Source organism: Tamandua tetradactyla, chromosome X (genome assembly GCF_023851605.1).
Source record: "Tamandua tetradactyla isolate mTamTet1 chromosome X, mTamTet1.pri, whole genome shotgun sequence".
Lineage (NCBI taxonomy): Eukaryota > Metazoa > Chordata > Mammalia > Pilosa > Myrmecophagidae > Tamandua > Tamandua tetradactyla.
The window spans coordinates 125,921,094-126,164,886 of record NC_135353.1 but is presented as its reverse complement, the minus strand read 5'-3'; the positions used below and the strand labels follow the sequence as shown (position 1 = coordinate 126,164,886).

At 38.7% G+C, this 243,793-nt stretch overlaps 1 protein-coding gene and 2 pseudogenes across 1 annotated transcript; 1 reads left to right on the top strand and 2 right to left on the bottom strand.

Annotated features, from left to right (window-relative positions):
• The first annotated feature begins 3,808 nt into the window (after positions 1–3,808).
• On the top strand, positions 3,809–70,592 carry LOC143672078 (serine/threonine-protein phosphatase 4 regulatory subunit 2-like; annotated as a pseudogene).
• A 4,542-nt stretch (positions 70,593–75,134) lies between these two features.
• DIPK2B (divergent protein kinase domain 2B) lies at positions 75,135–143,568 on the bottom strand. The gene is made up of 5 exons (XM_077147042.1): positions 143,290–143,568; positions 135,013–135,277; positions 82,862–83,035; positions 80,243–80,531; positions 75,135–79,142 (listed from the first exon to the last, which is right to left on the bottom strand). The coding sequence occupies exons 1-5, from the start codon at positions 143,520–143,522 to the stop codon at positions 78,802–78,804; spliced, it is 1,302 nt and encodes a 433-aa protein (XP_077003157.1). The 5' UTR covers positions 143,523–143,568; the 3' UTR covers positions 75,135–78,801.
• Positions 123,495–125,211, bottom strand: LOC143671010 (ATP-binding cassette sub-family D member 3 pseudogene; annotated as a pseudogene).
• Positions 143,569–243,793: the final 100,225 nt, after the last annotated feature.

Sequence of the window (243,793 nt, the reverse complement as noted above, 5' to 3'; positions counted from 1 at the left end):
AGTGACGTTTGACTTAATTGGCTGGTGCTTAAATGAGAGAGTGCAAGGTTGCACAGCCTAAGCAGTTCGGCATTCCTCATCTCAGCACTCACAGCTCAGCCCAGGCCTTTAGAGATGCAGAAAGAAGTCACTCCGGGGAAAGATGTTGGAACCCAGGGGCCTGGAAAGAAGACTAGCAGAGACCATCCTGTGTCTTCCACATAAGAAAGAACCTCAGTGGAAAGTTAGCTGCCTTTCCTCTGAAGAACTAACAAAATAAATCCCCTTTTATTAAAAGCCAATCCATCTCTGGTGTGTTGCATTCTGGCAGCTAGCAAACTAGAACAGGCAGACACCAGGAAATGAACCCAGGTCTCCTGCATGGCAGGTGAGAATTCTGCCACTGAGCCACCATCGCACTGCCCTGAATCATTATATTGATATTTCTTTTAGTCTTCAGTATCTTAGAGCAGCTAGTAATAAAAACCAAAAATTGTGGAATTGTAACCCATATAAAACTCTGAAATCTACTCTACAACTAAATTGTTGTGGTGTGTTTTGTAATTTGTTGCTTTTCTGTATATATGTTATTTTTTCAGAAAAAAAGGGAAAATATCAATTATGTTTATAAATACACAGCTTTATAATGATACTGTGAACCATTAATTGTACACTTTGGGTGATTATATGATATGTGAATATATAATATATATCAATAAAAAATAACAAGGAGTGCACGGGTGGTTCAGTGGTAGAATGCTCACCTTTCATGCAGGAGACCCAGTTCAATTCTTGGACTATGCACCCAAAAAAAAAGTAAAAAATAATAGGATAATATGGGAAAAATACAATTAATGCAAACTAAGGACTATAGTTAACAGTAACATTGCAATACTTTTTCATCAATTATGACAAAAGTTCGATACCAAAGCTAAAAGTGAATAATAAGGGGTATAAGGGATATGGGTTTTTTTCCTGGTGAATGTTCTTAAATTGATTGTGGTGTGAATGCATGACTATGTGATTATACCAAGAACCACTGACTGTACACTTTGGATGAATTGCGTGGTATGTAAACAAAACAACTTAAAAAAGTGAAATGAATGGTGGGACATTACTAGAGATCCACAAAAATAAAAAGGATTATAAGTGGATATTAACAACTCTACACCAATGAATTAGATAACTTAAATGAAATGGACAAATTACTAGAGACACAAAGTACCAACACTGACTCAAGAAGAAATAGAAGATCTCAACAAACCAATAACTAATATGGAGATTGTATCAGTAATCAAAAGCCCCCAACAAGAAAGAGCTTAGAACCAGATGTCTTCACAGATGAGTTTTAACATTCTAAGAAGAATTAACAGCAAACCTGCTCAAACTCTTCCAAATTATGGAAGAGAAGGTAAAATTCTCTTACTCATCCTATGAGGTAAATTTCACCCTAATACTAAAGCCAGATAAATATATTACAGGAAAATTACAGCCAATATCTCTTTGCATCTTTGAACATAGATGCAAAAATCCTCAACCTAGAAATGCCAATGGGAGCAGATGAAAAAAAAAACCCTCCCCTCTAAAAAAAAAAAGCTTGCTGGGTGCCTTTTTCTTACTTTATGAAATGACCAGAACCTCCATTCACCATTCATAATGAAATAGTAAAAGTGTAAATAGAAATAGTAAAACATCAGTGTTTTGTCCCTGATGCTAGGGGAAATGCATTCAGTCTTTCCTCATTAAACATGATGTTATCTGCAAGTTTTTCACAGAAATCTTACATCAGGTTGAGGAAGTTCCTTTCTATCCTTGTTTGTTGAGGATTTTTATTCTATGAATGGCTGATTGATTTGTCAAAAGCCTTTTTTTATAGCAACTTTGAGCTCATGTTTTCTTTTTTTACTTTTATACTATGAATAAGTGTACTACATTAATTGGTTTTTGGATGTTAACCAACCCCGCATTCCTGGGATAGATTGCACTTGGCCATGGTGTATAATCCTATAATTCTTTTGACATGTTGCTGGAATAAGTTTGCTAATATTTTCTTAAGAATTTTTGCATTTATGTTCATGGGATATTGGTCTGTAATCTTCTTTTATTGTGATATCTTTACTGTTTTGGTATTGCCATAATACTGATATCATAGAATGAGTTGGGAAGTGTCCCCTCCTCCTCTGTTTTCTGAAAGAGTTTGTGAAGGAATGATATGATTTCTTCCTTAAAATATAGGATAGAATTTACCAGTGATGCCATCTGGGCCTAGGATTATTTTGTGGGGAATATTTTAATTACTACTTCAATCTCTTTACTGGTGATACATCGGTTCAGTCTTTTTCTTTCTCTTTCTTTTAAAAAATTGCAATATATTTACTGAGATATAATTAATGTACTGTTTTAGTCAGGGTTCTCTAGAGAAACAGAACCAACAGGTGATATTGGTAAAATATGAAATTTGTAAAGTTGTCTCCTGTAACTGTGGGAATGAAAGAGTCCAAAATCGATAGGGAAGGCTGTGGTGTTGGCAACTCTGATGGAAGGTCAGGACAAACTCCACAGAAGAGTCTCACTGGCTGAAGAAGCAGTGGAAAAGTCTTCTTTCTTAAAGTCTTTGGCTGATTGGATTATCTCATTGGTGGGAGGCATACCTTAGTTGATCACAGATGTAACTAGCCACAGATGCAATCTGTGACTAATGATTTAATATATCAGCCTTCCAGTTATCAACCAGCCATGAAATATCCTTGCAGCAATGGTCAGGCCAGTGCTTGCCTGACCAGACAACTGGGCATCATCACTTAGCCAAGTTGATATCAGAATCTAACCATCACACATACCATAAAATTCATCCCTTTAAAGTGCACAACTAAATATCTTCCAGTAGAGTCACAGAGCTGTGCAATCATCACCACCATAAATTTTAAAATATTTTCATCACTCCAAAAAGAAACCTTTAGCCATCACCCCCTTATTTCCCCATCCTTCCTCCCCAGCCCAAGGCAATCTATTTTCTGTCTATCAATTCACCTGTTATAAACATTTCATATAAGTAGAATCACACAATATATGATCTTTTGTAGCTAGCTTCTTTCATTTAGCATCAGGACTTTATTTTTATAATGGAATAATATTCTATTATATGGACATACAACTTTTATTTATCCATTCATTAGTTGACAAGCATTTGGGTTGTTTCAACTTTTTGGCTATTATGAATAATATTGCTATAAACATTTGTGCACAAGTTTTTGTGTAAATATATGTTTTCACTTCTCTTGAGTATATACATAAAAATGAGTTCTGTTTCTTCTTGAATCAATTTCTGCAATTTGTGCTCAAGACATGTACATTGTTAAGTTTATTGGTATAAAGTTGTTCAAAATATTCTCACATAATCGTCTTAATTTCTGTAAGGTTAATAGGGTGTCCCCTCTTTTATTCCTGATTTTGATAAATTATTTTTTCTCTCTATCACTCATTTATTGGTCAGTTGAAGTAAAGATTTCTTAATTTTGTTGATCTTGACAAAAACAAATTTTTATTTCATTTATTTACTTTATTTTTTGTTGAGTTTCAAATGATTCAGGAAAACAAAAGAATACATACAAACACCACATACACATATACACATTGAAATAGAGAGAATGAATTTGTGAATCTAAGTAAAGGGTATGTAGGAAAGCCTTGTTCTAATCTTGCAATTTTTCTATAGGTTGTAAATAATATCACAATAAAAATTCACTAAAAAATAAAAAACTGAATTCACCCCCTACCCCAGAGCATTTTGACTCCAATGGGCAAGAGAGAAAAAGAGAGAGGTGAGGGGATGGAACTCAGGAAGGATGGGCCCAAGACCACTGTCCAGAGTTCTCTCACGTCCCAGCATAGCATGGGAAGGCTCAGAAGATGCTTTCATGCAGCTGGGAACTGGCAGCAGTGGAGAGTGAGGCATGTAGTTCAAGATGAAGAACAAGTCTGCGTGGTCCAAGGACAGGACCAAAGGAGAATGAGGTATGCTTACAGATGCTTGTGTGAATAGTGACCCCCTCCCCAAGCCTTGGTACCATCCAAACTTGCAGAACTGATTTGTAACACAGGAGGATCCTGAAACATGAATTGACTGATATTATCTCTGCCAGTCAATAGATGGGGGCACTAAATAGAAATTATAGAAAAAGCTATATTTCTTGTGCATACCTCTCCTTGCCTGAGAAATGCTTACCTGTTAAACACACGCACACACGCACACACACAATGATAATACTAATAAAAAATTGTGGAGTGGCTATATTAATTTTAGACAAAGTAGACTTCAGAATAAGGAAAATCATCACAACGAAGAGAGATATTGCATAATGATAAAAGGGTCAATTCTCCAAGAAGACATAGCTATCCTAAATGTCCATGCAACTAACTACAGAGCTTCAACATACATGAAGCAAAATCTGATAGAATCTAAAGGAATAATGCATGAATCCACATTTATACTTGGAGACATCAATACTCTCTGTAACTGGTATAGCAAGTAGACAAAATCTGCAAAGCTACAAAAGTATATAATACTACTGACTAACTGAATTGCTATAAGAAAGGTCTTCAATGAGAAACTAAGGCTTAGAATGTCATGAATCAGGACACTCATTTATCCATACCTATTGAACATCACCACATGAATGTCTCACAATGCACTTGTAGATATTCTGGGGACATTCTGGAGACTTTTGGATCTTGACTTCCCCCAAGTTAACTATACTTTGAAAAGAGACTTTCTTCATCGGTCACCAGACTATTTCCAAAATTAAAGCTAGTCCAGCTCTTAAAAATAAATCTACCTATCTAAATATAAGAGCTAGTGACATAAAACTCTTAGAAGAAAAGATAGGGGAAAATCTTCCTGACCTTAGATTTTCCAATGATTTATTAGATATAGCACCAAAAGCATGAGCAATAAAACAAAGCATACATGAATTGTACATCTTCAAACTTGAAAGCATTGCATGTCAAAGGACACTATCAAGAAAGTGAAAAAATTACCCACAGAGTGGAAAAAAATATTTGGAAGTTGTTCTAGTTTGCTAGCTGCCGGAATGCAACACACCAGAGACAGATTGGCTTTTAATAAAAGGGGATTTATTTTGTTGGTTCTTCAGAGGAAAGGCAGCTAACTTTCCACTGAGGTTCTTTCTTATGTGGGAAGGCACAGGATGGTCTCTGCTGGTCTTCTCTCCAGGCCCCTGGGTTCCAACAACTTTCCCCGGGGTGACTTCTTTCTGCATCTCCAAAGGCCTGGGCTGAGCTGCTGGTGCTGAGATGAGGAATGCCGAGCTGCTTAGCGGTGCTACATTGCAATCTCTCATTTAAGCACCAGCCAATTAAGTCGAATGTCACTCATTGCAGCAGACACGCCTCCTAGCCGACTGCAGATGTAATTAGCAACAGATGAGATTCACGTACCATTGGCTTGTGTCCGCAGCAACAGAACTAGGTATGCTCACCTGGCCAAGTTGACAACTGAATCTAACTAACACAGAAGTCATATACCTGATAATATCCAGAATATGTAAAGAATTCTTAAAATCCAACAACAGAAAGGCAAACAATTCACTTTAAGAGTGGGCAAAAGACTTGGATAGATGCTTCCCCAAATAAGATATACAACTGGGCAATAAGCACACTAAAAGATGTTCAATATCTTTAATAATCAGGGAAATGGAAATCAAAACCACAATAAGATGCCACTTCACATCCACTAAAATGACCATTACTAACAAAACAGAAAATAATTAAGTGTTGTCAAGGATGAAGACAAATTAGAACCCTTGTATGGTGCTGGTAGGAATGTGAAATGGTTCAGCCACTGTGAAAAAAGGTTTGGTAACTCCTCAAAAAGTTGAACATAGAATTACCACATAACCCAGCAATTCCAGTTGTAGGTATATACCTCCAAAGAATTGAAAGCAGAGATATCAATAGATATTTGTATACCAATGTTCATAGCAGCATATTCACAGTTGTATAAAGGTAGAAACAACCCAAGTGTCCATCAACAGATGAATGGGTAAACAAAATATGGCATTATACATACAATGGAATATTATTCAGCCATAAAAAGGAATGACATTTTGATACATACTACATCATGGATGAATCTTGGAATTATCATGTTGAGTGAAATAAGCCAAACACAAAAAAAGACAAATATTGTATGATTCCACTTTTATGAAATAACTAGAAGAGGCAAATTCAGAGACAGAAAGTAGATTAGAGGCTACCAGGGCCCAGGGGTAGGGGAGAAAGAGAATTATTGCTTAATAGGTACAGAGTTTCCATTTGAGGTCATAAAAGAGGCTTGGTAATAGATGGTGGTAATGGTAGCACAGTATTGTGAATGGAATTAATACTATTGAAATGTACACTTAAAATAGAAAATTTTGAGTTGTTTTATATATGTTATCACAATAAGAAAATGTATAGCCTTTGTATATCAAAGAATTATTACTTAAAATCCATAAAGAGAAGATCCCATTTGCAGCAGCAATGGAAAAGTTAAGTCAGTATGAAAATTGACTTGAATAACACTATCAACCAATTTGCCCTGTCATTTATAGAAAATTCCTTCCAACAAAAGAATATACATTATTTTAAAGCACACAGAATATCTACCAAAGTAGGCAATAATCTAGCCCATAAAGCAAGTCTCAGTGAATTTAATGGAATTCAAGACATATAAAATATTCTCTGATCACAATAGAATTAAAATCAATAACAGAAAATATTCTTAAAATCCCCCAAATATCTGGAAGCTAAATAATACACTTCTAAATAACCCACATGTCCAAGAAGACATAAAAAAGATATTAAAAAGTATCTTGAAGTGAATGAAAATGAATATACATCATATCCAAATTTGTGGAAGGCATCTTGTGCAGGAAAAGGTTAACTCAACAAAATTGAGTTACTTAAACCCTGCATATTCCCAAGAAAGGCCTGTTTTCAGAACTGGCCCTTGGCCAGTGCGTAAGAACTAAGCACTGAGCTCTTGGATTGTTCTGTCTGATTAGGGTGTTTCTTTATGCATGAGGTTTTGTGCCATGCTGTGCCAGTTTGATGGTTTATGCTAACAATGGGATTTATGGTGAACACCTGCTTTTACTTGATGAAGACTGAGTAACTGAGGCCAGTTAAGCAGGTGCTACATGTCTGCATGACTGATCCCCAATAAAGTCCCTGGACACAAAGGTTCAATCAGGTGAGCTTCCCCAGGAAGCAACACATTGCACATATTATCACACATCATTATGGGAATTAGGTATATCCCATATGACTCCACTGGGCGGGGACACCTAGAAAACTGTACCTGGTTTCCCCTAGATATCACCTCCTGTGCTTTTTCCCTTTGCTGATTTTAATCTGTATCTTTTTACTGGAATAAATTGTAAGCTTGAGTATAAGAACTTCTGAGTCCTGTGAATCCTTTCAATTGAGTCATCAAGCCTGATCCTGATCTTGGGGACTCCTGACACACAGTTAAAGCATTAATTAGATTAAATGTATAGTCCTGAATGACTATATAAGAAAGGTCTCAAAAATTGAACTCAGTTTCTACCTTAAGAAAGTACAGTAAGAGCTGCTAAAGAAATTTAAAATAAGCAGAAGGATGGAAAAGAATAAAGATCAAAGGGAAAATCAATGAAATAGAAAACAGAAAAAGAACAGGGAAAATGAATGAAATCAAAAGTTAGTTTTTTGAGAATTCAAGACAATGGTAAACCTCTAGCTAGACTGATCAGGAAAAAAAAGTGAAGACCCAATTTTCCAATATCAGGAATGATATAGGTAACATGACTACCCATATCTACAGATATTGAAAGAATCAATTCCTTAAAAGGCACAAATACCAAAGCTCACTCCAGAAGAAACAGACAACCTGAGTAGCCTATATTTATTATAGAAACTGATTTTGTAGTTAAACACCTTTCCAAAAAGAAAAATCCAGGCCCAGAATGCTTCACTGGCAAATTATATGGAATAGTTAAGGAAGAAATAATAACAATTCTACACAAACTCTTCAGAAAATTGGAGAGTGAATATATCCCAACTCATTCTTTGAGGCCAATGTTGCTCTGATAACAAAACCAGACAAAAACATCACAGGGAAATAAAATTATAGGCCAATATCCCTGTATTAGCTAGGGTTCTGTAGAGAGACAGAATCAGAGGAAGATATCTGTAAATATGAAATTTATAAAAGTGTCTCACTTAACCATGGAGATGTAGAGTTCAAGGTCTGTAGGGCAGGCTGTGACCTGGCAGCTCCAATGAAGGTCCTCAATGAACTCTCAGGAGAGGCTGGCTGGCTGAAGCAGGAAGAGTGATTGTCTCTTCTGAATCCTCCTTAAAAGCCTTCTAGTGATTAGATTAAGCATCACTTTTTGCAGAAGACACTTCCCATAGCTGATTGCAAATGAAATCAGCTGTAGATGCAGCCAACATGGTCATGATTTATGTCCATGAAATGTCCTCATAGCAACAGACAGGCCAGTACTTGCCCAATCAGAAAACTGGGCACCATCACCTGGCCAAGTTGACAGATGAACCTGACCATGACAATCCCCAAGTCACAGATGCAGAAATTTTCAACAAAATTTTAGCACATCAAATGCAATGTCATATAAAATAATAAAACACACGACCAAGTGGCCTTTATCCCATTATTACAAGGTTGGTTTAACATCAAAAAATCGATGTAATTTACCATATTAACAGACTAAAAAAAGAAGAAACATAGAGCCATCTCAATCAATGCAGAAAAAGCATTTTATAAAATTCAATATCCATTTCTGATAAAAAATATCCCAACAAACTAGAAATATATTGGAACATCCTCAACCTGATAAAGGGAATTTATGAAAAACTTACAGTTAACATCATAGTTAATTACTTTACCATAAAATCATGAACAAGGCAATGATGCCTGCTCTCACCACTTCAAAATTTCACTGAAGTTTCCAGCTAGTGCAAGAAGACAAGACAAATAAGGGCATCTGCATTGGAAAGGAAGCAGTAAAGCTGTCTTTATAGACACCATAATTGTTAGGGTAGAAAATCCCAAGGAATCTATAGAAAAGCTACTAGATCAAATAAATAAGCTTAGCTAGGTAGTAGGATTCAAGGCCAATATTCAAAAATCAATTATATTTATGTATACTAGCAATAAACAATTGGAAATCAAAATTCTAGAAAAACATACTATGCCAGTTTGAATCTGTGGTGGACCCCAGAAAAACCATCTCCTTTAATTCTCATTCAGTATCGCTGGGTGGGAATTTGTAAATTATCCATGGGGATGTGAATCACCCAACTGTGGGTGGTAACTTTTTATTAGATGATTTCCATAGAGCTATGTCTCCACCCATTTAAGGTGGGGTTGCTTACTGCAGCCTTTTAAGAAGGAATAATTTTGGAAAGACCTACAGAGCCCTTGCAGCCAGAGAGCTTTGGAGATGAAGAAGGAAAAGGCCCCTGAGAGAGTTTCATGAAACAAGAAGCCTGGAGAGAGAGCTATTGTTCACCATATGCCTTTCTTGTTGAGAGAGAAACCTTGAACTTTACCAGTCTCCTTAAACAAAGGTATCTTTTCCTGATAACTTAGATTGGAAATTTTTATAGCCTTGCTTTAATTGGGACAGTTTCATGGGCTTAGGACTATAAACTTGCAACTTATTAAATCCCTCCTTTTAAAAATCTGTTCTTTTCTGGTGTATCACATTCTGGCAGCTAGCAAACTACAACACATACCATTCATAACAGCATCAAAATATCAAATACTTGGTAGAGTCCCTTGATGGTTTGAAGGGGAGGGTAATATATATATATATGGAACTATTAAACTTTCCCATCTGGGAAACTCCAGGTACCCTTTCAACTACTGGGGACTCTCAAGAAAAGAGGCTAAGCCCTAGATTTTGAGGCTTGCCCTTATGAAACATTTTTCTATAAGGGAGAAGCTAAGACTATGAAAAACGAAGCCTAAGAGTTGCTTCCAGGAAGCTTCTGTGTTGCTCAGATGCAGCCTCTCTCACTCTATCTCCAAGCTCAGCTCTGCAAGGAGAATCCTTACCCTCCCTGCTATGTGGGACATGACATTCAGGGGTGAAAATTTCCTTGACAACATGGGGCATGGCTCCTGGGGATGAGTCTGGGCCTGACACCGTGGAATTGACAAACTAAACCAAACCAAATCAAAAGTGGGAGAAGACCTTCCAAACCAAAAGAGGGAAAAGAAGTGTAATAAAATAAGGCATCAGTGGCCAACAGAGATCAAATGAGTCAAGAGGATATTCCAGAGGCTACTTTTATCCAAGCTTCAGCTAGATAGTGCTAATTGCCATGGTCTGCTAAACCCCAATTAACATCACTCCTGCTGACTTTAAAAAGAGTCAAAATAAAAAATAAAAAAAACATTTTTATTATAAACCTTAACAAACAAACATGCAAACGTTCTTGGCAAACATTCTATACATAGCTGCAATCAATGGCTCACATTATCATCACATAGTTGTGTATTCATCACCATGATCATTTTTTGAACATTTGCATCTCTCCAGCAAAAGAAAGAGAAAAGAAAAAGAAAAAACTCATACATACCATACCATACCCCTTATCCCTCCCTCTCAATGACCACTAGAATTTCAATCTACTCAATTTATTTTAACATTTGTTCCCCCTATTATTTTTTATTTCTTATCCATATTTTTTACTCATCTGTCCATACTGTAGATAAAAGGAGCATCAGACAAAAGGTTTTCACAATCACACAGTCACATTGTGAAAGCTTTATCATTATTCAATCATCCTCAAGAAACATGGCTACTGGAACACAGCTCTCCAGTTTCAGGCACTTCCCTGAGCGCTGGTGGTAGTGGCTCTGGGAGGTGCTCACTCTCTTGGTCTTACTCTCTTTTTTTTACATTTCAGCAAAACATTTATTAAGCATCTACCATGAAAAATGAAGTATGCCAGGCACTGTGGGTGCAGAGATGACTCACCAGACTCACTGTCAACAGTGGCAGAAAGAGACATCATTACACCCAAAGCAATCTTTCAAAACATCACTTGAAAGCACAAAATCTTAGAACTGAAGGACCTTAGAACTTTAGAAGTCATCTAATTCCAACCTCATCCTAATGCAGGACTCCACCACACAGGTTGTTAGTCATCTGGCTTCTGGTGGGGAGACAGGGTGTCCGTTCTCCCCTAAGGCCGCCCCTGTGGCCTGGTCAGCTCTACACTGAATTGAACTCTGTTTCTCACCACCAATCCTGAGGGGCCAGTCAGAGGCAGATGGGATGGGACTGAAGTTACCAAAGGAAGAAGATGTTTGGAAGAACGAGCACTCCAGTAGCAATGAGCGCACAAGCGGCTAAATCTTGGTTTCCAACACCATTCTCTAATAAAAGGAACCAGGGCTCCTTGGAGAAATGGCTAACTCTAAGACTTGGGTAAGAATTACACTATATGAGCTGGAATATATTGTAGTGGCCGGAAGTAAGGAAGTACTAAAAAACAAACAGGCAAACAAATGTGGTATGTAGTTTAAACGCCAGGAGCCAACTGAAACAGCGCTCAAATCTGAGAAGCTCAGCCAGGAGGCACCTAAGGGGAGATTACCACTAAATGCAAAATCATATCCTGGCTGGGATCCTGGGGAAGGAAAAGGACATTAGATAAAAACTGAGGCAATCTGAACCAAGTATGTTCCTTACTTAATAATAATGTATCAATATTGTTTCCTTAAATATAACAAATGTAGCATTCTAATGTAAAAAGTTAATAATAGGGGAAGCTTTGTGCTGTGTGTATCTGGAGACTGTACTGTCTGCTCAGCTTCTGTGCAAATCTACAACTGTTCTAAGAAATAAAGTCTATTAGTTTTTTAACAATGAAACTTTAGTAGCAAAGTTTACAAAATATTAATTTGTGAAAAAAATACTAAAAATCAATATGAATAAGTTAATCTATTTTGTCATACACAAACACACACATATGTGAATAAAATTGTTCTTCCTGAAAGATAAACACCAAAAATTAAAATCAGTTCATTTGAGGTGATGGGGCTTTTATTTTATTTTTGTTGTTGCTTGCTTATGTGTATTTCAAGGTGATTCTTTTTCCTACACTGAATGGATACTGCTTTTGTAGTATGAGGAAAACAGTAACTTAAAAATTAAAAATAAAGGAAAAGGGTTCCTGGACAAGTAAGTCCTGAAACCTAGAGGGCCTAGCCTCTCCAGAACATCAGCTAGTTCCATCTCCCTATACCATATTAGTGAGAGACCCTTCCAAAATGAAAAAGTTAGAATGACCATAGCCCAAACATCCCTAAAGAGAGGGATGGAAAGATCAAATGTGATGGTGGGGTTCTACAGAGAAGATAGGATTTAACAAATGGATATGAATGCTGAATCATTGAACTGATATCTCTTTTAGTCTCCAGTATCTTAGAGCTGCTAGAAGCAAAAACCTAAAACTGTGGAATTGTAATGCATGTCAAACTCTGAAATCTGTTCTACAACTAATTATGGTGCTGTGCTTTGAAATTTATTCCTTTTTGTATATATGTTATTTTTCACACACAAAAAGGAAAAAAGTCAACTGTGATAATTAAAAAAAATTTAAGCCCTGTAGCCTCCTATATTCTGGAGCAGCTGGAAGGAAAATCTGAGAGGATCGTATGGTAGCCCATGTCAGACTCTGGGATCTGTCCTGTGACTACTTGTTGAAGAATGCTCTGAAAACTATTGCTTTTTAATTTCTCTCTTTTGTATATATATTATAGTATACAATAAAAATGTTATAAAGAATAGAAAAACATATAGGAACAGAATAGTAGATGAGATATTAATCTGTAGCAGGAAGGAGAGGGTAGAAAATGCGTGTCTGAGGAATCTGAAAAGCTTCAAGTTCCACTGCAATGAGAAGTGTGAGGAAAAAATGGCTGGTAGTTAACAGGTTAACTTGTGACCTGTTTGAACAGGACATATTATGAAAAGGAGGATGTCTTATGGAGACTAGAGGAAGACTACGGATTTGCCACCATGCCTTCGCCCCTTTGGAGAGAAAGAACGCCTTAGCCGGCGGGCTGCATGTCTTTCTACTTGGCAGACACAGCTCTAGCTGTAAAGACAGGGGTTGCTCTGATTGCAAAGCAGTGAGGAGTCCAGAAAAGGCCATGACTTTTGAGGATATACAGACCTAATTTTATCTCTACCCACTAACCAAGTGACCCCCAAGGTGCAGGGGCAAATGAAGACAGAAATTTATTTTATCCAGTTGCTGGCTGAGAAGCTGTAAAGAATCTCTACTCCGCACAGCCCAGGGGCCCACGGTGAGTCTCTGCTGTGTGATGATAGCCTTGATTCTTTTTTTTTTATTAATTAATGGAAAAAAAAGAAATTAACCCAACATTTAGAAATCATACCATTCTACATATGCAATCAGTAATTCCTAACATCATCACATAGATGCATGATCATCGTTTCTTAATACATTTGCATTGGTTTAGAAGAACCAGCAACACAACAGAAAAAGATATAGAATGTTAATATAGAGAAAAAAATGAAAGTAATAATAAAAGTAAAAAAAAAAAGACAAACAACCAGACAGACAAAAACAAAAAAAACAAACAAAGCAAAACAAAACAAAAACAAAACAAAAACCTATAGCTCAGATGCAGCTTCATTCAGTGTTTTAACATGATTACTTTACAATTTGGTATTATTGTGCTGTCCATTTTTGAGTTTTTGTATCTAGTCCTGTTGCACAGTCTGTATCCCTCGGTCTTGCTTTCTTGCTTGCTTCCCCTGGCTCCCTTCGGTGCCAGACCCCACCCCTCCACCCCAGTCACCTGTGTGCTGTAAGTGTGTGTGAAGGAGGAGGAGGGCATCAGGGGTGGGGTGGGGTGAGGCATTCCAGTCCCCATGAGACCCACAGAGGAGGTGGAGGCTGCAAGGAACTCCAAGAAGCCATAGACATCCAGAGGCTGCAGGAGGCACTGAAAGATTTTGAGAAGAGGGGGAAAAAGGAACTGTGTCCTATTCTGGATCGGTCTCTTTGTCATGTAGCCAAGACTGGAGAAACAATGATTCAGTCCCAATTTAAAGGACATTTTATTTTCAAACTGGTGAAAGTGATGGATGATTTCAGAACTTCAGCTCCTGAACCAAGAGGTCCTCCCAACCCTAATGTTGAATATATTCCCTTTGATGAAATGAAAGAAAGAATACTGAAAATTGTCACTGGATTTAATGGTATACCTTTTACTATTCAGCAGCTATGTGAATTGCTGACGGATCGAAGGAGAAACTATACAGGAAGAGACAAATTTCTCAGAGGAGCAGAAAAGAATGTGATGGTTGTTAGTTGTATTTAATCCTTCTTTAGAGAAAAACAATTCCAGTAGTTTGAATCAAATGAATGGTGTCATGTTTCCTGGAAATTCATCAAGTTACACTGAGAGGTCTAATATAAATGGGCCTGGAACACCCAGGCCACTTAATGGACTAAAGGTTTCTTTGTCAGTCCCAATGACAATGAATGGTTTACCTGAGAGCAAGACAGCAAAGAGTCAAATCTGCAGCAAAATGAGGACAGAAATCACAGTGACTTCCAGACATCTGGAAGAGAAATTTCCCGAGTGAGCCCTAAAAAAAACAAACATTGAGCTGAAGATGCTGTGGAAGCTGAGGGCCTTGAGGTCAAAAGACTAAGATTTGACAAAGAAGATGAAATCAGAGAGACAGCTGGTCAAACAACTTCCAGTGTGTCATGGTCAGGTTCATGTGACAACTGGCCAAGTGGTGGTACCTGTTTGTCTGGTTGGGCAAGTGCTGGCTTGTCTGTTGTGATAAGGCATTTCATAGAATTAAATCATGATCATGTCAGTTGCACCCAAAGCTGATTCCATTTGTAATCAGCCAAAAGGGAGTGTCTTCTGCAATGAGTGATGCTTAATCTAATCACTGGAAGCCTTTTAAGGAGGATTCAGAAGAGACAGGCTCTCTTCCTACTTCAGCTGGTGAGCCTCCCCTTTGGAGTTCATCCAGACCCTCCACTGGAATTGTCAGCCTCACAGCCTGCCCTGCAGATTTTGGACTCTGCATTCCATGGTTACATGAGACACTTTTATAAATTTTATATTTGCGAGTGCTTCCTGTTGATTCTGTTTCTCTAGAGAACCTTAACTAATACAACTTGGTACCAGGAGTGGTTTTAAGAAACAGAATCTTAAAAATGGTTTTTTATGAATGATTTTCTACTCTGACTGGACTCAAAGGCACTAAGGACTCTAATTCCCATAATCAGAATGACACTCCCAACCCATGGAGTGGGTTGGCAAAATAAATAGTCAAAATATCACCATTTGATTCTCCTAATGCTTTGCTTGTACAAAGCCAGGCTCTGGGGGACAATGTTTTTGACAACTTTATGGAGTTTTGTGGAAATAAGAGGCATAGAGATGTTGGCTGATTGTTGTTAGATATGCTGGATACATTAAGGAGTGAAAGGGATGGGCTTAAGGGTTCAAATGAGAAGCTTAAGCACCATCTGACAGATGTAGAAGTTTCTATGAGTATCCTGAAGGAAAATCTTATTTCCTCTAGCTGTAGATTTAAGATCTCTGAAAGTCACACTCCAAATCTTATTGTTAGAGTAGCAACTTTACAACGTAAACTTAAATCTCAATGTTGCATGGTGTCTGCCATTAAAATGAGGACATTGATTGGAAAGGAGTGGGACCCTGAAAAATGGGATGGGGACAAATGGATGGATGATGATGGCAGGGGTGAGGTTGAAGCCCTAGGTCATGCTGAGTCTTCTTTAGATAACTCTGTAATAGTCTGCCTTGAGGACATAGCCACCCCACCTCCAGTCTGCCTTGAGAATTTGACCACCCAACCTCCACCTGAAGGGATTAGCCCAAGAGTGATTAATCCTGTTTCACCAGATGAAACTGAAAATGAAGGCCCTGAAGGAGATGACTTGGAAGATATTTCTAATTCTTTTCATGACCCACCCCCACCACCCCTCATTTCTTCCAGACCTATAACTAAACTAAAGTCCCAACAGGCCCCTAAAGGTGAGGTGCAAAGTATCACACATGAGCAGGTACATTATACTCCAAAAGAACTGTGTGAGTTTTCCAATTTATATAGACAGAAATCAGGGGAATATGTGTGGGAATGAATTTCAAGGGTGTGGGATAATGTTGGGAGGAATATAAGGCTGGATCAGGCTGAATTTATTGATATGGGCCCACTAAGCAGAGATTTTTGCATTTAATGTTATAGCTCGAGGGGGTAGAAAAGGCATTAACAGTTTTTTTTGATGGTTGGCTGAAACATCGATCAAAAGGTGACTGACATTACTGGAGGTTGAAATGCCAGAACTGTCCTTGTATAATGTAGATGAGGGGATCCAGAGGCTTAGGGAGATTGGAATGTTAGAATGGATTTAGCATGCAAAGCCTGCTCTCACACCCCAGGAATGTCCAGAGGATGCACCGTTTACCAGAGCAGTGAGAAATCAATTTGAGAGACTAGTGCCATCATCCATGAAAAGCTCTGTAGTTTCTCTTCTCTGTAGGTCAGATATTACTATAGGAACTACTGTCACTGAGTTGGAATCCTTAAATGCAATGGGGATGACTGGATCCTGAGCTGGCAGAAGCCAGGTGGCAGCACTTAATCGCCAAAGACAGGGTGGATGTAGCTATTATAGTAGCAAAGTCAAAGCAGAAGTAAAAATAATATGACTGACAGAAATTTGTGGCATTAGCTAGTAAATTATGGGGTACCTAGAAATATAATAGATGGCATTAATTCCAGGGGACCCAAAATATCACTCTTGTCCACCAGTCAGAGTGGGAGCTTGTGGAGGCCAAATGATCAACGAAGTTTTAGCTCAGATCTATCTCACAGTGGGCCCAGTGGGCTCCCAGACCCATCCTGTACTTATTTCCCCAGTTCCAGAATGTATAATTGGAATAGACATACTGAGAAAATGGCAGAATCCCCACATTGGTTCTCATGCAGTGAGGGCTATTATGGTGGGACAGGCCAAGTGGAAGCCACTAGAACTGCTCCCAACTAGCAAAATAGTAAATCAGATGCAATACCATATTTCTGGAGGAATTGCAGAGATTATTGCCACTCTTCAGGACTTGAAGGATGCAGGGGTGGTGATTCCCACCACATCCCCATTCAACTCTCCTATTTGGCCTGTGCAGAAAGCAGATGGGTCTTGGAGAATGACAGTGGAGTATTGTAAACTGATGCAAGTGGTGACTCCAATTACAGCTGCTGCTCCAGATGTGGCACCATTGCTTGAGCAAATCGATACATCCCCTGGTACCTGGTATTCAGCTATTGATTTGGCAAATGCTTTTTTCTCAATAGCTGTTAGTAAGGACCACCAGAAACAGTTTGCCTTCAGCTGGCAAGGTCAGCAATATACTTTCACTGTCTTACCTCAGGGGTATATCAACTCTCCAGCCCTATGTCATAATCTTGTCCACAGGGACCTTGATCATTTCTCCCTCCCACAAGACATCACACTGGTCCATTATATTGATGATATCATGTTTATTGGACCTAGTGAGCAAGAGTAGCAACTATTCTAGACTTACTGGTAAGGCATTTGCATGTCAGAGGATGGGAGATAAATCCAACAAAAGTACAGGGGACTTCCACCTCAGTGAAATTTCTATGTGTCCAGTGGTGTGGGGCATGTCAAGATATCTTTTCTCAGGTGAAGGATAAGTTGCTGCATCTGGCTCCTCCTACAACCAGAAAAGAGACACAATGCCTAGTTGGTCTCTTTGGATTTTGGTGACAATGTATTGCTCATTTGGGTGTGCTACTCTGGCCCATTTATCGAGTGACCAGAAAAGCTGCTAATTTTGAGTGGGTACCTGAACAAGAGGAGGCTCTGCAATAGGTCTTGGTTGCAGTACAAGCTGCTCTGCCACTTGGGCTGTATGATCCAGCAGATCCAATGGTGCCGGAAGTGTCAGTGGCCAATAGAGATGCTGTTTGAAGCCTTTGGCAGGCCCATATAGGAGAATCACAACCCTTAGGATTTTGAAGCAGAGCTACCATCTGCTGAAGATAACTACTCTCTTTTTGAGAAACAGCTTTTGGCCTGCTACTGGGCCTTGGTAGAGACTGAATGCTTAACCATGGGCCACCAAGTTACCATGAGACCTGAGCTGCCTATCATGAGCTGGGTGTTGTCTGACTCACCAAGCCATAAAGTTGGGCATGCACAGCAGCACTCCATCATAAAATGGAAATGGCATATACGAGATAGGGCCAAAGCAGGTCCTGAAGGCACAAGTAAGTTACATGAGGAAGTGGCCCAAATACCCACGGTCTCCACTCATGCCCCATTACCTTCTCTTTCCCAGACCAGAGCTATGGCCTCTTGGGGAGTTCCTAACAGTGAATTGACTGAGGAAGAGAAAGCTCGGGCCTGGTTTACAGATGGTTCACAATGATATGCAGGTATCACTCGAAAGTGACAGCTGCAGCACTACAACCCCTTTCTGGGGTGTCCTTGCAGGACAGTGGTGAGGGGAAATCCTCCCAGTGGGAAGAACTTCGAGCAGTGCCCCTGGTTGTTCATTTTGCTTGGAAGGAGAACTGGCCAGAGGTGCATTTGTATACTGAATCATGGGCTGTTGCTAATGGTTTGGCTGGATGTTCAGGGACTTGGAAAGACCATAATTGGAAAATTGGTGACAAGGAGGTCTGGGGAAGAAGTATGTGGATAAAACTTTCTGAGTGGGGTAAAAACATGAAGATATTTGTGTCCCATGTGAATGCACACCAGAGGGTGACTTCAGCAGAGGAAGGTTTTAATAATCAAGTGGAGAAGATGACCCATTCTGTGGATTCCAGTCAGCCTTTTCCCCCAGCAATTCCTGTTATTTCCCAATGGGCTCATGAACAAAGTGGTCATAGTGGTAGGAATGGAGGTTATGCATGGGCTCAGCAACATGACTTCCACTCACCAAGTCTGCCTTGGCTACAGCCACTGCTGAGTGCCCAATCTGCCAGCAGCAAAGACCCACACTTAGCCCCAGATATGGCACCATTCCCCGAGGTGACAAGCTGGCTTCATGGTGGCAAGTTGATTACATTGGACCACTCCCTTCATGGAAGGGACTTGTTCTAATTGGAATAGACACATATTCTGGAGGTGAGTTTGCTTTCCCCGCACGCAATGCTTCTGCCAAAACTACCATCCGCGAGATTACAGAATGCCTTATCCATTGTCATGGTATTCCACAAAGCATTGCTTCTGATCAGGGAACACATTTCACAGCAAATGAAGTGTGGGAATGGGCACATGCTCATGGAATTCTCTGGTCTTACCATGTTCCCCATCATCCAGAAGCAACTGGATTGATAGAAAAGTGGAATGGCCTTTTGAAAACTCAAATACAGTGCCAACTAGGTGGCAATACATTGAAGGGCTGGAGTAATGTTCTCCAGGGAGCTGTGTATGCTCTGAATCAGCATCTGCTGTATGGTGCTGTTTCTCCCATAGCCAGGATCCATGGGTCCAGGAACCAAGGGGTGGAAATGGGAGTAGCAGCACCCACTATTACCCGTACTGATCCACTAGGAAAAGTTTTGCTTTTTGTCCCTGCAACCCTGAGCTTTGCTGGTCTACTGGTTTTAGTTCCAAAAAATGGGAATGCTTACACCTGGAGAAACAACAATGATTCCGTTGAACTGGAATCTAAAGCTGCCACCTGGTCACTTTGGTCTACTCATGCCCTTGGATCAACAAGCCAAGAAGGGGCTTACATTACTGGCTGGGGTGATTGACCCTGACTATCATGGGTAAATAGTACTACAGCTACACAATGGAGGTAAAGAAGAATTTTCCTGGAATATAGGGGATCCCCTAGGGCGTCTTTTAGTACTACCATGCCCTGTGATTAAAATAAATGGAAAACTGCAACAACCCAGTGCAGGCAGGACTAGCAATGCTTCTGAAACTTCAGAAATGAAGGTTTGGGTCACCTAAACCAGGCAAAGAAACATGGCCAGCTGTCGTGCTTGCTGAGGGTAAAGGGAACATGGAATGGGTAGTGGAAGAAGGTAGTGATAAATACGAACTACAACCACATGATCAGTTACAGAAATAAGGACTGTAATGCTGTTTTGTTCATGCTATACTATTTAAATTGTAAGATATCAAGTTTAAGAATGAATATTACCCAAGGACTTGCACCCTATTCTGGAGAGATTTAATGTGTTTCTAGTTATATGCAGGACAGTTGAGCATTGTTGGGTGAAAGAAAAAAATGCGTGTTTTATTGTTTTTTATTTAGAAATTGAGTATGGTTTAAGGTGTAAGCTGCCAAGTTGACAAGGGGTGGACTGACATAGTCAGGTTTATGTGTCAACTTGGCCAAGTGGTGGTACCTGTTTGTCTGGTTGGGCAAGTGCTGGCCTGTCTGTTGCGATGAGGACATTTCATAGAATTAAATCATGATCACATCAGCTGCACCCAAAGCTGATTCCATTTGTAATCAGCCAAGGGGAATGTCTTCTGCAATGAGTGATGCTCTATCTAATCACTGGAAGTCTTTTAAGGAAGATTCAGAAAAGTCAATCTCTCTTCCTGCTTCAGCTGGCAAGCCTCTCCTGTGGAGCTCATCCAGACCCTCCATCAGAATCATCAGCTTCATAGCCTGCCCTGTGGATTTTGGACTCTGCATTCCCACAGTTACATGAAACACTTTTATAAATTTTATATTTGCGAGTGTTTCCTGTTGATTCTGTTTCTCTAGAGAACCCTAACTAATATATAATTGATGCTTAAATTGTGCAGAATATGTAGTAAAGTTGATTGTAAATGTTTGGAAAGGGAGGGTAGTGAGGGGAGCACATTATGTAAGTGTTACTAACAGTGATGATATGTAGATGTGGTTGTGGTTGAAAGGTAAAGTTTAGGTTTGTGTTTGTCACTGGGGGAAAGCCAGATGAAACATGGGACTATATAACGTAGTGAACCCTCTTCAGGGTGAAAAATGTACTAGAATTGATTGCAGTGATTTATGCACAACTCTGAATACATTAGAAGATAGTGCTTGCACACTTTTTTTGTATGCTATGTGATAGGGGTAACATTTCATTCTTTTTCCATGTTAATAGCCCATTACCTTGAAGCACCATTTATTGAATTTTTTCTAGAGTGCTTGGGTTGGGAATCAAACCTGGGTCTCCCACATGGCAAGTAAGAATTGTACCACTGAACTATAATTTTATAATTGATGAAAGAATATTAAAATGTTATGTTTAACTAGAATTAACAGAAAAATAAACAAAAATATTATTTTTAACTATATACCAGAGTTTGCATTAGGTGTAATTGTAATTAGGTGATTGTCAGTGTCCCACTGATTAACACTAGAATTATAAATTAATTCTTGCAAGAACTGCTTCAAAGGTATGATTCGTGTACAAAAAAGTGTTTAAGTCCAGGGTATGGAGGAAAACTGCTATTGCATGCTATGGGCTATGTTCAAAAGGAAAATATCAGCACTACCACAGCAACAGCAGAAGTAGATAATGGGGAGAGGGACAAAAGTTAAGAGGAGGTTTAGATTTCCTATTTGGCGAGGGTGTGTTTATTGGTTTTCTTTCTCTTGGGAAAAATGAAATTATCTAAAATCGAGAATGTTGATGGACTATGGACTTTGGGCACGATACATGAGGCCTGATGAATTCAGGTGGCTGGAGGATGCACTGACTGAGAAGTAGATTGATGAATGATGGTGTATAGTTATGAATGAAAGTTGCACTGCAACAAAAAGGAACAAAGTCATGAGGCATGCGATGATATGATTGAACATGTGAGACATTTGGTGAGTCAAAATCAGCCAGAAAAAAAAAGGAACAACAATGGCATGGTCTACTTTAGAAAATGCTTATAATTAAACAGGGGCTTAGATTGTAGGATTTTATAGCAGACACATTAAGTCCAGAGTGTAATTATTATTTCTGTATTTTGAGAGGCTGACTGATATATATATATACACATATACATATAAATTTTCATATATATATATATATAACCTGATATTTAGAGATAAGAATGAAGCTGATCAATCAGGTTTGGGTTAAAGTAATTTGGAACACAGGGGTAAGGAAGAGATTGTGTACATTTTAGAACCACACATACTGTTTGAGACCATAGGAAGAGAGGTTTATTTGGTCTCGAACTGAAATTTTCTGTAACGCATGATCCAACTCAACCTATCTGTATACCTCATTTGAACAATTGAAACACAGGGAACACAGAATAAGAAAGAGGTCCTTTAATCCTGTATAGATTATTTTAATGCCTGGATACATCCTAGAGTATATTAATCAGGTAATCAAAAAGTATTGGCAGGGTGGGCCACAGTGGCTCAGCAGGTAAAAGTGCTTGCCTGCCATGCCCCAGGACCCGGGTTCGATTCCCAGTGCCTGCCCGTGTAAAAAAAAAAAAAGTATTGGCAAAGTGCCTTGAGGGATTGGAGAAGAAAAAATAAAACTACTAAACCTTACCATCAGGGAATCCCTGATACTGTGTCAAACTTTACGGACACCCAAATCAATAGGCCATGCCTTTGATCCTGAGCTTTACTCTTGTGAAGCTTATGTAGGTAGCAGAGAAGCTTAGACTACCTATAGGCATGCCTAAGACTTACTTCTGGAGGACCTCTGTTGTTGCTCAGATGTGGCCTCACTCTCTCTAAGCCCAACTCTGCAAGTGAAGTCTTTGCCCTCTCCCCTACACTGGACATGACATCCAGGGGTGAAAGTCTCACTGGCAATGTGGGAGATGACTCCCAGGGATGAATCCAGACCTGGCACTGTGGGATCAACAATTCCATCCTGACCAAAAGGGGGAAAAGAAGTGCAACTAATAAAGTAGCAGTGGCAGAGAGAGTTCAAATAGAGTTGAGAGGCTACTCTGGAGGTTACCCTTATGCAAGCTTCTGTTAGACATTGCTACCTATCATAACCTGCCAACCCCCAACCAGGACCATTCGAGCCAATCCTAAAGAACACCTAGGGCAATACGTAAGGTTCCACAAGGGTTCTGTGCACTAGAACAACTTTCCAGAAACCTACAACCTCCAGATGAGTCCCTGAACCAGATAAGTCCTGAAACCTGGAGACCTCAGTCTTCCCAGAACATCAGATATTTCCATCTCCCTACCGCATATTAGTGGGAGGCCCTTCCAACATGAAAATATTAGAATGGCCATAGCCCAAACACCCCTAAAGAGAGGGATGGAGAGATCAAAGGTGATGGTGGAGTTATACAAAGAGGATAGGATTAACAAATGTGTATGAATGCTGAATCACTAAATTGATATGTTTTTTAGTCTCCAGTATCTTAGAGCAACTAGAAGTAAAAACCTAAAATTGTGGAATTGTAACCCACGTCAAACTCTGAAATATGTTCTACAAATAATTGTGGTGCTGTGCTCTGAAATTTATAGCTTTTTTGTATATATGTTATTTTTCACAAAAAAAAGAGAAACAAAGTCAATTGTGATGCTAAAAAAATTTAAGCTTCCTAGTCTCCTATATTCTGGAGCAGCTAGAAGGAAAAATGTGAGAGGATCATATGGTAGCCCATGACAAACTCTGGGATCTGTTCTGTAACTACTTGTTGAAGAGTGCTTTGAAAACTATCTCCTTTTTATTCCTTTGCTTTGTATATATTTTATACTATACAATAAAAAATTTTTTAAAATATTATGGTTAACTATATTCCAGAGTTTGCATTAAGTATAATTGTAATTAGGTGTATACTTTAGATGGATTGTATGGTATGTGAATTTATCTCAATAAACTGCTTCCTAAAAAGTGGGCAAAATACCTGAACAGATATTTTTCCAAAGAGGAAACACAAATAGCTAAAAAACACATGAAAAGATGTTTAACATCACTAGGAATTAGGAAAATGTAAATCAAAATCACAATGAGATATCATTTCACACCTACTAGAATGGCCACTATTAAACAAACAGAAACCTACAAGTGTTTGGGAGGATGTGGAGAAATAGGAACACTTATTCACTGCTGGTGGGAATATAAAATAGTACAGCCATTGTGGAAGACAGTTTAATGGTTACATAGGAAGCTAAGTATTGAACTGCCGTATGATCCAGCAATCCTGCTACTGGATCTATACTCAGAAGAACTGAAAGCAGGGGCGTGAATAGACATTTGCACATTGATGTTCATAGCAGCAGTATTCACAATTGCCAAAAGATGTAAACAACCCAAGTGTCCATTCACAGATGAATGGATAAACAAAAATGTGGTCTATACATATGATGGAATATTATTCAGAAGCAAGAAGGAATGAAGTTCTGAAGCATTCAACAACATGTATGAAGTTTGAGGATAATATGCTGAATGAAATAGGCCAGGCAAATAAGAACAAATATTGTATGCTCTCATTAATGAGCTAAATATAATGAACAAATTCATCAAATTAATATCTAGAATATAGGTTACCAGAACATAGAGTGAGGGTAGAGAATGGGGATCTGATGCTTAATTTGTGCAGAATTTTTAAAGGTTGATTGTAAATGTTGGAAATTAATAGAGGTGATGGTGGCATATTACTGGGAATGTAATTAACAGTGCTAAATCATGTGTGTGCGTGTGGTTGAAAGGTGAAGTTTAGGGTCATGTATGTCACTATAAAGAAAGCTAGAGAATAAAACATGGAACTATAAAACATTGTGCAATCTGTTGTAAATTATGAAGGTGGTTAATAGTACAAATATAAGCATATTCTTCCATGAACTAGAACAAATATATCTTACTATTACAAGGTGTTAATTATAGGGTAGTATATGGGAAAAAATACCCCTGACGCAAACTCTGAAATGTAGTTAACCATAATATTTTAATATTCTTTCATGAATTATAAGAAAGCCACCAAACTCATGCTAAGTGTCAATAATGAGGTATAAGGCATATGGAGTTCGTCTTTCTGGAGGAATGAAAATGTTCTAAAATTGATCGTGGTGATGAAAGCACAACTCTGTGATTATAGTGAGAGTCAGTGATGGCACATGTTGGCTGGATTGTATGATGTGTGAATAAAACTGCTTTAAAAATAATATGAACTCTTAGAAAGATTTACTTCTAGTGAAAAATATTTTGAGTCACCATGACTTCCCAATAGCACAATTCAATACCCAATTAGAAAGAAATTAAAGGATGGTCATTATTGGGACACAAATTGATGACTGGCAAAATCAAGTGGAAGAAATACTTCAAAGCACAGAGGAAAACCACAAAGATGGAAACCATAAAGATGGAAACCATGGAGAACTTGTACATGTATCCAGGTGAATGTATTCATGAGTTTCTCTAGTATATACACATGAGTATGGGTATCTTCACCTTTATCAGAATATGCTAGCCCATTTTTCAAAAAGATGGTACCAGTTTGCACACCCATAAGCAATGTTTGAGTAACCTTTGCTGCACATCTTCTCCAACATTTGGAATTATCAGACTTTTAAATGTTTGCCAATATGATATGTGTATAGTGTCATATCATCATGGTATTAATTTGTATTACCTCTTTAACAATGAGATTGAACATTTTTTCATATGCTTATTGGTTATTTAGATTTCCACCTTTTTTGGAAAACCTATTCAAATGTTTTACTCATTTACATGTTTAGTTGTCCTTTTATCCCCTTCATTGATATTTAAATATTTATATATTCTGGATGTGAGTCCTTTGTTCACGAATATGTTGCAACTATCTCCCCCTACAGTGTGGCTTGTCTCTTTATGGAGTCTTTTGATGAATAAAAATTCTTGATTTTAATGAAATCAAATGTTTCAGTCTTTTGCTTTATGATTACCACTTTTTGTATCTTAAGAAAACTTATCTCTGGCTCCATGTCATGAAGATATTCTTCTATGGTATATTCTAAAAGCTTCAAAGTTTTGTCCAAATTTAATTTCATAATCCACCAAAGGTTTTATGTAAAGGTGTGAGGTAGGGGTCCAAATTATTAACCTCTTTCATGCTGCCAAATCTCCTTATATGAGCAGTGATCTTCTATTATCTCTCCCTAATTTCAATCAAAGACCTCAACTGAGTACTCTGTGGCACTTCTTACATACACTGGGTTGAATTGTTTCTCCCCAAAAGAGGTATGTTCTAGTCCTAACACCTGGAGCCTATGAATGTGATCTTATTTGGAAATAGGGTCTTTACAGATGTAATTAATTAAGAGGAGATCATACTGGATTAGGATGGGCCCTAACCCAATATGAGAAGAGGAGAAGAAACAGATACACAGACAAACACAGAGGGAAGATGGCCATGCAGAGTACGATAAACACAGAGGGAAGATGGCCATTTGAAAAAGGAGGCAGAAATTGGTGTGCTGTCAATGAACAAGCCAAGGAGTGCCAGAGGCTGCCAGAATGTGGAAGAGACAAGGAAGGATTCTACCCTAAAAGACTTCAGAGGAAGGGTGGTTTTGCTGACACCTTGATTTCAGACTTCTATTCTCCAGAACCATGAGAAAATAAATTTCTGTTCTTTTAAACCATCTAATTTGTGATGATATGTCACAGTAGCCACAGGAAACAAATATATTCCTCTTCCTGCATTCAAATTATATCAGAATAATTTAGATATTTCCTTTCTCTCACATGGAATGGAGATTTCTCTGCCTTATTCAGACGCTCTTCATGCATAATACCACCACTCACTTGTTCCTAAAATACTGAATTCATTATAGTATACCTCTTTCCAACCCTACCTACATTTCCCACAGCTTTAAGGATAGAATTTTAGCACACTAATGTGTCATCAAAGCTCTTGGCAAGCTATGCTCCCTCCAGTTTGCTTATCTTCCCCTCTGTCCCTTCCCAAACCCAGTGCTCCAACCTTTCTGTCCAGTGACTTTGACCTTCCTTCTGTCATATTCATCTTTGAATTCCTGGTACCTTAGCACTTTGTAGGTGCTCAACCAATAGCTGTTAAAATACAACTAAACATGATGATACTGTGAGCCACTGACTGTGTATTTTGAATGGACTGTATGGTGTGTCAATATACCTCAATAAATTGCATCAAAGAAAGAAAAAAATACAATTAAATCCACTCCACACAAAGCACATGCCCTGGTTAGTGGTGGTTAAGTGCATGGACATTAGAGTCAGACTTAGGTTCAAATTCCAGGTCCATTATTTACTAGCTATGTGTCCATGGGCAAGTTGCCATCTTTGAGCCTGAGTTTCCTCACCAATGCAAAGGATTTGCCTCCCAGGGCTTATGTGAGATGTAAATGTAGGCAAAAAAATAAACAAATCAGAGCAATTCCTGGCCCCACAAAAACTCAGCAAATCAGCTGTGGGAGGTGAGGTGCAGTTACTCATAAAAATTGGAAAGGGGGGTGCAGAACAAACACCCAGTCATCAATTTGACTTCAGGGAATCCTCTTTAACATCATAGGTTCTGCAAAGTACTAAATCTGTCTCCATGGTATGGGGTGGAATCAGTAGTTTTTATTCCATATTCATCACTGATGATCCCTCCTGAGTGCCATAGGGCAGCTAAGAGATGAATGGATATGACAAAGTCACCCATGAAGAAGGAGATTTAAACCCCACAAATGGGGTCCAAGTTATTTATGTTAAACTTATCAAGCCAGAATCTGAAGAAACTTAGTCAAGCACAAAATTTTAATTAAAATTAAAAGCTTGAACCCAATCATGGCTCTCAATGCTATTGAATTTCTTTGCCATCAGACACAGCTGCCTTTGAACTATTAGAAACATTGTACAACTTCCTCAATTGGGAAAAATTGGAGCACCTTCTATGGTGCGCTAACTTTATCTGTGAGCTGGGCCTTTGTAGATAAGGCCATTCCTCCAATGTCTTACTGTTCTACTGATGGAGATCTCTGTCCCAGGCTTATTTCCCTGGGTCTTTCCCAGAAAAAAATGACCTCTTCACAAAGACATGTATAAAAACATTCTTAATGAATTTTTTTCATAACAGTCCCAAATTAGAAACATCCCAAATATCTTTCAATGGGTGAATGGATAAACAAAATATGGTATCTCCACATGATGAAATTTTGCTCAGCAATAAAAATGAACAAAGTACAGACACACAGAACAGTGGAGATGAACTTTGAAACCATACTGAGTGAAAGAAACCAGACCCCGAAGAGTCCATCCTGTGTGATTTCATTTATGTGAAGTTCAAGAACAGTCCAAAAACACTCATAGACTAATTTGGACTAATTATAAGAGAATTAGAGGCTAATTTCTCTCATAATTCTGATGAGAGAAACCAGAATTATGGTTACTTTCATTGTGGGTGTGAGGTGGCACAGTATTGATTGGAAAGTTGACCAAAAGGACCTCTCATGGGAAATGGAAAGATTCTATAGCTTGATGACACTCATATGGATGTACATCTTTGAAAAATTCAGCAAGTTGTATGCTTAAGATTTGTGCCTTGTATTGTATCTAAGTTATACCTCAATTGAAAAAAGAAGAAAAGAAAGAACAGGGATAGGGATTGGGAAAAGAAACCATCGATAAAAGAAACGAAACACAAAACGATAGCAGGAACTGAGTTGTAGGCATGTCCTTTGAAGCAGAGAGGAATGTAACTGCAGCAAGGCACCCCGTGAATGGAGCCAGTGTTTTGTGCCCAGGGACTCTCTTTGCGGCTTCCTGATGGTGCCTGCTGCAGAGGTGGCCCAAGGGGAAGAGGCTTGGCTCAATCTTGAGATGGAGATTGGCTCTAGAGAGCCATAGGCTACTCAGCCTCCAAAATGGGTTATTACACAGTCTTTCTGGGAGGACCAATAATTTTTTTTTAAATGACATGAGCTCTTGCCAAGGTCCATTTCAACCTCTTAACCTTTTGGCAGCTGTAACCAAAGCAGGGCAGAACAGGCTGAGACAGAATGCAGAGGGGGATAGAGCGGGTATTAATCCCACAGATTTGCTGCTAAATAGGAAGAAAAATGACAAATTCAAAAAAAAAAAGGCAGAGAAATAGTAGCTGAAGGCCAAGACAGCTTTAATAAATAGCCAGAGTGTCTCACAGAGCCACAGATGTGTTCTGTGTTTGGCGCAGCGTCCTCTATTCTCTGGGGATTGGCGCTTCTGAATCTAAATCATAGGAAATCATAGAAATCATAGGAAAAAAATCATTCCCAAACCCTCTCTCCTCTCCCTTCCTATGTCCCTCCACATTCCCTGCTCCCAACAACATTGTTGCATTTTTTGATTGTTCTGTTCACAATGAGCTGCATTTTCAATGAGTAGAAGTCAGTAGTTTCATTTCACCCAGCCTAGGATTTTCCCTGCTTCTTTTGGTCACACACAACTTCTAACAGTGCAATAACAATTTGGATTTCTCTCTCTCCTTCCCTTTCTCCCTTCTCTCTCTGTCCCCTTTCATGTACTCAACATATATGTTTCCATGCACCTGTCCATGCAAAATCCTATTATGGACACTTGGGTGCGTTGCACGAAACCAGGAAGGAGGTTCTACAAGAGCCTCCAGGAACATTATGCGGAAACAGAATGAACTGGGATGGAGGCTCTGAAATTTCAGGAAGTATATTTTATTAGTCTATGGCCATAGGGCTCAGCTGAGTCACCTCTGAAAGTCTGAGCCCTGAACAGGGGCTGACACAAGATTTTTATCGATATGATGGCTCATTAGAGGTAGGGTGTTCCTAATATGGCAACTGGCGATGTCTGAAGGAGATGATTGGCTGTGTACCCATGATCAGACCCAGAAGGATTGCAAAGCTGAGTTTACAGAAGCTGATGAGTAGTTATGGGAGAGGGTGCTCCTATGGAAGCCTCTTATCTTTGCTTACATGTGCTTTCAACTGTCTTTGGGGCTGGGATACTTTCCAAAGAGGGAGTAGCTTGAGTAAACAAGGAGCCTGCTTGCTGCCAGAGGCCTGCCAGAGGCACGCTACATTCACCCCTTTGGTGCTCGCCCATGCTAGTGGGCAATAGCATCACATATATCTCATCCTCTTCTTGTTGCAGGTGTTGGTATGTCTCAATCTGAGCTGGGCATGGGAGAAAAAGTAGCCATGCAGGGTTTAGGCCCCTGTGAAGTTGGGGGGTGAAGATCTATGTCCCACCTCTGCTGGCCCCAAGTTTTCTCCTGATGGCCCCTTTGCAACTGTGCCTGTCTTAGGTTGTTCCTTCCCTGAGGAATCTTACTTGTCTTTGGCTAACCAGCCATCCTCCAGGGCCAAGCAGAGTCATGTAAGGTGTGCAAGCAAAGGAGGAGCAATGCCCCTTGAGAGGGTGTGATCTGTCTTCTCAACAGCCTATGTGCCCTGGCTTCCACATCCAATGCCTGCCTTGAGATTCCCTCACCTGCTGGTGGGGCCCCGGCTCTCATCACATGTTTTGGGGAATGAAGGTTTTTTCTTCAGTGAGGGCCCAGCTCATTGCTGTGGGCAAGAGACAAACTGCATAGCACCAGCTCCCAGGAGGCCTCCACCTCAGCACAGCCAAGAGCTCCCCCTCTGCCCCGATCTCATATGTATTGTACTACCAGGAGGACCGTACTGGGAAAGGTGTAAGATTCAGTGAGGGGCTAAACTGTACATGTGTTGAAGGTCAGGTGGACTTGGGAACTGTTTCCCTTTCTAGGGGTTATGGTGATAGCCTTGCCACCCTAGAGTAGCAAAAACAGCATTACTGAGTCTGGCAAGGTGGGATTATAGCATACTGGGGGACCTTCCTTTAGGGTGAATACAGAATACTGGGTTCTATTAAGAATGCACTTCTGGACATTTGCACACCAATGTTTATAGTAGCATTATTTACAATTGCAAAGAGATAGAAACAGACAAAATGTCCATCAACAGACGAGTGGTTAAACAAACTGGTATATGCATATGATGGAATACTATGTAGCCATAAGACAGAATAAAGTTATGAAGTATGTAACAACATGGATGGACCTTAAATTAAGGACATTATGCTGAGTGAGATTAGCCAGAAACAAAAGGACAAATACTGTATGGTCTCACTGATATGAACTGACATTAATGAATAAACTTGGAGAATTTCATTGGTAACAGAGACCATCAGGAGATAGAAATAGGGTAAAATATTGAGTAATTGGAGCTGAAGGAATACAGATTGTGCAACAGGACTGATTGTAAAAACTCAGAAATGGATAGCACAATACTACCTAACTTAATGCATTCATGCTAAAACACTGAATGAAACTGAATGTGAGAATGATAGAGGGAGGAGGGCTGGGGGAACAAATGAAATCAGAAAGAAAGATAGGTGATAAAGACTGAGATGGTATAATCTGGGAATGCCTAGACTGTATAATGATAGTGACTAAATATACAAATTTAAAAAATTGTTTTTGCATGAGGAAGAACATAGGAATGTCATTACTGCAGGGTGTTGAAAATAGGTGGTAATTAATATTTGAAATTTTTAACTTATGTGTGAGACTAAAGCAAAAAATGTTTATTTGGTACAAAATTTATATTTTGACTAGTGAATTTCCTAATATAACTTATGTAGACAGCTTAATTGAACAGCATAAGTACATGGAACATTGAGTAGGGCATGAGGTTTTGTTGGTTTATCCAGAGTGATGCCCCAATAAATCCCAGAGTGATTTGAACAGTGAATAGAAAAGTATTTGCAAAGTCCCCTTGGATGAATGGTGAGAAAATTTAACTTCCCCAAGTTGAATTCTTGATATTCCCACAAGCAGTGTGGACAACCAAAGCAATAAGCTGAGCCCCCAATCTTAGGGGCTTGTTCATATGAAACTTAACCCCACAAAGCATAGGTCAAGTCTACTTAAAATTAGGCCTAAGAGTCACCCCCAAGAGAACCTCTTTTGTTGCTCAGATGTGGCCTCTCTCCCCAGCCAACACAACAGACAAACTCACTGCCTTCCCCCTGTCTATGTGGGACATGACTCCCAGGAGTGTGGACCTTCCTGGAAATGTAGGACAGAAATCCTAGAATGAGCTGAGACTCAGTATCAAGGGATTGAGAAAACCTTCTTGACCAAAAGGGGGAAGAGTGAAATGAGACAAAATAAAGTGTCAATGGCTGAGAGATTCCAAACAGAGTTGAGAGGTTATCCTGGAGGTTATTCTTATGCATTAAATAGATATCACCTTGTTATTCAAGATGTATTGGAGAGGTTGGAGGGAACTGCCTGAAAATGTAGAGCTGTTTTCCAGTAGCCATGTTTCTTGAAGATGATTGTATAATGATATAGCTTTCACAATGTGATTGTGTGATTGTGAAAACCTGTGTCTGATGCTCCTTTTATCTACCTTATCAACAGATGAGTGAAACATATGGAATAAAAATAATGGGGGAACAAATGTTAAAATAAACTTAGATTGAAATGTTAGTGATCAATGAAAGGGAAGGGTAAGGGGTATATTATGCATACATTTTTTCTGTTTTCTTTTTATTTCTTTTTCTGAATTGATGCAAATGTTCTAAGAAATGATCATGATGATGAATATGCAACTATGTGATGATACTGTGAATTACTGATTATATATGTCGAATGGAATGATCATATGTTAAGAATGTTTGTGTTTCTTTGTTGTTATATTTAAAAAAAAGAATCTAGGTCTGATATCTGCCCTGGAATGAATACTGGACATAGAAAACTATGGTAGTTTCCAACTTTCTTCCAACATAGGTGGTCTTGAGGCATGTCTGGCATGCATCACTCCCCTTGGAAGGGCTTACGACCATGCCAAACAGAAACAGAGGAGTGTGGTGCATGGTGCTGGCTATAGGGAGTGCCACCACATGAGCATACAATTAGCCTCAGGGAAGGAATGGATACACAAACTCTGGGCAGTGGCTAGGAAGGGGGAAGTTACCTGGGTAAGAAGGATCCCACCAAATTAGAGTAAAGTTGGTTTTGGGGAAGAACTCCAGGTGACCTATTTCCAGGAGGGCTAAAACCACTAAACAAAAGACAAATGCAAAGAGCAAGAAAAGACTTTTGGTTCACAGACCCAGGAGGCCAGGATGTCCATGTGTTGATTCCTCAATCTTCAACCATGCATAGATCAGTCAGCTTCCAGGGTGACTGAAGCAGGGTTCAGAGGTCTCCTCAGGCTTCAGCTGTGCATTCACTAACTGCTTCCAGTGAGCTGGAGCAGGGCAATAATGGTCATTAAGGCCTCAGTTGTGGGCTGCTCAGTTGATCTTGGCTGCGATGGAGAAGGGTGCAGTGGCTTCTGGAGAATGATGCACATCGGGTGTTCATGATCAGGAGTGCACTCCCAGGGATCATCTGCGGTGGCCTTCTTGACCTGAGAGTGGTGAATCCAAGGGATGATCTCTGCGATTCTGACAGCTGTTGGGGTTATTATAAGGACCTCTCCATTGAGGCTGAAGGGAGCCCTTTTATCCCAGTCTTTTACCCACACCAAGTCCCCTGGCTCAAACTCATGTAAGGGAGGGTAGATGCTAAAGGGTTCAGGTACTGCTTCCAACACCTTCTCTATTTAGTTCACCTAAAACTTTTCTTATCTTTGACCATAATTTCCTTTTCCACAAACCTTCAGCAACTTACTGTATTTGTTCAGACACTATCTTACATTTTCCTCATTCTGTAACAGCCATTTATTTTATCTTAGGACAAAACTACTCTCTTTTTCCTTTTAGTAAAAATACAACCTTTATGTCCTTCATTCTTAAGTCATTGCTTCAAGCAAGACTTTAACCACATACAATTACTGTCAAAATTGAATTTGTCAGAATAATGTTGAATACTTAAAATGCTTTAGTCAACGCATATTTGAAACATCAATATACAATTTTTTTAATAAGAATTAATGGCACATATCAAGACTTTTTCAAAGTCAACAGATTTTTTTTTTTACTTAAAAGTAAAGAAAAACTGTAAGGATAAAACTTGTAAGCAAGAAGTTTCTCAATATTAAACAGCTTCCCCAATTAAAAAATATGAAACTTAAAACCAAAGGGGAGCCACAAATTTGGAGTCAAAGATAATGGGGTTTGACCTAATCCCTTTGTCTGGAAGAAAAAGACTAAAGAGGGTACAGAGGTGCCAAGGGAGCTGGACGCAGGTCTTCTGCTTTGCTAGGAGTAGGAGCACTATTCACTTTACGATTATAACTTGGTTTACATTTTTCTTCATACATTCTCTTTATCTCATTATTTGGCAAAACATTAATACTTTCTCGGTTGACCCTAGATTCCAGCAGGGTTTGGAACATGTCTGTGGGAAATCCTGTTACCTGTATGGGGAACCATCTCCCATTATATCTTTTGGCCTTTCCTTCCCCTGTATTCCAATCTCCCATGTCTCCCAGCTCTGCCACTTGTTTAGCACATTGTTAAGTGGACTGCCTGTTTCTTCTAATAATAAAATCATTATCAAATGTTTGTATGCTGGAGGTGCTGCCTTAATGATAGCATTTCTTTGTGAATCATTGACAGGGAGGAGGTGGTATGTGCCAGCTTCTCCTAATATAATTGCTGACTTCATAACTTCCTTTTTCAATCTCTGCATAGCATCTTGCAAAGTGCACCAGGGTCGATCGTTTCATGATCACATAGTGTCAGCAACCTATGGTTTATTACACCCTTGTGCAGCCAGTGCCAGCAAGTTACAACTTTCTCCAGTCTACTGACTAAACTCCTGAAAAGCGGTCTGTATAAATGGATTGGTGCTAATTCCTACAAGTTTCATGCAATCAGCATAGTCCAGCACTGGTCCTCCAGCCCCTGCGTCAGCAATTCTGACCATCCAGGTAATTAATGATTCACCAGTTTTCTGAGTAAAACCCCTAAGAATGTCAGTTATTTCTTATTCCTTTATAGTGGTTTTGAAAGTAATCTGATTGCCCTGTTTCTCTACTTTTGCCTTTGTATTGAGTGAGCTCCTATTTCTGGAGGATATTTACTCTTTTTTTTCTGACAAACTTTCTCATTTGAAATATTCCCATCTTTTTCATCATCTGCCTCTTCTTATACATAACCACCCACTTATCAGGGTCCTAATCAGCAGTGGCAGTGGCTAGTACCATATATACTTTCTTTTTGTTCACTTTACCTTGTCTCTTCTTATATTTATATTGGGCCACACAGACTGCAGCTTTTTCAGCTACTGACTGATAATTACAAATTTGATTTTCCAAACTAAAGTTTTGATTCTGCAGCATTGATGTTTTTTCCTGTAATTCTGCCAATTCCTTTTCATAATTCATTTTTCAGAGATTGCTTGATCTCTCTGTTCACACATTTTTCTATATGCTGTTAAAAAGCCCATCCTCTTCTACACACACCAATCATTTCTTTCCCTCTTTCTAATGGAATGTTTTCTAGACACAGAGTAACTTGAATAGGCTCTCTCTATTCCCCCAATCTTTACAGGGTCCTGTGCATTTTGACCATTCCTTTGCAAGTGAGGAGTAAGGTAAATCATCCCATGCTGGGATTTCTTGGTTCTTTACTCTGAGCTTAGAGGACTTTAAAAAAATGACATTATCTCTTAATCTATGTCCAAAGCTTATGCCCCACTATTAATCTATCTCAAGTAAATCTTGAACAGGGGTTACTGACTTAAATATTCCCAAATGTCTTATATCATCAGAAAGTACAAACCAGGGAGACAAAACGTTCAAATACAAAACATTCTGCTTACAAAAAGGGCAAGAAGCCAGCAACTTCAAATTTATCAAGAATGGTCCTAATATAGCATTACAATATTCAGAAGAGCACAGTCCATATTTTTTGCACAAATTTTCTAAATCTTGTCTTAATGACCTTCACCACTATGAAGCTGTGCTGAAATGTGAATTTTGCTCACAGCACCAATTTTGTCAGATGAAAGGCAATGTGATATTTGTGGCCACTTAATCTATAGATTCAGATTTGCAGACAATGCAGACTTCAGTGATACAAAAGCAGATTTTATTAGGAAAGTAATTAAAGAAAATAATTAAAAGATAGTAATTAAAAGAGTCTTCAAAAATAAAGCATAGCTACATCACCAGATAAGATGGCACCAACAACTGAAGAGAAGTGCTGGAGAGTTTCAGAAGCAGTATTTCAACTCTCATTAGTAAAAGTCCACAGCAATCTTGGAGACAGCATTCAGAGTCTCCTTAGTTAAGATCCATAGCAAAGCATAAGATTCTGATGAGATGCTCTCCCTCTCTCATAAGATTCTTCTCTCCCTTTCTCTAACTGCTTCCATGCAGTTTTTTAATGATATCTTCACACACTAGTGGCCAAATTCCAATTAGCTTACATGACCTGACGCAGTTGGGTCCTCTGGGAACTGGCTAGAGACTGAGAGGAGCTTCCTGGGACCTAGACATCTTTATCAAAGTACACGTCCTTCCAGGAGGATAGCCAGTCTTTCAAGCTGGAGTACACATTTCAACTGTTTCTTATCAAGGCCACATAATGGCAACATCAGTTGTACAGAACAGACTCTACAAATTTATCTTTTCCTTACTATGTTATAATTTTCTTAAGGCAAGAATGATGGCTTATTAATCTTTGTTTTCTTATTAGTTTTTAAGTAGTACCTTGTATATAGTAGGTACACAGTTTTCCAAATGCATATGTGAATGAAATGATACACATATATAATGCCTCATACTTTTTACTATACACCATTTACATGTACTATCATACAATGAAATTAAAGAATGTTTGTGTAACAGGGTAGTCTTAACACTTCCTTGGTAGACTATGCAATTGTTATTGTGTGTAGCAAAATCTTGTATCAATACTGTTACAGGCCTGTCTGCTTAATGAGATAAATTTTAAAACCCCTACACAGATATTTTCCTCTTACTATGAAATGTGAAAATTTTAATTTATAAGACAGAGTAATGATAAGCCATAATACAAGAGAATTTCTTTTTATCCTCCCCCAAAGTAGTCCATGTTAATTCACACAGTTTCCTAAGTTGGCCAGGGTTCAGCTTGACTCCCCAGTCATCAATAAAAGTTTCTTAATGTTGGGCATCATGCACTGCAGCTGTGTCTTACTGACTCCCCCTCCCAACGATTATGGAGAGGACTTACAGACAGACAACAGAGATTTCAGACAAGCAGTCAGCTCATTCAATCTGACTTGGCTTGGTAAGGTCATAGGAATTGCAGGGTCTGAACCCAATCACAGCCTGGTACATGGCTCCTATGGCCCAGGACTTCTTTTCACTCACACAAGCACATGCACACATCCACACACCCACACCACCCTTCCCAAATCTGAAGATTTCCATTTCCCCTGGTCCTCCAACTGGAGACTGATACTCAAAGAGTCTCTGGTTGGTGATCAGGCTCCCCTTCTACTCAGGCTCCCCTAGCCTTTTATGAGTGGGCTGAAACTGATGTACCCATCTGCTTACCAGTCAGATGGGTGGTGCTCACAGGAACCTGGTATCAGAAACTGTTCTGGATCCATCATCACTCTGGTGGTGATGAATGCCCCACCTGGAGAGCTTAGGGGTCTGAAAGATGGGGAAATCTCCAGTGCTGGCATTGGACCCCATTGGGTCTCCAGTGTGGACACCACTGCCACCACAGGTGAGGGAGGTGAGAATATTACCAGTCTCTCAATCCCAGATGAGCTCCCAGAAATGTTGCATGAAACCACGAATGAGGTTCTGCAAGAGCCTTCAGGAATGTTACACAGAAACAGAATGAACCAGGATTGAGGCTCTGAAGTTTCAGGAAGTAGGTTTTATTAGTCTATGGCCACAGGGCTCAGCTGAGTAGCCTCTGAAAGTTTGAACCCTGAACAGGGGCTGGCACAAGAATTTTTTTACAAGATAACTTGTTAGAGGTAGGGTGTCCCTAATATGGCAACTGGCAATGTCTGAAAGAGAAGATTGGCTGCATGCCGGTGATCAGACCCAGAATAATTGCAAAGCTGAGGTTACAGAAGCAGATGAGCAGTTACGGGGGAGGAGGCTCCTATAGAAGCCTCTTATCTTTGCTTATGTGCACCTTCAACTGTCCTTGGAGCTGGGAGACTTTCCAAAGAGGGAGTAGCTAGAGCAAACAAGGAGCCTGCTTGCTGCCAGGGGCCTGCTGCTACAGGTGGACAGTTACTTTTAGTATAACAAGGACCACATATTAATCGTGGCAACTAGATCAAAATGAACTTTGTATGAGTATTATCAATCTCATTCCACTTTTCTGTAAGTACATGAAAAGAATATTGAAGACCATTCCCCATACAGCTCATGACTCTAAGGTGCTGTGTACAAATGAAATGGGAACTGAGGGAAAGCAGGCTGCACATTTAAGACTGAAGGAAATAAAACAAAAAGAATAGTAGATGTGGGTGAAAATGATTTTTTCCAAATTTCATCATTGGTTGCCCAGTGTTTTAGTTTCCCAGCTGCTAAAAAAAATACCATCCAATGTGTTGGCTTAACAGTAGGAATTTATTGGCTCATGGTTTCAGAGGCTAGAAGGGTTGTTTCCTCCTGGAGTCAATATCTTTTGGCTGGCTGGCAATCTTTGGGCTTCCTTGGTTTTTCCATCACATAACAATGCACAGAGTGGCATCTTCTGCTTTCTCTTGTAGGTTCTGTTGACTTCCAGTTTCTGGCTTCTCTCTCTCTGTCTAAATTTCACTCTGCTTATAAAGGACTCCAGTAATCTGGATTAAAGTGAACCTGATTCAGTTAGGCCACACCTTAACTGAAGCAACATCTTTATGAGATCTTGTTTACAAAGGGTCCATACCCACAGGACTAGAGTTTGGAACCTGAACATGCCTATTGTGGGGGACATAATTCAATCCCCATCACTCAGTTTCTGAAATTCCTCTGAAACTCTCTGCATTGGTTTTTTAGTTGCTGGGACTGAACGTGAAAACAAGCATCAAAACTGGTTCAGATTTTCCCCTACATTTAATTATCATGAAGGCATGCAAAACTATTTGTGCCAGTTTGAAAGGATTATGTACCCTAGAAAAGCCATGTTTTAATCCTGGTCTATCATATGGAAGCAGCCGTTTCTTTTAATCCCTACTCAGCACTACAGACTGAAAACTTGATTAGAATATCTCCACAGAGATGTGACTCACCCAATTGTGGGTATTAACTTTTCATTAGAGGGAGATGTGACTCCACCCTTTCCAGATTGGTCTTGATTAGCTTACTGGAATCCTTTAAAAGAGGAAGCTTTTTGGAGAACAATGAGAGAGCTGCAAGAGAGCCACAAGAACCACAAAAGCCCACACAGCCAGAGATATTTGGAGATGAAGAAGCACCCTAGGGGTGCTTCATGAAACAAGAAGATTCTAGATAAAGGTAGAAGACATCACCATGTTTACTATGTGCCTTTCCAGTTGAGAAAGAAACCCTGGACTTCATTGGCCTTTCTTGAGTGAAGGTAACTTCTTATTGGTACCTTAATTTGGACATTTCTATAGCCTTGCTTTAATTTGGACATTTTCACAGTCTTAGGACTATAAACTAGTAACTTAATAAATTTGCCTTTTTAAAGGCCATTTCATTTCTGGAATGTTGCATCCTGGCAGCTAGCAAACTAGAACACTATTCAATCAGGTTTTATCTCAGTTAAAAAATAAAACAACAGAAAAAGTAATGGTGATAGTAGTGTCTTAGAAGAAGTCTATCTCAGGTCAAGGCTTAGACTTGGGACCTTGGTCAATTCTCAGTGGGCCAGACTGTCCAGGGCAAGGCCATTTCCAAGCAGGTTGGATATGCCAGTTGTGGACAAGAGAGAGACTTAAAAAGCTGTCCATGTTTTTTCATAATAAATGCAATTTATAAGAGAAGTTACAGAAGACTTTTTTCTTAATGCAGTTCATAGTCTCAAATTTGCATATACTGAACACATTAATTTTATCAAAATTTAGTTTTTAAAAGTTACAAAAGAATAATTTTTGATTCTCTGCTTAATGGACTCTGGGATGTATCCAGGCATTACATTAAGCTATACAATAACAGTTTCTCCCCTATACCCCAAACTCATACACTCCTTGTACAAGATTCATACCTTCAAAGTAGTTCATGCAAGTATTTATTTATATTTGCAGTGTTAATCAGTGGGACACAAGGGTCTATAACCCCCCTTTCAATCATGTTCACCTTCAGTTTTTTAATATTACTTATAGACCTACTAGTAAACCACCTTCACTTCCATCTATTCCCTTACATTTGAGTTCAATCTCATTAGCTAATTTTTTACCCATCTTTAGCTTCCACATATCTTTAGGTCCCCTATAATCTTTATTATAAACCTCTGATTTTATATTTACCATGGTCATAAAAGTGGAGTCATACAGTATTATCCATTTGTATCTAGTTTATTTCACTCAGCATTATGTCCTCAAGGCTCATCCATCTTGTCATGTGTTTTAGGATGTCATTTCATCTTACTGCTGCACAATATTCCATTGTATGTATATATCACACTTTGTTAATCCACTCATCTGTTGATGGGCACTTGGGTCGTTTCTATCTTTTGGTGATTGTGAATAATGCTGCTATGGACCTTGGTGTGAAAACATCTGTGTTACTGTTTTCAGCTCTTCTGGGTATATACCAGATAGTGGTATTACCGGGTCACAGGGCAACTCAATATTTTGTTTCCTAAGGAACCACCAAACTGCCTTTCATAGTGGCTGTACCATTATACATTCTTACCAGCAGTGCATAAGTGTCCCAATTTCTCCACATCCTCTCTAACATTTGTAGTTTCCTGTTTGTTTAATAGCAACCATTATTATAGGTGTGCGGTGGTACCTCATTGTAGTCTTGATCTGCATTTCCCTAATAGCTAATGACAATGAGTATCTCTGCATATGCTTTTTAGCCATCTGTATTTGCTTTTCAGAAAAGTGCTTATTCATATCTTTAGCTCATTTTATACTTGAAGTGTTTGTTCTTCTGTTGTTGAGTTGTAAGATTTCTTTATACGGGATATTAAGCCTTTCTATGATGTGTGATTTCCAAATATTTTCTCCCTTTGAATTGGCTGTCTCTTCACCTTTTGACAAAGTTTTTTGAGGTGCAGAAGCATTTGATTTTGAAGACTTCCCATTATCTATTTTTTCTTTTGTTGCTTGTGCTTTGAGTGTAAAGTTTAGGAAGCCAACTTCTATTACTAGGTCTTGAAGATGTTTCCCTACCTTTTCTTCTAGGAGCTCTATGGTACTGGCTCTTATATTTAGGTGTTTGATCCACTTTGAGTTAACCTTGCATAGGGTGTAAGGTAAGGGTCCTTTTTCATTCTTTGGCTATTGATATCCAGTTCTCCCTTGCCCATTTATTGAAAAGATTATTTTGTACCAGTTCAGTGGATTTGGGGGCATTGTCAAAGATCAGTTGACCATAGATTTGGTGGTCTATTTCTGTGCTTTTTATTTGATTCCATTGGTCAATGTTTCTATCTTTGTGCCAATGTCATGCTGTTTTGATCATGTGGCTTTATAAAAGTTTTGAAATCAGGAAGTGTTAGTCCTCCCACTTTGTTCTTCCTTTTTTAGGTGCTTTTAGCTATTCAGGATCTCTTTCCTTTCCAGATGAATTTTGATTGGTACTGCATTGACTCTGTAGATCATTTGGGTAGAATTGTTATCGTAACTATATTTAACTTTCCTGTCCATGAGCAGGGAATGTCTTTCCACTTATTTAGATCTTTTATTTCTTTTAACAATGTTACATAATTTTCTGAGTACAAGTCATTTACGTCCATAGTTAAGTTCATTCCTACATACTCAATTCTTTTAGTTGTTATTTCGATTGGATTTTTTTCCTTAATTGACTCCTCAGTTAGGTCATTGCTTGTGTATAGAAACATTACTGATTTTTGCACATTAATATTATATCCTGCCACCCTGATGCACTTGTTTATTAGCTGAAGTAATTTATTGTAGATATCTCAGGATTTTCCAAGTCATGTAATCTGCAAATAATGAAAAATTTACTTCTTCCTTTCCAATTTGGATGCTTTTTTATTTCTTTTTCCTGCCTGATTGCTCTAGTTAGATTGCCAGTATTTTGTTCAGAAGTTTTGCATCTATGTTTTTTAGGGAGATTGACCTGTTTTTTTCCTTTCTTATGGCATCTTTACCTGGTTTTGGTATTAAAGCAACGTTAGCTCCATAAAATGAGTTAGGCAGTGTTTCTTTTTCCTCACTTTTTTGGAAAAGTTTGAGCCGGAATAGCATTAGTTCTTTTTGGAATGTTTGATAGAATTCCCCTGTGAAGCCATCTAGCCCTGGGTTTTTCTTTGTAGGAAGATTTTTTCAAGACTGATTGAATCTCTTTACTTGTGATTGGTTTGTTGAGCTCTTCTATTTCTTCTCAAGTCAGTGTAGCTTGTTTGTGTGTTTCCAGGAATTCGTCTATTTCATCTAATGTGTCTACTTTGTTGGGATATAGTTTTCATAGTATCCTCTTGTGAGTTTTTTTTTTTTATTTCTTCAGGGTCTGTGGTAAAACCCCACTCTCACTTCTGATTTTGTTTCTTTGCATCCTCTCTCTTTTTTTAATTTGTCAGCCTTGCTAGAGGTCTATTAATTTCATTGATTTTCTCAAAGAACCAACTTTCGGTTTATCGATTCTTTCTTTTGTTCTTTTTTTCCTCTCATTCATTTAACTCTGCTTTAATCTTTGCTATTTCTCTTCTTCTATCTGCTTTGGAGTAACTTTCTCTTTCTTTTTTTCTTTTTTGCTGCTCTTTCTCAAGTTCCTCCAAGTGAGCAATTAATTCCTCGATTTTTGCTCTTTATTCTTTTTTTAATATAGGCATTTAGGACAAGAAATTTCCCTCTCAGCACAGCCTTTGCCACATCCCATAAGTTCTGATATGTTGTATTCTCATTTTCCTTCATCTCCAGATGGCTACTGATTTTTCTATTAATTTCTTCTTTGACCCACTGGTTGTTTAAGAGTGCATTATTTAATCTCCATTTATTTGTGAAGATTCTTATTCTTTGGTGGATACTGATTTTCAGCTTTGTTCCATTGTGATCAGAAAAAGTGCTTCGAACAGTGTCAGTGTTTTTAAATATATATGGATCTGTTTTGTGCCCCAGCCAAAAGAATATTTTTAAATGATTTTTGAAATTTTTAAAATGATTTTTTAGTTCATTAATTTATCGACTTTTAAAAAATATCACAACAAACACAAGCATACTTAACATATGATCATTCCATTATATATATATAATCAGTAATTCACAATATCATCACATAGTTATATAATCATCATCATGATCATTTCTTAGAACATTTGCATCAATTCAGAAAAAGAAATCAAAAGAAAACAGAAAAAAATTCATACATACCATACCCCTTACCCCTCCCTTTCATTGATCACTAGCATTTCAATCCACTAAATTTATTTTAACACTAGTTCTCCCTATTATTTATGTATTTATTTATAATTTTAAAAATTTTTATTAATAAAACCAATCAACATACAATATGATCATTCTTTTTTTCTTCACATAGTTGTGTATTCATCATTATGATCATTTCTTGGAATATTTGCATCAAATCAGAGAAAGAAATAAGAAGAAAACAGAAAAAATTTCATACATACCATACTCCTTACTTCTTCCTTTCTTTGATCACTAGCACTTCAATATACTAAATTTATTTTAACATTTGCTCTCCCTATTATTTATTTATTTTTAATCCATATGTTTTACTCATCTGTCCATAAGGTAGATAAAAGAAGCATCAGATACAAGGTTTTCACAATCACACAGTCACATTGTGAAAGCTATATCATTATACAATCACCTTCAAGAAACATGGCCACTGGAACACAGCTCTGCATTTTCAGGCACTACCTTCCAGCCTCTCTGTTATGCCTTAACTAAAAAAGTGACCTGTATTTAATGCATAAGAATAACCTCCAGAATAACCTCTCAACTCTGTTTGGAATCTCTCAGCCATTGACACTTTATTTTGTATCATTTCTCTCTTCACCCTTTTTGTTGAGAAGGTTTTCTCAATCCTTTGATGCTGAGTCCCAGCTCATTCTAGGATTTCTGTTTCACATTGCCAGGAAGGTCCATACCCCTGGGAGTCATGTTCCATGTAGAGAGGGGGAGGGCAGTGAGTTCACTTGTTGTGTTGGCTGGAGAGAGAGGCAACATCTGAGCAACCAAAGAGGTTCTCTTGGGGATGACTCTTAGGCTTAATTTTAAGTAGGCTTAATCTATCCTTTGTGAGGTTAAGTTTCATATGAGCAAACCCAAGGATTGGGGGCTCAGACTATTGCTTTGGTTGTCCCCAGCGCTTGTGAGAATATCAAGAATTCTCCACTTGGGGAAGTTGAATTTTCCCCCTTTTTCACCATTCCCCCAAGGGGACTTTGCAAATACATTTTTATTCACTGTTCAAATCATTGTGGGTTTTATCGGGGCATCACTCTGGACAAACCGACAAAATCTTATCCCCTACTGAAGGTTCCATGTACTTATGTTGTTCACTTAAGCTGTCCACATAAGTTATATTAGGAACTGCACTAGTCAAAATATAAATTTTGTACCAAATAAACATTTTTTGCTTTAGTCTCACATATCAGTTATAATTTTAAAATATTAATTACCATCTATTTTCAACACCCTGCAGTATTGACACTCCTATGTTTTTCCTCATGCAAAAACATTTTTAAATTTGTACATCTAGTCATTATCATTATACTCTAGGCATTCCTAGATTATACTATTTCAGTCTTTATTGTCTATCTTTCATTCTGATTTCCTTTGTGCCCCTAGCCCTCCTCCCTCTATCATTCTCACATGTAGCTTCATTCAGTGTTCTAACATAATTGCATTACAGCTAGGTAGTATTGTGCTATCCATTCCTGAATTTTACAATCAATCCTGTTGCACAATCTGTATCCCTTCAGCTCCAATTACCCAATATCTTATCTATTTCTATCTCCTGATGATATCTGTTACCGACTGAAATTCTCCAGGTTTATTCCCTAATGTCAGTTCATATCAGTGAGACCATACAGTATTTGTCCTTTAGTTTTTGGCTAGTCTCACTCAGCATAATGTTCTCTAGGTCCATCCATGTTATTACATGCTTCATAAATTTATTCTGTCTTAAAGCTGCATAATATTCCATCGTATGTATATACCACAGCTTGTCTAGCCACTGATCTGTTGATGGACATTTTGGCAGTTTCCATCAATTCGCAATTGTAAACAATGCTGCTATAAATATTGGTGTGCAAATGTCCATTTGTGTCCTTGCCCTCATGTCCTCTGAGTAGATATATAGCAATGGTATGGCCGGATCATATGGCAATTCTATACTTAGCTTCCTGAGGAACAGGCAAACTGCCTTCCACAGCTGTTGTACCATCTGACATTCCCACCAACAGTGGATAAGTATGCCTCTTTCTCCACATCCTCTCCAGTACTTGTCGTTTTCTGTTTTATTGATAATGGCCATTCTGATGGGTATGAGATGATACCTCATTGTGGTTTTGATTTGCATTTCCCTAATAGCCAGGGAAGTTCAGTATCATGTGTCTTTTGGCCATTTGTATTTCCTCTTCTGAGAAGTGCCTGTTCAAGTCTTTAGCCCATTTTGTAATTGGGTTGTCCGTCTTTTTGTTGTTGAGTTGAACAATCTCTTTATATATTCTGGGTACTAGACCTTTATCTGATATATCATTTCCAAATATTGTCTTTCATTGTGTAGGCTTTCTTGGTAAAGTCCTTTGATGTGCAAAAGTGTTTAATTTTGAAGAGTTCCCATTTCTTTCTTTCTTTCTTCAATGTTCATGCTTTGGGTGTTATGTCTAAGAAACTTCCTCCTATTATAAGATTTATAAGACATTTCCCTACATTTTCTTCTAACAGTTTTATGGTCTTAGATCTAATGTTTAGGACTTTGATCTATTTTGAGTTAGCTTTTGTATAGGGTGTGAGATATGGATCCTCTTTCATTCTTTTGCATATGGATATCCAGTTCTCTAGGCACCATTTATTGAAGAGATTGTTCTGTCCCAGGTGAGTTGGTTTGACTACCTTATAAAGGATCAATTATCCACAGATGAGAGGGTCTATATCTGAACACTTTATTCTATTCCATTGGCCAGTATATCTGTATGCCAGTACCATGCTGTTTTGACCACTGTAGCTTCATAATACACCTTAAAGTCAGGTAGTGTGAGACCTCTGGCTTCATTTTTCTTCTCAGAATACTTTTACCTATTCGGGGCACCCTACCCTTCCATATAAATTTGGTTATTGGTTTTTCTATTTCTGAAAAGTAAGTTTTTTTGGATATTAATAGGGATTTCATTGAATCTGTAAATCAATTTAGGTATAATTGACATCTTAACTATATTTAGTCTTCCAATTCATGAACACAGTATGCCCTTCCATTTATTTAGATCTTCTGTGATTTCTTTTAAGAATTTCTTGTAGTTTTCTCTGTAGAGAGATCTTTTGTCTCTTTATTTAAATTTATTCCTAAATATTTTATTCTTTTGGTGGCAATTGTAAATGGAATTCTTTTCTTGATTTCCCCCTCAGATTGTTCATTACTAGTGTATAGAAACACTACAGATTTTTGAGTCTTGATCCTGTAACCTGCCACTTTGCTGTACTCATTTATTAGCTCTAGGTGTTTTTCTGTGGATTTTGGGGAGTTTTTGACATATAGTATCATATCATTTGCAAACAGTGAGAGTTTTACTTCTTCCTTTCCAATTTTGATGCCTTGTATTTCTTTTTCTTGTCTAATTGCTCTGGCTAGAAGTTGCAACACAATGTTGAATAACAATGGTGATAGTGGATATCGTTGTCTTTTTCCTGATCTTAGGGGGAAGTTTTCAGTTTTTCCCCACTGAGGATGATGTTAGCGGCATGTGTTTCATATATTCTCTTTATCATGTTGAGGAAGTTCCCTTCTATTACTATTTGAAATGTTTTCAAAAGGAAAGGATGTTGAATTTTGTCAAATGCCTTTTCTGCATCAATCGAGATGATCATGCGTTTTTCTGCTTTGATTTGTTGATATGGTGTATTACATTAATTAATTTTCTTATGTTAAACCATCCTTGCATACCTGGGATGAATCCTACCTGGTCATGGTGTATAGTTCTTTTAATGTGCTGCTGGATTCGATTTGCTAGAATTTTGTTGAAGATTTTTGCACACATATTCATTAGAGAGATTGGTCTGTAGGTTTCTTTTTCTGTAATATCTTTGTCTGACTTTGGTATGAGGGTGATGTTGGCTTTGTAGAATGAGTTAGGTAGCTTTCCCTCCTCTTCAATTTTTTTGAAGAGTTTGAGCAGGCTTGGTACTAAATCTTCCTTGAATGCTTGGTAGAATTTGCATGTGAAGCCATCTATTCCTGGACTTCTCTTTTTTGGGAGCTTTGTAATTGCTGATTCAATTTCTTTTACTTGTGATTGGTTTCTTGAGGTCGTCTATTTCTTCTCAAGTCAATGTTCGTTGTTCATGCCTTTCTGGAAAGTTGTCCATTTCATCTACATTGCTGAGTTTATTAGCATAAAGTTGTTCATATTATCCTCTTATTACTTCTTTTATTTCTGTGGGGTCAGTGGTTATTTCTCTTCTATTTCTGATTTTATTTATTTGCATCCTCTGTCTTCTTCTTTTGTCAACCTCCTTAAGGGTACATCAATTTTACTGATTTTCTCATAGAACCAGCTTCTGGTTTTGTTGATTTTCTCAATTGCTTTCATGTTCTCAATTTCATTTATTTCTGCTCTAATCTTCATTATTTCTTTCTTTTTGCCTGCTTTGGAGTTAGTTTGCTGTTCTTTCTCTACTTCTTCCAAGTGGACAGTTAATTCCTCGATATTTGCTTTTTCTTCTTTTTTGATATAGGCATTTAGGGCAATAAGTTTCCCTCTTATCATTGCCTTTGCTGCATCCCATAAATTTTGTGTTATGTTTTAATTTTCATTTGCCTCTAGATAGTTTACTGATTTCTCTTGTGATTTCTTCCTTGATCCACTGGTTGTTTAAGAGTGTGTTGTTGAGCCTTCATATATTTGTGAGTTTTCTGGCACTCTGCCTATTATTGATCCCCAACTTTATGATCTGAGAAAATGTTTTGTATGATTTCAATCTTTTTAAATTTATTGAGACTTACTTTGTGACCCAGCATATGCTCTGTCCTTGAGAATGATCCATGTGCACTTTGGAAAAAGATGTATCCTGCTGTTGTGGGGTGTAATGTTCTATAAACATCTGTTAAATATGGCTCATTTATTTTATTATTCCTATTCTCTGTTTCTTTAGTGATCCTCTGTCTAGATGTTCTGTCCATTGATGAGAGTAGGGAATTGAATTCTCCAACTATTGTGGTAGATGTGTCTATTTCTCTTCTCAGTGTTTGCCTCATGTGTTTTGGAGCATTCTGGTTCAGTGCATGATTGTTATGTCTTCTTGTTGAATTGTTCCTTTTATTAATACATAGTGTCTTTCTTTGTCTCTTTTAAATATTTTGCATTTGAAGTTTAATTTGTTGGATATTAGTATAGCTACTCCTGCTCTTTTCTGATTGTTATTTGTATGAAATATGTTTTCCCAACCTTTCTCTTTCAACCTATGTTTATGGTTAGGGCTAAGAGGCAGTTCCTTTAGACAGCATATAGATGGGTTCTGTTTTCAATCCATTCTGCCATTTATGTCTTTTGATTGGAGAGTTTAATGCACTAACATTTAGTGTTATTGCTCTATGGGCAGTACTTCCTTCTAACATTTTGCTTTTGGTTTTTATATGTCATATCTAATTTTCATTCTTTTTACCTTTACTGATAGTTTTCATTTCTACACTCTTCTCCATACCTCTCTCTCCTGTCTTTTCATATCTGTCTCTAGTGCTCCCTTTAGTATTTCTTGCAGAGCTGGTCTCTTGGTCACACATTCTCTCAGTGATTTTTTGTCTGAAAATGTTTTAATTTCTCCCTCATTTTTGAAGGACAATTTTGCTGGATACAGAATTTTTGGTTGGCAGTTTATCTCTTTTAATAATTTAAATATATCATCCCACTGTCTTCTCGTCTCCATGGTTTCTGCTGAGAAATCTATGCATAGTCTTACTGGGCTTCTCTTCTATGTGATGGATTGCTTTTCTCTTGCTGCTTTCAAGAATATCTCTTTCTCTTTCATATCTGGCATTCTCATTAGTAAGTGTCTTAGAGTACATCTATTTGGATCTCCTCTGTTTGGGGTATGCTGCACTTCTTGGATCTATAATTTCAAGCCTTTCATAAGAGTTGGGAAATTTTCAGTGATAATTTCCTCCATTAGTTTTTCTCCTCCTTTTCCCTTCTCTTGTCCTTCTGGGACACCCACAACATGTATATTCATGTGCTTCATGTTGTCATTCAATTCCCTGAGCCCCTGATCATATTTTTCCATTTTTGCCCTATAATTTCTTCTGCTTGTTGGATTTCAGATGGTCCATCCTCCAGTTCACTAATCCTATCTTCTGTCTCTTGAAATCTGACATTGTAGGTTTCCATTGCTTTTTTTTTCATCCCTTCTACTGTGCCTTTCATTCCCATAAGTTCTGTGATTAGTTTTGTTAGACCTTCAATTTCTTCTTTTTGTTTATTCCTTGCCTTCTTTATATCTTCCCTCAATTCATTGATTTGATTTTTTTGGAGAAATAGGTACATTTATTCACTGCTAGTGGAAATGTAGAATGGTGCAGCCACTGTGTAATCCAGTTTTTTTTATTAATTAAAAAAAAGATTAACTAACACAACATTTAGAAATCATTCCATTCTACATATGCAATCAGTAATTCTTAATATCATCACATAGATGTATGATCATCATTTCTTAGTACATTTGCATCAATTTAGAAAAAGAAATAGTAAGACAACAGAAAAAGAAATAAAATGATAATATATAGAAAAAAATAAAAATAAAAAATACAAAAAATGTATATAAAAACACACATACAAACAAAAAACTATAGCTCAGATGCAGCTTCATTCAGTGTTATTTTTAATTAATTAAAGAAAAAAGAAATTAACATGACATTTAGAAATCATTCCATTCTACATATGCAATCAGTAATTCTTAACATCATCACATAGATGTATGATAATCATTTCTTAGTACATTTGCATCGATTTAGGAAAAGAACTAGCAAAACAACAGAAAAAGATATAGAATGTTAATATAGAGAAAAAAATAAAAATAATAATAATAATAAAAAAGGAAAAAGAAAAAAAACAAAAGACACAAACAAACAAATAAACAAACAAAAAAACTATAGCTCAGATGCAGCTTCATTCAGTGTTTTAACATAATTACATTACAATTAGGTAGTATTGTGTTGTCCATTTCTGAGTTTTTGTATCCAGTCTTGTTGCGCAGTCTGTATCCCTTCAGCTCCAATTACACATTATCTTACCCTGTTTCTAACTCCTGATGGTATCTGTTACCAATGACATATTCCAAGTTTATTCTCTAAGCCGCCATCTTCTCCGGAAGTCACTTTGGATCGTCTGATTTGATTTTTGATGAGGTTTTCCATGTCTGTTCTAACACTCTGAATTAATTGTTTCAACTCCAGTATGTCATTTGAATTGTTGGTTTGTTCCTTTTATTGGGCCATATCTTTAATTTTTCTTGTATGATTTATTATTTTTTGCTGGCATCCAGGCATTTAATTTCCTTAATTAGTTTATTCTGGAGAATGTTTTCACTTTTTTTTATCTAGGATTTTCTTTCTGGATAACATTGTTGTCTATTTGTTCCTTGACATTCAGTTCAGCTTATTCTAGACCTCTAGCTTAGGTTTTGTTTAACAGATCAGAATTTTTCACTTCTCATTTTCGTTTCTTACCCTACCTGTATAATGCCTTCCCCTCTCCCCCCATTAGGAGGATCTACTTAGGTATTATAGATGCCAGCCAGATTTTCTCAGACAAAACTGGCTTCTTCTCAGGAAGAAAGAGTCACCTGCATCAGTTTTCCTTGAGGGTGAGACCCAGCAGATTTAAAGACTTTCCTATGAAGCTCTGGACTCTATGTTTTTCATACCCTGCCCAGTAAGTGGTGTTTTTCTGCCTGCAGGTTCCACCAGCATAAGGTGATGTGATACCTTCAACTTCAGCAGACACTCCCTGCTGGGTGCGTGTTTGAGACAGAGGAGAGGTTTTAAACAGGCTTTAATTGTTTCACTTTTCCAGACCCTGGGTTCTGAATTTCTTGAGGGAGGGAGTCCACCTGAGCTGGGCCCCACCCCTCTCCTGGGGAAGGCACAGGCTCCAGACAAGCTGTCAAACAAGCTTGATTCTGCCCATGCCTGGGGCAAGTGGAGCCTGAAAAGCCTTGCAGCTGTATCCAAAGAGCACTCAAGCTGAAGAAAAATAGCCACAAAAAAGAAAGAGAAAAATCCTTTTCAGAGCAGTACCTCCATTCCTTGGGTTTACCAATCAAGAGCTTAGGTTGGTATGTTGCTTTGTGTATCTTCAGATCCTGTGTGCCCCCTTCATTCCTTCAGGGCCCAGGCCCTTTCAAGTATCATGTGCTATATGATCCAAAAAAAAAAAACCTGTTTCTTTTTCCATCAGCCCTGCCCCTCTGTGCCTGAGTAAAAATCAGCAACCTCCACTTTGACTTGAGGTTCAGCTGAGCTGGGGGTTTATTTTTGGCAGTCAGAATTTGTGAATTAATTCCACAATTGGAGCTTAGTTGCATTCAGCCCCTGCTGCTAGTAAAGTCTCTTTCCTTTCCACTCTGGGAAGCAGCCTGTGGGGGAGGGGTGCCGGCCACTGTGGCTTGGGGATCTCACGGTTCTGGGTGGGCTTACAGCGGTCTAGCTGGTCCAGACTGGTGTACAATGTGTGTCCGGTCACTGTCGTGACCCCAGCTGTTGTTCTGTACCTTTCCAGGCTATTTAGATGCTGCTCTGGAAGACGAACTAAATCCCACACTTCGCTAAGCCACCATCTTGGCACTCTCCCTTAAAATGATTTTAACAATGATATTTTTTATTCCGTAAAATGATTTTTATAGCCTCCAAAGCCCCATTATCTAAATCCAACTACTGTTAATATTTAGATATCTTTACTTCCAGTCTTATTTCTATGCAAAGCTTTATTTATTAAAAACTGACAGTGGGCCATGGTGGCTCAGTAGGCAGAGTTCTTGCCTGCTATGCTGGAGACTGGTTTCAATTCCTGGTGCCTGCCCATGCAAAACATAAATAAATAAGCAAACCCGACAGACATACAGGCAAACAAATAAATAAAGCTCAAAACATACTGTATGCAACATTTTGTGAACTGTTAGTCTCACTTTTTTTCTCATTGTCCTTAAAAGCTGTGAACAGTATTTTAATTTAATTGCATATGTATTTGTGTGGATGCAAGCCAAACTACTTAGTCATCTCTCCATTCTTGGGAACTTAGATTATATACAACTCTCCATTATATAAAATAGTGGTGTGTTGAAGCTCTCAATGCATAGCTCTTCTGTTTCTTTTATTTTAAAAGAATTTTAAGCAAAGTTACAGATGTAAAGTTTAAAGGGCCAAAAAGCTCTGCAAGTTTTGTTACAAAACCCAGTTGTCCCCCCACTACTCCCCATCCATTTGTCTTGCCACATTTGCAGCTAAAACTTTTAGCTGATTATTTTGGTGTTTACTGCCACTTCTCTGAATAACAGGTTTGAATGTAGACATCTTGATTTTTCAGCTTTAGCTGTTACCTATTGGCTCTCCACTATAAACAATGAAGATTTGTCTCCTTGTATTTTTTTCTCCCTGCTCGCCTCTGACCATGCACATTCTTCCTATATTCCAATATGGATATATCATCATTTCAATTTATTGAAAGTTATTGTGTTGTTTATTCTTTTGCTTGGTTTGGTAAATATTGATTGCTAATTCAAATCCAAATTCTTCACTAATTGCCTAAATCCAAACCTTCTCCCAAAACATTCAGGGGACATCAGGTTTGTAGGAGTTTCATCTTTCTGAAGGAAAGGCTCCTGATGCCTTTTAACTTGCTCTTCTATGGAGTGGGTGACCCCTTGCCCAGTGCACAACTGTCTTCTAGGACTACTCTTTGGTGTCATCCTGGGTTCCTTTCCCCTTTCTCCTGTGCTGGATCCCTTGTTTTGACAACTCAGGTCTCATTTATCTTGGCCTACTGCCCCTGTTTGATATGACACATCTTCCAATAACTTTCAGAGAGAGTTCTTGAAAAAGAAAATTTTTGAGAACTTGGATGTGTGCAATTGATGATTTGAGTGGACATAGAATTGATTGATAGTATATATAGGTAGAGAATTCAGGGTTGAGAATAAGTTTCCTTAAGATTTTTGAAAGCATTGTCCCATTGTCTTTTGACTCCTAGTGTTGTGGAGAAGTACAATGCTGTTTTGACTCCTGATGATGTCACCACTGTTTTTTTTTTGTCTTTTGAAGCTTGTAGGATCTTTCCTTTGTCCCTAGAATTCTGATATTTCATCCATTGTGCTACACACTCCAAAGGTACCTCCAATATTAAAACTAATGACTTCCAGATCTAGGAAATTTAACATTTTAAAAAATTTCCTCCTTTTTTGTATGTGTCTGTATGTCTGTGGATGTGTGTGTATCTGTGCTTGTCTATATGTCTGTCTGTGTTTCTGTGTGTATCTGTCTGTGTATATCTGTGCATGCATGTGTATGTTTCCCACTTTCTGTGTCTCTGTATGTGTCTGAATATGTATCTATGTTTAGGTATGTTTGTGTGAGTGTCTGTCTCTGTGTGGTGTCACTGTGTGTCTACATATGTGCGTGTGTGTTTTCTCTAGAACTCTCATTATTTGGATGTTGGATCTCCAAAACAAATCCTGAAATTAAAAATGAATTTTCTCTTTTCTATTTTCAGTCTGACATTTTGCTCTACTTCCTGGGAAGTTTTCCAGTGACCAAACCTGAAGGAATCTGAGCATCAAAATAAGAATCTTTAGTTCATACTTTAATAAATAAATAGATAAATAAGCTCTTTCTTACAATCATATGTCAACTAATAAGTATAGAAGGAATAACAGAATTATAAAATCACCATTTGGCAATCACCATAGTAATAATTAATTCAGGCAAAAATCATCAGTGGATGCTAAAAGAAGTGGGTGCAAGTTTGATGAATACATGATATTTACATAGTGTCAAAGTATCTCCTCTGTAATTACTTGCTAACTTTACAGTATAGAAACCTGGCTAACTTTATATTAACTAGTGAATATCAACAATGATGGGACAAATTGATATCATGTATCTTCTGATAGGATGCAATGAGAAGAACATAGCATCACTTCTGAGAAATTCCTACATAAAATGAAAGACCAAAATTAAATCTCATGAGAGAATAGTAAACAAACCCAAATTTAGGGACATTCTACTAAATAGCTGGCCTTTGCTTTTCAAAATTTCATGGTTTCAAGGTCATGAAATACACACACACATGCACACAGGTTGAAAAACTGTTCCAGATTAAAGGAGAATATGGAAATATGACAAATTAAATGAAATGTCTGATCCCAGATTGGATTCTGGAGTGGAAAAAAATTGTTATGACTGGCATTATAAGGAAAACTTGTAAACTCCGAATAAATTAGATAATAGTGCTACATCAATGTTAATTTCTTGATTTCCATAATTGCACTGTGGTTATGAAAGCTATTTTTTTGTGTGTGCATGGGCAGGCACTGAGAAACATTCTTTTGTTTTTAAGATACAAACTCTGAAGTATTTAGAGGTGAGTCTGCAACTTATTCTAAAACATTTCAGAACAAAATGAAGGGGCTGGAACAGAGGGAGGAATGGAGGGAAGGAAAGAGAAAGCCAACACGGAAAAAAGTAAATTAGGACTGTGGATACAGGGTATGTGGGAGTTATTTGTATTTTTCTTTCAACTTTTCTGAAAGTATAGAATTATTTCAAACTAATGTTAGCAAACACACATGGAAAAGAGTGAAGAAGTGGGGAACTAAAAAGATGATTGGGCTGGGTTTGCTAATTGTCATCTCTATTGTAGGAGTCTCCATTGTAGAGAGGCTTCTGATATCAAGATCTTTTGCTCCTGTCCTTGGATACTCTTCTGTTACCCTGTCTGGAATGAAGGCAGGGTTGCCAGTGCAAGGAATGGTTGGGAGGTGGCAGCCACTGTGAATGCTGGCACTTGACTCCCTGTTTCTCTGGGTGCAGTCCCTGAACACCCTTTGATTGAATCTCTCTGGCAAAGGAATCTGCAGTCTTATATTGGGTCTGGGAGGGCTATCACCTCCTGTCTGTAAAGAATGGGGGGGGTGAGGAGCCAATTACTTCTTAAACAGCCTTTAAACTTCATCTTTATTTCAATCACCCCTTCCTCCTTTCTTCCTGAGGGATCTAGTGCCACCCTCAATCTTTTGGGGGATTTTGTTGTGCACACTGAGTTGGTTCTTAGTGTTCTTTGCTCCAGTGTAGGATTCATTTGTTTTAGTCCAGCCAAGTTATTTGCTTTCCAATTGACAAAATTTTGTTTGCATTTTCTCCTCTCTCATTTTCTCCCAACTTGTATTTTATGCCCATTAAAGATTCCACCTACTCTCATTTTAGCAAAGGTTATGAGTGTTCAATTTGTGATTTTTAACAGTCAATCTGTGTATAAACCTCTCTGCATTCTTGATTATTTCCTCTGGATAGCGTCCCAGAAGTGGAATTATGGGGGAGATTATGCAATCCTTTTTGAGGGTCTTGATAAACTTCACCAAATTGCTTTTCAATAGGATTATATTCTCAAGTTTCCATGACTTGCCCCTTTTCCTGAACTTTTTTCTGCCTCAGATAGGATAATTAAAAAATAAAATATTAAAATACTATTTTGATAAGGGGGCTATTTGGTATGGCCCTATTCCCCTTAGAGAATAATTTTTCAGGGAGAAGTTCCAGGTATGGGCAGGAGGCCAAAAGGTGTATTCAGCTAAATGAGGTAGGGATGGATTTCAGAAGAACCAGATGAAGATTCAATTCATGATAGGGACACTCTTTATAGGAGACACTGTGGTTTATGTAGATATGGGAAGGAATCAGTGTTGAGTGTGAGGAAGCCATCACACTGCCTTCTAGTGTGGTAAAACCCAGTGGTCTGGGTTCTAGTATGGGTACATTCCCTTGGGCAAAGAGAGAGAAAAAGCAATGCAATTGAAATGGCACAGTGACTCTTCTACTTAGTGAGCATTAACCTAAAGTGAGACACAAATGGGACACCTAAATCTTCTTTGTCTTTAATCTAACTCAGTATCCATGTGTTTCTCATAGTTTTACCATCTTGCCACACAGTTAACAATTCAGTGTTTTGAGATGTGTATTTTTGTTTCAGAGAGTACAACCCCCACATGCAAGCCAATCTCTTCATCTAGTGCCAAAGTGATTTCTGCTTCACAGAACTTTTGCTTTCACTTGTTGTTCTTTTAGCTTTTTATTTTGGAATATTTTTAGACTCATGAAAAAGATGCAAAATAGTATGCAGAGTTCCTATAGATCTTTCAGCCAGCTTTCCCTAATGTTCACATCTAACATAACCATAGTACAATCATCAAAACTTAGAAATTAACATTGAAATACTATTAACTAATCTATAGGCCTTATTAAAATTTCACCAATTGTCCCACCGAGAAAGAGAAAATTAGCTCATTACACCTGGGCACTGGCCTTGTATTGCCAGTTACCCTTAAGCATTGCTTAGAGCAGGCCTGGCCTTCATCATTAGGCCTTGGTGTTCTCCTGTTGGACATAAATAAATTCTCAGAACACCAAGATGATTGTCAGGGTTCTCCAGAAGAAGAGAACCAATAGTGCATATATGGAAATATTAAGAGATTTATTACAGGAATTGGCTTATGTGACTGTGAAGATTGGCAAGTCCAAATTCTGTAGGGCAGGCTGCAAGTTCAAAGCTCAATGAAGCTCAGGTGCATAAGCCATGGAGGGAATCAGAGTGAACCCAACCTTGCCTCACCCTAACCCAGCGGCCATCCCAGCTCTCAGCCCCAACAAGTCTGTCTCCTCCCACAGAAGGGGACTTTTTAAAAATATATATTTTTATTTAATAAAACAAAGAATATATATATAACCATTAAAATAGATATCTTAATACTTCTAGAAAGATGGCAAAATACAGTAGCTACAGATTAGCTTTGCTCCAAGGAAAAAGTTACAGAAGAGATAGGAGGTGACTGAGGCGGTGATTCAGGAGTGCGGCTGACCTAGGAGAGCCTTCTGCACCTCATAGGGCACCCTGGTTGCAAAGGTTGAGGAAATGAGAGGCAGAAAGCTGGAACCTGGCACAGAGACATGGAACCTGCAGAAGTGCACTGACAGGAGCTGGGGAATAAGAAGTAAGCCAGGCCACATTCCTTGGGCTCACTACCCTCACCAAGGCAGCCCCATGACTGGCGATTCACCACACACCCCATGCACCAGAACCCAGTCACCAGCTCCCATTCCCCATGCTCCAGGCACCCACACCCCACCAACCCCAAGTGCACATACCTGTCCCCTACCCCCACCCCAAGTGTAGCCCAACCCACCTCTCCTGCAGCCCTCCCAAGCATTACCTTCCCCACCTTGCTCCCTGCAGGTGTTACCAGCACATGAAGCTTGCGGGCACTAACCTCCATACCTAGGATACCCCGGTTCCCCACCCCCCACTCATAGTGTCGCACAGCCTCACTCCGCCCTCCCTGAGCTCAGCACATCTGTTTATGGCACTCTCAGGTCCACGCATGTGCAAGAGCCCCCAACCACCTTATTCAGCTCTGGGAACTGCACTTTAGAGCAGCCCTAGAATTGTGCATGCACAGGATCCTCAGCTACATTGTCCAGGTCTGAGAAAGTGCTGACTCACACAAATGGGTCACATCTGCCTTCAATCCATGAAGGCATACTACTGACCTGCTGCCACAACTCTACACATGTGCACACAGGGTCCCATACTTTAGACCAACGCAAACCAGGGTTATGCCCCCCAGACCAGTGCACCCACACAGCTACATCCTGGTCACTGGGCACCCACGTTCACAGGTATCAGTGTAACATTCCCAACCTACTCCTATACCTGCCCTGAAAAAAATCACCACACTGAGTGCCCCACCCTGCACCCTGTTCCCTGCTGTACATCCGTCCTGCAAACACAAAGCCTTAGACTACTGAAAGAAATTAACTCCCCAAATCAATCAATCAAGATATTTACATGCCACAAAGACAGCAGATCACTAAGCATATCACAATGCAGACAGATATAGCCTTGCCTAATGACCAAATTAAAATACCAGAGGAGACACAGATATCGGAACAACTAATCAAAGATGTTCATGCAACTCTACTTAGCAAAATAAGTAGGATAACAAAATAAGCATGATAAATAAAGGAGATCAAGAAGACTGTAGACGAGCATAAAGAGGAATTTGAAAGAATAAACAGAAAAATAGTAGATATCACAGAGATTAAAGACTCGGTTGACCAAATAAAAAACATACTAGAGACACACAACACCAGATTCGAAGAGATAGAAAAAAGAATAAGTGATAGAGAGGACAGGATAACTGACTTCAAAGTCTAAAAACAGCAAATGGCAAAAAAAGATGGGAAAAATTGAATTGAATCTCAGGGAAATAATAGACAAAACAAAGCATGCAAATAAAAGAATCGTTGGTGTCTCAGTAGGAAAAGAGAGGAGTAAAGTCCTAGGAAGAGTAGTCGAGGATATAATGAGGAAATCTTCCCAACCCTCATAAAGGACATAAACATACCAGTCAAAGAAGCTGAATGAACTCCAAACAGGATAAGTCCATATAGGCCTTCCCCAAGACACATACTAGTCAGTGTAACAAATGTTGAAGAGAAGCAGAAAATCCTGAAAGCAGCAAGAGAAAAACATTCTAATACATACAAGGGAAACCAAGTAAGACTGAGTTCAGAATAGTCAACTAGCACCCTGGAGACAAGCAAGCAGTGGTATGATATATTCAAGATCCTGAAAGAATGTGTCAACAGGGGACTGGCCCTGCAAGTAATACTAAAAGGAGTTCTGCTGGCTGAAAAAAACAGGCAAGAGAGGGAGGTCTGGAAGAGGGCACAGAATTAGAAGAGTACCCGCAAGGGTAATTTAAAAAATACAAAGAGAAAGAGGGAAAAACTGTATAGTCTGATAAATAAAATTAGAAAGACAAGATAGTGGATTCAAGAAAAGCCTTTTCAGTAGTAACTTTGAATGTTAATGGACTAAACTTACCAAAATTAAAAGCTGCAGATAGGCAGAATGGATTAAGAAACATAATCCAGCCATATGCTGTTTACAAGAGACTCATCTTAGATACAAGGATACAATTAGATTGAAATTGAAAAGATGGAAAAAGAGTTTCCACACAAGTTGTAGGCAAAAGAAAGCAGAAGTAGCTATACTAATATCGGGCAAAATAGACTTTAAATGTAAAGATATCAGAAAAGACAAAGAAGGACACTGTATACTACTTAAAGGGCCAATTCACCAAGAAGATATAGCAATCATAAATGTTTATGCTCCCAATCAAAGAGCTCCAAAGTACATGAGACAGAAATTGGCAAAACTTAAGGGAGCAATAGACATTTCAACAATAATAGTAGGAGACTTCAATACACTAATCTTTTCTATAGATAGAACCACCAGATAGAAGATCAACAAGGAAATAGAGAAGTTAAATAACTTGATAAGTGAATTAGACCTAACAAACTTATACAGGTCATTGCACCCCAAAGCACAAGGATGTGCATTCTCCTCTAGTGCTCATGGAACATTGCTCAGAATAGATCATACACTGGGGCACAAAAAAGGTCTTTATAAATTTAAAAACATTGAAATTATTCAGAGCACTTTCTATGATCACAATGGGATGAAACTGTATCTCAATAACCATCAAAGAAAGAGAAAATTCACAAATATATGGAGATTAAATAACACACTCTTAAACAACAAGTAGGTCAAAGAAGAAATCGCTAGAGAAAGCAGTAGTTATCTGGAAATGAATTAAAATGAGAACACAACTTATAAGAACTTATGGGATGCAGCAAAGGCTGTGCTGAAAGGGAAATTTATTGCCCTAAATGCTTATATTAAAAAACAAGAAAGAGCTAAAATCAAGGACTTAACAGCACACCTAGAGAAGCCCTAGAATGAACAGCAAACTAACCTCAAAGCAAATAGAAGAAGAGAAATAACAAAGATTAAAGCAGAGATACATAAATGAGAGAACAAAAGAACAAGAGAAAGAATCAATAAAACCAAAAGTTGGTTCTTTGAGAAAATCAATAAAATTGATGAGTCACTAGCAAGACTGACAAAGAAAAAAAAAGAGAGAGGATGCAAAGAAACAAAATCAGAAATGAGAGTGGGGTTGTTACCACAGACCCTGAAAAAATAAAAGAAATCATAAGAGGATGTGATGAACAACTATATGCCAACAAACTAGACAACTTAGATGAAATGAACAAATTCCTGGACATACACAATCTATCCTGACTCAGGAAGAAATAGAAGATCTCAACAAACCAATTACAAGTAAAGAGATTGAATCAGTCATCAAAAATCTTCCTACAAAGAAAAGCCCAGGGCCAGATGGCTTCACAGGGGAATTTTATCAAACATTCCAAAAAGAACTAACACCAATTCTGCTCAAACTTTTCCAAAAAATTGAGGAAAAAGGAACTCTACTTAACTCATTTTATGAAGCTAATATTAGTTTACTACCAAAGCCAGGTAAAGATCCTATAAGAAAGGAAAACTACTGGCCAATCTCCGTAATGAAAATAGGCACAAAAATCTCAATAAAATATTAGCAAATCGAATCCAACAACACATTAAAAGAATTACACACCATGACCAAGTAGGGTTTACACCAGGAATGCAAGGATGGTTCAACGTGAGAAAATCAATTAATGTAACACAGCACATTAGCAAATCAAAAGGGAAAAATCACATAATCATTTAGATTATTGCTGAAAAAGCCTTTAACAAAATTCAGTATCCTTTCCTGATAAAAACATTCCAAAAGACAGGAATCAAAGGTAACTACCTCAATAGGATGAAGGGTGTGGAAGTTAAGTTCAGATGTCAACTTGACCAGGAGAAGGTGCCTAGTTCTATTGCTGCAGACACGAGCCAATGGTACATGAACCTCATCTGTTGCTCATTACATCTGCAGTCGGCTAGGAGGCATGCCTGCTGCAATGAATGATGTTTGACTTAATTGGCTGGTTCATAAATGAGAGAGTTCACTGTAGTACAGCCAAACAGCTCAACATACTTCATCTCAGCACTTGCAGCTCTTCCCAGGCCTTTGGAGATGCAGAAAGAAATCACTCCAGGAAAAGTTGTTGGAACCCAGAGGCCTGGAGAGAAGGCCAGCAGAGATTGCCCTGTGTCTTCCCACATAAGAAAGAACCTCAGTTGAAATTTAGCTACATTTCCTCTGAGGAAGTATATGTTAACTAAATAAATCCCCTTTTATTGAAAGCCAATCTGTGTCTGGTGTGTTGCATTCTGGCAGCTAGCAAACTAGAACAAAGGAAATATATGAAATACCAATAGCCAGCATAGGGAAACTGAAAGGTTTCCCCCTAAGATGAGGAACAAGACAAGGGTGCCCACTGTCACCACTATCATTCGACATTGTGCTAGAAGTCCTAGCTAGGGCAATTAGGCAGGACAAAGAAGTAAAAGGCATCAAAATTGGAGAGGAAGAAGTAAAACTCTCATTATTTGCAGATGACATGATACTATACTTGGAAGATTCTGAGAAATCTACAGCAAAGTTACTTGAGCTAATAAACAAATTTAGCAAGTTAGCAGGATATAAAATTAATGTGCAAAAATCAGTAATATTTCAATACACAAACAATGACCTAGCCGAGGAATCAGTTAAGGAAAAAAAATCATTTGAAATTAGTAACTAAGAGAATCAAGTACTTAGGAATGAACTTAACTAGGGATGTAAAGGACTTGCATACAGAAAACTACACAGGAATCCTGTGTAGAAAACTACACAGGATTTACTAAAGGAAATCAAAGAGCTAAATAGGTGGATAGACATTCCCTGCTTATAGATAGGAAGGCTAAATATAGTTAAGATGTCAATTCTCCCCAAATTGATCTACAGAGTCAATACCAATCAAAATTCCAACAACCTACTTTGAAGATTTGAAAACGTTAATTACCAAACTCATTTGGAAGGGAAAGAGACCACGAAAAGCTAAAAGCATCCTAAAATAGAAGAATAAAGTGGGAGGATTAACACTCCTTGACCTTAAGACCCAATATAAAACCACAGTGGTCAAAACAGCACGGTACTGGTAGAAAGATAGAAGCATTGACCAATGGTATCAAATCAAGAGTGCAGAAAGAGACCACCAAATCTATGGTAAATTGATTTTTGACAAGACCCCTAAAGCCTCTGAACTGGGACAAAATAGTCTTTTCAATAATTGGGCATGGAAGAACTGGATATCAATAGCCAAAAAAATGAAAGAGGACCCCTATCTTACACCCTACACAAAAATCAACTAAAAGTGGATCAAACACCTAAATATAAGAATTAGCACCATAAAGCTTCTAGAAGAAAATGTGGGGAAACACCTTCAAGACCTAGTAATAGGAAGTAGCTTCTTAAACTTTACACTCAAAGCACAAGTGAAAAAGAAAAAGTAGATAAATGGGAATTCCTCAAAATCAAATGCTTCTGCACCTCAAAAGATTTTGTCAAAAAGGTGAAGAAGCCTGCAAATCAATGGGAGAAAATATTAGGAAATCACATATCAGGCAAAGATTTGATTTCCTGTATATACAAAGATATCTTACAACTCAATGACAAAAGAACAAAGAACCCAATTTTGAAATGGGCTAAAGATATGAATAGGCATTTTTATGAAGAGCAAATACAGATTACTCAAAAACACATGAAGAGATGCTCATTTTCACTGGTTATAAGGAAAATGCAGAACAAGTCTATAACGAGATTCCACCTCACACCTATAAGATTGGTTGCTATTAAACAAGAAACTATAGATGTTGGAGAGCATGTGGAGAAACTGGGACACTTACACACTGCTGGTGAGAATGTATAATGGTGCAGCCACTACGTAAGACTGGCGGTTTCTTAGGAAACTAAATATCGAGTTGCCCTATGACCCAGCAATAATACTACTTGGTATATACCCAGAAGAGCTGAAAGCAAGGACACAAACAGACATCTGCACACTGATGTTCATAGCAGTATTATTCACAATCATCTAAAGATGGAAACAAAACAAATGCCCATCAACAGACAAATGGATCAACAAAATGTGGTCTTTACATATGATGGAATATTATGCAGCAGTAAGATAAAATGACACCCTGAAGCACATGACAAGATGGATGAGCCTGGAGGACATAATGCTGAGTGCAATTAGGCAGACAGAAAGGACAGATACTGTATGATTACACTTTTATGACCAGCAAAAAGGTATAATCAGAGATGTAGAATACAGAATATAGGGGACTTAGAGATACACAGAAGCTAGAAATGGGTGAACCGTTAGCTAATGAGGTTCAGTATAAGGGAATAGATAGGAGTGAAGGTGGTTCTCTAGTGGGTTGATAAGTAATATTACCATATTGATGATGAACAAGATTGAAAGGGATTGTATAGACCTATGCTTCCCACTGATTAATACTAGAAATATGAATTAGCTCTTGTAGGAATTACTTCAAAGATAAGATTCTTGTACAAAGAATACAGGTACAGGGGGAAAACAGCTATTGCATGCTATGAGCTATGTTCAAAAGGAAACCATCAGCACTATCACAGCAACAGCAGAGGTAAATAATGGGGAGAGGGACAAGAATTAAGAGGAGGTTTAGATTTCCTATTTGACGAGGGTGTGTTTATTGGTTTTCTTTTTCTTGGAAACAATGAAATTATCTAAAATTGAGAATGTTGATGGACTGTGGACTTTGGGCTCTCTACATGATGCCCGATGAATGCAGGTGGCTGAAGGATGCACTAACAGAGAAGTATATTGGTGAACGGTGGTGTATATTTATGAACGAAGGTTGTGCTGCTACAAAAAGGAACAAAGTCGTGAGGCATGCAATGGTGTGAATGAACACATGGGACAATTGGTTAAACAAAATAACCCAAAAACAAAAGAACAACAATGGTATGGTCACCTTTAGAAAATGCTTATAAGAAAAAAGGGGCCCAGATTGTAAGCTTTTAGGACAGACACATTAAGTCCCGAGTGGTGATTACTATTTCTGGATTTTGGGAGGCTGTTATATATATATGACCTGATATTTAGAGATAAGAATGAAGCTGAACAGGTTGGTGTTAAAGTAATTCAGAACATATGGGTAAGGAAGACAATGTCTATATTTTAGAACCACACATATGCTTTGAGACCATTGGAAGAAAGTTTTATTTGGTCTGGAACTGAAATTTTCTGTAGTGCATAATCTAATTCAACCTATCTGTATAGCTCATTTGAACAACTGAAACCCAGGGAGCACAAAATAGGAAAGTGGTCTTTTAATCCTGTATAAATTATTGTAATGCCTGGTTACATTCTAGAGTACATTAAGCAGATAATCAAAAAAGTATTGGCAAAATCCCCTTAGGGGTGGGAGAAAGATTATGAACTATTAAACTGTACATCAAGGAATCCCCTGATACTGTGTCAAACTTTAATGACGCTGAAATCAATAGGCCATGTCCTCGATCATGAGGCTTACTCTTGTGAAACTTATGTAGGTAGCAGAAAAGCTTAGACTTCCTATAGACATGGCTAAGAGTTACTTCTGGAGGGCCTCTTTTGTTGCCCAGATGTGGACTCAGCCTCTCTAAGCCCAACTCTGCAAGTGAAGTCATTGCCTTCCTCCCTACATGGGACATGACATCAAAGGGTGAAAGTCTTGCTGATGATGTGGGAGATGACTCCCAGGAATGAATCCAGACCTGGCACTGTGGGATCAACAATTCCATCCTGACCAAAAGGGGGAAAAGAACTGTAATTAATAAAGTATCAGTGGCAGAGAGAGTTCAAATAGAGTCGAGAGTCTACTCTGGAGGTTGCTGCCTATCATAACCTTCCAACTCCAACCAGGACTATTGCAGTCAATCCTAAAGAACACCTAGAGGGATGGAAGGATCAAAGGTGATGGTGGAGTCATACAGAGAAGATAGGATTTAACAAAAGAATATGAATGCTGAGTCATTAAATTGATATCTCTTTTAGACTTCAGTATTTTAAAGAAACAAAAAGTAAAAACCTAAAATTGTGAAATTGTAACCTGTGCTGGTTTGAAAGGATGTATGAACCCTAGAAAAGCCATCTTTTAATCAAAATCCCATTTCATAATGGCAGAATAATCCCTATTCAATACTGTATGTTTGAATCTGTAATAAGATCATCTCCCTGGAGATGTATCGCAATCAAAAGTGGTTGTTAACTGGATTAGGGGAGATGTGTCTCCACCCATTTGGGTGGGTCTTGATTAGTTTCTGAAGTCCTATAAAGGAGGAAACATTTTGGAGTTTGAGAGATTCAGAGAGAGCAGAGCAGAATGATGTAGCTACGAGAAGCAGAGTCCACCAGCTAGTGACCTTTGGAGATGAAGAAGGAAAACAACTCCCAGGGAGCTTCATGAAACTGGAAGCCAGGAGAGAAAGCTAGCAGATGATGCCATGTTCACCATATGTGCCCTTCCAGCCGAGAGAGAAGCCCTGACTGTATTTACCATGTGCCTTCTCACTTGAGAGAGAAACCCTGAACTTCATTGGCCTTCTTTAACCAAGGTATCTCTCCTTGGATGCCTTAGATTGGACATTTCTATAGACTTGCTTTAATTGGGGCATTTTCTTGGCCTTAGAACTATAAACTAGCAATTTAGTAAATTCCCCTTTTAAAAAGCCATTCCATTTCTGGTATGTTGTATTCTCTAGCAGCTAGCAAACTAGAACATAACCCATGTCAAACTCTGAAATATGTTCTACAACCAATTGTAGTGCTGTACTTTGAAATTTATTGCTTTTTTGTTATTTTTCACCAAAAAAGAAGGAAAAAAGTCGATTGTGATGATAAAAAAAAAACATTTAAGCCCTCTAGCCTTCTATATTCTGGAGCAGCTAGAAGGAAAAATTTAAGAGGATCATATGGTAGCCCATGACAAATTCTGGGATCTGTCCTGTGACCACTTGTTAAAGAATACTTAGGAAACTATTGCTTTTTTATTTCTTTGCTTTGTATGTATGTTATACTATACAATAAAAAAGTTAAAAATTAAAAAATAAGTATTTTAGTTAGCTTAACCATAGGCATATTTAAATAAAGTACCCAAATAATCATTGTAAAACCTGTGCCTGTGCAGTAAGTTTCATAAATCAATTAAAAATTGAGGTAACAAGGAAAAAATCTACAAATTCAGATGGCAATGTTCTTAAATTCTAAATATTGAGCACTAACATAAATACCATCTAATCAACTGTCAAAACTGTGAAATTCTGAAAATATCAAATAGAAAGTTCTTACAAAGATCTAATTGCTATAGTAATGACCTATGTTACCAAACATTTTCCTGATTTCAGGAAAATATAAAGGTACAGATGTTTTTACAATTAACATATGAAAATCTTAACGACCTAAAATGGATATCTTAGTCAGCTTATTCATAGTCATTTTTAAATAAAATATCTAAGTAATCATTTTAAAGCTTGTTTGTAGGATGTGTTTCATAAACCAATTTAAAATTAAAGCAAGGAAAAAAAATCTATAGATACAGGTAGAGTTTCTTGGATTCCAAATATTAAACACTATCTTAAATACCATTTGATTAACTATCAAAACTATGTGTGTTCTCACAAATTGTTGTTTTCAGGAATTTATTTTATCTAATATTATTATATCTGCCTATAGTTGTTTTTTTTTTTTTAACCATTAGCCCATTGATGGACATTGGAGTTATTTCCAGTGGCTATTTCAAATAAAGCTGCTATGAACAAAAAACAATAAAAAATCCTCAATGAAGACTTAAAAAAAAAGTAGAATTACAAAAAAGAGTGTTACCATCAATTGTAACAAACTTTTGACAATAATGTAAGTATTGGTGGGGTGGTGTATAGGAATCCTGTCTTTTATGCATGATTGTTCTGTAAACCCACAACTTCTTTAATAAAAAATGTTTTTAATTAGAAAAAAAAACAATAAAACTCAATGAAGGTGATGGTGAATTTCCCAGGAGAAGCTGCAAGTTGGGAATTCTATCGAAGGTGTCAATAAGTTCCTCAGGAAAGACTGGCTGGCCGGCTGAAATAGGTATGGAAATTCTTTTTGACTGTTGAAAGATTAGTTCTTCCTTTAGGGCTTCCAACTGATTGGATAAAGAGACTCCCCTCACTGCTGAAGACAATCTTCTCTCGTTGATTGTACATTTAATCAGCCATAGATACAACAGGGAGATAGAGTGTTATCTTTTTTGATTATTGTATTTCAAAGAGATGGTGCTCAGGTCCTGAGCTGCGAGACTGGCAAGGGGCTTATTTCTCATTGGACCTTACACAGGCAATACATGATGTCAATATGTCTTAGGAGAAGTTGACTTTGTTTAGTTGGGATAAGGTGGTTGCCAAGTTTCTCCACTGTAAAATTCTTATTTTTCCCTTTGCAATGAATAAGCCCTTGTGGAGAGATAACTTTGAGACTATGCAGACATCTCATTTCTCATCCAGCCACTAGTTTTAACCTCTACTGATGATTCTTGCCTGCATCCATTATTACTGTGGTACTTGCCAAGGAGTGATTTTCCACTTCCACTGCTCCTTTTATACTTGTTCACTGGAATTCTACTGTAAAGAAGAGCTCTTGTCTCCCCCATTTATTTATTTGTTCAATTATTTACTTGTATCTGTATGGTCTCACTACATTTTTTATCCTATGGATTATAATCTATTACTGCCTTTATTTTATAGTTAAAATTGTCTCAGATTTTGCCATTGGAAGCTCCTTCGAGTAGGCTTCTTTGTCCTTTCAACATGTCCCCAAAGTTTTTTGAGCACTTCCTTTCTTTCTGACAGCACAAGTTATTCCAGTCTCATCTTGTACTTTCCTTGCCTTAGTCCTGGCATCAACCATTTCTCCAAATGGCTCTGGTTCCTTTTATTTTAAGCCAAAAACTGGGCACTGGGTACTGGAGTGTCACTGTTTATAGGCCCTCTCAAAAGGCAGAGCTAGGAAATGTATTTCTATACACTCACATCTCTATTTCTTATCTATCCATCTACACACACACACACACACACACACACACATATATATAAAACTATGAGTTCCTAGTGATGCCTCCAATTGCAGCCTAACACTGCAGTTCAGTTTTGCTTTCCCTGTTTCCTTATTTGTAACTCCTTTCTCCAACAGTAAGGAGCCTGTTTCTCATTATCCACAATATAATTACCGATTTGCTCAGCCCTAGATACACATAAAGTAGCTGCAGAATTGCTAACCCAGATCTCCATGGAAAAGTTTTTACTAACTAGAATACAATTTGTGTGGGCAGTTCGCCATTCCCTTTCTTTTTTTTTCTAATTGAAGTGAAATTCATATAACATAAAATTAACCATTTTAGTGTGTACTTAATAGGGTTTTTTTTTTGTCTTTAGCCTTACACTATATAGTCAAAAACACTTCTTTCCCAAGTTACTTAGATTAGCTCTTCAATGTAGCTATGTTAATACTTTGTAATGAAGTTAGGTTAATTTGTTATGGTTTGCATTCCATTTGGGGCTTGGCCCACATGCTGATCTTATTTATTCTGCATGGTTCTCAGAGGCAGTCTTCTACAAAAGGTAAACTCAGAAAAGGGCTGCTTTCTCTTCATACTTACTACCCCCATTCCCATCCCTCCTTCTTTCACTCTGTTCTCACCCACCCTCTGTAGGTAACCAATCTCATTAGCTTCTGATTTATTCATTCTGTATTTCTTTTTTTATTATAAGTGAGCAGAAACATAAATGTTTTCTATACCCCCCTCTTTCTTATGTGAAAGGTAGCATACATTTATAGTATTCATAAGGCCTTTTGTGCTTTGTTTCTTTTCCCACTTAACAGTATATCTTGCAAATCATTTCATATCAGTGCAGAGATATCTTCCTCATTTATTTTTACAGCTGTATAGCACTCCATTGTGTGGCTATACATAGTTCATACCCCGTGCAACCACTCTCCTGTCTATGGGCCTTTAGATTGCTTCCAATATTTTGCAATTTGAAACACTGCTGCAATGAATAACTCGGATGCACTGAGTTTTGAAATCTAACCCTGGGAAAAGAGGCCTTTTGTTCTCAGGAACAAATGCTCCGGGATAGGAAGGAGTAAAAGACCCCAGGTCAGTTTGGGGAACTGAGAGTAGCAAGGACCTTAGCCTAATTTTCCAGAAGTCTCAGGAAAGCAGCAAAGTCCCTGAGTTGAAGGTGACCTCGTGGTGTGGCCTACTGAGGCAATGCAAATTTGAGGCAGTGTTTTCTGTGGCTTCAAAGTGGGACAGAAGAGTATCAGAAAATTTCCCCGGGCCCCAAGAGACTGTGACAAAGAGGCCCAGGGTAGAGGTGAGGCTCTTGGTTCAGAGATCAGAAGGGACCATGGTCACAACTTAAAGGCCAATTGGGAATGGTGCCACAGATTAGTGGCAGCCAGCATGAGGCTGCAGTTGTATCTCATCACATGGATGTGATGACCAAGGGGCTTAGGAGAAGTTGAGAGAAGATAAGCCCTGAACTGATTGTGTTTACCCTTAACCACCCATGACTATTTTCACCTTTAGTGCAGTGGGGGACTTGAAATGGAAATTAAGCCACAGAAAAACTTAAGGAAAAAGAATTTTTTTTGACATGCTATATTTTGTGGCCTGAGACTTTAAACCTATCATATATACATTACTTGTAATTCTCACACACATGGCAAGGTAGGTGTTACCTGCATTTCTCAGATGATGGAAATGATGCCTGGATCAATCATGTGACTTGCCCCAAGTCCTGTAGCTGGAGAAGGGCCAGCACAAGATCTGAAGACAGAGCTGTCTGCTTCCAGAGCCAATGCTTATTCTGTGATGCCATGATCTAGGCTTAGGCCTATTCCCCAGTCACCCCAGGGACAGGGATGCTCCCACCTCCTTATTTGCTTCTGCAAAGAGCTCTAAGGCAGGCCACTTTAACAGGTTGCCTATTGATCACCTTTGCCACTTGATTCTTCTGGGTTACCTTCCTGTAGGGTCATTATATATGCAAATGTGGGGTCCATCTGCCTGAGTGTTGACCCTCTCACACAGACCACAATGTTCCTTAAACAATGCCATAAAGAGCTGCTGATGGACCAGAGAATACAGTCCTGTGCACATGAGCCCAGCTGTGCCAGTCAATGTGGGCAATAGGCCCAAAGTGGACAGAAAAGCCATACCCCTGCGAGCATGAAATCAGCCTAGTGCTTTCAATGGGCCAGCACATGCTCCTCATTTCTCTTCATATACTGAGCAGTGGATGGACTTCCTCAGCTTCTAATATTACCTGCTTGAGGAGGATTCCCTTCTAGCAGGCTGGGGAGGTGAGTGCAGGCATATCTCTGAGATATTGCAGGTTCTGCTCCATACTACCACAATAAAGTGAATATTGCAATAAAGTGAATTGCACAGTTTTTGGTCTCCCAGTGCATATAAAAGTTATGTTTATACTATGCTGTAGTCTACTAAGTGTGCAAAAGCATTGTATCCAAAAACAATGCCATATTTTAATTAAAAACACTTCATTGCTAAAAATGCTAACCATCACCTGAGTCTTCAGCAAGTTGTAATCTTTTTGCTATTGGAGGGTCTTGCCTCTATGTTGGTGGTTGCTGACTGATCAGGGTAGTGGTTGCTGAAGATTGGGGTGGCTGTGGCAATTTCTTAAAATAAGACAACACTAAAGGTTATTGTTTGACTCTTCCATTGATTGACTCTTCCTTTCATGAGAGCTTTGTAACATGAGATGCTATTTGATAGCCTTTTACCCACAGTAGAACTTCTTTCAAAATTGGAGTCAATCCTCTCCAACTATACCAATGCTTTATCAACTAAGTTTGTGTAATATTCTAAATCCTTTGTTGTCATTTCAACAAAGATTTCATCTCAAGAAACCACTTTCTTTACTCATCCATAAGAAGCAAATCCTCACCCATTTGATGGATGTAATCATGGGATTACAGTATTTCAGTCACATCTTCAGGCTCCACTTCTAATTCTAGTTGTCTTACCATTTCCACAACCTCTGCAGTTACTTCTTCCACTGAAGTTTAGAACCTCTCAAAGTCATCCATAAAGGTTGGAATCCAAACTCCTGTGAATGTTAATATTTTGACCTCATCCCATGAATCGTGAATGTTCTTATTGACACCAAGAATGGTGAATCCTTTCCAGAGGTTTTCAATTGTCTTTGCCCAGAAGCATCAGAGGAATCACTATCTATGGCAGCTATAGCCTTACAGAATGTATTTCTTAAATAGTAAAACTTGAAAGTCAAAATGACTCCTTGATCCATGGGCTGCAGAATGGATATTGTGTTAGCAAGCAGGAAAACAACATTAATCTTGCTGTATATCTCCATGAAAGCTCTTGGGTGGCCAGGTGAGCAGTAACGTTTTGAAAGGAATCTTTTTTTTCCTGAGTAATAGATGAGATCTCAACAGCAGACTTCAAATATTCAGTAAACCATGTTGTAAACAGATAGGCTGTCATCCAGGCTTTGTTGTTCCCTTTATAGAGTACAGGCAGAATAGATTTGGCATAACTCTTAAGGGCCCTAGTATTTTCAATATAGTAAATGAGCACTGGTTTCAACTTAGAGTCACCAGCTGCATTAGCCCCTAATAAGAGAGTTATCCTGACCTTTGAAACTTTGAAGCCAGGCATTGACTTTTCTTTAGCTAGGAAAGTCCCAGATGGCATCTTCTTTCATAGAAGGCTGTCTTGTCTACATTGAAAGTCTGTTGTTTAGTGTAGTCACCTTCATCGGTTATTTAACTAGATCTTCCTGATAGCTTGGGGCAGCTTCTATATCAGCACTTGCTGTTTCACCTTGTACTTTCATGTTATGGAGGCAGCTTTTTCCCTTAAACCTCATGTGCCAACCTTTGCTAACTTCAACCTTCTTTTCTGCAGTGTCTTCATCTCTCTTAGCCTTAATAGAATTGAAGAGAGGGCCTTACTCTGGACTAGGCTTTGGCTTAAGGGAATGTTGTGGCTAAATATTTTGAATATCACCCCTGGTCTCATGCCTATTCCTCTGGGGTGTGGAGGTCTTCTATCCAGACCACTCAAACTTTCTCCAGATCAGCATTAAGGCTATTTTGCTTCATCGTTCATGTGCTCACTGGAATAGCACTTTTAATTTCTTTGAAGAACTCTTCTTTTGAATTCACAGCTTGCCTAACCATTTGGCACAAGAGGCCTAGGTTTGGCCCATTTCAGCTTTTGACATGCTTTCCTCACTATGCTTAGTCATTTCTAGTTTTTTAGTTAAAGTGCAAGATGTGTGACTCTTCATTTCACTTGAACACTTAGAGGATACTGTAGAGTTATTAACTGACCTAATTTCAATATTGTTGTGTCTCTAGGAATAGGGAGGCCTGAGGGGAGAGAGAGAGAGAGAGAGAGAGAGAGAGAGAGAGATAGAGATGGTGGAATAGATGGTAGGTGGAGAAGTCGGAACACACAAAACATTTATTGATTAAGTTCACCACCTTATATGGGCACAGTCACCCCAAAGCAATTATAACATCAACATCAAAGATCACTGATCACAGATCACCATAACAGATATAATAATAATGAAAACTTGCAAGAATTACCAGAATGTGACATAGAGGCAAGAAGTGAGCATGTGCTGTTGGAAAAATGGTACTGATTGACTAGCTCAATGCAGAGTTGCCACAAACCTTCAATTCATAAAAAATCACAGTAAAGTGAAGTACAATAAAATAAGGAATGCCTGTATAGTGGCTGTCCAGCCACCATTCCTGATAACCCAGGGTGTGGATGGTGGAAAGAAAAGTGGTCAGAGTCAGACTGCATAGTGGTCTGAAGTATCCTAGTGGCTCCTCTTGGCTGGAGGAGAGCCTTGGGGCAGGCACCATGACCTTTTACAAAAGGTAGCAACATTTGCCTTAGCTGTCTGAGGCACTCTTTCTGCTGGGAGAATCTTTGTTCATTCCCTAAATTTGCCTTCAAATATGTGCTAGGCTCTTGAGATGCATTATATAATTTATAGAGGACAAATAGCCCTGCAGGAGTGAATCTTTTCTCTTCATTTTATAGATGAGGAAAGTGAGGCCAAGAATGGTTAAGTGACTTGCCCAAGGTTGCACAGTAATTATCAGAGTCATGATTTGAAACCAGGTCTCTCTGATCCCAGAGCTCTAGATCTTTCCAAAACAAGGGCAAACATCTAAGAAGGTATCATTTTTTTGTAAATTGTAGAAGAAATGTTCAGGCATGTGAATCACTTATTGGTAGAAGTCAGACATGAAAGGTAGGACTGGGAAAGCAGGAGACCTATAAATTGGTACTTTGAGCAAATCTCTTAACCAGTTTCTTCATTTGAAAAGTAGGACTGGCCCACAGCGCTGTGGTTGTGCCCTCCTGTTAGCTGCAGCCAGCAGAGTCTGTTCTGATAGCTCAGTGCTTTTGCCCCACGGTTGCTAAAAATTTTGAATATTGCCCCTGGTCTCATGCCTATTCCTCTGAGGTGTGGAGGTCAAATAAGATCCCCGTAAACTCCAAGAACTCTCTACACCTAGGTTAAGGAGAATGAATTGCCCCAGGCAATCAGGGCTGGCTTCATAGGTGCACAGCCTTAGCAGTTGCACAGGGTCTGTATTAGTTTGTTAATGCTGCTGGAAACAATATAACAGAAATGGAATGGTTTTTAACAAGGGAATTTAATAAGTTACAAGTTTACAGTTCTAGTGCCAAGAAAATGTCCAAACTAAGGCACCAACAAAAGATTACCTTTACTCAAGAAAGGTTAATACCATCCAGAACACCGCTGTCAGCTGGGAAAGCATGTGATTGGCATCTGCTGGTCCCTTGTTCCTGGCCTCCATTGCTTTCAACCTCTGTTTATGTTGGGGCTCCACACTTGTGTCTGTGTTTCTTTACTTAGCTGCTCTGGGACACAACTCTGGATTCTGGCTTCCTTAGCATTTCATGGGAAGGCACATGACAATGTCTGCTGGGCTTTGCATCTCCAAATGTCTGGGTCTCACGTTGGGTCTGTCAGCTCTAAAGCAACTGCTCTCTTAGCATCTGCATTGGCTCTTGAGCTTTCTCCAAAATGTTTCCTCTTTAAAAGACCCCAGCAAACTAATCAAGACCCACCTAGAATGGGTGGAGCCACATCTCCATCTAACCAAAAAGCCACACCCACAATTGGGCATGCCACATCTTCATGGAGATAATCTAATCAAAAGGGTTTCCACCTATGATATTGGATCAAGATTAAAGGACATGGATTTTCTGGGGTACACAACACTTTCAAACTGGTACAGTGCTTGTGATTACTTCAATCCTCTGCTGTCATCATCTTGAAATTCTTAATCATGTTTGAATAGGGGAGCCCACATTCTCATCTTGCAGTGGGCCCCACACATCATGGAGTTGGTCCTGCCAATGCTAAGGTAGTGGCTGGTATAACCCAGAAAAATAGTCTCATGCCTCCAATCAGATTCTTGGGTGAGAATACAACATGATCATTTTGTTCTGGCTGAAGCCACTTGAGCATTGACTCATTTATCTCCTGGTGGTTGAGGAGAAGGAACTGCTCTCTGGGAGGGGCTCTATCCCACCCAGCATGTGAATGAAAACACCCAGCTAATGACTGAAGAACCACAAAGAGCCCCACACCACTGCCATCCTCAGGGAGCTCCCAGCTGGATGGGGAAGGTGTGACATGTTTCTCTTTATGATAGATTAGCTTCCAATGGGGCACAGACTTGTTGGTTCATGGGTCCAGAGACTTCCAGAAAGGGATTGCTTGGAGCTGGGCTTTTAGAAAAAACTTTGGGTCAAGGCAGGACTCAGACAGGTTTTAAAAGATGCATGGAACTTTATGAGCAGAGGAATGAAACCATCCAAACCTCAGTTCCAGGCATGGATACATACAACATTCCCTCATGCTGGGTCTTGATTTTAAATCAATCACAAGAGATTAGGGATGAGGAATACTGCAGACAGCAGAAGCTAAAGTGGAGCTTGGGGTATGTGTTAGTGTTTTGTGGCAGTTAGAACAAATTAACACAAAGTTGGTGGCAGAAAATTATAGAAATTTATTCTCTCAATTTGAAGGCCAGAAGTCCAAAATCAGTATCACCAGGCTGAAATCAAGGTGTCAGCAGGGCCTTGGTCCCTTCGGAGACTCTAGAGAAGGATATATTCCTTGCTTCTTCCAGTTTCCTATAGCTGCTGGCGTTTTTGGCTTGTGACTGCATCACTTCAATCTCTGCCTCTATCTTTAGAGTTGTTTCTATCTCAAAATTCCCTTTGCCTCTCTCCTGCAAGAATACATGGGACTGTATTTAGGGCCCACATGGATAATCCAGGATCAGCTCCTCCTGTCAAGATCTTTAACTCAGTTAAATCTTTTGTCATACAAGGTAATATACCCAGGTTCTGGGATTAGGGCACAAACATTTTTTGGGTGGGGATGGGGGTGGGGGACCATCATTCAAGCCACTACAAGGTGTGAGATGTTTATTAGGAATCAACATCTGTAAAAAGAATGCAGAGGAAGCAGGACTGGGGCAGATGGAAGCTAGACTGTGACCTAGGCCTAATAGTTTTAACCAGCTCGGTGGTGAGCTCTGGAAGGAGAATTGCCTGTCAGAATCATCCCTCAGTGGGCCCCAATGGTTAGTCTTTATGTCTCAGGAAGGGCATGGCCTCAATGGAAGCAACTCTTGGCAGCTGAGGCCATTCCTGATGGGGTGGCTGAAGGTCCCTGGCTGACCATGTTCTCACAACTGGGGAGAGTTTTTCCTTGACCAGAGGTCTGAGTCACTCATCTCCAGGTCCACCATAGAGAGGGAGTGGGAAGCAGGCTTAGCAGATGGCTGGGGATTGGGATATCCTCTGAAGGCAGGCCCTCAGTCATGGAGGAATGGGTCTGTGGTCCTCGGGTATGTTGGCAAGAGAAGCAGATGTGCTCTGCAGCCACAGTGTGTTGGAAAAGAGACTCTGAAACTTCCTGAACTGCTCTTTCCTGGGAATGAATCAAGGAGGGCATGAGAGCCCTTGGCTTCAGGAAGGGCCTGGGGCTGTATTTCAGGATGGTTTTGAAGGAACATTTCTTCAGAGTCTCATGTGACTGGACTGGGGTAGAGAAAGGAGCAACTTCTCTCCCTGCCCCTGTGCAGGTGTGCAGATATGTAGTTGAGAAGTTAGGAGAGGGTTACCTCAAGACCACATGCCTGCTCTGGGCAGAGGCCATTTTCAGGACTTCCTGGGGCCCACTCTCAAAGTCACTCATGGAATAGAAGCACTTTGCAGTGGACAAACACCTGGACTCAGAGGAAGGGGCTTGGGATTGACTGATGCATCAGAGGGTCTTTGTTGAAACAAATGGCAGTGTGGCTGTTCTTATTCTTCTATGGAATTTCTAGGGGATCTGAAAGCTGTTGCCTCTTTTCTGGGTTCTGCTCAGGTGGCAGGTGGGAGAAGACTCTGTAGTCAAGTCAGCAGGGTAGAGGAAACATGACTATGCAGGTGAGAAGGTTCGGTAATCCTCACTCACCAAAGTCAGAAGGGAACCTTTTCAAAGAAAGATTTTCAGGCAGTCCAAGCCTACTCTTCCAGAAGTTTCTTTGGTCATTAGCTCTGTCATGATTGCCCTGAGGGTAGTGCCTGGAGCAGTCAAAAGACAAACACAAGAGACACCACAGTACACCCCATAATAGTGTGTCCCCAAATAAGGCTTTTCTTTGTCCATCTTTAAATGTGGTGGGTGGATTGAAGGGGCAAGAATTGGGTAGTACAAGGTGAGAATCAGAGGCTGACAGGGAAGGCAAGAGGAGCACAGACAGATAGCAGGAGTTTTAGAACTATCTTAACAAGTTCGTCTTCCTCTCTGGGCCTCAGTTTCTCCACCTGCAAAGTAAGGGCTATTGAACCAGGCATTCTGACCTTAAAGGTGGTGATTCAGAGGCAGAAAAGAGAATATGGAATGAGAGGTCCCTGGGAGTAGAGAGCTAGCAGGGAGGCTGGGAAAAGGTCCAGAAGAGCTCTCTTCTAATATTTGAGGGGACCAGGATAAAAGTATATTAGAGGCCCACATACTATCTGTCTAGATTACAAAGCAAACCAACAAATTGTTAAATAAAAAATGTTCTATTTGCTGACCTCAAAAAATATACTTTTATAACAACCTGGAAGGCCAGAATTCTCAGACTTCTCAGAATCCTGTTCTGGAGTACAACCCTGTGGAGAGAGTCAGCCCCAGGTCCTAGATGTGGCTCCAGTGGCAGTGTTCTCCCACTCCTAGCCCTCCTGTTCCAGGGAGTGGGACAAAGTGCCCCAGCCACTGCCTTTTGAAATCCATCTTTGGGGTTGGGCTGAGGCTGGGCTTCCCATGGGCTGTTCTAGACTGAGGCAGGGCCATCCTTGGGAGACAAGGAACTCTGGTGATGGCTGATTTTGGCTCGAGGACTTCCATCAACTTTGCCAAACTTTCCTTAGACTACATGGCCAGCCATCTATGATGCTCCCACCCACCCTTCTCTCCCTTTTTTCTTCACTTGAGGACAGACTTACAGCATGATCTGAAGGTTCTTCCAACCTGCTCTGGCTTGCTCATTTTCTTCTACACGGGCATCTCCCCTAATAAAATCCTGGCACGTTTAATCCTGTCTTGACACCTGCTTTCTGGAGGACCTGGACTAGCATACTGGTTCCTGGCCTACCCCCGTTATCCCTCTTCATATCCCTGGTACCATATTGTGAGCTGCCTTGTGATTATGTGTCTGAAGTCCCAGGTACCCAGAGCATAGTCTAGAAGCTGGTCTTGGTGCGCATGTGTCCTTGGCTGGCAGTTTCCTTACCCTGTGGAGGGATGTTGCATGTGACAAGAAAGCTGGGGTAGGACCCTTTAAAGCATGGGAGCAAGAAGGTGGTCTCTCTTGTCCGAGTCTAAAATGACCCTGGCTGGGAACCTCATCCTCACACTGTCTTCCCTTCATGCCATGGCTTGGGTGGCTCAGGGTGTGAGGGTGGAGGCAATGTCACACACCTCTCACTTCTTAGTTTTCTTTCACTCTCATGAGAGCCTGGCGGAGAATGTAGGTTTTCATTTCTTACAGATGAAGAAACTGAGGCTCAAAGAGGTCTTTCGGATGCATGCTCCTGAGCTCTTCCACGATGTCCCAGCCAGCATGGGTGTTCCTGTGGTAAGTGAGACACTTCCCTCTGGCAGTTGGGGTCTTCCTTAATCCCTGGGAAATGAATGTGTGTTTCTCCTTACATTTAAAACTAAGCTGCTTCTTTCAACCTTCCAGCAACTTAACTGGGGAAATGGAGGGACAAGAATGGGGTCTCTCGAGGCCAACTAAGCTTCAGCTGCTCAGAACTTGTCATTATACTTGCAATCTGGGTAACGGTATTCAAATCTGGGGTCACAGGTTCTCAGGGGCCTCAAAATATCCTTCAGCCTTCTGGCGGCCCCAAGGACGTCAAGGTCAGGGTGGGTGTCCTCGCCACACTGAGTAAGTGCGGTGTCTATCTCCTCCTGTACTGGGAAGGGGAACTTCCCCTGGAGGAGTTGAGGCAGCAACTGCTGACACACCAGCACCAGGCTCTGCTTCTCAGCCACAGTGCTGCAGGAGGGCAGCTTGGCTTGGCAGCCAGAAACCAGGCAGCTAAAGATATCTTGATTCTCTTCTTTCTTGGAAGCTGCTTGGCTGCCTGGAAGAGAGATGGAAAATATTTACCATCCTGCCACCTGATCTCCTTGGGGGAGGGCACTACTAATCAGAATTGATGGATGATGCAGTTTAGTCTCCTAGCATTTCCCTGTCACCAGGGGAATTTAGGGCTCAGAGAAACAATGGCCCCTTCTGAGGTCCACGTGGGAGTTCTCTCTTCTACAAGAGGTTGAGTCTTGGGCATAAAAAACCCACTTCTCCCAACCAGAAATTGGTCCTATAATTGTAAGAATTATATCCATATTGTTTTTCTCCCATAATTACTGAATTGGAGAACTCAGAAAATTATTAGGATTAGTTTTCTTTGCCACTTTTGAAGAGAAAGTCAGGAGAAAGTAGGGGTAATCCAGAATATACATTCAGTAGGTTGTAGTGGAACTGACGGTCATTGCTTTACCTGTCCCAAATCAGCCTTTTTTCTTCCTATTCTATTCTTCTTAATAAAGACAAATCAGGAAATGAATTAAGTGTGGTTTAATTTGTCTAGCTTTGTAGGTTTTCTCACACAAATAAAATCAGAAATCAGAAAAGAAAATCTTTCGTTCAAATCAGGGTTCAGAAAATTTGGTCACCTTTAGAGATTGGGATGCTCTAAGGGTTCTGGAGCCCTGGACAAACCTTTGCACACAGCAAAAAATATGACTCCGTCATATACCTCATTCAGTTCCATATGTTTTACTTTGAAAACTTTATAAAAAGCAAATGTTCCAAAATGGATTGCAAAATGAATCAGCCAGGTATTTAAACTTTAGATAAAGGCTAAAAGTATTTGATGAAAAGGGCTGCGCAGAGGAGAGGGGGGTCGTGTGTGTGAGGAGGGCCAGGGCCAGGGCCCTGTGCCATGATGCTAAATGCCCCTATGGACAGGGTCAGGCCCAGTTCCCTTTTGGAGCTGGAGTTGGAGCTGAGACTCAAATGTGGGAGAAGGACATTTTACATGGCATCTAACATCCTCCGAATTTGGGTGGCTCTCACTGTGACACACAGGGAATGGGAAGATTCAATGGCACAGCCCTTGGCCACCCCCTCCCTAGCGCCAGTCTCTTCTACCAGCTGCTCATCCAGGCCCAGGCTAGGTACCTTCTTGCTTGTCAATGACACCTAGCGTGCTGGCATCTCTGATGAACAGATGCCCATTGTTAAGAATGCCAAACATGCTTGCATCGACATGGGTGAAGTAGAAGAAATAGTTCAAATCGTTGTTCCTCAAAGACTCCAGGACGCCAAGGAGCTGGTAGGCTAGGTCAGCGGCCTGGTCTGGGGGTGCATCGTAGAATTCCTGCAGTGGTCGGGTGCTGGTGCTGATGAGGAATCTGCCACAGGAGCCCAGGTACTTGGGCAGCGGCCATCCCTCGGCCCCAGGGAAGATCTGGCAAGCCAGAAGCAGGAGGCATTAGATGAGGGAGGAAAAACTTATGTAGAGTTCTTTCTTTGCCTCTTACCACAAGCACCCAGGAAGATCAGCATTGTTCAGGCATCACCTGACTCAAAACACATCAGCAAAGTGTCTGTTACCTCTTTTGAGGCCTCTTGGAACATGGCAGTACCTCTGTTGCTCCTCACCCAGCCCGCCCCCTCCTTGGTTCGTTTGACTGTTGATGAAAAGATTTGGAAAAAGAGGCTCTAATTTCTACTCCCTAGACTGTTTCTCAAGAGTTTCTCCAACTCTTGTTAATATGCTCACTGTGATTTCAGATGGTGTACAAGATTCAGGGGAATATGTTTTGTTTTAAGAGCAGTATAGCCTTAATGGCTAGTATTTTGAGATTTCACAGATAACTACTTAGGAAAAGTCTATGGAAAAACAAAAGAGGTCCAACTAGAGACTGATTTAAAGAAAAATGTTTTCAAAATAACACATGTGGTTCTGGGATGGGGCAAAAATCATGAAGGTAGCTTTTGGGTCTTTCAAGTTTTGGGGACAGCGAACTAGCCTGAAGTCTCTTCTCCTCAATCCCTGACCCTGTGCAAATCTGCCTAGCTATAGTAATTAGATACTCACAGGTGCTCCCCAACTGACTGGAACCTCCTAGACAGCCTATGTCCTCTGTCTCCTTGTAATAGCTCCAAACATATGGATTTGTGAGATGAAGAAGTGGGGAGGGAAGCCTGGCAGGCCTTTTTTTTTTTTATTTATTGAAGCAGTTATATCTAGAATGGCATTTCTTTCAACTATGGGGGAAATGAAAGAAACTGTAAATACACAGCACTTTTCTCTTTCTTTAAAAAGCTAAGTCATCATCCTCTCTGATGATTTTCTGTGGCCTTCTGCTCATTTCAATACCCCATTCCACTCCCTCCCCTACATTCATGACTACCTGGCCCAACAGGGACCTTTCACACTGTGTGCCTTGGAAGGGGTTCCTGCGGTCTATTAGAAATGCCTAAATGTGCAACCATGGAGGGATCCCCAAGTCGGTGGCCATGTAAAGGGAGCCCTGTGGTTCCCAACCCAGGCCTCTCAGGAAAAGTAACCAGTGTCTGCCACTGCCACCAAGGTTAGACTGATGGAAGAAAAGCTTTCTGAGAGGGCAGGACAACCAATTCTTTCTTCTCCTCTAGACTTAAAATGCCAATTTTACTAGGCAATTTTACTAGGAAGAAAGAGTATAGACTTTGAAGTCAGACAGCTCTGAGCTTGAATTTTTATCTCCGGAAATTGCTAAGTGACTTTGGTCAAGTCACTTAACATCCCTTGGCTCCAGTTTTCTTATCTGGCATGTAGCAGGCGATCAATACAAAACAGCTGTTATTGTATATTCAACTGCATCCATTTGCCTATATTTATTAACTGTCTTTGCTGTGGCTTCCTTCTCCTTTTCTTCCCCCAGCTCTTCCTTCTACCTTTCCTCTTCTTCCTTCCTCCTCCACCTCCCTCTAGCTCTCTTCTTCTTCCTGTTTCCCCTTCCCACTTCCTGTTTTCTTTGTGCACGTTATGTGACCCCTATGTCCTGAACCCGGGTGTGTGACTAATTTGTGTGTTTAGGTTCCACATGTTCTATAAATAAGCCACTGGAATAATTCACAAGGAAACAAATCACTGATTTGAAAGAACCTGAGATTATGTTTTATGGATATTTATTTTTAAGTATCTATCTCTACTATAGGACTACAAGTTCCTTGAAGGCAGTATCCCCAGATTCTCATACATCCTCATGTTTGGCCATTCCTGGAAGGATAGTTAGGTAACTTCAATTTTTTTTCTTTTCCAAGAATAGCTGCAGGGCACATGTTGGGGGGAGTGATTAGGTAGGAGTTCTTTGGCTCATTTCCCTACCTCTTGAGCTTTCTCAAATCTTAACTGATCTTTGAGACACAGGTCGCAGTTGCCCTCCTTCAAAAAGTCCCTCAGGCAAATAAGGTGGCTCTTGTCCCCTTCATCCAGCCCCACTCCCACAACCCACCCTGCCTTGAGCTTCTACACCTCTTTCCTCTACAGCAACCACAGCGTTTTCACACTGTGGAAACCAACCAATACTTATTGAATGCTACCAAGACATTACTATGAGCTGGTGGTCCTAAGACCTGCAGTAAAGGGGAGAGAAAGTTCAACCCACAGGGCCTGCCCCTCAGAGCCTGAGGACAGGGGCTCCCCGAATTTGTGCTCCTGCAGTCCCTACCCCACAGCAGAGTTAGTTCTCTCCCAGGAGGCACTTTCCTGGGCTTGGGGCAGAGGGGTGGGGAGGGGTTGCTGCTTACCTGTAGAAGGATGGGGTGGGCATTGACTGCCAGTGTGTAAAGCAGGCGCAGCTTGTCGCGGTCGGTGAAGTGGTCCATGAAGATGCTACCTGCGTCGGCCACCTCAGCATAGCGCCGGACCACGCGGTCCAAGAGCCGCTGTGATGGGCAGCGCAGAAAGGGGCTGGGCAGACCCTGCAGAGATGTGGGAGAAACCCCAGGAAGGGGTGGAGGTGCTGAGTGAGGGTGGAAGAGGGTGGATCAAAGGGGAGGATGGGGAGATCCTGAGAATGGGGGAGAGCCCATGGTTGGGGGGTAGGGTGAGTTCTGGGGAAGAGGTTCCCAGAAGGAGGGCAAGAGAAGAGCTGGCTGAGCACCACTAGAAGGCAGGGCAGGGGTCTGTGGAGGCCTGGGAGGGGAAGACACGTAGGGCAGGTGGAATGAAGACTCTACCAGGGGAAGGAGGGGGCATGCCTCCTCTCCTTCCCATGGGCCCTCCTCACCCCTATCACCATCAGGCAGCAGGAGCTTGGACCCCCCACATCTCCATATTCCCATGCTGTCCTTGGAAACAGAGCTGATCTCAGGTGGAATTCATCAGATTGCTTGCCTTCAATCATCCCTTTTGATTCTTTCGACCATGTCACTTCAACATTACCATGATTACATGCCACATATGAACATCTTTATATGGGCAGCTTTGACATGAACCTAGGCATATTTTTCATGACTTTCTAGCCCTCTCCTACAGTTTCTCTTTGTATTGAAAAAAAAAAAAAAGACAATGAACCTGTTAACAAGGGAAAGGAAACTCACTTAAGAACAGGGCCCTGGCATGCATCTAGGTGAATGAAACTCAAAGACAATATGTTGAATGAAATGTTAGAAACAAAAAGACAAATATTATCATGCCTCACTCATATGGACTAACTAGAATATACAGACTCAGAGAACTGCTGTCAAGAGCAAGCCTTATTAGGTTGGGGGCTACAGTAAAGGGTCCTAGATTGTAAGCTCTTACAGCAGTCACATATATTCAGTGTCAATTCTAACTGTTAATTTCTAAATTCTGTGATACAGAGCTATTTATGTATAGCCTGGTCATTCCCAGAAACTTTGGGTATTTATGTCATGCCTGAGACTCAGCATTACAGTTCTGAAGCTATGAAAGGTAGCAGTACCTCATACAGGAACTGTTAAAAAAGTTGAAAAAGTCATCAGACTTTGACTAGAGATATGAATAAAGCTGATCTGGATAGGATCAAGGTAAATCAGAACACAGGGTAAGGATGATATGGTCCATATTTTAAAACTTCAACTTCTGTGTGAGACCAAAGGGCAAGATTTTTATTTGGAACAAAACTTATATTTTGGGTAGTGCATTATATAATTTGACTTGTATGGTCAGTTTATCTGAATACCATAATTACGTGGAATCTTGAATAGGGTGTGAGATCTTGTTAGTTTTCTTAGGTTAGTGTGATGCTTCAATATATCCCAAAGTAGTTTGGGCAAAGAATAAGAAAGTATTTGCAAAGTTCCCTTGGGGAACTGGGGTGAAAGGAGGAAATATTTAACTTCACCATCTGGGCATTTCCTGATAGTCTCTCAAGCAGTGAGGACAACCAATTCAATAGGCTGAGCCCTCAATCCTGGGATTGACCCTATGAAACTTATTCCTACAAAAGATAAGTTAAGTGTGATGGTTAAGTTCTGGCGTCAACTTGGCCAAGTGATCACGCCCAGTTGTCTGGTCAGGTAGGCACTGTCTTGGCTATTGCTGCAAGGATATTTCATGGCTGGTTGATAAACCAGAAGTCTGATATATTAAATCATCAGTCATTTGATTGCATCTGTAGCTGATTACATCTGTGATCAACTAAGGTGTATCCCCCTTCAACAAAATAATCCAATCAGTTGAAGACTTTTAAGGAAGAAGAGAGACTTTTTCACTGCTTCTTCAGCCAGTGAGCTTCTCCTATGGAGTTCGTCCAGACCCTTCATCCAATTTGCCAGCTTCATAGCCTGCCCTATGGATTTTAGACTCTTCCATTCCCACAGTTGTGTGAGACACCTTTATAAATCTCATATTTTACTGATAATCTTCTATTGGTTCTGTTTCTCTAGAGAATCTTAATACACTAAACCAACTTGCAATTGTGCCTGAGTCACCCCCCAGAGAACTTCTTTTGTTGCTCAGATTGTGGTCTCTCTCTCTAAGGCAACTCAGCAGATGAACTCACTGCCCTCCCTCTTAAGCAGGGCATGATTCTCAGGGGTGTAAATCCCCCTGGCAACATGGAACAGGACTTTCAGGGATGAGCTGGGATCCAACATCATGGGATTGAGAAAGCCTTTTTGACCGAAAGAAATGAGACAAAATAAAGTTTCAGTGGCTGAAAGATCTCAAACAGAGTTGAGAAGTTGTCCTGGAGATCATTTTTTATGCATTATATAGATATCTTTTTTTAGGTTGTGGTGTGTTGTAGCGGCTAGAGGGAAGTACCTGAAGCTGTTGAACTGTGCTCCAGTAGCCTTGACTCTTGAAGATGATTGTATAACTTTTAGATTGTATAGCTTTTAGAATGTGACTGTGTGATTGTAAAAGCCTTGTGTCTGATGCTCATTTTAACCAAAGTATAGACAGACAAATAAAAAAAAATTAAGGAAAAAATAATTAAATAATTAAACAAATAATAGAGGAGGCTAAGGGGTAAAAAAATAGGTATTTTGAAATACTGGTGGTCAATGAAAGGCAGGGGTAAGAAAAAATAAATAAAAGAAAGAAAGAGCAGGGCCCTGAGGCCAGTGTGCTAGAATTCAACTTGGCTTTCATACCTGCCAGCTGTGTGAGCTTGGATAAGTTACTTAGTCTCTCTAGACCTCAATCTGTAAAGTGAGGATGACAGTAATAGCCCTAAGAGATTATAAAGATCAAATAAATTAATAGGTGTAAAATACCTAAAACAGTGTTTTGCAGTAATAGGTACATAGTAAATGAGAATTGCTATTATTAGATTAACATTTTTTAAACTTTCCAGTGGAGACCATAGTGGTGATAGTCAAAGAACTTCGATTTGAGAGAGTCAGGCTTTGAGAGAGAGAAGAGGATTTTCTAGTTCCAACAGCCTGACTTCGAGATCACAGACCAAAGACTGAAAGATCCAGAATATAAGTGTGTCTGTAGGCTGTGGGTTTGCAAAATGCCTGCCTAGGGGAGACTCTGGTTGAGTGAGTTGTTGGGGCATAGGGTAAGGGCCCAGGGCCCTGGGTACTCCAGCAGAGCACAAGGAAAACACCTTGGACCCCTGGAACCCCTAGCAAGGGCTCACGGGGCTGAAAGAACCTCTGGTGGTCTTGAGGTTGGAGCCTGCAGGTTGGAGAAATTGTAACAAGGAGCTAACAAATATAGTTCCTGAATCATTATCTAAACGTGTTCTAACTTTTTGATATATTGTAATGTAGCCAGAAGCAAATATCTGTAACTGTTGTACTATTGTAACTCACTGAGCTGTAACCCAAATAACTTGTTTCTTTAAGGCTGGTGCTGTGTTTTGAAACTGTATAATCTTTACCCTGTAACTGGACATTATAAGATAACTCATGACTGACTTTGCTTATATATCCTTATCTTGTTTAGCACACTGAAGTTGGGTGCTGCTCTAGTTTGCTAGCTGCCGGAATGCAATATACCAGAAACAGAACGGCTTTTAACAGGAGGAATTTAGTGAGTTACTAGTTTACAGTTCTAAGGCCGAGAAAATGTTCCAATTAAAACAAGTCTATAGACATGTCCAATTTAAGGCATCCGGGGAAAGACACCTTGGTTCAAGAAGGCCAGCGATGTTCAACGTTTCTCTCTCAGCTGGAAGGGCTCATGGCGAACATAGCAGCCTCTGCTGGCTTTCATGTGGCTCTACCAAAAGGGACTCTCCAAAATGTTTTCTCTTTTAAAGGATTCCAGTAAGCAACTCCACCTTCAGAGGGTGGAGATACACCTCAGTGGAAATCATCTAATCAAAAGTTACCACCCACAATTGGGCAGGTCACATCTTCATGGAAACAATCAAAATGCTCCCACCCAGCAATACTGAATGAGGATTAAAGGGCATGGCTATCCTGGGGTCCATCACAGATTCAGACCAGCACAGGTGCCCTTGCATGTAGCCCCTTTAATTAATATGAGTCAACCCAGTTATGACCATCCCAGTTCCTAAGTTATCTATACCCTTCTAATCAGAATTGGCCCGCCTGACATATGTAGTAGCCTAAACTTTAAAATTCAAGTAAACTAAGCATGTAATCAATCTGTACATGTTAGCGATCAGAGTAACTCTAACCACATCATCTCAAACCACCTTGTTCATTATCCTAAGCTTGCCTGCCTTTGTTTGAACGCTGAAGAACACTGAAAGTTTCTCTAGTTCAGGGAGAGAGATTTGAAGACTGTCCACCTGTCTCCATGAGGCTAGCCTTTGCTAAATAATTTTTTTCTCTTCTCAAAATTCTGGTGTCTGTTAATTGGCTCTGTGTACATTGGGCAAGGTCTCACTTTTGAGCTATAACAATGTCATGGAGAGGGTAATAGGGTAGGATGACCAACCATTCCTGAGGGGACTGAGAAGTGTCAGGACTTGGGACCTTTAGTGCTAAAACAGGGAAACTGAGACTATCAGCCACACTGTGACAGGGTCACAGCTGGACCATGGCTGTGTGCAGAATGTGCTTCTATTGTCAGGTGAAGACTAGAACACATGGGCAGAGGTCAGTGCAGACATTTGTCAAACTACCATGGTGTGGCCACCTGATGAGCCCCTGGACTCCCCAGGGAGGTAGTGATGGGGCTGATTGAGATTCTGAAGTGATTGTGTGTGATGAAATGTGGTTAGGGTTGCATGAGGGGAGTGAGAGCACAAAAGCTCAGTTCAGTGGGAGAAATGAAAGAACATACTATTTTTGTACTTCTAAGTCCATGAGTGTCCAATCCATGTGTACTCAGTCCTTTGAGACTATTTAGAGATGGGAAATAAGGGGACTAACCCACCAGGTGCCAAGTAGTACACTGGCTATTTCATGGGCTCATTTAATCCAAGCACTCCATGAGATAGATGCTATAATGAGCTTGTTTTGCAGATGAGGAATTGAAAGTTTGCAGAGTGTAGGTAAGGGTTGGAAGGGTTGGATCCAGGATTTGAACCCAATCAGTTAGACCCTAATATCCATGCCTGTAATAGATCTTGTCCTACCTCTGCCCCATAAGCTATGCAGATGGAGACTGTAGAAGATGATTTTAGAGGCTATGGGAAGATCTCCTGGCATCTGATAGCCTTGCCTCTGCTCAGCCTGAGCCATTTGAGATGATCATTGGTGGGAGAGGGGTAAGCAATTCTCCCTTATTCAATACCCAACTCTTAAATGAAAATATCTTCAGAGGTGGTAGGACACTAATTGACCACCACCACAACAATGATAGTAAGTAATATTTATTGGCTACTCATCCAACAGAAATTGTCCTAAGTCCCTCACAGGTCCAATGCATTCTTTCATTTTACTTCTTATAAGGATCTAACGTGGTAGGTACTATTATTACTCACACATTACAGATGGCAATTCTGAGACTTAGAGAAATTGAGTTGCTGAAGGTCATGTGGTTTAGCATTTGTCCTAAGACAGAACACCAGGTGAAAGGTAGTGGAGCAGGTGGAACCTGCACACTTTGTCTTTACTGGGAGTGAGATTATCAAATACATAGCACTGTAGTTGCCAAGATGAGAGCACCCATTCATTCACTTACCCCACCAAAGTTTCCAGAGAATCTACTGAGGACTGGGCTGTATTCTAGATGCTAGATATGCAAAGAGGAACAAAACAGGCCCTGCCCTCCAGGAGCAACTGTGCAGTAAGAGAGATGGATTGCCCATCAGTTACGGTGTGGAGTGAGGGTAAGGATTCATTGAGGCCTCCAGGAGTAGGGCTACATTATAACTTTTGGGGGTATCCTAAGTACTTTGCCTTCATGGACCCCTTCCTTCATTAGAAAAAGTTGATAATTATATTTTACAACTGTCTTGTATAAAGATAAGTATATTAATATATAATAAATAATTTTCTTGGACCTAAAATTTTTTTTCCTTCTGATCTTAAAAGAAATGAATACATCTTCACAAACCCCTAAAAGGCTTCTTGAAAGACAGTGAAGTCTAAGCTCACATGAAGCATGGGTAGTGTGAATCTGCAAAGAGGGTGGAAGAGTATTTTGTGCAAAGAGAATAATACATACATAAACTTCAAGATGTGAGAGAATATGCTGGAAACTACAAGTAGGTCAGTACTCCTTGAATCCAGAGCGTTACTAGTGAGAGTAGACATAGAGGTGGCCAAAATAGGATGAACATTGAAGTCATTCTAAGGAATTTTGATTTTATCCACAAAGAATGGGGAACCATTGATGGCTGGAAGGAGGGAAGTAACATGCTCAGATACACATTTTCAGAAAATGATTCTGAGTGAAAGGTAGAGAATAGATTCAGAGGAGTGTGGCCAAGACTGTCAGATACTGACCCCTGGATTTTAGCCAGGCATATGGCTGCCCAGAATAAAGATTGCATTCCCAACTTCCCTTGCAGCTAGGTGTGGTAATGTGACTAGATACATTTCTGGGAAGGGTCCTTAAAAACAGAGGGTATACTCCTCTTCACCTCTTCTTCTTTCTTGGCTGGAATGGAGTAAGTGATGGCTAGTGCTTGGGTAGCCATCTTGGACCATGACATGCTAAGTGTTGTGGAGCAGCAAAATGAAAGTAGTCTGGATCCCTGACCATCACACAGCCACTGTATCTTCCCTGGAAAGTTTATGTATCAATTTATTTTATGTGAAAGATAAATATATTTTGATCTTATTTATGCCTTTGTTATTTGGATTTTTTTGTCACGTACAATTGAATCTAATCTTAAATGTCACAGGAGAAAAGAATGGAGGGAGGAAGGTCAGTTATGAAGATGCAATAGCCCAGATGTGAGATGAAAGAATGAAAATATTTGAGAGATCTGTTGGTGGTAGGATCTACAAGTCTCAGGGGCAGGGGGGAGAGGGGAGGATGATTAAGAAAGAGGAGTCAGAAGTAGTGCCCAACACTGAGGGTGGACAACAGAGATATCATTTTTGTTTTTTTTTTAATTGTGAAAAATAACACATATGCAAAAAAGCAATAAATTTCAAAGCACACCGCAACAATTAGTTATAGAACAGATTTCAGAGTTTGACATAGGTTACAGTTCCACAACTTTAAGTTTTTATTTTTAGTTGTTCCAAGATACTGGAAACTAAAAGAAATGTTGATATAATGATTCAACATTCATACTCATTTGTTAAATCCTGTCTTCTCCATTATAACTCCACCTTCTCCTTTGCTCTTTCTCTCAATCTTTGGGGGTATTTGGGGTATGTTCATTCTAACTTTCTGATGTTGGAAGGGGCTGTTGATAATATGGGATAGGAGGATGGAACGAGTTGATGTTCTTGGAGAAGCTGGCCCTTCTGGATTTCAGGACTTATCTGGCCTAGGAACCCATCTAGATGTTGTAGGTTTCTGGAAAGTAATAATAATGCATGGAACCTTCGTAGAATCTCACATAGAACTCTAAGTGCTCTTTAGGGTTGGTAGGAATGGCTTTGGTTGAGATTTGGCAAACCATGGTAAACAGCAATATCTAGCTGAAGCTTGCCTAAGAGTAACTTCCAGAATAGCCTCTTGACTCAATTTGAAATCTCTCAGCTGCTGATACCTTATTTTGTTAATTTCTCTTCCCCTTTTTGGTCAGAAAGGCATTGTTGAGCCCATGGTACCAGGGCCAGGCTCATCCCTGAGAGTTACATCCCACATTGCCAGGGAGATTTTCGCCCCAGGATGTCATGCCCCACACAGAGGGGAGAGTAATGATTTTACTTACAGAGTTGGACTTAGAGAGAGTGAGGCCACATCTGAGCAACAAAAGAGGTCCTCTGGAAGTAACTCTTAGGCATAAATATAGGTAGGCTTAGCTTCTCTACCACATAAATAAGCTTCAAGGCATAAATATAGGTAGGCTTAGCTTCTCTATCACATAAATAAGCTTCACAAGAGCAAGCCTCAAGATCAAGGGCTTGGCCTGTTGACTTCGGGGTCCCTAATGTTTGACACAGTATCAGGGGTTTCCCTGGTGGTAAAGTTAAATAGTTCCATATTTTTTCTCCTGTCCCTCAAGGGACTTTGCTAATACTTTTAAAAGTATCCGCTCAACATACTCTGTGATGTATTCAGGCATTATATTAAGCAGTACAGATTTACAAACCCTCATCTTCATTCTGGGCTCCATGTGTTTGCGTTGTTTAAACTATCTATTCAGATAGGTTGAGTTAGATTATGTGCTACAGAAAATTTAGGTTTTGGACAAAATAAGCCTCTCTTCCTTTGGTCTCAAAGAGTAGGTTAATTCTAAAATAAGACAATTTCCTCCTTACCCTTGTATTTTGATTTATTTTAGCCCTGATCTGATTGGCTTCGTTTTTATCCCTAATTGAAGCTTGATTTCTTTTTTAATTTCCTTAACAGTTGGTGTATGTGGCAATGCTGATTTTCAGAGCTGAAGAACTCCTACTCTGACTCTTAAGTGTCTCATAGGTACCCAAAGTTCCTAGGAGATAGCAGATTATACATATATAGCACAGCCACTCAAAATCTAGAAATAACAATTATAACTCTGGACCAAATGTGACTGCTATAAGAGTTTACAATCTAGGCCCCAATTTTCTTAAAAGTATTTTCTAAATGTGACCATACAATATTTACTCTTTTGTTTCTGGCTAAGTTTGAATCACATCATGCCCCCCAAGTTCATTCACATCATTGCATGCCTCATAACTTTGCTCTTTTCTGTAGCAGCACAAGATTCGATCATATGTATACACCACAGTTCTCCATTCTTCTTTCAGTCAATGTGTCCTTCAGTCACCTGCAACCATTGGCATCATGAATAATGTCCAAAGTCAACAGCCCATGTTTCACATTATCTTCACTTAGTTGTATAATCGTCCACACTCTCTATTTTAATTTTCATTGCTCCCAAGGGAAAAATTACCAATGAACACACCCTGTACGGTGGTTTTAAAATGTGTTTGCACACACTTTGACTCATCTCCCATCAAAAAGTGGCATGTAAGTCCACTTCCCTAGAATATGTCTTTGATGATTGACTTCTAGCGAATAGAACACTATAGAAGTGATGCCACATTACTTCTGAGGATAGGTTATAAGAGGCAATGTATCTTCTTCTTGGTTCTCTCTTGGGATGTTTTCTTTTGAACTCAAGCCACAATGCTCTAAAGAAAGCAAGGCTACATGAAGAGGACTATATGGAAGGGAACCAATATCCTAGGCCTGAGCTAACCCCAACTGAGGGGGCCCTAGCTGACAACCAGTACCAACTTGCCAACCATTTGATTGCGTTATCTTGGAAGTGGATTCTCTAGTGCCCTATTGAACTTCCCCAGCTGATGCCACATGGAGCAGAGAAGAGCTTTCCCCACTAAACTCTGACCAAACTGCAGATTCATGAGCAAAATAAATGACTGTTGCTGTTTTAAGCCACTAAGTTTTGAAGTGGTTTGTTACATAGCAGGAGATAACTGATATATTTCCTGAGAAGACTCTGAGTCACCCCCAGAACTATAGTGGAAAATACTTTCAAGACCATGTTTTCCAATCTCATTCCTTTGTAGCAGAGGCAACTCCTCCCCAAGGTCCTACTCACAGTGTGGGGCTTCCATCTACTTCTGTTTGGTCAAGTGTGAGCCCATTATTTATAGTCCAGTGGTGAACAGAATTGGAAAATAAAATATTTCCAATAAAATAACGATATATTTAAAAACAAAATATACCCATTTGCAGATTATCTGCTGCTTTGGAGTTTCTAAATCACTGTTCCCCTTTGCATACATTGGCTGCAGGACTAACTCACTAACTTCCAACAAAAGGCCAACTGCCTAAAAGTGGTTGTGATGGGCAGTTTTGTGTGTTGGCATATAGTCCTTCAATCATACACCAATGTAGCTGTTGCTGTGCTGGTATTTTGTAGATGTGATTAACATCTATACTCAGTTGAGTTTAAGTAAAGGAGATTATCCTTGATAATCTGGGTGGGCCTCATCCGACTAGTTGAAAGGCCTTAAGAGCAAAATTGAGATTTCCCTGTGGAAGAAGAAAATTCCAGACTGCTGGCCTAACCTACAGATTTCAAACTTGCCAGCCCCTCACAATCATGTAACCCAATTCCTTGCAATAAATCATCTGTTTATATATGCACATACATACATACATAAACATATGCATATATGCACATGTATATATATATATAAATACATATATGTATGAATATACGTATGCATATACCCTACTTGTTCTGTCTTTCTGGTAGAATCTTAATTTATACACTCTCCAAGGAAAAAACACTTGTTCATTGTAAAATAGGACACTTTTTAAAGTTTCTTGTGAAATCTGTGTTCAGGAGACATAAGTTCCCCAATGAGTCATTTGACCTCTGTTTGGCATTTGTCCACACTCCAGAGTATGCTTGCTCAAAAAAACATCACCAGCAATCAGTAGTGCCGTCATTTAAAGGGTTCTTACCAGAATGGAAATGTAAGAGTTAAATTGTTTAGACAATGATTTTGTAACTCTGATGGAGGTACTTAAAAATACAAGAGCTATGCTTGTATTCTCTGTAGTTTATCCATCAGTAGAGCAAAAAGGGGATTTCCTTCTAAGCAGACCAAGGTTTAAGAGTTATGTGGGTCTTCAGTACTCTTGTTAGGATTGCCCTAGCTCCATCTCAAGATCTGCTTAGTTTGATGGCCCTGCCAGAAGTGGAAGATGGCAGAAGAGAGATCACCTCTGGGTTGGGGTGGGTGAATGATGGCCCCATCTAGAGGACCACACGATGATGGAAAGAGCCTGGGCTTTGGAGTTGAACACCTGCCATCAGAGATTGTTGTATACATGTAGCTGGTGGTCCTGTGTGATGGTGAATTCTAGAGGGTGGCACTCCAGCTGCATATGGAAGGCTCTGCAGTGATATCTATTTGATAGAATGGTTGGCATGAAACAGGTGGGGGAAGGAGGCTAAGACTTTCTGGAAGTTCTGAGGGTCAGGCCCTATCCAGGCCTTTTCACAGATATTATGTTAGCATGCACAGGGACTTTGAACCTTTGATTTTTTCTTGCCCTGTTGACTCTTCTGGAAACCTAAAATGATTGATTTAAAATAAAAAGGACTTCAAAAATTTGTGGAAAATGTAGTGACATTAATTTTCACAATGGGAGTTAACCCAATTATTTTGATTCCCATTGGAATTTAGATTTTAGTGTTCACAGCCCAGGCTGGCAAGTGGTAGGCGGCATTTTCAAGTGATCTAGTGAAACACTCCTATTTTCCAGATAAGAATACTAAGGTAAGAACCAGGAAGGGGAAGGGGCTTGTTCAAAGTCATACAACTTGTTAGTGTCTGTGGTGATTTGCAGCTGCATATTCCCCAGAAAAACATGGTCTTAAATTTAATCTATTCCTGTGGGTGTGAACCCATTGTAGGTAAGATCTTTCTTTTTTCAAATATTTTTATTGAGAAATACCCACACATATGCAGTCCAACCATATTATATAATCAATGGCTCACAATATCATTGCATAGTTGTGTATTCTTCACTGTGGTCATTTTTAGAACATTTGCATCACTCCAGAAAAAGAAACGCAAAGAAAAAAAAGTCTCCTACATCCCATATCCCTTACCTTCCCTCTCATTGACCACAGGTATTTCAGTCTACCCAATTTTTAGCCTTTATCTCTCCCTATTATTTATTTATTTTTTATCCTTTTCTTTATTCATCTGTCTGCATCTTGAATGAAAGGAGCATCAGACACAAAGTTTTCACAATCACACAGTCACATTGTAAAAGCTATATCATTATACAGTCTTCTTCAAGAATCAAGGCTACTTGAACACAGTGCAACAATCTCAAGTACTTCCCTCCAGCCACTCCAACATGCCATAAACTAGAAAGGGATATCTATATAATGCATAAGAATAACCTCCAGGGTAACTTCCTGACTCTGAAATCTCTCAGCCACTGAAACTTTATTTTGTCTCATTTCTCTCTGTCCCCTTTTGGTCAAGAAGGCTTTCTCATTCTGATGATGCCAGGTCCCAGCTCATCCCCAGGAGTCAGGTCCCACATTGCCAGGGAGGTTTACACCCCTGGGAGTCATGTCCCACATAGTGGGGAAGGCAGTGAGTTCACCTGTCGAGTTGGCTTAGAGAGAGAGACCACATCTGTGCCACAAAAGAGGTTCTCTGGAGTGACTCTTAGGTATAATTTTAAGTAAACTTAATTTCTCTTCCACAGGAACAAGCTTCATAGGGGCAAGCCCCAAGATTGAGGGCTCAGCTTATTGAGTTGGTTGTGTAAGTAGGACCTTTTGATCCAGTTCCTTCAGTTAAGGTGTTTCCCACCTCAATCAGGATGGGTCTTAATCTAAGTCCTTTACAAGAGAATGAAAGTCAGACAGAGGGAAAGCCACAAGAGGTAAGAAGCTGAACCCAGAAGAGAAGAGAGAGACCAGGAGACATCACCATGTGCCTTGCCATGTGACAAGCTGAGCTCCAGGATCACTGACAGCCAGCACAGAGTGCCACAGTCTTCCAGGAGAAAGCATTGCCTTAACTTGGACTTTCTTCTCCCCAGCCTCACAGCTGTCAGCAAATAAATTCCTGTTGTTTAAGCCATACAATTTCATGGTGTTTGCTTGGGCAGTCAAGGAAACCAAAACAGCGTTCAAGCCTGCTTTCATATTTAAATCCCAGTAAGACACTATAAATGATTTTATTTTCAATGATTTTGAAATTCATGATTTCAGAATGGGTGGTGTCTTCCAAACTTGACTGAAAATAGAAATAATCCAGAATGCTATAAACATACAGATCCCTAGGCCTCTGTCTAGAAATTCAGGTTAGGTAAGACCAGTGGAAGCTTAGGACAACATTTTTGCCAAGTGTCCAAAGTCATTCTTCTTATCAGGCAAATCTGGGAAACACAAGGGTGGGAACATGGCAAATGAGGAGGCAGGTTGTGATTCAGCATTCTTATCTTAGGAGCTTTGGAAGAAGTCCCTGGGTAGATTTCTTTCTTTATTTTGGACACAAATACAAATGATTGTGTATTCTTGATGACAGAGTGTGGATATTTGGTGAAGTGCTCCTCTAGCATTCTTTTGACAGCCATTTCCCCCTAAAAGTTTTGGCTAATAAAAAGCCCAAAGAATTGCCCTTTAAGTGGTTTATGTAACCTGTAACAAGGAAGATCCAAAAGACCAGACAACCTTTAAAATTCAACCAGATGGATCTTTCAGGAAGGAATTATAGAGAGATGATTGGAGGAAAGTTGGGAGAGCTGACCCTTCAAATCACAACACAGAAGGCATCACCTTCTGTGAGCAAGAAGTCTTGGGCTGAAAAGAGAATCCACATTGCCAAGTTGTAGTAGGAAAAGCAGTGACTGTCCAAGGACCAAATCTTGAGTCAAATTGGCCTTTAGCCCCACATTGTAATGCCAGGTTGCAAGAATAAAAAAAGAGAGCTCAGATCTTAGTTGCCTCCATTTTTACACTTTCTGTATTGGGTCATGGAAGGGTAAAGAGACTAGGACTACCCCATTGATCATTTCAACCAGGAAAAGGTGCCAGGAGTCACACTATGGAACAGTCCATTCTAACATGGTGAAAGGGCTGGAAATGTTGTTTGAATTCTCTACTACTGCTTGATTTTGGAGATCTCCTAGCTTCAAAACTGTGAGCCAAAAAATTCACATTGTTTAAGCCTTCTTATTGCATGGTATTTGTTTTAGTACCCAGAAACTAAAACAAGCATAGACCCATTTAACTCTCCATGCTCCATGTACCTTTCTGGCTGAAACTTTGCCTCCCATGGGCCTCTGATTAAGGAGGCAGGGTGACACTATCTTTGATGGAGTCAGGGGTGGGCTTTTGTGCATGACTGAAAAGCTGTGTCTAATGGGGTGTTGGTGAAAAGTTAAGCCAATTGTTTGGACTCCTTTGGATTTAAGTCTGGGATCCATGTGTGAGAGAAGAGCCAAGGCAGACCTATGGGAAGAAGAAGAGATGCCAAGAACTAGAGTGACTGTGGGCCCATGAGAGAGAGGCTGATGCACCAGATGCATAGTTGCTGGATGCCATTACTGTCTCCAGTTCTGGAAGCTTCCAGACTGGGGATGGCCTTTCCTCAATCCCTTTTTCCAGAGGGTGGGCTCACTGAGTCTTTGTTCCTCATCCCCAGGAGAAGCAAGCAGCCCAACAATTCAGAAAAAAGTGGCTTCATTGAGGCAGGAGGGAAAGATAGTGGGTTAGGATCTGAAGAACTGGGCCTACTGAGCCTCAGCTTCTGCTCATATAAGAAAGAATGTTGATGCTGCTTCTCCTACCTCCCGGGAATGGCAGGAGGATTAAGGAAGATAATGTATGTGTGCCTTTTTAAAGCATTTCACATCCTGTGTCCCTATTGTTGGGCTAATTTCCCATGTTAATTATCTGACTTTGTTCTGTATAATTTTTGGTTGCTTCCAAAAGCAAAACTTATTCAAAAGACGGGGACTTGGCACCGCTGAACATATTTGAACATTTGCGCCAGTGGAATTAAATGTGTGGAAGAAAAGAACACTAACTGCTCTTTGAAAGAAAATGTTAACACTAGAATATGGTTTTCCCTTTAAGATACCAAATAGGCTTTTCTCAGAAATAAGGTTGCCCTTGCCAGCTAGAGTTGGAAGGTTGAGGGAAATCACAAACATTGCGTTTTTACTTTGAGTGAACTTACTGTTCTAAAGCTCTCTTAACCCCAAGGGAGAAGATAAAATTCTAGTGCTAATAAACTTGTGACTTTACTTTCTGTTTACACACATTAACACCTTTTACACGATTTAGTTTTTAAACATGCTTGTGAAATATGGCTTAGGTTAATTACGTGTCATGGTTAATCAGTGCATCATCATTAAAACAATGATGATTTAGTAATTGAATCAGTTCTTGTGGATAATTAAACCCAAAGTTACTGAACATTTTTTCAAGTTGCATTGTATTCAAAACCGTGAAAATACCCATTTTGTTTGTTATTAAGAGAACCATCTCACAGTTCTTTTCCTACTCCAGTAGGTAGATTTCTTTTACCTTTTACTAAAGTTCTTTCTGAATTTTTCTTCCTCTGAAACCCAAACACAATGCAAAGCTTTTGCTTTCTTAACTTTTCATTTACCAGTGCCTGGCCACTGTGGTGATTATTTTGGAGAAACCACTTGGATGATTTTAAAAGGCAAGAAATCCAAAAATGGTCTTCTAATTCTCAGCCATGTTATTCCATGGGCATAACTTATCCTCTTAGCTCACTGTTAACTAATATTAGAAGAAGGAAGGAATTCTGTATAGTAGGTAATTTCCCAATTGTTTCAGTCTTGTTTTGAAATATGTAAGATATGGTAAATCTGTGGGCAGTCCCTTCCCCCATTAGAAAGTTTCTCTCTACTACCATTTGCTGAGGCTGATCAGTGTGGATAACACAACCAGGAGGTTTGAAAAGTTGTTAAAACATCATCAAATTAAAAACTGAACTGACTCACTGGGTCAGGCAATGAATAGGAAATATTTGCCTTGCTTGAGAAGAACTTCCTCTCACAGCGATCTGGTTTCCACATAAAACCAGACTTCCAACTCTTGGAGATATCCTTGCCTTGGGCATGGCTTCTTTTTGTTTAGATTCTTGCTATTCTACAGAGTTTCGGGATTGATCCCTGATGGACTTTCTCTTGGAGCAGAGGGGTTAAGAGAAGCTCTGTTTGAAGTGATGTCATCAACATCGTGACTTAAGACAGCCTCTGAAAAAGCCTCCTCAGAGATTCAGCAAATAAAAGGAAAAATTCCACTTGCCTAGAACTCAGGTGGATGGCAATGACTGGACAATTACTCCACACACACTGAATCAAAATTAAAAAAAATATATCAGGTAGGAAATGTATGTCCTGGGCCTGCCAGTCTGTTCTCCTCCCCTTCACTGCATCCGGTGCAGCTTCGGAGTTGTGCGGAGGCAGCGACCTAGGTCCCACCCACTGATGGCAGAAACTATAGAGCCACTGAGCAGCAAGTTAGAACTCCAAGGTACATGGACTCAAGACTGCAGAGATTCAGGGCAGAACACAAGCCTCTGAGGAGTATTACATACAGAAGTTCCCCTGGGTTGGGGGGAGAAGAGAGAGAGAGAGAGGGAGAGAGAGAGAAAGAGAGAGAGAGACCATGGCAGAATTGTTGGCAAGAAGTGCAATAATTCAATCCAGTTTCTGTTGGCTGGACCACTTAAATGCAAAATGGATGTTTCTGGAGTCTCCCACCTTTCTGGATTGACCTTATCTGGCTCCCTAAGGGCAGAATACTCTAATGGAGGAAGAAGCTGGGAGACATAAATAATGTCAGATAAAAAGGTGGGAGTGGGAGTTTAAAAATGAGATTGAATAAAAAGAGGTTGAATCAGTCATCAAAAACCTCCTAATGAAGAAAATCTCAGGACCAGGTGGATTCACAGCTGAATTCTACCAATCTTTCCAAGAAAAATTAATACCAATTCTGCTCAAACACTTCCAAAAAATTGAAGAGGAGGGAACACTTTCTAACTTACTCTACGAGGCCAACATCACTCACATACCAAAATTGGATAAAGATACCACAAGAAAAGAAAACTACAGATCCATATTTCTCATGAATATAGATGTCAAAATCCTCAACAAATTACGAGCAAACTGAATCCAAAAGCATATTTAAAAAGTTATACACCATGATCAAATAAGATTTATCTCTGGTATGCAAGATTGGTCCAACATGAGAAACTCAATGTAATACAACACATTAACAGAATGAAGTAAAAAACCACATGACCATTTCAATGATGCAGAAAAGGTATTTGACAAAACATAACATCCTTTCTTGATAAAAACACTTAGGACACTAGTAATAGAAGGAAACTTCTTTAACATGATAAAGGGCATATGTGAAAAACCCACAGCTAACATCCCACTTAATGGTGCAAGACAAAACTTTCCCTCTGAGATCAGGAACAAGACAAGGATGCCCACTGCCACCACTGTTATTTAACATTGTGCTGGAAGTTCTTGCCAGAGCAATTAGGTAAGGACAACAAGTAAAAGTATCCAAATTGGAAAGAAAGAAGTAAAACTTTCCCTATTTACAAATATGATCCTATATATAGAAAATCCTGAAAAACCCACAATAAGGCTCCTAGAGCTAATAAATGAATTCAGCAAAGTGTCAGGGCACAAGATCAACATCCAGAAATCAGTAGTGTTTCTACACACAAGCAATGAAAAAACAGAAGAAATGAAGGAAAAATTCCATTTACAATAGCAACAAAAATAATCAAATATCTAGGAATAAATATAACCAAGGGTGCAAAGGACTTGTACATGGAAAACTACAAAACATTGCTAAAAGAAATTAAGACCAAAATAAATGGAAGGATATTCTGCGTTCATGGATTGGAATACTAAATATCGTTAAGATGTCAATACTATCCAAAGCAATTTATAGAGGCAATGAAATCCCAACAATTTCAATCAAAATTCCAACAACTTTCTTTGCAGGAATGGAAGTCAATCATCAAATTTACATGAAAGGGTAAGGGGCCCTGAATAGTTAAAACCGTCTTGAAAAAGAAGAATGGAATTGGAAGACTCACACTTCCTGTTTTTCAAACTGATTACAAAAACACAGTAATGAAAATACAGTGGCACTGGCACAAGAATAGACATATAGACCAATGGAATTGAATTGAAAGCTCAGAATCCAAACCTCACATTTATGGTCAACTGATTTTTTTTTAATTAATAGTTTTATTGACACATCTTTGCACACATACAGTCCATACATGGTATACAATCAGTGGCTCACAGTATTATCACATATTTGTGTTTTCATCACCAGGATAATTTTTTAGAACATTTGCATCACTCCAGAAAAAGAAATAAAAAGAAAAATACAAAACCCTATACCCCATACCTTCCCTCTCATTGAACACTACCCCTTATCCCTCCTGTTATTTATTTATTTATTTTTTAAAAACTTTTTTATTGTATAATATAACATACATACAAAGCAAAGAAATAAAAAAGCAATAGTTTTCAAAGCACTTTTCAAAAAGTGGGTACAGGATAGATCCCAGAGTTTGTCATGGGCTACCATACGATCCTCTCATATTTTTCCTTCTAGCTGCTCCATAATATAGGAGGCTGGAGGGCTTAAATACTTTTCTATTTTCTTTCTTTTTTCTTTTTTGCCTGGGCAGGCACTTGGAATTGAACCTGGGTCTCCGGCATGGCAAGCAAGAACTCTGCCTGATGAACCACTGTGGCTCCCCCACTTAAACATTTTTTTATCATCACAACCGACTTTTTTTTCCTTCTTTTTTGTGAACAATAACATATATACAAAAAAGCTATAAATTTCTAAGCACAACACCACATTTAGTTGTAGAACATATTTCAGACTTTGACACGTGTTACAATTTCACAATTTTAGGTTTTTAATTCTAGCTGCTCTAAAATACTGGAGACTAAAAGAGATATCAATTTAATGATTCAGCATTCATACTCATTTGTAAAGTCCCATCTCCTTTTATCTTTCCATATCTCTCATTGAGGTTGTTTGCGCTATGGCAATTCTAAATTTTTGATATTGGAAGGGTCTGTCACTAATATGGGGTATGAAGATGGAACCATCTGATGTTCTGGAGAGGCTGGGCTAGGTTTCAGGACTTATCTGGATCAGGGACCCATCTGGAGGTTGTAGGTTTCTGGCAAGTTGCTCTAGTGCCTGGAACCCATGTGGAGCCTAATAAATTGCCCTAGATGTTCTCTAGGATTGGCTAGAATGGTCTTGGTTGGGAGTTGGCAGGTTATGATAGGTAGCAATGTTTAAGAGAAGTTTGCATAAGAGCAACCTACAGAGTAGCCTCTCTATTCTATTTGGACTCTCTCTGCCACTGATACTTTATTAATTACACTTCTTTTCCTCATTTTGGTCAGGATGGAATTGTTGATCCCACAGTGCCAGGTCTGGATTCATCCCTGGGAGTCCCCCCCCACATCACCAGGGAGACTTTCACCCCTGGATGTCATGTCCCATGTAGGGGGGAGGGCAAATATTTCACTTGCAGAGTTGGGCTTAGAGAGACTAAGGCCACATCTGATCAACAATAGAGGTCCTCCAGAAGTAACTCTTAGACATGCCTATAGGTAGTCTAAGATTCTATACTACCTACATAAGCTTCACAAGAGTAAACCTCATGATTGAGGGCATGGCCTATTGATATGAGTATCCCTAAAGTTTGACACAGTATCAGGGGATTCCCTGATGGTAAGGTTTAATAGTTCCATAGTCTTTTTCCCCTCCCTCAAGGGACTTTGCCAATACTTTTTGATTATCTGCTTAATATACCCTAGGATGTTTCCAGACATTACAATAATCTATACAGGATTAAAGGAACTCTTTCTCATTCTGTACTCTCTGTGTTTCAGTTGTTCAAATAAGCTATACAGATAGGTTGAATTAGATTATGCACTACAGAAAATTTCAGTTCCAGATCAAATACACCTTTCTTCCATTGGTCTCAAAGAGTACGTGTGGTTTTAAAATATAGACACTGTCTTCATTACCCCTATGTTCTGAATTACTTTAACCCCAACCTGTTCACCTTCATTCTTATTTCTAAATATCAGGTTATATATATAAAACAGCCTCTCAAAATCCAGAAATATATATTCACCACTCTGGACTTAATGTGTCTGCTGTAAAAGCTTACAATCTAGGCCTTTTTTTTCTTATAAACATTTTCTAAAGGTGACCATGCCACTGTTGTTTTTTGTTTCTGGCTTATTTTGTCTCACCAAGTGTCCCACATGTTCATTTATATCAGTTCATGCCTCATGACATCGTTCCTTTTTGCAGCAGCACAACCTTCATTCATAAGTGTACACCGTTTGCCATTCTACTTCTCTGTCAATGCATCCTTCAGCCACCTGCATTCATCAGGCATAATGTAGAGGGCCCAAAGTTTGCAGTTGATCAACGTTCTCAATTTTAGATAATTCCATTGGTCCCAAGAGACAGAAAACCAATAAACACACCTTCATCAAATAGGAGATCTAAACCTCTTCTTAACTTTTGTCCCTCACCCCATTATTTACCTCTGCTATTGCTATGGTAGTGCTGATGGTTTTCTTTTGAACATAGCTCATAGCATGCAATAGCAGTTTTCCCCCTGTACCCTGGACTTAAACGCTCTTTGTACAAGAATCACATCTTTGAAGTAATTCTTACAAGAACTTATTCAGATTTCTAGTGTGAATCAGTGGGACACGTAGGTTTATGCAACCCCTTTCAATCTTGTTCATCTTCAATACGGTAATATTACTTCTAGACCCATGAGAGAATCACCTTCACTCCTACGTATTCACTTACATTGGAGTTCAACCTCATTAGCTAATGGTTCACCCATCTCTAGTTTCTTTGTATCTCTAAGTCCCCTGTATTCTGTATTATAAGTTTCTGATTATACTTTTATGCTGCTCATAAAAGTGGAATCATACTGTATGTGTCCTTTTGTGTCTGGCTAATTTCGCTCAGCATTAAATCCTCAAGGCTCATCCATCTTGTCACGTGCTTCAGGATGTCATTTTGTCTTACTGCTGCATAATATTCCATTTTATGTATATACCACATTTTGTTGATCCACTCATGTGTTGATGGGCATTTGGTCTGTTTCCATCTTTTGGCGATTGTGATTAATGCTGCTATGAACATTGGTATGGAAATGTGTGTGTCGTTGCTTTCAGCTCTTCTGGGTATATGCAAAGTAGTGCTATTGCTGAGTCATAGGGCAGCTCGATATTTAGTTTCCTAGGGAACAATCAAACTTTTAATTTATTTTTTATCCATATATTTTTTTATCTATCTGTCCATACCCTGGATAAAAGGAGCATCAGTTACAAAGTTTTCATAATCACACAGTCACATTATAAAAGTTATATCTTTATGCAATTGTCCACACTGTAACTATAATTGACTCAAGACTGCTTTTAAATGTGTGAAAAACATTTAGAAAGCTTGGGAGACTCTATCCAGGGAGCTCTGGAAGTAATTTCAGGAATAAGGGCTGGGAGTGAGTTTTACTACCTTGTCCCCATTGGAGAAACCAAGTGGAATAAAGGGGTTGGTCATATGGGGCACTCAAATAGGAAACCCAAGGGTCATAAATTGGCCTTGGGGGCTGGGGAAGAGGGTGACTATATTCATCAGGGTTCTCCAGGGGAAGAGAACCCATATGTTTTATATATACATGTATATATGTTACTTATATACACACACATAATGTATGTATTATGATATTTATTATAGGAATTGGCTCATGTGGCTGTGGGGATAGGCAACTTCAAGTTCTGTAGGGCAGGCTGCAAGCTGGGAATCTGATGAAGGTTTTTGATGACTATCCCAGGAGAAGCTGGAGGGGTGAATTAGAGATAGAAAATCTTCTTTCTAATGGCTAAAATAATCAGTTCTCCCTTTAAGGTGAGAATTTTTTCATTGCTGAAGGCAACCTCTTCTGTTGATTTTAGATGTAATCAGCTATAGGTGCAATCAACTGATTTAAATCCACCAAGATATCCTTACAATAACAATCAGGCCAGTGCTTGCTTGATGAAACAACTGGAAACCATCACCCAGCCAAGTTGACACATGAACATAACCATCACAGTGACCCAACCCATAGCTTCCAGCATGGTAGCCCCTGGGCAGGCGGCCAGCCCTCTGAGGATCCTCTATGTCCCTCTCATATCCATTCTCCTTTGCCAGCTTTCTGACTTCAAGCTGTCAAAATCAAAGAATTATGGAAGGGCAAGCTCTGGACCATGGTGAATTTACCAGGGTAAATTCCAGTCTGTGAGGCCCTTTGGAAGCCAACAGAAAAGGTAGGCTTTCTGATTATGACCTTTGACATCGGTAATAATAAATATATAGCTAGCATTATTGAGTGATTGATCTCTTTCAGCCACAGTACTCTGTGCCTTGGTTAGTTCTGACACTTCTATGGGTAGGCACTGTGCTAGCCCCCACTGAGGAGTCTGTATACTGGGAAGTTTCAAAACTTACCCTAATTTTCATACATAGTGGTAGAGCCAGGATTTGAACACAGGCTTGTCTGAGTTCCAAACTAGTCTATGTTATACTGCATTCTTGAGTTGAATCAGCTACCTCCTTATTGGGCTTTCTTTTTCCATTACTGTCAGGTGGTCAAGAACTCAAGAGCAGGACTTGGGTCCCACATACCCTGATTTCTCCAGGGACACTGAGCCACATATATTGGATGTGACTGCCCCTCCCTCCTTTCTCTACCAGCCTGTGTGTGGGGATAGACCTGTCCTACTTTTGCCATGCAGTCTCCCTGACCACACCTTGGATTCTTGCTCATTCACTCTGCATAGCACTTTAAAGCCCATTTTTGGAAAAAGCCACTGTCTTCAAGTCACTTTTCCTTAGGAAATGCAAATTCTCAGGCTATATCCAGACCTATTGAATCAGGCCCTGTGATCTGTGTGTCCACAAGCCCTCCAGGGGATTCTGGCACATGCTCAAGTTTAAGAACCACTATCTTATAAAATGAAATTTAATATCTCCCCACCCCCACGGCATCCTCAATCTTACCATTCCACCATTTACCCACTACTCTTTGACACTTACTATAATTGTGGCTCATAACACTTGCTACTTCCCCCAAATGGTACCTTATTCCAACTTTTCTGTCTTTGCCAGAAATGCACTTCCCCATATGAACTGGAAGTTCTACTATTGACATTTAATGTAGCCTATCTTTCCACTACCAGTTCAGAATGTACCTCCTTCAAGCAGCCTTCCAGATTTCTCCAGCCTTCATTTGCCCCATCTCCTAGAGTCTGTGTGACATAGGCCTTTATGCTGTGTGTGGGAAAGATCTCTCCTTGTCTCTTCAGTAGCTCGTGGACAGGAACTTTGAACACTAGCACTTCTATACCTTCTCCAACTCCTAGGAGAGGGTTAACACTCAGGAGGCCTTTAATAAGAAAATACTTATTCACAGACTGATTGATATGATCTCATGGATTTGCTGAGGCTGTCTGCCCCAACTTTGATTTGAAAGAGGCTGAGCCAGGCTTGTCTGTCATGTGGTAGGCCCTGGAAATGAAACACCTGGTCAGGGTTACTTTCCTTTCCTACCTATGTTCCTTGCTGTCAAGCCTTTCACAGCCAGAGGCCCACTTGGTGGTGATCATTGCCATTTACCTTTTCAAATTTTTTTTGCCAAAAATACACATAACATAAAATTTACCATAACTGATGTTTAGTGCATATGCAATGTTGTGCAACCGTCACCACTATTTAGTTTCTGAGTATCTTCATCATCCAGAAAGGAATTCCTGTATCCATTAAACAGTCACTCTCCATCCCTTGGCAATTACTAATCTTCTTTCTGTCTCCATGGGCCCCTTTTCCATGGAGAAGTTAACATCTTGAGGACCCTGATGACTTTACCCTCTTGTTACAGTCCTTCTCTCTTCCACCCACTCCCACCTGCCACTTTCTCCCCCACCTCCCTTCATGCCAGGGTCCCTGAAGCTTTGCCATGGAAGCATTTGTGAAATCCTTAAAGACTTTCACTGTTAGATGAAATAATCATTGTGGCAGGAAATCCAGCTGGTAGTGGGGACAGGCAGGGCAGCTGACACAAAGTGAGAAACATTATTTCATGGTCTGTCATTTTGATTCAGGTAAGGTAAAGCTGGTCATAATTCTCCACTGGGCCATTTCATTTTACGGCTGGTGGTTTTTTCTTTTCCTCCTTCCTTTCCTTCTTCCTTCCTTCCTTTTGTTTTTTTCCCCTTCTTTTCTTCCTTCCCTCTTTCCTTCTCTCCTTTCTTTCTTTCTTCCTTCCCTTCTTCTTTCCCTCCTTTCTTCCTTCTTTCCTTCCTTTCTTTCTTTTCTTCTTTCCAGAAGTCAAGTGCTTCTGACAACTTCTCTGTGCATCCAACTCACAGAAATTTCCATAGGATATCAGTGGCTTCTGCTGTGCAAAGGTCCTGGGGTCTAAAAAGCTCAGACAGAACTCTGATCATTAGGAAACCCTATAATGAGCCTCCCACTTTCCTGGGTGGTGGGAGGAGGATAGGGGGTTCAGGGCTTTTTCTCCCCATTTACTCCTCTGTTAATGCTGTACCATTTATGTCAGTCAGGGTTTTATCAGATAGGCAGAATCAATGGAAACATATTAATAGGGATTGGACTTTATACAATCTTGGGAGTTGGTTAAGTGGTCTTTATAAAACTGTTGTCCTGTGGTGATATTGGAACTCGAAATCCTCAGGTCTGGCAGTGAAGAAAGGAAGATGGATGCAAAGTGGAGGAAGGTCAAGGATAAGACTGAAACTGCAAGCATGAGGACAGACTTAAACCCTCCATTGCTTCTGACTTTGATGGTACAGAAGTTAGGATCCTTCGTTATGGGGCTAAACCACACACAGTTGGCCCAAGAATCAGAGAATCTGAAGGAGGAAGTTAAGTTATAGCAGGGGACAGCTGCAGACCCAGATGCTGCTTTATACCAGTGAAGGGAGTCAGTATAACTGCAACAATGTGTGTGGGCTACAAAATGGTCATGCTTCCCTTCTACTCTCCAAATCTTGCAATGGAACCTTTCTGTGGCTCATCCTAACCAAAAACAACAGGGAAAAGAATTGCAGAAAATGTCATTCAGCCAAGACAAATTGACACATCACCAAGCCACACCACACTGCCTTTGACTTTCTTTTCATCTCTCGTCATGCCTTTTCTCTTCCTTGGCCTGAAAAAGGTACCTCACTGGGACCCATATGTCTTGTGGGTTTATTGAGGGTGAGGGCTTGCTATCCTGAGAAAAGCCTAAATAGAGGGGTGCTCTTGGGTTAACAGCTTATGGATCAGGACTATGAGTGAGAAGCACTCCACCCACTGACATAGTGAAGACATCACTCAGAGAGGAGCTGATGATGTGCTCTCTGGGTACTTCAGAGAAGCTTCTGGCAAGTTGAGTCTCCTTTCTATCTCCCATTCCTAACCCTTACTCTTCTCTTCTTTATTACTTCTACTCTTCTGCATATTGGGTGACTCCACAGAGTACCACTTACCAGTTCCTTTCTGGGGTGGAAGGAATGGTCAAGGGAAAGAGAAAAATAAATGATTTCTTAAGAGAGTGGATGTAAGAATGTAGCATAAGAGGCACTGAAGAGAGAGGCTTCACAGCCTGGGAAGAGACTGAGCTGGGTATTACTTTGGGAAGGAGGTGCTACTAGTCCAAATCCAAGTCTCTCTCGAATCTCAGTGACCCTTTGGGACTGCACTGTAAGAGAACCAAAAAAAAAAGGAGGGGGGACTCTCACCCTTACAAAATATATGGCCACAACCATGCACATGGGTTAAGAGACTTGGAAAAAAGAAGTGGGACAAGATAGCAGCATAATGAGATGTGGAATAAATTCATCCTCCAGAGTATCTAGTAAATAGCCAAGAATGGTACAGAACAACTTCTGGAGAAATGTCAGTTTCAGGATATACAATGTACACCAGTCTGGATCAGGTGGAATGGCTGAGATCTCACATAGAATTGTAATTCCTCCAAGCCGTGAAGGCCGGTACCCATTCCCCCATGGGCATGGCAGGCTGGGTCCTCGAGGGGAAAGGAAACAGATTTTACTAGTAGCAAGGGCTTAGCTCAACCAAGCTCCAATCGTGGAATTAATTGACAAATTCTGACTACTGAAAACTGAAAAGCCTGGAATAAACACTAAAGCAATTAAGAACTTTTGCCTGGGCAGAGAGGGGGAAGGGATGACAAGAAAAAATAATAGAGGCCTTTTGAGTTGGACAGCACAAAATATTGGAAATGGGTTGGACTCTAAGGAAAGCGGACACATAGAGCTTGGAGGTACAAAGAACCCCATATCAACCTAAGTTCTTGACTGACAAACCCAAGAAGCAGGAGTCCCTCTCTGAAAAGGCTATATTTTCCTTTTTCCCCCCTCTTGACAGCTCATTATACAGAACTGGAAGTACTCTTAGGCGCTAGCATGGCCCCTTGCAAGGGTGGTGCTGAGCTCGTCTGAGAGACAAAGTAACTAGTTAGATGAAAGGAGTTTCTTCCATAAGAGAAAGAAAGCAGGGCCCATCTCAAGTGGAATTCCTCCTTCAAGGAATTCAGGCTCAAGGGACTGGAAAGCTGAAGCAATTAAAGCCATTATACTACCTCACCTCTGTCTCAACTATGCTCCTGGCAGACAGAGTCTGCTGAAATTAAAGGTGCCATATCACTTTGCATTGGTGGGAAGCTGCAGGCAGACAAGTGCCAAATGCTAGGCAGGATAAGAGAAGCACAGAGTCTAGAAGCTTTATAGGAAAGTCTGACAAACCTGTTGGGTCTCATTCTCAGGGAAAACTGATGCCGGCTACTCTTTCTTCCTGGGACATGCGCTGTCTGATCTGGGAAAATTTGACTGGGGTCTATAATATTTGAGGATATTTTCCTCAAAAATAAAAGGCCCTGTATATGTAGGGCAAGAAACAGAAACACAAGAGCTGAAAAACTCTGATCAGTTAAACAGAACCTAAGCTAGAGGTCTAGAATAAGTTGAACTGAATTCCAAAGAACAAATAGAGAACAAAGCCATCCAGTAAGATAATTCTAGGTAAAAGAGTGAAAGCAACCTCCAGAATAAACTAATTACAGAAATCAAATACTTAGATGCCAGCAAAAATAATGAGTTATAGTAGGAAAATCAAAGATATGGCCCATAAAAGGAACAAACCAATACTTCAAATGAGATACAGGAGGTGAAGCAAGTAATTCAGGATGTTTGAAGAGAAGTGGAAAATCTCATCAAAATCAAATCAATGATTTGAGGGATGATATGAAGAAGACATTGGGCAAGCAGAAAGAAGAACTTGAAAGTTTGAAGAAACAAATCACAGAACTTACAGAAATTAAAGGCATAATAGAAGAGATGAAAAATACAGAAGAAAGGATTAGTGAACTAGAGGACTAGACATCTGAAATTTGACACACAAAAGAAAATATCGGGAAAACAATGGAAAAAAACTAACGGAGGAAATAACCACTGAAAATTTCCCATCTCTTATGAAAGACATAAAATTACAGATCCAAGAAGTGCAGCATACAACAAGCAGAATAGATCCAAATAGATATACTCCAAGGCACTTAGTAATCAGATTGTCAAATGTAAAAGACAAAGAGAAAATTTTGAATACAGCAAGAGGAAAGCAGTCCATCACATACAAGTTTTCTCAGCAGAAACCATGGAGGCAAGAAGGCAGTGGCATGATATATATATACATATAAGATTCTAAAAGAGAAAAACTGCCAACCAAGAATTCTATACCTCACAAAAGTTTCCTTCAAAACTGAGGGGGAGACTAAAGTATTTTCAGACAAACAATCACTGAGAGAATTTGTGACTAAGAGACCTGCTCTGCAAGAAATACTAAAGGCAGCACTACAGGGAGATAGGAAAAGGCGGGAGACAGAGGTCTGGAGAAGAGTGTGGAAATGAAGACCATCAGTAAAGGTAAAAAGAGAAAAAAAAATAGATATGGCATATTAAATCCAAAAGACAAAATGGTACAAGAAAGTGCTGCCTTTGCAGTAATAACATTAAATGTTAATATATTAAACTCCCCAATCAAAAGACAGAGATTGGCAGAATGGATTAAAAACAGGAACCATCTATATACTGTCTACAGGAGACTCATTTTATACCAAGGACAAAAATAGATTGAAAGTGAAAGGTTGGGAAAAGTTATTTCATGCAAACAACAATCAGAAAAGAGCAGGAGTAGCTATACAAATATCTGACAAATTAGACTTCAAATGTAAAACAATTAAAAGAAACAAAGAAGGACTCTATGTATTAATAAAAGGAACAACTCAATAAGAAGATATCACAATCATAAATACTTATACACTGAACCAGAGAGGCAATAGGGCAAACACTGACAACACTGATGGGAGAAATAGATGCCTCTTCCTTAATAGTTGGAGAGTTCAATTCCCTGCTCTCATCAATGAATAGAACATCTAGACAGAAGATCAATAAGGAAAGAGAGATTTAGAATAACATGATAAATGACCTAGGTTTAACAGACATTTACAGAACATTACACCCCCACAACAGCAGGATATGCATTCTTCTCAAGTGCTCATGGATCATTCTTAAGGATAGACCATATGCTGGGTCACAAAGCAAGTCTCAATGAAATCATACAGAACACTTTCTCAGATCATAATGGAATGAAGTTGGAAATCGATAACAGGCAGAGGACCAGAAAATTCACAAATATATGGAGGCTACATAACACGCTCCAAAACAACCAGTGGGTTAAAGAGGAAATCACAAAAGAAATCAGTAAATAATCAAGGCAAATTAAAATGAAAACACAACATACAAAAATTTATATGATGCAGCAAGGATAGTGCTAAGAGGGAAATTTATTGTCTTAAATGCCTATATTAAAAAAGAAGAAAGAGAAAAATAGAGGAATTAACTGTTTACTTGGAAGAACTAGAGAAAGAACAACAAACCAACCCCAAAGCAAACAAAAGGAAATAAACATTAGAGTAGAAATCAATGAAATTGAGTATATGAAAACAATTGAGAAAAATCAACAAATCCAAAAGTTGGTTCTTTGAGAAAATCAAGTTCTAGCCAAAACAATTAGACAAGAAAAAGAAAAAAAGCATACAAATTGGAAAGGAAGTAGTAAAATTCTCACTGTTTTCAGATGATATGATACTATATGTTGAAAATAAAAAAAAAATCTACAGCAAAGCTACTAGAGCTAATACATGAGCACAGCAAAGTGGCAGGGTACAATGAGCAAATCTGAAGAGGAAATCAAGAAAAAAATTCCATTTACAATAGCAACCAGAATAATTAGATATTGAGGAATATATATAACTAAGTGTATAAAAGACTTACATACAGAAAACTACAAAAATTGCTTGAAGAAATCATGGAAGACCTAAACAAATGGAAGGGCATACCGTCTTCATGGATTGGAAGACTAAATATATTTAAGGTGTCAATTCTCCTCAGATTGATTCATAGATTCAATGCAATACCAATTAAAATCCCAAAAACTTACTTTGCAGAAATAGAAAAACCAATAAACAAATTTATTTGGAAGGGCAGGGTGCCCCGAATAGCTGAAAAATTTCTTGAGAAAGAAAATTAAAGTGGGAGGTCTCACACTACCTGACTTTAAAGCGTATTATGAAGCTACAGTGGTCAAAACAGCATGGTATTGCCATAAAGATAGATATACTGACCAATGGAATTGAATCAGTGTTCAGAAATAGACCCTTTCATCTATGGACAATTGATCTTTCATAAGGTAGTCAAGTCAACCCTCCTGGGACAGAGCAGCCTCTTCAGAAAATGGGGCTTGGAGAACTGGATAGCCATATGCAAAAGAATGAAAGAGGATCCATATCTCACATCCTATACAAAAATTAAGTCAAAATAGATCAAAGACCTAGACAGTGGAGTTAAGACCATAAAACTTTTAGAAGAAAAAGTAAGGAAATACTTTATAAAACTTGTAATAGGAGGTGGTTTCCTAGACCTTACACCTAAATCACGAGTATTGAAGAAAGAAATAGATAAATGGGAACTCTTCAAAATCAATCACTCTTGGGCATCAAAACTTTGTCAGGAAAGTAAAAATGCAGTCTACACAATGGGAGACAATATTTGGAAACCACATATCAGATAAGAGTCTAGTATACAGAATATACAAAGAGATTCTTCAACTCAACAACAAAAAAGACAAACAACCTACTTAAAAATGTACAGAAGACATGAACAGACATTTCTCAGAAGAAGAAATACTAATGACTAAAAGGCACATGAAAAGATGCTCAACTTCACTGGCTATTAGGGAAATGCAAATCAAAACCACAATCAGGTATCATCTGACACCCACTAGATTTGTCATTATCAAAAAAAAAAAAAGCAAAAAAACCCAGAAAATGACAAGTGCTGGAGTAGATGTGGAGAAAGAGGCACCATTAACCACTGTTGGTGGGAACGTAAAATGATACAACCACCCTGGAAGGCAGTTTGGCAATTCCTTAGGAAACTAAGTATAAAATTGCCATATGATCCAACAATCCCATTTCTAGGTATATATTCATAGGAACTGAAGGCAAGGACACAAATAAACATTTGTACACTGATGCTTATAGTAGCATTATTTTCGATTGCCAAGAGATGGTGTGCTGATTTGAAAGTATTATGTACCCTGGAAAAGCCATATTTTAATCCTGATCCAATCTTGTGGAAACAGCTGTTTCTTTTTCTCCTAATTCAATACTGTAGGTTGGAAATTTTCAATTAGATTATCTCCACAAAGATGTGATGCACCTACAAAAGTACGTGTGACTTTTGATTGCATGGAGCTGTGACTCCACCCATTCCAGGTGGGTCTTAATTAGTTTACTAAAGTCCTTTAAAAGAGGAAACATTTTGGAAAGAGCTCAGAGTAGAAGGAGCCTACAGAAACGACAGAAGCCTCAGAGCTGATAGAAACTTTACAGCAGAGCTGACAGATATGGACACATGAACAGAGACAGATGTTTGGAGATGCCCAGAGCCCAGCAGACATTGTCATGAGATGTGAAGCAAGCCAGAACCTGGAGAGAGCCAAGGGAAGCCAAGAGATGAAAGCCAGCCCCAGAGAAGCAAAGTGAGGAACCTCCACATGAACAGAGGCTGAAAGCAATGGAGCCCAGGAGCAAAGGATCAGAAGATGCCAGCCACATGACTTCCCAGTTGACAGAGGGGTTCTTAACCAATCGGCCTTTCTTGAGTGAAGGTAATCTCTTGTTGGTGCTTTAATTTGGACACTTTCACTTACTTAGAGCTGTAAACTTGTAACTTATTAAATTCCCCTTTATAAAAGCTATTCCATTTCTGGTATACTTCATTCCAGTAGTTTGCCGACTAACACAGATGGAAACAGCCTAAACGTCCATCAGTGGATAAGTGGCTAAAAAAGCTGTGGCATATACATATGATGGAATATTACACAGCTGCAAGACAGAATAAAGTAATGAAGTATATAACAACATGGATGAAACTTGAGGACATTATGCTGAGTGAAATTAGCCAGAAACAAAAGGACAACTACTGTATGGTCTCATTAATATGAACTAACATTAATGAGTGAACATTGAGCATTGAAGTTAAGAATATGGATTATCATGAAATAGAAATAAGGTAGAGATTGGGCATTTGGTGTTGAAGGAATCCAAACTTTGCAACAGGACTGACTGTGAAAATTCAGAAATGGATAGCACAATACTAGCTGATTGTAGCACAATAATAATGCAAGGTGTTGAAAATGGATGGTGTACTGGAAAAAGTACAATCAGTGCAAGCTAAGAGCTATAGTCAACAGTAACACTGTACTATCCTTTCATTGAATGTTACAAAGGCATTATGCCAAAACTAAATGTCAACAAGAGGGGTGTGGGGCATGGGGGAAGGGTATGGATCATTTGTGGAAGAAAAGGAAATGTTTCATATAGATTATGGTGGCAAAGGCACGCCTATATATTTAAGTTGGATTGTATGATGTGTGAATAAAACTTCAAAAATGAACACAGAGAAACAAATGCTAGAAAAAATGCAGAGAGAGAGAGATGTACCTACTCACTGTTGGTAGGAAAACTGAGAAGTGGAGCTCCTTGGAGGGCAGTGTGGTGGTTCCACAGGAGGCTAGGAGCGGAGTTGCCATATGATCCTGAAACCCAGTTGTTCAGTATATACCTGGAGGAACTGAGTGTGGGTTCACAAATGGACATTTGCACACTGGTGTTTATGGTGGCAGTGTTCCCTATCCACAATGAATGGATGTGGCATAAGGGTACAATGATTGAGGAATGGAAAGGGGTACTGTGGTGTATACATAAACATACAATGGACTACTGAGTAGCCGCAAGAAGGAATGAAGTTGTGAGGCATGCAACTAGGTGAATGAGCCTTAAGGACTGTATATGAATGAACTGTCAGAAACAAAAAGACAAATATTATCATGTCTTACTCATATGGACTAACTATAATATAAAAACTCAGTGAACTGAAGTTGAGAATGGGTTATCAGGGTGTGGCCTATTGTTGGGATCCTAGGTTGCAAGCTCTTACAGCAACCACATATATTCAGGAATTGTAAATGTTATTTATAAATTCTGAGATACTAAGCTGTTTGTATATAACTTGGTCATTCCCAGAAATATCAGGTATTTATGTTATACCTGAGACTCAGAGTTAGAGCTCTGAAGCTATGAAAGTCAGCAGTACTCCATACAGGAACTGTTTAAAAAGTTGAAAAAGGAATCAAACTTCGACTAGAGATATGAATGAAGCTAATCCGGATAGGACTAAGGTAGAACAGAAGCCTGGGTAAAGGATGATATGGCCCATATTTTAAAATTTCAACTTCTGTGTGAGACCAAAGGGTGGGATGTTTATTTGGTGCAAAATTTATATTCTGGGTAGCACATTACCTACTTTAACTTTTATAGTGAGTTTGGTTGAACACCATAAGCCCATGAAATCTTGAATAGGGTGTGAAATTTTGCTAGTTTGTCCAAGTTAGTGTGGTGCCCTGATATATCCCAGAATAATCTGGGCAGTGAATAAAGAAGTATTTTCAAAGTTCCCTTGGGGGACTGGGAAGAAAGGAGGAAATATTCAACTTCCACATTTGGAGAATTTCAGATATTCTCGCAAGCAGTGGGGACAACCGCACTAGCAGGCTGAGCCCTTGATCTTGGGGTTCACTCCTATGAAATTTATTCCTGCAAAGGAGAATCTAAGCCTACTTACAATTATGCTTAAGAGTCACCCCCAGAGAACATTTTTTGTTTCTCAGAGGTAGCCTTTTTCTCTAAGCCAACTCAGCAGGTGAACTCACAGCCCTTCCCACTACATGGGACACGACTCCCAAGGGTGTAAATCTCCCTGACAATGTGGGACAGAACTCCTGGGATGAGCCTGGACCCATCATCAAGGGATTGAGAAAGCCTTCTTGATCAAAAGTGAGTTAGAGAGAAATGAGACAAAATAAAGTATCAGTGGCTGAGAGATTTCAAACAGAGTCGAGAGTTTACCCTGGAGATTATTCTTATGCATTATATAATATCCATTTTTAGCTTATGGTGTATTGGAGTGGCTGGAGGGAAGTACCTGAAACTGTTGAGTTGTGTTCCAGTAGCCTCGATTCTTGGAGAAGATCGTATAAAGATATAACTTGTACAATGTGACTATGTGATTGTCAAAACCATGTGTCTGATGTTCCTTTTATCCAGGGTATGGATGGATGAATAAAAAATATGTATGGATAAAAATTAAATAAATTATAAGGGGAATAAGGGGTAAAATAAATTGGGTAAATGGAAATACTACTGTTCAATGAGTAGTAGAGGTAAGGGGTATGGGATGTATGAGGTTTTTCTTTTTCTTTTTTTTTCTGGAGTGATGCAAGTGTTCTAAAAAATGATTGTGGTGATGCGTACATCACTATGTGATGATATTGTGAGCGAGTGATTGTACACCATGTATGGACTGTATGTGTGTGAACATTTGTTAATAAAAATATTAAAATAAAACCAAAACAACAGCAACAACAAAAGAGACTTGGAAAATTTTTATCAAGGTGCTACTTTATAGAAGACATATTGCTAATCACTGGGGTGACAAAGATAAATAAGAAAGGGTCCTGATCTTCAAGGAACTGGTATTCTAGTGGGGAGAGTTACTGTATTCTACGAAGTTCAATACAAGGCAGAATGTGACCAGTGCTATAAGATCTGTAAACAAAGTGCTATGGGAATACAGAAGAGAGCCCCTGGGGAATCCAAGAAGCCTTCACAGAAGAGGTGGCGGGAGCATGACCTTGAAGTAGGTGAAAGAGTTTGGCAGATGGACATCTAATGTCAGTGCATTTCAAACTGAAGAATCAGATCTGAGCACAGACAAGGAGCAGAATTGAGGTCTATAGATACAGACATTGGTTCATCAGGGAAGAAGGTTAGAAAGGTAGGCTGGGAGCGGACTGTGGGGTTCTTGGATAACATATTTAGAAATTTGCATCACCTTGAAGGTAAAGATTATTGCTCATGAGGATACCATGGGATGGATACTTTCAAAAACTGCTGGTAGGGGGTCCAAGGGTAGTTCAGTGGTAGAATACTTGCCCGCCATGTGGGAAACCCAGGTTTGATTCCCAGCCCATGCACTTCACAAACAAACAAACAAAACCAACCAAAGGAAAATTCAACCAATGGTGCTGCAATAAGGGATACTCACATGGAAAAAGAATGAAATGTGACCCCTGCCATACAGTATACAAACAAAAAACTGTTGGTAGGAGTTAAATTCAGTTTGGCAGTATATATTCAAAGATGTAAGAATATTTATACCCTTTGACCCAGTAATTCCACTACTTGGAAGTGAGGAAGCAGCAAAGCATATTATTTAAGGGCATGACCTCTGGGTTTAGGAAACTTGTATTCAGATTCCAGGTCCAAAATGCACTAGCTGGATGACCTTGGGCAAGGCATATAGGGCTCTACAGGCCTCAGATTCTTCATCTGTAAAATCATAATAATAATATCTTATAAGGTTGTGGAGATTAATTCTGATAATGGATATAAAGCATGCCTGACATATAGGATGTAATCAATAAATGGTATTAACGAAAATGAAATTTGTCTAGAGGACATCATATAAAATACAGGCAAAAATCTTTCAAAAAGATGTTCATCAAGCATTATTTATGATAATAAATATGGCATAAATGAGAGTCATCCTGAAGGCATGGATAGAGAATGGTGAATGGTGTCCTATCACTCACTTATTCTTTCATTCCTTCATTTCCCAAATATTTATGAAATGTCTACTCCCTGTCAGAAATGTGTGTGAAAAAAGATTAGTGAATAAGATGCTGTCTCTGCCCTAAAGTGACTCTGTGTCTGGTTGGAGAAGCAAAAACTGAAAGAAATAAAACCAATGCCATGTACTCTATATAAAGTGCTTCTCTGATCTGTTGTGAGTGTATTATTTATTTCAGTTTTTTCTCTGGGTCAAATCAGGCTTACTTCTGGACAAAGCAAGGCCTCATTTTTTTTTGGTATATGTTGGGCTGAAAGCCTCAGGTATTCCCCATACCTCCTTCACCTTAAAATAGTATCTACAGGGCCAAAGTCTTCTAGAATAAGGTATGGCTTTCAAAAGCAAGTAAGATGGTTTTAATAGCTATAATTAAGATTTGGATATATATACATCTAAGAGCACCAGAGTTTTCTCTCCTGGATAGTAGATCATTCTGGGATTTCTACTTCTGTACATGACAAAATAGCTGGTATCAGACTTTCACTTCCACTAAATAGTTCTGAAACTGGGACAAAATATATAGAATAACTGTTTGTAGGGATTTAATCATAATCAATGCACATTTATGATCCTTGAGAATAGAGATACACACAAGATAACCCCATATCACACTATCTTTTCTTACCCTGAGAGCATTTTCCAAGCTGTGGTGCAGGGTCCTGTTAGGTGAAGGAAAGAGAAAACCACGTGGGGCTGCCAAAATGACTGGGATTTGGGAGTAGGTCCTGAGAAGGAGAAAGCCATGGAGAAGGAGCTCCAAAAACATGCATGAAAATTTCCCTCAGGTTTTTGGCCAATTCCTAAGATGAACATTGGCAGGGTGGTGCTCCAGGAGGTCTAGCAGAGAATCACATTAGAATTCTCTATTACTGAGCAGAGATCTCAGAAGCTGCATAGTGCTGGAGAGATAAAGGATGGCATTTGGGCTAGACTTCTTAGACTTTCACTTGGACCTCAGGAAGGCCACATTCTAGCTACTAGTAAGCATCATGCCCTAGCAGCAAGGACCATGCCCTAGGAGTAAGGGCAAAACTGAAAGATATTTTCACTAACAAAGTTTAAACCTGGACTCAACAGAATTAAGGCAGTGGTTCTCAACTGAGAGGAATTTTAGCAACTCCACCCCACCCCCGCCCCTGGGGACATATGGCAAATCTTAAAACATTTTTCATTGTCACAACTGTGTGTGTGCACTACTGGTATCTCATATATAGAGGATAGGTACGCTGCCAAATATCCTACAGGAAAGCCTTTGCTCCACAACAAAAAAATGACCTGGCTGCCAGAACAAAATTCAACGATCTTTAGAGGAAGATAGCATGAATCAGAACCTCCTCAATGCATTATTCAAAAAATTCAGCATGCAATAAAAGACTGCCAAAAAATGTAAAGAAGCAAGAAAAATTAATAATCAAGAAAAAAGAAGACAGTCAACAGAAGCAGAATCAAACTATCATAGCACCAAACTATGCTATGATAAACAAGGAATACAAAGTAATTATGATTAAGATTTCAAGAAAGTAGAGGACAAGACAGACAAAATGAATGAAAAAATGGAAATTTCAAGAAAGAATTAGAATCTATAAAAAAATCAAATAGATATTCTGGAGATACAATATCTGGAATTAAGCACATACACACCAACAAAAAATAACTTACTGCTTTCCCATATTTTTTGAAGTCTCTACAAGGGAATGATGTGCACAAGAATTCATTGAATGAGTTTAACATAAAACTGGGCAAAGCAGAACACAGGTTTAGTGAGCTAAGCAACAACAACAACAACAGAGAATTGTTGAAGCACACAGAGTAAAAAGAATTGAAAAAAAACAGAATGCAAATTTGACTTAATATTTGAAAGCAATCAGTGTGATTTGCTGCATTAAATTATATTGTCATCTCATTCCATGCAAAAAAAAAATTAATAAAATTCAAAAGCAATTCAGGAAAAAATTCTCCATAAACTAGAGTACAAGGAAACCTCCTTAATGCTATTGATGGTATTCAAAACCTATAGCTAAGATTCCTATGACACTTGTGAATTTAGTTACAGCACTTTGTTCATTACACAGAAAGAGCATGTGAGCAAGCCCTCACACAGCTCATCTTTTTTCTTTGAATCACGGGATCATTTAAGATTGGAACAATTGAGACCTGACCACATCAGCATTTGTAGTAAGGGGGTCATTATTTTTTTTTGCATGGACAGGCACCGGAAAACAAACCCGGGCCCGCCCTAAGGGGATTGTTTTGAATGGGACAAAAACTAACTTATTAATTTCCAGGTCTCGATTGTATCATAGGTTTATGAGAAAGAAGACTAATAAATCTATAAACAGATTTATATGTATAAATAGACATTTATAATCATCTGATTTTTCACAAATGTTCAATTGAAATTCAGTGAGGAAAGTATGGTCTTTTCAAAATATGATGCTGGGTCAATTGGATATTCATATGGGTAAAAAGAAACTTTGACCCCCTACCTCACATCATTCACAAAATTAATTTGGAATTACAGATCCATATATGAGAGATAATACGCTATTACTTCTAAAAGTAAACAGGAGAATACCTTTATGATTAAGGGATTATGGGATAAGCAGCACACTAGAAGAACTAACCATAAAATAAAAAATTGCTAAGGTTAGACTTCATCAAAATGAAAAATTTCAATTCATCAAAAGACACTATTAACAGAGTAAAAAGGCAAACTACAGACTGGGAGAAGATGCTTGCAATACATATATCCAACAAAAAAATATAAATATAATTTGTCCAAATCAATAAGGAAAAGACAGCAACCCAACAAAATGGACAAAACCCCAACAATTTACAACAAAGGAAATTAAAACATCCAATAAATATATGAATAAAGGCTCTACACCATGAGTAACCAGAAAAATGCACATTCAAACACACAATGAGATACTGCTAGATATCCACCAAATTGCTAAAATTAAAACTAACAATCTCAAGTGTTGACAAAGATGTGGAACAAAAGAACCCTCTCTTCTATTGATTATAGGAGGAAATCAGTACAACCACTTTGGAAAAATGTTTGGCAGTATTTAATAGATTTGTCCATATGTATATGCTATGGCCCAGCAATTCCACTTTTATGTGCTTATGTTCACCAATAGACATGTACAAGAATGTTTGTAGCAGCTTTAGTTCACAGTAGCCCAAACTAAATACAACTCAAGTTTTCATCAAGAGTAGAATGAATAGGGCAGGCGATGGTGGCATAGTGGCAGAATTCTTGCCTGCCATGCCCGAGACCCGGGTTCAATTCCCGGTGCCTGTCCATGTGGGAAAAAAAAAGAGTAGAATGAATAAATAAATTGTAATATCATCATACAGTAGAGTATTATACTGCAATGAAAAGGAAAACAAAATACTGATTCACGCAACAATGTAGCTAAACCCCCAACAGCATATTGAGTGTATAATGTATGATTCCATATAAAGAAAATTCAAAAACAGGCAAAATTAATCCATGTAAATTTAAGTCATAATAGTGGTTACCCTTGGGAAGGGATAAGGTGATCCACTGTTCTGGTTTGCCTGGGACTGAGGGGTTTCCTGGGAAGTGGGACTTTCAGTGCTGAAACCGGAATAGTTCCAAGCAAACTGGGTAAGTTGGTCACCCTAGGAAGAGGTCATTTTAGGGAGAGAACCTGAAAGAGTCTTCTGAGGTGCTGGAAATGTTCAGTATCTGATATGGATGATGGTTACATGAGTGAACATATGTGTAAAAATTTATCTAGCTGTACCCTTAATATTTGCATATTTCACTGAATGTAATTTATGCTTTAATTTTTTTAGGATATCTGATACTTTTTAATCCAAACAAAAAGCCAGTAAGTATACAAATTTACTAAAGAGTAGTGGTAAAAACCAAACGTAATGTGTTATAGAATCAGTATGTCACGTTTTACTTTGGTAGTTGGTAATTGTTACAGTTAATTCTACAAAAATAAAAACAACAGCAAAAACAAAACAACCCAGTTGTACAGTGGTACAGAAACAAGAATATAAAATGCCCTTTCTGAACCCCAGTTTGATAAAAATGATTTCATATCTAGCTTATTGATTATACTCAGTTTCAGTTCTCCTTATGTAAATAATACACATAATCATTAATGGTGGTTTGATGAGCTGAAATTATAGATTTCTCTTAGGATAGTTTAACATAACCCAAATATAAAAAGGTTATTTAAGGTTCATAGAGATAAACCAGTGGACTAAGAAACGGATAATTCTCCCATGTGCATAATAATTTTATAACATTTTTAAAACATAAAATCACAGTCAAAGACAGTGATAACCTTGTATACTCAGTGCATTACTTCATGTAGTGCATTCCTATAACTCATCTGGATCTGAACACCACATCATCACCACGTTTCTAGGAAATAGGCTGCCAGCATACACAAATCTGTCTAATTCTTTTAAAATTTTAAAAGTCTCATAAGACTTTGAGCTTGACATGTAAAAAATTGTGTTTTGGTATCCCAAACGATGAGAGTAGGTGTGACATATAGTAACCTCCTCTTGTAAGTAAGACTGCTCATAGATTTTTGCTAACATCACCACAAAGAACCCTCAAGACAACCAATACAGCAGATTGAGAGGCACACATTTATTATTTAGCCAAAGAAAAATCTGAATGGCTTTCTTGGAGCCAAATGTACTCCAAGACATAAGGAATAAGTATAACTGTGGCAGCTAAAGAAATTTGCCACTGTATAATAAATGCCATTATGCAATGATGTCATACATTTTATTTTATTTATTTTTTTTGTATGCTGTATGGCAGGATCACATTTCATTATTTTTCCACGTGAGCATCCCTTCTTACAGCGTCATTTGTTGAATTGCTGTTTGTTTTTTGTTTGTTTTGCTTGTTCGTTTTGTTCTCGCAGAAGTGCATGGACCGGAAATCAAACCCAGGTCTCCTACATGGCAGGTGAGAATTTTGGAAGTGCAAGGGTAGAAGTGAACTACCCTTCCACTTCCAAAATGATGTTATACATTTTAATAATGCATTATAATTTGTTTTTTTTCCCCAGTACCATGAGGCATAAGAATATGAAACCCAAGAGCATCTTGTTAGAATAGGAGAAGCGTTGACCCCAGTTTTAAAGAGGGTTCTTCATTGAAGGAAAAGATAGAGCCATAAAAGTCAAATGAGCTGACTTCAAATGGTTTATATCTCAAAATGTGTCAGGTTACACTGATTTAAGCCCAATTTAATTTAGGCAGGTTTTTAACCATAAGAGTAAGGATATTCTTAGTACATATGAATAATTAAAGCAACATATATACAATTAACATTATCTTACATAATATTAAATGTTTTAGCAACTTCTTCTGAATTATTCTATATTTAATTTGTTGCTTTGTTTATAAAAAACAAGCTGAACTTCATTTTACAATGTACTTTGTATTTCTAAGCATATTCTGAAATTATTTCATTGAAGCAGGTACAGTTCTTCAGATTCTAAGAGCCAAGTTCAACTGTATCTTCTGTTATCTGTTTGAATTTATAATTGCTTCTGCCATCTATATGCAGGTGGTACTCATGGTGTTTTCAAAGAAACTTTTTATGTGACACAGTAAAGAGGGTAATGCCAACCTTTCAACAATGACTATACATGTAGCCTTCCACATCCACACTAATTGCACTTTGTGTGTTCATCCAAAATGGCAAACTGGGGTTTGTGATAAAATAATCTTGCCATCACCATTCTTTGTTTTTCTCCACCACCGAGTAAGTCCATCCAAATCCGAACATTATCCCTCCTTGTGGGATGTGGCCCAACTGGGCATGGTCTAAGTATTCCTTGAGTACCAGGTCAGATATTCCCTTCCTCTTCTGATCTTCTCTTCCATCTGAATGTATCACTTGGTCTTGAAGTGTTCCAAGTGTCATATAAGGTCTCTGAGACACTTAATATAACTTTCCTGTCTCAGATTTGGTTAGTCATCCTCCAAAGAGAGGTATAATTCACCAAGAACATGGAAAAGTGAACTCTTTCCACATCCATTTGGAGCACAAATTAGAACATTGGTCCCAGATCAAACTTCAAAATTAAGCTCTCTGATCAATATATCTCCATTTGGCATTGCTAAAGAGACATGATTAATTTTTGTAATGTTATCTGCATTGATGATTTCTCCAGCACCAGGTATGAAGGGAATTACTTGTGCTCCAACACCCCTTTTCTGTTGTGAAACCATTGTATTTGCCATGATTTAAATCCTTTAGCACTTACATCAATTCTGTAATTGAAGCAGTAGAACCAGCCAATCTAGTCATTTCACGACCAGCCAAAACTATTCGACCTTTGTGAAATGCTTGAGACATTTGTGAAAGCATTCTTCCACTTTGGTAGTAATCCTCTAGAAGTTCTGAGTGTGTATCTTTGAGATGTCAAGGATGAGATAAATCTAGGAAAGGATGACTAGCAATGAGGTAATCAACTACAGTGGCAAGGTATTCAGTAATTATGCTATCACTGAAGCCAATAGAGAACGGAAACAAAATGAAATTATGTAGGTGCTCCACCAGTTTTTGGAAGACTGCTTTTCTCTTTCATCCCCATTGTAAAAAGCAATTTCTTCACTGTTTGTGATGAGTTAGGAATTAACGTATCAATATTCTCCTTCATACTTTTGCTCAGCTATTGTCTTACCATGTTACTTCTAAGTAGAGTTAGGAAAAGCCCAGAGATAAACAAGTAGGGCATCGTACTTGCTTGGCCTTGAGCTCCAATTGCACTGGTTGATCTGAAGATATATAAAGCTATATCTCAAAATGGCTTATTAAGCTTTGAATACAGATCAACTACACTGTTAAATACTTTTCTACATTTTGTGGCAGCAGCTGGTCTGAATTAGCTATTCTGTGGTCCAGAGCTCCCATTTTATAATATGCGAAAGCTTGGAGATATTTCTCATAGAGGTGTTTAGTGAGTCTTACTCTGAGGCCCAATTTGAGTTCATTTAGCCCAAACCTCAAGAAGTTATTAACCAAGGAGATGAGAGGAATGGCAGCAATGAAGTTGAATAAGTACCTCTTAAAATCTTTTCTGCTACGACCAATGGTACCACTTTCAATGTGTCCCTTTTTTTTTGCTTGGGCAGGCACCGGGAATCGAACCCTGATCTCTGGCATGGGTGTATCTCATTTTGAATCATCCAAACATCACAATAATTTCGAGAAACCAGCAATAAGTATCAAGTAACCTGTCTCTTTACAAAACGTTCTAGGGACCATGATTTTCAGAATCTGTGTGAGCCTTGAAAACAAAACCTTGTCCACCATACATGCTCTTTTATTTCCCTCTTTCTCATTGATCTGTAATGGTGGTTTTCTACTTTTCTTACCATGCGTGCAAGCGGAGGGTGGGGCAGGAGCTTGGCCCTGGCAAGGAGTTTCCCGCCTTCAGTTACTTGCTGAAAACCGCCTGTCCATGCGAGCCGGGAAAGGGGATGTGGCCGCGACTACCTTAGTGTCAGAAGCACTGGGCAGACCTATACCTTAATTTTTAAAATTTTAAAAATGGTTATACATCCCAGAGAAAATCCTTGAGCAAATAAACCTGTCTGTATAGGATAACGCATCTCAGGGCGAGTCCATGAATAACCCCTGACTGCATGCATGTTTTCAGTCCTAAATTTTAAAAACTCATTTTTTTGTATCTCTCTTCACCCTAACTCTCAATACCTATTTGCTGTTAAATGGCAGGAAGTTAAAAAAAGAAAAAAGAAAAAGATTCCTACCCTACTCACTTAAACAGTACTGCCCCAAGGGTTTCAAAATAATCCCTACATCTTTAAAAATGCCTTAGAAGCAGACTTTACTGGCCTCCAACTGCCTCAAAGTACTGCTTTGCAATATGTTAACTTCGTACACTAACATATTCCTAATATAAGTGAATTTTGATTGCTGTAATCATTACTAACTGAATGGATATAGAAAGTTATAGAAAGTTTTAAAAAGTGAATTTTGTAATAACTATTGATTACAAGTCCCGAATGGATGTGGAAAGTTGTGGAGAATGTTAAAAAGTAAGTTTTGTTTGTAGTCACTGCTGACTACAACAAATTATAGAGAGTTTATAAAAATAAATTCTGTTCTAGGCAATGCTGCTCTCTGTTAAACAGCTCTTAAGGAAAAGTTATAAAAAGTTCTGCTTAACCATTTGAGTAGTCTGTCTAAAAGATGAAAATTCATATCATATCAGAATAATATCCTTGTTGATGTTTATGTAACTTATCATCCTTTATTTCAAAAAGAAAGTCTTCTTATTCTTAAAGGAAAACTGTTACAATGGAATTGTTCTCTCACCTTGTAAATGTGGGGTTCTAAAATAATTGAACATATTAAAAAGTACAGGATGCACAGGTAGTTCAATGGTTAGAATGCCTGCCTTCCATGCAGGAGACCAGGATTTGATGCCTGGATGTACCCCACCCCCACCCCCCCAAAAATTACAACTTCCAAAAAAAAATAGCTATATTTTTACAAAGGACAGAGTACAAAGAAAGTAAAGACCTATTGATACGGCCATGGGGAGAATTTTGGTGAATAACAAAATGAAAGCCCAATTTTCATTCCCAATGCTTGCTTGTCTTCTTTGTCAGGCACTGGGCCTTTGATATGAAAAAAGATAGAACAAAAAGGGGTGAACTAGAATAGAAGGCCAGAATGGCTAAAGGAAGCCTTGGTTCCTTTGAGTGAATTTCCTGGTTTGGAAGATTCACAGGGGTTTTGCAAACGATTTCGCCCAACCTTTGGCAGTGATTGCAAAGAACAGAAAAGGCATAAAAATCTATTTCTGATATTCAAAAAGAGCAAGAGGGTAGTTTTCACAAGTTAATGATCAGTGGGTTGTTCCTGGAACACTGGAAATATTCTAAAACAGTCTATTGAGAGGATGATCTGTGAACCTGTAGAAGAGGAAATGATGATCCTAAGGAGTTACTGAGGTTTTGTTTAATAAAACCATGTCAGATTACACTTTCTTTTTCTTTAACCTGGCTATTTAACTTTTAATCAGAGAACTGCAATAGACTTAGAATACATGAACTTTAATGAAGCACTCAAGAATGATTCTCATGATAATCTTGTAAAGGAGATGGAGAAATAAGATTTTGACTGCATGGAAAATTAAGATGACTAGTAATTGATTAACTGAGTTTAACAATTAATGGATTAATCTCTGTATAGAATGCAGTAACTTCTATCATTTATAACACAGCTTCTGACACCAGCAGCAAATCCTGCAGTAACTCAGTCAATTCAATTCTGACTCTACTACCCAGAGGTAGTCCAGACCCCACAAGTTCAGGGCCAACCTCTATAAGATTGTCCTTTAGGCACCAGTCACAAGTTTGGGGACCCAGGCTACCCACATTTCTGACAAACTGACTACAAATTCGGTGGTTCTAACTACCTCCTAGGGTTCAATAATTCATAGAAAGATTCATAGAACTCATGGAAAGCACTATACTTATGATTATAGTTTTATTATGTAAAAGGATACAAACAAGAAGCCAAAAGAAGAGATGCACAGAGCCAGATCGGGAGGGTTTCAAATGCAAGCTTCCATGTCCTCTCCAAATGGAATCAGAACGTGTTACTCTCCTGGCACAGAGATCTATTTTCTTAGTTATGGAAGCTCCCCAGAGCTTTGAGTGTCCCAAGTTTATACAGAGTCTCATTATATAGGCATAATTGATAGAATCAATGGCCATGTGGTTGAACTCAATCTCTATTCTCCCCTCCTTCAGAAGTTCGGGAGACAGGCTGATGTGTCAGTATCTCAAAACCCCAACACCCTAATCACAAGGTTGGTTTTTCTGGTGTTGCCAGCCCCCGCCCCCCAAGACTAAAGGTATGTCTGCCCCCACTATATAACTATCAGGTGTGGCTCTGGGCCCACCATGAAGAACAAAAGACACTCTTATCACAGGAAATTCCAAAGATTCAGAGGTTGCTTCCCCAGGATCTGGGGATAAAGAACAGCAAGGTTTTTCATTAAACTACAATCTCCATAGAGAAAGAAGGATTCTCATTGGTTCTGTTCTGTTTAACATTTTAATTAATGACTAGGGCATAGATATAACTTGTGTTCATCACAACTGAACATGAAATGTGGCTGAAGTGACAATAAATAAGATCAGTAACAGAATCAAGTTAACAGGCTAGAGTGATGAATTTAATCTAAGATAATATTTAACAAAATAAATAACAGGTTTTGTTTTTGAAAACTAAAATATACTCACATAAGGGGTTTTAGTTGATATGTATTTAATATGTGTCAATATGAAGGGAAAGGTCAAGATGGGAAGGGAAATTGGGGGAAGTTTAGAGGTGAACGTGAGGGAAGGGGAAGTGCCATATGTAGTCTGTATAATAGCAAAGAGTAAAAATAACTTAAATAAGTGAAAACTACAAGAAGGCAGATTTGAGATGAACTTTTTAACTTGTTCCTAAAGGAATAGATTTTTTTTTTTTGTATGACAAAGTGTTTAATGTTCCGTCATGTGCAGCCTTTGAGTGAAAGGGCCCGCTGAGGATCCATGAGCCACAGTACATTCTGGTGACAGGTTGTTTTTTAAGGTAGTGAGCTGCCTGTCATCAGTATAAAACAGATGACCCTTCACTTTATAGACAGAATTCAAATATTTTGAGAGTTTGAATTAGTGGTTTGAAGTTAGCTTCAACCCCAAGAATCATGACGTATAGTTCAGTGGGTAGAAATCTACTTTGATTTTCAACAAACTGAGATATTTCTCTGTGGACTGCTCTCATATATAAACCAACTTGCTCCTTACTTAACCCTCAAAAAAAAAAAAAGGCTTATAGATCAAGTCCTCCACTGAACTCTTGGTAATCCTTGGGGAGAAAAGGTAACAAAACTGGAACAATTATTGCTAAGTGATCTGGAGTTAGGACCAAATTAACAAGAAATTGTCCACTTTTATAACTTTTTGTATTATTCCTCCACATTAATGACCAAACTTGTGTAGACAGCTGCTGAACACTACACTGAATTGATTTCTGGTTTTCTTCTGAGTAGTGGTTTATCCAAAGCTAAGCCATGGATTGGGGATATATATATTGTTATTTTCTTAATACTATTGCAATTTTAATTACATACTCTGTAGTTCTAAAAATAATGTTCTTAAATTACATGTTTGGTAGAGTATTTTTTCCTTTTTATTATTGTTTATGTCTGATGAAATTGCTTTTTTAAAAATGTTTATTGTGGTAATTTATATATAACCTAAATTTTGCCATTTTAACCTTTTTAAAGTGCACCATTCAATGGCATTGATTACGTGTACAATGTTGTGTTACCATCACCACCATCCATTACCAAAAAGCTATCGCCTTTTGGCTGGAGAAACGGTTTTTAGTATTTGAACTTTGAAATATTTGAGAGGTTTTGTGCCCAAATAGAGTTTTTAAAACATAATCAGTATATCTATTAGTTCTATCATTAATTCTGCCAAATGAATGGCTTCATATATATAATATTTCATGTAGTTTAGCCTCCATTTACTTCATATTATGTGGACATTTGCAGAGGCACAACCAATTTGCAGACCTCTGAGTCAAATCCTATTTATGGTTATAGCATTTGTTCCAGAGAACCACTGAACAGGAATAATGAGATGTCAAAGGGAGAAAATTTGTCCCAAGAACAAAGGATGGTTTGATCTTTTTAAGAAGAGGCTTAGTTAGCTAAGATCCAAGTTCAGGAAAGGCTGAATGTCATCTAGAGTCAAACCCTACTTTGGATGGTCTGTTTTGATGATTGTCCAGGCTTCCTTATGTTTTGGTTGAAGGCTGCCTCTCTACTGTATTTGAGACTCCTGAGGAAGGAACCACTGGTGATCTGCCTCATGTCTTATCTTTCCCCTAGTCTTTTTTTGTCTCTTTCTTTCTCTCCCAATTTGTCTGTCTCAAGGTTGGAGAAGTCTTTCACTGTTTCCTTTTCATTAATGAGATCCAGTAAGAATAATTTTGGAGTTATTTTAGCAGACAGGCTAGATGATCTGTTAATCCCTTTTCTGTGATCCTATGATACAGTGGAGGTCTGGAAATTAATAGGGTAGTTTCCATACCATTTGAAACAGTCTCCTCCTCCACACACACACACACTGCCACAAATGCTGAGGTGCTGAAGGCTCAGTGGTTCTAGCACTAAACAATTTGCTTGATTCAAAGTCTTAGTTGTCTCAACTCTCAACGACTCTACACTTTGAAGGAGAAAGTGAGCTGTTGGTGAGGGGGAGAAAGTTGACTGTGGGGGCCCCATTCATACACGTACTTCCCTGGGCAAGAAACAAAGCTCCATGACTGCTTCCCAGGGATCACAGGAAAGAGGTCTTATGATTTCACGGTTACACTATATTTCTGATGGGGCTCTGCTTTTCGAAGACTATTCAGCCAGCATGTGCACTGATGTAGGGTAAATATTGCCCCATGTGGCACTGGTAAGCCATTTTTAGTTGCTTAAATTTCTTTTTTCACTAATAGTAATTTCTATTTGACTCCAACGTCAGATGAGCATGAAAATGATGCAGTCACCAGTCAGCTGGCTCCCCCTACTTGTCCCCAATTTCAATATAGTCAGGCTGTTTAAAACAACAACAACAACAACTAATGTAACTTACTAGTTCTTGACTTGATAGCTTGAGGGTTTAAAATATTTATAGTCTGAAAACCAGCTGTGAAATCCAATATAAAATTCCCATCTTCATTAAACCACTTTCTCATAACCTATATCTTGAATCAGAATTAGTTAGATATGGTCTGTCTGCCTTGTTGGGATGTCATCTCCCAGAGAGCAGGGACCTTGTCTTGACACTTTTATACCCTCTTAATGCCTAGCATAGGTACTGTAAGTGCCCTTAAACATTTTTTGAATTGAATTTAAGAAGAAGTGCATTTTACTCATTTAGTGGCCACTTCTAAATGTCACAGTTTCTATTGGAAACTCCGTATTTCAATTAAATGATTAATGTGCACTTTGTTTAATTTGCTTATTTATCTTATTCTGTTTAAAAAATAAGTGAGACCTAGGAAGTAAAATCATCAGCAGTCCTTGTTTAAACAAACTGACTTGAACACTCTATACCACCATCTAGTGGGAGAAAAGGCTCCACTGCCATCTAGGCTGTTCCCATTTGAGGAAGTAATATTATCTCTGTTTAGAATATTGTCAGAAGCATATCGTAGTTGAGGGGATGGGAGGGGAACGTGATAGAGGATATGTTTTTTCCTTTGATTAACCACGCACTGCTTAGGCCGGCTGCCTCTTTGTGCTCAGCATAATAGCAGAGGAAGCCTTTTTTTGTGGTTTTGCAAGCAAGCACATCATGATAAACTCTGGGTGGTGTTCTTGGCGGTGGCTCTACTTGTGGGTTGGTAATTTAGGCGCTGGTATATTCCCGTGATAATAATGCAGGCTTTTAGAGGAGAAAAATCTGTTTTAGTAGCATAAATGCCAGACACACACACACACACACACACACACACATACACACACACCCTCTTCCTGATTCTAAGTACTGTTCCCACCCTCATTGGCCGCCTCTGTCATATAGTAGACTGCCTGTGGCTCAAGAGAGAGTGCCCTTAATACAAAGCTGCATTTGGCCCAGCAGGAGGGGAGCCACAGACTCTCTCAGTCTCTGATGATAATTACTAGGGTTTTTCATCCAAGTTGACTTTGTTTATTCATAAGCTGGACTCACAGTCAAGGTTCTGAGTCCCCTGCACCAATCATATCCCTCATCTCTTCAGTTTTATCTCATTTCTTTGAATTTTATCCTTTCTTCTCTGCCTATGGACCCTTGCCACTTGGAATCAAGCCTGTGAGTTACTTGTGGCCTCGTTTTCCTCTCCAAACATACACTTGAGTGTTCTGGCCTAGATCCCTGTTGGAAAGTGTCTCTTGAAGAATCAGGGGAAATCCACTTAAGCCACACACCAAGAGAATCCCCAGGGCTGGCCAGATTTGTAGCTGAGCTGGTTTTGGGTCATTTGGTATGAGTTGAAGGAAGAGAAATGTTTCCTCATTGCCCATCCAATAATTTCACTCCAGTTGGCACCCAAAACTTTCATATAAGAATAGAAAGATCACAATTTCCAAACCAGAAATTAGTACTCATGTCTGACAGATTATCAGAAAAATAGGGCAGAGCTGTTCTGCAGAATATGAAATGAATGGTCACTCAAAAATAGATTGCATCTCTTATTCCAACTGAGATCAAAGACAGAGTGTGCCTGGTTGGAATATTTTAGAGAAGAATTCTAAGGTGACATGTGTGTTTACTGTGGAAAGAATACAGGTATGTATTAGGAAGGTCTCAGATAGTCATGGGATGGGCTAGTGGCATCACTGAAATATTGGATGTACACACAAATCGTTTCTTGGAGGTATAACAGTGAAATGTTATCAGCTGTTAACATCTCAACATGAATTAAGTGATTAGATTAGCTGCCCATCTCTTCTCCGGGTTCTAAGCGAATGGGATCACAAGACAGGTGAGTTCTGATGAGAAGTAAAGTGCAGAAGTTTAGGTGCCACTTGGACAAGGCCTGGAAGTGGAAAGGAGTATGGCAAAGCATTTTGGGGTTGCGGTGGTATCCTAAGGGCAAAGGATCTTTGAAAAGGAGGGCAGGAGTGGGAGAAGATGGTGTCAAACTTGAATGGCTATAACCTTAGTGAATGGCAGTGGAGTGGGGTTTGTCCAGGATGTATAAAGTTGCTGCTACTATTTTTTTTCACTTTTTATAAGAAGGGAAAAATCTCTGATGGGGATGAAAAAACATCTCTGCCCGTAGGGCCAAAGTAAAGTGAAAATTATTAAGGTTTTGACTGTTTCAGCAAGGTGTTGTTAATGGATGCTTTTTAGGCAGAAAGAAGGAAAGTTTGTCTTGTTGCATGTAACGAAGGATGACGAATTTGATAGAGCAAGTTTAAACACAATAAACTGAAGAAAGGGACCCACTTATTACAATATAACACTGCTGTGCATTTCTGTAGTGATGGGACTTTTTCTAAAGTATCTCCACAAATATAAGCTCAATAGGATGAATAAACCAGGTAGAGCAGGTATCATTTGCTGCCATTTGGGAAACAAGAAATTCAAGGCACCCAGCACAATGCCTGGTGATAGCAGTCATTCAATAAATATTTGTTAAATAAATGAAACAGAGTCAGAGTTAGCAAAAAAGATGTCAGAGCTTCAGGGGTCTTTGAGATCATCCAGAAGCCCTCCCCCCACTCATTTTTCTAGAAGGAATTTTGGAGCAAAGGTGGGGATTAAATGCAAAAATAACTGGTGGGTTGGCAAAGAATCCAAGTCAATAGTCTGTCCCATTTGTCTGTGTAGAGTGTCATAATATCAACGACATGGCTTTGTGATGATTTGTGCTCTTCTCTGTCTCCTCCACTGGGACATGTGCTCCTGGAGGGTGGAGTTTGTGCCTTATTCATCTTTGAATCCCCAGGACATACTACAGTGTTGAAACTGTGCTATGAATGGATGAACAGAAACCAGAACTCTCTGGCTCTTCCTGGGTCACTGCTCCTTCTTCTTGTTCTACCACAGCTTTTAGCAGCAAAGCCAGGAGTAAACCAGAGTTCGCAGTCCCCAGGGATCTTTTCCCTACACTATAATACCTACACTCATCAAAGCAGTTTACACTAGATGTATCTGGCAGGTTGCTTTGGACTTGCCAGGCCCCCTGAGGGATAATTGCCACTCTGTTGTTGTTATGGAAGTGTGTAGAAGGTGAGGGAAAGTAGGAATTTTCCTTAGTTCAAAGCCTAAAACCAGTCTAGTCAGTGTCCCTGGGGCTGCAAGTGTATCATGGGCACCAAGAAGCGCTCCCTTTTGGTATGTTGTCTAGGTCCAAGTTGGAAGTAGTCTGGAGCCATGGCATTGGGGGAACTGTGCCCTTCAGTGTGTGAGTTGACAATTGTGGGAACAGGGAGATGTGGTGGGATTTTCAAGGGGATCTGAACAATTCCTTGTTTATCATGCTTTTTCTTCCTGGGACCTTCTATTTGTTCCTGAGCGCATATCTGAGGCAAAGTGGAGGTAGGTCTCATATTGGTCCTTCTCATGTCTCAATACTAGCTGTGACCAGCCTGGGAATGGCATATGATGTGTACCCAGTACCAAGCTCAGTGCATGGAGTGTCTGTCCAAAGATGCAGAGAGAAACATGGCAAAGGATTGCACCTAAAGCGTAGACCATGGTGCAGGCTTCCATATCAGTACTTTGGTTCTGCCCTGTGTTGAGCAACCCCTATGGTGTACTTCCAACCTGAGGCTCCACTCCCTGTCTCCTGCATCAACTCCAAGACCCCTATGTTGGCTCCTATAATCACCTCCATGGCCTTGTCACAACTTGACTTCTTCTGGTTTGTTCTCTCCCTACTCAAAGCCAGTGAGATTCATAGAGTACAGACTATGAAAGGGGCCACAGCAGAAAGCTCAGTTTCTTTTGATGTCAGATGATGGTCATAGTACTAATAACATCTTCAAAAAGTCCTATTTATAGTGCGTTCACATCCATAGGGATGTGGATTAAGATTAAGAACATGTCTAAATTGGGGTACCTAATTCAAACTACCACAGACATATTAGAGAGGAGGGGGGATGCCTTTGGGAGGGTCCAATATAAGTAAACTTAGTTATTGTCTTGTCACAGGCCGCTCTGTTTTATGACATTTTTTGTCACACTTTAGAAAGACCACGACTCTTCCTTTTCTCCAGACTGAGAGGTGAAATGGGAATGGTTCTTTCCCTCTCCTTCTCCCTCTTCCCCTCCCTCCTTCCTCCCTTCCTTCCCTCTCTCCTTCCCTTCCTCCCTCCTTTTCTCTCTCTCCTTGTCTCTATTCTCTCCCTCCATCACCCTGTATCCTTGCAGCCTGCTCTCTCACCTGCACCAGGTCTGGCGTGAGGCGCTTGGCCTGCAGCCATTTCTGGAATCTCCCTGTTTTCCGCAGAACACGTTCGATGCTGCAGGTCTTTGGTGCTGATGCAGAGGCACAAATTCTCCTGTCAGAGAGCTCATTTTGGAATTTGCTAACCAGGCTAGAGATCTCCACAGGGCGCCAGGTTTTGGAATCATCCGAGTAGTTTGCAGGGTAAGAAGGCAAGTAGTCGGGAGGAAGTTGTAGATGGGAAGTCAGCCAGTTGTCAAACCTGTTGGAAGAATAGCCCTTTTAGGATTAGACTGTGAGCTGGAGACATGAAGCCTGGACTGGCAGAAATTAGCAGCACCGCCAGAGATGGAGGCCAGCAAAGCCTGGGAACAAGGAGGTAGGGATGACAACCCATCTGATTCATTTCTCTTCCTTAGACTTGGGTGTTTCAAACTACTTTTGCTGAGAAAATCACTTTTGTTTCTTCAGACTTAGGGAAGTGTATATGTGATGTCAGAAAAGGTGAGAGAGGGGCATGCCAGACACAAATTTTCCTCTTCATGCAACTGGCACAAAAAGACTCGCCACCAGTTACTGAACTACTCTGTGTAAAGAAAGCAACAAATTAAAAAATTCTCATAATACCCTAATCTCACTTGTTAAATGTGGAAACTGAGACTCACAGAGCTTGTGTATCTTGCCCAAGGTCAGACAATATAGTGACAAGCAGGGGTTCAACCCTCTTCAGCAAAACACATGAAGTTTTTTCTCTTTGCTACATTAATTCCCACACCACCCACCCTCTGATGCTCTTGGATCCATAGTACTCTCACACTTCTCATTCCACACTGGGGAGATGACTGACTCACCATATCCAGCCCCAAGAAGCCCCCTCAATTCTGCTTTTGGTCCAACCAGGTTTTAGGGAATAGTGGTTTCCAAATAGCCAGCAAACTCAAGGCTTTCTGGGGATCCAGGGAGGTGTATACTTCTACAAAATAGCCTGTTTGCTACTTAATCTTCTCCAAGAGAGATACACTGACTTCTCCAGGGGAGATATTCTGCCAATTTCCTAGGTCCCATATTTACCCTTTTCTCCATAGTCATTTCTTCAGCTGTGTGCCAAAATTTGCATTAAGGAAGAATATTAAGTCTTCTTTTGATCTATGTATAAAAAATTACTAAGGAATAGGTTACCCCCATTATTATTCATAATTGAAGGTCATAGTGCAAATGAAAATGTGGTTTTATAAGATATTTTTTAACTTAAATAAGAGTCTTTAACTTCCTATTATTGGTAATCACTGGGCAACCCCATAATGAGTTTTAGGTAATGGGTTTGGAAGGATTAGCATTTTGATTACCCCAAACCCTAGACTGTTTTTTTTTTTTTAACTTATATGACACAGTTTTACTGTAAAAGACCACACAAGCTTTTCCTACCATTTTTATGACAAAGAAAGCTACCCCAAAACTTACAAGGACAAAGAGGTCAAGAGACTTATCCAGGGAGCTGGAGAACATGGAGCGGAGCTCAGGCCTCTTGTTTTTCAGAAACCACAAATAAGTAACTTCTGCAATGCAGGACAATCCAAATTACTATAGAAGTAGTTGCTAAGAATTATGTTCAAGACATTGTCCAAATTATATTTTAAAAGATGAAAAATTGTAAACTTGCAATGAGTCAACTTTACTGGAAGGTTTCGCATAACTATGAGAAATGATCTCACCCACAGGGAGGATGTAGAGAGTCCCAGGGCCCAGAGGCAGGCCTGCCTGACTATTTCCTGCAGCTACTCTTGGGGTTTCAACTCGTGAAGGGCCTGTTACTAAAGATTAACAACTAGGTGGTTCTTTTATAGAATGATTATAGCAACAAACATTTATGGGATATCTAAGCATGCCAGGCACTTTGCTAAACTATTTATATGTATTAATTCATTTAATCATTTCAACAAACTCATGAGGTAGGTACTATTATTAACATCATGCAGATAAGTAATCTGAGGCTCAGAGAGGTTAAGTAACTTGCCCAAGGTCACAAAACCAGGAATCGGAAGAGAAGCATTCCAGGGTCTAGAGTTTGCAATTCTAATCACTTTGTCAGTGTTTATTTAACATTAACATAATGTTGATGATATATGCTAATTTTTTCATATGTCCCAATAATGTCTTTTTGGATATTTTATCCCCTATTATAAGATCCAGACTGAGATCATGTATTGTCTTTAGTTGCATTGTCTCTTTAATCTCTCTCTTTTTTTGAAAAAAATGTGGAAACATATACGACATGAACTTTCTCATCTCACCCTCTCCCAAACATAAAATTCAGTGGGATTAATCACACTTACAATACCATATACTCATTACCATTGGTTACCAGAACTTGCCCATCATTCCAAGCAGAAAATCCACACCTATTGTGTATTAACTATGCTCTCCCTTTTCTCTCACCCAGCAACCTGTACTCTACTTTCTGTCTCTTTGTGTTTACATATTCCAGCTATTTCATACAAATGGAATCATACACTATCTGTTCCTCCGTGTCTGACTTATTTTACTCGACATGATATCTTCAAGGTTCATCCATGTAGCAGCATGCATCAAACTTCGCTTATATCTAAGGCTAAAAATTATTCTACTTTATGTATTCCGTTGTCTATTCTTTTATTATCCATTTTATGAAACAGCTTCTGGGAACAGATTGGTAACATTATAAGACTATATAGCTGGCAGGATCTTAAAGATTATTTTGTTCCCACTTCCTCCCTCATCTTGTCTTGAGTGTAAGAAAATTGAAGCCAGAACATATATGTGACTTGTCTGAAGAATCACAGACAATTAGTAGTAGAGGAAGGCAAATTTCAGAGTTCCTTGTTTCCTAGTTGGTGGGAGATGACATGGGGATGACCTTTTATTTCTGTCCCCAACCCCTGGAGAGGCTTTGCTGGGAGGGCAGAACTGACTTGGTGGATGACTTTAATGAATGCTTGGTGTAAGTTATGGATTGATTCGTGGTGACCAACTGAAGAAAAATAAAAATATTTATAGGTCACACTTTTCTCCCTCTTTTCAAAATGGTAATAAATTGACTACAACAAATGGAAAAAATGTATGTTGTTACAACTTTGGTTACCTGCTTTATATAGTAGAAGAATTTCAGTGAGAAAATTGGTACTACTGTTTTATTCATTAAAATGTTGATATCCCAGAATTTGGATAACCACAAAACAAAGGCAACTTTCAAATCTCCTTCTGAACTGAGATCATGGACGTGTTTGAAGTGAAGTTGGCAGAGTTTCTCAGTGCATTAAATGTTGGGCAAGTAGGATCATAACTTTTTCAGAACTGGAAGGAAGAATGAAGGCCATGTGGTCCAATTCCCCCAGCCGCCTCAATATAGAGAGTAAGGTGGAGGTGTGGGTGAGTGGGACAGAGTTGTAATTACAATAAAATACCCTCTTCCTTCACATATTGCTCATGCTTACATGTAAACACTCAGTCTTTTGATGTGTCCTTCTAAATACTTCTTGCTTCTCTTCCTTCTCCTCCATCACACAGCTCTGCAGTTAAACCTTAAAATATTCAGTGTCTTCCCTAAGTTCTCAGGATAAAATTCAGACTCCTTAGTGCAGTTCATAAAGTTCTTCACAAACTTTCTCACTGCTGATCTTTCTAGATCCATCTCCTGCCATTTCCCTTACAAGCTTGCTTGGTCTAACCAAACCATTGACCATCCTTGGAAAAGTTAAATTCTTTGGGGCCTTTAAGTCTCCACTGACCTTGCCATATACTGATCCCTTTGCCTGGGACAGTTTCTTCTTCTTTCTTTTCTGGATAATCCCTACTCAAGGGATTCTCATTTCTTCATCCCTCAACTGGGATAGACTCCCTACCATAAGCTCCCATGAAACTCTGGGTCATTTTGCATACTTCTCTTACTCTGTTTTAATTGTCAATTTCTTCTGTTTTTTTCAGCAAGAAGTAATTTCCTTTAGGGCAAGGAATAGACCTACTTCATCATTGTAAACTCAGTCTTGGGCACTAAGATAGTGCTCGATACATCTTAACTGGATGGATGAATGGGCATTTGGAGGAACACAAAAACAACGGGTGGATGGGATGCACAGAGTGGTGATTGGATAAAAGAAAGCATGGAGGGATGTCTGGATGAATGAGTGGATGACTGAATATGTAGATGTATGCTTTTGCCATAAGCTCCTAGGCCCTGCAGCCCTCAAGGCCTCAAAATTGATTTGAGGAAGTGAGATAAAGGAATAATTTTATCATCTTCTGAGGCAGAGGGGGCAGACAAGGGGCAAGGGGGAAGAGAAGGAAAATTCAAGCCTAATGATTTACTTATTTTACTGTGAGCCTTCCACTGCTCAGTTGCAAGTATTTAAACATTTGGGAGTGAAGGTGAGGATGTAAGACAAAATGTGGATAGTAAGGAAGGTGAAGTAAAGTATCAGTCCTGTTAAAAGCCTAGAAAACCCTAAGAATGAGTCTGATGAGAAATGCTATCCCTAAGTGGTCTTCTCCCCCAATTCACCTGCTGCCTACACATACACAAATACTGATTAATCCGATTGTGGTAGATCTTGCTATTTAGTGTGATCACTTGGAAATTTCATGTATAGGTGTATTTTCATACAAACATCATGCCAATCAGGCTTATTCATCTTTCTAGCTTCCTTTTACTTTTTCTTTCAGGATTTAAAAGTCAACATAGAGGGCATGGGAAAATTGGTACTGAAAACATTGAAATTTTCAAAGGTCAATGTTTGAGTATAGGGTGCAATAGCATTCCCACCAAAGAAAAGACAAGGGAAAGAAGACAAGGTGACGTTCATCTAGGAAACATGTGCCTTCAGCACACCCACCTAACCTGGGAAGCTCATCTGTTGTATGTTGCTGTTCAGATACAAGTCTGTCCAATCCTTAGTGAGGTCTGGGGGAGTTAATCCTTGCTTGGCCATACGTCTGTGGGTTTTCAATAGATTTTCTTCTAGGATTATCACTGCACTCCTTTTTAAAAGTGGAGAAGTATTTGGAAAGCAACAAGAATAAGGTGAACAAAAATTATTAGAACAAGAGGCAAAGGTTGTGAGCTTGCAGACGATTTAAGAAAGAAGAAATACAAATGGTGAATAAACCTGAAGAAAAGGCTCAGCTCAGAAGCAATACACACTAAAAATGACAGTAATATTAAATATCTAATATTAAATGTGAGTAGTGCAAGAAGTGAGCTCTTTAGGTAGAAGTATCCATTTGGCAATGTATATAAAAATTCTAAAAATTTGCCGTATTGTTGACCTAGAAATTCCACTTCCAGGAGCTTATCATAAGGAACAAATCCATAATGTGCACAAAAGTCTAGACACAGGTATGTTCAACATGGAATTGTTTATAATATTGAAAAATGGGAGAGAAAGCCTAGATATCTCACAATAGTAGATTAGCTCAATAAATTACCGTTGATTGATGCAAATGAACACTATGAAGCCATGAAAATCAATGGCGAATGGAGAAACAAAATGTGGTGTATCTCCACAATAGAATATTATTGTCTTAAAAAGGAATGAAATTCTGACACATGCTACAATGAGGATGAACTTTAAAACATTATGCTAAGTGAAATAAGCTGGACACAAAAGAACAGATATAGTATGATTCCGCTTATATGAAACATCCAGAATAAGCAAATCCACAGAGACAGAAAACAGAAAAGACATTACCAGGGCTATAAAGAGGGAGAATGGGGAGTTATTGCCTAATGGGTAAAAGTTTCTGTTTTGGGTGATGAAAAAGTTTTAGTAATGGAAGGTGCTGATAGCTGCACAACATTGTAAAAGCAATGACCACCACTGAATTCTACACTTAAAAATAGTTAAAATAGCAAATTTTATGTTATATATATATATGTTACCATAAAAAAGAAGGAAAAAATAAAATTGTGGATGAATGTTTAATGGTGTCATAAGCCATTCCTGACAAATTGCTAAGTAAAAATTTACAAGAGTTTACATAGTATGATCACAGTTTGGTTGAAAAAAGTTTTTAATCCATATTTATAAAACAAGTGGAAAGGATATATGCTAGAATGTTAACAAAGTGGCAATCTCTTGGGGGAAGAAATATATGTAACTTTTATTTTGTACTTTCTTTAATCAATATTTCCTAAAAAATCTAAAATAAATAGATACTACTTTTATAATAAGAAATAAAGTTATTCAAATGTAGAGAAAAGGACTATGAGAAAATTCATAATCTCAGGCCCCTTTGTTGCTTCTATCTGCTCTTTTGTGCATTCTCAACATTAAGAGATATAAATGCAAATCTGCCTCTCTGGGTGCTTTCCTGTTTGCATCTGTACTTTCCTTTCAGGTTCATATGGACAATAAATTCTAGGGGAGGGGAAGTCATAGCTTGAACACTAATGGGACACAAACTTCTTTGAGGAGTTGCTTTCTGAATTTGGCCAATATTTGTCTGGTGAGAAAACTTTCATTTATTTCCACTTGGTGAGGAATAAACTGTATGATTCAGATACGCTTGTTTACTTAATCTGGAGAGGAATGTGAATCTGGAGCTCTCTTTCAGTTGAAGTCCTGAATTTTCTTCTCTCCACATTTTCATCCTCTCCTTTCTCAGAGGAATCATCACTATTTCACTTGCATTTTGGTGGTCTCCTTCCTATTACCAGGGTGGGAAATCTTCATTGAGTTGGTCAACAAAGCGACTCTATAACTGAACTGACTTGAATACTTCCTGCCCTACTGTGTTCCTGGTGACCTTTTTCCTGTACCTGGAGAACTGGTTCCCAGCCTCCTGTGCCAGCAACACCAGTCCATCCTTCACCTTGTTTTTATAAAAGATCTTTCCCAAACATAGTTCTCATTCGCCCCTACCCAGTTTAACACTCTCACCATTGCCTGCAACAGAGCTTCCCCAACTGTAGGTCTTTCAACTTTTCAATATTAAAAAATGCCTTGACAGGAAAAATTCACATACACTTTCATAAAGGAGTTTAACGTTTCTGATTGCTGTTTTCTACTTATTTATGTTTAGTAATTCAGTTGAATAATCATACATCTTTGGTTAATATAACTTGGAAGTAAAATTATGGTTTGGTGACCAAATCTTACAAGCATGAGGTCCTTGGTGGGGGGAGAAGAAAGGGCATACTACAGGGGGCCTTTGGTACTGAAAAGGCTGGGAACCACTGGCCTATAGATCAAGGTCCAAGTTGCTTGGCATGGCATTCGAGGCCCCCTGCTCCATCTTACCCTTCCAACCTTCTCCTCTGCTACGCCTCCCACACGCACCCCATGATCCAGCCACTAGGTAATCTTACCTCTTCCCACATCTCTGGGACTTTGCTTAAGGTGGGCCTTTAGCCTTGGGTCTTTCCCCTTCCACTAAATTCCAGCTCATCTTTTAAGGCCTTGCTCAGAATACCTCCCCTTGGAGGACCCTTTCCTTGGTCCCCATTTGCAATTAATGTCATCTCCCTGGAACTTCCCAGAGATCCTTTACACCTTGCTTCCAACCTGCATCACATCAAACCTGACTCTCTGGAAGGCCATGGCCAGAGTTATAGTATCTGTCTCAAGAGCACCTGACAGGCCTTGGTACTCTGATTGTGTGTTGAATAGAACTGAATTTCAGAGTGTGACACCATTCTTTGGTGACAGCCATGTGCATTATAGTTTACTTAGCTTGAGTTTTTCTCTGACCAATGCAACATCTCATAACAGAAAATTGGTTCAGAAACTTTGGAGCAAACTTCCCAAGTTTGAATCCCAGATCTGCTACTTATTCGGTGGCAACCATGGGCAAATCAGTCACTTCATATTGCTATGTCTCAGTTAACTACCTGAATATTGGGTGCAAAGCTCTAACTCCCAGAATGGTTGTAAGGAGCAAATAAAATAGTTTTAAAATGTTCGTTAGATAGTAGGTGTTCCATAAATTTTATTTCCCTCCCATGATGAGAAATTAATTCATAAACCCAATAGTCTCAGGTTACTACTCTGCCCACAGGAAAAAAAATTAAGCTCCCACTTAAAAAGGAGACTGGATTTAGCATTTAGAACTGGAATTTGGCTTCATACTTTCCCTGCTGCCCCCACACCCTCAGCTTCAAATTATTACCCCAATGATTAAATGGCTTTGTTTCAATAGCCACCCATAAATTACATTCTGATTTGTTTTCAACAAACTCCTGGACATCTTCACATGAAGGGAACAGAATTTTGCCCCTCAGAGTTATTTGATTGAGATTCTGACCTTATTTCTTCTTTAAAGAACTTCTTGCAAATAGATGTCCCGATGCAGGCATTGCATTTATCAAGTCCGAGGAAAGTCCTTCCAAAATTGTAGCTGATTCTGACGTGGGACACCAGAGAAGGAGAGAGAGAAGCTGGTGAGGAGAAAGAACAGTTTAGGGCTGAGAAGCACAGGAGTAGGGCCAGCCAACCCGGGCAGAGGGCAGCAGCCGCAGGCCCCCGTTGAGACTCCATCTCTAGGTCTGGATTCCAGCTGCAGCCTTCAGCTGCCCACTAAGGGCTGCAGAGAGGCAGGTCTAAGCAAAGGAGGAAGCTGTCAGAGGGGGCTGGCTTCAGAGGTGCTGACCCCATTCCAGTTTCCCAGGTTTCTGTTTGTGGATGCTAAGGAGCTTGGGGCTAATGAGGCTGGGGAGGAGGTGAGGAAATCTATGGAGGATGCTGATAACACCGTTTCCAGAGTTACTCTTCCTTTGACTGGGGCGGCTGCCTCAGGCTGGGGAGGATCTCACTAGCAGATTTTGGGAAGGACAATGGTCGGGGCTTCTCTGTGTAGTCTTTGGACAAACACAGGATATCCTGGCTGGGCAGGAAAGGTTCATGCAGGATGTATGTCCGACCTGGGTCCCACCTGGGAGTTTCAAAGGATCCTGAAGGCCTCCACCCTTCACTGTTTTAATTATGGGTATAGTTGTCCCTATGGGTTACACACACACACACACACACACACACACACACACACACACCACTCCCCCTCCCCTGCAGTGGATAATTTCTCCTTCCCCTTAACTAGCCATACAGCTCCACTTTTACCCTATTTGTGAAATAACTAGAGGTTAACTTGTGACATTTAAATAGCACATTTAACACTGATTTGAAAAGTGAGGGATATTTGCTGCTTAGGGAACCACATGTGGGTTACTCCATGCTTCAGCTTTTCTTGCTGATCTGAGAACAAGAGAAGGGGAGGGACTTTGTGGTGTGATGGGGGGAGAAAGATCCCTCTGCCTGCATCCAACTTTGTCTGACCTTCTCCCCTACGTCTGAAAGCATCTCTTCTCTTTACCACCTTGCCTCACTTCTCAGTGGCTGGCCTGAACTAATAGGACTTAACTTTTTATCACTGTCTTCCTGACATCAAGCTAAAGCCCACAGAATGGAGTAGATGAGAGTGCTAACCTGGGAATAGAGAGCCTTTGAGGGATGAAAGAGAGAAAACGAGTTTGCTTGTCTTTCTGGGAGGGGCCAGGAGTGAAGTTTTCAGAAGCCAGTGGGCAGTTGGTGAATATAAGAGAGCACAAACAAAGATGGTGCCTGCAGAGGGACAAAGAGAAGTGAGTGAGGTCTGAGTATCATCTCGGCAGAATTAGGGAGTTTTGCTAAAGATTGTCTTGGTGGGAAGATTAGGGTAAATGTAGTTCTCCAATGGTTAATTATATGCTTATTAGCCATCTGTATATCCCTTCCATGAAATATTCATTCATGTTTTTTTTTATATTTGAATTTTGAGGGTTCTTTTTTTAACTTTTTATTATTATTATTATTTAATGGTTTACAATGTCATCATATAGCTGTGCATTTATTGTGAGAGTAGACTTTTTTCTTTTTTGTGAAAAATAACATGTATACAAAAAAGCAGTAAATCTAAAGCACATCGCAACAATTAGTTATAGAATATATTTCAGAGTTTGTTATAGGTTACAATTTAGGTTTTTACTTCTAGTTGCTCTAAGATACTGGAAACGAAAACAAACATCAATGTAATGATTCAGCAATCATACTCATTTGTTAAATCATACATTCTCTGTTTAACTCCACCATCACTTTTTGATCTTTCACCCACTCTTTAGGGTTATTTAGGATATGGCCATTCTAACTTTTTTATGTTGGAAGGGGCTATTGATAATATGGGATGGGGGATGGAAATAGCTGATGTTCTGGAGAGGCTGGCCCCCTTGCATTTCATGATTTTTCTGGTCCAGGGAACCATTTGTAGGTTGTAGATTTCTGGAAAGTTACCCTAATGCATTGAACATTTGTAGAATCTTATATAATGCCCTAGGCATTCTTTAGGATTGACAGGAATGGTTTTGGTTGGGTTCAGCAAGCTATGAGAGGTAACAACGTCTAAATGAAGCATGTGTAAGAATAAGAGTGACCTCCAGAGTAGCCTTTTGATTCTATTTGAACTCTCTCAGCCACTGATACCTTATTTGTTACACTTCTTTCCTCTTTTTGGTTAGGATGGCATTGTTGATCCTGTGGTGTCAAGGTCAGATTCGTCCTTGGTAGTTATCTCTCATGCCACTGGGGAGACTTTCATCCCTGGATGTCATGTCCCATGAAGAGGGGAGAGCAATGGTTTCACTTGAAGAGTTGAGCTTAGAGAGAGTGAGACCATATCTGGGCAACAAAAGGGGTCCTCTGCAGGTGACTCTTAGGCATACCTATAGGTAGGCTGAGTGTCTCTGTTACATACATAAGCTTCACAAGAGCAAGACTCAAGATCAAAGGTTTGGCTGTTCTAGGCATTATATTTTATATACATAATTTATCAAAGTCTATTGGTGTCAACAGCTTACCAGTTTGAGTGGAGTATAGAAATCTTATGTCCTTTTACCCTCTGACATTTATAATATAATTATCTTAAAGATTTCCTCTATATACCTTGAGAACCACACCAGATAGTGTTATGATTTTTGCTTTAGGTAGCAGCCATAAGCAGGAACATAGAAAAGAAAAGAGAGGACATTGCCATGTAACAGGAAATCCAAGAATTATGGTAAACTAGCACTAGATAGCTATCAACCTTGGAAAGAAGTGAACCTTCTAGTCTCCGAAACCATGAGACAATAGATTCTCATTGTTCAATTGAACCAATTGTGTGGTATTTGTCATAGCAGTATGGCAAACGAAGATGTTTAGAGAATTTCCTTTAGCCAATTTTTTTTAGGGTAGGTTTGTTGGTGAAAAATTCTGCCACTTTACCCTTACCTAAGAATGTCTCGATTTCCCCTTCAATCTTGAATGTTATTGTAATTAGGTAGAGAATGAATTCTTGGCTGACAATTCAGTACTTCCAGCTATAGAAAAATATGGTGCCACTTCATTCTGGTTTCTATAGTTTCTTGTGAGAAATCAGCTGTAATTCAAATATATTTCCCCCTAAAGATAGGGTATAGTTTTCCTCCGTTTGATCTGAATCTTTGCTTCATACAGGTATTCAGGGGGACCTCATTGTTCCTCTTTCTTATGGCCTCTCATGTGCAGTTGTTTATTGATCCCTTCAAGTCTCATTTGGAACATGTGCTTTGGTCTGTAAAGTGGCCTGCTATGCCTTTATATGCACCTTTTTGAAGACTTGCAGTTCTTTTCCCCTGAATACTGCCAAGAAGTGGAGCTTAGATCTCCTATATCTTAGGCCATATCTATTTTCTGACTTGCTACATTGTTCCCCTGAGGAAATGAGAAAGGGATTAACTCTTTGCTTTAGTGGTGAAGGTATGGAAAGAGGAAAATACAGGTGTAACAAAAGCACAGATTACTGTCTCCAAATGTTTGTCTGCCACACCAAACATAACAGATTTTACTTGCGTGTTCTCTTTGGTTGGAGCCATAGCTTCATTTTTCTTATTGAGTTGTTACTAGTAGTTAAAGAGCTTCTCTTCAAAGTCAACCAGATCTTGTGACAAATTTTCAAAATCTGGTAACAGTTTTACAATATACACTCCATCACGACATAAATTTTTGTCTCAAACACCCAGAGCAGTTTCTAGCATATGCTGTCTCATTTTAAGTAAAAATTAGGGATTAAAAATCAATATACAAAAAAATTAACATTCAGCTGCAGTGACATTTAGATGAACTAATCTCTTCTGCATATTGTGAAATTCTCATAGTCACAGGCAGTGAGAACTCCTGAGGCTGACAGTTTTCTTCTGACCTTAATTATAAGGTGCTTCCTAATTTCAGAAATATTGGAAGACTTAAAAGTGAATGGTTCAGCAGCTAGAAGAAAAAATCTGAGATGATGGTGTAGTGACCCATGACAAACTCTGGGATCTGTCCTGTAACTACTTGCTGAAGAGTGCTTTGAAAACTGTTGCTTTCTTTCTTTGTTTTGATGTATGTTATATTATACAATAAAAAGTTAAAAAAATGGTTTATAGGCATCACCAGTGAAACCATTTGGTCCTAAACACATATCCATTTAAGATAGCTGTGATTATTGTTTCCAACTCTTTGTTGTTTATATGTGTTGGAATTTTCTGTTTCTTCTTGAGTGAGTTTGGGTAATTTGTGTGCTTGTAGAGATTTGTCAATTTCATCCAGCTTATCTAATTGTCTGCCCATCAATTGTTTCTATTACTATTTTATAATCCTATTTATGTGATCAGTAGTGACCCCACTTTCCTTTTGAATTTAGATGTTTGCATCGTTTCTGTTTTTCCTCATCACTCTAATTAAACTTTTTCAATTAAAAAGAGAAGTGAATGGCTCAGCTTTGAGGAAGTTTGCAAGACAGCCAACAGAAAGGAGGAGAATATTAATAGCTTTGCTTTGATTTGCCTGGTCCTAGGGGTCTAGATGCCACATTTAACAACCCACAGTCTGTCTGAATAACTTCAGTCCCCTGGCACCTCTCTTATTCTACATTGTGGAAGTCATGGATGTGCACTGCTTGATGATCAGCTGCAAGGAGTGAAGTTGGCTGGTGTTTTCAAACTATTAGTATTTCAAGATCCACCTCAGCTTTTTTGAGTTGAGACCATGCTCTTCTTGGACAGCCCCCAGCCAATGACTGAGCATTGTGGAGGTACTCAAGTCTATCCATCTCTGCCCAAAATGGGATTTCTTTCATTTAAATCTCTCCTCCAAAGCTCTGTTTTGAATTGGCTGAGTCTGTCAGGTCTGCATTGTGGTCTGAGGCTTTCCATACTCCAAAGTGTTTCCTGTTTCCTCACCTTTCACAAACATTTCCTATCAATAAACTTCTTGCATTCTTAACTGCAATTCAATGTCTTCTTTCTGGATAACCCAACTAAAAAACAACATTCTTCTATGTTGTCCTGATATTGGTCCTGGGATCAAATGTCTCAGTTTTTATAGGACTCAGAAATAATTTTTTAGGCATGGAGTTCCAAGAAAGAGACTATTTAGCTCCTTCAGATTTCTTGGGCTTTGATTATTTCTCAATAATTTTAGCCATATGCTTTAATACTGGAAAATTGTTCCCTTTGGTATAAAAGATGGCAACCCAGTAAAGCTCAGCTTTCTCTCTCTCAGTACTATGTGTCCCAAGGATAAGTCTATTCTTTTGTGCTTCTCCTTGAGAACCTAGTTAAAAGTCCAGTTAAAAAAGTTGTTTTCATTGCTCTTGGCATATTTACAATCCGTAGTTCCCAACATTTTAATTTTTTTGGACCAAGACATCAAAATCCTTAATAATACCTTACATTGTGGAACTTCTGTAGTTTTACAAAGCACTTTCACATTATTTCAGTAGATTATTATAACAACCTTGTGAAGGAGGCTGTTCAGTCATTATTGATCATAGCAATGATTTTATGAGGTTTAGAGATGTTTAATGTGGTTCCAAGTTGCTAGTAAGTACCAGACGTGAAGCTTGATTGCTCTGCTGAAGCGTAATACAGTTTACCGTCTACTCCACCAAATTGCCTCTCAAGAGGTGGTTCAGGTTTATTCTGGTGGTTTGAGTGAATCTAACTTAAATCCCCTGATGTGGAGTAGCTGTGTAGGGTTCTTGGAAGACTTTCCACATATTTTGGCAACACACCTAAGGAAGACAGCCTATTTTTGAGTCACTCATATCAGGCTGGTCTATGCCCTCTCTATTCTACCCAGCAAATACCAGTGAATGAGCTGCTGGTACCCTTGCAGACTTCTATTTTGCCAGGAAGTGTAGGTAACTGCAGATGTTCCGAATTCACCCTTGGAAAGGCAACCTGAGGTCTGGCTCTTCTTGGTACTATTTATCACTTTTTAACCCTGTATTATTTTTCTCCATACCCTCATGATGCTGGTTTTAATTTCTCTCTGCTTTTTTATTCTGGCTTTGCTTTGGATTTTTTCCCTTCTATAAAGAAACTCTACTTCCTTTCCAATAAGTTAGATCAAAAGAGATGTTCCTCAAATCCTGAGGTAAGGAAGCCAGCTTGTACTTGTGGCATTCCTAATGGTGAATGCCTTGGGCAGGAAGGAAAACACAGATATAACCACTAGGCTGTTGGAAGCATTCCCACATTCCCCATAACCCTTGTGTCTGAAGATAAACATAATCTTTTATGGCTTCCTTGATGACTCTACCCAAACAGCTCATAAAGCAGACTTGAAACTTTGTTGCCTGGGGAGCCCTGGCCACTTTCTGCCCCTAAGTAGCTGTCTCTTCACCAGACATTAGGTCCTTTCCCCAAGAGGGAGGAAAGAGAAGGAAGACCTGAAGAAATTATGGTTATTTTTTCAAATACCATTGTTTACTAGAATAGAACAAGTATATTTCAAATATTTGCCCTTGTGGTGAGAATGAAAATACATTGAGCAATTTGCACAGGTAGACACCTCAGTTCTTAGCCACATGCCCTTAGGGATATATTCTAGTTTCTGGCCATGTTTTCCTTTTCTTAGGTCTATACTTGTGGAAGAAATGTTTCTTTCTTTTAAAAAAACTACATTATTTTTAAAAAACAATTTATTTAAAAACACTTCATATTCAGCAAACATACACTCTCTCCCCCCACCCCCATTCCCTGGTAACTTCTAATATAATTTTGTCTTGCAAATTTGCTGTTTCTGGATAACTCATTGTCGTTTGGAACTGTACCCCTAAAAATCATGTCTTTATAGTTAATCTATTTCTGTGAGTGTAAACCCATTGTAAGGACCTTTTGATGAGGTTACTTAGTTAAGGTGCAGCCCAGGGTGTGTCTTAATTCACTCACTGGAGTCCATTATAAGCAGAGTGAATATAGAGAGGAAGAATAAAAGCTATGGAAGAAATGAAATCCAGAAGAGAAGGGAAAAGCTAGCAGGTGCCACCTTGTGCCTTGTGATATGGTAGAGAAGCCAAGGATTGCCAGCATCCATTCTTTGGGAAGACCACATCATCTTAATGATGCCTTAATTTGGACATTTTCCCTATATTCTAACTATAAATGAATAAATTCCCATTTTTAAGCTAACATAATTCATAAGCACCTGCTGAAACAGCCTAGGAAACCAAAATGGATTTTGGTACCAGGAGAGTGGAGCGTTACTATTGCAAATGTCAACAATGTGGACATGGGTTTGGAATTGGGTAATGGGTTGAAGCTGGAAGAATTGTGAGATGTTTGATAGAAAAGGCCTAGGTTGCTTTGAAGAGACTGTTGGTAGAAATAAGGACACTGAAGGTGCTTCCAATGAGGCCTTAGGCAAAAATTACGAATGTGCTCTTGGAAACTGGAAGAAAGGCAATCTTTTTAAAAAAGTGGCAGACAACTGGGAAAAATTGAGTTCTGATGTCATATGGAAGACCAAATTTGAGAGGGATGAAGTTGGATATTTAGTTGAAGAGATTTCAAAGCTAAGTGTGGAAAGTGCAGCCTGGTTTCTCCTTGCAGTTTATAGTAAAATGTGAGAGAAAAAGATAAGCTGAGAACTGAACTCCTGGGTACATAGAAACCAGAAATTGATGTGTTGGAAAATTCTAAGCTTCTGTGAAGCACATCCATAGAGAATAGTGCTCCATGTGAAGGTTTTATGGGACATGGGTCCAGTTGACCATCTCAGTGCAAGTCAGAATTGGCAATGCAGTAATCCAGAAAGGATTTGTAGAAGGTTCTTTTGTATGATGGTGTGGACCCCTCTGTCCTATATGCAAAACTGACAAGTTTTTTTCGTGATCTCTATAAATAGAACCACTGTCAGCCAGACTAAAAGGGACAAGAAAGGAACAGATTGAAGAAAAATCATTTCACACGAAGAGCCATGGAAACTGAGGTCTGGACTGAAGACATCTTGGGACAAGAGTGAGCCCATCCATGTGTGTGGAAAGGGTGAATATATCCTGGCACTAGGAGAGGCTGGCCTTCTGCCTCATTGTTCAGGAAAAGCGCTGCTTCCCCAGTGTTCATAGAGGGTAGAGCATATTCATCAGGGATTTCAGAGAGTCTGGCCACCAGCCCACCCTATTGAAAGCATTGAGCTTGTGCTGCAGAGATTGTGGAGAGTCTGGCCACCACCTCAGTTTTCCCAGAGAGCAGAGTTCATTTCCCGGGGATTGCAGAGATTTTTTCCATCAACCAATGCTCAAAGAAGGTGGAGGCTTTGCCCCAGTGTTTGGAGGAAAGCATGGCTACTGTACAAGCACTTGGAAAGGATAGGACTGCTGCTCCATCAGGTCTGGAGGACAAAACATCATTTTATAGATAACTCTCAGACCTTAAAATCTAATGGAGTATTCCCTGCATGATTTAAGAATTGTTCGGGATTCCTGGCCTCTGTTTTCCTTCCAATTTCTCCCTTCTGGAACAGGAATGTTTATCCTCTGTTTGCCCCTCCTTTGTGATATTAGAATCAGAAAACTTGTTCACTAAATTTCACAGGTCTTCAGATGGAGGAGACTTGTGCCCCAGGAAAGACCACTCCTATAACCGATTTTGATGAGACTTTGTACTAAGAGTTATTTCTGAAATGATCTAAGGGCTTTTGAAATATTGTGATGTAATGAATGTATTTTGAATATAGAAAGAACATGTCTCTTTGGGTTCCAGGGGGGAGTGCGGTGGTTTGTAACTGTATGTATTCCTGAAAATTAGGTTCTTAAAGCTACTCCATTCCTGTGGGTGTAAACCTGTTGAAGTAAAACCTTTTGATGAGGTTATTTTAGTTAAGGCATGGCCCAGAGTGGGTCTCAATCGTCTTATTGGAGTCCACTATAAAAAGGATGAATACAGAGAGAGAAAGAGAAAAGCCATGGAAGCAAGAAGCTGAAAGCAGCAAATCCCAGAAGAGAAGAGAGACCAGCAGATGCTGCCTTGTGCATTGCCATGTGGGAGAGGAGGCAAGGGTCACTGGCAGCTGGTCTTTGGGAAGAAAGCATCATATTGATGATACTTTGATTTAGACAGTTTCATGGCCTAAAAACGATAAGCTTGTGAGCTAATAAATTTCCATTGTTTAAGTCAACACATTTCGTTGTATCTGACTAGCTTAGGAAATGAAAATACTCATAAAAATCACCTCATTCATTGTTCGTCTATTTGTGCATTGTTTATTTCATGGAGCATAATGTTTTCAAGGTTCTTCTATGCTGCAACATGTCTCAGAACTTCATTCCTTCTTATGGCTTAATAATATTCCATATACATATGTACCACACTTAGTTTATCCATTCATTTGTTGATGAATACTTGGGTTGTTTCCCTTTTTACCTATTGTGAATAATGCTGCCATAAATGTTGATGTCCATGTATCTGTTTGAAATCTTGTTTTCACTTTCTTTAGGTATATACGTAGAAGTGGGATTTCTGAGTCATATGATAATTCTATGTTCAACTTTTTGAAGAACTTCCAAATTCTTTTACACATTGGCTGCACCATGTTATATTTCCACCAACAATGCACTCACATTACAATTTCTCTGACACTTGTTATTTTCAATTAAAAAAATAATAACCACTCTATTGGGTGTAAAGTGGTATCCATTGTTTTGATTTCCTTAATGGCTAATGAAGTTGAGACATTGAAAAAACGGCTATTCAATCCTTTGCCCATTTTTAATTGGTTTGTTTGTCTTTTTGTTGTTTGGTTGTAGGATTTCGTTATATTCTGGATATTAAGCCCTTATCAGATAAATGGTTTGCAAGTATTTTCTCCTATTCTGTAGATTTTCTTTTTCACTTTCTTTTATTGTCTTTTGATAAATAAAATATTTTAATTTTGATGAAGTCAAATTTATCTATTATTAATTTGTTGCTCATGATTTTGATGCCATATCTAAGAATACAGTGTTGAATACCAGGTCCTTAAGAATTGCCTCTATGATTTCTTCTAAATATTAATGACTTTAACTCTTATATTTAGGTCATTGATCCTTCTTGAGTTAATTTTTACATATAGAATGAGGTAGGATTCCTACTTCATTCTTTTGCATTTGGAGCCCAGTTTTCCCATCATTTGTTAAAGTCTACTCTTTCTCCATTGCTTGTACTTGGCATCTTTGTTGAAAATTAATGATGAGTGGGCATATTTCTGGACTTTCAATTCTATTGAATTGTTTTATTTGTCTATACTAATGCTAGACACCACTTCGATTATTTTTTTGAATAAATTTTTTTATCATCACAATCAGTTTTTTTTCTTTTTTGGTAAATAACATACATACAAAAAAGCAATAAATTTTGAAGCACAGCACAATAATTAGTTGTAGAACAGATTTCAGAGTTTGGCATGGGCTACAATTTCATAATTTTAGGTTTTTACATCTAGCTGCTCTAAGATACTAGAGACTAAAGGAAATATCAATTTAATGATTCAGCAATCATGTTCGTTTTGCTCTGATTATTGTAGCTAGCATGTTTTGAAATTGGGAAGTGTGAGTCCTGCAACTTTGTTCTTTTTCAAAATTGTGTTGGCTATTTAGGGACCTTTGTACTTCCATATGAATTTGATGATTAGCTTTTCTAATTCTATAAAAAAGGCTGCTGGAATTTTGATAGAAATTGTACTGAATCTAGGTTATGTTGGATATATTGAAATTTTAACAATATTGTCTTCCAATCCATGTATATGGGATGTCTTTCTATTCAGGTAGATCTTTAATTTCTTTTAGCAGTGTTTTGTAGTTTTTAGTATACAACTTTTTCACATCCTTAGTTAAATTTCTTCCTAGATATTTTATTCCTTTAGATGTTGTTGTAAATGTGATTGTTTTCTTAATTTCTTCTTGGATTGTTCATTGCTGGTATATAGAATCACAGTCGATTTTGGCATATGACTTTGCACCCCAGGACTTCGCTAACTCATTTATTAGTTTTAGTTTTCTTGGGTATTCTTTTGCACTTTCTACATACAAGATCAAGTCATATGCAAATAGAGAGACTTAATTCTACCTTTCTGTTTTAGTTTCCTAGACTGCTCTAAGCAAATACCATGAACTGCATTGGGCTTACCCAATGGGAATTTATTTGCTTATGGTTAGAGCTCAGAAAAATATTGAAATCAAGGCATCATCAAGGTGATACTTTCTTCCTGAAGATCAGCTGCCAGCAATACTTGGCTACTCTGCCACATGGCAAGGTACAAGATGGCATCTGATGGTCTCTCCCTTGTCTTCCAGGTTTTGTTTCTTTCAGCTTCTTGCTCCCGTGGTTTTCTCTCTTTCTCACTCTGTCTCTGTATTCATTTCATTCACAAAGGATAAAGTAATAAGACTAAGAAACATCCTGAATAAGGTGGGTAACAGCTTAACTGAAATAGTCTCATCAAAGGTCCTACTTACAACAGGTCCACACCCACAAGAGTGGATTATATTAAGGACATGTTTTTTCCTGTGGTGTACACAACATCAAACCATCACATTCCACCCTCTGGCCATAAAAAAGACATGCTCTTTCTACATGCAATATAAGTTCATTCAATTACAATATCCCAAAATCCTTAAGTCATTTCAGAAACAAAACTAAGTACAAAGTCTCATCAAAATTGGTTATAGGTGTGGTCTGTCATGGGGCACAAGTCTCCTCCATCTGTGGACATGTGATATTTTAGTGAACAAGTTATCACTTTCAATATACAAAGGAAGGGCTGGAGTAGGATAACATTCCTATTCCAGAAGGTAAAAATTGGAAGGAAAACAGAGGCCATTAATCCCCCAAAATTCTTAAACCATGCAGGGTAACTTGCCACTTTTCTGTGCTCATTTATGAGCTCTAGTAGCTTTGCTGTAGGTTTCTTTGGATTTTTGACATATAGTATGTCATCTGTAGACACTGAGAGTTTTACTTCTTTCTAATGTGGATGTCTTTATTTATTTTTCTTTTCTAATTGCTCTAGTTATAACTTCCAGCACAATGTTCAATAACAGTGGTGACAGTGTGCATCCTTGTCTTGTTCCTGATTTTAGAGGGAAAGATTTCGGTCTCCCACCATTGAGTATGATCTTAGTTATAGATTTCTCATATATTCCTTGTATCATTTTGAGGAAATTCCCTTCTATGCTTATCATTTAAATTGTTTTCATGGAGAAAGGATGTTGGAATTTTGTCAAATGCCTTTTCTGCATCAATTGAGATGATCATGTGCTTTTTCTACTTTGATTTATTGATGTGGTCTATTACAGTAATTAATTTTCTTGTATTGAACCAGCTTTGCATACCTGGAAAGAATCCCACTTTGTCATGGTGCATGATTATTTTAATGTTTTGCTGGATTAGATTTGTCAGTATTTTATTGAGGATTTTTATATGTGTATTCATTAAAGAGATTGGCCTGTGATTTCTTTTCTTGTGGTATCTTTGGCTTAGGTATTAGTGTGATCTTTGTTTTATAGATTTAGTTAGGTAACTTTCTGTCCTCTTCAATTTTTCTGAAGAGTTTGAGTAGTAATGGTACTAATTCTTTCTTGAATGCTTGGTATAATTTACATGTGAAACCATCTGGTCATGGACTTTTTTTGGGGGGGTAGGTTTTTGATGATTGAATCAGTCTCCTTACTTATAATTTGTTTGTTGAGGTCATTTGTTTCTTCTCAAATCAATGTTGGTTGTTCATGCTTTTCTAGAAATTTGTCCATTTCATCTATGTTGTCTAGTTTATTAGCATATAGTTGTTCCTAGTGTTCTCTCATTATCTCCTTTATTTCTGTGGGGTCAGTGGTTATGTTCATTGTCCCATATCTGATTTTATTTATTTGCATCTTCTCTCTTTCTTTTTGTTGGCCTAACTAAGGGTCCATTGATTTCAAAGAACCAACTTTTGGTTTTGTTGGTTGTCTTTATTGTTTTAATGCTCTCAATTTCATTTATTTCTGCTCTGATCTTCATTATTTCTTTGCTCTGAGGCTAGTTTGCTGTTCTTTCTCTAGTTTCTCCAGGTGAACAAATAATTCCTCGATTTTTGTTCCATCTTTTTAAATATAGGCATAGGGCAATGTTTCCATCTCAGCACTGCCTTTGCTGCATCCCATAAGTTTTGATATGTTGTGTTTTCATTTTCATTTCTTCTTTGACCTACTGGTTGCTTAAGAGTCTGTTGTTTAACCTCCATATATTTGTGAACTTTCTGGTCTTCCATCTTCATTGATTTTCATCTTTATTCCATTATGATCTGAGAAAGTGTTTTGTATAATTTCAATCTTTTAAAATTTATTGAGACTTGCTTTGTGACCTAACATGTGGTCTATCCTGGAGAAGGATCCAAGAACATTTGAGAAAAATGTGTATTCTGCTGTTGTGGGTGTAATGCTCTGTAAATATCTGTTTAAATCTAGTTCATTTATCATATTATCCAAAATCTCTTGTTGATGCTCTGTCTAGATGATCTGTACATTGATGAGAGCTGTGTATTAAAGGCTCCGACTATTGTTGTAGAGGTGTCTACTTCTCCTATCAGTGTTGTCAGTGTATGCCTTATGTATTTTGGGCACTCTGGCTCAGTGCATAAATATTTATGATTATGTCTTCATGATGGATTGTTCCTTTTATTAATACATAGTGTCCTTTTTTGTGTCTTCTAATTGTCTTACATTTGATGTTGCATTTGTCAGATATTGGAATAGCTACCCCTGCTCTTTTCTGGATGTTGCTTGCATGAAATATCTTTTTCCAACCTTTCACTTTCAATATGTTTTTGTCCTTGGGTCTAAAGGAAGGTTCTTGCAGATAGTATATATATAGTTCATGTTTTTTCATCCATACTGCAAGTCTATGTCTTTGATTGGGGGTTTTAATCTATTAACGTTTAATATCATTCCTGTAAAGGCAGTATTTTCTTCTACCATTTTGTCTTTGGGATTTTATATGCCATATCTTATTTTTTTCCTTCTTTTTACCCTTACTCATAGTGTTCATTTCTAAACTCTTCTCCGGACCTCTCTCTCCTGTCTTTTCCTATCTGCCTGTAGTGCTCCTGTTAGTATTTCTTGTAGAGCCAGTCTCTTATTCACAAACTCCTGTGACAATTTGTCTAAAAATATTTTAAACTCTTCCTTGTTTTTGAAGGATAGTTTTATTTGCTATAGAATTCTTGGTTGGCAGTTTTTCTCTTTCATTATCTTAAATATATCATCCCACTGCCTTCTTGCCTCTGTGGTTTCTGCTGAGAAATCTGCACATGGTATTATCAAACTTCCCTTGTATGTGATGGACTTATTTTCTCTTGCTGCTTTCTGCATTCTCTCTTTGTCTTTGACATTTGACAATCTGATTAGTAAGTGTCTTGGAGGAGGTCTATGCAGATCTACTCTGTTTGGGGTATGTTGTGCTTCTTGATTCTACAGTTTTGTGTCTTTCATAAGAGATGGGAAATTTTCAGTGACAATTTCCTCCATTATTTTTTCTGCTCCTTTTCCATACTCTCCTACCTCTGGGACACCCATAACATGTATATTCATGCACTTCATGTTTTCATTTAATTCCTTGAGACCCTGCTCCTATTTTTCACACTTTTTTTCAAAATTTGTTGGCAGATTTTAAAAGCCACGGACTTGGATATTTAGTAGAAGAGAGTTCCAAATTAAATGTGGAAAGTGCAGCTTGGTTTCTGCTTGCAGCTTATAGTGAAATGCAACAGGAAAGAGATAAGCTGAGAACTAAACTCTAAAGAACAAAAAACCCAGAAATTGATGTTCTGGAAAATTCTGGGCTTCCAGAAAAGGAGATCCCAGAAAATAGTTCCCCACGTGAAGATTTAGCCAAATGTGGAGCCAGTCAGCCATTAGGAAAAAAAGCCAGGATTGGAAATGGAATTATCCAGGAAGGATTTGTGGAAAGTATTGTTGTTTGATGGGCATGATCCTTGCTTGCTACATAGAAGGCCAACAAGAGTGCTTTGGGACCTGTATAAAAGGAACCACTACCAGTTTCGACTGGGGTGCTCAGAAAAGGGACAATGTGAAGGTAAAATAATGTCAGCAGCAGAACTATGGAAGCTAAAGTCTAAAGTCAAGAAATCTTGGGCCAGGAGAACAGACCCACCCAAGAATTTGGAGAAGGTGAGTTTTGCCCCAAAGACAGAGGATGGGCCTTCCCCATCACTGCTGTAGAAGAGTCATACCACCTCAGGCCTTGGAGGATGCATCACATTCCTTGGGGATTGGGGAGAGCCTGGCGGCCACCACATGGAAGGGTTGAGAATGTGATTCGGGCATGGCAGAGAGCCTGGGTGTGGCCCTGCTGCTTGGAGAGTGTGGAGCTGAGTAAAAAGTGGTCTCCCTAATGTCCCCCAAGGTTAAATTCAGAGATAGGCAGGCCACTGCATAAGCCCTTGGAAATGGTGGGACTGCTGCTTTCTAAAGCCCTGAAGATAAATGACTCCCAGACTTTGAAATTTAATGGACTTTGCTCTGCAGATTTTCAAAACTTCTTGGGTCTTGTGACCCTGTTTTCCTTCCAATTTTTCCCTATGGAAACAAGAATATGTAGCTTATGACTGTCCCTCCTTTGTACATTGGCAGCAAATAATTTGTTCTGAGTTTTACAGGTCCAGAGCCAAAGGAGAATATTTACCACAGGACTGTCCATGCCTGTAGTTGACTTTGATGAAATTTTGTACTGATTTTAACCTTGTATTGTACTTGTATTGTTACTGAAATGCCTTAAGGATTTCTGATATTTTGATGGAGTGAATGTAGCCTTTTCTAGATAACCCTATAGTGGACTTCCCTGAGGACATAGCTGCCCCATCTCGAGTCTGCTCTGAGCAAATGGCTTCTAGGCCTCCAGTCAGACCTGAGGAGTTGCCACCCAATCTCCACCTGAAGGGATTAACTTTTCAGTGCCTGTGAAGCACATAATTACCCCCCATGGGGAAATAGCCTTTGCTCCTCTGCCTGGAGTGATTAATCCTGTTTCACTAGATGAAACTGCAAAAGAATGCTCTAAATTAATTGGCTTGGAAGACACTTTTAATTCTTTTCATGACCCACCCCCACCACCCCTCTTTTCTTCCAGACCTATAACTAGACTGAAGTCTCAACAGGCCCCAGAAGGTGAGGTACAAAATGTCACCCATCAGGAGATACATATAAAAATATGGGAGAAACATGTCTTTTGTAAGGTCCAGAGGGTGAACTGTGCTATTTTGAAAGGATTTATGTACCCTAGAAAAGCCATGCCTTAATACTAATAAAATCTTGTGGGAGCGACCATTTCTTTCAAATCCTTTCAGCATGGTATGTTGGAAACTTGATTAGATTATCTCCATTGAGATGTGGCTCTCCCAACTGCAGGTATTAACTTGAATAGAGAGAGACATGACTCCACTTATTCCACGTGGGTCTTGATTAGTTTACCAAAATCCTTTAAAAGAGAAAGCATTTTGGAGAAAACTTCAGAATGACAAGAGAACAAAAGAGCAGAATCACGAGAATGATGAAAAAAGCAGAGACAAGAGAGCTACAAAGTCCTCCAGCCAGTGACCTTTGAAAATGGAAAAAAATGGCCTTGGGAGAGTTTCTTGAAGTAAGAGACTTGGAGAAGAAGCTAGAAGATGTCACCATGTTTGCCATGTGCCTTTTCAGTTGAGAGAGAAACCCTGAACATAATTGGCCTTGCTGGTGCCTTAATTTGGGCATTTATATAGACTTGCTTTAATTAGCACATTTTCATGGCCTTAGAACCATAAATTAGCAACTTAGTTAATTTCCCCTTTTAAAAGCCATTTTGTTTCTGGTATATTGCATTCTGGCAGCTAGGAGACTAGAACACCTAGCTAATACAGCTTGGTACAAGGAGTGGTTCTTGAGGAACATAATCTTAAAAATGGGTTTTTACAATTGATTTTCTACTCTGACTAGACTCAAAACCATTAATGACTCTGCTTCCCATAATCAGGATGGCACTGCCAGTCCATGTGGTGAGCTGGCAAAAGAGATAGTCAAAATATCACCATTTGGTTATGTTAATTGTATACTTATACAAGTCAAGGCTCAGATGATAATGTTTTTGACATCTTTACAGAGTTTTATGGAATTAAGAGGTATAAAGATGTTGGCTGGTTATTGTTAGATATGCTGGGTACATTGATGAAGGAAAGGGATGAGCTGAAGGCTTCAAATGGGAAGCTTATATGTCCTATGACAGATGTAAAAGTTTCTATGTTTGCCCTGAAGGAAAATTTCATTTTTTGCAGCTGCAGATTTGAGATCTCTGAAAATCAGACTCAGAGTCTCATTGTTAGAGTAGCAGCTGTACAATGTAAACTGAAATCTCAACCTTGCATGGTGTCTGCCATTAAAATGAGGGCACTGATCAAAAAGGGGTTGGACCCTGAGAAATGCAATGGCAACATATGGATTAATAATGATGGCTGTGGAGACATTGAAACCCTAGATTGTGTTGAGCCTTTTCTAGATAACCCTATAGTGGACTTCCCTGAGGACATAGCTGCCCCATCTCGAGTCTGCTCTGAGCAAATGGCTTCTAGGCCTCCAGTCAGACCTGAGGAGTTGCCACCCAATCTCCACCTGAAGGGATTAACTTTTCAGTGCCTGTGAAGCACATAATTACCCCCCATGGGGAAATAGCCTTTGCTCCTCTGCCTGGAGTGATTAATCCTGTTTCACTAGATGAAACTGCAAAAGAATGCTCTAAATTAATTGGCTTGGAAGACACTTTTAATTCTTTTCATGACCCACCCCCACCACCCCTCTTTTCTTCCAGACCTATAACTAGACTGAAGTCTCAACAGGCCCCAGAAGGTGAGGTACAAAATGTCACCCATCAGGAGATACACTATTCTCCAAAAGAGCTTCATAAGCTTTCCAATTTATATAGGCAGAAATCAGGATAACCTGTATGTGAATGGATGTTAAGAGTGTGGGATAATAGTGGAAGGAACATATAAAGCTGGATCAGGCTGAATTTGTTGATATGGACCCACTAAGCAGAGATTCTGCATTCAACATTATAGCCTGAGGGGTTAGAAAGGGCATTAACAGTTTGTTTGGATGGTTGGCTGAAACATGGATCAAAAGGTGGCTGGCATTACCTGAGGTTGAAATACCAGAACTTCCCCGGTATAATGTAGATGAGGGGATCCAGCGGCTTAGATGGATTGGAATGCTAGAGAAGATTTATCATGGAAAGTCTGCTCATACACCCCAGGAATGTCTGGAGGACACACCTCTTACCAGGACTGTAAGAAATAAATTTATGAGACAAGCTCCATCATCCCTGAAGAGCTCTGTACTTGCCCTTCTCAGTAGGTCAGATATTACTATAGGAACTGCTGTCACTGAGCTAGAATCCCTAAACACAATGGGAAAGATCAGACCCGAGTTGGCAGAAGCCAGGTGGCAGCATTTAATCAGCAAAGACAAGGCGGGCATGGCTATCACAATGGACAACAGACTCAAAGCATGAGTCAAAATAATCTGACTTGCAGAGACTTGTGGCATTGGCTGGTAGATCATGGGGTACCTAGAAGTATAATAGATAGGCAGTCTACTAAATTCTTGTTTGAGCTATATAAGCAGAATAGTTCTAGTTCAAGTGAACAAAAGTCTAACTTGAGTTACAAAATCAGAGAGTCATGGCTTCTTGTGCTGGTTTGAAAGGATGCATGTACCCTGGAAAGGCCATGTTTTAATTCTAATCAATATTGTGAGAGCAACCATTTCTTCTAATCCTCCCTAAGTACTATAGGTTGGGAACTTGATTAAGTTATCTCCACGGAGATGTGCAGCTTGGGGCTTGCCTAGCCCGAGCGCACTGGGGTCTCGTCCTCGGATGTGGTTCGGCTGGAGAGTGGCGTCAGCCGAGACCACGGGGCTCGAAGGTTTGGAGGGTGCACGAGCACAATAAACTGAGACTAAAGAATAATAGTAGTAATTTATTGCATAGGGCTCGCGGGACTTAGCTGGCTGGCAAGGCTTACAGGCTAAGACCCCGACAGGAGGAAGCACAAAGAATATATAGGGTTGGTGAGGGGGAGTTAATTAGGGGTGAAGAAACTTTGATGGGCAGCTAGTATGGTGTCGTATAGGATGTGGATTGGTTAGGAGGTGTGTTGAATATTATAATGGGTGGTGAGGTGAGGAGTGTACATGGTCTAATGAAGAAGAGGTGAAAAGGTGGTGCGATATATGTTCAGGAGTTGCTAGGCAGGGGGTTAGAATAGCAAGGCTTGCAAGAACGAGAGATGTCTGGATATGTTAGGGCATGTTAAGGCAGATAAGAGGCAACAGTTACAAATATATGCAGCAATTCCTCCCTTGTATTTAATTAAAGAGCGGAGAGGAAGGGGCGTTATTGAAGGCTGGTTCGCAAGGTTTCCGAGGGGCTTACGCGGACTAACTAGTATTGCGCTAGCCACACTCCCCAAGGGTGAGTAGTTTTTATTTTTAGAAGGAGGTAGAAGAGATGCATTTGGGTTTTAGCAGGGTGGCAGGTGGTCCACTAAGCTCCCGAGGGGTGGAATGCGGATTAACCGGTATTTGCACCCGCCACGCTCCCACAGGGTGATCAGTCCTGAGGGTGGGCAACACTAGCTAACCATACCTGCGCTTGCTGCCGATGACCCGCATCTGAAAAAGGATTTTGAAGTTCAAGAGCTGCCAGGGCAAGAAGTTTAGTTTGCTGCTTATGTTGAGAAATTTTTGTATATAAGCATTTAATTAGGAAGAGGGTAACTATTAGAGTAGTAGTATTCCATAGAAGAGAAGGTTAGAGGGCTGGAAGAAGGAGGTGAATTTGTGTAGGAGGTCGGTGAGGATAGAGGCAGATATTTTTGGGACTATTATGTTTTCCATGGCTAGGATTTGAGCTTGGAGATTGTGAGTATAGTTCCAGAAAGAGTCGTTATAGGCGGTAAATATTCAATCATGTAAGGTTAGGCGGGGTCGGGAGGTATTAACAAGAACAGGGGTAACACAGAGACAGGAAAATGGGTATTGTCGAGGAAGCCACTTCATATAAGGCTTTAATATTTAGGGCTAGTAAGTCAATTTGTTGCTGTAGATTAAAGACGGCGCGATGCATAAGAGGGTTTATGTTGTTTTGAGTTCTTAGGGTTCCCACAGCGGTCTGGGTGAGGTTGTTGATGATGTCAGCAGTGGTAGATGTCCGGGTGAGGGCGACGGCAGATGTGGCAGCAGCGGCCACGGAAGCGACGACGGCCGCGACGATCACGGTGGAGATGCCAAAGTCCCGCTTGTTTCGGGAGATTGAGGGTAGATTTTCGGCCTTGATGGAGTAGGGAAGTTGTGGGGCAACCCAGGTGGAGGTATTCAGTGGGATCCACATTAGCTGAGGCTGCAAGACAGTAGATGGATTCCTAGACTTCAGTCGTCTGTTAACTTAGCCGTTTCTAAATAGGTTGTAGCAGGACTTGCCAGTTGGTTAGCAGCTTCAGCTGTGCTGGAGAAAGAAAGAGAGAAAAAGCCTTTTCTCAGAGCAACTTTTTTGCTCTGGACAGATTGTTATTATCCTCTTGTTTTGTTAATTGCTCTGGCAATCATTTGGCTGAATTAAATTTTTTAGAATATATATAGACTGATTCTCTTCCCCATATCAGGACCGGATCTGGTCCTCGCCAGGTGTTGTCCAATGGATCTTTCCAGAGGACCGTAGCAAACTGTGTTTTTGATTCTGTGTGCCAGAATCGTTCTGCAGCAGAACGTCCTTCTAGTTCCAAGATTAAAAAATTTAAAATTAAAAGTGAATGTGAAAGTAAATTTCTGGGTGACTTTTTATTGGGGTACCACTCCCCCTTTTTAGTTTTGTTAATGGTGGTTTTCAAAGATAAATTTGCTCATTCTACTATTCTCTGTCCTTGTGGATTGTATGGTATGCCTGTGGTGTGTTTAATTTGTAACTGTTGACAGAATTTTTGAAACATTTGACCTGTATACCCGGGACCATTATTAGTTTTTATATGCTGAGGAATTCCTAGCATAACCATGGCTGTTAACATGTGTGCAACAATTTGTTTTCCTGCTTTACCCGTTTGAGGTGTAGCAAATATAAATCCACTAAAAGTGTCTACATTAAGATGCATATATTTAAGATTACCAAACTCCAGGATGTGTGTTACATCCATTTGCCATAATGCATTGGGCACTAGACATCGGGGATTAACCCCTAGATGTGGTGTAGATAAATGTGTGATGCAGCTTGGACACTGTTTAACTATTTGGCGTGCTTGTTCCCTGGTGATGTGAAACATCAGCCATAAGGTGCGAGCATTAAGATGATGTAGCTTATGAGCTTCAATAGCTTTTGTAACTAAGTTAGGTAATTGGTTGCTAAGGATAAGGTTTGCATAGCATGTAGTACACGTGGCTTGATCAGCTAATCGATTCCCTAAGGACAGTGGTCCAGGGAGATTAGTATGAGCCCTAAGATGACCAATAAAGAATTGTTGAGTTCTGTTTGGAATGAGAGATTGTAGCTGAGAGACATTTTTAATTTGAGCTGCAGTTTCTAATAATGGCACAGATTGAACAATATAAGCATTATCTGTATAAAGATTAAAAGATCTGTTAGGATAAGCTGAAAACACTGCTATGATTGCTTGCAGTTCTGTTAGTTGAGCAGAAGTGCAGTGTTTTTGGAATTTAATAATTTCATTATTGACAATGTAAGCAGCGATTCCTGATGAGGACCCATCAGTAAAGATTAAGAGGGCATTCTTAATCGGCTGCAAAGATGTTTTAAGTGGAAATATAAAGTCATGAGTGTTAAGAAACTGTAAAAGTTGATTATTAGGGTAATAATTGTGTATTTGGACTGAATAGGAAGCACAAGCAACAGGCCAACAGTTTGTAGTTTGAAAAAGCTAATTAACTTGTGTTACAGTATATGGTTGAATAATTATGTTTGGGTCTTTATTAAAATATTTAACACTTTGTTCTTCACCTAAAAGAATGATGTCAGCAACTGCCTGATAGTAGGGATAAATAGTTTTTACAGGAGAAGCATGCAAATGAACCTACATAATAGGTGCCTTTTGCCAAAACATAGCTGTAGGTGTATAAGCTGTTTGACAAATCACTAGAGCTAATGGTTGAGTATAATCTATAAAAGTAACAAATTGTGATTGAATAGCTTACTGTACTTTATTAATTGCTTTTTGCCCTTCAGGGGGGATGGTCCTAGGGGAATTGGGGTCAGAATGTCTTTGAAGGAGGTTAAGTAATGGTTTGAGATTTCCAGTGGTTAATTTTAAGTAAGGTTGGAGCCAATTAATGTGTTTTAAAGTTTTTTGGAAGTCATTAATGTTGATACTATGTTTAATTTTAATTCCATTTTTTGGTTGGTGATTTTTATTTCCAGTTAAGTGAAACTCTAGATATATGGATGGGCCTGTTTAAAAATGGAAGACTTAAATTTGATGCCATTTTGGAAGTTTTTGAATTTATTGGACCTGGGAACCGTAAACTAGTATTTAGATATTTTGGTAAAGTTGGATTGGCCTATGTTAGGGCTAGTAGCAAAGGTGAGTTAGGAATGTAAATTTAATAAGTATAATTATGTCCTTGTCCTTCAGCAATTAAAATTATATGGTTTATAATATACATTACCCATTTAGTTATTATTTTCATCTGGGTCGATATGTCTGGGTTTATTCTCTTCGAGGGAATTCAAATTGAGGTTTCATCACCTGTAATGATAAGAGCAAATCCCCTACCCACACCTTTATCATGCCTGGTTTTCATAGATTATGTTTAATATTTTTTTTAAATAGCTCAGCTATTTTAAGATTAGTATGAACTCTTATATGCATGATAAGAAGAGGATTAATTCGACTTTTGACTAGTGTTTGTAAATGTAAAAACATTCGGGACAGTTCATTTTTTTAAACAAAGAAGCTTTCTTAATGTGAGTAACTGTTTGACAGACAGATTTAGAATTAGAAACAGTATTAAGAGGTTGTGGAAAATTTTGCAATACCGGAATTACAGCTGCTAATTCAGTACGTTGGGCTGAGGTATAAGGTGTTTTTTAACTTTTGCTTTCCCCTCGGGTGACATATGCAGCCTGCCCATTATTATTATCATTAGTAAAGATGGTAATAGCTAGCGGGGAAGCCGGAACTATTTTAGGCAAAATTCATTGCATTCATTTTTAAAAATTATAAAAGTTTTAACATAACAAATGATTATTCATTTGTCCTTAAAAGTCATTTAACACTATTTATTAAAAAGCATTGAAGGTAAACAGAGGTCACACACTATGCGATTGATAAATTAAAATTTCCTTGTAAAACTTTAAACAGGTTCTGTAACATATGATTAAGAATTCTTAAAGTAGCAAGTAGAAAAAAAATGAAAGCAGAGTGTTAATAATGACAAGTGTCCATAGTAAATTGACCAGATTTATAAAATGAATTTATAGATTGATTGAAAATGAATGTAGGGATGAGGATTTTTTTATAATTGGTTGTGTGTTTTTGCTAATTTTAAATTTGTTGCATGCAGTTTTCATGCTATTTTTCTACAATAGTGGCTCAATTCTAATTTGCTTACATGACCGGGCCCAGTTTGGTTCTCTGGGAACTGGCTAGGGACCAAGAGGAGCTTTCTGGGACCTAGATATCTTTATGAAAGTACATCTGTGTCTTCCCAATTAGAGTGCACATTGTAATTGTTTCTTTTCAAGGTCATGTGATAGCAACATGAGCTTCACGTAATGGCAACATTAAGTGAATAGAACAGATGCCATAAGTATATATTTTTCTTGCATTTAGCCGTGTAGGCAGGAGCGGATGGTAATAAGCGTGGGCAGGAGCCCGGGGGGGAAACGCTTGCTTTCGTGCTCCATTTTTTGGGTGACCCGATTTATAAGTTGGTCATAAGTAGTAGGTCCCACAAGTGGCAAGTGATAAGCCATGGGTCGAACGGGAGCAAGAGGTCCCAATAAACTTGGAGCTGGCGAACTGAAACCTTGCATTTATGAGTGTCTAACAGGGCTGCCAGCGCACGGACCTGCGGCGCCTGGCGTATTGAATGCGATTGCCCATGATGAGAGGTAAGTTGTAGCAGTGAGCCGGAGGAGGATGGGGGCTGAGTTCTACCGATTAAGGGAGAAAAAGTAGCAGGGTAATACACCCTACAGCGCAGAGAAACGTTATGGCAAGCAAAAGTCTTTTTACTAAATTCCAATCTTTAGGGGCGATTTGTGCTAATATTGCTGCCCACACTAACGCTAAGAGAGATATTAACAAGAGCCAATAATTTATTTATACTAGTGAAAGGTTGGAGGGGCTCTCAGCCAGAGAGAGCGGGGGCCCTTACCTTGTCGAGCGGCGGCTGGAGAGGGGGAGACGAAGAGAGGTCCCTGTTCGGGCGCCAATTGCGGCTTGGGGCTTGCCTAGCCCGAGCGCACTGGGGTCTCGTCCTCGGATGTGGTTCGGCTGGAGAGCGGCGTCAGCCGAGACCACGGGGCTCGAAGGTTTGGAGGGCACACGAGCACAATAAACTGAGACTAAAGAATAATAGTAGTAATTTATTGCATAGGGCTCGCGGGACTTAGCTGGCTGGCAAGGCTTACAGGCTAAGACCCCGACAGGAGGAAGCACAAAGAATATATAGGGTTGGTGAGGGGGAGTTAATTAGGGGTGAAGAAACTTTGATGGGCAGCTGGTATGGTGTTGTATAGGATGTGGATTGGTTAGGAGGTGTGTTGAATATTATAATGGGTGGTGAGGTGAGGAGTGTACATGGTCTAATGAAGAAGAGGTGAAAAGGTGGTGCGATATATGTTCAGGAGTTGCTAGGCAGGGGGTTAGAATAGCAAGGCTTGCAAGAACGAGAGATGTCTGGATATGTTAGGGCATGTTAAGGCAGATAAGAGGCAACAGTTACAAATATATGCAGCAGAGATGTGATTCATCCAATTGTGGGTACTAACTTTTGAATAGAGGGAAATGTGACTTCACCAATTTCAGGTGGGTCTTGATTATTTTATTGAACTCCTTTAAAAGAAGAAACATTTTGGAGAAAGCTTGAGAATAACAGGAGCAGCAGCGCTATGAAGCAGAGAGCCTAAGCTGCCAGAGACCTTTGGAGATGGAGAAGGAATATGTCACCAGGGGAGCTTCTTGAAGCAAGAGGCTTAGACAGGAAGCTAGTAATGTCACCACGTTTGCCATGTGCTTTTCCAGTTGAGAGAGAAACCCTGAACTTCATCGGCCATTTCTGAGTGAAGGTAACCTCTTGGTGCCTTAATTTTGATATTTTTATAGACTTGCTTTAATTGGGACATTTTCATGGCCTTAGGACTGTAAATTAACAATTAATTCCCCTTTTTAAAGGCCATTCTGTTTTTGGTATATTGCATTCTGGCAGCTAGCAAACTATAACACCCTTTAATCAATTTCCAGACTTGAGACAGTTTACAGACCCAGAACCCCTTGAATGAAGGGAAGGTCAGGTCTCTTTGGTGAAGGACCCTGTTACACTGCCATAAATTTACACTGTTAATCTTCCTCCAAGCCTTCCCCGAGGAGACCTACAGACTTTTACCAAGATAACTGAAAATTGCGGGAAGGAAATGATCATGTATTTCAGAGATTGTTATACACTGGTTCAGAAGAGACATTAATTCCGAGGGACCTAAAATATCACTCTGGTTCACCAATCAGAGTGGGGTCTTATGGAGGTTAGGTGATAAGTGGAGTTTTAGTTCAGGTCCATCTCACAGTAAGCTCAGAGGGTCCTGGACACATTCTGTAATTATTTCCCCAGTTCCAGAATGCAAAATTGGAATAGACATGCTGAGAAACTGGCAGAATCCTAACATTGGTTCTCTAACTCATGGAGTGAGGGCTATTGTGCAGGAAAGGCCAAGTGGAAGCCACTAGAACTGCTCCTGCCTAGCAAAATAGTAAATTGGAAGCAATACCAGATTCCTGGAAGGATTGCAGAGATTAATGTCACTCTTAAGGACTTGAAGAATGCAGGGGTGATGATTCCCACTACATCCCCATTCAACTATCCTGTTTGACCCGTGTAGAAAACAAATGGGTCTTGGATGATGACAGTGGATTATCGTAAGCTCAACCAGGTGATGACTCCAATTGTAGCTGCTGTTCTAGATGTGGCATCATTGCTTGAGCAAATCAATTCATACCCTGGTACTTGGTATGCAGCTATTGATGTAGCAAATGCTCTTTTCTCAATAGCTGTTAGTAAAGACCACCAGAAACAGCTTGCTTTCAGCTAGAAAGGTCAGAAATATACTTTTACTATCTTACCTCAGGGGTAGATCAACTCTCCAGCCCTATGTCATAATCTCATCTGCAGAAAACTTGATCATTTCTCCCTCCCACAAGACATCACACTGGCCCATTATATTGATGATATCATGTTGATTGGATCTAGTGAGGAAGAAGTGGTAACTATTCTAGGTTTCTTGGTAAGGCATTTGCATGTCAGAGGATGGGAGATAATCCATAAATAATATAGGGGTCTTCCACTTCAGTGAAATTTCTAGGTGTCCAGTTGTGTGGGGCATGTTGAGATATCCTTAAGGTGAAGGACAAGTTGCTGCATCTGGCCGAAAAAAGGGCACAACACCTAGTTGGTCTCTTTGGATTTTGGCAACAACATATTCCTCATTTGGGTGTGCTACTCTGGTTTATTTATCAAATGACCAGGAAAGCAGATAATTTTGTTTGGGGTCCTGAAAAAGAGGAGGCTCTGCAACAGGTCCAGGCTGCTGTATAAGCTGCTCTGCCACTTGGACCAGTAGATCCAATGGTGCTGGAAGTGTCAGTGGCAGATGCTGTCTGGTGTCTTTAGTAAGTCCCTGTAGGAGGATCACAATACAGACCCTTAGGAATTTGGAGTAAAATCTTACCATCTGCTGCAGATAACTACTTTGCTTTTGAGAAACAGCTTTTGGCCAGCTACTGGGACTTAGTAGAGCCTGAACACTTAACTATGGGCCACCAAGTAACCATTAAACCTGAATTGCCTAACATGAGCTGGATATTGTCTGACCCACCAAGTCATAAAGTTGGGCATGTACAGCAGCACTCCATCATAAAATGGAAATGATATATTTGAGATAGGGCCAAAGCAAGTCCTGAAGGCCCAAGCAAGTTGCATGAATAAGTGGCCCAAATGTCCATGGTCTGCATTCCTGCCACATCACTTTCTCTTTCAAAGACCAAAACTATGGCCTCTTGGGTAGCTCCTTACAATGAGTTGACTGAGGAAGAGAAAACTTTGGTCTGGTTTACAAATGGTTCTGCATGATATGCAGATACCACCCAAAAGTGAAGAACTACAGCACAAAAACCCCTGTCTAGGATGTCCCAGAAGGATAATCTTGAGGGAAAATCCTCCCAGTGGGCAGAACTTTGAGCTGTGTTTGTGGTTGTTCATTTGTTTGGAAGGAGAACTGGCCAGAGGAGCATTTATATACTGACTCACGGGCTGTTGCTAACAGTTTGACTGGATGGTCAAGGACTTAGAAAGAGCATGATTGGAAAATTGGTGACGAAGATGTATGTGCATAGAACTTTCTGAGTGGGCTAAAAACATGAAGATATTTGTGTCCCATGTGACTGTGTACTATAAGGTGACATCAGAAAAAGAAAGTTTTAATAATCAAGTGGATGAGATGACTCATTCTGTGGATACCAGTCAGCCTCTTTCCCCAGAACCCCCTGTCATTGCCCAATGGGCTCATGAATAAAGTGGTCATGGTGGTAGGAATGGAGGTTATGCACGGGCTCAGAAACATGGAATTCCACTTACCAAGGCTGACCTGGTTACAGCCACTGCTGAATGCCCAATCTGTCAGAAGCAGAGACCCACACTCAGCCCCTAGAATGACAACATTCCCCGAGGTGATCAGCTGGTTACATGGTGGCAGGTTGCCTACATTGCACCACTTCCATATGGAAGGGGCAACAATTTGTTCTAACTGGAATAGACAAATACTTTGGATATGGGTTGGGTTTGCTTTCCCTGTGTGCAATGCTTCTGCCAAAACTACTATCTGTGGACTTATGGAATGCCTTATCCATCATCATTGTATTCCACGCAGCATTGCTTCTGATCAAGGAATCCACTTCACAGCAAATGAAGTTTGGGAATGGGCACATGCTCATGGAATTCTCTGGTCTTAACATGTTCCTTATCATCCAGAGGCAGCTAGGTTGATAGAACAGTGGAATGGCCTTTTGAAAACTTGATTATGGTACCAATTATGTGGCAGTACCTTGTAAGGCTGGGGCAATGTTCTCTAGGAGGCTGTATATACTCTGAATCAGCATCCACTGTATGGTGCTGTTTCCCTTATAGCCAGGATCCATAAGTCCAGGAATGAAGGGGTGTAAATGGGAGTGGCACAACTCACTGTTATCCTTAGTGATCCACTAGGAAAATTTTTGCTTCTTGTCGCTGTGACCTTGAGCTCTGCTGGTCTACACGCTTTAGTTCCAGAATGGGAAGTGCTTCCACCAGGAAAGACAACAATGATTCCATTGAATGAAATCTAAGAATGCCATCTTGTCACTTTGGGCTCCTCATGCCCCTGGATCAACAAGCAAAGAATGGGATTACTTTATTGACTGAAGTGATTAACCCTGACTATCAGGGAAAATAAGACTGCAAGTACACAGTAGAGGTAAAGAAGAGTTATCCTGGAACATAGGCGATCCCCTAGGGCGTGTCTTAGTACTACCATGCTCTGTGATTAAAATCAATGGAAAACTGCAACAACTCAATCCAGGCAGGACTACCAATGGTTTTGAAACTTCAGGAATGAAGGTTTGGGTCACTCCACCAAACAAAGAACCATAGCCAGCTGAGGTGCTTGCTGAGCGTAAAGGAAACACGGAATGGGTAGTGGAAGAAGGTAGTGATCAATATGAACTACAACCGTGTGACCAGTTATGGAAAGAAGGACTGTAATGGCATGAATATTTCTTCCTTGCTTTGTAATTAGGATCTATATATTTATACATAAATAAAATACCTTTGTTTTCCTCTTCATTTTTATCCCTTTTATCATATGACATAAGCTGTTTTGTTTTTGTTTTTGTTATAGTATCTAAGTTGTAGGATATCAAGTTTAAGAGTGAATATTATCCAAGAACTTGCACCCTATTCTGGAGCAATTTAATGCATTTCCAGTTGTACACAGGACAATTGAGTATTGTTAAATGATGAAAAATGCATCTGTTATTGCTTTCTATTTGAGATTAAGTATGGTTTAAGGTGATGTGTATAGGTGCCAAGTTGACAAGGGGTGAACTGTCATAGTCAGGTTCATGTGTCAACTTGGCCAGGTGGTGGTGCCTGATTATCTAGTCAGGCAAGCACTGGCCTGTCTGTTGCCATGAGGACATTTCATGAACTTAAATTATGACCACTTTGCCTGCATCCACAGCTGATTGCATTTACAATCAACTAATGGAAGTGTCTTCTGTAATGAGTGATGCTTAATCTAATCACCAGAAAGCTTTTAAGGAGAATTCAGAAGAGACAATCACTCTTCCTGCTTCAACCAGATAGCCTCTCCTGAAGGTTCATTGAGCACATTCATTGGAGCCACCAGCTTGTGGTCTGCCCTACAGATCCTGGACTGTTACATCCTCACAGTTGCATGAGATACTTTTATAAATTTTATATTTACAGATATCTCTTGCTGTTTCTGTTTCTTCAGAGAACCTTAGCTAATACAGACCCCAATCATATTTTCCTAGACAAGGTGGGCTTAGGTCTCAGAATGTCTCAGTATCAATTTTTCCTGAGAATGAGACCCAGCAGGTTGTCTGAGTTTCTTTTGGAGACTTTAGTCTTTATGCTTTTCTTTTCCTTCCAAGCAGGTGGTGATTTGTCAGCTCCCAGCTCCCCACTGGCATAATTCTCAGCCTGGCAGGGGCATGATTGGGACAGAGGCTGAGGTGGAAGACAAGCTTAAACTGCATCTGATTCCCAACCCCTGGTTTCTGGATTCTCTGATGGGGGTGCACTTCTTGCGCTGGATCCTGCTACCCATTTTCGTAGGGGGAAGTCATGCTCTTTAGGGTACTATCTCCTTCACTTGGCTTGCTACTTTGTCTCTCAGACCTATCTTAATTTCACTCTTTCCTTGGTCAGTGCTGATAATTGAAAATGAGCTAATTAGAATACTTTTAAAAGAAGAAGAAATAAGAGAGAAATAAAATAAAATGAAAACCCCTTTCAGAGCAAGTTCCTAGCCCCCAAGGTTTGCCAGTCATGAGCTGCATTTAAGTACTTAGCTCTATAAAAGGGCACAGCCTTTTCCAAGTTTCTGAGCTTGGTTGACTCCAGAAGCCTTTGTTTTTTTTTCTTCATCAGCCCTTTCCTCTCTGCTGGGAGACAGAGACCTCAGGTTATTTTTCTTGCTTACTCTGGGTTTATCTGTGCTCATAGCTTGCATTCAGCTGTCCAAATTTGTTAATTAAAACTAAAATTGGAGATTGGTTGAGCTATCTACCATTGTTCCTAGTAGAGTCTGCTTCTGTTTCCCACCAGGAACTGTATTCAGTAGCCTGCTCTTCCAGTGGGGAAAGGGTGCCAGCCTCTGCAGTTCAAGGGCTTTATTTACTGTGATCGTCACCCTTCCACCATACCAGACTTTTGTATGATATGTGTTCATCATGGATGTCCCCCAAAGAGTTGTTCCAGACAGTTCTGGACCATTTATTAACTGCTCTAGAAGACCAACTAAATTCCAAACCTCCTGTTTTAGTTCACTAATGCTGCCAAAAAATGCAGTATACCAGAAATGCACTGGCTTTTATAAAAGGAATTTATTAAGTTATAAATTTTCAGTTTTAAGGTCATAAAAGTGTCCAAACTGAGGCATCCAGAGAAAGACACTTTGACTCATGAAAGGGTTGATGATGTTCAGGGTTTCTCTGTCAGCTCGGAAGGCAAATGTCTGTGAGCTTTCTCTCCTAGCTTCTCATTTCAAAAGGCTTTGCTGGGGGTGTTTTCATTCTGCATCTCCAAAGGTCTCTCTCTTGTTTCAGCTCTGGAGCTTTTCCCAAAATGTTTCCCTCTTAAAGGACTCCAGTAAGTGACACACCTTGAATTAGTGGAGACACATCCAAGGGCTTACACAATGGTCTTGTTCTCTCCAAGCACGGGTGAGGGGTGCAACCTTGGTGAAATTTGGGAAAACCACCTTTTTCTTGGGTTCACTCTTTCCAAGCTTCAGGGCAGCACAGAGGTTCTCTATCATCTCTGGGGCACATGCTTTGTCCTCTCAGAACAATGGGGCAAAGCTCTTCCCAAAGCCCAAGGAATGTGCTCCACCCTCTCTGAGGCCTGGAGCACCAAACATTTTCCTGAACACTTAAGCAGAAGGCCCGCCCTCTGAATTCAGGGTAAACTCACCCTCTTCTAGTGCATGGGTGCATCTGTTCTCCTGGCCCAAGATTTCATGGCTTCTGACCTTAGTTTCCATAGTTCTGCCTTTGAAGCTATTTTTCTGTCAATCTGTCCCTTTTAGTCCAGACTGGCAGTATTTTCTTTTATAGAGATCCTTCAAAACTCTTGTCGTTTTTCTATGAAGTATACTGGGCTCATGTCCATTAGACAATAGGGCTTTTCACAAATCTTTATTGGATAACTTCATCTCTAATTCTGGCTTGTCCTGTAATAGCTTACTTGTTCCATGTTTAGTTAAATATTCATGTGGGGCACTGTTCTCTGGGGGCTCCCTTTCTGCAAACCCAGAATTTTCCAGACCATCAATTTCTGATTTCTTTGGATCCAAGAATTCAGCTGTCAGCTTATCTATTTCTTTTGCATTTCACTATAAGCTACAAGAAGATACCAGGCCACAATTTTCACATTTAACTTGGAAATCTTCAGCTAAGTATTCCAGATCATGGTTTTAAAAATATGCCATCCTTCCAACACCAGCAGTCAATTTTTCCAACTTCTCTGCCACTTTAAAACAAGGATATCCTTCCTTCCAGTTTGCAATTACACATGAATCATTTCTGTCTAAGGTCTCACCAGGAGTATCTTTAGAGTTCACATTTCTACCTATAGTGTTCAAAGCATTCTAAGCCTTCTCTATCAGGCTTCTCACAACTCTTCCATAATCTTTCCTTATCCATTTAAAAACCCATTCCAATATGTTTGGTATTTGCAAACCGCAGCACCCCACTTCTGGTGTCAAAATCTGTTTTGGTTTGTTAATGTGACTGAAAATGCAACATACCAGAAATGGGTTGGCTTTTATAAAGGGATTTACTAAATAACACATTTACAGTTCTAAGGCCATAAAAATGTTCAAACTAAGGCATTCAAAGAAAGATACTTTGACTCAAAGAAAGGCTGATGATGTTTAGGTTTCTCTGTCAGCTGGGAAGGCACATGGTGACATCTGGTAGCATAGTCTCCTGGCTTCTCATTCAAACAGCTTCCCCAGGGGCATTTTCCTTCTGCATTTCCAAAGGTCTCTGTTTGTGTCAGCTCTCAATTTTTTCCCCAAAAGGTTTCCTTCTTAAAGAACTCCAGTAAGTGACCCACCTTGAATTAATGGAGACACATCTCCATGGAAACCACCATTCAAAAGACCCCACGATTGGGTGGGTCATATCTCCATGGAGATGACTATTTAAGAAGATTCCACCCAACAACACTGAATCAGGATTAAAGAACATGGATATTCTGGGGTGCCCAACAGTTTCAAACTGGCACACCTTCCTACACTGCCATCTTGCCTTGTCTCCCCACCATTTTAATTTCTGACTTTAGATATTTTTGTCTTTTCTTTCATTGTCAGTTTAGTTAAAGAATTGACCATTTTATTGATCTTTTCAAAGAAGATACTTTTAGTTTTGTTGAGTCTCTTAATTGTTATCTTATTATCTATATCATTTATCTTTGTTCTAATATCAATTATTTTTTTCTTCTTTTCTTTGAATTTACTTTGATCTTCTTTGCTAGTTCTTCAAGATGTGAAGGTATATTATTTATTTGAGTTGTTTTTTCTTTTTAAATACAAGTGTTCATTGCCATAAATTTCCCTGTGAACATTGCCTTAGATGCATACCATAAGGTTTTCTTTTTGGGTTTTCATTTTCATTCATTTCTAAATATTTCATAATTTTCTTCTGATTTATTCTTTGACTCATTGTTTGATTTAGAGTATATCATGTCGTCTCCACGTATCTGTGGGTTTTCCTTCTTTTAGTGATTTTTTTTGCTGTGTTCCATTGTGGTCAGAGAAGTTACTTTGTATTATTTCAATATTTTAAAATTTCTTGAGATATATCATCTTAACATATATATCCTTCAGAATGATCCATGTATACCTAAAAACAATGGTATTTTGCTGTTGTTGGGTAAAATGTTCTATATATGGCTGTTACACCTACTTGGTTTACAGTGTTGTTCCAATCCTCTTCTTTGTTGAACTTCTGTCTAGATGTTCTGCCCAGTATCGAAAGTGGCAAATGGAAGTATCCAATTATTATTGTAGAACTATCTGTATGTTCCTTCAGTTACATCAAGGTTTGCTTCATATATTTTTGGACTTTGTTTTTAGATGCATATATATTTATATTTGTTATATCTTCTTTTAAAATTAATCCTTTATCCATTTATAATATCCTTTTTGTCTCTTGTAACAGTATTTGACTTAAGGTCTATTTAAGGTTATTATTACTGCCACCCCAGTTCTCTTTAGGTTGCTATTTGTATGTAATATTTTTTCCCATCTTTTCACTTTAAGCTTGTTTGTGTTTAAGAATTCCCTACCTGATCCAAATTATAAATATATTCTTCTATGTTTCCATCTAAAAATCAAAAGGTTTGCCTTTTAAAGGGTTGAAACTGGATGGTATACAAGGAAAGGTACAATCAATGCAAGCTAGGGAGTATAGTTAACAGTAACATTGTAATATGCTTTCACTGAATGTAACAAAGGCATTATGCAAAACTAAAAGTCAACAAACAGGGGGCATAGGTGAAGGGTGTGGATGCTATGCAGAAGAAAAGGAAATGTCTTCAAATAGATTATGGTCATGAAGACATGTCTATTTTCTTAGGATGGATTATATGATGTGTGAATAAAATTGTTTAAAAATGCACAGAGAGAGAGTGAGAGGGTAGTTCAGTGGTAGAATTCTTACCTGCCACGTGGGAAACCCGGGTTCAATTCCTGGCCCGTGCACTTCCCCAAACAAAAAACAAACAAGGAAACAAGCAAAAAGCCAAATAAAATACAAAAACTCAACAAATAGTGCAGCAATAAGGGGACACTCACATGGAAAAAGAGTTAAATATGACACCAGCCTTACAGCATATAAAGAGAAAAAATGAAGAGAGAGAAACAAGCGCTAGAGAAAATGTGAAAAAAGAGATATACCTATTCACTAGTTCTAGGGAAACTGAGAGGTGTGGTGGTTTCACAGGAGGCTAGGGGTAGGCGTGCCATATGATCTTGCAACCCTGTCCCTAGGTATATACCTGGAGGAACTGAGAGTGGACATTTGCTCACTGGTATTTATGGTGGCATTGTTCCCAATTCACAATGGATGGAGGTGTCCTAAGTGTACATCAACTGCGGAATGGAATGAGGAATTGTGGTGTTTACATACACTGGGCTACTGAGTGGCTACAAGAAGGAATGAAGCTGTGAGGCATGCAACTAGGTGAATAAACCTTAAGGACAGTGTGTTGAATAAAACGTCAGAAACAAAAAGGGAAATATTATCATGCTTCACTCATATGGATTAACTATAAGACACAAACTCAGAGAATTGAAGTGGAGAGCATGGGTTATCAAGTTGGGGCTTATTGTAAAGGTTTCCAGATTGTAAGTTCTTATAGCAGTCACATATATTTAGGAGTTGTAACTGTAATTTCTAAATTCTGAGATACTGAGATATTTGTATACAACCTGTTTGTCCCCTGAAACTTTGGGTGTTTATGTGACACCTGGCACTGAGTGTTAGCGCTCTGAAGCTATGAAAGTCAGTAATACCTCATTCAGCAACTGTTTAAAAAGGTGAAAAAGTGACAAGACTTCATCTAGAGATATTAATGAAACTGATCTGGATCGGACTAAAGTAAATCAGAATGCAAGGTAAAGCCCCAAGAGAACCTCTTTTGTTGCACAGATGTGGCCTCTCTCTCCAACCAACACAACAAAGAAACTCACCACCCTTTCCTGTCTACATGGGACATGACTCCCAGGGGTGTGGGCCTTCCTGACAACATGGGACAGAAATCCTAGAATGAGCTGAAACTCAGCATCAAGGGATTGAGAAAACCTTCTCGACCAAAAGGGGGAAGAGTGAAATGAGACAAAGTGTCAATGGCTGGGAGATTTCAAACAGAGTTGAGAGGTTATCCTGGAGGTTATTCTTATGCATTAAGTAGATATCACCTTGTTATTCAAGATGTAGTGGAGAGGCTGGAGGGAACTGCCTGAAAATGTAGCGCTGTGTTCCAGTAGCCATGTTTCTTGAAGATGATTGTATAATGATATAGCTTTCACAATGTGACTGTGTGATTGTGAAAACCTTGTGTCTGATGCTCCTTTTATCTATCTTGTCAACAGGCAAGTAGAACATACAGAATAAAAATAAATAATAGGGGGAACAAATGTTAAAATAAATTTAGTTTGAAATGCTAGTGATCAATGAAAGGGAGGGGTAAGAGGTATGGCATGTATAAATTTTTTTTCTGTTTTCATTTTATTTCTTTCTCTGAATAGATGCAAATGTTCCAAGAAATGATCATGATGATGAATATGCAACTATGTGATGATATTGTGAATTACTGATTATATACGTAGAATGGAATGATCAAAATAGGAATTTTTGCATTTGTTTGGTGTTTTTTTGGTATTAAAAAATAAAATTAAAAAAATAAAAAGAATACAGGGTAAAGGATGATATGGACCATATTTTCAAACTTCAACCTCTGTGCAAGACCAAAAGGAGAGATGTTTCTTTGATGCAAGATTTATATTTTGGGTAACACATTACCTGATTTAACTTGTATGGTCAGTTTACTTGAACACCATAATTACATGGAATCTCAATAGGGTGTGAGATTTTGTTGGTTTGTACAGAATAGTGCGATGCTGTGATATATCCCAGAGTAATTTGGACAGAGAATAAAACATATTTGCATAGTTCCCTTAAGGGACTGGGGAAAAAGGAAGAAATATTCAACTTGCCCATTTGGGGAATTCTGTTATTCTTGCAAGCAGTGGGGACAACCAATTCAATAGGCTGAGCCCTCAGTCTTGGGGTTCACTCCTATGAAGCCTATTTCTGCAAAGGAGAAGCTAAGCCCGCTTATAATTATGCCTAAGATTCACCACCAGAGAACCTCTTTTATTGCTTAGATGTGGCCTCTCTCCGTAAGATAACTCAGCAAGTGATCTCCCTGTCCTTTTCCCTTTGTGGGACATGACTTCCAGGGACGAACTGGGACTTGTCATCATGGGAATGATAGAGCCTTCTGGACCAAAAGGAGGAAGAGAGAAATGAGGCAAAATAAAGTCTCAGTAGTTAAGAGAATTCGAACAGAGTTGAGAGGTTATCTTGGAAGTTTTTCTTATGCATTATATAGACATCCCTTTTTAGCTTATGGTGTATTGAAGTAGCTAGAGAGAGTACCTGAAACTGTTGAACTGTGTTCCAGTAGCATTGATTCTTGAAGAAGAGTGTACAACTATATAGCTTTTGCAATGTGACTGTGTGACTGTGAAAACCTTGTGTCTGATGCTGGTTTTATCCAGGGTATAGACAGATGGGTAAAAAAATAAATAAGTAATAGGGGAAGTTAAAGGGTAAAAATTGGGTAAATTGAAATATTCTGGATTAATGAGAGGGAGGGCTGAGGAGTATGAGATGTATGATTTCATTTTATTTCTTTTTCTAGAGTGATGCAAATGTTCTAAAAATGAGCATGGTGAAGAATACACAACCAGGGGATGATATTGTAAGCCATTGATTGTATAATATGGTTAGGATGTATGTGCATGGATATTTCTTAATAAAATTATTTTTAATAAAAGATTTGCCTTTTGATTTTCCAACCTTGCCTTTACTGCTCTGAGACACTACTAAAGAGCTTTTGAGGTGGTTTCCTCCCTCATGTGATCAATTCTCCACAGTTCTCTTCCCACCTCTGCACCCGAGGAAGCTGACAGAAATGAATTTCATCAACATCTTCCTTCCTTTCCAATTTCTTGGACCATACAGAAGACAGGGAGCAAATATTTTTTGAATAAAAGTATTAACACCCAGACATCATCAACACAGCAAGGTGTAATATCCTCTAGAAAAGTCTCCTGTAAGAATCAACTAATAAAAGAACAAATCCAACCCCTTAAAAACTCTGGTAGAGGAAGATAGAGACTGCAGAAGGGTCCCACAAATGCTGAAATGAAGAAAAGAAAAAAAAATCTCTAAAATCAGGCAAGAGATTTTCACTCCAGACCTGCCAGCCCAAACTCCTCCCACTTGCTCAGTCATGCTCAGCTTGGGAGTTGCACAGAGGCAGCACACCCTGAGTCCCTCCTGCCACAAATTCAGAATCTAGAGCCACTAATAGAAATCAGTTTAAACCTCATTAATATCCAGGCACAGGGACCTAAGTCCACAGATACCAGGAGCAAAACACAAATGACTAAGGAGTGCTGCACTCAAAAGTGCCCCCAGGGAGACAAAAAAAAAAAAAAAAAAAGAAGAATGGCAGAGCTGTGAGCAACAAGTGCACACATTCAATACAGTCAGTGTTTTCTGGATGACCTAAATGCAAAATAGACCTTTCTCATGGTGGGATAACAACAAAGAAGAAACTGGAGTGAGAAAAACCTCACAGAAATAGCAATTAATTTGAACTGCTGTAAGACAGGGTCAATCCCAGAACTGAAAAGTATAAGGCAAAGGGGGTCCTGAGTGAGGAAGAAAAGTTATACAAATCATAGAAGTTGGGGAGAAAATTCTTCACAGAACAAAGAGAACAGATCAAGACTCCTGGAGAAAGAGCAGAGGAAATAAAGCTCTTCCCTGGAGGTGAAACAAATTGCATAAAAAAAGCAATCATTAAAAATTGAAGTGCATATCCAGGGCAAAAATCAGGTGAAGAAGAGCTGAGACAATCTGTACAGTTAAATACAGTCTAGTCTAAAAGGTCCAGAATAAGTTGGATGAAGTGTCAAAGAAGAGCCTTAACACAAAACCAATCAATAATAAAACACTAGACATGAGGGAGAAACTGACGTTCAGAATTAACATATCAAAATAATCAGATGCCCAGACATCAGGAAAAAGTGCAAGCTATACTAAGAAACAGGATTGTATGGCTTAGTCAAGGGAAGAAATTAAAACTTCAGGGGAGAAACAGAATTTGGAACAACTAATCAAGGAAGTTCAAACAAATCTTAAATCAATTCAAGGAGATGAAGTAAAATATGGACATAGAGCTAAAAGATATTAAGAAGACAATGTATAAATATAAAGAAGAATTTAAAAGTTTAAAAGAAATATAACAGAAATTATGGGGATGACAGGCAGTAAAATGGAGATTAAAAATGCACTAGGAGCACACAACAGCAGATTTGAACAGGTAGAGGAAAGGATCATTGAACTACAAAATCGGAAAATTGAAATTGCACAGGCAGAAGAAAAGATAGAGAAAAGAATTTAAAAATGAGCAGTGTCTTAAAGATTAAAGTGACAGCATGAAATATACAAACATATACATCATGGGAGTTCCAGAGAGGGAACAGAAGGGAAAAGGGGCAGAAAGAATATTTGAGTAAATAATCACAGAACATTTCACAGCTCTTATGATAGACACAAATATACATGTCCAAGAAGTGCGACATATGCAAACATAATAAATTTTAGTAGAGTTACTCTGAAACATACTAATCAGATAGTCAAATGCCAAAGACAAAGAGAATTTGAAAGCAGCAAGAAAAGAGCAACCTGGCACATAGAAGACATCCTTAATAAGAGTAAGTGCTTATTTCTCATCAGAATGGAAGCAAGAAGGCAGTAGTATGATATATTTAAGGCACTGAAAAAGAAAATTTGCCAGCTAAAATTTCTTTATCTGGGAAAACTGTCCTTCAAAAGTAAGGGAGGAAAGAGAGAAGATGGCAGTTTAGTAAGATGCGCGGGTCTTAGTTCCTCCTCCAGAACAGCTACTAAAGAAACAGAAATGGTACAGAACAGCTCCCAGAGCCATGACAGAGACCAAAAAGACAGTGTACCCCATTCTGGAATGGCTGAACCTGCTGGGAGAATCTGCTGCGGTGAGATCCCCAAGGGGCACACACTTCCCCAGGCCATGGCAGCTGGCGGCCACAGTCCCTCCCTCTCTCCTTCCTGGGCCGGCTGGGAGATTTGGACAGGCGGTCCCCTCAAGCTGCGGCGGCCGGTGCACGGCCTCCTGGGCCAGCTGGGAGATTTGTATCGGAGGTCCCACAAGCCGTGGAAGTCGGTGACCGGGGTCCCTTCCACACACGTGGCTTCCCGGGCCGGCTGGGAGATTTGGGTCGGCACTCCCCCAGGCTGCAGAGGCCAGCGTCCCCCCCACACGCAGATTCCTGGGCCGGCTGGGAGATTTGAATCGGCACTCCCCCAAGCCGCGGCGGCCGGCGCCCCTCCCTCCCTCCTTCTCAGGCCAGCTGGGAGATTTGGATCAGCACTCCCCCAAGCCGCTTCGGCTGGCGACCCTCCAGCGAGAGTCTTCCAAAGTTAAAGGAGCCACAGCATCTTTTACTGGTGGGACCCGCAGACAGATGAGTGCCACATACTGGGCAGGATAGGAAAACAGAGCCCAGAGATTTCACAGGAAAATCTTTCAACCTGCTGGGTCCCACACCCAGGGAAATCTGATTAAATGCCCAGATGCCAGCAAAAAATAATGGATCACACCAGGAAAATTGAAGATATAGCCCAGTCAAAGGAACAAACCAATAGTTCAAATGAGATACAGGACCTGAGACAACTAATTCTGAATATATGAACAGAAAGGGAAAACCTCTTCAAAAACCAAATCAATAAATTGAGGGAGGACATGAAGAAGACATGGGCTGAACAAAAAGAAGAAATAGAAAGTCTGAAAAAACAAATCACAGAACTTATGGGATTGAAAGACAAAGTAGAAAAGATGGAAAAAACAATGGATAGCTACAATGGTAGATTTAAAGAGACAGAGGTTAGAATTAGTGAACTGGAGGATGGAACATCTGAATTCCAAAAAGAAACAGAAACTATAGGGAAAAGAATGGAAAAATTTGAGCAGGGGATCAGGGAACTGAATGATAATATGAAGCACACAAATATACGTGTTGTGGGTGTCCCAGAAGGAGAAGAGAAGGGAAAAGGAGGAGAAAAACTAATGGAAGAAATTATCACTGAAAATTTCCCAACTCTTATGAAAGACCTAAAATTACAGATCCAAGAAGCGCAGCACACCCCAAAGAGAATAGACCCAAATAGGCGTTCTCCAAGACTCTTACCAGTTAGAATGTCAGAGGTCAAAGAGAAAGAGAGGATCTTGAAAGCAGCAAGAGAAAAACAATCCATCACATACAAGGGAAACCCAATAGGACTATGTGTAGATTTCTCAGCAGAAACCATGGAAGCTAGAAGATAGTGGGATGATATATTTAAGTTACTAAAAGAGAAAAAATGCCAACCAAGACTTCTATATCCAGCAAAATTGTCCTTCAAAAATGAGGGAGAAATTAAAACATTTTCAGACAAAAAGTCACTGAAAGAATTTGTGGCCAAGAGACCAGCTCTGCAAGAAATATTTGCAGAGCACTAGAGTCAGATACGAAAAGACAGAAGAGAGAGGTATGGAGAAGAGTGTAGAAAGAAGGAAAATCAGATATGATATATATAATACAAACGGCAAAATGGTAGAGGAAAATATTATCCAAACAGTAATAACTCTAAATGTGAATGGACTGAATTCCCCAATCAAAAGACATAGACTGGCAGAATGGATTAAAAAACAGGATCCTTCTATATGCTGTCTACAGGAAACACATCTTAGACCCAAAGATAAACATAGGTTGAAAGTGAAAGTTTGGGAAAAGATATTTCATGCAAATAACAACCAGAAAAGAGCAGGAGTAGCTATACTAAATCCAACAAATTAGACTTCAAATGTAAAACAGTTAAAAGAGACAAAGAAGGACATTATCCACTAATAAAAGGAGCAATTAAACAAGAAGACATAACAATCATAAATATTTATGCACTGGACCAGAATGCCCCAAAATACGTGAGGAATACACTGCAATCACTGAAAAGGGAAATAGACACATATACCATAATAGTTGGAGATTTCAATTCACCACTCTCATCAATGGACAGAATATCTAGACAGAGGATCAATAAAGAAATAGAGAATTTGAATATTACAATAAATGAGCTAGACTTAAAAGACATTTATAGGACATTACATCCCACAACAGCAGGATACACTTTTTTCTCAAATGCTCATGGATCATTCTCAAAGATAGACCATATGCTGGGTCACAAAGCAAGTCTCAACAAATTTAAAAAGATTGAAATCATACACAACACTTTCTGGGATCATAAAGGAATGAAGCTGGAAATCAATAATAGGTGGAGTGCCAGAAAATTCACAAATATGTGGAGGCTCAACAACACACTCCTAAACAACGAGTGGGTCAAGGAAGAAATTGCAAGAGAAATTAGTAAATATCTCGAGGCGAATGAAAACGAAAACACAACATATCAAAACCTATGGGACACAGCAAAGGCAATGCTAAGAGGGAAATTTATTGCCCTAAATGCCTATATCAGAAAAGAAGAAAAGGCAAAAATTCAGGAATTAACTGTCCACTTGGAAGAACTGGAGAAAGAACAGCAAACTAACCCCAAAGCAAGCAAAAGGCAAGAAAAAACAAAGATTAGAGCAGAAATAAATGAAATTGAAAACATGAAAACAATACAGAAAATCAATAAGACCAGAAGTTGGTTCTATGAGAAAATCAATAAGATTGATGGGCCCTTAGCAAGATTGACAAAAAGAAGAAGAGAGAGGATGCAAATAAATAAGATCAGAAATGGAAGAGGAGACATAACTACTGACCTCACAGAAATAAAGGAGGTAATAACAGGATACTATGAACAACTTTACGCTAATAAATACAACAATTTAGATGAAATGGATGGGTTCCTGGAAAGACATGAACAACCAACTTTGACTCAAGAAGAAATAGATGACCTCAACAAACCAATCACAAGTAAAGAAATTGAATCAGTCATTCAAAAGCTTCCCAAAAAGAAAAGTCCAGGACCAGACGGTTTCACATATGAATTCTACCAAACACTCCAGAAAATTAGTACCAACTCTCCTCAAACTCTTCAAAAAAATCAAAGTGGAGGGAAAGCTACCTAATTCATTCTATGAAGCCAACATCACCCTCATACCAAAACCAGGCAAAGATATCACAAAAAAAGAAAACTACAGACCAATCTCTCTAATGAATATAGATGCAAAAATCCTCAACAAAATTCTAGCAAATCGAATCCAGCAACACATTAAAAGAATTATACATCATGACCAAGTAGGATTCATCCCAGGTATGCAAAAATGTTTCAACATAAGAAAATCAATTAATGTAATACATCATATCAACAAATCAAAGCAGAAAAATCACATGATCATCTCAATTGATGCAGAGAAGGCATTTGACAAGATTCAACATCCTTTCCTGTTGAAAACACTTCAAAAGATAGGAGTACAAGGGAGCTTCCTTAAAATGATAGAGGGAATATATGAAAAACCCACAGCTAATATCATCCTCAATGGGGAAAAATTGAAAACTTTCCCCCTAAGATCAGGAACAAGACAAGGATGTCCACTATCACCACTATTATTCAACATCATGTTGGAGGTTCTAGCCAGAGCAATTAGACAAGAAAAAGAAATACAAGGCATCAAAATTGGAAAGGAAGAAGTAAAACTATCACTGTTTGCAGATGATATGATACTATACGTCGAAAACCCAGAAAAATCCAAAACAAAACTACCAGAGCTAATAAATGAGTACAGCAAAGTAGCAGGTTACAAGATCAACATTCAAAAATCTGTAGTGTTTCTATACACTAGCAATGAACAAGCTGAGGGGGAAATCAAGAAACGAATCCCATTTACAATTGCAACTAAAAGAATAAAATACCTAAGAATAAATTTAACTAAAGAGACAAAAAACCTATACAAAGAAAACTACAAAAAACTGTTAAATCACAGAAGACCTAAATAGATGGAAGGGCATACCGTGTTCATGGATTGAAAGACTAAATATAGTTAAGATGTCAATTCTACCTAAATTGATTTACAGATTCAATGCAATACCAATCAAAATCCCAACAACTTATTTTTCAGGAATAGAAAAACCAATAAGCAAATTTATCTGGAAGGGCAGTGTGCCCCGAATGGCTAAAAGTATCTTGAGGGAAAAAAACAAAACTGGAGGTCTCACGCTGCCGGACTTTAAGGCATATTATGAAGCCACAGTGGTCAAAACAGCATGGTATTGGCATAAAGATAGATATATCGACCAATGGAATCGAATAGAGTGCTCAGATATAGACCCTCTCATCTATGGACATTTGATCTTTGATAAGGCAGTCAACCCAACTCACCTGGGACAGAACAGTCTCTTCAATAAATGGTGCCTAGAGAACTGGATATCCATATGCAAAAGAATGAAAGAAGACCCGTATCTCACACCCTATACAAAAGTTAACTCAAAATGGATCAAAGATCTAAACATCAGGTCTAAGACCATAAAACAGTTAGAGGAAAATGTAGGGAGATATCTTATGAACCTTACAATTGGAGGTGGTTTTATGGACCTTAAACCTAAAGCAAGAGCACTGGAGAAATAAATAAATAAATGGGAGCTCCTCAAAATTAAACACTTCTGTGCATCAAAGAACTTCATCAAGAAAGTAGAAAGACAGCCTACACAATGGGAGACAATATTTGGAAACGACGTATCAGATAAAGGTCTAGTATCCAGAATTTATAAAGAGATTGTTCATCTCAACAACAAAAAGACAGCCAACCCAATTACAAAATGGGAAAAAGACTTGAACAGACACCTACCAGAAGAGGAAATACAAATGGCCAAAAGGCACATGAAGAGATGCTCAATGTCCCTGGCCATTAGAGAAATGCAAATCAAAACCAGAATGAGATATCATCTCACACCCACCAGAATGGCCATTATCAACAAAACAGAAAATGACAAGTGCTGGAGAGGATGTGGAGAAAGAGGCACATTTATCCACTGTTGGTGGGAATGTCAAATGGTGCAACCACTGTGGAAGGCAGTTTGGTGGTTCCTCAAAAAACTGAATATAGAATTGCCATACGACCCAGCAATACCATTGCTAGGTATCTACTCAAAGGACTTAAGGGCAAAGACACAAACGGACATTTGCACACCAATGTGTATAGCAGCATTATTTACAATTACAAGGAGATGGAACAGCCAAAATGTCCATCAATAGACGAGTGGCTAAACAAACTGTGGTATATGCATACGATGGAATATTATGCAGCTTTAAGACAGGATAAACTTATGAAGCATGTAATAACATGGATGGAGCTAGAGAACATTATGCTGAGTGAGACTAGCCAAAAACTAAAGGACAAATACTGTATGGTCCCACTGATGTGAACCGACATTAGAGAATAAACTTGGAATATGTCATTGGTAACAGAGAGCAGCAAGAGTTAGAAACAGGGTAAGATAATGGGTAATTGGAGCTGAAGGGATACAGACTGTGTAATAGGACTAGATACGAAAACTCAAAAATGGACAGCACAATACTACCTAATTGTAATGTAATTATGTTAAAACACTGAATGAAGCTGCATCTGAGCTATAGTTTTTGTTTGTTTGTTTGTTTTTGTTTTTTGTTTTTTCTTTTTCCTTATTTTTCTTTTTTATATATTTTTTATTTTTTATTTTTATTATTATTTTTATTTTTTCCTCTATATTATCATTCTATATCTTTTTCTGTTGTTTTGCTAGTCCTTTTCCTAAATCGATGCAAATGTACTAAGGAATGATGCTCATACATCTATGTGATGATGTTAAGAATTACTGATTGCATATGTAGAATGGAATGATTTCTAAATGTTGTGTTAGTTAATTTTTTTAATTAATAATAAAAAAAGTAAGGGACAGTCGAAAATATTCACAGATAAATGAAAACTGTCCTTCAAAAGTAAGGGAGAGTTGAAAATATTCATAGATAAATGATGAAAGAGTTCATCAACAAGAGACCTGCCCCTACAGGAAATAATAAAGAGAATTCTGTAGGTCAAAAGAAAAAGTCAGGAAAGAGAGGCTTGGAATACTGTGAAGAAATGGAGGTATCCATAAGGGTAAATGCAAAGTCCAATAGCACTGTATCCTCAATATATAACTCTACTCTTTAATTCTTATAGGAGTCAGAATAAAATTTAACAAGAAAAAGGTATATTCCTCATAAAGGACATGCAAAATATGAAGTGGTAAAGTAGGAGAAAAACTATATAAAAAGAACTATGGAAGCAGATAATGTGCATGCTATTTAAGCTAAATTGGTATCTTTTTAAATTAATATGTTGCAGACATAGATTATGTAATACAAACCCGAGGGTAAAAACAAGAAAAGTATTTTAAAAATATAGAGAAACAGTAATGAAAAAATGATCAGTCAGAAACATCACAAAGTCAACTATAAAGAAATGGAGGTCACAGTAAAGGAAATGAGAGATAAAAATAGATATGACATACAAAAACCAAAGGTGAAAATGGTTGAAGTAAGTACTGGCTTTACATTATTAACACGGAATGTTAATGGATTCAACTTCCAGTCAAAAGACACAGATTGGCAGAATGGATAAAAAAGCATGATTGAACTATATATTGTTTACAAGAAACTCACCTTAGACCCAGAGCCACAAAGTGGTTGGAAGTGAAAAGTAAAAAAAAAAGATATTCTATTCTAACAGTAACCAAAAAGAGCTGGGATATTGGACAAAAAAAGACTTCAAGTGAAAAGCTGTTCTAATACATAAAGGGCACTGTATGTTAATAAAAGGGTCAATCTACCAAGAAGAAGCAACAATTATAACATTTTATGCATCTAACAATGGTGCTTCAAAATACTTGGTGCAAACATTGCAAAACTGAAGCAGGAAATAGACATCACTACAAAAATAATTGGAGACTTCAATACACCACTCTCATTAATAGATAAAACATCTAAACAGAAGATCAATAAGGAAACAGAAAACTTGAATAATATGATAACATAGCCATAGCTAATAGGCATATACAGAGCAATGCACCACAAAACAGCAGGATACACATTCTTCTCAAGTGCACATGGATCATTCTCCAGGATAGACTACATGTTGGGTCGCAAAACAATTGTCAACAAATTTTAAAAAGTTGAAATTATACAAAGCATAATGAAGCTGGAATGAAGCTGGAAATCAATAAAATGTGGAGAACTGGAAAATCCACAAATATTTGGAAGTTAAATAATACACTCTTAAACAACCATTTGGTCAATGAAGAAAACAAGGGAAATCAGTAAATATCTTCAGATGAATGAAATTGAGAACACAACATATTAAAATTTATGGGATGCAGCAAAGGCAGTGCTGAGAAGGAAAATTGTATCCCTAAATGCATACATTAAAAAGAAGAATCAAAGACCTAACTGCACATTGGAGGAACTAGAAAAAGAATGGCAAATCTAACCCTAAAGCCAGCAGAAGGAAAGAAATAGCTAAGATCAGTACAGAAATGAATCAAATTGAGAATAAAAAATAATAGAAAGAATTAACAGAACTTTGTTTTATGAAAAGACCAACAAAATAGAAAAACTCTTTGCTATACCAGCAAAAAAAAAAAAAAAAGAGAGAAGACACAAATGAATAAAATCAGAAATGATGGTGGAGACATTACTACTGACCCCACAGAAATAAAAGGAACTTAAGAGAATACTATGAACAACTGTATGCCAACAAATTAGATAATCTAGGTGAAATGAATAAATTTCTAGAAACATATGAACAATCAATGTTGTCTCTAGAAGAAATAGAAGACCTCAACAGATGAGTTGCAAGTAGAGATGATCAGTCATCAAAAACCTCCCAACAACTCTCAAGAGGCCAAGCCTTTGATCTTGAGGTTTGCTCTTATGAAACTTATTTTCTGAAGCAGAGAAGCTAAGCCTACCTATAATTATGCCTAAGAGTTACTTCCAGAGAACCTCTTTTGTTGCTCAGATGTAGCCTTTCTCTCTCTAAGCCCAACTTTGCAAGTAAAATCATCAGCCTCCCCACTGTGTGGTACATGATGTCCAGAGGTGCTAGTTCCCTTGACAACATGTGGCATGACTCCCAGGGATGAGCATGGCCCTGGCACCATGGGTGTTCTAGTTTGCTAGCTGCCAGAATGCAGCACACTAGAGATGGATTGGTTTTTAATAAAAGGGTATTTGTTTTGTTAGTTCTTCAGAGGAAAGGCAGCTAACTTTTCACTGAGGTTCTTTCTTACGTGGAAGGCACAGGATGGTCTCTGCTGGTCTTCTCTCCAGGCCTCTGGGTTCTGATGACTTTCCCCAGGGTGATTTCTTTCTGTACCTCCAAAGGCCTGGGCTAAGCTGCAAGTGTTGAGATGAGGAATGCTGAGCTGCTTAGGCTGTGCTACGTTGTGTTCTCTCATTTAAGCACCAGCTAATTAAGTCAAACGTCATTCATTGCAGCAGGCCCACCTCCTAGCTGACTGCAGATGTAACTAGCAACAGATGAGGTTCATGTACCATTGGCTCAAGTACACAGCAACAAACTAGATGCCTTCACCTGGCAAGTTGACAACTGAATCTAACTACCACAATGGGATTGACAACACCTTCCTGTCCAAAAGGGAGAAGAGAAATGTAACAAAATAAGATATCTGACTGAGAGAGTTCAAATAGAGTGGAGAGGCTATTCTGGATGCTACTTTTATGCAAGCTTCAGCTAGACATTGCTGATTGCCATGATTTGCCAACCCACAACCAACAGCACTCCTTTTAACCCTAAAGGACACACAAGGCTCTATCTGAGATTCTACACAAGTTGCATGCATTAAGTTTACTTTTCAGAAACCTAATACCCTCAGATGGTTCCTCGGCCATATAAGTCCTGAAACCCAGAGATGTCAGTCTCTCCAGGAACATCTACCAATTCCATCCCCCATCCCATATCATTGACACCCTTTTCAACATAAGAAAAATTAGAATGGGCTTAACCCAAATATTCCTAAAGATTTGGAGAAGAATCAAGGGAGAAGGACAAGTTGTAATAGAGACCTTAGGATTTAATAAATGAGTATGACTACTGAATCATTATATCGATATTCATTTTTAGCCTCCAATGTCTTGGAGCAGCTAGAAGGAAAAACCTGAAATTGTGGAACTGTAACAACATTCAAAATGTTGCAATCTGTTCTAGAACTACTTGCTAAAATATACCAGGAAATTTATTGTTTTTTTGTATGTATGATATATTTCACAATAAAAATGTTTGTTTTGAAAATCCTCCCAACAAAGAAAAGTTTAAGACCAGATGGCTTCACAGGTGAATTTCATCAAAACATTCTAAGAATAATTAATAGTGATTCTGCTCAAATTCTTCTAAAAAGTTGAAGAGGAGGGAACACTACCTAATTCATTCTATAAGGCCAATATCACCCTAATACGAAAGCCAGAAAAGGGTATTACAATAAAAGAACATTACAGAACAATTTCTCTTATGAATATAGATGCAAAAATCCTCAATAAAATACCAACAAATTTAATCTAACAACACATTAAAAGAATTATACACCATGATTAAATGGGATTTACCTCTAGTGTGCCAGGATGCTTCAACATAAGCAAATCAATTAATGTAAATACACCACATTAACAAAACGAAGGGAATACCTTACATTATCATCTCAATTGTGTAAATAAGATGTTTGACAAAATTCAGCATCCTTCCTTGATAAAACTATTTAGAAAAATAGGAATAGAAGGAAACTTCCTCAACATGATAAGGAGTATTTATGACAAATCCACAGTTAACATAATGCTTAATGTGAAAGACTGAAATCTTTCCCTCTAACATCAGAAAAAAGGCAAGGATAACCACTGTCACCACTGTTATTCAACATTGTACTGGGTATTCTTCCCAAAACAGTGTGAGGCAAGAAAAAGAAACAAAAGGCATACAGATTGGATAGGAAGAAGTAAATCTTTCATGATTCACAGTTGACAAACTCTTTTATATAGAAAGTCCTCAAAATCTACAGCAAAGCTACTAGAACTAATAAATGGGTTCAGTAAAGTGGTGTGTACAAGATAAATATGTAAAAATTAGTAGTGCTTCAACACACTAGTAATGAGCAATCTGAGGAGGAAATCAAGAAAAAATGCCCTTTAAAATAGCAACTAAAATAATAAAATATCTAGGAATAAATTTAATTATGGATGTATGGGACTTATATATGAAAAAGTAATTAACTTTGCTAGAAGAAATTAAAGAACTAAATAAATGGTAGAATATTCCATGCTCATGGATTGGATGACTAAACATCATTAAGATGTTAATTCTACCCAAAATGATTTACAGATTCAATGCAATCCCTATCAAAACCAACAGTCTACTTCACAGAAACGAAAAAGCCAATCATCACATTTACTTGGAATTGAAAGGGGCCCCAAATAGCCAAATCATCTTGAAAAAATTAAACAAAGTTGGAAAAATCTTTCCTAACTCAAAACTTATTGCAAAGCTACAGTGGTCAAAATAGTATGGTGCTGGCATATGGATAAATATATAAACCAATGGAGTTGAATTGAGAGTTCAGAAATAGACCCTCACATGAACTTGCTTTTGATATGCAAAATAATGAAGAAGGACCCATCTCACATCATATAGAAAAAGTCACTCAAAATATATCAAAGGCCTAAATATAAGAAGCAGAACTATAAAATTCCTAGGAGATTATGTAGGAAAGCATGTGTTAGGCAATATTTTCTTTTTCTTAGACTTCCATCCAAAGCACAAGCAACAAAAGAAAAAATAAATAAATAGGATCTCATCAAAGTTAAAAGCTTTTGTATATAAAAGGACTTTATCACAAAAGTGAAAAGACAACCTGATAATGGGAGAAAATGTTTGGAAACCACATATCTGATAAGGGTTTGATATCCAGGATATATAAAGAAATCCAACGCCTCAACAAAAAGATGATCCAATTTAAAAATGAGCAAAATACATGATTAGGCATTTCTAAAAAGTATATATACCAAAGATGTGAAAGCACATGCAAATATGCTCGACATCAGTAGCTATTAGGGAAATGCAAATAAAAACCACACTGAGATACTGTTTCACACCCGCAAGAAAACTAAGAGTTTTGGCTAGGATGTGGAGAAATAAGAACATTCATTTATTGCTAATGGTAATGTAAAATGGTGCAGCCACTGTGAAAGACAGTTTGGTGGTTCCTCAGAAAGCTAAGTGTAGAATTAGCATATGCCCTGTCAATCCTTCTACTGGGTATGAACCCCAAAGAATGAAAGCAAGGACATGAACAGATATTTGCACACCAGTCTTCATAGCAGCATTATTCACAATTGCCAAAAGATGGAAGCAACCCAAATGTTCTTCAACCAATGAATGGATAAACAAAAATGTGGTATATTCATACAATGGAATATTATTCAGCACTGAAAAGAATGTAATTATAATTCACATGACAACATGAATGAATTTCGAATACACTATGTTCAGTGAAACAAGCCAGACACAAAAGGACAAATACTATATGATCTCACTGATATGAAAGCTCAATAACTAAACTCACAGAGTTAAAATATAGAATATAGGGTACTGGTTGCTGGATTGGGGTAAGGAATGGTGAGTTAATGCTTAAATTGTATAAAATTTCTACTTGGGATTCTTGTAAAGTTTTGGAAATGTGTGATGGTGATGGTAGCACAAAATTGTAATTGTAATTAGCAGCACTGAAATATATATGTGAATGGTTTAAAAGGAAATTTTAGGTCAGATATATGTCATTAAAATAAAAATTAAAAGTTAAAACATAAGGCTGTACATCATAGCATGCACTATTGTAAGTGATAGACTATACTTAGTAGTACAATTATAAAAATATTCTTTCATGAATTATCACAAATGCACCACACTGATGTAAAATATTAATAATAAAGTGGTATATGGGAGGAAATGCACCCTAATGTAAACTATGGGTTTTGGTTAATAAGACAATTATAATATTCTTTCATCACTTGTAACATAGGTACTACACTAATGCAAAGTGTCAATAATGTGGTGGGGGAATATGGGAACACTGTATTTTCTACATGATTTTTCTCTAACTAAAAAAAAATTATAAAAGAAGATTTGCCTTTCATATTTAGGCATTTAATGCATCGGGAATTATTTTTTCTTAGGATCCAATTTTAATAAGAATAACAGATTATTACTTAATTATCTTTAAATCCTTTTTCTTTACAGTTGTGTAACTCACATCTCCATCAAGATATAGAATACTGTCAAAACTCCGGAAAAATCCCTCATATCCCCCAGTTCATCAGCATTCCCCCCACCAAGTAACTGCTCTGAATATTTCCTGTTCCAGAACTTCATTTACATGGAGTACATATTCCTTTGTGTAAAGCATCTTTCATTCAGCATGGTACTTTTGAGATTCATTCACGTTGTGTGTGATCAGTAGTTCATTCTATCTCGTTACTAAACAATATTCGATTATATGGATAGTCCGCAATTTGTTTATCCATTGGTTTCTATATTTTATTCTTTAAGCCTTTTTAGTTTTGAACTATTTTAGATTCATGAGAATTGCAAAGATGGGAAAGAGAGATCCTGCGTACCATTTGCCCAGTTTTCCCCAACAGTTGCATCTTATATAACTATGGTACCACATTAAAAGCAGGAAATTGACATTGCTACAATGTGTGTGTCTATGGATTTATGTCATTTTATTGCAGGTGTAGGTTCATGTAAACACCACAGCAATAAAAATACAGAATTATGCTATTACCAACAAACTCTCCTTCATGCTACACTTTTTAAGTTACACTCCACTCCTACATCCCAATTCTGGCAACCATAATCTGTTTCCCATTTCTATAATTTTATCATTTTGATAATATTGTAGAAAAGGAATCCTACAATATGTGACCATTTGAAATTTTTTTTCCACTAAGCTATAATATGCTGGAGTCCATCCCATCTAAGTTGTACATGTATTAATAGCTTATTCTTTTTATTGCTGGGTAGTATTTCATAGTATGGATGTTCTACAGTTGGCTTACCCATTTATTTGTTGAAGAATATTTGAGGTTGCTTTTAGTTTTTGGCTATTATGAATAAAGGCTGTTATAAACATTCATGAATGGATTTTTGCATAAACATAACTTTCCATTTTTCCTGGATAACTATCTAGGGATGCAATTGCTGGGTTAAATGGTAATTACATGTTCAATTTTTTTTTTAAGAAACTACCAAGCTATTTTCCAGAGTGACTGTACCATTTTACATTTCCACTGGCTATGTATGATTGATTTAGTTTATCCATGTTTTTTTTCCCAGGAGTTGTTATTTTCACTATTTTTTATTTTAGGTGCTCTAATAGGTGTGTAGTGATATCATGGTTTTAATTTGCATTTCCTTGATGGTTAGTGATGTTGAACATCTTTTCATGTGCGTGTCTGCCATCTATATATCCTATTTAGTAAAATATCTCTTAATGTGTTCTGTTGATTTTAAATCAGACTGCTTTTTGAAATGTTGAGATTTGAGATTTCTTTACATATTCTAGACATATAAATGTATATCTATAATATATATATATATGGGGTATGTTGTTTGCAAAAATTTCTTCTCATTCTGTATTTTGTCTTTTCATCCTGTTAACAGTCATTTACAGAGCAAATTTTTTAATTATGATGAAGTCCAACTTATCAACATTTTTCTCTTATGGATCATGCTTTCAGCATCATGTCTAAGAATTCTTCACCACATCATGGCTCTTTATGAATTTTCTCCTATGTTATCTTCTAAGTTTTCTAGTTTTATGGCTTAAACTTAAGGGAGTTAATTTTTGAATAAAATGTGAGGTTTAGGTCGAGGTTCATATTTTTTGCCTATGGATAGCCAATTGCCCCAACATCATTTGTTGAAATACAGAATGGGAAGAAATATTTGCAAACAACATACCCTATCCTTTCTCAATTGAATTGCTTTTACACATTTTTCAAATTTCAGTTGGTTGTACTAGTGTATGGATATTTCTGTTTTTCTTTTATTTTGTTCCATTGACCTATGTGACTATTCCTCTGTGAATACCATGCAGTCTTCATTACTGTAGCTATATAATAAGTCTTGAAATCAGACAGAATGATTCATTCCATTTTATACTTTCTTTTCAAAGTTGTTTTACCTATATCTAGATGTTTTGCCTTTCCATATAATTTTTTTGTTTTTAATTTCTCAAAGATTTTTTTTAACCTTTTTTTTATTGTATAGTATAGCATACATACAAAGCAAAGGAAGAAAAAAGCAATAGTTTCAAACCACTCTTCAACAAGTGGTTACAGGACAGATCCCAGAGATTGTCATGGGCTACTAAATGATCCTCTCATATTTCTTCTACTGGCTGCTCTAGTATATAGGAGGCTGGATGGCTTAAATATCTTTTTATCATCACAATTGACTTTTTCTCCTTCTCTTTTTGTGAAAAATAACATATATAAAAAAAGCTACAAATTTCAAAGCACAGCACCACAATTAGTTGTAGAACATATTTCAGAGTTTGACATGGGTTACAATTTCACAATTTTAAGTTTTTACTTCTAGCTGCTCTAAAATACTGGAGACTAAAAGAGATATCAATTTAATGATTCAGCATTCATATTCATGTTAAATCCTATCTTCTCTGTATAACTCCACCATCACCTTTGATCTTTCCACACCTCTCTTTAGGGTTGTTTGGGCTATGGCAATTCTAAATTTTTGATATTGGAAGGGTTTGTCACTAATATGGGGTGAGGAGATGGAACTACCTGGTGTTCTGGAGAGGCTGGGCTAAGTTTCAAGACTTATCTGGACCAGGGACCCATCTGGAGGTTGTAGGTTTCTGAAAAGTTACTCTAGTGCATGGAACCCTTGTGGAATCTTATATGTTGCCCTAGGTATTCTTTAGGATTGACTGGAATGGTCCTGGTTGGGGGTTGGCAGGTTATGCTAGGTAACAAGGTCTACCTGAAGCTTGCATAAGCACAACGTCCAGAGTAGCCTCTCAACTGTATTTGAACTCTTTCTGCCAGTGATACTTTATTAATCACACATCTTTTCCCCTTTTTGATTAGGGTGGAATTGTTGATCCATGGTGTCAGGTCTAGATTCATCCCTTGGAGTCATTTCCCACATCACCAGGGAGACTTTCACCTCTGGATGTCATGTCCCATGCAGGGGGAAGGGCAATGATTTCACTTGCAGAGTTGGGCTTAGAGAGACTGAGGCCACATCTGAGCAACAAAACAGGTTCTCTAGAAGTAACTCTTAGGCATGCTTATAAATAGTCTAAGCTTCTCCGTACCTGCATAAGTTTCATAAGAGTAAGCCTCATGATCGAGGACATGGCCTAATGATTCCGGTGCCCCCAAAGTTTGACACAGTATCAGGGGATTCCCTGATGGTAAGGTTTAATAGTTCTGTATTCTTTCTCGAATCCCTCAGGGGACTTTGCCAATACTTTTTGATTATCTGCTTAATATACTTTAGGATGTTTCCAGGCATTACAATAATCTATACAGGATTAAAGGACCTCTTTCTCATTCTGTGCTCTCTGTGTTTCAGCTGTTCAAATGAGCTATACAGATAGGTTGAATTAGATTATGCAGTACAGAAAATTTCAGTTCCAGATCAAATAAACCTTTCTTCCATTGGTCTCAAAGAGTATGTGTGGGTCTAAAATAGAGACACTGCCTTCATTACCCCTATGTTCTGAATTACTTTAACCCCAACCTGTTCGGCTTCATTCTTATCTCTAAATATCAGGTTATGTATGTATAAAACACCCTCTCAAAATCCAGAATTATTAATCACCACTTCGTACTTAATGTGCCTGCTCTAAAAGCTTGCAATGTAGGCCCCTGTTTTCTTATAGGCATTTTCTAAAGGTGACCATACCATTGTTGTTCTTTTGTTTCTGGCTTATTTTGTCTCACCAAATATCCCGCATGTACATTCACATCATTGCATACCTCATGACTTTGTTCCTTTTTGTAGCAGCACAATCTTCATTCATAAGTATACACCATCGTTCACCAATCTACTTCTCCATCAGTGACTCCTTCAGCCACCTGCATCCATTGGGCATCATGTAGAAGGCCCAAAGTTCACAGTCCATCAACATTCTCAGTTTTAGATAATTTCACTGTTCCCAAGAAAAAGAAAACCAATAAACACACCCTCACAGAATAGGAAATCTAAACCTCCTCTTAACTCTTGTCCCTCACCCCATTTTTTGCCTCTGCTATTTCTGTGCTGGTGCTGATGGTTTCCTTTTGAACATAGCTCATAACATGCAATGGCAGTTTTCCCCCTATACCCTGGACTGAAACACTCTTTATACAAGAATCATATCTGTGAAGTAATTCTTACAAGAACTCATTCATATTTTCAGTGTGATTCAGTGGGACATGTAGGTATATACAAACCCTTTCAATCTTGTCTATCTTCAGTATGGTAATATTACTTCTAGACCCATTAAAGAATCACCTTCACTCCTATCTATTCCCTTTATTGGAATTCAACTATATGAGCTAACGGTTCACCCATCTCTAGTTTCTATGTATCTCTAAGTCCTCTATATTCTGTATTATAAACCTCTGATTGTAAGTTTATGCTGGTCATAAAAGTGAAATCATAGAGTATCTATCCTTTGTTTCTGGTTAATCCCACTCAGCATAATGTCTTCAAGGTCCATCCATGTTGTTACATACTTCATAAGTTTATTCTGTCTTACTACTGCTGCATAATATTCCATTGTATGTACATACTGCATAGTGTTGATCCACTCATCTGTTGATGGGCATTTGGGTTGTTTCTATCTTTTGGTGATTGTGAATAATGCTGCTATGAACATTGGTGTGCAAATGTCTGTTTGTGTCATTGCTTTCAGCTCTTTTGGGTATATACAAAGTAATACTACTGCTGGGTCATAGGGCAACTCGATATTTAGTTTCCTAAGGAACCGCCAAACAGTCTTCCATAGTGGCTGCACCGTTATACATTTTGCTTTTGAGCCATCTGTATTTGCTCTTCAGAAAAATGCCTATTCATATCTTTAGCCCATTTTATCTTTGGGCTGTTTGTTCTGTTGTCGTTGAGTTGTATGATTTGTTTGTATGTAAAGGAAATCAAACCTTTGTCCAATATGTGATTTCCAAATATTTTCTCCCATAGAGTTGGCTGCCTCCTCATCTTTTTGATGAAGTCTTTTGAGGTGCATTTTGAGGAGTTCCATTTATCCATTTTTTCTTTTGTTGCTTGTGGTTTGGGTGTAAAGTTCATGAAGCTACTCTCTATTACTTGGTCTTGAAGATGTTTCCCTACATTTTCTTCTAGAAGATTTAAGGTGCTAGTTCTTATATTTTGGTGTTTGATCCACTTTGAGTTAATTTTTATTTAGGGTGTAAGATAGGGGTCCACTTTCATTCTCGTGGCTATTGATATCCAATTCTTCCATGTTCAGTTATTGAAAAAGTGTTTTGTCTTATTTCAGAGGATTTGGGGGCCTTGTCAAAAATCAGTTGACATAGATTTGGTCTATTTCTGCACTCTTAGTTCGGTTCCATTGGTCAATGCTTCTGTCTTTGTGCCAGTACCATGTTGTTTTGATGACTGTGGCTTTATAATAAGTTTTAAAGTCGGGAAGTGTTAATCCTTCCACTTCGTTCTTCTCTTTTAGGATGCTTTTAGTTATTCAGGGTCTCTTTCCCTTCCAGATGAATTTGGTAGTTAGCTTTTCCAAATCTTCAAGGTAGGTTGCTGGGATTTTGATTCAGACTGTGCTGAATCTGTAGATCAATTTGGAGAAAATTGACACCTTAATTATATTTAACCTTCCTATACATGAGCAGGGAATATCTTTCCACCTATTACGATCTCCTTTGATTTCTCTTAGCAATGTTATGTAGTTTTCTGTGTACAAGTACTTTACGTCTCTAGTTAAGTTCATTCTTTTTTTTTTTTTTTTTTTTTTTTTTTTTTTTTTTTTAAACACTTTCTTGTTTTATTGTATTCTGTTTCTCCGTTTTTGTTACATGGGCTGGGGCCGGGAATCGAACCGAGGTCCTCCGGCATAGCAGGCAAGCACCTTGCCCGCTGAGCCACCGCGGCCCGCCCCAAGTTCATTCTTATGTATTTGATTCTTTTAGCTGCTATTTTGAATGGACTTTTTTTTCCTTGACTGACTTCTCAGCTAGGTCATTGTTTGTGTATAGAAATGTTACAGATTCTTGCACATTAATTTTATATTCTGCCACCTTGCTGAATCTGTTTATTAGCTCAAGTAGCTTTGCTGTAGATTTCTCAGAATTTCCAAGTATACTATCATATCATCTGCAAATAATGAGAGTTTTACTTCTTCCTTTCCAATTTGGGTGCCTTTTATTTCTTTGCCCTGCCTGATTGCTCTAGCTAGAACTTTTAGCACAATGTTGACTAACACTGATGACAGGGAGTATTCTCATCTTGTACCTCATCTTAAGGGAAAAGCTTTCACTCTTTCTCCATTGGGTACAATGCTGGCTCTCTGTTTTTCATACATTCTCTTTATTAAATTGAGGTAGATACCTTTGATTCCCACCTTTGGAGTGCTTTTATCAGAAAAGGATGCTGAATTTTGTTGAACGCTTTTTCAGCATCAACTGAGATGATTATGTGATTTTCCCTTTTGATTTGTTAATGTGCTGTATTGTATTAATTGACTTTCTCATGTTAAACCATCCTTGCATTTCTGGTATAAACCCCAATTGGTCATGGTGTATAGTTCTTTTAATGCATTGTTGGATTTGAATTGCTAATATTTTATTGTGAATTTTTGCATCTATGTTCATTTGAGAGATTGGCATGTAGTTTTCCTTTCTTATAGCATCTTTACCCGGTTTTGATATTAAAATATTAGCTTCATAAAATGTCTTAGGCAGAGTTATTTTTTCCTCATTTTTCTGGAAAAGTTTGAGCAGGATTGGTGTTAGTTCTTTATGGAATGTTTGATAAAATTCCCTGTGAAGCCATCTGGCCCTGGGTTTTTCTTCATAGGAAGACTTTTTTTTTTTTTTTTTTTTTAAGAGGGAGGAAGGGAAGGAAAGACAGAGAGAAGAAAGGAAGGAAGGAAGAAAGGGAAACATCTTTTAAACATTTTCTTGTTTTATTGTATTTTGTTTGTTTGTTTGTTTTTTACATGGGCTGGGGCCGGGAATCGAACCGAGGTCCTCCGGCATGGCAGGCAAGCACTTTGCCCGCTGAGCCACCGCGGCCCGCCCATAGGAAGACTTTTGATGATTGAATCTCTTTACTTGTGATTGGTTTGTTGAGATCTTCTATTTCTTCCTGAGTCAGTGTAGCTTGCTTGTTTGTCTCCTGGAATTCGTCCATTTCATCTAAGTTGTGTAGTTTGTTGGCATATACTTGTTCATAGTATTCTCTTACGAGTTCTTTATTTCTTCAGGGTCTGTGGTAGTGCACCCCTTCTCATTTCTGATTTTGCTTATTTACATCCTCTCTCTTTTTTCTTTTGTCAGTCTTGCTAGTGGCCCATCAATTTTATTGATTTTCTCAAAGAACCATCTTTTGGTTTTATTGATTCTTTCTATTGTTCTTTTGTTCTCCCATTCATTTATCTCTGCTTTAATCTTTGTTATTTCTCTTCCTTTATTTGATTTTGGGTTAGTTTGCTGTTCTTTCTCAAGTTCCTCCAGGTTTGCTTTTAAGTCCTCAATTTTTGCTCTTTCTTGTTTATTGATATAGGCATTTAAGGCAATAAATTTCCCTCTCAGCACAACCTTTCCTGCATCCCATAAGTTCTGATAAGTTGTATTATCATTTTCATTCATCTCCAGATAACTACTGATTTCTCTAGCAATTTTTTCTTTGAACCACAGGTCAAAGAGTGTGTTATTCAATTTCCATATATATGCGAATGTTCTCATTCTTTGGTGGTTATTGAGATCTAGCTTCATCCCACTGTGATCAGAGAAAGTGCTCTGATTAATTTCAAAATTTTAAAATTTATAAAGACCTGCTCTGTGCCCCAGCATATGATATATCCTAGAGAATGTTCCATGAGCACTAGAGAAGAATGTATAATGTTTTGTTTTGGAGTGCAATGATCTACGTATGTCTGTTAAGTGTAATTCATTTATCAAGTTACTTAACTTCTCTATTTCCTTGTTGATTTTTTGTCTTGTTGTCGTATCTATAGAGGAGAGTGGTGTGTTGAAATCTCCTACTAATATTTTTGAAAAGTCTTTCGCTCCCTTCCATTTTGCCATGTCTTCCTCATATCCTCTGGAGCTCCTTGATTGGGAGCATAAACATTTATGATTGTTATATCTTCTTGGTGAATTGACCCTTTAATTAGTATATAGTGTCCTTTGTTTCTTATGATGTTTTTACATTTAAAGTCTATTTTGTCCAATATTAGTATAGCTATTCTTGCTTTCTTTTGGTTACAACTTGCATGGAAAATCTTTTTCCATCCTTTCACTTTCAGTATATTTTTATCCTTGTGTCTAAGATAAGTCTCTTGTAAGTAGCAGATAGATGAATTAAGTTCCTTAATCCACTCTGCCAATCTGTATCTTTTAATTGGTAAGTTTAGTCTGTTACTATTCAAAGTTATTACTGAAAATGCATTTCTTGATCCCACCGTCTTATCTTTTTAATTTTATTCATCAGATCTACGTATATTTTTCTCCCCCTCTCTCTGTATTCTGTAAATTACTCTTAGTGGTACTCTTCAATTCTGTGCGCTCCTCCAGACCTCCCTCTCCCATCTTTTTTTTTTTTTTTCAGCAGGCAGAACTCCTTTTAATATTTCTTGCAGGGCCAGTCTCTTGTTGACAAATTCTTTCAGGACTTCTTTGTTTGTGAAAACTTTAATCTGTCTCTCAATTTTGAAGGGCAATTTGCCTGGGTACAGAATTTTTGGTTGGAAGTCTTTCTCTTTCTGGATCTTGAATATATCATACCCTGCCTTCTCACCTCCAGGGTGCTAGTTGAGTAGTCTGAACTCAGTCTTATTTGATTTCCCTTGTATGTAGTAGATATTTTTCTCTCTTTCTGATTTCAGAATTTTCTGCTTCTCTTCAACATTTGACAGATTGATTAGTATGTGACTTGGGGAAGACATATTTGGATTCATCCTGTTTGGAGCTTTAGGCTTCTTTGACTTGTATATTCATGTCCCTTATGAGGGATAGGAAGTTCCCCCCCATTATATCCTCAACTGCTCTTGCTAGCCCTTTACTCCTCTCTTTGCCTACTGAGACACCAATGATTCTTATATTTGTTTTTTTATCATTCCCTTGAGTTCCCATTCAATTTTTCCATCTTTTTGCCATTTGCTGTTTTGAGTCTTCAAAGTCAATTATCGTGTCTTCTATATCACTTGTTCTTTCTTCTGTCTGTTCAAATCTGGTGTTGCATGCCTCTAGTATGTTGTTTATTTGACCTCTTTAATCTCTGTGATATGTGCTATTTTTCTATTTATTCTTTCAAATTCCTCTTTATGCTCTTCTACTGTCTTCTTGATCTCCTTTATGTCATTTGCTATCCCACTTATTTTATTAAGTAGAGTTGTATGAACATCTTTGATTAGTTTTTCCAGCATCTGTGTCTCTTCTTGTGTTTTAATTTGGTCTTCAGGCAGGGCTATATCTATTTTCTTTGTGATTTGCTTAGTGATCTTCTGTCTTCATGGCATGTAAATATTTTGATCGATTTACTTTGGGAGTTGATTTCTTTCAATAGTCTAATGTTTGTGTTTGCAGAATGGTTGTACAGCAAGGAGCAGGGCACGGGATGGGCACTCAGTGCAGTGATTTGTTTCAGGGCAGCACAGGTTGGGGATGTTACATTGATGCTTGTGAATGTGGGTGCCCTGCAGCCAGGGATTATGTAGCTGTGTGGGTGCACCACTCTGGGGGGTGTAACCCTGATGTGTGCTAGTCTAAGGCATGGGGCCTTTTGTGTGCATGCGTAGAACTGTGGCAATAGGTCGGCAACATGCCTTCATGAATTGGGGGCAGATGTGACCTGGCTGTGCAGGTCGACAGTTTCTCAGAGCTAGGAAGTGTGGCTGAGGGCCATGCACATGCACGGAACTAGGACTACTGTAAAGTGCAGTTCACAGAGCTGAATGACATGATTGGGGACCCATGTCCATGCATGAGCATGGGATCTGATGCACAGATCTCAGCCATGGTGGAGTGAAGCTGTGCGACACTATGGGTGGTGCGGGGGTAGGGGTACAGTAGGTATATAGGTTAGTGCCTGCAGCATTTAAGCATTGGCAACAGCCTGTAGGGAACAGGGAAGTGTAGGTAGTGCTTAGGAGGGGTGCAGGAGTGGTGGGGTGGGCTGTATTTGAGGTGGGGGGTGGGGCATGTACGTGCACTGGGGGCTGGTGACCTATTTATTGTATTGACTGTTCCAATTCACGGACAAGGTATTTCTCTCCATTATTTAGATCTTTGATTTCTTTCATCAACATTTTATAGATTTCAGCATCCAATTCCTGTATATATTTTATTATATTTACACCTAAATATTTCAATTATTTAGTGATTGTAAAGAGTGTTGTGTTTTTAATTTTGGTCGTCATATGTTCATTGCTAATATATAAAAAAGCCATTGAGTTTTGTATGCTAATTTTTCAAATTAATTTTTAAATTTTTTAAAAAATACCAAAAAACACCAAACAAACATAAACATTCGTAACTTTTGATCATTTCGTTCTACATATATAATCAGTAATTCACAATATCATCACATAGAGGCATATTCATCATCATAATCATTTCTGGGAACATTTGCATGTATTCAGAAACAGAAATAAAAAGAAAACAGAAAAAAATTCATACATACCATACCACCCACCCCTCTCCCTCACCAATCACCAGCATTTCACTCTAAATTTATTTTAACATTTGTTCCCCCTATTATTCATCTTTATTCCATATGTTTTACTCGTCTGTTTATAAGGAAGATAAAAGGAGCATCAGACACAAGGTTTTCACAATCACACAGTCACATTGTGAAAGCTATATCATTATATAATCATCTTCAAGAAACATGGTTATTGGAACACAGCTCCACATTTTCAGGCAGTTCCCTCCAGTCTCTCCAATACATCTTAACTAACAAGGTGATATCTATTTAATGCGTAAGAATAACCTCCAGGATAACCTCTTGACTCTGTTTGGAATCTCTCAGCGATTGACACTTTATTTTGTCTCATTTCACTCTTCCCATTTTGGTCCAGAAAGTTTTCTCAATCCGCTGATGCTGAGTCTCAGCTCATTCTGGGGTTTTTCTCAATCCCTTGATGATGAGTCTCAGCTCATTCCAGGACTTTTGTCCCACATTGCCAGGAAGGTCCACAACCCTGGGAGTCATGTCCCACATAGACAGGGGAGGGTGGTGAGTTTGCTTGTTGTGTTGGTTGGTTGGAGAGAGAGGCCACATCTGAGCAACAAAAGAGGTTCTCTTTGGGGTGACTCTTAGGCTTAACTTTAAATAGGCTTGACCTCTCCTTTGTGGGGGTAAGTTTCATATGAACAAACCCCAAGATTGGGGGCTCAGCCTATAGCTTTGATTGTCCACACTGCTTGTGAGAATATCAAGAACTCGACTTGGGAAAGATGAATTTTCCCCCTTTCTCATCATTCCCCGAGGGGGACTTTGCAAATGCTTTTTTATTCACTGTTCAAATCACTCTGGGATTTATCAGGGCATCACTCTGAACAAACCAACAAAATCTCATCTCCTACTCAAGGTTCCGTGTACTTATGGTGTTCAATTAAGCTGTCTACATAAGTTATATTAGGAAATGCACTGGTCAAAATATAAATTTTATACCACACAAACAGTTTTTTGCTTTAGTCTCACACATAAGGTAAAATTTTGAAATTTTAATTACCATCTATTTTCAGCACCCTGCAGTAATGACATTCTTTTGTTTTTCCTCAGGCAAAAACATTTTTTAAATTTGTACATTTAGTCTCTATCATTATACACTCTAGGCATTCCTAGATTACACCATCTCAGTCTTTATTGTCTATCTTTCTTTCTGATTTCATTTGTGCCCCCAGCACAAACTCCCTCTATCACTCTCACATTCAGTTTCATTCAGTGTTCTAACATAATTATATTACAATTAGGTAGTATTGTGCTATCCTTTTTCAAATTTTTAAAATCAGTCCCGTTGCACAATCTGTATCCCTTCAGCTCCAATTACTCAATATCTTACCTTATTTCTATCTCCTGATGGTCTCTGTTACCAATGAAATTCTCCAAGTTTATTCACTAATGTCAGTTCATATCAGTGAGACCATATAGTATTTGTCCTTTTGTTTCTGGCTAATCTGACTCAGTATAATGTCCTCAAGATCCATTCATGTTGTTACATACTTCATAAATTTATTCTGTCTTACAGCTGCATGATATTCTATTATATGTATATACCACAGTTTGTTTAGTCACTTGTCTGTTGATGGACATTATGGCTGTTTCCATCTCTTGGCAATTGTAAATAATGCTGCTATAAACATTGATGTGCAAATGTCTGTTTGTGCCCTTGCCCTCATGTCCTCTGAGTAGATAACTATCATAGGTATTACTGGGTCATATGGCAATTCTATATTTAGCTTTTTGAGGAACCACCAAACTGCCTTCCACAGCGGTTGTACCATTTGACATTCCCACCAACAGTGGATAAGTGTGCCTCTTTCTCCACGTCCTCTCCAGCATTTGTCATTTTCTGTTTTATTGATAATGGCCATTCTGATGGGTGTGAGATGATATCTCATTGTGGTTTTGAGTTGAATTTTCCTAATAGTCAGTGAAGTTGAGCATCTCTTCATGTGCCTTTTGGCCATTTGTATTTCCTCTTCTGAGAAGTGTCTGTTCAAGTCTTTTGCCCATTTTGTAATTGGGTTGGCTATCTTTTTGTGGTTGAGTTGAACAATCTGTTTATAAATTCTGGATACTAGACCTTTATCTGATAGATCATTTCCACATATTGTCTCCCATTGTGTAGACTGTCTTTTTACTTTCTTGACAAAGTTCTTTGATGCACAAAAGTGTTTAATTTTGAGGAGTTCCCATTTCTTTCTTTCTTTCTTCAATGCTATTGCTTTGGGTGTAAGGTCTGGGAAATCTCCTCCTAGTATGAAATGTATAAGATATTTCCTTACATTTTCTTCTAACAGTTTTATGGTCTTAGATCTAATGTTTAGGTCTTTGATTCATTTTGAGTTAATTTTTGTATAGGGTGTGAGACATGGGTCCTTTTTCATTCTTTTCCATATGGATATCCAGTTCTTTAGGCACCATTTATTGAAGAGACTGTTCTGTCCCAGATGAGTTGGCTTGACTGCTTATCAAAGATCAATTGTCCATAGATGAGAGGGTCTATATCTGAACACTCTATTCTATCCCATTGATCAATATATCTATCTTTATGCCAGTACCATGCTGTTTTGACCACTGTAGCTTCATAATATGCCTTAAAGTCAGGTAGCATGAGACCTCTGACTTCATTTTTTTTCCTCAGGATACTTTTAGCTATTTGGGGTACACTGTCCTTCCAGATAAATTTGCTTATTGGTTTTTCTATTCTGAAAGTAAGTTGTTGGGATTTTAATTGGTATTGCATTGAATCTGTAAATCAATTTAAGTAGAACTGATATCTTAACTATATTTAGTCTTCCAAGCCATGAACAGAGTATGCCCTTCCATCTATTTAGATCTATTGTGATTTCTTTTAACAATTTCTTGTAGTTTTCTTTGTATAGGTCTTTTGTCTCTTTAGTTAAATTTATTCCTAAATATTTTATTCTTTTGGTTGCAATTGTAAGTGAAATTCTTTTCTTGATTTCCTCCTCAGATTGTTCATTACTAGTGTGTAGAAACACTACAGATTTTTGAGTGTTGATCTTGTAACCTGCCACTTTACTGTACTCATTTATTAGCTCTAGTAGTTTTGTTGTGGATTTCTCAGGGTTTTCAACATGTAGTATCATATCATCTACAAACAGTGAGAGCTTTACTTCTTCTTTTCCAATTTTGATACCTTGTATTTCTTTTTTGTGTTTAATTGCTCTGGTTAGAACTTCCAACACAATGTTGAATAACAGTGGTGATAGTGGACATCTTTGTCTTGTTCCTGATGTTAGGGGAAAGTTTTCAGTTTTTCCCCATTGAGGATGATATTAGCTGTGAGTTTTTCATATATTCCCTCCATCATTTTGAGGAAGTTCCCTTCTATTCCTATCCTTTGAAGTGTTTTCAATAGGAAAGGATGTTGAATTTTGTCAAATGCCTTTTCTGCATCAATTGAGATTATCATGTGGTTTTTCTACTTTGATTTGTTGATATGGTGCATTACATTAATTGATTTTCTTGTGTTGAACCATCCTTGCATACCTGGGATTAATCCTACTTGGTCATGATGTATAAATCTTTTAATGTGCTGCTGGATTCGATTTGCTAGAATTTTTTAGGGGATTTTTGCATCTATATTCCTTAAAGAGATTGGTCTGTAGTTTTCTTTGTTTTGTAATATCTTTGTCTGGCTTTGGTATGATGGTGATGTTGGCTTCATAGAATGAGTTAGGTAGCTTTCCTTCCTTTTCCATTGTTCTGAAGAGTTTGAGCAGGATTGATACTAATTCTTTCTTGAATGTTTGGTAGGATTCACCTGTGAAGCCATCTGGTCCTGGACTCTTCTTTTTGGGGAGCTTCTTAATGACTGATTTAATTTCTTTACTTGTGATTGGTTTGTTGAGGTCGTCTATTTCTTCTCGAGTCAAAGTTGCTTGCTCATGCCTTTCTAGAAAGTTGTCCATTTCATCTACATTGCCGTGTTTGTTAGCATAAAGTTGTTCATAGTATCCTGTCATTATTTCCTTTATTTCTGTGGGGTCAGTGGTCATGTCTCCTCTTCCATTTCTAACCTTATTCATTTGCAACCTCTCCCTTCTTCTTTTGGTCAATCTTGCTAAGGGTCAATCAATCTTATTGATTTTCTCATAGAACCAGCTTCTGGTTTTGTTGATTTTCTCAATTGTTTTCATATTCTCTAATGAGAATTTCTCATATTTCTGCTCTAATCTTCATTCTTTCTTTCTTTTTGCTTGCTTTGGGGTTAATTTGCTATTCTTTCTCTACTTCTTCCAAGTGGTCAGTTAATTTCTCAATTTTTGCCCTTTCTTGTTTTTTGATATAGTCACTTAGGGCAATAAATTTCCCTCTTAGCACTGCCTTTGCTGCATCCCATAAGTTTTGATATGCTGTGTTTTCATTTTCATTTGCCTTGAGATATTTACTGATTTCTCTTGTAATTTCTTCCTAGACCCACTGGTTGTTTAAGAGTGTGTTGTTGAGCCTCCAGATATATGTGAATTTTCTGGCACTCTGACTATTATTGATTTCCAACCTCATTCCTTTATGATCTGAGAAAGTGTTTTGTATGATTTCAGTCTTTTAAAATTTATTGAGACTTGGTTTGTGACCCAACAAATGGTTTATCCTTGAGAATGATCCATGAGCACTTGAGAAAAAGGTGTATCCTGCTGTTGTGAGGTGTAATGGCCTATAAAGTTCTGTTAAATCTAGTTCATTTATTGTGTTAATCAAATTCTCTGTTTCTATATTGATCCTCTGTCTAGATGTTCTGTTCATTGATGTGAGTGTGGAACTGAAGTCTCCAACTATTATGGTAGATGTGTCTATTTCTCTTTTCAGTGATTTCAGTGTTTGCCTCATGTATTTTGGAGCATTCTGGCTCATTGCATAAATATGATTGTTATGTCTTCTTGTTGAATTGTTCCTTTTACTAATAGATAGTTTCCTTCTTTGTCTCTTTTAAATGTTTTACATTTGAAGTCTAATTTGTTAGATATTAGCATAGCTACTCCTGCTCTTTTCTGCTTGTTATTTGCATGAAATATCTTTTCCCAACCTTGCACTTTCAACTTATGTTTATCCTTGGGTCTAAGATGTGTTTCCTGTAGACAGCATATGGATGGGTCCTGTTTTTTAATACATTCTGCCGGTCTATGTATTTTGATTGGGGAGTTCAATCCATTAACATTTAGTGTTATTAATGTACAGGTAATACTTTCTTCTACCATTTTGTCTTTTGGATTTTATATGTCATCTAATTTTTCTTCTTTTTACCTTTACTGATAGTCTTCTTTTCTACACTCTTCTCCACACCTCTCTCTTCTGTCTTTTCACATCTGCCTCTAGTGCTCCCTTTAGTATTTCTTGCAGAGCTGTTCTCTTGGTCACACATTCTCTCAGTGATTTTTTGTCTGAAAATGTTTTAATTTCACCCTCATTTTTGAAGGACAATTTTGCTGGATATAGAATTCTTGGTTGGCAGTTTTTCTGTTTTGATAATTTAAGTATATCATCCACTGTCTTCTCACCTCCATCATTTCTGCTGAGAAATCTATGCATAGTCTTATTGGGCTTCCCTTTTAGGTGATGGATTGCTTTCTCTTGCTGCTTTCAAGATCTTCTCTTTCTCTTTGACCTGTGGCTCCTGATTAGTAAGTGTCTTGAAGTTTGTCTATTTGGATGTATTCTCTTTGGGGTATGCTGCACTTCTTGGCTCTGTAATTTTAAGTCTTTCATAAGAGTTGGGAAATTTTCAGTGATAATTTCCTCCATTAGCTTTTATCCTCCTTTTACCTTGTCTTCTCCTTCTGGGATGCCCATGGCATGTATATTCATGTGCTTCATATTGTCATTTAATTCCCTGTGCCCCTGCTCAAATTTTTCCATTTTCCCTATATTTTCTTTTGCTTGTTGGATTTCAAGCAAAATCTTCTACCTCTCGAAATCTATCATTGTAGGTTTCCATTGTTTTTTCATCTCTTCTACTGTGCCTTTCATTCCCATAAGTTCTGTGATTTGTTTTTTCAGAGTTTTGATTTCTTCTGTTTGTTCATTCCTTGCCTTCTTTATATCCTCCCTCAATTCATTGATTTGATTTGATTTTTGATGTGGTTTTCCATGTCTGTTCATGGAATATCTGCTCGTACATTCTGAATTGATTGTTTCAACTCCTGTAGCTCATTTGAATTGTTGGTTTGTTCCTTTGACTGGGCCATATCTTCAATTTTCCTAGTGTGATTTGTTATTTTTTGCTGGCATCTAGACATTTAATTACCTTAATTAATTTATTCTGGAGATTGTTTTCACTTCTTTTACCTAGGGTTTTCTTGCTGAATGAATTTGTTGTCTGTCTGTTCTTTGACATTCAGTTCAGCTTTTTCTGGACCACTAGCTTAGGTTTTGTTTAACAGAAGAGAATTTTTCAGTTTTGTTTTATTTTTTCTTGCCCTGCCTGTATGGTGACTTTCCCCCCACCCTTAGGAGGGTCTACTTAGGTATTATAGACTCCAGCCAGATTTTCCCAGACCAAATTGGCCTCCTGTCAAGAGCTTTCCCTGAGTGTGAGACCCAGCAGTTTGAAAGACTTTTCAGTGAAGTCTCTGGATTCTGTTTTTCTTATCCCGCCCAGTATGTGGTGCTTGTCTGCCTGCAGGTCCCATCAGCATAAGATGATGCAGTACCTTTAACTTTAGCAGACTCTCCCTGCTGGGGTTGTGGTGGAGATAAAGGAGAGGTTGTAGGCTGGTTTTAATGGCTTCAAGTTACCAAGCCCTGGGGTCTGAATTTCTTGAGGGATGGATTTCACCTGAGTTGGGTCCCACCCATCTCCTGGGGAAGGCACCAGCTCCAGACAAGCTCTCAAAGAAGCTTCTTTCTGCATATGCCTGGGGCAGTTGTAGCCTGAGAAGCCCTGCCCCTGTATCCAAGGGCAGCCCAAGCCTCTGTAGAAACACCACCACAAAAGCCTCTACTTCTTTTTCTTCTTTTTTCTTTTCCATCACCCCTGCTCCCTTAGTGCTGGGGCAAAAATCAGCGACTTCCACTTTGACCAGGTTCACCTGAGCTGGGGACCTATTTTTAGTAGTCAGAATTTATGAATTAATTCCACACTTGAAGCTTAGTTGTGCTCAGCCTCTGCTGCTTGTAGAGTCCCTTTCTTTTCCCCTCTGAGAAGCAGTCTGTGGGGGAGTGGCATTGGCCACCATGGCTTGGGGAACTCATGGTTCTGGGGGAGCTCACAGCCAGTCCAGCTGGTCCAGACTGGGGTATGCTGTGTGTCAGGTCACTGATGTGCCCCCAGGAGTTGTTCTGTACTGTTCCTGGTTATTTAGTAGGTGTTCTGGAGGATGAACTAAATCCCACACCTTGCTAAGCTGCCATTTTGTATGCTAATTTTTATCCAGTGGTGTTACTGAATTCACTTACTAGTTTTAAGAGATTTTTGTAGATTTTTTTGGGTTTCCTATGTAGATAGTCATTTCATCTGCAAATGTGGACAGTTTTATTTCTTCCTTTCCAATCTGTAAGCCTTTTATTTCCTTTTCTTGACTTGGCTTGGATTTCCAGTACTATGTGGTATAGGAGTTGTGATATCAGACATCCTGACCATTTATTTGTATTAGTTTCCTCTACTGCTGCAATAAATAACCACAAACTTGGTTGCTTAAAAGAACAGAAATCTAATTTCTCACAGTTCTCATATCCAGAAGTCTAAAATCAATTTCACTGAGCTAAAGTCAAGGAGTTGGCTGTTCTTGCACTCCCTCCAGAAGTTCTAGAGGAGTATCTGTTCCTTGCCTCTTCCAGCCTCTAGTGGTTGCTGGCATTTTTTGGCTTGTGGTGAATTTACTTCAATCTTCAAGGCAGCATCTTCAAATTTCTCTCTGTTCTATCTTAATCATCACCTCTTCCTTGGTATGTCTTAACATATCTTCCTCTGCCTCACTCTATAAGGATACATATGATTGCATTAGTTCCCATCTGGAAAATCCAACATAATATCTTCTCAAGATCTTTGCTTAATCACATCTGTAAAGTCCTTGCCACAATATTTGCAGATTCTGGGGAGTAAGACCTGGTATCCAATCCAATCCACTAAAGTCTTCCCTCTGGTTACCAAAGACTCACATCTCCTCCACACGAAAAATACATTCACCCCATTCCAATATTCCTAAAAGTCTCAACCCTTCAAATCATAAACTTGAAGTAAAAAAATCTCATCTATATATCTTCAACTCAATAGATTCAAATCTCATCTAAATCATTTAAATCAGGAATGGGTAAGACTCTGGGTATGATCCATCCTGGAGCAAAATTCCTCTCCAACTGTAGGCCTGTGAAACCAGAGAACGAGCTGTTTGATCCCAAAATACAAAAAAGGAACAGGTTTAGGATAACAGTTATAAACATTTCTATTCCAAAAGTGAAAAAAGGAAAGAATAAAGGGTCACCATTCCCAAGCAATCTAGAAACCCATCAGGGCAGATTCCATTAAGTTTCAAGGCCTAGGAATGATCCTCTGTGGCTTAAGGCTCTTTCTTATTGGCCTGCAAATCTCACATTTATACCTACAGCTCTGGCCTCTGGGACCCAAACTCTGCTCTCTGGGCTTTAAGATCTGCCATTGGTGTCATTCATCTTTGTTTCTGGAAGGGTAGCATGTGTATACAACTGTTATTTTATCAGCCTATTTCCTGCCTGTAGAATTTTGGGAGTCTGACAGCTTTCTTTTATTTCAATCCTGTAAAATTATTAAGGGTATGGGATTTTCAGAAGGTCTGGGTGAGAAGCTTGGCAAATCCACTCCCCCAGAAGAAATGTCAAAACCAGGCAAAATGGACAAACAAAACAAAACAAAACTTTTCAGGACTCTAGAAATTGAGCAAATCATACATCAAATTGGGGTATATTTATTTAAGAAAATCTGATCTTTGTGAAGAGGAGTAGAATTTTGTGGTGTTTTATCTTGCTCCCATCTACTCCCCCATCTCTATTAGCACAGTAGTGATAGAAGGAAAGAGCAGGAGTTGAGGACCAACAGCTCCACTGTTGAAGGGGCTGACTTCATTTAAAGTAGAATGTGGAAAATTTCCATGTTTGAGGGCATCATTGAAAAAAAGTAGTTATCTCTGTGGCAAACAAATATCAAAGCTATTCAGAGGTTACAATACTAGTTGGGGCAAGCCACAGACCAGCACATTAGCCAGAGGCTTAATGAGGATATCTTGGGAATAAGACAAATATTGTGGGTCTTGACAGCACTCACATATCTCTGGGGGTCTAGTCTTTGCTCATGTACGAGGCTGCACACACCCTAAGAAGAGCACAGAGAAGGCCAGGCCCTGACTGAACAAGAGGCCATGTTCGTATAGAAGGTAAAAGTCAGTAAATGTTCCAAGAAGCTCAACAAATTCCAAGTAGGATAAACTACAGGAGATCTATACATAGACACATAATGATCAAACTGTTGAAAGACAAAGATAAAGAGAGAAAATCTTGAAGGCAACATGAGAAAAATGATTCTGATGAATCATACAAAAGAATCACATCAAAATTAACAACTAACTTCTCATCAGAAAACACGGAGGCCAGATGGAAGGCAGTGAGAGGACATGTTCAAGGTGCCTAAAGAAAATAACAATTAACCAAGAATTCTGTATCCAGCAAAAATATCCTGTAAAAACTAAAAGAAAAATGAAAACATTCCTCGATAAACATAAACAAAGAATTCATTGTTAAACAGACCTGCCCTATAAGAAATACAAAGGGAGTCCTTCAAGTCAAATTGAAAGGACACTGGATGGTAACTCAAATCTACATGAAGAAATAACACCAGTAAAGGTAGCTACAGATTTTGTTAACAGAAATGTGAGGTGCTGCTATTGAAAATACTAAAAATGTGGAAATGAACTTTATAATTGAGTAATGGGTAGAGGCAAAGAATTTGAGGTGCTTGATAGAAAAGACCTATATTGTTTTGAAGAGACTGCTGGTAAGAAATATGGGCATTAAAGGTATTTCTGATGAGGCCTTAGATAGAAATGATGAATATTTCATTGCAAGCTGAAATAAAGATGACCCTCTTTTTAAAATGACAGAGAACTTGGTAAAATTGTGTCCTGACATCAGATGGGAGGTAGAATTTGAAAGTGATGACCTTGGATATTTAGCTGAGGAGACTTTCAAACTAAATGTGCAGACTGGATTTTCCTTGTAGATTTTAGTAAACTGCAAGAGGAAAGTGATGAGAACTTAACCCCTGGGTATAAAGAAATCAAAAATTGATCTTTTGGAAAACTCCGAGTTTTTGGAAAGCAAGTCCCAAAGAAAATAGCATTCCATGTGAAGATTTAGCTGAACATGGAAACAGTCAGCCATTTCAATGTGAGTCGAGATCAGAAATTCAGTTATCCAGAAAGGATTTGTGAAAAGTTCTCTTGTCTGATGGTTGAGACCTTCTGTGTACTATAGGCAAAACTGACAAGTTTTTCAAGATATCTGTATGAACAGAACCACTGCTAGCCTGGACTATAAGGAACAGAAAGGGGACAAATTGAAGGATAAAATCACTTCAAAGGTAAAACCATGGATGCTGAGGTCTGGAGCAAAGACATCTTCTTGGGTGAAGAGGGTAGACCCACCAATATGTGTGGAAAGGGTGAGTATATCATTTAAAGACTCCTTCTACCCTATTTTTCAGGAACCATGTTACCACCTGTGTTAGTTTGCAAGCTGCTGGAATACAATATACTAGAACTGGAGCAGCTTTTAAAAAGGGGAATTTAATAAGTTACAAGTTTACAATTCAAAGGAAGTGAAAGTGTCCAAATTAAGGCACCAACACGAGGTTACCTTCATCCAGAAAGTCCGATGGCTCTGGAACACTCCTCAGCTGTGTAGTCATGTGACTGGCATCTGCTGATCCCTTGCTCCTGGGTTCCATTGTTTTCAGCCTCTGTTCCTGTAGGGTTTTCTCACTTTGCTTCTCTGGGATTGACTTTCATCTATTTTGCTTTCCCATGGCTCTCTCCAGATTCTGGCTTGCTTAACATCTCATGGCAATATCTGCTAGGCTCCAAGCATCTCCAAACACCTGTGTCTCTGTTCTCCATGTGTCCACATCTGTGTCAGCTGTGCTGTGATGTTTCTGTCAGCTCTGAGACTTTTGTCATTTCTGGCTCTCTCCAAAATGTTTCCTTTTAAAGGACTCCAGTAAACTAATCAAGATCCACCTGGAATGATTGGAGTCACATCCCCATCTAATCATAGGTCACACCCACAATTGGGCATGCCACATCTCCGTGGGATAATCTAATAAAAAATTCCAATGTACAGTAGTGAATCAGGATTAAAAGAAATGTCTGCTCCCACAAGAAAGGATCAGGATTAAAGCATGGCTTTTCTGGGATACATAATATTTTCAAACTGGCACTACCCTAGGATTCACAGATGCCTGGGGGATTCTGGAGAATCTGGCTGTCACCCCAATATTTGATGAAGGTGTGATTAGAGCCTGCCTACCGTTCTGATGGTTGACAAGGGTGGAACCTTCACCCTAATATTTGGGGAGAGCATAGCCAATGCACAAGCACTTGGAAAGGGTGGGGCTGCCTCTCCATCAGACCCAAAGGACAAAATATCCTTCCATAGATGACTCTCAGACCTTGAAATCTAGTGGAGTATGTCCTGCAGGATTTCTGAATTGCTTGTGACCTGTGACCCCTGTTTTCCTTCCAATTTCTCCCTTCTGGAGTGGAAGTGTTTATCTTATGACTATTCTTTTGCATATTGAAAGTAGATAACTTCTTCTCTAGGTTTCACATGTCCACAGAAGGAGGGGAGTTGTATCCCAGGACAGACTGGAGTGAACCCTGACCCATTTTTCATACCCCCACCTGACCATTTTCTGAAGCAGCATTCTCCCTAAATTGTAAAAATCTCCACTTTTCTTTTAACTTTACTCCAGATGATTTCTTTTACTGATGCAATGCTTTGAAACTGCACCCTGCAACCAAAACAACTCCTGACTGACCTAGCTTGTAAATTCTCATTTTGTTTTGTAACCCTGAAGTCAGGTGCCCTTGCACCTAGCCCCTTATTTATTAGTATAAGATTAATATAACTATCTTGCTGAACCTAGCCAGTTCTAATCAAAGTTAGCCTGCCTGACATGTGTAGTAAGTAGCTGAAGTATGCAATCACTCTACACATATTCAGCAATTAGACTCTCACGTTGTCATCTAAAATGGCTTTGCTTATTATTCTCAGCTTGCCTGTCTTTGTCTGAATACTATAAAATACTGAATGTTTCTCCAGTTCAGGAAGACAGATTTGAAGAATCTGTCCTCCTGTCTTTGCAAGGCCAGGCTTTGCCAAATAAACTTTTGTCTTTTCAAAATCCTAGGGCCAACCGATAGACTCTGTGCACATCAGATGAGGACTCACTTTTGAGCTGCAACAATTTGGCACCCAACATGGGACCAGGTCTTTGAGACTCCTGTCCAAGTACTCCATGATCCCATGAGACAGTGAGTGTCAGCTGCTGATCCTGAGTGGGCACCTGGACTTCTTTGTCTACAGGCTCAGTGGATGAAGCTCAACTATGTCCTTACTGGCATTGCTGATCCCAATGGCACTTCCTTTTAGAGAGAGAAATGGTTCTGAGAGCAGATGCCTCTTGGTTGAGTAACTTTATATACATGCCTACTCTTTTTTCAAAGTCTGTTAAATTTGCTTTTGGTTGTGGGCTAAAGTCCCACTTTGGTTATTGGCTATTGGTTAGTATTGTGGTTGAGTCCCACCTTAAGCCATTTGGTTATAGGTACAGACTCTGAGGTTTACAAGAGTTAGCCACTGAAGTACTCACATTATTCTTGGATTTGATATTTGGTATTCTTGTACTTGTCACTTTGTACCTAATTTATTTAATTCCACCTAGGTGCCTAGTAATATTGCTGTACTACTAAAAAGAGATACAACCCTCTTAAATGTATTTTAGACAACTGGCCAATGTAAGTTACGAACCTAAGCACAATTAACTATTTTGTTATTACCTATTCCTCAACTTAAATTTGTTCAAGTGAATCCCTTTGAAGACATGCCACCTACAAATTAGTGTATTTCAACGTCAATTGAATTCTTTCCAAGTATAACCTATAGCAATTTCTTCATTTTCACCATGTTTGTCTTTTGAAATAGGCCTTGTGTTTGAGCTTTAAAAGTGGGAAATGGGATTTAGAGAATGTCAAACCAGCTAAATGGTTGGGTTGGCTTGTTCTGTTCCATGTCCATAAATAGCATTTGATTCATGGACCACAGGTGGAACACAGGATGAGCACAGTAGAATTAGATCAGGCACACTTTCCAATCTTTTCTGTCTCTGACCAGATGGATGAGCCATACCCAAAATTAGTACAAATTCTCTGATGACTATAGTATCTTTTACACTTCCAAACAGCCCACAGGAAACACAACCTTCAATAAGAGAAGCAGTATCACTTGTAAATTATAAACATTAACTAACTAACTAACTAACTAACTAACTAACTAACTAACTAACTAATACTTAAAGCAACAATTATCACCCCTTCAAGTGCTGGGTTCCATCAAAAAGAGTCAAATCATTCATCTGTTAGGTCAGTGGCTGGTCCCTCCTGTAGTTTATTTACTAGCGAAAACTCTGTTGCTGTTTAGAAATCATTCCGTTTGGCTTGGTCTTGGCAGAAGAAAGCAAAAGGCCAAGGTAATGAGTAGCCACAGTCCAGAAAGCTATGCTACCCTCAAGCCTGCAACGTTGCATCCACATGAAGGCAGGAGGCCTGGTTTGTATTGCTGCTGCCTTACTGTGTGACCTTGGACAAGTTGCTTTACCTCTCTGGACCTCAGGGAAATACCCCTTTTTCTGCTAATATTTAAGGGTTTTGAATTTTAAAATCATGAATTTTAAAGCATTCTTAGTAGTGATGAGTTTTCTTATTTAACCTAGTGATGTGACATATGTTATTTCTGGATTTCCAAATATAAATTAAATTTTGCAGACTTGGAATAAACTCTATTAGGTGGGATGAGGTAGATTATTGTTTAATATTCTGTCACACTTGTATTTGATATGTTATTTATGAATTTTAGCTCTTTTTACATGTTAATGTTCTATGTCTATAAAATTTTAGCTGTACTTGACATGTTTAATGTCAAATTAATTTTAGTTACAGAGGACAAATAGAGGTTTCTGGTTTTTTTTTTTCCTGAGGCAGCTTATGGAGCATTAGAAATGAGCTCTCTGGAAGTTTGAAAGGACTTACTGGCAAAATTGGTCCTCTAGCCTTTCTTTGAAAATAGTTCTTTGCAAACTCTTTCCTGCTTCTTTATTGGATATTGGTCAGTTCAGGTTTTCTCCTCCTTCTCTATATTTTCCAAGAAAATTCTCCATTTCATGAAGATTGTCAAATTAGCATATCTGCTATTCTCTTTTTTCCTTTATACTTCTTGTCTTAGTTTGCTGAGGTCTGCTATAACAAAATAATAGGAACTCATTGGCTTGAGGTCTGCTATAACAAAATAACAGGAATTTCTTCGTTCACAATTTAGAGGTCTAAAAGTTCAAAATCAAGGTATTCATAGGCCATGCCTTCTTTGAAGTCTGAAGCATTCTGGTGGCAGCTTGGTGGCAATAATTCTCTGCCTCTGTAACATGGTGGTCTGCTTTCTTTGGTCCTCTCTTATGGCTTCTACTCCTCTTGTTCAATAATCTGTCTCTTTAGATTTCTTTTTTTTAAATTTTTAACTTTTTTTATTGTATAGAATAACATACAAAGCAAAGAAATAAAAAAAAAGCAATAGTTTTCAAAGCACTTTTCAACAAGTTCCCATGGTGCCAGGACAGATCCCAGAGTTTGTCATGGGCTACCATATGGTTCTCTCGCAATTTTTCTTCTAGCTGCTCCAGAATATAGGAGGCTAGAGGGCTTAAATATTTTTTTATCATTACAATCCACTTTTTTCCTCCTTTTTTGTGTGAAAAATAAAATATATACAAAAAAGCTATAAATTTCAAAGCACAGCACCACAATTAGTTGTAGAATATATTTCAGAGTTTGACATGGGTTACAATTTCACAATTTTAAGTTTTTATTTCTAGCTGCCCTAAAATACTAGAGACTAATAGAGATATCAATTTAATGATTCAGCATTCATAGTCAATTGTTAAATCCTATCTTCTCTGTATAACTCCACCATCACCTTTGATCTTTCCATACCTCTCTTTAGGAGTTGTTCGGGCTATGGCAATTCTAAATTTTTGATATTGGAAGGGTCTGTCACTAATATGGGGTAAGGAGATGGAACTATCTGGTGTTCTGGAGAGGCTGGGCTAGGTTTCAGGACTTATGTGGACCAGGGACCCATCTGGAGGTTGTAGGTTTCTGGAAAATTATTCTAGTGCATGGAACCCATGTGGAATCTTATATATTGCCCTAGGTGTTCTTTAGGATTGACTAGAATGGTCCTGGTTGGGGGTTGGCAGGTTATGCTAGATAGCAAGGTCTACCTGAAGCTTGCATAAGAGCAATCTCTGGAGTAGCCTCTCCACTCTATTTGTACTCTCTCTGTCATTGATACTTTATTAATTACAATTCTTTTCCCCTTTTTGGTCAGGATGGAATTGTTGATCCCACAGTGCCAGGTCTGGATTCATTCCTGAGAGTCATCTCCCCCATCACTAGGGAGACTTTCACTCCTGGATGTCATGTTCCATGTAGGGGTGAAGGCAATGATTTCACTTGCAGAGTTGGGCTTAGAGAGAGTGAGGCCACATTTGAGCAACAAAAGAGGTCCTCCAGAAGTAACTCTTAGACATGCCTATAGGTAGTCTAAGCTTCTCCACTACCTACATAAGCTTCACAAGAGTAAGCCTCATGATCGAGGGCATGGTCTATTGACTTGGGTGTCCCCAGAGTATGACACAGTATCAGGGGATTCCCTGATGGTAAGGTTTAATAGTTCCATATTCTTTCTCAAATCCTTCAGGGGACTTTGTCAATAATTTTTCATTATTTGCTTAATATACTCTAGGATGTTTCCAGGTATTACAATAATCTATACAGGATCAAAGGACCTCTTTCTTATTCCATGCTCCCTGTATTTCAATTGTTCAAATGAGCTATGCAGATAGGTTGAATTAGATTATGCACTGCGGAAAATTTCTGTTCCAGACCAAATAAACCTTTCTTCCATTGCTTTCAAAGAGTATGTGTGGTTCTAAAATATAGACACTGTATTCCTTACCCCTATGTTCTGAATTACTTTAACCCCAACCTGTTTGGCTTCATTTTTGTCTCTGAATGTCAGGTTATATATATAAAACAGCTTCTCAAAGTTCAGAAATAATAATCACCACTCCAGACTTAATGTGTCTACTCTAAACGCTTACAATCTAGGCCCCTGTTTTCTTATAAGCATTTTCTAAAGGTGACCATACCATTGTTGTTGTTTTGTTTCTGGCTTTTTTTTTGTCTCACCAGATGTCCCACATGCTCTTTTGCATCATTGCATGCCTCATAACTTTGCTCCTTTTTGTAGCAGCACAACCTTCATTCAGAAGTATACACCATCGTTCGCCAATCTCCTCCATGAGTGACTCCTTCAGCCACTTGCTTTCATCGTGCCTAATGCAAGGGGCCCAAAGTCTACAGACCATCAGTATTCTCCATTTTACATGATTTAATTGTTCCCAAGAGAAAGAAAACCAATAAACACACCCTCGCCAACAGGAAATCTAAACCTCCTTTTAACTCTTGTCCCTCCCTCCATTATTTATCACTGCTGTTGCTGTGGTAGTGCTGATGGTTTCCTTTTGAACATAGCTCATAGCATGCAATAACCATTTTCCCCCTGTACCTTGGGTTTAAACACTCTTTGTACAAGAATCATATCTTTGAAGTAATTCTTGCAAGAACTAATTCATATTTCTAGTGTGAGTCAGTGGGCCATGTAGGTCTATGCAACCCCTTTCAATCTTGTCTATCTTCAATATGGTAATATTACCTCTAGACCCACTAGAGAACCACCTTCACTCTAATGTATTCCCCTGCAATGGATTCCAACCTCATTAGCTAATGTTTCACCCATCTCTAGGTTCTATGTATCTCTAAGTTCCCTATATTCTGTATTATAAATCTCTGATTATACCTTTATGCTGGTCATAAAAGTGGAATCATACAGTATCTGTACTTTTGTGTCTGGCTTATTTCACTCAGCATTATGTCCTCCAGGCTATCTTGTCATGTGCTTCATGATGTCATTTTGTCTTACTCCTGCATAATATTCCATCATATGCATATACCACATTTTGTTGATTCACTCGTCTGTTCATGGGCATTTGGGTTGTTTCCATCATTTGGCTATTGTGAATAATGTTGCTATGAACACCAGTGTGCAAATGTCTGTTTGTATCCTTCTTTCAGCTCTTCTGGTATTTACCAAGTGTGCTATGGCGGGGTCATAGGGCAACTAGATAGTTAGTTTCCTAAGGAACCGCCAAAGAGTCTTCAATAGTGGCTACACCATTATACATTCCCACCAGCAGTGCATAATGTCCCAATTTCTCCACATCCTCTCCAATCTTTATAGTTTCCTGTTTGTTTAATAGCAGCCATTCTTATAGGTGTGAGGTGGTTTCTCATTGTAGTCTTGATCTGCATTTCCCTTATAGCCAATGAAAATGGACAGCTGTTCATGTGCTTTTGAGCCATCTGTATTTGTTTTTCAGAGAAATGCCTATTCATGTCTTTAGCTTATTTTATAATTGGGTTGTTTCTTCTTTTGTCATTGAGTTGTATGATTAGTTTGTATGTATAGGTAATCAAACCTTTGTCCAATATGTGATTTCCAAATACTTTCTCCCATGGAGTTGGCTGCCTCTTCACCTTTCTGATGAAGTCTTTTGAGGTGCAGAAGTATTTGATTTTGAGGAGCTCCCATTTACCTATTTTTTCCTTCATTGCCTGTGCTTTGGGTGCAAAGTTTAGGAAGCTACATCCTATTACTACATCTTGAAGATGTTTTCCTACATTTTCTTCTATAAGCTTCATGGTGCTAATTCTTATATTTAGGTGTTTGATTCACTTTGTGTTAATTTTTGCATAGGGTATAAGATAGGGGTCCTCTTTCATTCTTTTGGCTTTTGAAATCCAGTTCTTCCATGCCCAATTATTGAAAAAATGTTTTGTCCCAGTTCAGAGGATTTGTGGGCCTTGTCAAAGATCAGTTGGTCACCGATATGGTGGTCTAATTTTGCAGTCAATTTGAGTCCATTGGTCAATGCTTCTGTCCTTGTGCCAGTACCATGTTGTTTTGATGACTGTGGCTTTATAATAGGTTTAACATCATGGAGAGTTAATCCTTCCACTTCATTCTTCTTTTTTTAGGATGCTTTTAGTTATTTGGGGTCCCTTTCCTTTCCAGATGAATTTGGCAGTTAGCTTTTCCAAATCTTCAATGTACATTGTTGGAATTTTGATTCAGACTGTGCTGAATCTGTAGATCAGTTGGGGAGAATTGACATCTTAACTATATTTAGTCTTCCTATCCATAAGCAGGGAATGTTTTTCCACCTATTTAGATCTCCATTGATTTCTTTTGGCAATGTTATGTAGTTTTCCATGCAGAAGTCCTTTACGTCCCTAGTTAAGTTGATTTCAAAGTACTTGATTTGAAAAGTAGTTGCTCTTTTGAATGGATTTTTTTCCTTAACTGACTTTTCAACTAGGTCATTGCTTGTGTATAGAAATGTTATTGATTTTTGCCCATTAATTTATATCCTGCTCCTTGCTGAATTCGTTTATTATCTCAAGTAACTTTGCTGTAAATTTCTCAGGATCTTCCAAGTATAGTATCATATCATCTGCAAAGATTGAGAGTTTATTTCTTACTTTCCAATTTGGATGCCTTTTATTTCTTTGTCCTGCCTGATTACTCTAGCTAGAACTTCTAGCACAATGTTGACTGATACTGGTGACAGTGAGCATCCTTGTCTTGTACGTCATCTTAGGGGAAATTTTTCAGTCTCTCTCCATTGGGTATGATGATGACTCTGTTTTTCATATATTCTCTTTATAAAATTGATATATTCAATTTATAAAATTGTGCCATGGTACTGGCACAAGGACAGAAGCATAGATATCTTTGATTCCAAACTTTTGGAGTGTTTTTATCAGAAAAGGATGCTGAATTTTGTTGAATGCTTTTTCAGCATCAATCGAGATGATTATGTGATTTTTCCCTTTTGATTTGTTAATGTGCTGTATTTCATTAATTGACTTTCTTGTATTAAACCATCCTTGCATTCCTGGTATAAACCCCAATTGGTCATGGTGTATAGTTCATTTAGTGTGCTGTTGGATTCGAATTACTAATATTTTATGGAGAATTTTTTCATCTATGTTCATTTGGAGATTGGCCTCCAGTTTTTTCTTATAGCATCTTTACTTGGTTTTTGTATTAAAATGATATTAGCTTCATAAAATAAGTTAGCTAGAGTTCCTTTTTCCTCAATTTTTTGGAAAAGTTTGAGCAGGATTGGTGTTAGTTCTTTTTGGAATATTTGATAAAATTCCCTTGTGAAGGCATCTGGCCCTGGGCTTTTTTTTTTTGTAGGAAGATTTTTGTTGATTGATTGAATCTCTTTACTTGTGATTGGTTTGTTGAGATCTTCTGTTTCTTCCTGAGCCAGTGTAACTGGTTTATGTGTCTCCAGGAATTTGTCCATTTCATGTATATTGTCCAGTTTCTTGGCGTATAGTTGTTCATAGTATTCTTTTGTGATTTATTTTATTTCTTCAGGGTCTGTGGTAGTGCACCCCTTCTCATTTCTGATTTTGTTTATTTGCACCCTCTCTCTTTTTTCTTTGTCAGTCTTGCCAGTGGCCCATCAATTTTATTGATTTTCTCAAAGAACCATCTTTTGGTTTTATTGATTCTTTCCATTGTTCTTTTGTTCTCCCATTCATTTATCTCTGCTTTAATCTTTGTTATTTCTCTTCTTCTATTTGCTTTGTGGTTAATTTTCTGTTGTTTCTCAAGTTCCTGCAGGTGTGCTGTTGAGTCCTCGATTTTTACTCTTCCTTGTTTCATAAACTAGGCACTTAGAGCAGTACATTTCCTTCTCGGCACAGTCTTTCCTGCATCCCATAAGTTCTGATAAGTTGTATTCTCATTTTCATTCATCTCCATATAGCTACCGATTTCTCTAGCAATTTCTTCTTTGACCCACTGGTTGTTTAAGAGTATGTTATTCAATTTCCATATATTTGCGAATGTTCTTATTCTTTGGTGGTTATTGAGGTCAAGCTTCATTCCATTGTGATCAGAGAATGTGCTTTGAATAATTTCAGTGTTTTTATATTTATAAAGATCTGTTTTGTGCACCAGTATATGATCTATCCTAGAGAGTGTTCCATGAGCATTAGAGAAGAATGTATAACCTTGTGCTTTGGGGTGCAATGACCTATATATGCCTGTTAGGTCTAATTCATTTGTCAAGTTATTTACCTTCTCTATTTCCTTGTTGATTTTCTGTCTGGTTGTTCTATCTATAGAAGAGAGTGGTGTGTTAAAATTTCCTAGTATTATTGTTGAAACATCTATCATTCCCTTCAGTTTTGCCAATGTCTGACTCATGTGCTTTGGAGCTCCTTGACTGGGAGCATAAACATTTGTGATTGTTATATCTTCTTGGTGAATTGACCCTGTAATTAGTATATAGTGTCCTTTTTTGTCTCTTATGATGTCTTTACATTTAAAGTCTATTTTGTCCGATATTAGTATAGCTTCTGCTTTCTTTTAGTTACAACTTGCATGAAAAATCTGTTTTCCATCCTTTCACTTTCAATGTTTTGTAACGTTGTTGTCTAAGATGAGTGTCTTGTAAGCAGCATATAGTCAGATTGTGTTTCTTAATCCATTCTGCCAATCTGTATCTTTTAATTGGTAAAAGTCATCTGTTAACATTCTAAGTTATTATCAAAAAGATGTTTCTTGAATCCTTCGTTTTCATCTTTTTAATTTTATTTGTCAGATCTATATATCTTTTTTCCTCTTTCTTTTGCATTCTTTAAATTATCCTTAGTGGTGCTCTTCAATTCTGTGCCTTCCTCCAGACCTCCCTCTCCTGTCTTTTTATTCAGTGGGCAGAACTCCGCTTAGTGTTTCTTGTAGGGCTGAATTCTTGTTGACAAATTCTTCCAGGACTTCTTTGTCTGTGAAAACTTTAATCTCTCCCTCAGTTTTGAAGAACAGTTTGGCTGGTACAGAATTCTTGGCTGCAAGTCTTTCTCTTTCAGGGTCTTGAATATATCGTGCCACTGCCTTCTTACCTCCAGGGTGCTAGCTGAGTAGTCTAAACTCAGTCTTATTTGGTTTCCCTTGTATATAGTATATTGTTTTCTCTTGTTGCTTACAGGATTTTGTGCTCCTTTTCAATATTTGACAGACTGATTGGCATGTGCCTTGGGGAAGGTCTACTTGGATTTATCCTTTTCAGAGAACTATGGACTTCATTGACTTGTATATTTATGTCCTTTATGAGGGTTGGAAAGTTTTCCCCCATTATATCAGCTACTCTTCCTAGCCCTTTACTCCTCTCTTCTTCTGGGACACCAGTGATTCTTATATTTACATGCTTTGTTTTGCCTATTATTTCCGTGAGATCCAATTCAATTTTTCCACCTTTTTTGCCATTTGCTGTTTTGAGTCTTCCAAGTCAGTTATCCTCTCCTTTATATCACTTATTCTTTCTTCTGTCTCTTCAAATCTGGTGTTGTGTGCCTCTAGTATATTTTTTATTTGGCCAACAGAGTCTGTAATCTCTGTGATGTCTGCTATTTTTCTATTTATTCTTTCAAATTCCTCTTTATGCTCTTCTACTATCTTCTTGATCTCATTTATGTCACTTGTTATACTACTTATTTTGAGTAGAGTTTTATGAACATCTTTGATTAGTTGCTCCAACATCTTTGTCTCCTCTGGTGTTTTAATTTGATCATTAAGCAGAGCGATATCTGTCTGTATTGTGATGTGCTTAGTGATCTTCTGTCTTCGTGGCATGTAAATATCTTGATTGATTTACTTTGGGAGTTGATTTCTTTCTGTAGTCTAAGGCCTTGTGTTTGCAAGATGGTTGTACAGCAGGGAGCAGGGTATAGTGTGTGGCACTCAATACAGTGATTTGTTTTAAGGCACATATAGGTGCAGGTTGGGGCTGTTGTTTTGATGCTTGTGAACATGGGCACCCATCAGCCAAGGAGGATGTAGCTGTACTGGTGCACCAGTCTGGGCCACATAACCCTCATGTGCACTGGTCTAAGGCATGTGACCCTTTCTGCACATGCATAGATCTGAGGCAGCAGGTTGGTGTTATGACTTTGTGGGTTGGGGGCAGATGTGACCTGGCTGTGCAGGTCAGCACTTTCTCAGAGCTGGGAAGTGTGGGTGAGGGCCATGCACATGCACAGTTCTAGAACTGCTGTTAGGTGCAGTTCCCAGAACTGAATGATGTGATTGGAGGCTTGTGTGCATCCGTGGTCTTAGGAGTGTTGTAAACTGATGTGCAGAGCTGGGGGGGGGGGCAGTGTGAGGCTGTGCCACACTATGGGTGGGGTGCAGGTGTAGCCTGGGTATGGAGGTTATCGTCCACAGCCTTTATGCACTGGCAACAGCCTGCAGGGAGCAGGAAATGGGACATAGTGTTAGGGACAGGTGCAGGAAAGGTGGGTTGGGCTGCACTTGTGATGGGGGTGTGCGGCAGATATCTGTACTGAGGGCTGGTGTGGGGTGGGCACCTGGAGCATGAGGAATGGGAGTGAGAGACAGGGTTCTGGTGTGTGGGATGTGGGGGTAGTTACCGGTTATGGGGTTGCATTGGTGAGGGCAGCGCACCCAAGTTACACAGCCTGGCTTACTTCCTAGTCCTGACTCCTGCCCATGCACTCCCATGGGCTCCACGCCTCTGCCCAGGCTCCAGCTTTCTGCCTCTAAGTTCCTCAGCCTCTGCAACCAGGGCTGCCCTATGTGGTGTAGAAGGCTCTCCCAGATCAGCTGCACTCCCGAATTACCACCTCAGTAGCTCTCTTGTCCCTTCTCCAACTTTTCCATGGGGCGGGGGTAATCTCGAGCTGCTCTATTCAGCCTTCTTCCTGGAAGTCAGATTTTGTCTTTTAGTAAGGACTCCAGTCATAATATATTAAGGCCCACCCTAATCCATTCTGGTCTTATCTAAGTAGGATCTTGGAAGATCCCATTTACAACTGGACTCTCACCCACATGATCAGGGATTAAGTCTTGTGGAGATCATGATTCAATCCCCAACACTTTCTTTTAACAGAAAAGCACTCCCCCTTCTCCATTAACTAGCCTTCAATCCTACCCTGGTAACCTCTAATCTGCTTTCTATCTTTGTAAATGTGCTCTTTCTAGCCATCTCTTATAAGTGATCATTCAATTTTTGTATGTACGTGCCATGCTTCTTTCACTGAGCAGAAAGTATTCTAGGTTTTCCGTATAGCAGCATCTCATAATGTCACTTTTTCTTATGACTGAATAATATTCCATTGTGTGTATGTACCACAATTTGATTATCCATTCATTTGTTGATGGACAATTGGGTTACTTGCAGCTTTTAGCTATTGTGAATAATATTGCTTAAACATTGGTGTATACGTATCTGTTTGCCACCCTGTTTTCACTCTCTTTGGGTATGCACCTGGAAGTACAATTGTTGGGTCAAATGGAATTCTATATTTAACTTTTTGAGTAACTGCCACATTCCTTTCTATAGTGGCTGCACCATTTTACATTCTCACCAACAATACACTAGAATTAATTTCTCCACATCTTCTCCAATACTTACTATTTTCCCTTTTTAAAATAATAGCCATCCTTGTGGGTATGAAGTGATATCTCATTGTGGTTTTAATTTTCATTTCCTTAATGGCTAATGATGTTGAGCATCTTTTACTGTGTTTATTGGTCATTTGCATATCTTCTTTGGAAAAATGTCTATTCAAATCTTTTTCCCATTTTATAATTCTTTTTATTGTCTTTTTTGCTGTTGAGTTGTAGGAGCTCTTTATATATTCTAGATATTAAACCCTTATATAATAAATGGTTTTACATGATTTTATCCCACTGTCTAGACTGTTTTTACCTTCCTGATAAGTTCCTTTGATGCACAAAAGCTTTTGATTTCAATGAAATCAAATTTATCTAGCATGTTTTGTTTGTTTCTGGTACTTCTGGTGTCATATATAAGAATCCATTGCTGAATCCCAGGTCATAAAGATTTACCCCTATTATCTTTTAAGAGTTTTATGATTTTAGTTCTTATATTTAGGTCCTTTATCCATTTTGAGTTGACTTTTTTATATGCTGTGAGGTAGGAGTCTAACTTCATTCTTTTGCATGTGATGATCCAGTTTTCCCAGCACCATTTCTTGAAGGGACTATTCTTTTCTTATTTCACATGGTTGGCAACCTTGTCAAAAATCAACTGGCCATAGATATGTGAGTCTAGTTCTGGACTTTCAATTTTCTTCCACTGATCTGTCTATCTTCATGTTATTACCACACTGTTTTGATTACTCTTGCTTTTTAATCCAATTAGAAAGCAAAAAGTGTGAGTCTTCCAATCCTTTCTCTTATAAGTTTGCTTTGGTTCTACAGAGCACCTTACAATTCTATATAAACTTGGTGATCAGTTTTCCCATTTCTACCAAAAAAAAAAAAAAGGATTCTGTAATTTTAGTAAGGATTGTATTGAATTTGCATGCTGCTTTGTGTAATATGATATATTAACAAAATTAACTTTCAATCCATGAACTTAGGATGTCTTCCCATTTGTTCGGATGTTTTTTAATTTCTTTCAGCAGTGTTTTGTAGTTTTCAGCATACAAATCTTTTGCATTGTTAGTTAAATTTATTCCTAGATATTTTATTCTTTTGGATGTTTTTGTAAATATAATTTTCTTAATTTCTCTTTAGATTGTTCATTGCTAGTTTGTAGGAACACAATTGATTTTTATGCCCAATACTTCTATTTATTTGTATTTTCTCTCTTCTTAAATTTGTATTTGGAAAAGTTTGATCTATTTTTTTAATACTAATGTTATTTTCCTTATTTTTGCATAATTTAAAAATAATTTAATTTTATTTTTATCTCCTAATTTTCTAGGTTTTTTTACAAACAAGAAATTTCTTGAAATAAAGTTTCAAGAAGATAAACTTCTTGAAATAAATGTTTAATGTATTAAAATCCATTTTCTGATAATAAAATCTAAGGCTATGAATTTACATCTGAGCATAATTTTGACCCGATTCCATAAAACCTGAGACATTGGTGGTTTCACTCCTTTTAAAGACCCACATATTGTGTTTTTATTTTCTCTTTGACTTAGCAATGACACAGGAAGAATTATATACTTATGGCTGATAAAGATTGAGTAAAATTTATGCATATTTCTTTCTATTACATGATTTTTCAGTGACAATACAATGGTAATATGCTTGTGAATTTCTAGGAAGGTAATGAATATGCTATGTTTCCTACATTTATTAAACATGAGATCTTTTGTCTGTGGAACACCTAATAATATTTTGGATGATATTAAGGTCAGAGATAGGGACCCTTGCATGGTGTTTTTCAAGTGACCCTTTAGTTGTGTGCTATGAAATTATTTTAGGTTATGATCAGCTTTTTAAAAAAGCTAATCTAGAAGCAGATTCCCATGGTGCTGCAGATATGCATCCCCCATCCCCTTGTGATCTGGGCCAGGAGGCTTCATCAAACACATTTCCTACCCCCACCTCCCCCAGATTACAAAAATATAGTATTTAAATACTCATTAAGCCTCATGTGAAATTAATAAGAGTAAGTATATTTTAGTGAATTTTTATGTCATTAAATATATGGGTTATAATATAAAATATATTTCATACTCAGAGTCAAAGTCATGATCGAAGATGTTGAAAAACCGAGTTCTAGGATATCAGTCAAAAAGCAGGGAGACAATTGTGGAAATGAAGTGAGATGATTTGGGTCAAGTGCAAAGAGGAGCTCACCATATTCAGTTGTAAAGGCTGGCTAAATTATTATCAGTGTCAGTGTCCAATGTAAAGTGAAAATGTAGGGCCCCTTATTCAAAAAGTAAGGGAAAAAATGCCATTAAACATACTAAAATATGAAGCTTTTTTTTTCTTTCGTGGCCTCTGTCCACCTGTCATGGTGGTGACAGAAGTGGGTTTATAAAAGAATCATGCATAAAATGCAGTATTCCTATATACCACCCTATTATGAAAAGTTTGCTTCAATGTGGAACATTTGATACAATTGATAAAAGCATATTCTCATATCTGAGCACTTTATTCGATTCCATTGGTCGATATATCTATCTTTATGCCAATACCATGCTGTTTTGACCACTGTGGCTTCATAATATGCCTTAAAGTCAGGCAGTGCAAGACCTCCAGCTTCATTTGATCTTTGATAAGGCAGTCAAGCCAACTCACCTGGGACAGAACAGTCTCTTCAATAAATGGTGCCTAGAGAACTGGATATCCATATGCAAAAGAATGAAAGAAGACCCATATCTCACACCCTATACAAAAGTTAACTCAAAATGGATCAAAGATCTAAACATTAGGTCTAAGACCATAAAACAGTTAGAGGAAAATGTAGGGAGATATCTTATGAATCTTACAATTGGAGGCGGTTTTATGGACCTTAAACCTAAAGCAAGAGCACTGAAGAAGGAAATAAATAAATGGGAGCTCCTCAAAATTAAACACTTTTGTGCATCAAAGAACTTCATCAAGAAAGTAGAAAGCCTACACAATGGGAGACAATATTTGGAAATGACATATCAGATAAAGGTCTAGTATCCAGAATTTATAAGGAGATTGTTCAACTCAACAGCAAAAAGACAGCCAACCCAATTACAAAATGGGAAAAAGACTTGAACAGACACCTCTCAGAAGAGGAAATACAAATGGCCAAAAGGCACATGAAGAGATGCTCAATGTCCCTGGCCATTAGAGAAATGCAAATCAAAACCACAATGAGATATCATCTCACACCCACCAGAATGGCCATTATCAACAAAACAGAAAATGACAAGTGCTGGAGAGGATGCGGTGAAAGAGGCACACTTATCCACTGTTGGTGGGAATGTCAAATGGTGCAACCACTGTGGAAGGCAGTTTGGCGGTTCCTCAAAAAACTGAATATAGAATTGCCATACAACCCAGCAATACCATTGCTGGGAATCTACTCAAAGGAATTAAGGGCAAAAACTCAAATGGACATTTGCACACCAATGTTTATAGCAGAGTTATTTACAATTGCAAAGAGATGGAAACAGCCAAAATGTCCATCAACAGACGAGTGGCTAAACAAACTGTGGTATATACATACGATGGAATATTATGCAGCTTTAAGACAGGATAAACTTATGAAGCATGTAATAACATGGATGGACCTAGAGAACATTATGCTGAGTGAGTCTAGCCAAAAACTAAAAGACAAATACTGTATGGTCCCACTGATGTGAATCGACATTTGAGAATAAACTTGGAATATGTCATTGGTAACAGAGTCCAGCAGGAGTTAGAAACAGGGTAAGATAATGGGTAATTGGAGCTGAAGGGATACAGACTGTGCAATAGGACTAGATACAAAAACTCAAAAATGGACAGCACGATAATACCTAATTGTAAAGTAATCATGTTAAAACACTGAATGAAGCTGCATCCGAGCTATAGGTTTTTGTTTTGTTTTGTTTTGTTTTGTTTTGTTTTACTATTATTACTTTTATTTTTTTCTCTATATTAACATTCTATATCTTTTTCGGTTGTGTTGCTAGTTCTTCTAAACCGATGCAAATGTACTAAGAAACGATGATCATGCATCTATGTGATGATGTTAAGAATTACTGATTGCATATGTAGAATGGTATGATTTCTAAATGTTGGGTTAATTTCTTTTTTCCATTAATTAATAAAAAAAGCATATTCTCATAATTTTACTATAAATTATAGTCCATGGTTTAACTTAGGGTTCACTGTTTGTGTTGTACAGTTCCACAGATCTGTGTAGATTTAAGAATGTTTTATTCTAGCAAAATATTTAAAATGTACAGAGTTTCTATTTGGGTTGATAGAAAAGTTTTGGTAATGAATGGTGGTGATGGTAGCACAATGTTTTGAATGTAATTACATGTTCTATATATGTCATGTTTTAATTTTCTATTTAATGTTATGCTCCTTCAGGCATAGGGATACTTGTAGAGCAAGTGTACACCCTCGCAGGTATCTTGGAGTCCCACCCTGAGACTGGGTGTTTACCCCTCACAGGCTGCAGGGTTTCCTCTTTCATCAATTGCCAAACAGATGCGCAGTATGTCAGGGGTGGGGAAACTGATCCAGATAACTCTCTTTCTCATAGGTGCACAACTTTGGGGACCAAGTGCAGGGAAGAGGGTGGCCAAGAACCTGTCCCTTGGAGATGGAGAGGCACTGGGTACAAGAACATATGTGAGATATGGATCTAAGTCCCTGGGGCATGCTCCATTGGCCTATAGAATTCATTAATAGACAGAAATTAAAAAAATAAAATTATTAAAATTTCAAGATGGTAACTCCAGAACATTAAACTCCCAGTACAAGGCTGGGCCGGGGATCCTCAAGTCCACCTGAAAGTTCAGTGATTCTCTAGGAGGACCCATAGGACTCAGTTTATAATTGTACTTAGAACTGTGATTTACTACAACAAAACAGTGCAAAGCACAAGGGACAAGGCTCATAATTTTTCTGGAGTAAAACAGCCATAAAGTTCCAAGAGTCCTCTTCCAGTGGAATCATGCAAGATGCACTTAGTTCCTCAGCAAAAAGTTGTGACAATACATATGAAATGTTGCCAACCTGAGAGACTCATTAGTGACTATTTTCATTTCCTGACTGCTAAAACAAATGCTATACAATAGGTTGGTTTAAGCAATTTGAATTTATTGGCTAAGAAAATTCCAAAATCGAAGCAATAACAGTCTTTGGTCCTTTACTTTTCTGTCACATGGCAATGCATATAGCAATGTTTTATTCTTTCTACTCTGAGTTCCACTGACTTTCAGCCTCTTCCTGGGGCTTTTCCCCTGTACATCCGAATTTCATTCTATTTATAAAGAATTCCAGTAATCCAGATTAAAGGCCATACTGGAGGACTGTGGGAAGATGGAAGAGTAGGAAGCTCCAGGAATCGGTCCTTCCACCAAAACTATTGCATTAGCAGGAACTGTCTGGATCAACTATTTGAAACTTCAGAGTCTAATGGAACACTGTGAATCATTCAAGGAAGAGCTGGAGGAAGAGGCTGTTAAATTGCAGTAAACGCTGGTCAATTTCATCCTCCATGCAGTGGCTACCATCCCCCATCCCTCAGACTCATGGCAGGCAGTGGCAGGTGGTTTCCTTCAGAGCTTAGTTCTTCTATCAAAAAGATCAACCAGGATCCTGGTGCAGCTTGTTGGTATCAGGATGAGATATAAAGATCTAGTCCTTTAACTACAGGGGTGTGTGATATGATTGCCAAACACAGCTTTTGATCAGCTTTTTCATAGTGAGTGGTGCTGGTTTGAAAGGATTATGTGCCATAGAAAAGCCATGCTTTAATCCTAATCAATCTTGTGGCACAACGATTTCTTCTAATCTCTACTCAGTATTATAGATTGGAAACTTGATTAGGTTATCTCCACAGAGATGTGACTCTCCAATTGTGGGTATTAACTTTTGAATGGGGGGAGATGTGAACTCCACCCATTCCAGGTGGGTCTTGATTACTTTACTGGAATCCTTTAGAAAAGGAAGCACTTTTGGAGAATGATGAAATTCCAAGAGATCAGAGCCATGACAGGGTGATGAGAATGACGAGCTCAACAGAGACACGAGAACTACAGAATCCACCAGCCAGTGACTTTTGGAGATGAAGGAGAATGCCCCTGGGGGAGCTTCATGAAGTAAGAGGCCTGGAGAGGAAGCTAGAAGATATCACCATGTTTGCCATGTGGCTTTCCAGTTGAGAGAGAAACCCTGGCCTTCATTGGCCTTCCTGAACTAAGGTATCTTTCCCTGGATGCATTAACTTGGACATTTTTATACACTCACTTTAATTGGGACATTTTCTTGGCCTTAGAATTGTAAACAGGCAATTTATTAAATTTCCCCCTTTTAAAAAAATTTATTTATTAATTAAAAAAATAAAGAAACAAAATAAAACAACATACATAATCAGTAATTCACAATATCATCACTTAGTTGCATATTCATCATTTCTTAGAACATTTGCATCGATTTAGAAAAAGAAATAAAAAGATAACAGAAAAAGAAATAAAACAATAACAGAGAAAAAAAAGTTATACATACCATACCCCTTACCCCTCACTGTCATTGATCACTAGCATTTAAACTAAATTTATTTTAACATTTGTTCCCCCTATTATTTATTTTTATTCCATATGTTCTACTCCTTTGTTGACAAGGTAGATAAAAGGAGCATCAGACACAAGGTTTTCACAATCACACAGGTACATTGTGACTGCTGTATCACTATTCAATCATCCTCAAGAAACATGGCTACTGGAACACAGCTCTACATTTTCAGGCAGTTCCCTCCAGCCTCTCCATAACATCTTGAATAACAAGATGATATCTATTTGATGCATAAGAGTAACCTCCAGGATAACATTTCGACTCTGTTTGGAATCTCTCAGCCATTGACACTTTGTCTCATTTTCCTCTCCCCCCTTTTGGTCGAGAAGGTTTTCTCAATCCCTTGATGCTAAGTCTCAGCTCATTTTAGGGTTTTTCTCAATCTTTTGATGCCAGGAAGGTCCATGCCCCTGGGAATCATGTCCCACATAGGGAGGGGTAGGGTGGTGAGACAGCTTGTTGTGTTGGCTGGAGAGAGGGGCCACATCTGAGCAACAAAAGAGCCTCTCTTGGGGGTGACTCAGGCCTAAATTTTAAGTAGACTTGACCTATCCTTTTCGGGGTTACTTTTCATATGAACAAACCCCAAGACTGGGGGCTCTGCCTATAGCTTTGGTTGTCCACACTGCTTGTGAGAATATCAAGAATTCAACTTGGGGAAGTTGAATTTCTCCCCATTCTCACCACTCCCCGAAGGGGGCTTTGCAGATACTTAGAATTGTAAACAGGCAATTTATTAAATTCCCCTTTTTAAAAGCCATTCTGTTTCTGGTATATTGCATTCTCAGAGCTAACAAACTAGAACAGTGGTCATCTCTGAGGATAACCATGGTTCCACACCCCCTCAGGCAAAAGCAGCAGAGAAATTTTAAAGACAGTATCCTTCATAACTATAGAAATAAAGGGCTGCAGTAACTGGGCAAGTGCCTAGTCAAGAAAACACGGGTTAAAAAGTTATAGGAGAAACTTGTGACATCCTTGGTATCCCCTCTCCTAACCTTTCTCCAACATGGTGTGGATCCAGTCTTCACAGCCTTGTGGGGTCCCTTGTACTGCTCCATAGGGAGCAGAATAACCCCTATGTGCATACTGGGGTGTCTGTATGTTAGTGCCAATTTATCAGGTGCAAATCTGAAAGACTGAACCAGGAAATTTGTCTGGGGCTTGCCCTGTCAGAATTTGTTCTGGTGGACAGCTAAAGCTGTCTTTTGTATTTGTAAAGCTTTATGTGTCTTACACAGCTAAAGCAGTGTAAGAAGCAACTGAGTCAATGTGGCCTGGGGCAAAGGACAACCTGCGTTAAGCCACACATTAGAAAACCAAAAGGGGGTGAAAGTCAAAGAGACTTTAGGGGGCATTCAAACTTCTGTAAACTAAATGGGGGATATTTGTATAGATACAAACAAGCACAGACTCAGGAAAGGAAGAAGTTTCCATACTCAATGCAGTTTGAGATAACACAGAAAGGACCCTGAAATTCCTATTCACCTTTGGGCTGATCTTTTTGATAGAACATCTAAGCTCTGAAGGAGACCACCAGTCAAAGCAGAGTCGATTAACAAAGACTGTGAAACATGCATTTTGCTTTGGTTTGTTTGATTTCATTAATTCCTGAAATGCAAGAAAATCTCAGTCATATCTCTATTTGGATACAAACTTCAGGAATAGACAGCTCTGGACCTAAATCCCAGAATTAAGACATTAGAATATTAAAATATACAGTGTGCAATAAATGATTGCAAGACAAACAAAGAACAAGAGAAGGCTTATCCAGGGGAGCAAGATAAAACCCCAGAAACCATCAATGAAGAAAATAAGACTGTCATACCAGACAAAGTCTTTAAAATAAATGTTCCTCAATATGCTCAAGGAGATAGAGGAGAACATGGAGAAGGAATTAAGCAATAAGAAGAAAACAATGAATGAAAAATATAGGAATCTCTTTGAGATTTTTCAATAGGAACCAAGCAGAAATAATGGAGTTGAAAGCCACAATAACTAAAATGAAAAATTCCCTAGGTTTCAACTGTGGAATAGAGGTGGCAAAAGAAAGAATCACTGCCATGCCCAAGGACCTGAGTTCAATTCCCGGTGCCTGCCCATGTAAAAAAAAAGAAAGAAAGAAAGAAAGAATCAGTGATCTCAAAGACATAACCATTGAAATGATCAAGGCTGAGTATCACAAAGAAAAGAGAATTGAAAAAAGTGAATAAATCTTAAGATACCTGTGGGACACCATCAAGCATACCAATATATGTATTGTGGAAGTCTCTGAAGAAGAAGAAGAAAGAGAGAAAGGGGCAGAACGAATATTCAAAGAAATAATGGCAGAAAACTTCCCATTTTAATGAAAGGCATAAATATTTACACTCAAGAAGCCCAATGAACTCAAGGAGAAATGCAACCTCACATAGTAATCAAACTTTCCAATGCCAAGAAGTAGAGAGTTCTGAAAGCTGCAAGAGAAAAGCGGAGTTGTGAACAAGATAACCTTAAGAAGGTTAAGTGCAAATTGCTCATTATAAATCATAGAGGCAAGAAGGCGGTGGTTGAAAGTGTTAAAAGTGCTGAAAGAAAACACTACCACCCAATAATTCCATATCTGGTGAGACGTTCTTTAAAAAAATGAGGGACATATTAAGACATTTCCTGATTTAAAAAAAGGTTCTACACCAGAAGACCTTCCTTACCAACAATGCTAAAGGTGTTCATCAGACTGAAAAGAAAGGAAACTAGATAGTAGATTGAAATGGCATAAAGAAATAAAGACCTTCGGTAAAGGTTCATATGGATAATTATAAATGTAAGTATTACTGTATTGTATTTTGTGGTATGCACCTCCATTTCTTACTTCTTACAGGTTCTAAAATGAAAATGCATAAAAATTAATGATAAATACATAGTTTTGAACATCCATTGTATAACGATATAATTTTTAACAAGTACAACAAAAAGGTGTGGAGACAAAGAGTTATAGGAACAGTGTACGTGTATGCTATTGAAGTTAAGTTGGAATCAAATAAAATGTGATTGTCATAGATTTATGACATTAAATTTTAACCCATGGTACCCACAAATAAAGTACATGAAAAATATATTCAGAAAGAAATGAGAAAGGACTCAAAATGTACAATACAAAAAAATCAAATAAGTATGAAAGTAGGCATTAATGGAAGAATTGAGGATCAAGAAATGTGTAAGACTTACAAAGACCAAAGTGCAAAATGGCAGAAAAAAAGTATTACATTATCAGTAATTACATTAAATGCAAATTGGTTAAACTCTCCAGTAAAAAGGCAAAGATTGGCATATTGGATTAAAAAAAAAGCATGACCCAATTATAAGCTGTTTACAAGAGACTCAACTTAAATTTAAAGACAAGTAGGTTGAAAGTGAAAGGATGGAAAATATATATACTATGAAAAGAGTATGCAAAACATAGCTGAGTAGCTATACTAATATCAGATAAAATAGTTTTTTTACTATTTTATTATGAGGGTCAAAGACAGTCATTATATACTGATAAAAAGTCAATTCAATAAGAAGACATACCAATTACAAATATATATGCTTCTGTGGCAAGGCCCCAATATACATGAAATAAAAATTGACAGAGTTGAAGGGATAAATATGGTTTTACATTAATAGTAGAAGATTTCAATAATCATATTCAATAATGTACAGAACATCTAGACAGAAGATCAATAAGGAAATAGAAGAGTTGAATGATGCTCTAAAGCAAATGGACCCTACAGGCATATAGAGAAAACTTCACCCAACAGCAGAAGAATACACATTCTTCTCCTGTGCGCATGGATCATTCTTCAGCAGAAATCATATCTTAGGTCACAAAACAAGTATCAGCAAATTCAAAACATTGAAATTATACAATGCATCTTCTCCAACTAAAGTGGACTGAAGTTAGAAATCAATAACAAGGGAGAAGTGGAACATTTGCAAATACATGGAAATTAAACAATGTATTCTTTGTTTTAACTTTTTAATTGTATAATATGACATATATACAAAACAAACAAAGAAAAAAGCAATAGTTTTTCAAAGAACTTTTCAACAAGTAGTTACAGGACAGATCCCAGAGCTTGTAATGGGCTACCATGCCATCCTCCAGATTTTTCCTTCTAGCTGCTGCAGAATATAAGAGGCTAGAAGGAATAAATATTTTATTATCATCACAATCGACTTTCCCCCCCTTTTTATGAAAAAACATATATACAAAAAAGCAATAAATTTCAAAGCACAGCACAATTAGTTGTAGAAAAGATTTCAGAGTTTGTTATGGGTTACTATTTCACAATTTTAGGTTTTTACTTCTAGCTGCTCTAAGATACTGGAGACTAAAAGAAATATAAACTTAATGATTCAGCAATCATATTCATTCATTAAAACCTACCTCCTCGGTATGACCCCACCATCACTTTTGATCTTTCTATCCCACTCTTTAGGGGTATTTGGGTTATGGCCATTCTAACTTTTTCATATTGGATGGGGCTGTGAGTAATGTGGGGTAAAGAGATAGAACAAGCTGATGTTCTAGAGAAGCTGGACTCTCTAGGTTGCAGGACTTATTTGGTCCAGGGGGACCCATCTGGAGGTTGTAGGTTTCTGGAAAGTTACATTATCAGTAATTACATTAAATGCAAATTGGTTAAACTCTCCAGTAAAAAGGCAAAGATTGGCATATTGGATTAAAAAAAAAGCATAACCCAATTATAAGCTGTTTACAAGAGAGTCAACTTAAATTTAAAGACAAGTAGGTTGAAAGTGAAAGGATGGAAAATATATATACTATGAAAAGAGTATGCAAAACATAGCTGAGTAGCTATACTAATATCAGATAAAATAGCATGCAACCTTTTCAGAATCTTATATATTGCTCTAGGTGTTTTTAGGATAGGCTGGAATGGTTCTGGTTAGGGTTTCACAAGTTATGATAAGTAGCAATGTCTAACTGAAGCTTGCATAAGAGCGACCTCCAGTGTATCTTCTCAACTCTATTTGAACTCTCCCAGACACTGATATTTTATTAGTCACACTTCTCTTCCCCCTTTTGGTCAGGATGGCATTGTTGATCCCACAGTGCCATAGCCAGACTCATCAATGGGGGCAATCTCCCATGCCACCAGGGAGATTTTCACTGCTGAGTGTTATGTCCCACATCAGGGGGAGGGGTAATGATTTCACTTGCAGAGTTGGGCTTGGAGAGAGTGAAGCCACATCTGAGCAACAGAAGAGGTCCTCCAGAAGTAACTCTTAGGCATCAATGTATTCTTTTTTTTTTTACTCCCCCACACCCCCCAGAAAACACTTTTCAACTTGTCAGAGATGCCTGTACATTATCGAATTTATTCATATTTCAAAATTCCTTATAGCTCTTCCAATCAGAAGGTCAGGTCCTTGTTTCTGAAAGAGTCATTGCTTCAGAGACTTGTAGGGAGAGGTCCAAATCCATTATGATATGGGAAGCTCATCAATTGTATTCTTTTTTAACAAATATTTTTATTTAGATATCTTCATACACATACAATCCATACATGGTATGCAATCAATGGCTCACAATATCAACATGTAGTTCTGTGTTCATCACCATGATCATTTTAAGACATTTGCATCACTCCAGAAGAAAGAAATAAAAAGAAAAAAGAAAAAATCCTCATACATCCCATTCCCTTTAACCCTCTCTCTCATTAACCACTAGTAGTTCAATCTACCTAATTTTTTTTTTACCCTACCCATATTATTTATTTATTATCCTTATTTTTTTTATTCACCTGTCCATACCTTGGATAAAAGGAACATCAGATGCAAGGTTTTCACAATCACATGGCCACATTGTAAAAGCTATATAGTTACACAGTTGTCTTCAAGAATGAGGGCTACTGTAACACTGCTCAACAGTTTGAGGTACTTTCCCCCAGCCACTCCAATATGCCATAAACTAAAAAGGTATATTTATATAATGCATAAGAATAACCTCCATGATAACCTCTAGACTCTAAAATTTCTCAGTCATTGAGACTTTATTTTGTCTCATTTCTCTCTTCCCCCTTTTTGTCAAGAAGTCTTTCTCAATCCCATAATGCTGGTCATGGCTCATCCCAGGATTTCTGTCCCAATTTCCAGGGAGATTTACACCCCTGGGAGTCATGTCCCATATAGGGGGAAGAGCAGTGAGTTTCACTTGCTGAATTGGCTTAAAGAGAGAGGCCACATCTGAGCAACAAAAGAGGTTCTCTGGGGGTGACTCTAGGCATAATTATAAGTGGGTTTAGCTTCTCCTTTACAGGAATAAGTTTCATAGAAGTGAACCCCAAGATTGAGGTCTCAGCCTATTGAATTGGTTGTCTCCACTTCTTGTGAGAGTATCAGGAATTACCCAGATGGACAAGTTGAATATTTCTTTCTTTCTCCCAAGTCCCCCAAGGCAACTTTGCAAATACCTTTTTATTCTCTGCTCAAACTACTCTGGGATATATGGCAACATCACATTAACTTGTACAAACCACCAGGATGTTATACCATATTTAAGAGTCCATGTAATTATGGTGTTTACACAAACTGATCATGCAAGTTAAATTAGATAATGTGCTAAGCAAAATATAAAGTTTGCACCAAATAACCTCTTTAACTTTGGGCTCATACAGAAGTTGCAGTTTAAATATATGGACCATATCATCCTTTACCCTTTATTTTGATTAACATTTATCTTACCCAAATAAACTTCATTCATATCTCTAGTTGGAGTCTGATCACTTTTTCAACTTTTTTTAACAGTTGCTGTATGGAGTACTGCTGATTTTCAGAGCTTCAGCACTCTGAGAGTCTCAGGTGCCACATAAATATCCAAAGTTTCAGGGAATGACCAGGTTATACTCAAATAGCTCAATATCTGAGCATTTAGAAATAACAGTTACAACTCCTGAATATATGGAACTACTTACAATCTAGGACCCTTTACAATAAGCCCCAACCTGATAATTCACGCTCTCAGCTTCAGTTCCCCAAGTTTGTACATTATTGTTAGTCCATACGAGTGAGGCATGATAATATCTATCTTTTTGTGTATGCCATTTCATTTACCACACTGTCCTGAAGGTTCATTCATCTAGTTTGCATGCCTCACAATTTCATTCCCTTTTGTGGTCATTTAGAAGCCCATTGTATGTATACACCACAGTTCCCCCTTCCCTCCCTCCGTCTTAGTATCCTTAGGACAACTCCATCCCTTGTGAATTGGGAACACTGCCACCATAAACACCAGTGTGTAAATGTCCATTGCTGTCCATTCTCTTCATTTCTCTAGGGATATACCTAACAATGTTACAGGATAATATGGCAACCTGTGTAACCACCACACTGCCCTCCGGAGGGCTGCACCTTCTAGCAACCCTACAAAGAGAGAATAGGTACATCTCTTTCTCCACATTTTCTTTAGCAATTTTTTCTCTCTAATAATTTTTAACAGTTTTATTCACACATTGAACATGTAAAT

What these genes read in the sequence shown, in the direction of transcription:
- DIPK2B (XM_077147042.1), bottom strand. Translation starts at nt 143,522, where the DNA reads ATGGAGTCTCAACGGGGGCCTGCGGCTGCTGCCCTCTGCCCGGGTTGG. An exon ending in TCACGCCAGACCTGGTGCAG is followed by an intron (nt 83,036 to 135,012) that starts GTGAGAGAGCAG and finishes ACATCTCTGCAG; the next exon opens with GGTCTGCCCAGCCCCTTTCT. An exon ending in TGTCATTGACAAGCAAGAAG is followed by an intron (nt 79,143 to 80,242) that starts GTACCTAGCCTG and finishes TCTCTCTTCCAG; the next exon opens with GCAGCCAAGCAGCTTCCAAG.